Here is a 265,144-nt window from a genome sequence, read left to right as displayed (position 1 = left end):
TTTGGACTGGCTTGTCCACCCCTCTGAGCCTCAACGTCCCCCTCTGTAGAATGGACACAGGGGAGCCGGCTGTCTGGCCAAGCCAGCATTCCTTCTTTGTCTGGAGGACACTCCTGCCCACACTTTGCTCTCAGGCCAAACTTTTGCAACAAGGTCTCCCACCCTGTTTCCCCACAGGGCTGCCCACGCAGCTGCTGTCCAGAGGCCAGCGCTCCCAGGGCGTCCTGTGGCTGCGGTAACAGAGGCTCTCTCCTTGCTGCAGCCTTGGACGTCCTTCCTGATCTTCTGTCTCATTTCCTACGGCCAACTTCTGCCCCACCCCCACATAAAGCCCCCACCCTGCCAGCAAACCTCTCCTCCCCAGAGCTACCCATCTCCCCCGCCTCCCGTCCAGCCTTTGCTCCAGCTGTGTCTCCAGCCAGGGAGACCCTTTCTCCTCCCATCCTTTGCCTGCAACCCTCTCCCCCATAACATCCACCTTCCCCAGGAAGCTTGCCAGGGCTCCTGCCCTCCCTCACCTTCCATCCCGCCCTCCGTCCTCATGGGCAGAGAGGTCTCATTGCTGTGACCACCCGCCCCCCAGCAGGCTGGGGGCCCTTGGAAGTGAGCAGGCCCCCCACCATGCCAGTCCCTGGCCCCGGTCCACGGTTACCCACAACCTTACAACACCCCTTCCCTAGTTAGGTTGGTGCTAATTCTGTTTTATCAATGGGAGAACCGAGGCACAGAGAATAAAGGGGTCTGTCCCAGGTCATTTGCCTGTGAGAGGCAGAACTGGGATTTGAACTCAAATCTTTGGGGTCTTCCCTCTACCCAGCTCCATGCCAACTCCCACGAGGGGAAACTGAGGCCCCAGGGCCTAGTCCAAGGCCTCACAGAGATGAGTGGGAAGAGAACAACTACAGCGGGTCCAGGGAGGAGATGACAGCAGCTGTCTTCACTGAGCACAGAATGGCGAAGACTGGGCTAAAATGCAGCAGGCGGGATCTGGGTTAGACACCTGGGTGAACTTCTTAACTCCTAGAGCCAGGAGGTGGGGAGGGGTCGGGAGGGCAGAGTCATGGGCCTGGTGAAAGGAAGAGGGGCCTGGGGCAAGCAGGGCTGTGGTCTAGGGAGAACTAGAGCTCCTGGCACTCAGGCAGACGGGCAGGCTGTGAGGTCCCTTGAGCAGAGCACGTCCCCTGGGAGGCACAGCACTGGGCCCCGGGAGCTGGGAGGCTCAGCTGATGTCACCCTGGACCTCACCTGCGGCTACCCCCGACCTTCCCCCCTCCTGGTCTGAGCTTGTGCCCACTTCCCTTCTCTGATGCCCCTGCCTCCTCATCAGGTCCTTGGTCTTGTAGGACTTGGGGACTCGGCTGCCTGGCCCGAGCATCCAGGAGTCCTGGGAATCTTGTAGGTTTCAGAGGACGCAGGGGGCCACAGGGAGGCCTGGCACCCCCAGGAGTGCCCGGCAGAGGCCTGGGTTGTGGCAGGTGGTCTGCCAAATGCAATGGCAACGGGGGGTCAAGGCCAACCTGCAGCCTGCCCTGGGCGGGCACTGCTCCTAGGGTACCAGGGGTGAGCAGTGCCCAGGCAGAACCGCCTGGCCGGTCCCCCTGGCTGGCCTGTCCTCTCGAGGTCTGGGTGGCATGCTGCTCTGAGCTCAGCTGGGATCCTGCAGCCTCCTAGGACGATGAGGAGCAGCAAGTCCTCCAGCCTCGCTGAGAAGCGGCCCGGATGCGGGCCCTGGATCAGGAGTCCTCTTACTCCACCTGCAGGCAGAGGCCTGCGCCGGGCCGGCCAGCCAGGCCGGGACGCCCTCCAGGTGCTGGACACAGGTGGCCTCGCTCGCTCCCGTGGGTGGCCAGCCCACCCACCCTCAGGCCCCAGGGTGGTCTCTAGGACTCCAGTCTGCCCAGACTAGCTCAGCGTGGGGTCTCGCTGGAAAGGCCAGGCAGGACCCCCGAGGAGGCCTCTCTGGGGGTCTGCAGCTCTGGAAGCCCCCTGCCTGAGCTGCGGGGGCCGTTCGGCTGCTTCACCGTGTACCGGGTCCCCAGGCCCATAGTGGACTCGGGGGCTTTGACGAAGTCCCCCTCCCGGCTTCTGGCTCAGACCCTCACTGGTGGCTCCCGAGTCCCCCTTTTCCTCCGAGCAGGACAGGACAGCGTGCCCACTCTTCCCCTTGTTCCTTTGTCCCCTCATCCATCACTGCTCATCTCCTCGGGGCCCAGGGCTTGGCCGGGCCTGGCGGGGCCCAGAGCCGAGGCTGAAATCAGGTCCTTTAATAGCTTCAAGCCAGGACAGCGGGCAGAATGATGATAAACGGCAGGTCCCTTCATCCCTCCCTGCCCCCATCCCTGAGGCTGCAGTGGAAGCAGGAGGGGTGGGAGCAAGAGGGGTGGGGAGCCGACCCTGGGGGGCATGCGGCTGTCAGCAAAGCTCCCCGGAGGAGCCAAGGCCTCGAAGGAAAGGGAGGAGAGGGAGGGGTTGGGAGCGAGACAGGAGGGAAAGAGATGCTTTGCGGTCAGGAACAGAGGCGAGTGAGGGTCTCTGGCGGGACCTGGGGCTGGCTGCCTGGAGGGACGCAGAGCTTGGAGTGTGTGGGAGCTGGGCAATGGGGAGACTGGAGCTTGGACAGCTGCCCCACCGCTGACCAGGTTCCAGAAGGTTCTGAGAGGACAGGAGGGAGCCTGGCCCTTGACTCTCACGGTTTCCAGCATTGGTCAGAACCCCACTCCCCACTCCTTTCCTCAGGGCCTTCACAGAATCCAGATCCCGGATCCTCTGGGCAAAGCCACTGGCTTCCCTGACACCTGAGCTGCAATCTATAGCCCTCTCTTCCATGGAAAAATCTCTCAATGAGACCTCCCCGGTGGTCCAGCGGCTAAGATGCTGCGCTTGCAATGTAGGGGGAATGCGTTCGATTCTTGGTTGGGGAACTAAGGCCCCATATGCCCAACTTGCCGCAAGAAAGAAGGCTCTCAAACAAGAGGGTTGTGGGCAGGAGGGCTGGGCGCTGAGCCCCTCCTGAAGCAGCTTCCCCGGCCCCTCTCCCCTCCTCCGCTGAGCCCGGGGGGCCAGGCTGTCCATCACCCTGTTGGCCAGCGGCTCCCCAGGTCCTCCTCAGACCCGGGACAGGCCTGGCCACCCCAGTCCCCCACACCCCCGGCTCTGAGCTGCTGATGCTGATGCCAGGGCTTTGAGCTTCTCCTCGTCGACCCGTCTGGGGAGGCGGCCAGCTGCCTGCCGAGGAAGTGGGGCTGTCCTTGTGGACGGGGCCTAACCTGGATGCCCGCTCCCCCTCCTGTGTTCCCAGGGAAGGAGCATCGATTAAATCTCAACAGCAAACACGTGAGGGGAGGGAGTGGACACAGCTGAGTCACCGGGGCTGTCTCCCTGGGAGCGGGGGCGTGCCCACTGCTGGAAGGGTCAGTCTCCTATCCCTGCTCCGGTGGAAAGGGCCTGCCAGCACCGCTCACCCAGGACATGGAGGGGCAGCCCTAGGAGGTCCAGCGCAGGGTGGGCCTCAGGCCACATTAGAAGGCCTGGCTCACTGCCTGAGCTGCTGGAAGGAGGGAGCTCCCTGTCACTAGAGGAATTCAAGCACGGTTTGATCTCCACATGATGGCAAGGGAGGGGTGCAGCCCCCACGGTGTTCTGATTTCCTGATCCTCAGACACGGAGAGCCTGTGCTTTCTGTCTAGTGTTCCAGGAGTCTCGGTTCTGCGGCCCAGGGGGAGGTCACGGTTCTGGGCCAGGGCCCAGGAGGGGAGGGGATGGGTGGTGTTGGGCTCCGGGAGGCCTGCCGTGCCCAGGTCCCCTTCTCCTCTGCCTCACCTGGAGTCCCCTCTGGAGGCGAGAAGCGCTTGGTCTCACTCGTTTGCTCGATGAATATTACTGCGCCCCTGTTGTGTGTCAGCTACTGGGGAGGCAGTGAAAGCTCTGCCCTCGGGGAGCTGACCGTCTGGAGGGGCCACAAGGCAACAGGCCGTCTATTAGAAATGTCACGAACAGCATAAACCATGAAGGTCCAGCGTGCAAGAAGGGAGACAGGGCTGAGGAGAAGCCAAAGCAAGTTACATAAGCTGGTGGGCGGTCAGAGTGGACCTCATGAGACGGACAAGCTGCCGCTTGATGGAGACCAGGGCAGAAGATGGAGAGGGCGCCCCAGGCAGCGGGACCCATCCGGCCAGAGGCCAGGAGGAGAGGGGATGGCTGGTGGGCTGGGGAGCTGGGCGCCAGCAGCCCCTCCGGTGGAGGATGGGGGGGACTCCGCAGGGTGCTCGGGGTCAGGAGGAGCCAGGAGGCAGGCCTGCCCCCTGTGTGGAGGGCCTGGGCCTTGCATGGACGGAGCGTGGCTGGCTGGGCCCGGGAGCTGGTTGACAGCAGGGGCTCTGGACTGACCCTTTCCTGTCCTTGTGTCTTTGGTCCACTGTGCCTCAGTTTCCCCTCTGAAAGAGGGGCCTGCGAGGAGCGTCCAGCAAGATGGCCTGTGCAGAGCGCTCAGAACTTGTCAGCCCTCCACCCTCCTCCTACCCTTCCTCACCATCTGTCCAACCGAGGGGCAGAGGGAAGAAGTGTTCCCCAGGCTGGCAGCCGAGCAAGGACACAGGGAAGCCCCTCTGCCACCCACCCTGCTCGGACCCCCTTTCGCTGGACAGGCTCGTGGGCAGTGGGGGAGCTGTAGGAGTGGGCAGCCACTCCCTGCTCACCACCTCCCCCCCCTCGGCGCAGGGAAAAGCAGGACTGTCTCCCTGGGGAATTCCGCCTGTGAACAGACGTCCCGCAGCCCTGGCTAGCCCAGACCAGAGTGGGCACCGCACTTCACAGTTTACACGGAAAGGCCCCGAGAGCCCCTCCCTGGTGTGCCCACCTCACTTCACAGTTTACACCTTTCCCTGATGACCTTTGTCTGGCTCAGCCCCGGGGGCCCGGGAGCCCCAGGTCCTGACCTCTCCCTCTCCTTCTGGCCTCTCCAGCTGGTGCCCTTGCCCCTCCCTGGCTCCTTCTGGGGGGCTCCTCACCCTTTGCTGGCCCCCGTATGGGGCTGGGGCTCAGTGGCCCTGGCTTCCCCACCCCCCCGCCCCGGTCTCCCACGGGGGTTCTCACAGTCACACAGCTGTCCGTGGTTCTGAATTACTATCTCCCAGGCCAGGGTGGACATAGACCTCCTCGAGCCCCTGGCTCCTGCAGGTGGCCCCAGCACATCCCCCAAACTGCCCTCCCCCTCTGGGGACTCCCTGGGGCCACTGGCCCTGGACCCCACTCTATCGTCTGGCCAACCCGCCTCCCTGAGGCCCCCCAGGTTCACGCCCCAACTGTACCCTGGACGGCAGCGCGGCTGTGGCATGAATGGACCCCCAGGCGGAACCTCCCCGCACTGTTCAGACCCCCGAACTTGCCGATCACTTGTCCTTCCTCCCTCCTCCCCCTGCCCACCCCCCCACCCCTTTTCTGGGGTCCCTGCCCCTTCCGACTGATACCGCCCCTCCCTGGTGGCTCCCGGTCACCCCTCAGCTGGCACGTGGCTTCTGCCCGGACAGCCTATCTGTGCCGCCTCCACTCCCCCGAGCGGCTGTGTTAGTTAGTGTTCCTCTTTCCTTGTTAGTGTGGATGGGGCTGGTGGTATTGCTATTACCCTCGGGTGAAGGGGGCCTGGGACGGTGTCCAAGCCCCCCTGGGGACCCCCACCCCCGATGCGTCGCCGCCGTCCGGGCGCTGAAGTGCCCCCCTGCGCAGCCGTAATGGGCACCTTAATCCGGTAATTGTTTTCTGATACCTTCGCGCTCCTGTCACCGGCAGTTAAGTCAGAACTTGGCAGGAGCCCCGGAGCGCCAGGCCAGGCCCGGCCCAGCAGCGGGCGGGGCAGGAACCCCCGCCGGGGTGGGAGAGGCGCCTATTTTTAGCCTGGAGAAGAAAACTAAACCCCAACACACACAACGTGCAACACAAATATTTGTTCTTATTCTTAAAAGGGCTTGGGCGGCGGGTCTGGGGCCTGCAGTGCACGCCTGGCTGAGCCACGCTGGCTGGGGAAGGGGCACCTGTCCCCGCACGCCCCACCGGGGCGCCCTCCCGCGGCCTCCACCCCCGCTCCAGAGCCTCCCTGGTCCACACCCACCAGCACCGTCCCCCAGGAACTGGAACCAGGGAGCCTGCCCGGGCACCATGCCCCTCTCTCCGTTGCAGCCACAGAAACCCGGCCTCCCGGGGTGTCTCCCCCGATCTGCCCTTGGATGGGCCCTCCATCAGCCAGGGGGCTGCACCATGCTGTGCTGAGTTGCTCAGTCAGGTCCGACCCTTTGCGACCCATAGACCATGACCCAGCAGGCTCCTCTGTCCATGGGCTTCTCCGGGCCAGAATACTAGAGTGGGTTGCCATGTCCTCCTCCGGGATCTTCCCAACCCAGGGATAGAACCCAGGTCTTTGCATTGCAGGTGGATTATTTACTGTGCCAGACACGCCCTATTTGGGGGTGCCGGTCTGACTGCTCCTGTCGGCTCCTGCATTGCATCCTGGGGGTGAGGAAGACACCCCACAGTGCTCACATCCGGTGCAAGGGGTGTGGGAACATCTTCACTGCCCTGAGGATGCCGCCCAGGCTCCCCTGGGTGCTGGGGAAGAGGCGGGGAGCGAGCTCTCTCCTGCAGCCACCCTGACAACCCCCATGCCGGGCAGCTTTACCGCTGAGGTAGAAGTCCGAAGTCAAGGTATGGGCAGGGTTGTCCCCCCAGGAGGCTCTGTCCCAGCTCCTGGTGGCTGCCAGCATTCTTGGCTTGTGCCCGCGTCATGCTCGCCCTCTGGGCCAGCATCTTCCCACCTCTCTCTGCCCTGTCTCACGTGGCTGCTCCTCTGTGTGTGTCAGAGCCCCTCCGCCCCCTCCCAGGACACCTGTGACTGTGTTCAGGGCCCGCAGATAATCCAGGATAAGCTCCCATCTCAGGACTCTCGCCTCAACCACACGTACCATATAAGGGAAGATGTGCAAGCTCGGCCTTTGGATCTGGACGTCTCGGAGGCCACTGTTCAGCCCAGGACCAACAGCCTGGGGACTCCCCAGGAGGAACACCCCAAAGCCCCTAAGAGGCAGCGCCTTCCGAGGAGAGGGCAAAATTGGGGGTCCACAAGGCAGAGGGCAGCCCTTGTCTCCAGAACTGGGGTTTGGGGGAGAGACACGGAGCTCCTGGGTGCACCCCAGCCCGCCAGGGGTGATTGCTGGCTGGGTTGGGAGGGCCGCCCTGGGGTAGAGCGGGCCTGGGTCAGCCGGGCTCACGCTCGCGGGCCGTGTGCCAGTGAAGAAGCATTGCCCGAGGCTGGTCGGGGTCAGCCCGCCTCCGAGAGCCCACCCTCGCAAAGGCCAACAGAACCTTGCGGGTGAGGAGCGAACCACCAAACCACAGTGGCTCTTAATACTCTGCTGACTCCGCTCTGTCCCCGCCCAGGACTATCTGATTCACCTCCAACTTGGCCAGCGTCTGCCCAGGTCCCCCCAGATACCTCCTGTCCCCCCTCTCCCCGCCTGTGGAGTCCCCTGAAGACCTTCGTGTGGTCATTCCCCTGCTTTGAGTCGCAGGCTGGCAGTCACCAGCTCAGAAAGAGTCTCTCGGGCTCCAAACGGCAGAGGCCACGTCACCACCTGCCCCGTCCCTGGAGCTGGTTCTCATGGAGCTGGTCCCCAGACTTCCGGGTGGTGCCGCCAGTAGGCACAACCATCTCTGGCTTGTCACCACCAAGGCCTGGCGACAGGGCGCAGGGCTCAGCAGGAATGCAGCAGTGTTCTGTTGACCCAATCGATGGATGGATACTTTCCAGACCTTGGTTCAATGAGAAAATGCCATAAGTATCAGAAAACACCATTACGGAAGTACAAAGCCTGAGAGGTGAGTGATGCTAACAGGGCAGCCAGCAGACGGCTCTGGTGACCCCAGGAACATGGTAGGTCCCACCCCACCTCCAGCCTGCCCTGGGCCGAGGTTCTGGCTGGGTTCAGGTTTCTAGGAGATTAGAACTCCAGTGAATGCATTTATTGGGCACCCACATGGTGGCTCAGTTGGTGAAGAGTCCACCTGCAATGCAGGAGACGCAAAAGATGTGGGTTCAGCCCCTGGGCTGGGAAGATTCCCGGAGGAGGAAATGGTGACCCGCTCCAGTATTCTTGCCTGGAGAATCCCACGGACAGAGGAGCCTGGGGGGCTACAGTCTGTAGGGACAGGACATACCGACTCTACCAGCAGCACCACGGGGTACCAAGAGAGTGGCACGTGCCTTCTCCACACACCCTCCCAGGCTGGGGGACCCTGACGAGGCCCCAGGCCCATTCTCAGAGCCCAGGAGATCTTTCTGGAAAAGAACTCAAGGCTGGACATCTTTCCCTCGTCTCCCAGTGCCAAGCACATCGTCGGGCTCAGTGATGACTTTTGAAGCAAATCAAAGGGAAGACTGGGACGAGACCAGCTGTCCCGGCGCCCACAGCCGGGCAGAACTCTGGGGCGCTCTGGGTGGTTTAGCCCCCAAGTCCTCTTCCCTCACGGCCCGCGTGTGTGCAGGGGGCAGGGGCTCGGGGCCCGCAGCACTGGCGTGGCTGGCTTGCAGGGGGCGGCCACAGAACCAGCTGGCCTTTCCTGCTCAGACCTTGATTCAGATGGGAGCAGCACAGGGCAGACGGAGGGTGTGTCCCTGCAGCCTCGGGCTCCGGGACAGGGGCCCCGGGCCCTCTGGCCCTCTTCCGTGGGGCAGCTCCCCTGTGACCGCTTCTGCAGGCTGGAGTTCCACAGAACGCTGAGTTTGACCAAAGGGCTCTGCCGCTAAAAATGTTTGAAAACCACGAAGGGACGTGAGGCTCACAGAGGGATGCTATCTGCCTCGGGTTCGACAGGTTACACTGGTCCCCCCGTCTGCCAACGCAGGGGTACCCGCAAACAGAGGCTCCCTGAATCTAGGCTCTCAGCTTCTGCAGAACCTTGAGGGTGGCCTGCGACAGAGCAGCCCAGAGCTCGTCCGCCCCGACTCAGCCAGGGCCCCTGGGAGGAAGCCAAAGGAGAGGGTCTGTGCTCAAATGTCCCCAAGTGAAACTGTCACATGAAAGACGAGTTCCAGAACCGCTCAGAGGGCTTTCAGCCATGCTAATTGGCCACGGAGGTCGTGGGTCAGAGCAGGCCGCACAAGGACACCTTGTTTGCAGGAGCAGCCTGGCTTACCTGGGGTGACGGCGGGAGACCCACCTGCCCTTTCCCAGGAGGTCTGACTGCTGTTGTCACTGCTGGCGTCACCCCACGGGGAGGGGACGTCCAGACACAGCCGGGCAAGCTGGCCGAGTCCCTGTGCCCCATGGTCAGGCAGAGGGAAGCCTTCAGTGTTGATGGATCTCACGAGGCAGGGGCACAGCCCTCCAGCCCACACCGCCATGACCCCACGCCACCTGGCTGGAGGCGAGAAAGGCTTGGTTCTCCTGCAGGAGCAGCCCAGCAAGCGGACCAGACCCAGGGCCCAGAGAGCAGCGCCTGGTGGGAGGTAGGGCCGTGGGAGCCACCCGCAGCTTTCCAACGCCAAGTTCAACTTTCCAGATTGGGCTGGCAGAGACGGGGGAGGGAATTCCAGAGCCCAGACCAAGGGCAGGAAAGGCCAGGTGAGCATCTCTCTGCCCACAGCGAGCCGGTGGAGCTCTGGGTCCACAGTGCACCAGGCTGGAGTGCTGCGTCTGGACCACCCACTCTGTGGCGCCCTCACCCCCTCCCCCAGGAAGCACGCCAACCCCTGGCACGGCCCGCTGACGCCTGGGGTCAGAGCGGCCCCTGGCCTTGGGCTGTCGGTGCGTCTGCCGCTGCTGGGGGTCAACTGTGTCGGGAAGCTCTCTCCTCTGTGGGCCCACACCCAGCACCTGCCCAGGCCTCCCTAAGGTGGGGAGTGAAAGGATGGACAATCGGATGGCTGAACAGAAGGCTGCGTGAGTGAACTAAAGGAGAGAGTGAGGACCTGGTGAGGGACAGGATGGGAGAATCGGGAACGAACACGTGAGCGGACAGCCTCCCCAAGGAGCAGCCGCCTGAGAGGGGGCAGAGCAGCCCCACGCCCAAGCAGGGCCGCACTGGGGACCAGACTGTGGTCAGCCCAGGCCCCCGTCCCCAGGGCCGACGTGGCCGCTAAGTCTTTGAAGCCCCAGTGGTTCCCCGGGGTCCCGCAGGTTGTGAACACGGCCACTGTGGCCCATTCTCAAACCCTCAGTACCTCAGGGCCCCCTTCCTTGGTGCCACTGGCCCCTGGCCCACTGGTTCGGTTTGCCTCCTCCAAGGTGACTTTCCAAGCCTCTCTGCTGGCAAACTCCTGCGCATCCTTGAAAAGCGGTTCACAAGTCACCTCCTCCCAGAAGCCCCAGGTGCTACACAGACAATGGCAGGAGCAGGGACTCCGCGGCCCCCTGCCCACGGGAGGCCTGGAGCAGAGTCAGGGAGAGAGACTCCACGTGTTGGCCACAGAGGGGCGGGCGGGGTGAGAGGCCCAGCAGGAGGAGAGCATGGCCTCTGTTCATGTCGTGCCCCCTGGGGGCTGCTGTCCAGATGAGGTCTGGCCTCTGCGGCCTGGTTCCATTCTCCCTGAACAGTGAACTTTCTTTGACCTGTCAGGGTGCCCAGTAGGGCTGGGGAGGGGGTGTGGGGGCACCCCTTGGGATTGGAGGGGTCCAGGAAGTGGCCCTGTGGTCCCGGGCCTGGGAAAGCCCCCGGGTCCCCTCTGTGGCTCCGTCACAGGCACGACCCCACTCCTGTGAACTGACAGGACTCCTGCCGCTCACGGGGGTGCCTCAGAGCTTGGAGGGGCCCGGCAGGCCGTGGTCAACCAGGCCAGGAGAGCCCGCGCTGGTGGGCCCCTCGAGGGCCTCCGATCCCCGTCCGTGATAATCCCAGGCCCTGGGAAGACGCCCTAGACTCTGCTCGGGCCCAGAGGGTGACCCCTGGGGTTTCCACTGGTTGCCCCACCCTTGGGGTAATTGAGAAAGCGGCTTCCTTTTAATTAAAGCTCCGCAAAGGGCCCAGGCTCCCCAGGAAAGGAAAAGTGGAGACGCGGAATAATTAGCCAGACAAAAGGCAAATCCTCTTAGCGGCTCCCCGGGCGATCGCAGGTTAATTGGCTGATGCTCCCACCACCGCCCAGGCCAGACACCGGGCTTCCCCAGCCTCCTGCTGCTCACTGACCCCGAGGCCACACCTGCCCCACTCTCGGCGTGGGAACCCAGCGGGGACTCCGGTTGCCCTCTGATCCTCCCTGCCCCGCTGGGCCCTCTGCTCAGCTTCCGCCCCGCCCTCGTCATCCCTCGGAGCCTGGGTGAGTCCGGGGGAGCCCTGGTTGGTCTCCCTGGAGCTCCTGACGCCCTGGGAGCGTCCACACTCCGCCTCAAAGGCACGCTTTCCCTCGGCCCGGTCCAGCCACACACAGCACCTGAAGCTTTGCCCGGGGTTAACCCGTCTGCCTGGCCAGCCCCCTTCCCAGCGGACACCCCACCACCCCGATCCTGGGATAACGCCTCCTGAGGGGGCGAGGGTGGCCCAGCCTCTCCTGAGGCCATCCTTGGGCAGGGAGCCGCCATGCGGCCCTCACAGAGGGTAGCCTCATTAGCTACAAACCCCAGCCTCCCACTGGTCCCTGTCACGATCCGTCCCTGGGGAGGATTGGGGTCCTCCCCAAGGACTCAGGGCCCAGCACGCCGTAGGCCCTTAAGGACAACCAGGTGCCCTCAAAGCTCACTGCAGGTTGGAGTATGGAGGGTGCTGCCCCGGAGAAAGGTTATCAGAGGACAAGAAGGAAGGACGGAGACCAGGGTGGAGGAGAAAGGGAAGAAGGCAGGAAGGAGGGGGCGCTGGCCCTGGGGACCAGACTGTGGCGCCTCTAGGGTCATCAGACCCCCCGACTGGGCAAGACCTCCCCGGGAGGCCCATTCCATTTCCACCCTTGTGAAAGATCTTTTTGAAATGTCCGCTCTCCTGTTCTGCTCCTTGAGGCCTGCCGCTGGCTGTGGCCCCCAGTCGGATCCCGGAGCTGCGGGCACCGTGGTCACTGTCCACAATCGTGGACGGAACAAGAGCGCCGGGCCCGCCCCTGGGTCAGCTGGTGAAGCCACGGAGGCCTGGGGCGGTCAGCAGCCGAGGCTCGGAAGAGCTGGGGCGCAGCGGGAGGGGCAGAGCGTGGGGCCCAGATGGGGCGGCCTGGCCTGAGGTCTCCACGGGGCAGCCCCGGGCCTGCCCCCTCCTCGGTGGCTGGCCGGTGACTCAGCCCCTCGGCTTGGTCTGAGGCCGCAGGCCAGGCGGTGTTTCCAGTTGTGGAGAGGGGAGGACAGCTGTTTATTTTCCTTGCAGTTCAGGGAGGCGGCGGGGGCGGGGGTGGAGGGAGCTGACCCCGCTGGTTCTCACACTGGTGCGGGCTCCCCAGGAGCCCCCGAAAGGAAGGCGGCCCCGGGGACAGGCCGCCAGGGCTTGTGGGGCCGGGGCCTCCCCGCCGCACTCAGGGGGCAGCCGGCCAAAGCCAACTCCACAGGCCAGTTCCTGGAGCGGGGTGTTGGGGTTTCCGAGGTCGGGAAGGAACTGGCAAGGCCCGATCCATGATGTCACCGGCCCAGGCCCAGCCCCGGCCAGGCCCCCACCTCCCGAGGACCAGGGACACACTGGGGTCTGTGCAGGGCCGCCGTGGTGGGGCGCCTGGGGTTGGGACAGACTCAGGGACCTGTCCCAGGGTGGCCTTGCCCATCCTTGCCCCTGGACACCCAGGACATCAACTTGGGTGCCCCCCAGGAGGTGGGGACCGAGTCCCCTGTCCCTGGGCTGGACCTCAGGGGCATGGAGTGGGAGTTTCCCGAACCAGGAGATCATCCTTCCAGGATGCAATGATTCACCCATCCCGGCAGGCTCAGCACTGGAGCCCCAGGGCGACAAAGACCCCCGGCCGGCCCGAGGCCCGAGGTGTAGGGTTAGGGGGCCAGGCGATCTGCAGCCTAGACGTCCCCTTTGCAAGCCTCTCCCCCCACCCGAGTTGAGGACCCCTCCCGGTGGGCAGAGGATGGATGAGAGGAACCACCTTCTTTATCCTTTTCTGGGATTTCCAGTTTTCTGCCGCAAACACTATTTTTTCTGGAACTTTTTAATGAAGTATAACCCACAGGAAAGTGGACGCAGAAGTGTACAGCTCGACGAATTTTCACAAACCAAACCCTGCACGTAAGCGTCCACAGACCAGGAACAGAGCAAGGCTGGTTCCCAGAGGCCCCGGAGCCCCTCCTGACTGCGGTCCCCTTCCCGGGGCCGCGCTCCTCACTTCCCGCCGGCTTTATCCCCCCAGGGAGGGTCACACAGCCTGTCCCTTCGGCTGTTGAGATGCTGCGTTCAGCTCTGTGTTTGTCAGGGAGGATGACTATGTGAGGTGAGGGACTTGTGAGTTACCTGGATTGGGGTGACCACCGCCCCACATGTGCTATAACAGAACTTCACACCGTGCATCTCAAATAATGCACTCTTGGGTCGACGGTACCTCAGAAAAGCTGAAAACAAAAGCTTGCATCAACAAACAAAAAGGGTGTTTGCAAGATATTGTGTGTGGTTGTAACTCACGTAATGCCCCTTCATTTTTTTTGGCTGTTCCGCATGTGGGATCTTTCCCAACCAGGGATCAAACCCACGCCCATGAGTTGGGAGCACACAGTCTTAACCTCTGGGCCATCAGGGAAGTCCAATGCTCTGTTTTTCTTAAATAGACTTTTTAAAAGAACAGTTTTGGTTTACCAAAAAAATTGAGGAAAAATACAAAGTTCCCTTATACCTCACTCCCCACACCCTTACAGTTTCCCCTGTTATTAATATCTACAACTAGTGAGGTACATTGTTACAGCTGATGAGCTGATAATGATGCATTTTTATTCATAAAGTCCATAGTTGACATTAGGGCTCACTCAGCGTTATACATTCTATATGCTTGTGCTTGACTGTGCTAAGTCGCTAAGTTGTGTCTGACTCTTCGTGACCCCGTGGACTGCAGCCCACCAGGCTCCTCTGTTCATGGGATTCTCCAGGCAAGAATACTGGAGTGGGTTGCCGTCTCCTTCTCCAGGGAAACTTCTCGACCCAAGGATCGAATCGGTTTCTCTTGTGTCTGCTGTACTGGCAAGTGGATTCTCTACCTAGCATCACCTGGGAAGCCCAGATATATTCTACAGGTTTGGACAAATGTATGAGAACATGCATCCACCATTACAGGACCGAATAGGGTGCTTTCCTGCCCGAAACGTCCTCTGTGCTCGACCTGTTCTCATCTCAACCTATCCCCTAACCCTTGGCAACCACTGGTCTCCTTCCTGTCACCATAGTTTTACATTTTCCAGAATGTCATAGAGTTGGAATCATACAATATGTAGCCTTTTCAGTGACAGACTGTATTCTGGGGGCTCTAAACTATTTTGTGGACGATGACTGCAGCCATGAAATTAAAAGACGCTTGCTTCTTGGAAAAAAGGTATGACCAACCTAGACAGCATATTAAAAAGCAGAGACATCACTTTGCCGACAAAGATCCACATAGTCAAAACTATGGTTTTTCCAGTAGTCATGTATGGATGTGAAAGCTGGATCATAAACAAGGCTGAGCGCTGAAGAATTGGTGCTTTTGAACTGCGGTGCTGGAGAAGACTCTTGAGAGACCCTTGGACTGCAAGGAGATCCAACCAGTCAATCCTGAAGAAAATCAACCCTGAATATTCATTGGAAGGACTGATGCTGAAGCTGAAGCTCCAATACTTTGGCCACCTGATGTGAAGAGACTCATTGGAAGAGACCATGATGCTGGGAAAGATTGAGGGCAGGAGGAGAAGGGGATGACAGAGGATGAGATGGTTGGATGGCATCACCGACTCAATGGACATGAGTTTGAGCAAACTCTGGGAGTTGGTGATGGACAGGGAGGCCTGGCATGCTGCGGTCCATGGGGTCACAGAGAGTCAGACACGACTGAGCGACTGAACAGCAACAAGACTTTCAGAATGACTTTCACTCACTGACGTACACTCAGGGTTCCTTCCTGCATGTCTTTCTATGACTTGATAGTGCATCTCTTTTTAGCACTGAAAGCTATTCTGTGGTCTGGATGGACCACAGTTTGTGTATCCATTCGCCTGCCAAAGAACACCTTGTTTGCTTTCCAGTTTGGGCAATTATGAATAGAGTGGCTAGAAGCATCCAGGTGCAGGTGTTTATGTAGCATGTTTTCCACGTCTTTGGGTAGATGCCAAGGAGAGTGAATGCTGGAACATACGGTAAAAGTAAGTTTAGCTTTATAAGAAACTGCCAAACTCTTCCAAAGTGGCTGCACCGATCTGCATTCCTGCCTGCAAGGCACAAGTGTTCTGGTTGTTGCATGTCCTCGCCAGCATTTGGAGCTGTCGGAAATCTGGATTTTGGCCACTCTAACAGGTGTGTGTTGGTATCTCCTTGCTGTTTTGATTTGCATGACAATGAGCATCTTTTCATATGCTTTATTTTCCGCAAGGTGGGTTATGAAACAGCCATTTCATGTGTTTATGTATCATTTTTGGTGGGGGTGACTTTCCAGACTTTTTGTCCACTTTTTAAATTAGGTTGCGTGCTTTCTTTTTGTTGAGTTTTAAGTATTTTTTTGTATATTTATTTTTTGCATGTGTATTTAAGATACCTGTCTTCTATCAGATTTTTTAAGAGACTGTTCTCTTAATTAGTTACTTTTGGCTGTGCTGGGTCTTCGTTGCTGCATACGGGCTTTCTCTCTAGTTGCAGTGTGCAGGCTTCTCATCACGGTGTCTTCTCTTATTGCAGAACACGGGCTTTAGGGTGAGCGGGTTTCAGTCGCTGTGACACGTGGGCTTGGCAGTTTGGAGCCCGGGCTTAATTGTCCCTCAGCATGTGGGATCTTCCCAGCCCAGGAATCCAGCGCTTGTCCCTGGTGGATTGGGAAGCCCTATCAGACGTGTTTTGCAATATTTTCTCCCAGGCTGTGGCTTGTCTTCTTCTCTTGACATTGTCTCTCACAGAGCAGAAGTGTTTTATTTTAATGAAGTCTGGCTCATCAGTTATTTCCTTCATGGATCACACTATCAGTGCGATATCTAAAAAGCCATTGCCTTTATCAGGATCAGCTCGGTTTTCTCCTGTGCTGTTTTCTAGGGGTCTTATTGTTGTTGTTCAGTTGCTCAGTCGTGCCTGACTCTTTGCAACCCCATGGACTATGGCACGCCAGGCCTCCCTGTCCTCACTGTCTCCCGGAGTTTGCTCAAACGCATGTCCATCGAGTCAGTGATGTCATCCAACCTCTGCTGTCCCCTTGGCCTCCTGCCCTCAATCTTTCCCAGCATCAGGGTCTTTTCCAATGAGTCGGCTCTTCGCATCAGGTGGCCAAAGTATCGGAGCTTCAGTTTTAGCATCAGTCTTTCTAATGAATATTCAGAGTTAATTTCCTTCTCCTTGTAGTCCAAGGGACTCTCAAAAGTCTTCTCCAGCAGCAATCAAACCCAGGTCTCCTGCATTGCAGGCAGATTCTTTACCATCTGAGTCACCAGGGAAGCCCAGGAATCTTACAGTTTTACATTTTACATTGAGGCCTACGATTTTGAATTAACTTTTGTGGAGGAGTGAGATCTGTACCTAGACTCTCTTGTCGGATGTGACTGTCCAGCTATTCTAGCCTCATCTGTTGGAAAGACTTTCCTTTGTTCAGTTGCCTTTGCTCCTTCATCAAAGGTCAGCTGACTGCATTTATGGGGGTCTATTTCTGGGCTGTCTATTCTGTTCCACTGATCTGTTTGTCTATTCTTTCACCAGTACCGCATGTCTGGATTACTGTAGCTTTACAGCTTTGTGGACTGTGCCTCACTGTAGCTTTCTAGTGAGTCTCGTGTAACACTCCAAAAAACCACCCAGTACTATTTTTAAGAGGTGTCACAGCAGGAAGGACTCTCCCTGCAGCTGGCCTGCTCTTTGGGGAGTCTGCTCCGCTCGCCCCCTGGTTCCTGGCAGTGCTCTCCAGGCCATAGTGGACCCCTAGGTGTCGGGGCAGGGGGAGGGGGACCCCTCCTCATCTCCCCATTGTCAGTCAGTTGGGTTTTGTTTCTCAGGCTTGTGGTAAGTGTGTGTACATGGGGGGATTGGGGAGGGGGAATTCCTTGCTGCAGTTTAAACATTAACCATTTTATCAGCCAGACGAGGCCTGGGGGCACCCGACGTGGGGTCCCCGTTCCTCCGAGGTGGACCTCTCCCACTGATGGCTTCCCATGGCCGCTCTAGAGAGGACTCCCCATCAATGCTACTGCAGGCTCGGAGCGGGGAGGGGAAGGGGTGAGGAGGGGAACCGAGTCCCTGTGGAACCTTGGCAGGTCCTCTCTCTCTGAGCCTCTGTTTCCTCACCTGCCTCAGCCCTGCCCAGGGAGGGAGTGAGGTCTGGTCAGGCAATGGGCAGAAAGTGCCAGGCAGACCTGTGAATGCCAAGGTCAACTGGAGCGTGAGCATGGTGCAGGCAGCCCAGGGAGGCGGTGGAGAGGGGCCGCAGGGGAGCTTTGAGACACCTCTGTCCCTAAGTCACAGGAGTCTCCCTGTCCCCCGAGGGACAAGGGTGTGACGTGCCAGGCACACATGAGGTGCAAGAGTCATGGGGGCCCCAGACCCGGTTCCTCCTGCCTCCCCGCACTGGCTCACTCAGAGGCTGGGCTCTCCACCTGGTGAGGGTTGAAACAACCCTCTGGCCTGGGGCTTCGTTAAGGAGATTTTAAGAACTAAGACTGGAGCCGGAGGAAGGGGTGTCAGCCGGGCCTGGGCATGTAGACTGTTCTCTGGGCAGTGGGAGCCATGGAAGGCTCCAGGGCTGGGAGGGCGTGGTGGTGGAGGGAGACCGCCATGGTGGACCCTGTGGGTGGCCATAATTTACAAGCTGCTCTCAGGACGTCTGTCCTCTTGACTAAGGGAGCACATTCAAGGCTCTGGAGGCATCACTGAGTTGAGGAAGCAAGGAGGCCCCTGGTGGGTGTGGGCTCCCGGCGGGCTCCTCCCCAGGCCCAGGCTGTGCTCCCGGGTGGGGATTGTGGGGCCTCAGGGACCGTGGACAAGCCCTCATCTCACAGACCTGGAGATGAAGCCAGGCCAGCCCAGGGCGGAGCCCCCGGCTGCTAAAGGGCGCATAGCGCCCAGTAGGCCTGGCAGAATCATCTGTCAAGTCCAGCGAGCCCCTCAGGCTCCCGAGGAGGACGTTAGAAACTGGCCAAACCAGTCACAGGTGCGGGTTTACCTACCAGCAGCTGCCCCGGGCACAGACCAGGAAGGTCTGCCCAGACAGGGCCTCCCTCTGCCGGAGACCTGGCTGCCCCTCCTCCCCTCCTGCCAGTCTCCTCACCTTGGACCCCCAACCTCCGGCAGCCCTGTCTGACCTCAGACTCCGGCTGGGTCCTTGCTTCCCTTCTCTGCTGGGCCAACTCTTTCTCACCTTCTCAGAAAGCTCCAGCTCCACCCCTACCCCCACTCCCCACCCCCGCTCCTCCAGGAAGCCCTCCCTGCTTCCTCACTGGGCAGGGCCCTGATGAGGGACACCCAGGGGCCATGCCTGCCGGGAGGTCAGGAGGGCTTCCTGTAGGAAGTGATAATGGAGCAGAGGTTTAAATTAAGAAGCAATAAGAAGGAGTTATTGAAGGAGAGTCAGGTGGGCCTGACACTGGTCACTCACATCTCCATGGAAACAAGCAAGGTAGAAGAACAGTGGTCAAGAAAGTGCATTCTGGGGGCTTCCCTGGTAGTCCAGTGGCTAAGACTCTGGGTTCCCAGTGCAGAGGCCCGGATTCAATCTCTGGGCAGGGAACTACCTCCCACATGCCTCAAAGAAATCCCAAGTGCAGCAAATAAGACCCCATGCAACCAAATAAATAAATAAGAAAGAAAGTGAGTTCTGGGGACCCTGCTGTGACCATGACCTCAGACAGGCCACTCAACCCCTCTGTGCTTTGCAAGAGGAGAGTGAGCCACGGCTGGGCTGTGGACCCTGGGCAGTCCTCACATCACAGCCACTCCCCAGGGCAGGTCATGGGGCTCCACGGTGGCGCTGGCCGGGGGCTGCGAGACCCCAGGGGTCTGTTCTGGGGTGCCCCAGGGTCTGGGCACACCAGCCTTCTGGGGTGAGAGCAGGGACACGACCAGGGTTGCTGCCCCTGGGGAAGGAGGCCAGCAGTGCCCTGCTCGGAGGCGGTGGCACCTTGGGGATGTCCCAGAGCCTAAGCTGCTTGTTTGCAGCCTGACGTGGCGGCACTATGGCCGTCCACCCATGGCTCCATGCTCTGGGCGGTGTTTCCTGTGCCTCCGTGACCACCGAGCCCTTTTACGGTCCAGCTGTCATGCCTTGTGGGGTTCCGTGAAGCACAGTTTGGGAATCACCAGGCAACACCCACTTTCATCACCGCTGCAGTGAGAGCAGTTGGAAGAGGCAGCCCGGACCGCGGGGTGGCCTCTCACCATGGAGCCTCCTTGTTCAGGCTGCAGCTGTGCCCCTCCCTGCCTCAGTTTCCCCACTTGTACAGTGAGGTCCCTGAGTGTTCACACGGTCGGGAGCCCCTGTGTGGGGGCCTTGGGCATGCAGTGCAGGAAGGGACAGGGTCCCGGTGGGGGTCGCTCACACCAGTTCAGACCCTGCGGAGGAGCCTCAGTCCTGCCCACTGCGACCCCCGAGTCCCAGCCACCGGGGGCCAGGCCCAGACAGGGAGGCCCAGGAGGGGGCAGGAGAGCCAGGCCCCACTGCTTAGAGAGGCTGCCCGGCACAGGCAGCCTGCCAACAGGCAGAAGGCTCCCAAGGGTCACTGTGGGCAGAAGATCCCCAGAGGGCCAGTCAGGGCTCTCTCGGGAGGCACTTTGTGTGACATGGGGTCACTGGGTCCAAGTGTTGGGGCCTGGTCAGCCCTTCTCTCCTCTGGGCCTCAGGCTCTCATCCAGAAAGGAGAGCTGCAGAGGTTGGGATGGCCACATGGGTGCAGTGGCAGGACTTCAAAGTGCCCACGGTCCAGGCTGTGGCTGAGGAGGAAGAGGACTCTGTGCCCATTTCACAGATGGGGAAACTGTGGTCAGGAGAGCAAGGGAGGGGTCTGGGGCCAGAGCAGTCCTGGAGGCCCTTGGGTGTCCCCAGTTCCCCCATGGGAACAGGCACCTGCTTCCAATACCCATCAGCTATGTGGTGGGTGCTGAGGATGCAGCCATGACCAAGACAGACCAGGGGAGGTGCCACCCAGAACTGCCACTCCATCACGGCTACAGGAATGGACCAAGGAGGCAGGGACTCCGAGGAGCTGTGGTCAGGGGCCCGCAGGGCAGCTGAGGCAGGAGGGACGGATGGCCATTCCAGCGCAAGGGGCCCTGTGTGTGTAGGTAGTGAGCATCACCCACTGGCAGAGGCTGGAGGGTGCCAGGGAGGAAGCCTCTGGGGGAGGAAGGGCGGTGGCTGGGAGTAGGTGCCAGGGTGTGAGGGCCAAAGCGGTCGGTTCCAGATGCCATACCTGGGGGAGGTAGAAGCGACAAGATCTGCTGACGCATGGACTCAGGGCTAGAGAAAGAGGAGGCGAGGGGGTGGGGTCTGAGGTTTTGGTCTGAGCTCCTGTGAAGCAGGAGGAAGGGCTGTTGTCAGAGTAGGGGGATGGGAGCGCTCAGGTGTGAGGGTCCTACGGAGGAACACACGAAGGGTGGGCTGATGGGTGGTCTTGCTCTGATGCACCGTGGGTGAGGGCGGGCCGGAGGTGGCTTCTGGGGCCTGGCGCCGTTGGCCCTTTTCTCTCTGGCAGCCTGATTACTGCACGCATCCCAACACCTCGTCTCTGCTCCCTTGAACACACGGCGGCTCTCACACTGTCTGCCGGGCATGGGGAGCCCTTGGTTCCTCAGGCTCAGCCCTGATTTTGGTAGATCAGAAGCGAAGCTGGGGCACTTCCCTGGTGGTCCAGTGGCGAAGATGACTCTGCGCTCCCAATGCAGGGGGCCGGGTTCGATCCCGGGTCAGGACACGAGATCCCACGGCTGCACCAAAGATGGAAGATCGCGTGTGCAGCCACGGAGAGCTGGCACAGCCAGATAAAAGAAGGAAAATAGAAAAGAAAGAAATGAACCCAAGGCCAGAGGGAGGGGGCGGCTTGCCTGGAGCCCCGCCTCAGTTGGCCGAGAGAAAAGCTTCCTGCTACCCTGCAACCCTCATCTCAGGTGGGAGGTCCTCACCCCTTTTCCAGATGGGCAGTCGGAGCTGGGAGGGGTGGGAACACGCCCCAGGCCCCAGGGCAGCGCCGGGATTTGGCTGCGGGTGTCGGAGGCCAAAGCCGCTGTTTTTCCAGGGCTCATGCCTGCCTCTGGGGCCTGTGGGAATTTTCTCTCCCGAGAGTCCTGAAAGGCCGGAGGGGCGGGGGTGCTGCGCCCGGCTGATGGAGGCGAAAGGGCCACAGGCTTTTTGTGGTTGAATTATCCAAACACTGAATCGCTCTATCCACCCGGGCGGCTGTGAACGGGCCGGCTTTGTCCAGCCTGAGAACAGCGGGGCGCGGGCCAGACAAAGGCGGGCGCTGACGCGGCCTTTTCCATGGTCCGGCAGAGAAAGGATGGCCCGGGGGACAAAGCCTGGTGAAGTCACGGCGGGGTGGGGGTGGGGGGGCTCCGCTTTAGTCACGGTGGGGCTGGCAGGAGGGGCGAGGGCCCCCCCAAGCTTCCCGCCAGCCAGCCCTCCCTGGAGTGGTCAAGACCAGAGTGTTGCGGCCGGAGCCCACCTGCCCGCGGCCTCTCAATCCTGAGGGCATGAGGCCCACCCAGAGGAGGCCGGACTGACACCAAGAGACCCCCTCCAGGTCCCCACTGCCATCACCGCCCCCCTGCCCCGCCGTGGGCCCCAGGGCTGGCCCGCCCATCGCGGACAGAGGAGGGCTGGTCTCACCATGCCTGGGTGGGCAAGACCTCCGCAGCCCGCAGCCGGCAGTGCCTACCTTCCAGCTGCAGGCCTCGGGGGCCGAGTGGCAGCCAAGGGGAGCTGAACCAGGGCCCCCTTGTCCTCAGCAGCCTGGTCTCTGCGCGTCCAGGGAGTGACCACAGGCAAATGCCAGACCTGCGGGGCTCGGGGGGGCAGGGGGCGTGAGCCCCAGGGAAGGGCAGGGTGGTGGTGTCCTCAAGCGGAGGAGACCCCTGCGGGGAGCAGGGGCAGAGCCAGGGCCTGCTCAGACCCCCCAGCCTCGGTTCCCTGGGGTCTGTCTGAGGATTCAAGCCGCACCCTGGGCCCCAGTGAGCGGGCAGCCCCCACCCCCCACCACCTCGTCTGATCCCAAGGCCCCGGGGCGCAGGGAGCTTCCAGCTGATGGCAAGAAGCAGCGAGGGCAAGGATGGGGAGTCCCCTCGGGCCCAGGGCCTCGGGCCCAGGGCTTCCAGGGACGGAGGAGCTGCAGGGGCAGAGGGAAGGGGCAGTTCTGGGAGGTGGGTCCTCCTGGGCGCCCCCCACAGCCCCAAGGTCAAAGAAAGAAGCGAACAGGGGTGGGGGGACAGGTTTCACCTGCATTTGAACGCTTTCTCGAGGCTTCGCTGAAAGGGAGCTGGGATGGGGGCCCAGCCCAACCAGGGTGGGCAGTGGAAGCCACTGTGGACCACTCAGGACGGCATTTAGCCGAGGAGGGGGGACTGTGACGGTGGTGGTGGGCAGCCGGGATCCCTGGGTGAGCTGGAAGGAGGGTGGGGCCTGGGGCCCACAAGAGGACTGTCCTGCTCGGGGGGGGCATCCAGATGCCAGAGCAGCAAGCCCTGGACACAAGACTCTCCACACACCACGGCTACACCACTGAAGTGCCTACAGGATGTTACCACGTTTACTCTCATGGAAACTGAGGCTCAGGGGGACTTGGCAGACTGAGGACTCGGGGGGCTCCCCTCGCCATGTCCGGAGGCTGCCCTGACTAATTCCAACATGCAACTGACCTGAGACCCCCCTGTCTTCCCGCAGGCGTGCACTGTCCCCGCAGGTGAGGCGGGCTTGCCCTAGCGCTGAGCCCCCCTGGGCACCCAGAGGCACAGCAGACACAGGCGGTGGGCTGCCAGGAAGGCCGCTGGGTGTCGGCGTCCTTGTCTCTCAGGCAGAGCAGGGCACCCCTGTCCCCGAGCCGGGAGGCGGAGCCCCCAGCCTCGGCCCGGCCCGCACGGGCCTCTGAGGCCTGCCCTGCCGCCCATCTGGGTCCCATCAACTTTGCCCTCGGCCAAGAGCATGTGGCGTCCGTGGGAGTTGGAAAAACAGCCGCAGGGGCCCGGCCTGCTGCCGACCGGCCTGGGCCACCCACCCCCCAAAGCTAGGAGGGCACATTTCTGATGAGGAAGCAACTCAGCTGAGCCGTCTCTCATCAGGTGGGGCCCGGGGAAGCTGCCCGGCCCCCGCCCCGCCCCAGCCACCAGGCTCCGGCCACGGTCTTCCGCCAGGATGTGACTAAAGGCCTGGCTGAGATCCGTGGGCTGCGGGGAGGGCGGCCCGGCAGGCACTCAGGGGGTCAGGAGTGGCTCTGTGTGTGTGTGTGCGCATCCACGCCAGTGTGCTTGCGTGCGTGTGTCCACGTGTGTACGTGGCTCTGCACTCAGGTCCAGGCGCCAGGAGGAGGAGGGGTCCTGAGAGGCCTGTCTGGGTTCCGGGCCCCCCCAGATCCCGGAGGCCCCCATCAGACAGTTTGGGGTTCAGGTCTCCGCTTCATTTGTCAGCCGGCCCTCCCATCCGAGCCTGCCCTCCCCCAACCCGAGGTGACCCTGTGAGGTCTGCGGGAAACGAGGTCTGAAGCAGGTATGAAGAGGATAGGAATCACCCTCTCAACAGTCCAGAACCTTCCGAGACTCAGCCAAGAGCATCAGAGGGACCTTCTATGAGAAGCAAGGAGGAGATTTCCACATGATCTCTACCGCCTCGGACTCAGCAAACCTTTCCCAAAGTCCCACAACAGCCCAGGCCTTGGGCCCAGGGCCCAGAGTCCAGGACTGAGGTTCCCAGGGTGATTAGAAGCTGCTCCCTGCCCTTGACGTCTTACCAGACCCCAGCACCTGCCTCACTGGACTGAGGTGCAGTCAAGGAGGCCTTCACAGAGGAGGGAGCGTTCGAGTTAAATGTATAGAATAAGCACAGGCCGGCTGGGCTGATGGCGGGGGTGGAAGTGTGCGAGGGGCTTGGGGACAGGCCCGAGCAGGGGCACAGACCCCTCACGAGGCCCACATGGAAGGTGTGCTCTGCAGTCCTCTGTGCCCATTCCCCCCTCCAACCCCAGGTGCCTGGCGTGAAGTGTCTGGTGGCCACTCCCCTTGCCTGATACAGAGCCGCCCCCTCTGGGGGTGGCGTGGTCAGATGTGTGGTTCCACACACGCAGTTGAGGGCGGGTGGGCAGAGCCGCCCGGGACCAGGAGGCAGCTGGCCCTGGTTCCCCCTGCAGGTGGCCGCGTGGTGCTGGGACCCTCGGGGGGCACTCGGCTAAGCCTGGAGGGCCCAGAGCTGCCTGGGAATGGCATCTGAGTTGTGGATAATGAGGGCGGAGGGAGTGTGAATTCCAGAAAGCTAATGTGTTTGGAGAGAGCAAGTGAGCGGCCCGGAATGCTCGGTCACTGCTGGTCAGCGCCGGGCCCGGCCTTTGTTCCCCGGCCTCTGGGAGCTGAAGTCTAGGGGTCAGGGGTCCTCATCACAGGCAGTGGAGTTGAGCGGGTCCGGATCAGGATAGGGGTGGGTCACCCCCAGGTTCCCCCACCCCCACCCCGATCACAGGGAGGGTGCCCACCCGGGAGGGTGCCCACCCGGCCCCCCAGGTTCAGGTCCAGTGGGGTGGGCAGGCAGGGGGACCTCCGGGTGGGTGGCCATGGGAGTGGGGACAGTCAGGGATGAGATGATACCCTGAAGGGCGAGCTCGGGGATGGGGTGCCTGGGGAGCAGGCTGGGGCTGACGCTGTCCTCGGCTGTGTCCCGGAACCCAGAAGTGCTCCCTTTGGAGACCAGGACCCCGCTTAACCTCTCACAGGAGGGGGCTCCCCAGGGGGTTGTTCAGACACATGCACTCCAAGCTGACTGCCCACCCTGCTCTTGGGGGCTCAGAGGTGCCCCCGGCTGGGCCTGCTGCTGGCTTCCTGGTGGGTCCACACCCTCTGAGTAGACAGGCCAGGGCAGACTCCTGGTGGGCAGAGGTCACTGGCTGGGTCTAGGAATGGGGGGGGGTGCTGGGACCCAGCCTTGAACCAAACCTGGGACTGCAACGCCTGGGGAAACTGAGGCTGGGTGCTCCAGGGAAGGGGGAATGTCGTGGGGAGGGAAGCGTCCTCGTCACCACAGCTGGAGCCAGGTCATCACTGAGGTTCGGGGCCAGGCTCCTAGGCAGTGGCTCCTGGCACTAAATCACCTTTCCAGGAACTGCTAAGTGCCCACTACCTTGCTCACAGCCAGGCCGTCCACTGGCGTGTCAGTGTCGGGGCAGTGACAGCTGCCTCCCGCGGCCTCTTGGGGGGCCCTCTCCTCCTGGCTCCAGCTGCCCATCCCCCCTCCCCAGCACCACCTCACGAGGTCACCCCATTGCACCGAGGTCTGGAGGTTCCCCAGCTCTTCTGGGTGATGGAAGGCCTGGCTCAGGAGCCCGTGAGCTCTGCACCCTGACGTGAGGGTGGGAACAACCCTGCAACCTGCTAGGGGTTATGGGTTGCCATCGCTTTCCCTGGGACGTGTTCTGCTTCCTCCCAACCCCCCCCAGGGCTCCCCACCGCCCACAGGATGAGTGGACGTCGGCCTCCCTGCGCTGTCAGCCCCTGAACATGGCCACGATTTTCCCCGCTGTTCCTGCAGCGGGGGAGCCTCACGCATGTTCCCTGTTGGGGCCCCGAGCTCTCTCTAGGACTCAGCTTGGGGCCAAGGCAACCCCAGTCCTGTGCCCCCTCCGCCCCCTGCCCCCAGCTCCTGGTTTCCATTTGCACTCATTCGAGCCATTGATGGCATGAGCCACCGCACATCTCTCTTCTGGGCTCCCTGAGGATGGAGGGTGCCCTTCTCTTGCATCCGGCATCCGGCCCCAGAGACCTAGTCTTGGCCGGGGACCAGGCTCTGCTCCGGGAGCTGAGCTTTGGGGAACCCGCTGAACCCCACTGTGAAGCGGTGTGGGCCAGACCTAGGGCTGGACAGGCACTGGTCGGTCTCAGAAGTTCCCTCCAAATGGACGCAGATGCTGTCAAATCCAAGGACGTGAAGGGGCCAGCTAGTGGTCATGGTGCCACGCTCCCCGTCCGCTCAAGTAACGCCTCCAAGCTTGGAATTATTGTTCCCAAATGTGTACTTACTTGGGTTTGCTTTTGAAAAGGTTAGGATTTAAGTATCACCCGATAACACACACATGCCCGGCTACACCCGCAATTACAGAGCAGCCAGGCCCAGGGTCTGGCGGGCGCCCGTGGCTTGGTGAGGAAGTGCCCTGGGCGGCAGGCCACTCCGCCCAGGGAGGGCCCGGTCTGGGAGTGCCGCGTACCCGGCCATCGCGGGGCAGGGGCGCTCAGGGTGCTGCTCCCTGGGGCACAGGGGGCTTCTCAGGGCACCCTGAGGACAGAGGGGCACTCACACAACACGATGGGTAACCGAGAACAGACCCCGGTTCGTCATCCTGTCCGGGCACCGAGCACGGAGCAGCGGCTCCTGTGATCTGTTAGGAGTCTGGGTCGCTTGCCATCCTTGGGGCCCTGGGCAAGTTTCTTACCCTCAGTTTATCATCCATAAAATAGGATAATATACTTGCAACAAGTAGAGAGTGGCAAGTATTTTGCAAGACTTTGCAAGAGAGTTGCAGGACTATTGCAAGTAGAGAGAAGTGTGCAAAGACCAACCCCAGGGCCTACTCGAGGCAACACCCGGAGATCTGGGGGCGGGAACAGCCGGGAGGGGGGCAGGCAACACGGCAAGCCTGGGCGTGCACCTCCCAGCACAGGGCCTGGCGCGTCCGCTGCTCTCGATCACGGTGGTGGTGATGAGATTTATCAACCACATTATTGCTCTTGGCCACCTGAAGACCACCGGCAGGAGCGAGGGAGGCAGGCCAGCGGGTGATGGATGCCAGGGGGCTGCAGGCGGGAGGCGGCGGCATTGGGGAGGAGCCCTGGGGGGTGAGGCCCGGAGCCCGGGACACGTGGAGCTGCCACCCCTTCCTTCCTCTCTGTCTGTAGAACGAGGCCCACGTTCTGCAACTGCAAAGCCAGGCTGCCCGGGTCAAGGGCCAGGCCCCCAGCGCCAGCTCGCACACTCGCATGAACCCCCTCCCCAGCAGCCCCCCTTCCCAGGCCTCCGTCCCCCTCCCTCACCCCCTGGCTGTCCCCTCCCTCTCCAGCCAGCCACTGCAGGGAGCCTGGCAGGTTTGCGGGCACCTGCTGCTTCCTTTTGAGCTGTGGGACTTTGGGAAAGTTGGTTAACCTCTCTGACCTCGGGGTTCTTCTCTGTCATTTTTTTTTTGATGGAACTTTAAGTGTTTAGTTAAAAATTCTCTTGTAAAATGTTAGCTCCTTCAGGGACATCAAGAACTGCAGTACATGTAGGACATTTTGTTTCTTATTTGGATGTTTGCCGATGTCTTTATTCACAGCACATCTTTCTTCATTGTTGTTGCTGTTGTTCAGTTGCTCAGTCGTGTCTGACTCTCTGCAACCCCACGGACTGCAGCACGCCAGACCTCCCTGTCCATCACCAGCTCCCAGAGCTTTCTCAAACTCACTTCCATCAAGTCGGTGATGCCATCCAACCATCTCATCCTCTGTCACCCCCTTCTCCTCCCACCATTAATTTTTCCCAGCATCGGGGTCTTTTCTAATAAGTCAACTCTTCGCATCAGGTGGCCAAAGTATTGGAGTCTCAGCTTCAGCATTAGTCCTTCCAATGAATGTTCAGGACTGACTCCTTTAGGATGGACTGGTTTGATCTCCTTGCTGTCCAAGGGACTCTCAAGAGTCTTCTCCAACACCACAGCTTGAAGCCATGAATTCTTCGGCACTCAGCCTTCTTTATGGTCCAGCTCGCACATCTGTACATGATACTGGAAAAACCACAGCTCTGACTACGCTATGCTCAGTTGCTCAGTCGTGTGTGACTGTCTGCGCCCTGCGGGCTGCAGCAGGCCAGGCTCCCCTGTCCTCCACCGTCTCCCAGAGCCCAGACTCCTGTCCGCTGGGTCGATGACCCTCTGACCCTCTGCCCCTCCCATCAGGAAGATTTCACAAGTCTCTTATGCTCATCCATCTTTCTTCATAAATTGCAATAATAATTGCTCAGGAGAGTAAAAGATGTCACGTTATTCCTGCAGCAAACCCTCAATCTCCTGACGCACATGCCCACAGAGGAAGTGGAAAATAGTTGAAATTTCATTAGAAAAGAATGTGTTTTCTAAATAGGGTGATGGATAAATGGTGGTAAAGGAATGTGTGCACGTTATATGTACTGGAAGGTTAATATTTAAAGAAGCAGCAGATCACTTAGCCAGGGATTTCATTATGACTGCAGCATGTCCATCTAATAGCAAGAGGCATTTAACCTCTTCTCTGTTAATAACAGTAACGCTGGCTCCCCCAGGGTGGGGTGGATGGGGCGCAGCCTAGAGCCAGTAAACTCGAGTTAGATCGGCCCTGGGGACAGTGCCTGAGCCCCGAGACCCCACCATCCAGGCTCCCCGGGGCCTTCTTGGCCTCTTGGGTCATGTTGTTTAACACATGGTATGTACTGTCGACAGCCAGGCTGTTGGCTGCTGGACTGCGAGCTGGCCCAGCTCAGGGACGTGGATGAGGGGTTGCCCTGGACTGGTGTGTGGGTGCCTTCCTCCGCTGCACCCTCAGCACCGGGGCAGGGTGGGCCCCTCCTGGGGTCAGGAGTGTGGCTGTTTGCCAGCTCCCACTGTGTGATGTTGCCTCACGTCCGTGCAACCCCTGGGAGCAGCCCGACCCGCAGGCAGTGACGTACGGGCCTGGGGAGAACTCAGAGGCCAGCAGCGTGGAGCAGGCAGTTGTGTGACCCTGGGCTCGTCACAGCAGTGAGTCAGGGCGGGGGCGACTGTCCACTGAGTTCGTTCACCCGTCTGGAGCATTTTCGGTCACAGTCTGCAGTGGACATTTATCCCCATAAGGTGTGAGAGATGCCAGGGAGGTCTGGCCTGGAGGTACGTGGTTTCCATGGCCACAGGCCCTGAGAAGATGGGGCTGGCCTGAGCCTCAGCAGCTGGGCGGTCCAGGCCTCCCACCTGGAGGGGCATGCCAGCATGGGGCTGGGCACAGGGACATGCAAGAGACAGGCACAAAGCCTGGGTGGTGGGGAGGCCTTGTTCAGATCCGGCCTGGACGTCACGGGGCTCTACGGGCGAGCAGCTCCGCCTCCCCGAGCCTCAGTTTCCTCGTCTTTCACAGACGCGAGAGAGGATGAGATGGGTGGATGGCATCTCTGACTTGATGGACATGAATAAGCTCCAGGAGATGGTGATGGACAGGGAAGCCTGATGAGCTGCCATCCATGGGGTCGCAGAGAGTCGGACACAACTCAGTGACTGAACAGCAAGGACGCGAGTAGAGGCCCCCGGAGAGCTGCGGTCACCATCCCCGTGGTTCCTGCCTCTCACCCTTCGCCGCGTCCCCGGGGAGTGCGGCTGGCGGGAACACAGGCTGGGGACACCCCAGCGGCCTGGCTCGGTCTGAGCCCATCTTGGGATGACGGCAGCGGGCCCTGGAGGTCAAGTTTAAGCAGAGGCCTCCCTCGCTTCGCTGGCTTCGGCCTGAGAAACCCAAACCCAGACAAAACGCAGCCCCAGCCCCCACCAGGGCCTTTGTGTCTGGACAGCCTTCCACCCTCTGGGACATCTGTGGCGGACCCAGCAGGGGGACACGGTCTGAATAGGGTCTCAGGGCGTCTGCATTCAGCAGGGGTCCCCCCCTCCGCCGCCCCCTGCCCTGGGGGCTTCCTTTGGCGCCCCGCCTCCCGCCTCCCAGGACCCAGGCTGCCTCCCGCACTCTCTCCCTGGGGTGGTCCCCAGCGCCCGCCATCGCCCCTGAGGGATGCCCAGCGGCCTGTGGGTATTGTCCCCCCACCCCCAGCCACCTGTCCTGTCCTGCTCGGGCACCGCATCAGGACAGCTTTGGCTCATTCACAGGGGCTGAAAGGAGCCCCTTCCAGGCCACCGCCCGCCTCCTCGGCCACATCTGAACTGGGCAGGGGGAGGGGTGGGGCAGAGGCAAACAGTCTTTTTTCTGTTCTCTTCTGCACAAACGGAATTCAATTAGGAAAGAAGAAACCAAAGCCCAGCCAAATAGTGCTTTAAAAAAAAAAAAAATCCTTCAGGGAAGCATCATCATCCCAGATCCTTAGCAAATCAATGCGATCAAGGGTTCTGGTGTGGTTTTTCTCCCCAGATACATAGGGTGCAGCCAGGGAGTGCTCTCCCACCACCCAGGGGAAGCTGGGTGGTGGGAGATCGCCCCGTTCCCACCCCACCAACCGTGGTGTGAAAGCAGGGCTGTCCTGAGAAGGCAGGTGGCCAGCAAAGCAGGCCAGCTCCGCACATCCCGGTGCCAGCTCCTGGGGCGGGTCACGGGTGTCGCTGGACTCTGAGTGGGAAAGTGTCCCCCCACAGCCCAGCCGCCTCCCCAGCTCCTCCTCCGGGGCTTGGCTGCTCCCCAGAGCTGCCACAAGCAGGCAGGGGCAGCCTGGAGCCCGGACACAGGAAGTCTCGGCAGGTGGCTGGATCCATGGGGCCTGCATCCCACGACGGCCTCTGTCCCTAGGTCCCTCCCAGGGTTCTTCTAGGGCTTCAGGGAGCCACTGCTCCCAAACGAGAGTTGGGAGGTGGCTTCACTGTCCCCATGCTCCATGAGGAGCCACCTGCCCGCAGCCCAGGAAACTGCACCAGCCTTCCCGGAGTCGTCCTGGTGGACAAGCCGCACTCCTGGCCCGCCTGTGGCCCTTCTCTGGAAGTTGGCCGAGGGCCTGTCGAAGTGTCCCATCTCATCTCCAGATGCTCCATGTCTTGGGAGACTTCCTCTGCCTTAGCGAGCCAACTATTTTCAGAATATCAATATGACACCAGAAGAGAAATTGAATCAGCATTTTTTTTTTTTTCTCAAACATCGCCTCTGACCCTAGGAGGAGGGAAGGTCCATCCAGACCTGAAGTCCTGGGAAGACCACGGAGCTGAAGTCTGAGTATCAGGGCTCTGATCACACCCTCTGCCCCCCGCCAGGCTCACTGCAATTCTGCAGACCCTTGTTGCTATCACCCTCTCTGGGAAGTGGGCACGCTGGGCCCGGCACCCAGAGCACTTGGGGAAGACGGGGCGGTGGTCATGTGGCATCTGTGGGGAGGCTGCCCCCCTGCCCCGGCCTAGAGGCAGAGTGCTGGTCTGAATGCCCGCTGCCCATCTCCCCAGCCCCCAGCCCAGCTCTTTTGCTGTCTCTTCCTCCGGAAGGAGCCCCTTTTGCCCCAGACCCCGGGCATTCTGACCAACCCCAGGCTGTGAGCTCCCTCAGGGTGGCAGCCCCTCTCTTGTACCACTCGTGGGCTCCCAGCCCCAGGGCAGAACTGGCACATGGAAGGGACCGGGTGAACCTCAGGTCCGGCCTGAGGGCAGCTGAGTGCCCTCGGAAAGACCAGGGGGCCAGGACCCAGCCGCTGAGCGTGCCACCTTCCCTCCCCCGCCGCCCACAGCCCACCCTGCGGATGCCACAAGTCCAGGGGTGCCCAGCCGGAAGGGGCAGGAAATGCCCGAGCATTTCAGCAGAGCACTGACTGGTGTTCAGTCCCCTTTGATGTTCGGAACCAGAGGCCGGCTTGGCTACCAGCGCCTCCTCTAGCAGATGCCGGGCGCTAATTAGCGCTAATTAGATTCTGATCGACTGGCCAAGGCAATCTGTCCTGCCGGGGCAAGCGGGGTCCCAGGAGCACGTCTAATCTTGAAGGGAGCTTGGAGCCTTTTCTGCAAAGAGATCCTGTGGGTAGCTTTGGGGAGGAGGGCGGGGTGTCTTTGTGCCTTGGTGCTGGATTTGAGGACCTCGCTGTTGGAAGCAATTCTGTTCAAAAGTGTCCGATGTATTCCAAGGGGAGGCAGGACAATCGCATGCCTCGGAGAGATGGGTGAGGAGGAGCAGCAGCGAGGCCGGCCAAGAGTCACCTCCAGCGTTTTGTGCAGAGGTGACCACGGCGCTTCACAGGCCAGGGTTGCCATGGGAACAGACTGAATGGAAGGGGCAGGTGGCACCCTGAATCTTCCATCCTTCTCTGCCTCCCCTCAGGAGGACACTTGCCTGGGCTCTTGCAAGGAGTTGGCATAGAGGTCCCTGGAAGCCTGGTCCTGGAAGAAGGCAAGCGGCCAGGTGTGGGTGTGGCTTAGAAGTCCTGCAGGGCGCTGTGATATGTGACTGACAGGCATGAGCCCACCCAACCTTCACAGCGTGTGAAGGAAGGGGCATGGCTTCTGGAACATTCCTCTTGCTCTTTCCTTTAAAGCAGCTTTATTGAGGTATAGTCATGGGACATGTATAAAGCTACAGTTGGATAAGTTTGGACACATGTATCCATCCTTGAAACCACCACCACAAAATCAAGAAAAGGAAAGTGAAGTCGCTCAGTTGTGTCCGACTCTCTGCGACCCCATGGACTGTAGCCCACCAGGCTCCTCCATCCATGGAATTTTCCAAGCAAGAGTACTGGAGTGGGTTGCCAATTCCTTCTCCAGAGGATCTTCCCAACCCAGGGATCGAACCCAGGTCTCCAGGTAATGAACAAATCCATGTCTCTTTGTAATCAATCCTCCCTCCTGCTCCTCTCACCCCACCCTGGCCCCAGGCCACTCCTGATCCGCCTTCTGCTACTATAAGTTAGCCAGTATTCCTTGGGCTTTTAGACCAACAGAACCATAGAGTAAGTTCTCTTTTTGCCTGGGTTCATACACTCCTTATAACAATTTCAAGATTCCTCTATGTTGTAGGGCAAGTTGACAGCGAGTTTCTTTTTATTCCTCAGTGTCTATACCATTGTTTGCTTTTCCATTCACGGGTTGATAGGCATTTAGGTTGTGTCCATTTGGGGTGACAAAGAAGGCTGCTGTGAATATTCATATACGAGTCTCCGGATGGAGCTGTGTTTACATGTCCCTTGGGTAAACGCAAGCGTGGAATGACCAGATCCAAGGGTGGGTATATGTTTAACTTTTTAAGAAGCTACCAAACTGTTTTCCAAAGAGTTTCTACTGTTTTGCATTCGTGGCTACCACGAGCGGCCGAGAGTTCCTGCTCCCTCACACCCCTGACGGCACTTGCTGTTATCAGTCTCCCCAGTTGTAGCCGTTCAAACAGATGGACGGCGCCCCTCGCTGGGAGTTTACTTTGCATTTCCCTAATAAGCATGTTCCCTAATGAGCAATAACTCCAGAAAGAATGAAGGGATGGAGCCAAAGCAAAAACAACACCCAGTTGTGGATGTGACTGGTGATGGAAGTCAAGTCCGATGCTGTAAAGAACAATATCGCACAGGAACCTGGAATGCTAGGTCCGTGAATCAAGGTAAATTGGAAGTGGTCAAGCAGGAGATGGCAAGAGTGAACATCAACATTTTAGGAATCAGTGTACTAAGATGGACTGGAATGGGTGAATTTAACTCAGATGAACATTATATCTACTACTGTGGGCAGGAATCCCTTAGAAGAAATGGAGTAGCCATCATAGTCAAGAAGAGTCTGAAATGCAGTACTTGGATGCAATCTCAACAACAACAGAATGATCTCTGTTCATTTCCAAGGCAAAGCGTTCAGTATCACAGTAATCCAGGTCTATGCCCCAACCAGGAACGCTGAAGAAGCTGAAGTTGAATGGCTCTATGAAGACCTACAAGACCTTCTAGAACTAACACCCAAAAAAGATGTCCTTTTCTTTATAGGAGACTGCAATGCAAAAGTAGGAAGTCAAGAGATATCTGGAGTAACAGGCAAATTTGGCCTTGGAATACAGAATGAAGCAGGGCAAAGGCTAATAGTTTTGCCAAGAGAACGCACTGGTCATAGCAAACACCCTCTTACAACACAAGAGAAGACTCTGCACATGGACATCACCAGATGGTCAATACAGAAATCAGACTGATATAGTCTTTGCAGCCAAAGATGGAGAAGCTGTATACAGTCAGCAAAAACAAGACCAGGAGCAGACTGTGGCTCAGATCATCAACGGCTTATTGCCAAATTCAGACTTAACTTGAAGAAAGTAGGGAAAACCGCTAGACCATTCAGGTATGACCTTAATCAAATCTCTTATGATTATACAGTGTAAGTGACAAATAGATTCAATGGATTAGATCTGATAGACAGAGTGCCTGAAGAACTATGGACGGAGGTTCGTGACATTGTACAGGAGGCAATGATCAAGACCATCCCCAAGAAAAAGAAATGCAAAAAGGCAAAATGGTTGAGGAGGCCTTACAAATAACTGAGAAAAGAAGAGAAGTGAAAGGCAAAGGAGAAAAAGAAAGATATACCCAACTGAATGCAGAGTTCCAAAGAATAGCAAGGAGAGATAAAAAAGCCTTCCTCAGTGATCAATGCAAAGAAATAGAGGAAAACAATAGAATGGGAAAGACTAGAGATCTCTTCAAGAAAATTAGAGATATCAAGGGAACATTTCATGCAAAGATGGGCTCAATTAAGGACAGCAATGGTATGGACCTAACAGAAGCAGAAGATATTAAGAAGAGGTGGCAAGAATATACAGAAGAACTATACAAAAAAGATCTTCATGACCCAGATAACCACGATGGTGTGGTCACTCACTTAGAGCCAGACATCCTGGAATAAGAAGTCAAGTGGGCCTTAGGAAGCATCACTATGAACAAGCTAGTGGAGGTGATGGAATTCCAGTTGAGCTATTTCAAATCCTAAAAGATGATGCTGTGAAAATGATGCACTCAATATACCAACAAATTTGGAAAACTCAGCAGTGACCACAGGACTGGAAAAGGTCAGTTTTCATTCTAACCCCAAAGAAAGACAATGCCAAAGAATGCTCAAACTACCTCACAATTGCACTCATCTCACATTCTAGCAAAGTAATGCTCAAAATTCTCCAGGTCAGGCTTCAACAGTACGTGAACCGTGTCAAACTGGATTTAGAAAAGGCAGAGGAACCAAAGATCAAATTGCCAACATCCGTTGGATCATCGAAAAAGCCAGAGAGTTCCAGAAAAATGTCTACTTCTGCTTTATTGACTATGCCAAAGCCTTTGACTGTGGATCACAACAAACTGTGGAAAATTCTGAAAGAGATGGGAATACCAAACCATCTGACCTGTCTCTTGAGAAACCTGTATGCAGGTCAGGAAGCAACAGTTAGAACTGGACATGGAACAACAGACTGGTTCCAAATAGGAAAAGGAGTACGTCAAGGCTGTATATTGTCACCCTGCTTATTTAACTTAAATGCAGAGTATATCATGAGAAATGCTGGGCTGGATGAATCACAGGCTGGAATCAAGATTGCTGGGAGCAATATCAATAACCTCAGATATGCAGATGACACCACCTTTATGGCAGAAAGCGAAGAAGAACTGAAGAGCCTCTTGATGAAAGTGAAAGAGGAGAGTGAAAAAGTTGGCTTAAAACTCAACATTCAGAAAACTAAGAACATGGCATCTGGTCCCATTGCTTCATGGCAAATAGATGTGGAAACAGTGGAAAAAGTGACAGACTTTATTTTCTGGGGCTCCAAGATCACTGCAGATGGTGACTGCAGCCATGAAATTAAAAGACACGTGCTCCTTGGAAGAAAAGCTATGACCAACCTAGACAGCATATTAAAAAGCAGAGACATTACTTTGTCAACAAAGGTCCATCTAGTCAAGGCTATGGTTTTCCAGTAGTCATGTATGGATGTGAGAGTTGGGCTATAAAGAAAGCTGAGTGCTGAAGAATTGACGCTTTTGAACTGTGGTGTTGGAGAAGACTCTTGAGAGTCCCTTGGACAGCAAGGAGATCAAACCAGTCAATCCGAAAAGAAATCAGTCCTGAACATTCATTGGAAGGACTGATGCTGAGGCTGAGACTCCAATACTTTGGACACCTGATGCAAAGAACTGACTCATTGGAAAAGACCCTCATGCTGGGAAAGATTGAAGGCAGGAGGAGAAGGGGACAACAGAGGATGAGATGGTTGGATGGCATCACCAACGCGATGGACATGATTTTGAGCAAGTTCCGGGAGTTGGTGATGGACAGGGAGGCCTCGTGTGTTGCAGTCCACGGGGTCACAAAGAGTTGGACACGACTGAGCGACTGAACTGAACTGAATGAGCAATACTGGCCTTCCCAGGTGGCTCAGTGCAAGAATCTACGTGACAATGCAGGAGATGCCAGAGATGCAGGTTAATAATGGGGCTCCTCAGGCGGCTCAGTGATAAAGAATACACCTGCAAATGCAGGAAATGTGGGTTCGACCCTTGGGTCGGGAAGATCCCCAGGGGAAGGCAATGGCAACCCACTCCAGTATTCTTCCCTGGGAAATCCCATGGACAGAGGAGCCTGGTGGGCTACAGTCCATGGGGTCGTATAAGAGTCGGATGAGACTTCGTGGCTAAACAGCAACAGCAAACAACAAGAAATAGTTCCTTTACAGTGCTGTGTTAGTTTCTGCCGTACAGCAAAGTGAATCAGCTACGTGTATACCTATATCCCCTCTTTTCTGGATTTCCTTCCCATCTGGGTCCCAGCAGAGCTGAGTCGAGTTCCCTGTGCTGTACAGTCGGTTCTCGTTGCTTATCCGTTTTATATATAGTGGTGTGTATGTTAATCCCAATCTTCCAATTCATCCCACCCCAACGTCCCCCCTTGGTAATCATAAGCTTGTTTACTACAATGAAAAAACTTAATTTTTATAAAGTCAAATTTATCAATTTGTCTCTTAGTGAATAATGCTTTTTGTGTCATACCTAAAAAATCTGTGTCTAACCTAAGATCACAAAGATCTTCTAAAGTTTTATAGTTTAGGCTTTTCAATTATGTTCTAAAGAGATTCAAATTTTTAAAAAGAATGTTACATATTTACCTATGTAGATACCATTTCCGATGTTGTTAGTTTCTTTGTTAGGCCCCTGTTTCCTGATGGTATTAGTTTTCCTCTGCATGAAGGATGTTAACGTTTCGTGTGGTTCAAGTGTGTTGCTGATAAATTTTTTTCCTGCTTTTATGTGTTTGAAAATGTTATTATTCCACTTTTGCTTTTGAAGCTGTTTCACTGGGTATATATTTGCTGACATTATCTTTTGAAAGATGTATTTGTTTTAGAGACAAGTGTAGGTTGATAATTTTCTGGTATTTTAAAGGTGTTGCTTCACTGTCTTCTCACTTGCATTGTTTCTGACTAGAAGTCTGCTGTCATTCTAATTTTCTTCATCTCTATGTCATATTTCTTTTTCTCTGGCTGCTTTTTAAGATTTCTATCCTGAGCACTGTCTTTGAGCAACTTGGTTATGATATGTCTTGTTTTTCTTTATGCCTATTGTGCTTGGAGTTTGTTGAGCTCTTGGATCTATGGGTTTATAGCTTTCATCCTTTTGGCAAGTTTTTGGCTATTATTTCTTCAAAAATCTTTCCTGTTTCCTGCCTCCTGACTTTCAGGGACCCTAATTACACATGGATTAGGCTGCTAGAAGTTGACCCACAAGTCAGTGATGCTCTTTTCCTCAGGGGATTCTTTTTCCTCTGTGCTTTTCATTGTGGGTGGTTTCTATTGCTATGTCTTCAAGCTCATTCACTTCTTCTGTGACATCTAATTTTCTGTTAATCCCACCCACTGTCTTTTTTAATCCTGTGCGTTGCAGTTTTTCATGAAGTCTGACTTGGCTCTTTTTTCTCCTCTGTGTCTCTATTGTCTGACCTGGGGAAGGATACAGTCAGGATGTCCTTCTCCACTGGGTCCTAACATCTGTGTCTGTGTGTCAGTTGCTTAGTCGTGTCCGACTTTTTGTGGCCCCATGAACTGTAGTCCACCAGGCTCCTCTGTCCATGGAATTCTCCGGGCAAGAATCCTGGAGTGGGTTGCCATTTCCTTCTCCAGGAGATCTTACTGACCCAGGGATGGATCCCAGGTCTCTTGCACTGCAGGCAGATTCTTTACTATCTGAGCTGTGGGCAAGTCCCAACATCTGTGTCTATTCTGGGTCAATTTTGATTGATTATTTCCTCATCATGTATCACACTTCCTGCTTCTCTGACTGCTTCATAATCTTTGGTGGAATGCTTGACATTTATAACAATTTACCTTTAGGGGCATTAGCTAGTACTGTATCTCCATGAACATTCCTGAACTGTGACCTGGGATACAGATAGGTTACTTTGACTAAGTGTGATCCTTTGGGGTCTTGCTTTCATGATATTTTAGGTATGTGGAAGGATTCAGTCAAGGGATAATTATCTTCCACCACTTTTCCGAGTCCTCCGTGCTCTTCCCCCAAATGTCTCACTCACCAGAATCACGATTTTTCCCGTCTGGCTGGTGGGAACACGTGTTAGTCTCAGCCCTGCGGGAGCACCGGGCACTGTTTCCTTTGATCTGTTAGGATGATCCTCTCACAGGCCTTGAGTAGTGTCCTCTCACACAGGCAGGGACCGGTCCTCTGGGGGATACTTGAGGGGCGTCCTATGGACATCTCCAGAGCTGTCCCTGAGCAGCTCTCTCTTCTTTGATACAAAGCCTGTCCACTCGAGCACCTTGGTCCTCCTGGACGCTCAGCTCCATCTTTGGGACTCAGGGTGATTCCGAGGATCTTCCTGGGGCCCCTTCCCTGTGCTGTGGCCTGAGAACTCTCAAGGCAGCAAGCTGGGCATACTGTAGAGCTCACCTTGTTTGCTATCTCTCAGGGGTCACTTCATTTCCTTGCATTGCCTGATGTCCAGTGTCTTGAAAACTGCTCTTTAATATATTCTGTCCGGTTCTTTTGGTTGTGTCAGTTCAGCTCAGTCGCTCAGTCATGTCTGACTCTCTGTGACCCCATGGATTGCAGCACGCCAGGCCTCCCCAGGCCTCCCTGTCCATCACCATCTCCCAGAGCTTACTCAAACTCATGTCCATTGCGTTGGTGATGCCATACAACCATCTCATCCTCTGCCGTCCCCTTCTCCTCCTGCCCTCAATCTTTCCCAGCACCAGGGTCTTTTCCAACGAGTCAGCTCTCCGCATCACGTGGCCAAAGTATTGGAGTTTCAGCTTCAGCATCAGTCCTTCCAATGAACACTCAGGACTGATCTCCTTTAGGATGGACTGGTTGGATCTCCTTGCAGTCCAAAGGACTCTCAAGAGTCTTCTCCAATACCAGTTGAAAAGCATCAATTCCTTGGCGCTCAGCTTTATTTGTCGTTTCATGTGATGATAAAAATAGCCTGTTACTTCATCTGCACCAGAAAGAGAAGCACTCTCTCTTCTTAAAACAAGTATTGGCTGCCTTCCCCTTGCTGGGTGTGTGACCCCGGAACACTGGACAAAGCACCAGCCCTCTCCTGACTACGAGTCCTCCCCACACCTCCCACAAGATAGCAAGTTTGGGGGAGGGGAAGAGAAGTGGCAAAAGGTACAGACAGAGGTTTCAGCAGAAAGAGTGAAATGTGATGCGACACAAATTGTCAGGTGCCCGGGCTGGTTAGGGAGAGACACCCCACCTGGACGCAGACGGGCCGGCCTTCTGGTCAGTAAGGATGCTCAGGACCTCTGCCACTCCAGATAAAAGGAACCTGGCGTTCACTGAGAGGGGTGGAATCCCGAGCTCTGGTTCTGGTTGGTGATCAGGGAGCAGTTTTCTTCTGAGTTGGAGAAAAAGACTGATGCCCCAGCAAGGAGGGTTCGTGGTGTGACGGGTCAGGGAGGAGGGTGTGACCCAGTCTACCCATTGCGTTGGTGATGCCATACAACCATCTCATCCTCTGCCGTCCCCTTCTCCTCCTGCCCTCAATCTTTCCCAGCACCAGGGTCTTTTCCAACGAGTCAGCTCTCTGCATCAGGTGGCCAAAGTATTGGAGTTTCAGCTTCAGCATCAGTCCTTCCAATGAACACTCAGGACTGATCTCCTTTAGGATGGACTGGTTGGATCTCCTTGCAGTCCAAAGGACTCTCAAGAGTCTTCTCCAATACCAGTTGAAAAGCATCAATTCTTCATCAATGGAAGAGGGCAAAATAAAGTAACACCCACGGAGGCGGGTACTGTAGTTCAGGGCGCGTCAACAGAATTACAGTGACAGCAGCCACAGTCATCGCCACCCCTGTCTTTGAGAAGCCACTGTGCCTCTGGGCTTTGGGCCCTTCCCATTGGTCCTCTGGTTTGGTTCACACAGTGACCAGGGGGACCTTCTTATACATTTCCACTTGGGCAGTAGTTATTGGGGCTGGTGCTTGTCCTGTAAGGTGGCGCAGGAGAGCAACACGGCCCTTGGAATTGGGAGTAGAAGGTGATGCAAACCACATCCTGCCTCTGGGCAGGGTCCTTTGCTGTGCTGTGAGATGCTAGGCAAGGCCGTCTTGACAGGAAGGGGCCGCCAGTGCCGACTCTCTGGGGTCGAGTCCAAGACCAGGGCCATGGTGAGCTATTAGCAAAGGCAAGGGCCCCTGGCTCCCTAAACAACGCATGCGCGTGTGTGCACGTGTGTACATGTGTGTACGTGTGTGCATGCACACATGTGTGTGCATTCATGTGTGCAAGGGCATGTGTGGGGGGTGTGCGTGTGTGCATGTGTGTGGGTGTGTGCACGTGTGTGTGTGTGTGTGTGTGTGTGTGTGTGTGTGTGTGTGCGCGCGCGCGCAGTAGGGACTCCCAGAGGTCTGAGTCCAAGACTGAAACTGGAGCCGCTGCATCTCCCAGCCAGTAACTGTCACAAGAATGCGGCAGCCGGGGTTGAGCTCGAGCTAATCTGGCTTTGATGCTGACCCATGGAGCGTCCAGGGCACTGGGGTCAGGACCACCTGCTCTGGCCCTGGAGAGACGCTGCGTGGACTCGAGCCCACCCAACCTGACTTGAAGCCACTTGAAGGCTGGCAGGTGGGGGTCACAGAGAACCTGCCCTGGCACCTCCCTGTTGGGACGCCTTGGTCTGAGAACGGGGCCAAGGGCCTTCCTTGTGCCGTTCACTCGGCGGACATGTCCCGGGCACCTGCCGTGTGCCAGGGCTGTTCTGGGCGCGGGGTACGGAGCAAGTAGAGAAGAAGTCCTTGCCCTCACGAACCGGGAACGCGTGAGCCAGCCCTGGGCCGGCTGGGTGGCTGCACGCGGAGTGGGGAGGCACGGCTGCTATGGGGAAGGGCCTGAGCGGCAGGCTCACTGAGAAGGGGACGTTTTAGCAAAGACCAGGAGAAGGGGCTCCCGGGGGCGCAGGGGCGAGGAATCCACTTGCCAACGTAGGAGATGCGAGACACGCGGTCCATCCCTGGGTCGGGAAGATCCCCTGCGGGGGGAAACGGGAACCCACTCCAGGATTCTTGCCTGGAGAACCCCACGGACAGGGGATCCTGGCGGGGTCAGAGAAGACTAAGCGCCGGGGCACCCAGGGGAAGGGGAGGGGGCGAGCTGGGCAGACGGCCGCAGGCAGGAGAGGGCTGGGCCTGCTCAGGGGCCGAACAGGAGCTGGAGGGCGGCCAGTCAGAGCAGGCAGCCCCGTGAGCCCCCAAGATGCTTGGCTCTGCCCTGGACAAGAGGAGAGTCTGGGGGGGCTTTCAGCAGAAGAATGACCTAAGCAGGCAAATCCCCAGCACCCCGGGGAACAACGGGGGGTCTGTGGAGGCTTAGACCGTGGTGGTGGGACGTGTGATGGCGAGTCTGGGGCCGTCAGATTACGGCTGGTATTTAAAGCTTTGAAACTGGCCAGGTTTCCAGGAGTAAGTGGATGCCGAGGAGGGAACTCCGCCATCCACACCCTGAAGGACGGGCTTTGTGGGCTGGCGGAGGAGGACAAGCCAGCAAAGGGGCCGCTGGCAGTCGTGGGCAGGGACGGGGAGAAAGGGCCAGAGGGTCAGGGGGCCACGGCCGTGCCCGGGGAGCTCTAAGTGCCCGTCACCCGCTGACGAACGTGAAGGTCTCCGGGGGCCTGGGCAGGGGGTCCTCCGGTTGCTGCTGTGTGCAGAGTCTGTGAGGGAAGACTCCAAGCTGAGGGCCAAGGGGGGCCCAGGGGGCACAAGGGGCAGGGGTGCGACCCATGGGCAGAGGGGCTCAGGTGCTGGGGACAGGGTCACACGGGCACTGCCCAGCCATGTGGCCGACGCTTCCCCAAGGAACGGAGCAGGAGGGGGGATCTAGCTGCAGTTGGGGTTGGGCCAGAGAAGAGTTCTCCTTGGGAGAGGGGCCAGGGGCTGCGTGTGCGGGCGCTGATGGAAATGAAGGACGCCCTGAGCCGAGCGTGGGTGACGGAGATGGAGGGAGTTCGTGGAAGGGTCCGGTGTGGAGGGGGGCGCTGCGGGAGGAGTATGCAGGGAACAGGTGGGGGGCCGTGGCCTGGGGGCAGCTGGAACCAGAGGCGGCTGCTGGCAGGGACAAGTTCCAGGCAGTGCCCGCGGGAGGCGGAGGCTGAGCGGGTCCCTGACATTGCTCTCTGAGCCTCAGTTTCCTCATCTGTAAAATGGAACTGATGACGGCATCGCCCCAGAGACTGCTGAGGGGCTATGCCTGGTGTGTGCCTCTCGTCCGCAGGAGGGGGCGCCGGACGTGTGCCAGCTCTGGTCCTCACTATCACGGGGAGGAGGGGCACTGAGGACCTGAGCCAGAGCGGTCTCCGGAGGGGAGGTGTCGAGGCACCACTGTGGAAGTCACGGGAGCCCACAGTGAGCCGGGGGCCGTAGGACGGAGGGAGATGCAGGGGCAGCCCCGGGGTGGGGGGTCTGGGGGCCAGGCTCCTGTGCCCAGGGCTGCAGCCTCCTCCTCCCCGCAGGGCCGTCCCCCAGAGGGCAGTGCAGGCTTGCCTCTGAGCCACATGCAGCCTCCTCGGGGCTGGGGAGCCGGCTCTGCCTGGAGGCCCTCCACCTGCCCAGCTTGGGTTCTGCTCTGAAAGCTCCTGTCCTCTTTCTGTCCCGGCCTGCGGCCCTAGATAGGGAAAGCACGAGGGGCCTGGGGTGACCCTGAGCTGTCGTGCACGTGCCGTCTCACAGGGCCTTCAGAGCAGCCCCCGGAGGTCGGGACCACTGTCCCTCCGTGGGTTTCATAGAGAAGGTGGAGCAACTTGCCCAAGGCCACCCAGCCAGGAAGGAGGGGCGGGGGTTCACCTTGGGGAGCCGGGGCCCTGGCCCCTCCGCGGGGCTGTGGGCGTGCCTAGGCTCCCTGGCACCTTGGACAGGGTCCCCGTCCTCTCCCTCTACCCATTAGCTCATCCCCTCCTTGGCCCATCACCGGCGGTCGTCTTGTAACTGGCGTCGGGATCCACCGGGCTGGACGTCAGCTTCAGGAGGGCAGGGACCCGGCCTGCACAGGGCACTTGTGACTGCCGCCGACTGCACGTGGGCACAGGAGGAGGGCAGCCCACTCCGGGCCCCCTGGGGCTCCACTCCCTCCGTCAGTCTTGCTTTGACTGACAGGTGCCACAGGGCACCGCGGGCCAGAGGCCGGATTCGCAGGGACCCACGGGAGAGTGCCGCTCACACGCCTTCTTGAGCCCAGGCGCGTGTCCCTTGAAGCTCAGCCCCCGGCGAGGGGCCAGGCTCCCAGGTGGCTCGGGACGGCTGGGGTGCCCTGGACCCCACACCAAATCTGTGAGATCCCCCAGGACCTGCCCCTCCCCTAGGTCTCGCTTGCCCCCTCCACCCTCCAACTCTAGCCAGCTCTGTGCCCAGTGCGGGGGACAAGGAATGAGTGCGCCCAGCACCAAAGGTGAAGGGGGGGACCCCAGAAAGAAGCAGAAGAAAACAGAGCAATCAAGAGACGGGGAGGAGCGGGGAGGAAGTAGCTGCAAAGACCGAGAACGCAGGGAGGAGGAGAGAGGTGAGGAGGAGCTGAGGGCCTCAGTAGCTGGGCTCCAGAGCGGATTTATTATTTACAGGATCTTAATTGCTGGGAACAGACTGCAGCTGGAAACCCTCTAGGTGCCAGCTCAATGCCTCAAAGAAAACCCTCTCTGGGTAGGACCCAGGGAACAAAGGCCCCACCTAAACATCTCCCGAGGTGTGGAATCTCTGTGACTCAAGGACCTCACATTCAGACACAGAAGTTGTGAAACCCGAATCCCTGTGAGGCTACCGAACTGTCTCCTGTCTCCTGGGCCCGATGGCAGTGGAATGTTGCCTTTCAGAGCGTGAGTCATCGGCAGCCGTTCCTAGGAAAACGCGCAAGTCACCCCAATTACGGCATTATCAATCGTGCCATCGCTCTGCAACCCAACCCAGCGAAACTGGAGGAAACGCCAGCTGGGCATGGCTGGGAGGAATCCAGCCCTTGGCGAAGGCTGCCCCCCTGGCAGCAGCCTCCGTGGCCATGCCCAGCCACAAGCCCTGTGTGGTCGTGGTGTGCAAAGGTGCTGGACCCATTTCACAGCCGTGGAGACTAAGGCCTGCCGGGGCCCAGGCCGCTCCTGCTGCTCCAACCCATGGCAGGGAACCTTGAAAGAGGAACCTGGAGGGGGCAGTAGCCTCGGGTGTCTGAGGGCTGGGAGGGGTGGGTGCTCTGGGCCACCGTCTTGGCACCGGCCTGGTGGCCCATCACAGAGTGTCTGTCCTGTGCGGGCAGGTGCCAGTGGTCGCCCTTGCATGATCTCAACCTCTGCAAAGTAGGCGCCATTTCACAGATGGTGCGACTAGGGCCTAAGGGGCTTGTCACGGCCCAGGGTCACTAGCTCAGGAGTAGCGGGCCACGACCAGCCCTACCTGACCCCACGTCCACGCTGCTTCCGGGGCCACCTGCCGCTTCTCTGTCCCCCTGACGTGAAGGTGAGCTAGCTGAGTGAAGGGACGGGCCCTGCCTCAGTGGGTCTATTTCAGCGCCCTGCGTGCACCCGCGTGCACGGCCGACCATCACTGGAGACGGGTGCTGGGCACACCGACCACCCCCTGCCTCCGCTGCCGGGCCTGGCTGCGGAGCCTGGGGAGGACGACCTGGCCCACCCACGAGCCGGGAGCGCTGCGTGCCCTTAATCAGTAAGATATGTTTCTGGAATAAAAACCGCATCAGCATTTTTATTTTCAAGTTCAGACAAGGAATCTTTTTTTTTTCCCTTCCCAATTTTCCCTTCACACGGGTGAAGTTAATCCTCTTGCTTTGACTGACAGGTCTTTAGCCTTCCAATGCAGGGAGAGAAGCAGAGAGTCAATGATAAGAGTGTGGCGGTGGGGCTCAGTGGGGGGGTCTTCTCGTCTTCCTTGTCGGGTCTCGGGAAGACCACCGCCTGCGATCACCACGCGAAACGTTCACGAGGAGACAGCAGACCTGAAGCACGCCGGGCAAGGGCTGAGGGTGGCTCTGGGCCTTCCCGGGGTTAACCCGCAGGTTCTCAGCCCTCTGCCCCCAGGGGTGGGCACGGTGGATGGGAGCTTCCGGATGGGGAGCAGGAATGGGGAAAGCGCGACAGGAGCCCGGCTGTGGGGGAAAGATGGAGGATATTAAAGAGCAGAGATGAACCAGGCAGGGAGGGGGAGGGGAGGAGAGGAGGGGGCACATTCTGGGGCCCAGGTGTGGGCCAGGTAGACCACGCACAAAGAAAACGAAGATCAGGATGGAGCCCCTCTTTCCAGAGTGGGGAGGCTTAACCGTGGTTCCCGCGTAAATGTTGGAATCACCCTGCCCCTCCGCACCGAGTCATTTTCTGGGTATATTGAAACGAACAGTCTCCGCTCCTGAACTGAACCTTTTACTGTAATGAAAAGGGTGCAGGAGGAGGGAGGCAAAATCGACGCAGTCAGTGTGTAGGGAGGAGAAGGAAATGGCGACCCACTCCAGTATTCTTGCCTAGAGAATCCTGTGGACAGGAGAGCCTGGGGGGCTGCTGTCCATGGGGTGGCACAGAGTCGGATGCGACTGAAGCGACTTAGCAGCAGCAGCAGCAGTGTGTAGGGAAGCGGAGCCCCGAAACCTGTCCCGAGTGGGGAATAGCCAGGTGAAGACAAGGCCTGCAGGCAGAGCCAACAGCATGTCTTCCCCCAGAAGGGACACCCTGAGAAGATTCAGCCTGGCAGGGCTCAGGGTGAGCCTTCAGCGTGGGGTCTGATCCGGGCACTGCTGGATGTCTGACCACCCTGCCCGCTCACGGTCAAGAGACAACATCTGTGGTGCTTGCGACGACTCGTGCTCCCAGGCTTTCCCAAATGTCCCCTGGTGGGGGTACCAGGTACTGCCAGCCAAGAACTAGCGGGGTAGAAGTCAGGCATGTGCACACTTGTGTGTGTGTGTGTGTGTGTGTGTGTGTGTGTGTGTGTGTGTGTGTGTGTGTGTGTGTGTGTGTGTGTGTGTGTGTGTGTGTGTGTGTGTGTGTGTGTGTGTGTGTGTGTGTGTGTGTAGCGAGCGCACAGAATGGGGAAGGATGGTGGTCAGAGATGAGGCTGTGAGGAGGTGGGCTCAAACTGCCTTCAGAGTCATTCTGGGGAATAAGCCACACTTTGGCGTAAGGGATGACGTGACAGACTGATGCTCCAGAAAGACCACCTTGGCTGCCAGGTGTGGCGTGCGTTAGAGGCTTTGAGAGCAAAGACAGAGGCTTGGGATTCTCTTTGTGGACAGATCAATCACACGTTTCCTTAATATACACAGGACTATCTGGGATTTTCTATTTCTTTTTGTGTCCATTTCTATGATTCATGTCTGTAAACAGAAATAATTTGCTTTCTTCAATTATTTTTCGCATAAAGTTGTTTGGCATCCGGTCCCATCACTTCATGTCAAATAGATGGGGAAACAGTGGAAACAGTGGCTGACTTTATTTTTGTGGGCTCCAAAATCACTGCAGATGTGACTGCAGCCACGAAATTAAAAGACACTTCCTCCTTGGAAGAAAAGTTATGACCAACCTAGACAGCATATTAAAAAGCAGAGACATTACTTTGTCTAGCCAAGGCTATGGTTTTTCCAGTGGTCATGTATGGATGTGAGAGTTGGACTATAAAGAAAGTTGAGCGCAGAAGAATTGATGCTTTTGAACTGTGGTGTTGGAGAAGACTCTTGAGAGTCCCTTGGACTGCAAGGAGATCCAACCAGTTCATCCTAAAGGAAATCAGTCCTGGGTGTTCATTGGAAGGACTGATGTTGAAGCTGACACTCCAATACTTTGGCCACCTGATGTGAAGAGCTGACTCATTTGAAAAGACCCTGATGATGGGAAAGATTGAGGGCGGGAGGAGAAGGGGACAACAGAGGATGAGATGGTTGGATGGCATCACTGACTCAGTGGACATGGGTTTGGGTGAACTCCGGGAGTTGATGATGGACAGGGAGGCCTGGCGTGCTGCGGTTCATGGGATCGCAAAGAGTTGGACACGACTGAGCGACTGAACTGAACTGAAAGTTGTTTGTGTTTCCCTCATACTCCCTGGTTTTCCTTTTAACGTCTGCAGGATTTGTAGCGATGTCCCATCTTTCTTGCTGATACTGACAGCTTGTGCAGTTTTTTTTTATCTTGCGCATGCTCACTGGAGATTTGTGAACTTTATGGATCTTTTAAAAGAACCAGCTTTTGGTTTCACTGATTTTTCTCTACTGTGTGTCCATTTCCTATTTTATTGATTTCTGCTTTTATTGGTTTTGTTCCCTTCCTTCAACTTACTTTGTTTAATTAGCTCTTCTTTCTCCAGTTTGAACAACACAGACTTGAATGGGGTGGGTCCATTCAGACTCAGATTTTTTTCCCCCAACACTACAGCATGACACGGTCCTCAACTGGTTGTATCTGTAGATGCAGGACGTGGGGCTGACGGTGGGACTCGAGCGTCCGTGGACTTTGGTATCTGAGGTGGGTCCTGGAACCAACCCCCCACAGATACCAAGGGACGACTGCACTGTGTTTTTCTTATCATTTAAACGTTTAAAATTTGTTTCATAATCTCTTCTTTCACCCACAGGCTATTTAGTAGTGTGCTTTTAAATTTCCAAATATTCAGATATTTTCCAGGTATCTTTTTTTTTTTCATGGATTTTAGTTTAGTTCTGCTCTGGCCAAAATTTTATTGTGTGTGTGAAATCGTAATACTCTGTATGATTTCAAGCATACAAATAGTACATTAGGATAAAATTTTGTGAATAGAATAAAATATAAATGTAGATTCCAGATAGCAAAAATAATATTTCCAAATATTAAAAGCACATTCACTTTTAAAATGGATTATGTTCGGAACCACATTTTCCTATATTTCAATTCTACTAAAATCATTTAAAGGTGTGATGCTACCAGTTCGCTTTAAAGCATCTCTGCTATTTGTTGCAAATTATATCATTTAGAACTATAAAGATTTAAGATGAAAAAAGATATCAACTTGAAATGTTGGTGTAGATTTTTCCAAAGTTCTTTTAGTGAAACGTGAACAAAAAGTTTGAAGACAAATGGGCTAAATCATGAGGGTATCTGAATTTTTTTTTAAAAAAAGACTGGTGAAACCTGAGCCTGTTGGGAAGGAAGCAAGGAGGACGGAGAGGCTGAAGACCGGGAAGGACTGGAGGGCCCCGCGGCCTGTGAGGGGGGCCCTGCAGCCTGCGAGGAGGGCGAGGAGGGCCCCGCGGCCTGCGAGGGGGGCCCCGCGGCCTGAGGAGGGCCCCGCGGCCTGCGAGGGGAGCCCCGCGGCCTGTGAGGGGGGCCCCGCGGCCTGAGGGGGGGCCCCGCGGCCTGAGGAGGGCCCCGCGGCCTGTGAGGAGGGCCCCGCAGCCTGTGAGTGGGGCTCCGCGGCCTGAGGAGGGCCCCGCGGCCTGTGAGGGGGGCCCCGCGGCCTGAGGGGGGGCCCCGCGGCCTGTGAGGGGGGCCCCGCGGCCTGAGGGGGGGCCCTGCGGCCTGTGAGGGGGCCCCGCGGCCTGTGAGGGGGGCCCCGCGGCCTGAGGGGGGGCCCCGCGGCCTGAGGAGGGCCCCGCGGCCTGCGAGGAGGGCCCCGCGGCCTGAGGGGGGGGCCCCGCGGCCTGAGGAGGGCCCCGCGGCCTGTGAGGAGGGCCCCGCGGCCTGTGAGGGGGGCCCCGCGGCCTGAGGGGGGCCCCACGGCCTCCGAGGAGGGCCCCGCGGCCTGAGGGGAGGGCCCCGCGGCCTGAGGGGGGGGCCCCGCGGCCTGAGGAGGGCCCTGCGGCCTGTGAGGGGGGCCCTGCAGCCTGAGGGGGGCCCCGCGGCCTGTGAGGGGGGCCCCGTGGCCTGTGAGGGGGGCCCTGCGGCCTGAGGGGGGCCCCGCGGCCTGCGAGGGGGTCCCCGTGGCCTGTGAGGGGGGTCCCGCGGCCTGAGGAGGGCCCCGCGGCCTTCGAGGAGGGGCCCTGCGGCCTGAGGGGGGCCCCGCGGCCTTCGAGGAGGGGCCCTGCGGCCTGAGGGGGGCCCCGCGGCCTGCAAGGGGGGCCCCGCGGCCTGCGAGGGGGGCCCCGCGGCCTGTGAGGGGGCCCCCACGGCCTGTGAGGAGGGCCCAGCCCTGAGCGAGGGGGCTCCCCCACTGACGGGAGGGGTGGAGGGACGGGGGCCCAGGGGGAAAGGCGTGCCGGTCTGGGGGTGAGAAATGCCGGGAGTGCCTGTTCAAGGCCCAGCGAAGCAGAGAATGAGCACAGACAGTAGGAGCGGATGTGGAGACTGAAAAAGTTGGCTTAAAGCTCAACATTCAGAAAACTAAGATCATGGCATCCAGTCCCATCACTTCACGGCAAATAGTTGGGGAAACAATGGAAACAGTGACAGACTTTATTTTCTGGGGCTCCAAGATCACTGCAGATGGTGACTGCAGCCATGAAATTACGATGCTTGCTCCTTGGAAGAAAAGCAATGACCAACCTAGATAGCATATTAAAAAGCTGAGACATTACTTTACCAACAAAGGTCTGTCTAGTCAAAGCTATGGTTTTTCCAGTAGCCATGTATGCATGTGAAATTTGGACTACAGAGAACGCTGAGCGCTGAAGAATTGATGCTTTTGAACTGTGGTGTTGGAGAAGACTCTTGAGAGTCCCTTGGACTGCAAGGAGATCCAACCAGTCCATCCTAAAGGAGATCACTCCTGAGTGTTCGTTTGAAGGACTGATGCTGAAGCTGAGACTTCAATGCTTTGGCCACTTCATGTGAAGAGCTGACTCACTGGAAAAGACCCTGATGCTGGGAAAGACAGAAGGCGGGAGGAGGAGATGACAGGGGATGAGATGATTGGATGGCATCGCCGACTCAATGGACATGAGTTTGAGCAAGCTCCGGGAGTTGATGATGGACAGGGAGGCCTGGCGTGCTGCAGTTCATAGGGTCGAAAGAGTCGGACACAACTGAGCTACTGAACTGAACTGGGTTCACACGGACAGCCTCATTTTAACTAAGTCAGGTCTTTAAAGGGCCTGTCTCTGAATTCAGTCGCACCCTGAGGTGCTGGGTGTCAGGGCTTCTACACACAAATATGGGTGACATGACGGAGCCCTGCATAGCGCCAAATACACAGGGCACACGAGACACGGGCCCTGCTGCCTGGCCGGCCAGTCCAGTGGGGACGCAGGCAGCCCAACAAGCTGTCGACACGGGCCCGGGTGGACAGCAGTGCCAGCTAAGGGTCCCTTCCCCAGTGGCCGCATGCCCCCCGCCTCACAGACCCTCACAGGACCCTGAGAAGGGGCGATGGTCATTCTGAGCCAACCTGCCCAGGCCACAGCGTGGACAAGGGGTCAAACGTGACTGTGGACGTGTCAGGGAGGTTGATTCACACTGGGATCCCTGCGAGGGTGGCCTGAACACAACGAGGCGGCCGACCCTCTCTGGAGGAAGGGCTTCTCCTCCTGCCTGCCTGGAGCAGAGACACGGGCTCTCTCCCCGTCTCGGGACTGGAAGTAACTCTGGCTCTTCCTGGGGATCGAGCCTGCAGGCCTGCGGGCTGGGGCTTCCACCGCTGGTTCTCCCGGACTTGCCGCCTCCAGGGCCACAGGCAACAGCTCCTTGGACACGTCTGAGGCCGTGTGCAGACCTTCTGTGGGGTCTGTTTCCCTGGAGAAGCCCGACATCAACACACAGACGCTGCTCTGTCCTCGGCGTTTCACCGACGAGGAGGCTCAGGCTCGTGTGGACTTGAAAGAGGCCTTGTGCCAGGGCCTGGCACTCCACCCGCCTTTCCTGCGCCCCAGGGTGGCATGGGCTGCCGCCTCCTGCCCCCAGGAGGGAGCCGCTCACCCCATGAGTCAGTCCTCCAGGCCCTGGCCTGGCAGTGAGGAGCCTCCCGCTGAAGACAAGGCTCTGTGGGTCCACGCCCTCCCCGTCACCGTCTCCCGCTCCCTGCCTGCTGCCTGCTTCTCCTCCTTCCCTGAAACACCCTGGCTCGTGCCTGCCCCGCATGCCCAGCTCTGGGGTCCGGGGGTGGCTCCTCAGGCCTGGGCCGACGCCCTCTCCAGGCACAGGGCGGTGTGTGTCCTCACGGTGCATTTTCCCTGGGGACACTCCGGCCAGACACTTGTACCACTTGGCCCTCGGCCGCACGAGGAGGCCGGGGACACCAGAAGGAAGGGCCGGGGGGAAATCCCTCTGGCGCACGGCTGACCTCACAGGTGTGGGCACTGGGACAGACCCCACCACCCCCCTTCCTGCGGTCAGGGACCACCAGCACTCTGAGGGGCACCAGGCCACCCGACCAGACACGGCCCGGGCCAGCGACACTCAGGACGAGGTGAACTTTACAGAAAGTCATGCAGCGGGGCTTCCCTGGTGGCTCACACAGCAAAGAATCCGCCTGCAGTGGGGGACACCCAGGCTTGGGAAGATCCCCTGAGGAAGGGAATGGCTACCCACTCGGGTTCTCCTGCCTGGAGAAGCCCATGGACAGAGGAGCCTGGCGGGCTGCAGCCCACGGGGACCTCAGTAATCACCTGTGAGGTGTCTTACACTGGACGCTGGGCACCCACCCCGCTGAGTGTGGCTGCAGTCCCACACACTCCTGCCATTGCCTTCTCACTATCTTCCAGGTGATTCTGGAGTTGTTAGTAAAGCCCATTTTAATCACTTCTGTAACACAGTTAAGAAATCTTACCCTAAGGTGAGACTCAATTTCTACAACTCCTACTAGTTTGTTTTTCCTATTTTCAGACTGACAACCCAAGTAGGAAGGGACATTTTCACATGGTACAAGGTAGGGGTCTCTCCCGTTCCCTCTCTAGACATTCAACGGTCTCAGCAGGATTTGCTGAAGATCCTCCTCCCCAACCCCACACCGTGTTCTGCGACGCCACTTTAAATATATACCCAGTGTCCACTTGTGAGGGTGTTTCTGGCCTCTGCCGTTTCTCTGGTCTATTTATTTATCCTTGTGCTGATGCAATACTGTTCTAAGGAAACTTGGCTTTCAATCGTTTGATCCATTGTGTTCTTCTTTCAGTGTCTTGGCTGTTCTCGGCTTTTTGCATTTCCTTATACATTTTAGAATTAAAATTTTTTTACTTTTCTAAATGTTTGTTGCTAGTCTCTAGAAATTCAATGAGTCTTTGTATATTAATCTTATAGTCAGTAACCTTGCTATATTCATTGATTCATCTTAACACTTTATGTACAGACTCCTTCTGCATTAGCTGTATCAACAGTTCCGAGTTTTTCTTCTCCAATTACCATCCTTCCATCTCCTTTTTGGGTGTTTTTCATTGGCTATTTCACCTTTCCATTGTAAGTGGTGAACTGTGACTAAAACCTTGCCTTTGTAAAGTCAAGAGGACAATTTTCAACATTTTTTCATTGGTATCTGGTGAGGGCACGTTCGTAGGTAACTCCTTATCAGAATAAGGAACTTCCTTCCTGTTCCTTTTTATACTGTTCATGAGGTTCTCAAGGCAAGAATGCTGAAGTGGTTTGCCATTCTCTTCTCATGGACCATGTTTTGTCAGAACTCTCCACGATGACCCGTCCGTCCTCAGTGGCCAAACACGGCATGGCTCACAGTCTCACTGGGTTAGGCAAGGCTGTGATCCATGTGATCAGTTTGCTTCGTTTTCTGTCCTTGTGGTTTTCACTCTGTCTGCCCTCTTGACGGATGAGGATCAGAGGCTTGTGGAAGTTTCCTGATGGGAGGGACTGGCTGTAGGTAGAACTGGGTCTTGCTCTGGTGGGCAAGGCCATGCCCAGTAAATCTTTAATCCAATTTTCTGCTGATGGGTGGGGCTGTGTTCCCTCCCTGTAGTTTGGCCTATGGTAGAGGTAAAGGCAACCTCCTCCAAAAGGACTTATGGTAGCATGCCTCGCCTCCCAGGACTGCTTGCAGACCACCTTACCTGTCTTGAGATACCAGTATGCATGCAGGTCAAGAACCAAGCAGACATGGAACAACAGACTGGTTCCAAATCGGGAAAGGGGTTCATCAAGGCTGTGTATTGTCACCCTGCTTATTTAACTTACATGCAGAGTACATCATGCAAAATGCTAGGCTGGATGAAGCACAAGCTGGAATCAAGATTGCCAGGAGAAATATCAATAACCTCAGATATGCAGATGACACCACCCTTATGGCAGAAAGCAAAGAGGAACTCAAGAGCCTGTTGGTGAGGGTGAAAGAGGGGAGTGAAAAAGCTGGCTTAAATTCATGGCACCTGGTCTCATCATTCATGACAAATAGATGGGGAAACAATGGAAACAGTGACAGACTTTTTATTTTCCTGGGCTCCAAAATCACTGCAGATGGTAACTGCAGCCATGAAATTAAAAGACGCTTGCTCCCTGGAAGAAAAGCAATGACAAACCTAGACAATGTATTAAAAAGCAGAGACATTACTTTGCTGACAAAGGTCCATGTAGTCAGAGCTATAATTTTTCCAGTAGTTATGTATGGATGTGAGAGTTGGACCATAAAGAAGGCTGATCGCTGAAGAATTGATCTTTTCGAACTGTGGTGTTGGAGAAGATTCTTGAGAGTCCCTTGGACTGCAAGATCAAACCAGTCAATCCTAAAGGAAATCAACCCTGAATATTCATTAGGACTGATCCTGGAGCTCCAATACTTTGGTCACCTGATGCAAAGAGCTGACTCATTGAAAAAGACCCTGATGCTGGGAAAGATAAGAGGGCAGGAGGAGAAGGGAGCAACAGGGGATGAGATGTTTGGGTGGCATCACCGACTCAATGGACAGGAGTTTGAGCAAACTCTGGGAGATGGTAAAGGACAGAGAAGCCTGGTGTGCCACATTCCTTTGGTCCCAGAGTCAGACATGACCGAGCAACTGACCTCCTGTTCCTAACATGCTAAGGTGTTTTAAAATCTGTTGGATGTTGAATTTCATTGTGAATATTTTTCTGCATGAAATGTGATTAATTTGTTAATTCAGTTTACTACTTCGAAAAAATGTGATCCCAATCTTGTATCCCTAGAATATGGTTTGTTAGTAACATGTTCAGCATCTTTGGATGGATCTATGTTCAGGCATGAGACTAACATCAGGATCATGCTAGCTAGCCTTACAAAAATTTGTGAAATCGTCTTTTCTGGAATTTTGTGTATGGTTGGCAGTATTTCTAAAATGTTGGTAGAATTTGTTGCTGAAGCTGAGCCTGGAGTCTTCTCTGTGGAAATATTAAAGAGTCAACATTTAAACTATGATTTTTTTTTTTTTAAGGGGTTTGTCCTTGTCATCTAAAAATTCAAATTCACTAACATAAAATATTCACAATATCCTTTTAAGGACTCTTAATGTCCACAAGATCTATATGGATGATGATTTCCTAAGTGTCTTTTTACCAAAGATTTCTCAACTTCATGTATTTTTCAAGGAACCAATTTTTGGCTTTATCTTTTTGTATGTTTCTTATTTTCTGTTTTTTTTTAATTATTACTATTGTGCTTGCTTCCTGTTTTATTTTCTGCTCTCATCTCTATTCCTTTATTACCCTTCAACTGTGGTTTTTCCTATTTAAGATAATGCTTAGCTTATTGGTTTTCTGTCTTTTCTCAGAGAAGCACTTATGGTAATAAATCTCCATCTAAAAATAGCTTTAGCTACAGCCCACTTTTTTTTTGCGGGGGGGGGGGGGTGGGCAGCGCCATTCGACATCGTGGGATCTTCATTCCCTGAGCAGGGCTCAAATCCATGCCCCCTGCCTTGGAAGTGCAGCGTCTTAGCCACTGGACCGGCCAGGGAAGTTTCTGCAGCTTGCAAGCTTTGACATGTAGCATTTTCATTAACATCCAGTTAAAAATATCTCCTAATTTCTATTTCTTCATTTGACCCTTAGGTATTTGAAAAACACATTATTTAATTTACAAAATCATAGGGATTTTGTACTTACCTTTCTGGTATTGATATGTAGCTTAATTGTACTAGGGTCAGAACATACTGTGTGTATGATTTCAATCCTTAGAAATTTGTTCACATCTTAGGGCACAGCAAAAGGACCAATTTTTGGTAAGTGATTCCATGTATACTTTAAAAGAACATGTATTCTGCAGTTGTTGGGTGTATTGTTCTATAAATCAAAAACAGAAAACTCTACAACTACAGTCATCAAATGTTTCCTCTCCTTTACTATTTTTACCATTCACCGAGAGGACAGGCCACTGCACGCTGACCACAGGATGGCTCCAACCAGCGTGCAGATCAGGGCAAGAACATCCACAAGTAGTCTGCAGACAGTTGGCTGGGAGCAAGGGACAGCTAAAGCACAGCGGGGGAGAGCGGGAGGGAGGGAAGAGGGGGAGAAATCGACCCAACAGCCCTGGAAATGCTGCCCCTCCCCTGGCTGCTCACAACTGTCCCTGAGTTTATTCAAGGAGAGAAAAGGATCGTCTAAGATGCACAAGAGGTGAATTCTCTCTCGCTGCGCCCTCCTTGCTCACCTGGAAGTCAAAACTAAACTATATTCTCACTTTATTTTCTTCATGGCACGGACTATATTACGTGATGCTCTTGTTATCTGTCTTATCTGTTCCTTCTCATCAGAATGTCAGCTTCAGGGGACCGCAGACCGTGTCCTGTTTAGTGCTGTATCTGAGGACCTGCCTGGTTCACTGCTCAAGAAGGAAACGGGCTCCAAGTGGTCAAGCAAGCTGAGCTAAGCCACAGAGCTGGCAGGAAGTGGGCCTGAGATGTGAGTTTGGCTTTCTTCATCGTGCTCTCCCCGTAAAGCTCCCCTGGCTCTACATCGAGAGCCACAACGTAGGCATCTCTGCTGCATTTATTTTCTCTGCTTCTGGGGAAAGAAGCCATATTTAAATATTCCCCTCATTCATTCCCTGCTAATCAACCACAGCAATTAATCATTAAGCACCTACTGCTGTGTGACCCCAGGCATTAACCTCTGCAATTCAACTTCCTCATCCATGTAATGGGATTAATACTGGAACAGACTGCCTAACTGCTGTGAGGATTAGTGGTTAATATTTTTAAAGTGTTTAGAACATTGCCTGGTACATGGAAAGCACCATACAAGAATCCACTAAACAAACAAAATACACTTAGTGAGCACCTACTGTATGCCCAGCACTCTGGTGGGCTGAGGGGAGGAGCAGGAGACAGGACAGGTTCCCTGCACGCCCCTCAGATACGCTCACAGTGAAGGTGTCAGGGGCTTAGAGGTGAGAGCAGTAGCGTGAGTGGGTGTTTGCCGCCCGGCAGCCACTGTCCTAACCGCTTCCACACACATCCGCGCCCATCCTCACACACTCTGAGAGGCTGCAGGCGTTACAAGCCCCATTTCTGGGATGAGAGAATCGGCCCGTAGTCTCACAGGTGAAAGAGGGGGCCTGGACTCCAGCACCCATTCCGAGTTTATGCTCTCGACCACCACCCTGCACACGGTGGTGTAAGAACTGTTATCCAGGCTGTAAAACATCACGTAAGAGGCTGCTTCGCTGAAGGAAAAGCATAACGCAATTTTACATGCAGATGAACAATGTACACTATGCTGCTTAAACAAAAAGAAACATTTTACTTAATGTTCCTAATGTAAGGTTTCAATTTAAGCAATAAACACCTACCAAAGCCTTGTCTTTGGTTGTGATGAGGGAAGACAGGAACAAACTGTAAGCACTACATCTACAGAAAAAGCTTCCCTTTAAAATTCATATATACTATACATGGTAAACCATGTTTATATTGTAAGATGCCACCTAAATATGATTTGACCTGAAAAATCCAAAAAAATATATTAAAATGTGTAGGGAAGGAGAAAATAGATATTCCATCATATAAATACAAGGGGAGAAAAAAAATCTAAATTTCTTTCAAAAAAGGTTTTTAACTGATTTTCCACATTCAGGCCACTGTAGCTAAATTATCAGAACCTTGGACAGCACTGAAAGGACCTTTTCTCTTAAATGTTAAGGTAGTTCTCTTCCTTCCCTGCATTTAAAAATTCTGTCTTAACCTAACCTTACTGTTTCTCATACACAGACCGATTCCTTTCTGTGCAGAACTTACTGACAGCATTTTGTATAAATGTATATTTAGGTCTTCCTCTTACAAACAAAGCATTTTTGTCCCCAAACCTTTGTTTACCCATGCATATTATCATTATTCATATAATTAATAGAAATCAAAAGAGCACAAAAAATTTAACATTTAGATGCCAGCTGTCGCTGTGAGAGCTGCAGATCAATGCCTTCAGAAGCTAATGGACACAAGACATACACATGTAAAAATCTCAATTTCTGATTTGAGATTTACTAATAGCCCACATGACCTCGATCATTCCTCAAACGGGCTTCTTTCAGCAGTTTCCAAAGCGTTCTGGTTAGTTTCAGAAGTTACTGAACAAAAATGCATCTGGTATCAGCTTCCAAGAGTCAAACCTATGAGGCGTATTAATAGAATGGACATAAAGACAAATTTTAATAGTTTATGACTAAAATTGTGAAAACAAGTACTTCTGAAAAACTAACACCCGTTGTTAAGCTATTGAAAGACATCACTGTAAACGCTCGGATTCGACGTTGAGCGGAAAGGCCTTCCTCCGCTCTCTCTTAGAACAGACCAGGCTACAAAACTGAACTGCTTTGTCAGTTTGCTCCTGAAGGCAATAATACGGTCACAAAACTTGCTGTGACCGTTCTCTCTCTTTACAAACTCTGTAAGGCTGGGCTGCCTTTTTTTTTTTTTCTTTCCTTCTAAATGACTGATTGAGGTGGTGCTTTAATCCTCTGTAGCGTGTAAAACAAGGTTCTCAGAAGCTCCAAGTCCCTGGCAGAGGACAGGGAGGCTGTTGTGTTCAGGAATTAATGTGTCGGGAGGCATCAAACGCACCACAATGCAGCCATCAGCATGTTTTCACTATGCAAGCCCCGCATTTCCTATTTAGAAAACACACAGTCCTCATCCTATTCTGTATTCTCACAAGGCTCCCTTTGATGTATGTGTGTTTGTTATTATATGGCTTATACCGACATGTTTGTGTGATGCCACTGGTGTGCACACATCCATTGAGAAGGGAAAAAAAAAGAAGTGTCTATTGCAAACTTGTTAAAAGGAAACGGGACTCCCACTGCTTTCCCCTTTGGCCAGACTTCTAGTTAGAGACGAGGGGTTTAACTCCTTGTGTCCCGGAAGAGAAGGACTTCTTCGTGCATTCTGGATTTTGCAAAGGATTCTTTACCGACGGAATGTCACAAAGGACAGAAGTAAACGTTATTCATAGATGACTACAGTTGTAGAAGCTGGCATTTCTTCAGTTATATAGAAGACATTAGACCGCACATGGGAAAACTTTTATTTTGTTTTTAACATGCTTCAGCTGTTGTTTTTTTTTTTTTCCACAAAGCAATTTAAGTACAGCTACAAAAACTTAGGAGCACTTTACTTTGGGACAATCGGTATTTCTGGAAAACTTCTGGTTGGGCCTTTGCCATTTTCATTTTGGAAGGTTCAACAGGAACTATGCAAGATTTCACGCGACAGTTTACTTTAGTAACATGGCTGTTCTAGAAGACAATACATTTTAAGCATCCACAACACGACCTGCCACGAGAGTTTTTGTTGATTACATTAATGATCTGGGTGGTTACAAAGACTTTAGTGCTCATTTAATCCAGTTCTACCTCTGAGTGTGTGCATACTGACAAGACACGGGTCAAAATGCCCCTGCTCCCCCCCAAGCTACTTTTGCAATTCCATTGCCCTGGCCAAAACTGAGTGGTACCTTTCTGAGACCGGTGCTTTTTAAACTGAGGAAGACCCAGATGAACCTTTAATGCTGAGGTTCTGCACACACAGACGACTGTGAGATCTTCCTTCCCGCTTACAGCCAGGGCGGTGGTTGACACAGGCACTGGCTGGTAAGCATCAGGGGTCTGGGGACGTCTAGGTCTAGGGTGATCTGGAATGGGAAGAGTTAATGGCCCACATGTCCCCTCACCCGCTTGCTCCCGCCACATTCCAGAGGGACAGGGCTCAGTGACAACACGGCCCAGGACCGAAGTGAAGAGCGAGGGCCCTCTATTCTTCGACATCTCTCGAATTAATTAACTGGAAATGAGTCTTGTCAATGTTTTGGAAAGGCAGAAGGGGTGAAAAGCGATTGCTAGAATTAATCACAGTGAGAAACTACTTCAGCCACCTGCCAGAGCCCAGAAAACCCCACAAGAGGAGACAAAGAAGGGAAGGAGTGAGTGGACCTGAGCAAACTTCCAAGTCTTTGCCAAAGAAGGGACATGCAGTCAGCGAGAGGAATTTATTATCTGCAGCCACAGTAAGTACAATCTATCACTGAAACGCACGCTGTATTCCACGGGGACAGAAGCACACCAGACAGCTACATTTTAAAGCAAAGGATCAACAGAACACTCAAGCACTTTCACTTTTAAGCTTATATGCATTTAACTCTATTATCTAGAAGATTCACAGATTCTTGAACGTGTACGTAATAAAATCTTCAAACACTTGCGATTTCACATACTGCGAAAGAGCCAGGAAACAGATTCCAAAAATTCAGATTTTTTGGACGGAGAGTTCATTCACTAAAAGGGGGAAAAAAAAATTGCAGATGTAACAGAGCTATTTACAAGAACCATCAAAGGAAAAGAAATACAAGAGAATTTTGGTCAACGACAGAAATAACGGAAAGAAACCTGAAACAACCCATTCAATATCAAACAAGGAGTTTTCTGTTCTTTTCACTGTAGTCAACATTAGCTATCTTTTAAAGAAGGTCTAATTACTGCCAGAAATGTTTAGACCACGTGAAAACTTTGATATGCCTTTTCTTTTTCTCCCCTAGAACAAGTTTGAAATTTCAACTCTCTTAAGAAAAAGGCAGGGTAAAACCTGAACAAAAAGTTATTTGCAATTAAATGTAGGGCTTTCTTTGCCGTCTCAGGAGGCAAAATATGTCCACCTGTGTTCTTATGAAGCGGTCGTGTCACGTCGAAGGTGATGGGGGGGTGGGGACCACTTTCCACAGACTGAAGGGGGACTAGTCCTCCTCCTGGAATACTTACCAGCTGAGGGGTGTCACTAGTCGACTTCAGAATCAGCTTGTCACCCCTCTTTTCAACTTCAAACCCCATTTTCTTAAGTAGGGATGCGTCTGCCAGACCCTGCTCCTCCATCTTCGCAATCAGGTCTTGGTTTTGGCTGTTGTCTTCCGTGAGGTTTCGGATGGCGTACACCACCCACTGGGTTAGAACTGGGAGAAGAGTGAAGGAATCTGCCAACATGCTTTCACCTGAGCATCACTGGAAAAGGAGGAGAAGGGCAGACGACCCTAAAGACCCAGAATCAACGAACACTTTCTCCTGGAGGATGTGCTTTGGAATATGCACGCAGAGCGGGAAATAATTCAAAAGGCGGACAATGCACATACACACCTATGTCCAACACTGTGTGGTCCAGCAACCAGCACAGAGACATACTGGACTGAAAGAACAAAGGAGGAGGCAAAGGCTCAGAGCAGCCACACAGGAAGTATGTGAACACAAGCACGTATGCGGGAGTGTACGCACGCACACACGTGTGTGTCTGTGTGTTGGACAGTTTTGTTACTGAGTCACCAGGGATGGAATAAGAGCATTATAGAATGAGTCACAAAGACGGTAGGGTAGAATCAGGCAAGATCATCACCTTGTTTAAAGCCCAGTTATAGCTAAAAACTGTCTCCTGGGAGTCACCATGGAATTTCCCTCATTCTGTATTTTAAAGACGAGAAGGCCTTTGAAGGCTTCACTGTTTAGTCTGAACGCGGTGCCTCACTGTGCCCTGGCCCTGATTTAGGTGTTGGGTACGGTGGCCGTCCCGGCACACACAGACAACTCAGGAGGAACACAGAATCCACGCGCTCTTTTCTGAGGTCTACACTTAGAGAGCTGTGGGGACCTCAGGAGGGCACTAGGCGGCCACTGTAACGTCCTTCCATGAAACTGCTCTAGTCTTGGGACCAGGGACACAGAGAAATGCCAGTAACAGTGGGCCTGGCACCCTCTGTTGGTTCAGAAGGAACAAAGTGCCAAGAGTGGAATAAACACTTTTTCCAAGGAACAGAGGCCCCACTGCCCTGTGATCAGACGGACAGTAGCAGGAAAAATGAGCCCTTCCTCCTTGTTACCAGTGTTTCCCACGCAGGCCTGTCTGATGCCACCATCGAGGCACCTGCTCCCCTAAAGGCGATCAGGTGGGTCCCTGAAGTCAAGAGTCCGCGCTCCTGATCCCGTCCCAAAGCCCGGCTCCGCGGTGAGGCTTCTCTCCTCAGCACAGGAGTCATACAGAAAGGCCTCTGTGTGCACAGAGCGCAGGGACCAAACTGCCCCTCGTTTGCTGACCTCGAAGGAAACCAGCAGAACATGAGCCTGTCGACTTGGGTCAGGCAACCAGAACACAGGAAACCGGCGGCTCTGGGCTCAGGAAGGGCCTCCTGGTAGCTCCCTCTTGGTTCCTCTGACACGGCCCGCAGTCACGAGCACACACGGACCCCACACGGGATGGGCTCCATCAGGAATGGCTGTGGGTCTGCAGGAGGCCACGACCCACTGGTCTCTGGAGGCGGACCACCAAGACCACCGGTGGGTACAAATGACCAACCTTTTCCAAAGGGCAGAGAATGGTGGCTGATGCAATCCTAAGATAACTGTCTGTTTAGTGGGAAAAATGCTCTCATCTCGCCAGGACTGTCACCCTCTCATGACAAAGCCTTCCGGAGATGAATCCACAGACTCTCAAACACATACAAGTTGAACTACTCCTTCTTCTCCACAACCACCAAACCCCCACTTTGTGACGGGAGAGAGAATGAAAAGGATGATCCTGGGCAATGAAGACCTTCAACACATTAGTGACCTTCTCAGCAGGGATCACTCACTACAATTCACTTCTCACACAGGATGACATCATCATCACGCAAACCCATTTCCTCCCTTGTTGCAGAAAGAGATGAGGCAGGGATCAAGAGAACTGAGTGGAGGAGTGAACATCTAAGGCTGAATCTGGGCAAGACCGTGTGTAAGCCTGGAGCTGGATTCCAGTTCCTGTGTGTGACAACTCTCCAATGCTAAATGACAGGCGCAAAACACTTCCTTCTGAAGCTTCCTGGTTATTCACTTTAATTGAAAGAGAGAGAAGGGAAATTCCCATAAATGCATTGACAGTGCCTCACAATTGGAGGGCTGGCTAGCTCTGCAATCAGGGCATCAGATGCCAGCCTTGTCACCACCAGCTGCCAGTCCTGAGTGTCTCTGGAGGAAAGAGCCGTCTTCCAGAGCTTCGGACTGTCAAATGATCTCAGTTCCAGGGCAAATGACACCCCAGGCTCCGGCAACATCAGCTCGCCAGGCGCCCCCCGCCTTTCCACATGCAAGCCCTGACTTGGGACCCGCTCCCCCTGGCCAGCCCTTGCCAGCCAGGGCGTGCAGCTGAGACTCCACTCCTGGAAGCCCACCCGCTCTGTCCTGGCCAGCCCCAACACCAGCTTGAGCTGGGTGTGCCTGCTGAGTGTTTCCAAACATTCTCTCCCTTTTCCTTTTTCCTTTACCGGCTCTCATCACATTGTACCTGCTGACCTGCTTATGCGTCTGTGAGCTGCTGGAGGGCAGGAGCCACACTGAGTCCATTTTCTCATCCCCAGCAGGCAGCTAGACCTGACACACAGTGGATGATGATGTGTGTGCTGACATCCTGGGAGCTATACTGATTTGTTCGTATCTCTGTCCACCCCAACGCCCTGTGAGCTTTTTACAAGCCAGGAAGATGGCTTATTTACCTTCTGTCCTCTGCTCCAAGCATGGCGCTGGAAACATTTGCTCGATGTCCGAGTGAGCGGACACCACCTCCCACCCACCATGTCTGTGTGTGTGAGTGTGAATGTGTGTGTGTGTAGAAGGGGTGTGGTGGCAGTGCAGTGACCCACACAGGCTGTGCTCTTCCTTTTTGTTCCTGGTGTGGTTTCCTGACTCAGGGCTTCGCAGGGTAGATTAGATGAAAGTAAACCAATATAATGTAACTCGGGCAAGGAAGCTGGACCGTGTAAATAAAAGGTCCAGGATGACAAAACACAGGAGAATTCCGGTGTGGATGGATGGAAGGGTGGGTTTCAGTCACGTTCACCAGGGAATAACCCTGCACTCTGTGGATATCCTGTAACGGTGTTTCAGCATCTTACCCCACTGTTCACTAGCTCATTTCTGTAGAAACCTTACACAGTCACTACTTTGAATGGAGGAAAGAGTGAGATTAATGACGACCGTCCTGATGACCACCCTATGAGCGTCCAGGCGCCCTGTGCCCAGCTGGGGCTCTGGGGACAAACGAGACCGTCACCGTCTCACGGGGAGCAGGCTCCTGGCACAGCCTGACAGGAGCAGCACTGGAGCCCAAGGCAGAAGAGCAGCTCAGTCTTCTTCCGAAACCGAGTTTAAAGGGCGAAGAGACGGGTAAGGGGAGAGCGTGGGGGGGTGGGGATCTGGGCAGTAAGGCCACACAGCCCCGGCAGGGTCAACCTCCCAGAACGCTGAAAATCGAAAAACACTCAAGAACAACAGCAAGACCCTCAACACACCTCACTCAGACGTGTACTTCATGTTTATTATTTATTTATGTCATAAGTGAAACCAGCCTTACTTCCTCTCCCAGGCGGACTTCCCCAAGTCCTGCCGGACACTCTGCGTGGTTAGACGTGAAAGGTGTGTGCTCCATCTTGACCTAAGTGAGCACCGCATGTAGGGTTTGCGCTGTCCGCCTATAAACCAAATACCACACCGATATCCTCCAATGTGTGTCTATTTCCAGTGAGAACATCCTGGCACTACTGTCTAGGGTCTCTGCATTCCTAATTTTAAGTTGTTTCCTCACAACTTCTGTGTTGAAGAGAAGCGGGGAATCCCAGCCTCCTGGGCCCAGCTCATGAATATGTACGACTCCCCTCGTTAGGAGCCGGAAGGGCCTGCCGGCGCCCCTGCAGACCCAGACAGCCTGGAGGGTCACAGGGAGATGAAAGCGGCCCGGTTAATATTCACATTGCCCTCTTGTTCCCTCTCTACCGAGACAGAAAGCAAGCAAGAGGGGGGGAGAAAATTAAACATCTTCCCGAGTCTCTAATCCTACCAACACTCCAAGAGTTTCATTGTCTGCTCGGCTTTAGAAAGAGAGCTTCTAACGTTTCCATAGCTACTCCAAACAGAAGGCGTGAGCCTGTTTGTAACAAAACTGCCTTCAAAGAACCCTGCAATCAGCACTGGAGTGAGGACTCGACAGTCCTGCCGGCCCTTCTTCAGAGCACGTGGTGCCTTCAAAGAGCTAGTGGTGAGCGCTTGGACTGAGCACCTGGAAACCTTGGGGCCTGGAGATGTGAAGTGAGACGTGGTCCCCGGACGGAGCACCTGAGTGGCGACAGCCATGCGTGTGTCATCTGCGCGTCACTGGCTCCACGCTGAGCCCTGCAGCCTCGCACCAGGCAGGTGAGGAGACAGGGCAGGGCAGGGGATGCGGGCTGGGAGACAACTGGAGACAGAGAGAGATCCCACGACCACAGCATTACTAACCCGGGGTTAGGATTTACGTGCCAAACTCACTCTTAAAAATTCAGGTCAGGTGAGTTAGCACACTGATCCTGGGACTGCTGATGAGAACGCCTTTCATGTGACTTTCAGTCACTGGGACCAGTGCTGCCTGAAGCCCCTCAGGGGACGGGGACGGGGGCCCGCGGTGACAGGGGCTCTACCTGGCCACTGTGCTCGGTGTCTAGAGGCTGCTGAGAACAGGCTGCGGGAATTACAGCCTGTGTTTTTGCATGGATGCAAGCTAACAAGTTTCCATATTTTTAAATTAACTTACTTTGGCCACACCGTGCAGCTTGTGCAGTCTCAGGTCCCCGACCAGGGACTGGATCTGGGCCCTCGGCAGTGAGGTCCTAACCACTGGACCTCTCAGGAAGTCCCTAGTTTTCATGTTTTTAAATGGTTGGGGGAAAGAATAAAAAGAAGAATACCAATTTGCCACACACAAAAATTATTTGAAATTCAAATTTCAGTATCCACAATAAATAAAGTTCTATTGTCACACACTCATACCCATTCATGTACGATTCTTCTATGGCTGCTTTTGTGCTGCAGCAGCTGAGTTGGACTGCTATGATGGAGACAGAGTGCCCAGCAAAGCCGAAAACACTGATTAAATGCAGCCCTTTACAGGAGAGGTCTGCCAAACTGCCCTAGAACATGGAAGGAACCAATAACTACTCACTGAATGAATAAATGAATTTTTCAAAGTACTGGCACTAAAAACTTACAACTATCCGCTGTCGCTCGGTCGCTCAGTCGTGTCTGACTCTGCGACCCCATGGACTGCAGCGCGCCAGGCTTCCCTGTCCTTCAGTATCTCCCGGAGCTTGCTCAAACTCATGTCCATTGAGTCGATCATGAGATCTAACCATTTCATCCTCTGTCGCCCCCTTCTCCTCCTGCCTTCACTCTTCCCCAGAATCAGGGTCTTTTCCAATGAGTTGGCTCTTCACATCAGGTGGCCAGAGTACTGGAGCTTCAGTTATTTAGACTAAAACAATTTAAATGCTGAAAGATTTTACTGACTTCTCACAATATATGTGTGCACATACATAAACTATGTAGTATCTATTTATGGATTTTTTATATATTAACATGTCTATAGAGGTATAATGTGTATATATTTAATATCGTATGTATAATAGGCACATAACAGATACGTGTGCTATAGATAATATCTGTAGTTCATTTTGCTTCCAGAATATTTAAAACAATTATTTTTAGACAACAAACCCATGTACAGCCAGGGGTTTACATACTTGACAAACTTTCCAAAGCACAGTACTTAGCAGGGCACAGGACACACGTCAGAACCTCGTATAAAGCTGCCCCGAGGACAGGCTGCCCCAGGCCACCTCCTGAGGCTTCCAAACCACGTCGTCACCTGCCCTGAGACTTCCCTCGACATGAGGATGCTTCGGAGGTAACGTCCCCATCTAAGCTAGTATCTTCTCAGACTAATTAATATGGCGGAATTTTTCAGAGTGCAAAGCAGTAGTTCTGTTTCAAGACTGTTCTGAAACGCTTTACGTTGCTGAAAATCAAAATACCTCAAAATACAGCAGTTCCCGCCAGACAGAGGGGACGAGGGCGGGAACGGGACGCTGAGGACAACAGTCCTGCCTCCCCCTGGCCACGCGAGTCGGGGAGACCGTGAGTGCCTGGGGGGCCGTGATCCCAACCCGGTCTGCAGGAGTGCCCTAACCAGCCTCTGCTCTGCTCTTCAAGTATTTACTTTCTGAGGAAAAGAATAAAAAAGGCATTTCCCAAACTGCTGCCAGGGAAGGCCAGGCCCCACCAAGACTGCTGCTGCCGGAGCAGGAACCTGTGCAAACAATCCACAGCGGGCACTGGAGCAGAGCTGGCGGGGAGACGGGCCCCTTCGGACAGTGGGCAACCTGCCTGTGACACAGAGGACCCAGGAGAGAGGGTGCTCGCAGAGGAGACAAGTCTGAAAAACACCGCTACTGTCCGTTAACGAGGTGCAGCCCCCATCTGCAGGGTTGAGCTCTGCCTCCAAATGTCAGGACACTCCGCTGCGTGGTGACCCGCATCCAAGCTCTGCCTTTATCTCCAACCATCACATCGCCCAGTTAAACTACAGGCTCTCCTTACTCAGAGTCCTCACTGGGCAGACGGCATACCGGCCCCCTCGCAGGGCGCTGGAAAGCAGCGTGCATTCAGTCACCACCACAAACCACCCGTGCTGGCTCTCTCCTCCTCCTCTGAATTGCTGGTCTGTCTGGGGTCTAATTTCCCCCCGTTTCTGCATTTTAATCCGAGGGCACATCTCTGCGGCACAGGTGTGTCGACGCCGTGCCGACACGGACCGCTCAAGGCTCTGGAGTCCACCCTCGCAGCGAGTGCAAGGCGGCGTATGTGCGCTCTCGCATTCGCCAACTCACAGCTGACAGTCACGACTGAACACGGTGAACAAGCACCTGCGAGAACAGGGGGGAGTGAAAAGCGAACGCGCCCGTCACTCAGTCGTGTCCCACTCTTCGTGACCCCATGGGCTGCAGCCCACCAGGCTCTTCTGTGGGGCTTCCCAGGCAAGAATATGGAATGGCACGGGTTGCCATAGCCTTTGCCGGGGATCTTCCTGACCCCGGGATCGAACCCTGGTCTCCTGCATTGCAGGCCGATTCTTTACCAGGTAAGCCACCAGGGAAGCCCCAAGAGAAGAGCGTGGGGGAGCAAATTATTGCCAGATTCGAAAACTGAAGGTCGCAATCACAATAAAGTAATACACTCGTGTTTCGCAGGTGCTACAGGAAGGAGCAGAGTCTCAGTCTTTATTGAGGCAGAACGTTGTCTCAGAAACACCTCTGGTCTCAGAGCCACAGCTGCTTTTCAGCCTCCAACTGCCCAGGGAACTCGAACATCAAAGGAAGTGGCACAGAGGCCCAGGGGAACGCTGCTGATTTCTCACAGAAAACATCCCAGCACACAAGTGTCCACCAGAGAAACACAACCCGACTGCGTCTGAATGATTCTGAAACAAAGGCTGCATTCACTGGTCTCGGTATGCGCCTCGGTACACGGCTAACTTCCCATCCACGACAGGGGGGGGAAGGAGCGGTCACAGCTCGAAAGCTTCTCTCCGCTCGGGAGCCAGAGCCGTCCTGCCGTCTCGTCTCCCCAGGCTCCCTGCGTCACCACGTGGGCAAGGAACCGCGGAACCGCTGTCCTCAGCCTGGCCCCGGCCGGGATGAGCCCTCCGGCCCTCAGGGCCCAGATGGGTCAGGCGCCGGCCTCCGAGGCTCACCGCCGTTGCCCCGCCTCGCGGCCTGTCAGCATGGGGTGAAGTCACAGAAGACAACACCCAACTCGGCCTGCAGCCACCCTGCGCTCCCCACCCCAAAGCCCTGTGGCCGAGTGGGGGCTGGCGGGCAGGTACCTCACGTCCATGGGCTCTGTGGGAAAGGACCCTCCGGCCCTGAAACTAATTCTGTCCATGACACACTCCGGGATCATCTCACCACTTCAAAGCGCCGCGTGGTGCGGCCGTCGGTCTGGCATCGGCCACACAGCAGGTTTCGGATTGGGACAGAGCGAGGCCGCGTCTCACCCAAACCACACTAAAGGGCCGGGCCCCCAGGCGGCTCCGTGTGTGCTCGGGGGCTCTCGGTCACTCCTGAGATTGACGAGCTGCTGCACGCGGGGTGCTCAGTGCAACCTGGCACGGGCAGGGCAGGGACGGCCACCCCAGGGGCCTGCCCCTCGCTCCCTCCACTGCCACTGGTCACTGTGACCCTTCTGTGGAACATGTGCTCACCGTGTGTACGCTCACCCAGGAGGCGGCGGTAAATGCTGCAGGCGCCTGGCCTCCGTCTGCTAAGAAGGGAGGACCCCCGTTTTGCCAGAGCTGAGCGGTACCTGCGATGCTACCGCCCCCCGTCACACCACCTCAGCCTTCGGGCTCCGGGGAGACATCCAGGAGAGGCCTTCTGGACACAGTAAACTGCTCAAGGAAAGCCAGGACCCAGGCTCCGCTCACATCAGGGGCTCCGCTGGCGGGTGTGATGTAACCGGAGGTCACTGGGCTCCGATGGCGAGAAACTTGTGAGGAGCAGCCAGAGGAGGCAGGGACCCTCAAGGGCCCGCCGCCAGGGGAGAGGGTATTTCCACAGCACTCTGCTCTCTGGAAGAAAGGACTTGCTGGCTTGAACAAATTTCTAGCTTGCATCAATGTAAGCAAAGCTTTGCAGGGGAATTAAGTGTCTCTCACATAAGCCACTGCTATTTATCTGCATGAAGTCATAACAGTAATAATAAGTGTGACAGAACTAGCGGTGTGATCACCCGCCAGGGCCCCTCCAGGCACTGACAGAAAGTCTCCACCTTCACCAGCACAGCACTCGCAGGAGGTGATACTAAACCTTCTACTGACGAGAAAACAGACCCAGGAGGCGGAGGACTCGATGGGGTCGGGCCTGGTCTGGGCGCGGGCTCCAGCCCCTGCCCCTCTGCCCTAAGCCCTCCTCAAGGACCAGTCCACGAGGGGAGACCTGGAGGAGGCCTGGAGCAGTCCCCTCGGGCCAGCGTGACTGCAAGCTTCTGAGCTCTGCCTACACATCAGGGGAAGGAGCGGCAGGTTTTATAAGACATTTGAAACACAGTCCCTTTCTCTCAAAAGATAAAGTAAGCCCTCGGGTACTGGTCCGAGTGACTACCTCCGCACGACATCTTCGTAAGTAACAGCGAACAGTTTAAAGTGAAATCAAGGTTTGGAGTAAAAAGGCGTGCGTGCACTCAGTCACTTCATCGTGTCCGACTCTCCGTGACCCCGTGGGCTGCAGCCGCCAGGCTGCTCTGTCCATGGGGATTCTCCAGGCAAGAATACTGGGTTGCCAGGCCCTCCTCCAGGGGATCTTCCCGACCCAAGGATCGAATCTGCGACTCCTGGATCTCCTGTACTGTGGGTAGATTCTTTACCAATGAGCCACCTGGGAAGCCCAGAAAAAAGTAAGTAACCACATCTAAATTATGGAAGATTATTGTTTGTCTGGTACTAACAACATCTTTATATGAATAAAGCATAGCCAGGGGTCAAAAACAGTTCTCAAACGCAAAGGCTTACATGAAGAACACAAGCAGTGTGGGGCTTCTGGAGGGTTCTGGGCTGGAAGAGACCCAGCGGGCTCCCAAGAGTCAGCACACTGCACGTGCAGGCTGCCCAGCACCCGCACCAGCTGTCCTTAGTCCAAATGTCACTAACATCTGGACACGATGAACTCCACAGGTCACCCAGCCCGTGCGGGGGGCCTCTCCTCCCGCCAGACACAGCAGCAACCCGAGTCAGCAGGCAAGAGCGGCCGGCCCACAGGTCCGGACAGGCACAGACCCATGGACGCCTCATGCTGTCTGCGTGCATTGTGGTCACTACCAGGTGAGCTGAGGGCTGGGCGCACAGATGATTCTGTCGCCCTAACTAAGGGAGGAACACTGCGGTGTCCACTTCACAATTAAGACGACCTTCAGCAGGAACTGAGAGCGTGCAAATGACTCCAGTACTCATTGGAAATAAGCACCAGTGATACCTGATCCAAGCTGGCTGGAGTGGGGATACAAACGTCTCAAGCCCTTCCTTGACACAGGTCTTTTTAAAACTTCTAAAGTACTGGCTGTCCCACATTGGGGGGAACTTCACTCAATTTCAGAAATCTAATATTTCAACATGTTTTCCCTCTCCTCTGTGAACAACACGCTTCTTGACACTTACACTGGAATGAGAACAAGTGATTTAGATACAAACGCAAGCTTCCACTGTTAACACACATCCGGCCTCTCAGGATCTAACCATTATCTGGTGCTCGTCTGACAAACACGAGGTCCCGCGCTCGGTGCCGGGATCCGGGCACTAAGGGGACACGCAGGTCCCCGCCCTGTGGCATTGGTGTTCTAGACGGGGCGGGGGGGGGCGGGTACCAGCCTCAGAGAGACAGACCTTCAGGCTGATACGGTCAGGCATGACCACAGGAGGACAAGGCACGGATGAGGGAGGTGGGAGACGGCTTCTCTGAGGAGGAGACTGAGCTGAGAGCTCAGGATAAAGAGAAGCTGGTCACCAGGTATCCTGGGAAGACAGTAGTGGTGCCAGCCGTGTGGGACCTTGAGATAGGAGACACAAGCCGGGCAAGGCTGGGGCTGGAGGCAGGATGCTGGCAGAGAGCAGGGGTCGAGGCCAGAGGCTAGAGGAGTTTCAGGCTGTAGGAAGGAGTCTGCATTTTATACGATGAGAATCCACTGAAAGAAGTGAAGCAGAAAAATTAGGCAGCTCTCTTTGGCAGCCATGGAGGGTGGCTTGGAGGGAAGATGGCGTGGGAATGGGGACCAACTAGCATCCGTAACAGCAGGAGTGAGAGTGTGCACGAGGAAGGAGCTGGGCTTAGATTCCAGCGTGGCCAGCTTAAGCTCCATGACAGGGCAAGGTGGCTTCCCAGGTGGCGCAGCAGTGAGGAGCCCGCCTGTCAGAGAAAGCAGACGCAGGTTCCATCCCTGGGTCAGGAAGACCCCCTGGAGGAGGACATGCCAACCCACTGCAGTATTCTTGCCTGGAGAATCCCATGGACAGAGGAGCCTGGGGGGCTAGAAAAAGCCAGGTCACGCAGGTTGATGAAACCCCGTCTGCTCAGCTATCAACAGAGGTTAGTTCTGCAGCTGCCACCACTCACCTGAGAAGTGTTGCCCATTCACGGCCTCTCATGAGTCCCTGTTTCTCAACCAGCATCAGAAGCCACAAGACGCTTTCATTAAACACAAACCATTTCTCAGGTCTTCATTCTCCCTGTGCCACTCTCCAATGAAGGGACAGAGAGTCAAGGTGATCACCGTGGAGGGAGGCAAAGCAGAGAGGTGGGCAGGTGGATGTTCACCTGTAAACTCAGCTTCAGCTAAGTGCCCACGAGGTGAAGGCCTGACACCGCAGTCCTCCTGAACTTCCTAGAATGTTCACTGGAGAGAAATAAATACACTACTAACTGGTGTAACAGCTACAATGTGAAATGATGGGGTAAATGGAACAATAAAAAGGGGCCTCATTTGAACTGGGATTCTGGCAGACTTCTCTCAAATAAATAAGGTTTAACTCTAACTGGGAGAATGGCCAGTGTAGACGGAAGGAGACCCCAGGAAGACCGACAGCAAGGGAGCCACGGTGACGAAGGAGAGTCAGGAAGGGCTGCCTGACCCTGAGTGTGGCAGTGTGTGGACCGTTTAGTGAAAATAAAATTTAAACTTTAAATGGTGTTTGTTAAATCAACCACCCAAAGGAGCAGACCTTTAAGGACAAAAACGAATGGCAATAAATGTTGGCATAAAGCTTTGTTTCTGGTCTGGAATGAACTGTACATGGTGGCACTTAAAGCATTAACAGTGACCCCTGAGGAGTCAGACTAGGGAACAGCTCATCTCCGAGCCGGGAGGGTCAGGTGACTGACAGGGCCTCAGAAGCGCAGCTCCCACCTTCTCACCAACCCAGGCGGGGTGGAACAAGGGGCGCGCGGTCACCTGCAGCCACAGGGTTCACGCTAAGCACCTCACCTCGGAAAAGGACAGACTCCCGTTTTCTAAGTGACGCAACAGTAAACCTCAAGCAATCTTGATTTCTGTGCAAGTAAACAGGCCAGAGCAAGACTGATGCACTCTGACCTCTGAGAGGAGAGGAGACGGCTGAGTGAGGCAGGCTTAGCAAGACCCACGGGTGGCCAGGCCTGTGTGCAGGCCCGAGGTCAGAGGGTAGACCATGCACTCTGGCCTCTGTGCGTGTAGGAGACACATGCTGCTCACAGCCTCCACACGTGGACATTTCAGTGTGGTGATGACAGTTTTCATTTCAAGCTGCTGTGATCTTCACAATGTAAGAAAACAAGATGCGCACAACCAAAAGCCAACTAGACACAATCTGAAGGAGTATAACCTGAAGCATTTCAGTCTCATTTCAAAACAGCTGGACCAACTGCCAACACACCTGAACAAGAAAACAGAGTCTACTTTTGTGAGTGTCTCATTCACAACAGGACATCCCACTCCTCCAACTTCTGGCTTCGAGGGCTAGGGAACCAGTTACTAGGATACCGTAGAAGCACCATTAAACCGTTGCTAGGATACCATAGAAGCTCCATCAAACAGTTGCTAGGATACCATAGAAGCTCCATCAAACAGGTAGGGCTCCTGCCCCCTCTCACTCTGAACGGGCCTGGCCTGCATCTGTGGAGCCTGAGGGGCGCGGGTGCAGTGTGGCGGCAGAGCACCACCCATCCTTAGCCCCATGCCCACTCGCTGCACACAGGGACCCAGGGAGGCCTCCGTGCACCCGCCAAGTCACGCCCATGCTTGTTTGCTCTGGACGAGGACAGAGACTTGGTTTGCACACCTTCAACCACACTAGGTGAGGGGTAAGAGCATCAGCGAGAGGCTTCAAAAAACCCATGTCTTATAACTGGGAAGCCAAACCCAAAGTTTATCTCTTTAAAGCCAAACAGCAGTAAGAGGTTTTCTAGTTTTAATTGTCAGCTCAACAAATGAACGAAAGATCACTGAATGACCACTAGCTGCGTGATGCTGGGGGGACAGAAACCAACGCCAGGCATCGTTCCCCTCCAGAGGATGGAAGACCTATTTCAGCAGGAAGACTTCCTGGCCATGCGAGCGTCAGGATGGGCAGAGTAAGACACGAACAGCAGGCATGCAATGAACACAGCACAAGCACTTCCCTGGTGTGGGAACTCACTGATGCCTTTATAAACAACAGCAAGGTCAGCCAGCTGTGCCAGCCTGAAATGTTTGAGGTGTTTCCCTGAACGCCTCCCTCTGGCAGCGGCTCGGCAGGCCCAGACATAAGCTAGACTGCTCATGAAAAGAAGGACGGAATGGAGCGTGTTTCCAAGTTTCCAGTAAAATTCCTTCATTCCCCAAGATGTGGCACTGTGGCCCAGAATTTCCAAAACACACACACGAACTCCACAGATTCCAGGGAGTCCTGCAGCAGATGCCTGCTTCCCACAGGTCCGACACGTGTATGTATTACTTAGAAGACTTCTCTCATGTAATAGGTATTTAAGATGCTGCAGACAGAAATACACTCCGGGACACACTGGGGTGACACTCCTGGGGTGTGGGGGTCCGACGCAGGGTGTGCAGTATGACACAGACCCTGCCCGGGACAGACTTTTCTGGAGGGAAAGGTTACACATCCAGGGGTCTGCGTGTGCTACGCTCATGGAGGAGCAGAGGAACACAACTGATGCACAGAGAGACGAGGCGCTCGGGCTCAGCGCGGGGGTCGCGGGAGAACGCCAGGAGGAGGACATGCGTGGGCCGGCAGAGAAGTACCTGCTTTCCAGGGTGGCTACCACCTCAGGGCTTCGGTATCCACCTGGATGACTACTGAGGCCAGAGCAGAGCTGGGCGAGGGGACCACGCGCTAGACATGCTACAAGACTGGAGCCAACACAGCTGCACAGCCCGTTGTCGCCCCAGAAAGTTCACCTGAGAAACACTGTGAGGGGGGCAGGAGGCACCTGCACAAGTCTGGACGCTTGAACAAGGAGCGCGGCAGACAGTGTTGGGCTGGCCCGCGGCCCCCATCCAGGAGCTGGCAGAGCCAGCTGTGCTCGGGGAACCAACCCCGTGAGCGCCACTCTTCCCATCTGTGAAATGACAGTGCTTAACAAAGAGGCCTGTTAAAAAAAGGAGGAAAGAAACCGCCTGTGCAAGGTAATGTAGGTTAAAGGGTATATACATATAGCACAGGCTTTGGGACCTAGAAACTACTCGATGATTTCCAAAACGTCAGTGTGAGAAGCAACAGAGCGCACACCTCCTCGCGTACATCCTGACTGGTTTTCTCACGGGCGCACATCACACGAGCCCACTCAGATCGAGACAGAGAACATGCCCAGCTCCCGGAAGGCCCCTGGGTACCACTCCCCACCTATGTCCAGCCTCCCACCCATCAAGGTAACCACCATCCTGACTGCTGCTGTCACAGATTAATTCTGCCTGTTGTTAAACTTCCTGTACATAGAGTCATAGAGCGTATTCTCTCTTTGAATCTGGCTTCTTTAGCCCTAAGCTATGTTAGTGAGACTCACCCATGTTACACAGGGCAGCTCACTCTTTACTGCTGTATAGCGCTCTGCGGAATGAATGTCCATACTCTTCTACGACTGCTGACTATGTGGGATGGTTCCACTTTGGGGCTATTATAAACACTGTGACTAGGAACACTCCTGCACACATCTTCTGACAGACACATGTACGTACTTCTCCCGGGGCTGCATCTAGGGGTGCAACTGCTGGCCCACAGGGCGGGTGGATGCCTAGAGTTAGCAGACACTGCCAAAGTTTTCCAAAGGGATTTTCCCAGTTGACGCCTCCCAAATCAATTCATCACAGCTCAGGCTGTCCCACACCTTAGCCACCCCTTGGTCCAGTCATCCTCTCATCAGCCCTTCTGGTGGGTTCCTGGCTGTGGGTTAAACGTGCATTTCCCTGACGACAGAGGATGCTAAGCTCTTTTGGTACACTTCCTGGCCATCCGGGTTTCCTCTTCTGTGAGATGCCGTGGGTCTTTTGTTCATCCTCAGAACCTGAATTATCTTTTGTTGTTTCACAGCAGTCCTTAAATTAGTATGGGTATGAGTCCTTTGTCAGATATACATTTAAAATGCAAATACTTTTTCAAAGTTAGTGCTTTCCCAGTTAAAATTTTGATGTCTTAAGAAACCTTTGCCGGTTCCAAGACAAGAACCATACTTTCTTATGATTCCTTCTAGAAGCTCTTGTGTTTTGCCTTCCACATGAAGGTTTATGAGTTATCTTCAATTAATGTTGGTGAATGGGGTGCGGTACGGGTGGCAGGTTTTTCTTCCCCGTAACGAATATTAAATTGGTCTAGCATCATTTATGGAAAAAGACCACCCTTTACTCAACTACAGGGGGCCTTTGTTGTGTATGTGAGAGCACATTTCAAGACTCTCTTTTCTGTTTTGTGATATTATTACTATTATTTAAGTTTTACCAACTGACCCACAATGTGCTCATAGATGACACTTTACCTTTCTCCTAGGCAGTAACAGCTGTAATAGGGCATCTGTACGACCACATGTGTTTGTTGAGAAACTACAGGCTGGGCACTCTGCACACGGTGCGTTTCACTTTCACCATAACCCTGTGGGGGCCGGCCCCATTTTAGGTAAATAAGCTACAGCCCGTAACACAGGTGAAGCGACGTGTTTAGAGGTTGAGAAGTGGCAGAGCCCGTGTCTGCGCAGCCCCGGAGCTGACGCTCAGGCCGCTGGGCTATCCATCCCTCCTGGACATGGGATGACTGGGCAAACTCTGCTTGGTTATTCCTCCTATGAAGTTACGTTTCTGGGCAGAGTAACACTTACAAATGAGGCTTTTCAATAAAAAAAGAAAGAAGAGAAGAGAAAGGAAGGAAGGAAGGAAAAGAGAGAAAAGAACAGAAAAACCCCAACCCAGCTTAGACGCTCATCCTATCCTTGTCCCCTCTTCCTCCAATAAAAACAATACATACATACATATATATATAAAACCCACATCAAGGACAACTGATCAAAACACAGATCAAAAAAAGAATCAAAGAAAAACATTTCAAATAAAGTTCAGCTGTTTCTATTTGGAAACAACAACAACAAAAAAATCCCACTTGCCACAATAAACTGACAAATAAGAAATTGACTCTGTGGTGGCGGGGCTGGAATTTTCCAATGGCATCTGCTACTGTATCATTACTGCGGGTCCCCGCAGGGGAACGGCGGATGAACAGCTGGGCTGTGTCCTGACGCAACACAGCCGCCGAGGGCCTTCCTTCGGCGTGAGCAACCCTTTGGGGTGTTGTCTTTTCCCTGGAACTAGAAATCCCAGTCCGTCACTAGAAGACACCTCCAAGAAATGGGGCAGCCAGCCTTGCAGCCCCGTTCCTAGCCTGGGGGAGTTGACAGCCATTTGCTTGGATAGGTCACTTAGAAATTCCTAATCCTCACGGGTGGTGGAGAAAGAGGAAGTCTTCCAGAGGGTCAGAACCGCTGACTTCCCACAGGGAAAGAGGATGCCTACCCTAAGGTAACACGAGCCCTCACCCCCAACCCATGGATGATGTGTGAGCACGCAACACAGCTGCTGATCCAAAGCAATCAGAGAACGGAGCTGTTTTTATTCACTGACGCTTACTCTCAGCTCTGATTCCTAGTCTAGGCATATGCAACATATATCGCTTTCTCTAACACAAAATACTGAAATTAAAGTTCAATGAAAGCTTGACTGGTGTGAGTTATTAGAAGGGGCTGAATCACCAAACAAAGCTGAAATAATACTGCTGCCAAACCAAGCTTATTCAATTCACAAAAGAATCATCAAATCCATGGGAAAAATTTCTCCTCTGCTTAGAACCATCCTCCCTACCTGTCAAATAAACACACACACACACACACACACACACACTTCATCAAGCTGCTGCTTTTTCATTCATTTGTTCACCGCCTTACTCAGTCACGTACCCATATAAAAATATTTATTGGACATTTAGTATGTGCCTATCACTGGCATATTACATTGAGATAAAAAACAGGAAAAAAAAAAAAAGGTCCCTGCCCTTATGGACCTTGGTATAGAGGGTAATTAAGATGTCAACGCACAAATACTCAGTTACAGACTGAGACAGGCTGAAGGAATAGAGCAGGCCCCAGGAGGGCTGACGAGGCTCTGGGAAGGCTTCCCTGGGGGGGAAGAGGAGGCTGAGCCAGGGGCGAGAGTTCAGCCAAGGGAGGAAGCTAACGACTTCCCTGAGGTGAGAAATCAAAAATTCGAGGAACAAAAAAGGAGGCATGTCTGGGGAATGCTAAAAAAGGGAAACCGGTCTGGATCTAAATGAAGAGGCAGCTGGGCCAGAACACACAGGACCCGTCAGGACACGCTGGAACCTACGGACACATTCTAAGCACAGTGGACAGGCTTGGAGGCTCTGTAAATAGGGCCAAATTGATGAGAGATGGACAAGAAAAGACACTGATGCTGGGAAAGATTGAAGGCCGAAGGAGAAGGGGACAACAGAAGATGAGGTGGTTGGATGGCATCACCGACTTGATGGACATGAGTTTGAGCAAGTTCTAGGAGATGGTAAAGGACAGGGAAGCCTGGCGTGCTGCAGTCCATGGGGTCGCAAAGAGTCGGACACGACTGAGTGACTGAACTGAACTTACGAGAGATGGAGGGGGGCAGGTAGAGTCCCAAGCCATTACCACCTGAACCCCACCATCACTCGCGTGACGGCCAGAACCTTCTCTACCCTACCCTCCTCCCCAGTCTGTGGAAAAAACTGTCTTCCAAGAAACCAGTCCCTGGTGCAAAGAAGGTTGGGGACCACTGCATTAAAACACTGAGATCCTGTAGCTATCCCAAATGCTGGAATCAGGCACACATGTTCTCACAAGCCAAACAGTCCTTCACCCATGAACCCATTTTAAAGGAAATTCTAAAAACAAAGACTTCAGGCAGAAAGAAAATGACCCCAGGTAGACAGACAAAGCTGTAAGAAGGGGTGAAAGGCAGGAAAGGAGTAAATATGTGGATGCATCTAAATGAAAACTGATTTTATGGAACTATGATAATAACATTTTATAGGGTTGTAAAAATAGAATGAAAATATATAATAACAGCATATAAGCTGAGGGATGCTAAGTGGTCCTATATTATCTGGAAAAGGGGTAAAGATCTGAAAAACATTATATTTTCCTTAGTCAAGGATGCATGTTATAATTTCCCAGTGAATTATTAACAGAATAGAAAACATTTAAATTTTAAACTAGAAAAAATACATGCTTATATAAAACAATTCAAAAGAAGCAAGAGAAAAATAAAACAGAAAGCAAATCAGAGTGGCTTAAATATAAACAGATAAGCAATTACATTAAATATGAATGGGCTAAATGCAATAGCTATAAGGCAAAGAAACTAGACTAAGAAAAAGTCAGCTATGCTCTTTACAACAAACACCTCCGATATAAAAAGACTGAAAATTAAAGGACTGTAATGGTTTTACCATGTAAATATCAACCAAAAATGAGGTAAAGTAGCTATATTCACGTTAGGCAAAAGCATTTTTAGAGATACAGAGGGTCACTTTACAATGACAACGGGGACATTTTTCAAGACCTGATAAATACTTTAATAATACTGCCTCAAAATATATAAAGAAAAATGCTATATAACTAAGAGGAGAAATTTAGAGAAATCCACAGTCATAGGCTGATTTTTAAAACATCTATCTCTGTAACTGATAAACCAAAATAGACAAAAGCATCACTAAAAATGTAAAAAATTTACAAACTTGACCTAAAAATACTGTACTCCACTACTGGAAAACCGATTTGACTTTTCAAGCACAGATAGAACAATTGCAGAAACTGACCATATAGTGGGGTCATAAAGCAAGTCTCAATACATTTTTTAGGACAAAGAACATCAAGCATGTGCTCTTTGATCATAATATATTTGTGTTAGAAATGAATCCCCCCCCAAATAATTCCTATTTGTTCAGAATTTAAGAAATGCATTTCTAAATAATGCATGGGTCAAAAAACCCCATAATAATATTAAATAAATGGGCAGATATACCATGATCATGGGTTAGAAGACTCAGTATTGTTTAGATGTCAATTCTCATTAAACTGATTCTCGCCGATGCAATTTCAATGAGTAGAGATTTTAAATTGTTTTCTTTGTGATGGTTTTATGCGTGTACATGTGTGTAAACATGTGTGCACATAAACACACAAGCACAAATGTGTAGACTCTGACTAGTTGGTTTTAAAACTTTTACAGGCAAATACAAATGACCAAACATAGCCATAATACTCTTATAGAAAGACGAAACAAGTTGGAAGGACTCAATTAACTCAATCAAGGCCTTAATCGATTGATCTACAGTATCTTGAAACTGTAGAAAGTGACAATACTTAAGACTATAGTACTGGTACAGACAGACACAGAGATCAATGGAAAAGAAAGGAGAGTCCACATCCACATATATGATACACATGGCACTCCAGTAGCCAATGAGTGTCCTTTTCAGTGACTGGGCTGGGACAATTCTGTGCTCTGACGGAAAAATACAGAAACAGAGCCTTACTCGCACCATGCATGAGCATCAATTCCGAGTGAATTACAGATCTAAATATAAACGGTAAAAATACAAAGTATTCAGAAGATAATGTAGATTATCATTATGACCTTAATGTATGAAAATGTTTAACAGGATACACACCCAAATAAACTAATCATAAAGAAACAGTGGTAAACTTGACTAAAAGTTAAGAGATTTTGTTAATAAAAAAACTATAAAGAGAATGACCAGATAAGTAACAGAATAGGGGAAAGGAAATATTAGCAGCACGTCTAGCTGACAAAGGACTTCTACCAAGAATATATAAAAATCTATTGCAAACAAATTATAAAAAGACAACCCAATGAAAAAATGGGCAAAAGGTTTTGATCAAGCACATTTTACACAGACACACACACACATACAATCCAAATGGCAAACATTTTAGAAGATGTTCAACCTAATCACAAATGCAGACGATAGAGCAAATGGGATCTTAACTACAGTGGAAGCATGAGGGAGAGTGGAGAGGAGGTGGTAACAAAAGCTAAATCCTAGTGTCAGGACAAAGTAAACAGCTAACGTCAGGATCTAATGATCAAGGAACAGCAGCAAAGCACATTACTTAGCTAGACAAAAGCAACAGCTAAGAGAGTGAACAGCAAAGTACTGGAGGGTGGGCCAGAGATTTCACTCTCCCATTTATACCTCTGGCATTAAAGAAGCCAACAGTAGTCTTTTGATGAGTAAAAAAACATAGGAGAGAAAAAAACGTAAGAAAGGAGGGTGGGAAAGGGAAGGAGAGGTAAGGAGGCAAGGTGAGGGTAATGAAGCAACACTTGGGGAAACTTCCCGGACAGCAGGAGCAGAGAAGAGCATGGAGGAGCGCTGGGTAGATTCGCTCTGCGACCTACATACGGCCCTGTCTGCTCTGAATGCTAGGGAAGCCAGGCTCTAACTTACGGCTCACATCTATAAACTGTATCCCTAAAAACCTGGAATTCCTAGGCTATAATGCCTTTTCATGTCTGACCATCACTCTTCCTTAGGCCTCATATTTTGGTACGTATCTTGTATCTTACGTATATCTTACGTGTCTTTAAAATCTAGTAGGCCTTTATGAAACAAAAGTCCAAAGAGTTACTAAACATACATAATACTAAACGTCTAACATTTCACCTTTTCTTGACAATTTAGAGTAGATTCCTGAATCTTGCAATGCTTCATTATTAACCATTTAAAACACCAGTTATCCATATAGACTGTCCATGTACCATTTTCCAGTGTGTAATTCTGAGTCATTTCTCCACCACATTAGTATCTCACTATGCTCTCTCTCTGTGTTCTGACCTTCCCAGTGACTCATAGGAGGCAGTTTAGAAAAGTGGCTGAGAATCAGGCACACGCCAAGCTTAACCTCTGAGTCTGACCTTTAGGACAAGTCCCTAAGGTTATCCGTTTATTTTCTCATCTACAGATGGGGAAGATGATGATAATAGGACCTGCTTCACAGTGTTGTCAAGACTAAATAAGGTAACGCATGTAAACACATAGTAAGGACTCAATAAATGTTTCCTGAAAGGAATGAATGAATGAATATTTGGCAAGGAGACGCCAACATAAAAGACTTAGTAAGCATGAACCACATGTAGCATATCTGCAGAGCTGTCATGGGCTGTGTGCAACAGCCTTTTAATTTTTCATTCTTTGCTAAAGGCCAAAGATTAGTAACAAAAAACCTTTCTTCACTAGCAAGTCGATTCAGGGAAAATAAAAGTAACACTGGGTGAATTTTTTTGTTTGCAATAAATCATCTTTTTCATCCAGAAATGCAACACCTGCAGTTACACCTGAATGTTCTTTTATTGCTTTCCTGTGACAGCTTTCTTCTTTTCTCCTTTCCCTTTTTGGGGCTAAAAAATTTCAAACCTGTCTAAGGAGCACAGCCTGTAGTGCCTGATCATAATGCAAGGCAGTGAACCGACTGTTTTACCTTGAAGAAAAGTCTTCCGAGACTGTTTACTTGTCTTTCCCTGAATGAGCTAGCTCATGCTCTTTAAAATAGGAGATTTTCTTCCATTGCTAATCAGAAAATGACAGTATCTTTAGCACAAATAATAGCATTTCTCAATCTACTTACTCTGCAACACATGATTTTCATCAGCTCCTTCTCTCTTGACAGAAACCAACTGTGAGCATTTTAAACATAAAATTCCCCTCCTCCTTGGCCTCCCACGGGGTCACAATCTCAAAGTCCTGGTGATGGCCTTATTAACCCTCCCCCTCCCACCAGCAATAAGCACAAGGCCATGCAATGGGCAGGCAAGGGACTGGAAGGTCCTGAAGTGAAACAGATTCTCTCTCAAACCTACACAGGCTGCTTCCAGCCCCTGGCTCTTCATCACTGTACCAAATCCGTCTCCCACAGGGAAGACCTAGGCGGAGAGGTGGGGAGTGGGCAACTTCCTTGCACAACACCCTCCAGAAGGGTGGTCAGGGCAAGGAGGGGCAAGAGCCAGAGCCTCCGACATCAGTAACTGAGGGCCGCAGGACAGCACCCAACAAAAACCAGAATCCCGGGCCGCTGGGACGCTTCTCCCCACTTCTAAGCTCTCAGAGGTCTCCAAGCTACCACTGCTAGAATGGCTCTTCCAGGGGTCTGGATACTTCAAACCTCTACAGAAGAGACGTACGCTTCTCCACAATCACTCCGTGGAACACGTGGTTTGGAAAGGTGATGTCAGTGACATGCAGTGAACACAGGGCCCAGAGGTGAGCTTTCAGCTGGGGCTTAAGGCATTCTGGAGAACGCCCACCCTGAGAACCTGAGCTCACTACGCTGCATAGGCTGCAGGAGTGCGACTCGGCCCCAACTCTGACCAAGTGGCTCAGTTCTTAGCGACAAAGCCAACAGGAAAGCCAGCCAACTCCCTCATGAAGGGGCGCCAGGTGGAGGCCCCGGGCGTGAACTCACTGTGGGGCACGTCAAGGATACAGGGGTTGCTGTCGTCGAGGCCACAGCTGTCAAGGATCAGGGGGATGCCGTCCAGCTCGTTCACCTACAAAGAACAGAGAAGGCAAATTCACACACTTGGACGGCCTGGGGAGTGTGGGGGCTACAGGTGTCCGTGGCTCCCTTTCTATCTCCTGACGCATTCCTGTAATAATACAGTTAGTGCAATTACCTGAAACACCTCTATCAGTCCAGAAACGTTTAAAAAGAGACATGCAAACAAAAAATGACACTCTTTCTTTTCATTTTCCCTCCGAAAAGTTTGGCAACTAGGCAGACACAGCTAAAAAAATACAACTGAATACAACATTGCAAATCAACTACATTTTAGTGTACTTATAAAAAAATGTAAAGTGGATCTCTTTCCAATATTATTCACCAGCATAAACTTCAAATGAATCTTGGTTTACTAGTAAGTAAATTTTTTTTCTAAGTTGGAAGCAGTTTCTATGGTTCCAAATCCAGAAGCAACAGAGACAAGTTTTAAAATTTAACTACATTTTTTAAAAAAAGGCAAGTGAAAGCTGTAATAATTATTTGAAAGATACCACAGGAAAAGGGTTAATATTTTACTATGTACAGATTTTGTAAAAGTTGAGAAAAGACCAAGAATCCAACAGAAAACTGCATGAAATACATGAATATAAATGGCACAAGACGGAAGAAACGTGGGTGGCCTGCAGAGATACCCAAGTCTGCTCAGCTTTGCCTCCAATAAGATTCAGGCAAATGATGACACTGAGCTGCCGCAGCGGAAAAGGCGCCTCTGACGCCACGAGCGGCTGGGGAAGCGACGGGAACTGGCTCCCTCGGACACTGCCTGAGCAACGCTCAGTGGCACAACCCTGACGGAAGGGGAAATCAAATCACATGCTAAAAACTGACATTTCAAAGCAGCCTGTAAGGGTAAATTAAAGAGTTCTTGGAAATCATGGTTACACTAGGGCCATGCCTGAACTCGGGATATGCGTTCCTAGGTAAATATTTCTCATTCATACCACTCCGTTATGAAATGATACAAGAGAACCTTTTACAGAAATTCATTAAATGTTTGTAACATAAGCAACCCACTGTAGACAAAGGATGGCAGTGACATCGTGACACTCACATGACGACACACTGGAGAGTGAACACAGGTGACGGTCACTGAGAAAAGGCCCGGGGCCTGACGCCTCCAGGAGACGCTGCTGCGGGGTGTCATCCCCACGCTCATGTTTACAGGTTCCTGCTGCTGCTGAGTGAGGCGCTCGCGTCAGGGGTAGGGGAAACAATTAGGAAATGAACACGTTTTCTTCTGTTCGCACTTCATAAAACAGGGAAGTTGTTTCTTTAGCTAACGTGTTGGGAACTGATTCTAGACCCATGATGAGTCACAAGCTGTAGTAACAGTTCCTACCAGGGAGCCAAGCTCAGTCAACACTTCACGACGAAACACATCTCGACAAGACGGCAAGTCTGGCTTAAACAAGCGAACATTTAGCCTCTGGAAACCACGTGCAGACAGCAGGAGGGCTCACTGACTGGTACCTGTTCTCTCCCACTGTGGCCAACACTGATCTCAGAGAATGCACTGCAGAGAGGGCAGGCCCCACTCAAGTAGTAGCTAAGCTTCTTTGGGAAAAATGTATTAGGTTGACAAAAAAAACAAAAAACAAAAAACAGAGGCTCCATTATTGTCTGCTTTCACACTGAATGGCAAATAGCAAAGTCAAAACAACCTGAAGAAAGACAAGAGCATGATGCCAATGCAGGACTGAATCTCCTATTTAAACGCCCAGTGAATCAATATAACCGACAGTTGGTCAAAGTGTGTTCATGGCATGGGGCCGCAGGACAGACGCACACACGCACAGGTGAGCAGAGTCCTCCTGCCGAAGCCAGCACACAGCCAACGTGGGTGTGGCAACGCTCAGACGGGGCTTTCATCGACAGATGAAGCAGAGGTGACCGCCAACTCAGAAGGCTCGAACCCTGAGGCGGAAGGAGGCAGACGCTGGGTTCACCATCACTGGACCATCTATATGAGATGTGGGTGTACCTGCCCACGGGGCAAGACCAGTTGCTATCCTCAGGACTCAGAGGACAGGGTTTACTTCTGGAGGCAGACAGACCTACGGGAGAATTCCAGCTCAGCCCTCCAGCCACGTAACCTGTGGCGGGTTCTGAACTTCAGTCTAGAGTTTCTTGTGTGTAACAAGAGGGTTACAGTGAGGGTTACATGAATAAACAAACAGCACAGCACCCAGCAAGGACAAAGGAAACAGCAGCTGCCTGTAATATTATCTTCACTTGGTCCTGATTCTAGAGGATTCCTTTAGCACCCACACTCAAAGAGGGCTGGGCACAGTCATCCCTCAGCAAGCACAGGCGGTTGTTCAGCAAAGCCTGAAAATACAAAGATCTGTCTTCACAATCACAGGACATTTGGTAGGTCACTCTGAGTTAGTACCACACTTTCCTTGACTACCTACACTACAAACCAGGCACACCTCTGGTTACTGATTTCCATCCACGTCCTCTACTGGTGTTTGCCTCACACAATCAATGCTACGTCTCACAAAAATACAGTGCTGTAACTATCTCTGTGCTGCAATTATGTCCATGGTGTCCTGTGCAGCTTCCTGACTGGGCATTTCACGACTGAGCTGCCACCCTGTTCCCAGTGCCAGAGGAGCAATCAGAGGTGTTCTCAAGAAACAACAAGAAAGCACAGCACCTGCGTTTTGCAGACAATCTTTCTCCAGCACTTAGAGCAGAAGTCCAGGCGAGTGGTTCTCAGCCTTGACTCCACATTAGAATCACTTGGGGGAGGTTTTAGAAACAACCAGTGCCATGGCCCCAAGCCCAGGGCATGGCAAGCAGACTCTCTGGGAGCAGAGCCTGGACATCAGCGTCCTGAACGAACTCTTCCAGTGACTCTGACATGCAGTGAGTCATGGACTCCTGCTCCCCTCCAAGATCAAGAGCATCCACCAAGACAAAGTCCAAGATCTGCAGTAAGCCCTCAAAGAAACTCCTAAAATACAACACCCTGCCCTTCACACCTTCACCCCAGCGCTCAGTTTTCTTTACTTCAGAAACAGACTTGGTGGAGATGCAACTTACACATAGGAGCCTGTGACTGCACCTGTGTAACCACTGGCAAATCAGGGTGGAGGGTATCTCCTCCACCCCAGGAGTCCCTGGGCAACCACTGCTTTAGTAACCGCTCTCTGCTCCTGTCTCGACAGGCGGATCTGGTCTGTTCCAGGAATAAGACTATATGAAAAGACATCTTTTTCAATGTTTCTGAGATTTGTCCATGTTGTTACATGTATCAGTTTATTTTTATTTTTGATTAAGAATATACCATTTATTTATCCATTCACATGTTAATGTATTCAAGTTTTTATATTACTCCTGAGTTTCTTTCTCCTTGTTTTAGAATTTGCAAACCTTACAGATCTATTTCTCCTTTCACTTCTGTCAGTTTTTGCTTAATGTACTTGCCGAAGTTCTCTTAGCAATATATGTTCATGCTTTTATGTCTTCTTATTGGTGAGTTGATCCCTTAATCATTATGAAATATTCCTCTGTACATCTCAAGTCTATTTTCTCTGATGTTAATATAGTCACTCCACCTTTTAAAAAAGTGTTTGCATGGTATGCCATTTTCATTTTTTCATTTTAAACCTATCTTCATCTTTACATTCAAAATGTATTTCTTGTAGTTATCATATAATTGAGTCTCGCTTTTAAAAAAAATTCAATCTAACACTCTGTCTTTTAATTTTAATATAAGCCATTTACTTTTAATGTACTTATCATTGTGTTTGAGTACATCATTCTGACATTTGTTTTCTTTTTACCCTAAGTGTACTTTATCCTCCTTTTTCTCTTATCCTGACTTCCTTTAGGCTGAGTGTTTTTAAATATTCCATCTTTTCCCCTCCACTACTAGCTTATTAACTAACTCTCTTTCCTTTTTTTAAAGTGGTTGTTCTAGGTTTAGAATATGGATCTTAACTTGTAATAGTCTATTTACAAATAATATTACACTATTTCACATACAGTGTAAGAATCTTACAACTATATACTCCACTTGACATTTCGGCAACAGCTCTCATACGTTTTATTTCTAAACACATTATAAAACCCCAAATACATTACTATTAAGATTGCTTCAAAGACCCAATTGTATTTTTAAAAAATTAAAAAGTGAAGATGAAAGTATTCTATTTTTACCTACATGGTAATCATTTTCCTTCACCTGGTACAACATCCATCAACACTTTTCACAGCACAGTTCTACTGACAACAAATCCGCTCAACTTTTGTCTGTCTGGAAATGTCTTTATTTTGCTCCCATTCTTGAAGGATGTTTTGGCTGGATATATGATTCTAGTTTTCTTTCAGTATTTTAAAGATGTCGTTCTTCTGATTCCTGTTTTGCATTATTTCTAGAGCGAAGCCTGCTATCACTCTTTATCTTTGTTCCCCCTGGACTGACAGGCAAAAGTCCGTGAATAAGAGACTAAGAACACACAGAAAAGATGAACCAAAATCAAAAGCTGTTTCACTGTAAACATTAATAGGAGGGAAAAATCCCAGAAAGACTGATGAGGGAAAAAAGAGAGATATCTATTTAAAAAGAACAGAATGAAAAGATAGAAATAGATATAGAAAATATAAATAATTAAATATTATGAATTTAATGGAAAAAAACAGAAAACTGAGATGAAACGGATACCTTGAGAAAAACTGACATAAATGAAAAGCTTGAAAAGGTCAATACTTTAAACAGTTACATTTAAATAAAGATATGAAAATGACCAAGACTCACTGACAGAAACAAACACCCAAACGGCTACCCAAGTACGTACCATTAAGTTTTTAAGGAAGAGATAAATCTATTACGTATATCTGTTGTTGGTATTTGGTCGCTAAGTTTGTGTCCAATTCTTTTGCTAGCCCACCAGGCTCCTCTGTCCATGGGACTTCCCAGGCAAGAATACTGAAGTGGGTTGCCATTCCTTCTTCAGGGGATCTTCTCAACCCAGGGATCGAACTTAACGTCTACTGCTTTGGCAGGCAGGTTCTATATCACTGAGCCACCAGGGAAGCCCATTATGTACGTAAGTCATTCAAAAACAGTGGAAATGGAGGGAAAGTTCCTCAATTCATTTTATGAAGCTACCATGGCCTGGTTCTAAAAGCAGGTTTAAGACAGACCAATAAAGGAAAATAATGAACTTAACTTATGAACATATACCCCTTCCCAAGATAACTCTCGCAAATTCCTGGAAAAATATTAGGTTAATTAAACATACTCTAACAATTCATCAGCATCTTAATCAGTTCAGTTCAGTTCAGTCGCTCAGTCATGTCCGACTCTTTGCGACTCCATGAATCGCAGCACGCCAGGCCTCCCTGTCCATCACCAACTCTCGGAGTTTACCCAACCATGTCCATCGAGTTAGTGATGCCATCCAACCATCTCATCCTCTGTCGTCCCCTTCTCCTCCTGCCCCCAATTCTTCCTAGCATCAGGGTCTTTTCCAATGAGTCAACTCTTTGCATCAGGTGGCCAAAGTATTGGAGTTTCAGCTTCAACAGCAGTCCTTCCAATGAACACCCAGGACTGATCTCCTTTAGGATAGACTGGTTGGACCTCCTTGCAATCCAAGGGACTCTCAAGAGTCTTCTCCAACACCACAGCTCAAAAGCATCAATTCTTCAGCACTCAGCTTTCTTCATCGTCCAACTCTCACATCCATATATGACCACTGGAAAAACCACAGCCTTGACTAGACGGACTTTTGTTGGCAAAGTAATGTCTCTGCTTTTAAATAAGCTATCTAGGTTGGTCATAACCTTCCTTCCAAGGAGTAAGCGTCTTTTAATTTCATGGCTGCAGTCACCATCAGCAGTGATTTTGGAGCCCCCCAAAATAAAGTCTGACACTGTTTCCATTGTTTCCCCATCTATTTCCCATGAAGTGATGGGACTAGATGCCATGATCTTAGTTTTCTGAACCTTGAGCTTTAAGCCAACTTTTTCACTCTCCTCTTTCACTTTCATCAAGAGGGTCTTTAGTCCTTCTTCACTTTCTGCCATGAGAGTGGTGTCATCTGCATATCTGAGGTTACTGATATTTCTCCCAGCAATCTTGATTTCAGCTGGTGCTTCTTCCAGCCCAGCGTTTCTCATGATGTACTCTGCATATAAGTTAAATAAGCAGGGTGACAATATACAGCCTTGATGTACTCCTTTTCCGATTTGGAACCAGTCTGTTGTTCCATGTCCAGTTCTAACTGTTGCTTCCTGACCTGCATACAGGTTTCTCAAGAGACAGATCAGGTGGTCTGGTATACCCCTCTCTTTCAGAATTTTCCATAGTTTATTGTGATCCACACAGTCAAAGGCTTTGGCATAGTCAATAAAGCAGAAATAGATGTTTTTCTGGAACTCTCTTGCTTTTTCGATGATCCAACGGATGTTGGCAATTTGATCTCTGGTTCCTCTGCCTTTTCTAAAACCAGCTTGAACATCTGGAAGTTCACGGTTCACGTATTGCTGAAGCCTGGCTTAGAGAATTTTCAGCATTACTTTACTAGCGTGTGAGATGAGTGCAATTGTGCGGTAGTTTGAGCATTCTTTGGCATTGCCTTTCTTTGGGATTAGAATGAATACTGACCTTTCCCAGTCCTGTGGCCACTGCTGAGTTTTCCAGATTTGCTGGCATATTGAGTGCAGCACTTTCACAGCATCACCTTTGAGGATTTGAAATAGCTCAACTGGAATTCCATCACCTCCACTAGCTTTGTTCATAGTGATGCTTTCTAAGGCCCACTTGACTTCACATTCCAGGATGTCTGGCTCTAGGTGAGTGATCACACCATTGCAATTATCTGGGTCGTGAAGATCTTTTTTGTACAGTTCTTCTGTGTATTCTTGCCACCTCTTCTTAATATCTTCTGTTTTTGTTAGGTCCATACCATTTCTGTCCTTTATCGAGCCCATCTTTGCATGAAATGTTCCCTTGGTATCTCTAATTTTCTTGAAGAGATCTCTAGTCTTTCCCAATCTGCTGTTTTCCTTTATTTCTTTCCATTGATCGCTGAGGAAGGCTTTCTTTTCTCTCCTTGCTATTCTTTGGAACTATGCATTCAGATGAGAATATCTTTCCTTTTCTCCTTTGCTTTTCGCTTCTCTTCTTTTCCCAGCAATTTGTAAGGCCTCCTCAGACAGTCATTTTGCTTTTTTGCATTTCTTTTCCAAAGGGATGGTCTTGATCCCTGTCTCCTGTACAATGTCACAAACCTCTGTCCATAGGTCATCAGGCACTCTGTCTGTCAGATCTAGTCCCTTAAATCTATTTGTCACTTCCACTGTATCATCATAAGGGATTTGATTTGGTCATACCTGAATGGTCTAGTGGTTTTCCCAACTTTCTTCAAGTTAAGTCTGAATTTGGCAATAAGGAGTTCATGATCTGAGCCACAGTCTACCCCCAGTCTTGTTTTTGCTGACTGTATAGAGCTTCTCCATCTTTGGCTGCAAAGACTATAATCAATCTGATTTCAATGTTGACCATCTGGTGATGTCCATGTGTAAAGTCTTCTCTTGTGTTGTTGGAAGAGGGTGTTTGCTACGACCAGTGCGTTCTCTTGGCAAAACTCTATTAGCCTTTGCCCTGCTTCATTCTGTATTCCAAGGCCAAATTTGCCTGTTACGCCAGGTGTTTCCTGACTTCCTACTTTTGCATTCCAGGCCCCTATAATGAAAAGGACATCTTTTTTGGGTGTTAGTTCTAAAAGGTCTTGTAGGTCTTCATAGAATCATTCAACTTCAGCTTCTTCAGCGTTACTGGTCGGGGCATAGACTTGGATTACCGTGATACTGAATGGTGTGCCTTGGAAACGAACAGAGATCATTCTGTCGTTTTTGAGATTGCATCCAAGTACTGCATTTCGGACTCTTTTATTGACCATGATGGCTACTCCATTTCTTCTAAGGGGTTCCTGCCCACAGTAGTAGATATAATGGTCATCTGAGTTAAAGTCACCCATTCCAGTCCATCTTAGTTCACTGATTCCTAGAATGTCGACGTTCACTCTTGCCATCTTCTGTTTGACCACTTTCAATTTGCCTTGATTGATGGACCTAACATTCCAGGTTCCTCTGCAATATTGCTCTTTACAGCATCGGACTTTGCTTCTATCTCCAGTCACATCCACAGCTGGGTATAGTTTTTGCTTTGGCTCCATCCCACCATTCTTTCTGGAGTTATTTCTCCACTGATCTCCAGTAGCATATTGGGCACCTACCGACCTGGGGAGTTCATCTTTCAGTGTCCTATCTTTTCGCCTTTTCATACTGTTCATGGGGTTCTCAAGGCAAGAATACTGAAGTGGTTTGCCATGCCCTTCTCCAGTGGACCACATTCTGTCAGACCTGTCCACCATGACCCATCCGTCTTGGGTGGCCCCACACGGCATGGCTTAGTTTCATCGAGATAGACAAGGCTGTGGTCCGTGTGATCAGATTGGCTAGTTTTCTGTAGTTATAGTTTCAGTGTGTCTGCCCTCTGATGCCCTCTCGCAACACCTACCGTCTTACTTGGGAAGGTCACAAGTAGGTAAGGCCATACGTGACTTTTAGGGGGGGCTCTGTAGTGAGTTGTGGGCGATGGCTTTAGAGACCGAGTGGGGGTCTCCAACCTTGTACAGTCGCCAAGAACAGGACGAGTCAATTTCATTAACCAGCTTGGAGATTTCACAGATAAAATTGAAAGTTTCTATAAAGGGACATACGAGGATCCTGAAAAGCCCTAGGTAAGGCTTTCCTTTGCTGGAGCAGCCGTGAAGAGATACCCCACGTCCAAGGCAAGAGAAACCCAAGTAAGACGGTAGGTGTTGCGAGAGGGCATCAGAGGACAGACACCATCTTAATATAGATGAGAAAATCTACAAGGTAATTATCCTCATTAATGTACCAATAATTATCTCACTATCACAGAAAAAGCATCAGGTAATACTTAGCATCTATTTATTATCTCAGAAAACTAATTTAACTTGAAAATGGCTTGTGCCAGAACCCTACAGTAAATATCATACGTAAGAAAATTTAGATAGACTCCAAGACCAGAAAAAACACAAGGCTACTGTCTTCTTACTGTGCTGGAGAAACAGAAACTCAAAGAAATCCTGCAATTTTAAAAGATCTCTTCTTGGACCATTCTGCCGCTAGGAAACAAACAGGAGTTAAGAGTGGTGTGAAAAGTGGTTTAATCTCACCACCAGAACAGAAGCAGCGGATGAAGGAAAACAAAAGAAAGCAAAGAGGAGATCTGGAGTCAGGAAAGCTATTGGGGTTGGGGGTGGGGAGGGCAAGGGAGAGGGAAAGACGTCCACTCGCGAGAGACAGTCCCTCGGTGACCACAGACCTGCTGCCCCTCGACAACAGACACCGAGTGCTGGCTTCGGTGGACACGCTTTAGCTCGGGGTAGCTGTTAGGAGACTGGGAACCCGCCTGTCTCCTGCCTTTGGTGTCCGGGGGCCAGTGCACGATAAGCCTGTGTCCTGTTCACCTCTTTTTTGGAAGTAAGGCATATCAGAGATTATTGGGGTTCATGAAACCTCAAGACGCCCACCCAAGTTACTGTTGTTAAAAGACTCCTGACCCCCTGCAGGTGTGAAGAGCGCCTCCAGTTGGGATTAAAAAGGATAAAAAATTGGGAGGGTACATTCTGAACTTTAATTTCTTTGAATTTTAAGTCACATAGGCAGAGAATCTGACTTTAATGTTTTAGACTTCAATTTAAAATGAAATGTAATCTTTGGATTTTAACATCTCCCTGGGAATTTGATAATGAGATAGAATTAACATTCAAATAGAGAGTATCTCTTGTGGGCATTTTATGATTACAATGAATTTAGGCCTTACACTGGAGTACCTTAATATGGAATGAATTTTCTGCCTTGAGGTCAAAGTGATTTGGAGTTAATTTGATTCATGTATTGGTCTGACCCACTTAAGAAATTTTGGGTGGGGGTGGGCAAAAATCTCTCCTCCCTACCAGTAGCCCAGGAGAAAGGAAGGGGTGTAGCTGGGTAGGCAGGTGTGGCCTTAAAAAGGTGGTGGTCAAGGGTCCCCCCAAGTAAAGGACACACCTCTGGCCCAACACACCAGCAGAGCAACAAGACCAAACAACAACCTTCTCTGTGAGACTGCGGCGAGAGCTGAACTAACATGCACAGGCCTTGGCTTCTCTGGGCCTGTGACTGGCTCCTTCCCAGGGTTGTGACAATCGGATTAGTGAGTCTGACTGTATGAAGTTCATGGTATATAGCAGCTACTCATTTGATGGTCTGATTCTTTCATTAGACTCCGGGGTTTACAATTGAATGAAGCATGTTTTGTTCGTTCTTGCATTCCCTGCCTTGCCCTTCAATATCAACAGCTATCTGCTGAAAAAAATGCATGTGTGTGAAGGAGGAAAACAGTTCTTATGACTGATCCCATCACATATCTGTAGGTAACAAGTCATCAGGATCCCTGGGCTCATGACACTTGGCCTAGAGACAGAGAGAGTCAGACAGAGAGACAGAGACAGAAAGAGAGACAAACAGAGACAGTGCACGAGAGGGAGAGAATGCATGAGCAAGAAAGAAGTGAACACATGAAAAAACACATTTACAGATGATGGTAACTCCCATAAGGAAATAAGCAGGATGATCAACCAGAGAGGGACAGTGGAGGCAGGAAGGGTAGTCAGGTAAGACTTTTCTAGAAGACGATGATATCTGAACTGGGACCTGTGCCGTAAAAATGGGGCAGGAACCGGCAGCACGAAGACTCACAGGTGAAAAGACTTGAGCGTAACTGACCTATGGAAGGGAAGTCAGCGTGGCTGTGTGCAGGGAGATGATAAAAACGGTAGGAGATGAGGCTGGAGAGTGGGGCTTGTGGAGTGGTGGCTCCTCACGGGTCCCTGGAGCAGGAGTGTAAACGTCACCTGGGCACCTGCTCTTTAGGAATGCGAACCCTCAGGCCCCAGCCCAGACCTACTGAACAGGGAAGTCTGGGGCTCCAGGCCCAGCAGACAGCGTTCTTGTTTTACAACTGATGTACAACTGATCTACAGGCCTGTGGTAATTCCAGCTGCACAGTATCTCTCTACATCATAAAATGATCACCACGGTAAGTCCAGTTACTGTCTGCCACCCTACAGAGCTATTACAGCATGACTGACTGCGTTCCCCACACTGTTCATTTCATCCCCACACCTCATTTATTTTAAACTGCGAGTCTGCACCTCTCCCCTTTCCTCACCTAGTTCATTCATCCCCTACCTCCCTCCCCTCTGGCAACCACCTTTGGATTTTGCTACTGTGATTCTGTTTCTGCTTTATTATAGTCGTTCATTGGTTTTGTTTTTTATGTTTCACCTCTAGGTGAAATCTACAGTATCCGTCTTTCTCTGACATTTCACTTAGCAGAACACCCTCTAGGTCCATCCACCCTGTGACAATGGCAAGATGCCATTCTTCTGTATGGCTGAGTAATATTCCCGTGTATGTGTGTGTGCGTACACATGTGTGCCATGATCGCTGGTACAGACCAGTGGTATCCTCCTGTGGAGCCCGGGGACAGTCTGGGCTTAAGAGGTACTCTGGGGTCATCTGCACATAGAGGGTTTTGACGCCTGGAAACTGGAGGTCATGGGTGGGGAGGGAGGGGTTGGATGCAGAGAGTTAAAAGGAAACGTAAGCACTCACTCCCAGTGGATTAGTTTGTAAGCAATATGCACCTTTTTTTCCTGGAAAGAGATAACCAATAACTCAAAATGCACCGTGGTAAGACTTCCTTAAAACTGAAAGTTACCATCATCAGATTATTTATCCACTGGTGATTTTTCAGGGTAACTTTAGAAGCTCATTTCCAAACCAAATTATACTGTGAACTGTAAGATATGCAAATTTCTGACCTTGTTCTGTTAAAACTACATAGGAATAACACAGATATACACACATACATAGCTCATGGAAATATTTTCATTCCAACCAACTCATTATGTTCCAGTTGAAGCCACAAGAAAAGCAAAGACAAATTTGATGAGAAGTTCAACTTCAAGAAGACTGATGGACAAGGTTCCTGTGAAGTGAGTCTGTCGAACGCCCCAGGTAAGAAGCTGTCAGTCCTGGGAGTGGAGGCTGGGAGGAGGGAGGGAAAGAACCAGCGGAGGGCTGAGGGGGCCCACAGCAGGGACGCAGCGAGGCCGGGAAGGCGCCCAGACACGTTTAGAGGCTGCGGTCCATAAGCCAACCCCGCCCCACCCCCAGACACTGCAAAGCAGAACACTCTAGAAAAGAAGAGCACAAGAGAAAGTAAACCATATAACAGCTATTATATATAGACCAGGAGCGAGTTCAGAGAGAAAATGACACTGCCATTCCACAGTGAAGCTCAATCAGGTACAGAGCAGAGCTCTGAAAGCCTTTACGGTAAAACGAAGAAGCTTTTCACGAATAGTAATACTGAGACTATTAAAATGTCCAGAAGTACATAGAACAATGGGATCAATACAAATATTTTCTAAGTTCAACCACCAAATTCGAGGAAGATCAACAACTAACTTTTCTTCGGCAAACATCTGCATCTGAATTTGGTGCAATTTTCTCATGAATTCTTCACCCAGCAGATAAAATCTTTGTTTAAATAATGAATGAACTTAGCTGGTTTTAAAGAAGTTTACTATATTCTGCTTACAAGACTGAAAAAAGAGTCACTGTCTTTAAGTGAGAAGGAAGTGCCTCACACATGGTAGGAACCCTAGTGAATGAACGCTAAGTCACAGAGAGCATCTGCTTCCACGCTGACCACTTACAAAGCAACCAGAACCCTTAGGGTGGGATGTCAGAAAGGTATTTTCAGCTGATCTGGAATGGAACACATCACCGAGTGTCTGGTCCAGGAGAATGGGGGTCAGAGGTGCCAAGCAGATCCCTCCCACAGGACGGAGCCTTGGCCTCGCACGGCATGGCCCCAACCCCCAGCCCCCGTGACATGATGACAGAGAGCGAGAGCAGGACCCAAGCGCCGCCGTGTGAGCCTGAGCGAGTCACCTTGACCTCACGTGGAAAACAGGCCAAAAGCTCCTCACAGAGCAGAGGGTGTCATCAAGCAGGTGGTGAGAAAAGAGAGTGACTTCCACAACACCTGGCTTCTAGGAAGTGCTCAAGAAATGCTCAATACAAACATCACCTTACTTATCCTTCTACTTCCGGCATTTCTCTTGCATTCTTTGTGAAGAACTTCAGACCGGCTGAAATGTGAGGGAAAAGAGCAGAAGCACGGTGTTATTTTGCCATTACTGTCATTTCAAGAGTTTTAAGCAAAACGTCAAAAACTGACCAGTGAAATATGTGAAGAGCTAGATGAAAGACCTGTGGTTTTAGGCAGAAGCAGGGGAATATACAAATCTAGAAGCGAATTTGTCTCCAACGTGCTTGAGCACACACAACTGAAAGTTCCACTGAGCAGCCTCTGCACAGAACTCAGGACACGACTGGAGAAAGCAGTCACGCTGGAGAGGGGTCGGGACGCGTGTCAGTGGCGGAGAAGACAGAGGCGCGCTGCGCTAACACGCACAGCGACGCGCAGAACAAACATAACCCACAGAACGAGTGTTTCTTTAAAATATGCATTCCACCTTTGGTACTTCGGGTATAATTCCCACCCAAAACGCACGGTCTACAAGGTCACACTTCAGTGCTTGAACAAACAGAATTCTGTCCTGTTTTCATTCAGTCTTTAATTTTTAACCCACCGACAGACTCTCAACTGCTTGCTGTATTATGATGAGCTACTTGCCACTAATAAATACAGTCTTGGAAACCGTTTATCAATTGGCCCATGGTGTTAAAAAAAAAAAAAAAGATTTTTTATGATGAGCCTCCAGCCAGTGCTGGGAAGGGTGGCACACGGGCTGTGGAAGGAGGATTGTGAACGAGGGAGATGGCGGCGAGAATGCAGGAGCGCTGGGCCTCCAGGGGGCCCTGCTCTGAGCTGCCCACCCTGTGGGCACAGGCAGGAGGGGAGCCGACATCCTGCCCTTCTCTCCCCTGCCTGACTGGCGGACGCTGCCACAGCCCCCGAAGGAGTCACGTGGAGGCCCACTCTCACCCTTCAGGAGGAGACCACCGGGAGGGGATGTGTCTGTGAACAAAGATGCCACATTTCAGAAACACACCTACTGTGAGAAACCTCACTCGCTCTGCTAGAGAATGGGAATGGAAAAGAGAAAGGGAACCTACACCAGTATTTCCTTATTCACCAAGATTTTTACAGGCAAAAATGGGGTGCTCCTAAGAGTTTTGCAAAGTAGGAGGAATCAGACAAAAGAAATGCGACCTGTGAGGGTTAATGAATATGTCCGCAGTCATAGAGTTGAGGGAGTGGCAAAATCTAGGTTTGGTAAGTTTTAAAACTCATGCTTTTTTGCAACTGCACCATACAAACTGCAGGAGGATGTATTTCAGGCAGGTCTTCAGAAAAGAGATAATGATTGAAATAATATTAAATATGCTGGAAAATCTCAGAGTATACTGTTGAGAGTGCTTAGGACTGAGACAGGAAGAGGAAAGGGCCAGTGAGGCAGAACAGGGACCCGGCGGTGGGCAGGCCCTGCCCGGGAAGCAGTCAGGAACCACCCAGGAAGAGGACCCGGGAGCCAAACTCAACCAGCCTGGAGTGGCAGATTTCTTTGGTTGATTTTCCAGTCCCCCAGGAGTATCACCATGAGCCTGACATGAAAGTCACACTTCATCTTCAGGGCCCTTCTGATTTCCCTGTTTGCTAACACCCAAAACACTTGAAAATCTTTTCATCTACAAGTGTGTGAAAGTTACTCAGTTGTGCCTGACTCTTTGCGACCCCATGGACTATACGGTCCATGGAATTCTCCAGGCCAGAATACTGGAGTGGGTAGCCTTTCCCTTCTCCAGGGGATTTTCCCAAGCCAGGGATCAAACCCAGATCTCCCACATTGCAGGTGGATTTTTCACCAGCTGAGCCACAAGGGAAGCCAAGAATACTGGAGTGGGTATAGCCTATCTCTTCTCCAGGGAATCCTCCTGACCCAGGAATCGAACTGGGGTCTCCTGAATTGTAGGCGGACTCTACCAATTGAGCTATCAGGGAAGCGCCATCTACAACTACGCGTTAATTTGACAAAAATTTAAAAGATAGCTAGCTACTTATGACAGACCCTGTACTGGGGACTAAGGGGTGAATAAGACATATTTATTGCCTTACTCAAGTTGGCAGTGGGGATAAGGGAGAGAGAAAAGGCCCCAGAGACAAGCAAAACCCACCACCAATATCCAGAGCTGGAGGACACACAAAGTGTCCTGGGGGTACAGGAGAGGGACACACCTAACCCCTCTAAGCAGGCCTGCATGGGAGGCCAAGACACCAAGGTTGTGAGCGTCACCCTGAAGGCATCAGGAAGAGTTTACATGGAGATCAAGGTTTCAGAACACATACTCATTTTAAAACAGAATTTACTACAACAAAGCACACAATTCTTAAGTCTGATAGCTTAGAGAAGTTTCACATATGTGTGCACATATGCAACTACTACCCAAGGTCAAGACAGAGAATGTTCCAGTACCTACCAGTGCATGAGCCCTTACAGGAACTAGGACTCTCACCTCTATCATCTCTGATCACTTATGCCTTCTCTGGAATCTGAGGTGGTGGTATTGTTCAGCTGCTCAGTTGTGTCTGACTCTTTTGCTACCTCATAGACTGCAGCACACCGGCTTTCCTGTCTTTCGTGTCTCCCAGAGCTTGTTCAAACTCAAGTCCATTGAGTCAGTGATGCCAACCGACCGTCTCATCCTCTGTCACTCCCTTCTCCTCCTGACCTCAGTCTTTCCCAGCATCAGGGTCTTTTCCAGTGAGTCGGCTCTTTGCATCAGGTGGCCAAAGTATTGGAGCTTCAGCGTCAGTCCTTCCAATGAATATTCAGGGTTGATTTTCTTTAGGGTTGATTTGATCTCCTTGCTGTCCAAGGGACGCTCAAGAGTCTTCTCCAACGCCACAATTGGAAAGCATTAATTCTTCAGCGTTCAGCCTTCTTTATGGTCCAACTCTCACATCCATACATGACTACTGGAAAAACTGTAGCTTTGACTAGATGGACCTTTGTAGGCAAAGTGATGTCTCTGCTTTTTAATATGCTGTATAGGTTTGTCATAACTTTCCTTCCAAGGAGCAAGCGTCTTTTAATTTCATGGCTGCAGTCACTGTCCTCAGTGATTTGGGAGCCCAAGAAAATAGTCTGTCATTGTTTCTACTTTTCCCCCATCTCTTTGCCATGAAGTGATGAAACTGGATGCCATGATCCTGGTTTCCTGAATGCTGAGTTTTAAGCGAGCTTTTTCACTCTCCTCTTTCACTTTCATCAAGAAGCTCTCTAGTACCTCTTCGATTTCTGCATTTAGAGTGGTATCATCTGCATATCTGAGTTTCTCGTTATTTCTCCTGGCAATCTTGATTCCAGCTTGTGCTTCATCCAGCCCGGTATTTCACATGATGTACTCTGCATAGATGTTAAATAAGCCGAGTGACAATATTCAGCCTTGATGCACTCCTTTCCCAACTTTGAACCAGTCCATTGTTCCATGTTCGGTTCTAACTGTTGCTTCTTGACCTGCTATAGGTTTCTCAGGAGACAAGTAAGATGGTCTGGTATTCTCATCTCTAAGAATTTTCCACAATTTTCTGGGATCCATACAGTCAAACGCTTTTGCGTAGTCAATGAAGCAGATGTTTTTCTGGAATTCTCTTGCTTTTTCTATGATCCAACAGATGCTGGCAATTTGATCTCTGGCTCCTACGCCTTTTTAAAATGCAGCTTGTACATTTGGAAGTTCTTGGTTCACATACTACTGAAGCCTAGCTCGAAGGATTTTAGGCATTATTTTGCCAGCACGTGAAATGAACACAATTGTATGGTAGTTTGAACATTCTTTGGCATTGCCCTTCTTTGGGATTGGAACGAATACTGACCTTTTCCAGTCCTCTGGCCACTGCTGAGTTTTCCAAATTTGCTGACACTGAGTGCAGCACTTTCACAGCATCACTGGGGTAACTGGAATCTTAGAGCATGCATTTCTCCTGTGTCCGGTTTCCTTTACTGCACCTATTTCTACAGCTCACAGTGGCCTGCCGCCTTCACTGCTGTGGATTATTCCACTGTACGTACATACCATGGGGTACTACCAGTTCTATCAGAGAGACATCTGGGTTGTCTCCAGGTGTTGGCTATTACAAAGAAGGCTGCTATGAACATTCGCGTACAAGACTGTTGGTGGACAAAGCACTCATATCTACCACGTTTATTACCCAGGTTGTTGCTGGTTCAGGAAAACATAAGAAATTCAGCAAGCAGACTCTCTTGTTATGCTTCTACTGAAAATGCTGGCTGATTTAACCTCGATGAAGATAAGGCAAGAGGATCTCGGTCATTAAGAATAAAAGACAAGAGCAAGATCCTTTCTTAGGAGGACAGGTGGGTAACTGGGATCACAAGCATTTCCAGAAGTGGGGATAGTCACTGCCCACAGACCGAACTGAGAGCGCATGGCCTGGGCTGGACGCTCCGGAATTTGCAGCTTTGGGTTTTTTGGTCAAATATGGGAAACGGTTTCTCTGAACACTTTTTCAGCCCCACCCTCTTTCTTCTGTTCTCATGGGACTCTGATGACAGAATGTGACAGCATCTATTAGAGTCCTGCATGTCCTTGACCATTTTTTCCCCGTCTATCTTATTCCTGTTATTCAGACTGGATACTTTACATTCTCTCCTCACATTAACTGACTGTTTTCGTCTGTCCTTTCTGTTGTGCTATCGAACCAGTTCAATGAGCTTGTTCACTTTATTTTGAGTTGTTATATTTTTCAGTCCTCAAATTTCCATTTGGATTTTCTCTTTCTCTGGTGAGATCTTCTGTTCCTTCATTTGCGCCCATTGTTCACAACTGCTCGTTGAAGCACTTTCATGAATGCTGCCTGAACATCCCTGTCAGATAATTCCAGCATCTGTGTCGTCGAGGTGCCGGCATCTGTTGACTGCCTTTTCTCATTCAAGTTGTGATTTTCCTGGTTCTCGGTGTAACACAGGATCTTCAATTACTCTGAACATTAGGGTACGCTGTTGGGACTGTGGATCTTACGGCAGTCTCCCGTTTCAGCTGGCCTCCCCTAACACCACGGTGGGCGCGGGGAGCAGCACCCTGCTACTGCCGTGGGGGGGGGGGGCGCTCCCTCAGCCTCCTTCCTGCTGGGCAGAAGATCCTAGTTTTACACCTTTGGGACAGGTATGGAATAGGTGCGAGCTCCAGTTCCCCACGTGCCCTCCAGTGACGGCAGGGTCAGGCAGGGAAGGCAGGGTGCCTGTTATGAGGAGCAGGGATGAGCATCCTGGCTGCCCACCCAGTCTTCTCTGACCCCAGCCAGAGCGGGGGTGGAGGTTATCTCATTACATTCAGGTGAAGGTTTAAGTTTAGGCTCCCCATTTGGCCACTGCTGATGGGGGTGTGGGAGGGGCTCTATGGTTTTTCTGGGGTGCTTGTCTAAAGCAGGGAGTTACCGTCTAAAAGCCTGTCTTGCTCAACTTCCCCTTTCTTGTCCCTTAGCTAGAAAGAGCACGCTTCTCTTGGGGGCTTTTTGGTCTGCTCCCATGTTTCTGGATTGATAGCTTCTCTAACATCCGGTCTGAGAAATACAAGGCAAAAAGAAAACCAGAGGAACGCGCCAGGGGCCGTCCCCAGGAGTCCCAAGGCCCTAGGCAGCTGCCGTCTCCCCCACCTTCAGAGTCTCCCTGTGCTTGCTCTACATGATGCCCAGGGTTTCTGCCTACGCAGCAGCAGGAGTCTGGAGAAGCTCATCGACACACCCTTGACCCGCAACTGAAAAAGCCCAGTTCCCAACACGCCGCTCTGAAGGGGCCAAAGGACCTCTGACTGGGAGACAAGGACGGAAGTCGGGGATGACCCACGTTTGGATTTCAGAAGAAAGATCAGGATCTCTCCTGCGAACAATGGCAACTGCAGTTCCTATTCGCTAAGGCTCTGCCCAGCACTGTTCACGTCACATGGACTATGTCTAACTGTCCTCATCCTCCCAAAAGCGTGAGGGAGGACTTTCTACTGTCCCACCTTCCTGACGGGAGCAGGCTCCTACAGGGTCACTCTGGTCCACAGCATGGCCCGGGTTTGGCCCTGGATCACTCGAATCCAGAACCAGAGTTCCTGACCACCACACTCCCACCTAACGCCCCTCAAGCCACCCTCTGAAACGGGCAGGGAGGCAGCCTTCACTCACTGTGCTCCCTGCCTGTGAAAACACATGATGCTGAAACAGACTAAAGATCAGCAGCTTAAAATTATACTGCTGTCTTTTTATCTACATAAGCCTTCTCAGCTGGAATTTCATAAATCTGGAATATTGCAGATATTAAAAGTCACAGGTAGCATTAACTGCATACATATTGTATGTATATATATATATGTATATAAAATTTTTTGACCTTATAACCTTATATTTTTAAGGGCAATGTTTCCTAATAGGTTAAATTGCTGAAGTGCACTTTTCCATTCTACTTCAAGTGATTTTTTTCAAAAACATTATTACTAATTACCCTAAAAATGAAAGTTCCAAAAAAATGGCATATTTTCAAATAAAGTCCAGATGATTTTTCCTTTGTATTTTCAAAAAAGTGTGTATGAATTTTATTTGATCTCTGCCAGACCACATACCACAAACTACAGATTTCAAGTCTCAGTTTGTACACCTGTGATTATACCAGGCCATCTTGAATTGGTCACTTCCCATTATATATACTTTTAGGTATTAACACTTCCTACAGAGTTATATGAGAAACGGAGAGCTTAATAGGAAAGAGGATCTGCATAAACACCACAGAAAAACAGAGGTGCCTACTGAGAACTTGCATCACTAGTGGGGGTCACAGCCATCTCCCAACTCCGACAGCAAGCCTAGTCCTGGAAAGTTCCCAGCTGTGGAGGTTTCCCTTTCCTCCGCCTTAAAAGAAGAAAACAAAATAACACAGCCTTCTTCCTTCCAGTCCACCTCCCGTCTTCTGAATCTTACTCTGGAATCTCAGAATGTCAGAACTGGGAAACGCCTTAGGTCATTACGTGGTCTATTATACCCCCACCTACGGATGAGGATTAAGAAAGGAAACCATCTTGATTAAGAAGATGAAGAAACTGACAACTTCTTAGAAAGGGCAGGGCCCTGTTACTGTAAGATTACGTGTTCTGTACTTAGAAACACGAAGAACCAAGGGTGTCACGTCATCACACCAGGGGAGAAGGAGCAGTTTCTGGCAGGAGAGAAAAACAATAGAAAGCTTTCTACTTTGGGCAACCTGGTCAAAGAGAAAATTCACAAATCACATGAATAGGGCTGAAAAGGACATGGAAAAACTTGGTCCAATCTCCTTACTTTACAAATGGGAAAAGGAACAACACTAGGTATTTTCCCCAGGTCCCCTGACAGTACGTACTTAGTCCACTCGCCAATAAACTCTAGCCCACCCCATGCATCACTGAGGACCAAGATGTGAAACACAAGGTTAGGACCTTGTGTGCAAACACCAACTTAATTAGATTATCAAATTTAAGTGTATAAGGAAACTGGCTCAATTTCATATTTTCTAATGTTAATCTTCAGTCTTAAAATGTAATCACACTTGAAGGGATTATTAATCTAAGCTTATCCTTACATTCCTGAGTGTCTCTTCTCCCTACTCTGAAATTCAAAGGTCTTAAGAAAGGGACCTTATGTCTAATGAGAATTTAAAATATAGAATGAGCATATAGTTCCAGGCTTTCACTCCAAGTTCCAAAAATAAATTCTAAGAGACCAGAGGTATGAGATGTTTGCTTCTCCTGCTCTCACCTTCCCCACCTGAACAGTCCTCTGTACCCAGAACAACCCAGCGACTTCACACAGCTCTCAACTGGGACCTCCGCGGTGCTATTTTATGCACTTAGTGGAGATTATACACAGCTTATTACAAGCTATTCTCTCTCTATATAGGGTAACACTCCTTATTTACTTTGAGTTATTCACTCTTTCAATAAAAACATTAGTTAGGGACAGTGAGCATGGAATTAAAAGGGTTCCAGCCCTGAGCTGAGGTTCTACTTTGTTTTATACATTAACAACCTCAGACAGTAAAGAATCTGCCTGCAATGCAGAAGACCTTGGTTCTATCCCTGGGTTGGGAAAATTCCCTGGAGAAGAGTATGGTACCCACTCCAGTATTCTTGCCTGGAGAATCCCACAGATGGAAAAGCCTGGTAGACTATAGTCCACGGGGTCACAAAGAGTTAGACAGCGACTAACATGTTCATTTTCACCCCTACACTTGGCATAACAATAACATCAAATACCACTAAGCTTGTATTCTCCTTATGATGCCTCACACCAAGGCATGTTCTCAGTGCGGTTTTACAAGGATTACTTCATCTAATCCTCCCTGTGAAGTGTTATTACCCTCACTGAGTATGTGTCACTGGAACGTAAGTTTCATGAAAGCAGGTATCTTGGTCTATCCTGTTTACCGCTGCATTTCCTGAGCCTAGAACAATGCTTGACTCATAGCAAGCAAACAATACTCAGTGAATGGATGGACAAATAGTATTTATAGAGGAAAAACTTTAGTACTAAGTTTACAGATGATCAACTATGGTCATGGGTGTTGAGTAGCACAGCTGAGACTCGAATCATGATTTCTGCTTGCACTGTACCAGGGGTCAGCAAACTTTTCCTGTAAAGGGTGAGAAAAGAAACAGCTGAGGCTCTGCAAGCCACACAGTGGTCTCTGTCCCAACTACCCAACCGTGCGGGTGTCGAGTGTGAGCAGCTGAGACAACCCTAAAGGAAGGAACGCTGCTGTGTCTCTACAAAGTCACAGACATACACAGACCTGCCGGCTGTAGCTGCCAGGCCCGCACTGGATCCTTACAATAATCAAGCAGGGAAGATTATTGAGAACCAGAGGCTCAGCTACTGAGGGCTTCGTCCAAGGTCATACCATGAATTTCCAAGTTCATGCTCTTTCTACGAAACCGCATGGTCTCCACATAGATCTACCGTGTATTCAGAACTTGTTCCTGCACTTTTATGGCACCAAGCAGAACGTCTACTCGCTTGCACCTTGAAATTAAACCCAGAACCGTAGCAGGTTGCTGCAGCTTAAGCGCATGGGCAGGTGTGGAGGGGTGTGTGCAAGCACACAGACAGAGTTAATCCAAAATCTGTTTTCACAAGAAAATCTGACCTTCCGTTAAGCACCGTGATGTGGAAACAATGCAAAGACTCCATCTGGGAGACAGGCAGGGCACGGGATTGGCCATTTTTGTTCTCACAAGGAAAACAGCCTAACCCAAACTAAACACTAACCTGGTTACACGTGAGGCTGAACATAGCTGAATGCATTAATCATCAGACAGGATAATAAAGGGAAATATGCAAGCTCTCTCCCAACTGTTTACCACTTGTATTTTTCTTGGAACAGAAATGCATTTTATATATTATATGAACCTGTAAAAAATACATGCCTGGTAAAATATTTAAACACATACTATGTACCAAGAGTATTAAAACATGAAATATTCCATCATCATAAAAGAATTTTGAGTTCATGAAGGTTTAAACACCCACCTGACTCCAGCTATGGCAACAAGTACGGAACAGAAACTAAACTGCACTTTATGCTAACTGGATAATCTTGATAATTACAGGCTATTCAGTATGTAGCAAAGTGTGACAAACTCCTCCTTTGGCTGATCTCAGTAAGTAAGGTACTACTTAGGAGTGACATTGCAGAATCTCAAAAGAAATATTCAAATCAATTCTTTCTCAAATATAAAACTAGCGCTTTGGTTCATTTAAGATAAATATATATAAAATCTATTAAGTTCAACTGCCCACTACTCAACTGACACAAATACTACCTGACTTAAAAAGTTTAATTTGATACATTTACCAAGAAATAATGTACAAAATATATGTGAAAATAAAAAAATTGAGACAGGCATAGTCTCTCCTATCAATAAACCTTAAAAAAAAAAAAAAACCCTCACATTTGTCTAGGACTCTCTGGCACAAAAACTAACTTAATTAGACTGTAAGTGCTTGAAAACAGTGGCAGCAGCAGTTAGTATTTCTGGGTGACTGTCAAATACCAAGCACCACTTGATGGACTTTACAGATATGACGAAGTAAAGTGAAGTGTTAATCGCTCAGTTGTGTCTGATGCTGGGGTCCCATGAACTAGAGCCCACAGGCTTCTCTGTCCATGAAATTCTCCAGCAAGAATACTGGAGTGGGTTGCCATTTCCTTCTCCAGGGGATCTTCCTGACCCAGGGGTCGAACCCCAGTCTCCCGCGCTGGCAGGCAGATTCTTTACCGTCTGAGTCAATATGATAGTTAATGTTTAAAACAATCCTGCAAGACATGATGCATGCGTTATTTTTCTCCTTTTTCTCCACTGAGAAAACTGGGGCTCAATTATTCCCACCCCAAGCTCCTAAGCATCTGAGCACCTACGTGATTTAGAATCAGGTCTGCCAAGCATTCCTTGGTGGCTCAATGGTAAAGAACCCACCTGCCAATGCAGGAGATGCAGGTTCCATTCCTCGATCAGGAAGATCCGCTGGAGGAGGAAATGGCAGCCCACCAAAGTATTCTTGCCTGGAAAACCCCATGAACAGAGGAGCCTGGCAGGCTACGGGCCATCGGGTCGCAAAGAGTCAGACACGACTTAGCAACTAAACGACAACCGCACACAACTGCCTAGCCTCCAAGTCCTGATTTTTCTTCCATATCAGTTCAGCTTCTTTATTAAAGCAGGGTTCTGACTTTGAGGTCCAAAAATAGTTCCCAGGGAATTCATGGACCTCTGCAAACTCTATGAAAAACAGCATGGCTGTGGTACGTGAACTTTTCTGAAAGGAAAAGTTTTTTTACAGGAAAAAAAAAGGGACTGTCAGTTGAAATATACACATCATGCATCACACCTGCAAAGTATGACCATTGCCCTGTAGTGCTGTGGGTGCTCAGTCGTGTCTGACTCTCTGGGACCCCGTGGACTGTAGCCCGACAGGCTCCTCTGTCTATGGAATTTTCCAGGCAAGAACACTGGAGTGGGGTGCCATTTCCTCCCCTAGGGTATCTTCCCAACTCAGGGATTAAACCTGCATCTCTTGTGTTTCCTGCATTGGCAGGCGGGTTCTTTACCACTAGCACCTAAACCTACTGTTCCATCTACTTCCATAATTCTGAAAAGAACAGTGACGCATCCTCTCCAGCTTGGTTGTGAGACAGAAGGGCTGTGATCAACTCAGCCCTTCACCTTCAGAACGGCAGGAACTGCCCACTCTCACTTTCCCCATGAGAAACGCACAAAACACAGGCACCGGTTCCCAGTCCCAAGACAAGCACCACTGTGGAATGTTTCACTAATTGGAAACCATTTCTGCTTCCCTTGAAACAGGAAGCTTATTCTACAACTCTCTGCAGGAACTGACGGAGGCCCCGTCGCTGCACACAGAGGCTCTCTGCAGCCACTGCCTTCTCCTCACACACATTGCGACTCTCGAGAGAGTGTTTTTGAGCAAAGACAACTATTTTGCAAACCTCCTTCAATGAAGTGCATGTAAAGGAGCTTTGTAAAATGTAAAACGCTGCATAAAGATTCATTATTATTAACAAATGTATTTAAGATTCAGGCAAAACACGGTCCACATTTCTTAGGTTTTAGATGGAAAAAATGGAAACAATCACTTGCAGCCTTCATGCAGTGGGTTTTTTTTTTTTTCATCTCTGCAGAATATTCCCTCTGTTACAGAATATATTACCATCTTGGTTTTAAGGACATGAAAACTAAAGTTCAGAAACAGCACACGACCTGCTCAAGAGTGATAACAGGCGGCCCTGGCCTCTCTGATCAGGCCAGCCCCAGGCAGACAGGTGACATGTAGGCCAGGGATGGACGAAAAACAGTGCCCACAGCAGCTCCTCATGGCCTCCAAGCTCCACCTCACAGGCCTGTTGTCAGGGGCTGGGTGATCTCACCAAAGCATTTACTGCTGGTGTCTCTATGTTAAATCAGCTGGAGATCCAAGCTTACCACATAAGGCACAAAGTCTTTATGCATGAAAACTACTCAGACGCTGCTTCACAAAACATCCATTAACAATACTCCAGGTTGTATCTGCACCACGAACAGTCACACTAAGGAGAAAAGGTGCTATTACACAGATGAAAACTGCCCGAAGCCACCTTAGGCATTCACCGAATTCTAGCCATATTTTCCAGTATTGATTGCATTTTAACAAAATGGAAGCACTATAGAATAATTATTTCGGAATGATTCAACAAACAAATAAGTACACGTTTGAACAGATTAAAAAGAGCTAAAATGTGAGCTAAATATAAACTTTTGGCAAGTGCACGCCCTTTCTATAAACCCTCACAATGTTTTTATTTTCTAACTTTAGTCTTCATTTCTTGTAAAATCTCAAGGAAGCCACTTACAGAAGGAGCACACAGTTCCGACGCGGAGGTCCTGAAAGACAGCACGGGACCCAGACACAGAGCCCATCTCAGAAGCAGCCGGCTGCGGGCTCTGCTGTCAGTTAAAAATAAGACCCCGACACTCTCCAGTGGGTGCACAGGGACCTTTTCTCCCCCTCACCCCACTCCTACTTCTCCAAGGGTACTCAAGACCAAGTGGCAGTGTTTCTAAAAGGTGGCCCCAGGCTGCAACTGCAGCCTCTGGAAATGGCGGCCTGCAGACCTACCTGGTCACTGCCTCTGGTGACGGGACACTGACAGATATAAGTGTCCCGAGTGGGGAGCAGAGGAGGGAAGCAGAGGGCAGCACAGTCCCCGTTTCTGGGCGTGATGTCACCCCCTCCCCAGCCCCACGGGGCTTTTAAAACGCATTTAAAATCCTCTTTCCTCTTCAGGAAAGTGACTTGGAAGACTCCCTGGAGTGGGCTTCTTTGCTGTCCACTCCAGTCAGGGCTGGGAGACGCAGGTGAGGCGGCTCTGGTCTCCCCAGGAGGGGCTGGGGACCCCGGCAGGTTCCCCATGAGTGGCCCCTAGACCATCTCAGCTCTAAGACTATGCCATGCTGCAGAGACAAAGGGCCGTGAGAACCGGAACAGGGATATGGCCGCAAGCTGACAGGCGTCCAGAGGAGGTGGGGACTCACCATGATCTAAGGCATTACCCTGTGCGTAGTTCTTGATAAATACGTGATGATAAATGAAATGTTTTCTACTCCATCTTATCCTGCTCTTTTTTTAAAAAAATTCTGGCTATGATGAATTAAACGGGTTTCACATTCCATTAATGGGTTACAATCTACATTTTTTAAAATACTCTGCTTAGGATGGACTTCAGACAGATCTAGGTTTCAATCATACTTTGCTCTAACTGGTCTGGGCAAATTACTTCTATGACTCTGGAGTCCTTCATCTGTGAAACAGGGGGGATAATTCTTGTAGGTACAAGACCAGCATGAGGCACAGACCTGACACAGAAAGCTCTCAAGAAGCCCAGCATTATTATTAGCAGAACAGAAACCCTGAAACCCACTTCGGCGGCTCTGAGCCTCACCATCTGGGACACAGCCTGCTCTGTGGAGCTGCATCTGGGCATCCTCATTTAGAAATGTATTTATAGAGCGGCAAAACACTTATGGCCAAGTTTACTCTTTATTCAACCAACATGTTTATACCTTGTGTTTCCCCCAAAGTTTTCATGTTCTTTAAACTTCCTGACATTCTTATAGGCTTTCATTCAGGTCCATTTCCCTCACTGTATACAGAGTAAATTCATTCAACAAAAGTTTTCTGAGTACCAAGCAGGCACTATACCAGGCTACCCATGGAGACAGAACAAAGGCGGCCTGGCTCTGGGCCAGAGTGGCTCTGAGCCGGCTCCTAGGCCCTGTAGAATCTGGCCTCTGCCCACCCCTCCTGACGGAGTCTATTCCAGAGTCTCCCCGGCTCACTCTCCTTTCCTTCCTCTCTCCCTGGCTGGTACAATCCATCCCTTTTGAGTATCTCTTCACTGCCACACAGCTGACTGTTACCTGCAGGGCCAGGTCCAAGCGCCTCCTTCCCAGGCAGCGTCCATTGTGCTGGTTGGGCCGTCCGTCCTTCTCACGGGCCAGGACCCTACCCACCTCATCCTTCGCTCCCCATCCACCCAGCACACGGTGCTGCACCAATCCCATTATGTGGCAGCTGTCGTGCCTAGAACGTTAACAGTGTACATGTGTCAATTTGTGTGTGTGGCCCAGCATACACGCAGATATTGTTCCACTGATGAAGCTGTTGTTCACATTCCACCATGATTCCCCCGCCCACTAAGGGTTTCAGTCTAAAGTCAACAATAGGAATTAAAGTGTTTTTTTTTAAACCCTTTTTGGTGGAACTTTCCTAACATGCCACAAACTAGAGACAGAGGTACAATACATACCCACATACTCAATATCCAGCTTCAAGTTATCGTGTTGTCAACCTTGTTTCTCTACCTCTTTCCACACTTTCTGCCTCTAGTGTATTCAAAATAATACTTAAAAACAGGTACCTCTAGAGAATTCTTGGATAAGGAAATGGTAACCCACTCTGATATTCCTGCCTGGAAAATTCCATGGACAGAGAAGCCTGGCGAGCTACAAACCTTGGGGCTGCAAAGAGTCAGACATGACTGAGCAACTGAGACGCAGAGAATTCCAGTCTTTGGCCCCCCACCGTCTATTCCACACTGTCCCTTTCTCTTACAGTTAGCCAATTTTTAATAGTTAGTTCATAGTTTATCCTTCCATGGGCACTCTTTGAAAATATATGGAATTCATATTTCTGCTCCTAGGTTATACTAAAGACAGCATACTCAAAGTCCTCTGTGGCTGCTGTTTTCATACAGACTACGTGGAGGACCAGCTCTGTTACGTTCACTGTAACTCACTGTGTGGATGAACCACAACTCCCCACTGAGGACCTGGGCTGTTTCTAGCGCTGAGGAGTTGTAAATGATGCTGCAAGTGTGTCGGTTAGTGTGCATTTCTTTCTATGACCAAGACTGAGCAGTGTTTCATTAGTTTGATGGCTCCTTGTTTTATTTGTCTGTAAATTATTCATCTTTTATAAATTTTAAAATAGGGTTATAGGTCTTAATTTTAGAAATTACCTATTATGGCTATTAGCTTTTTGTGTGTGATTTAAGTTGTAAATATTTTCTTCTACTTTGTCATCTATCGTTTTACTTTGCTTATTTGTTTTCTGCTGTGCAAAGTCTTTTTAAAAATATATTTAAATCTACCAAGCTTCTGTTATTGCTGTTAGAATAAGATATATAGGAAGGTTTCTCTCTACTCTCCGTGTATAATGTAAAAAACTCATTCATGTTTTCTCATTTAATGTCTGTAGGTTTCAGGTGTTTTTACATTTATGTATTTGGGCTGTTATTGCTCATTTATTCATCTAAATAAGCACATCCGTGCTCAGTCATGTCTGACTCTTGGGACTCCATGGACTGTAGCCCGCCAGGCTCCTCTGTCCATGGGATTCTCCAGGCAAGAACAATGGAGTGGGTTGCTATTTCCTCCTCCAGGGGATGTTGCTGACCCAGGGATCTAACATGCATCTGTTGCATTGCAGGCAGATTCTTTACTGCTGAGCCACTGAACCTAGCTCTCAGAAACAAACCTGAGAACAATGCTGAGATCATATTAAATTGATAAACAAATGGCAGGGCAAATATCACCTGTGTGAAACCAAGTCTTCCTGCCCCAGCACATCGTACGCACAGAGACCACTTTCAAATAGAATGCTTCCCTCTCAACAGTGCCTTTATGAGAACAACCAGTATTTCTGAACAGCAAGACCCAGATTTACAATTTGCTAGGAAATAATTTATGTCCAGGAGTGACTGGCAACATAAGGGGTTGCTGAAACATTTGCACAAAAGATTTAAGTAACCAGGAGGGGAGCACTCGGGCATGCCGAGGTGCAGGGGGAAACGGGGTTACCCCGCAGCATCAGCCTCTGTCCCAGCACAGCTTCCAGAGCAACTTCCTGCTGTGAAGCTACGGTGAGAGGAGTTAAATGCTCCCCAAATCCCCAAAGACAAACTTGTGCACGGGTGAACTCTCTTCTCTCCTAGCCACTGACCGAGTCTGGCTTTACAGAAAAGCCTGCCAGGCTTCCCCAGCTCTCAGTCCCCCTCCCGTGGGCATTCAGACCCGCCCTGCTGCTCTCTGCATCCCCATCTACGACTCTGACGGCCAGCTGCAACCTACTGCTTTTTACCACCCCTGCACTAAGCCCAGTTACTTCCTTCCCCACTGCTTCGGGAAGGGGCATGCTTCAGGACCAACCCAGAAATCTCCTCTGATACCCAGAACGTTTCTACAGGCAGGCATACTTGCCCTCATATTGCTTTCCTATCAGCATGGCTTTGAAAACCTCTGAAAGGGAATTTCATCATTTACAAAATAGAAAAATGACAGTAAGTTCATTTGTGTTGTAAAGAACAGGATTACTGAACACAATGGTTGTTGGGAATGAACTGTTTAATAAAAATGAACAGCATATACTAAGGATGGGAGGCCGTTGACAATCAAAATCCAAGGAAGTTGAAAATGGACAAGAATTTCCATGGTCGCTAGTGTGCTAGCATATGGGGTTGACATTCTCGTTGTTTGAGGCGGAGAACTCAGCAGCATGTGTGAGGAGCTGAAGCGTCTGTGAATTTCAATAAGTACACAGCTTACTAAATATACGTGCGGTTTCGAAATTGTGTTATTTGTTCCATCCAGAGAGTCTCATTTTAACACAGTTTTGAATAAATTTCTTGGTTGCTTAAAAGCTTGTTTGTTTCTTCTTCAGCAAAGCATGCAAGGGTTTGATGCTGAAAAAAGAGAAGACCCTATCTTCACTTAAATCTGCCCACAAAGGATGGAGGGGCAACATCAACAGAAGTGCCGGAGACAAAGGACAATAAACGCAGCCGGACTGTGCAGCCTGCAGACAAAGGCCACACCAACCCTGGTGAGCCCGACATTTCTAAGCTCAGATGCGAAGTCTGAGGACACATGAGGGGGAGGAGGAGCTGCACATATTTCATATGAAAGAAGTCTTGCCGGCAGAAACCCTCCCCCCAAATCCTAATGATGCCCCGCCCTGTGAGGACGGGCTGGCGGGGAGAACCCACGTGAGAGGAAGGGGCAAGCAGGCTGGGCGAGGGGGCAGTGGCGGGCCTGGCCGTGCAGAGAAGGAACTCTCCCACTGCAGGGAAGGCGAAGATGACTCAAGGCCGAGAGCTCAGACTCAGAAAGCAAGCAGGCGTCTGAGGTTGCGCTCCGGGAGCCACGGTACCAGAGCGATCCTCTGTAGACAGCAAGAGTGATCTGCATGCTCTGCGGACCTTTTGCACAGCGTGTCAATGTCACAGATGTCAACACAGCTGACAGCTCACGCTATTCAAGGCCCCTGACCCATGTAACAGCCTACTGTAGGTCAGTGCGATCTAGGCAGCGGGACAGCGGTGTGTGAGAGACACATGGTCCGGGTCCACCCTCACTGGGCTTCCATTCGAGGAATATAAGCGGGGCCTCGGCGCAGATGAAACCCCAAACATCGTATAAACCCGTCGGACGACAGATGGCAGCAAGTGTGACAGAGAAGTGGCGCCAATGCCGAAGAGGGGAGGGGGGAAGGGGCACAACTTTAAAGGGAGGAGAGGGAGGCAAGCCCGCTGATGAGAGGAGCAAAACCCTCCCGGAAGTGAGGGATCGAGCCACGCAGCTCTGGGAACAGGCAGAGAGGAGTAAAGGCAGAAGCCGAGAACGGGAAGGGCAGCAGGCCCACCCGGGGGTCAGAGTGGTGAGAGAGAAGGGAGAGTCCACTTGATACTCGAAGGCCTTCCACAACCCTGACAAAACCTCTCCTCACAGCCCTGTCTCTTAGGAGCAAACAGAATCTCTTTTTCCAGCCAGTTACCCTCTGCTCTCCTCCAAACACAGCAGGCCTGCCCTCACCACACCTCTGCACGAGCATCTCCTGTCAGCTCGACCCCCAGGACACTCCACCATGTGAGATAGTTACCAGGGTGGGAAAAGAGAGGGAGGGGTGGCCACGGGCCCGGCCATCTCCAGGCTAAATGCTGCGCTCGCGACCTCCTCCTCCAGGAACCAGAGCCACGCTGTTCTCTGTGCGGGAGCGTGCACGCCCGTGGCCCACATGCGTGTGCGTGTTGTGTGCTCAGTCGTGTCCGACTCTTTGTGACCCCATGGACTGCAGCCCACCAGCCTCCTCTGTCCATGGGATTTCCCAGGCAAGAATCCTGGAGCGGGCTGCGGTTTCCTCCTCCAGGGGATCTTCCCGACGCAGGGATGGAACCCGCATCTCCTGTGTCTCCTGCACTGGCAGCTGGAGTCTTTACCACTGAGCCACTAGTGCCTCTTAAACTTGACTGTATATTCAAACCAGCTGTGCATCTTGCTAACGTGCAGGTTCTGATTCAGCAGGTGTGAGGCAGAGCCTGAGATTCTGCACGTCAAAGCCCTAGGGTGACCTCTGTGCTTGGTCCAGGGTCCACACTGAGTTGTGAGGGACCTCCAACAAGGATGGAAACTGACCCAGGAGAAGCCACACAATTCTCCTTAAGGCTCGGAACCAAGACATATAGAGACGACACCTGCCGGAAGCAGGTTCTGAGCAGTGAGGTGAGGAAGCACCAAGGGTCAGGTTGGTAGCCACTTGGTGCCACAAGCAAAAGAGATGGCAGTCTGCAGAGTGAGGAGGCTGGGCCAGACGCACAGGCTGAGGGCAGCGTGTGAGGCTGGGTGTGACATCTCTGAGGGCATCTCTGGTGCCTCCGGGTCCTGCTCAAGGAGTCCAGGCACTCAGTGAATCCTTAAGCCACACGCTCTGGCCCAGCTCTCCATGAGCCAGCTTGAGCAAGACTAGAAGGAAGAGCCTTGCCCAGACCAAGTCGAGGGGTTGAGGAGGAGGGCCCAGCGAGTCCAACACCACCTTACGCCTGAGCCAATCAGGACGAGAGCGCTATTTCATCTAAAGGACAAGTTTAGAGCCGAGACACATTCAAAGCAAAGATGCTATATCCAAAGTGTGTGTGTGTGTGTGTGTGTGTGTGTGTGCGCACTCACACACGCAATTAACAATATTAAACAAAGAAAATACAGTAGTCAAAAGAACTCCACTGCATTTACTTCTGGCTGAAATAACTGATTTTACCTCGTATCAATCATTACTTCAAAGATAAGTAAGAAACAGTCATCCATCCTGTCTAGAAAGCAGACGTGTCTATGAATACCTGAGTACCTACTGGGGCCAGGCCCTTGGTCAGTAATGTATACACAGAGAACAGGAAGCAAGTCCCTGGCTCTACAGAAAGAAATACAGACCAGACAAGGGAGACACACAAAATGAAAACAAGCACAGTCTCAGAAATGCCATGGCAAAAGCTAGCACAGAGAAAATTAATTTACTTTTTTACCCGTAACTTTGAGCATTTCACTTTCTCAGTAATTGTTATGAGCATATTTTCTTTTATGATTAACTTTTGTTGTTCAGCTCACTTAAGCCATAAAGTGAAAAGTTATAAACATATGTTTAAATGGGAATTTTTTTTTAAATCAGAAAAACCTGGGAGTCAGAAGACTCTTAAAGGCTTATGTGGTCCATTCACCTGCTTAAAATTAGGACCACACCTACCACATCCCAGACAGATGTGGTTTTGTTTTGTTTTGTTTTTAAAAGCCAGAGTATATTTTAATCCATTTAAGTACAAACAGTTTCAACCTGATTGCACTTAGATCAGCCTCTTCTGTTTTAGGCAGTATTTTAAAAATATCTGCATCACAACAACCTAATTTTTTTCAGATTTAATTAAAGACCATTTAGACAAGCAACCAGCTTTTGTTATTCCCTGGGGTGTAGCTTAAAACAGATTTTTATATAATTACTAATAATGACTAGGCAAAAGCAGGGAAGAGGTGTATGATAAAAAAAGTAAAAAGTGAAGATTTGTATGTAATGTGCTAGTCACTGTATTCAGAAGTTTCAAAACAGGAAAACAGATATTGTCTAGCAGAAACTGCATTCTACTGTGACATTACCTTTACCTTCACCTCTTTAAAGGAGTTTAGCAGAGACATTACTCTGCCTACAAAAGTCCGTCTAGTCAAAGCTATGGCTTTTCCAATACCCAAGTACGGATGTGAGAGTTGGACCATAAAGATGGCTGAGCACTGAAGAACTGATGCTTTCGAACTGTGGTGCTGGAGAAGACTCTTGAGAGTCCCGTGCACAGCAAGGAGATCAAGCCAGTCAATCCTAAAGAAAATCAACCCTGAAAATTCATTGGAAGGACTGAAGCTGAAGCTCCAATACTTGGGACACCTGATGCCAACAGCCAAGACACTGGAAAAGACCCTGATGCTGGGAAAGATTGAGGGCAAAAGGAGAAGGGGGCGGCAGAGGATGAGATGGTATGATAGCATCAGTGACTCAATGGACATGAATTCGAGCAAACTCCAGTAGATAGTGAAGGCCAGGGAAGCCTGACCTGCTGCCGTCCATGGGGTCGCAAAGAGTCGGACACAATTTAGCGACTGAACGACACCAACATGCAATTTTATTACAATTCTATCAATTCATTACTGAACCTAATCTCCCTAGAAAGGTTGGAGGAAAATGAAAAAGCAGCAAATGTAGCATTAAATAAGAGCTGAGAGAAGCCTAACTGTAAAGAAACTATTATATTTAAGAATATTCATCTGTCCATCCCTAAAAACTTTGAGCACTTGCTCTGGGCAAAGCACTGTGCTGGTTGGCTGAGGAGAGGGAAGGGAACGGCAGGGGGCTGACAGGCTCCTAGGATTTTAGACAGTATTTAACTCTGCTGAATATCAGCGCTATAAATACCAGAAATAGTCCCTGAACTGAACAGATAAGGCAACAATGAAAAGCTAACTTCTTTTCCACAGTAGAGCAACAGTCGGGTACTGACACCCTCGTCCCAGCAAAGGGAAAACATCCCCTGCATTCCTGTCTTCCTCAGATTCCTTCCTCTCCCAGCTGTCCTCCTCTTCCCAGCGTTATCATCACAGCCCTGATCAGGCCCCCCCGTCCTCCCACTCCAGACGCCTGGCCAACTTCCCACTGGTCCCTTCCCGGGAGTGGCTCTTCTCCAAGCCCTTCCACGTGGATGCTTTTAGCAAGTCAGGACAGGCCAGTTTATGCTGCAGTAACAAACCCAAACAAATCCGAGTGGCTAAAAATGACAAGCTTATTTCTTGCTCATGTCATTTAACAGCTGTGTGGTCGTGGGCACATAACTTCTCTGGCCCTCAGTTTCTTCATCTGCAAAATGGGGAAAGTAATGTCAAGAGGGTTAAATGAGTTAAGGGCGAAGTACGGAGAAGCAGGCCCAGCATTCAGGAAGCCTAACTTACTCTCGATGCTGCCGTCGCTACTCCCAGGAGGCTGCTACCGATACCTCACGTCCTGATCAGAAGCCCTGCGTGTCCTTCCTTCCGAGCTCTGACCACTCCGTGCCGTAGCACTCTGCTCCTCATCTGGGGCCCACACTACCTCAGAAGCTACCTGAGAGTAAGGACTGCATCTGAATCAGTTTGAACCCGAGAGCTTAAGAGAGTCTGGCACACGGGAGACCCTCAGTAAATGCTTGCTGAGCTAAAGGGGGTGATGTGGACCGATAACCCCTGAGCGTGACTCAACCCCCGGTGCTGTGCATACACGCAGAGGACCATGGTGACGGAGACACGCTCACGGAGGTAACTGAGCCCTCATGAAGCCTAAGGGCATATGAGGAGGGTCAGAATGGTCATCTGAAGATGGAAAGACTGAGCGCTGTCAAGCCACACCCAAGCTGGGACCTCCAGGACACGGGCTGCTGCTCCCAGGGAGTCTAAGCCGAGGCCTGTGGATGCAGGGGCACAGGCCCACAGGGAACGGGCACCTGGGGCCTCAGGCCTGGCTCGGGCGGTGACTTTCCTGCACGAGGCTGAACTTGCACACAAAAGCTCGCCTCGACACGGTGGAGAGTTCTGAGCTAATGTGAGTGTCAGATGTATCCTGGCTGGAGTGACAGTGGCACAGATGTATAGGTTTGCCCAAACTCATCAAATCATTCATTTAAAATTTGTGCGTGTGGACTTCCCTGGTGGTCCAGTGGTTAAGAATCTGCCTGCCAATGCAGGGGACTTGGGTTTAAACCCTGGTCTGGGAGGACTCCACGTGACCTGGGGCAACCAGGCCCATGTACCGTAGCTACTGAAGTCGGTGCGCTTAGAACCCAGGCTCCCCAACAAGAGAAGCCACTGCAGAGAGAGAAGCCCACGAGTCACAACTAGAAAATAGCTCCTGATTGCCACAAGCAGAGAAAGCCCGAGTGCAGCAATGAAGACCCAGCACAATCAAAATTAACTTCAAAAAAGTTTTAAAAACCTTTGCATTTTGTCTGTGTGTAAATTAGATATATACACCTAGATAAATAAATATATACACCTAGATAAATAAATCTAGACAGTGTATTTTAAAAAAGAGACATCATTTTGTCAACAAAGGTCCATATCGTCAAAGCTATGGTTTTTCCAGTATGCATGTATGGATGAAAGTTGGACTATAATGAAGGTTGAGGGCCAAAGAATTGATGCTTCTGAATTGTGGTGCTGAAGAAGACTCTTGAGAGTCCCTTGAACTGCAAGAAGATCAAATCAGTCAATATTAAAGGAAATGAACCTTGAACATTCATTGGTAGGACTGATGTTGAAGCTCCAATACTTTGGTCACCTGATGCTAAGAGTCAACTCATCAGAAAAGACCCTGATGCTGGGAAAGACTGAGGGCAAAAGGAAAAGGGGGCGGCAGAGAACAAGATGCTCAAATAGCATTACTGACTCAATGGACGTGAGTCTGAGCAAACTCCAGGAGACAGTGAAGAACAGGGGAGCCTGGCGTGCTGCAGTCCATGGGGTCGCAAAGAGTAGGACATGATTCAGCAACTGAACAACAACAACAAACCAGAAAGACAGAGAGGAACAGGCTCTGGACACCAGCAGCTGGTGGTTCCTCAGCTCTGACCCCCTCCCCAACTAGAGCTGAGAAGGAAGGGAAACTGTCCATCATGCAGGTGAACCTGGCCTCTGCTGAGGACATCATTAAATACTACTATCCTGAAGGACTAAGCCCCTCCTCCTGCTCAGAGCCCCATGTAGAGGGGGACACTCTGCCCTCCCCTGCCCCGCCACAAGGCACTGACTTCTCTCCTCCACCCCAAAGACGACTTCCCAGATGCCACCATCTTTTACCTTTCAGCATCTTCCTCTGGGCTCTGAGTTACTTAAGGACTGGGGCCATTTCTTCCACTGCCTTCTCTGCTGCACTTAGCAGAGGGCTGGCACACAGGATGCTCTTAATAAATATTTGTTTCTCTGCAATACATTCTTAAGGTTACCTTCAAAGATATGAAATATACTGCCTTTAGATAAGAAGGTTACTTCTAAGTAAGAATAATGGCTAAAACATTAAATCTTGAAACTCAGTAAAGATTTAAATCTCTTCTTTTTTGGATATGTACGAATCCTACTGTCATGATTTATAAGTCCATAAAAGCCATATATTTACTGGGCAGAACAGACAGTAAGCCTGGAATGCATAAAAGCATGAGCATTCTTGCTGTGAAGATTACTGATGCCTCGGGCTTTTAAAAAAACGAGATGTCACATGAAGCTGTACATCAGGAGCTTGCCCTAAATATAAAACATTACCCACTGCTCTATCAATTCCACTTTAAATCACAGCTCCTGGCACTGCAGCAGGAGTGTGGAGGCATGCGTGCACGCGCAAGCACACAGGCTGCGGTGTGTTTAAATTAACACCTGGCAACCTAAAGACAACATCTTAGAGATAATTGTCAGAGCGTGAAACACTGCACTGACCGAGAACGGCTAAGGCTGTGAACAGGCACAGGAACATATCCAAAGCAACCTGGAAACCTGGTGTATATTCTGTAAGAAACGCCAGTTTTTCAGGATCGATACTTTGAAATAGTTTGAAAAGGCAAAAGGAGAAGGGGTCAGCAGAGGATGAGATGCTTAGATAGCGTCACCAACTCAATGGACGTGAATCTGAGGAAACTCTGGGAGATAATGGACGACAGAGGAGCCTGGCAAGTTGCAGTCCATAGGTTCGCAAAGAGTTGGGTACCATTTAGCGACTAACAACAGCTTTGAATCAGATGTTTTGAACCTAAATCATAATGTACAGCACTGAAGGGGGAATATCTCCAGCCATAAGAAGGCAATTTTATAAAAGTGGAACTGGTTTTTCTGAGCTTTTACGTGAATTTGAAATAGCTAGAAAGTTGCAATACTACACGTAGACACCGATGGTTCATGTACACCTGTGCTCTACATCCAACAACCCTACTAAGCAGACTGCAGGCCTACTCTGCACATGACAGAGGGGAGTAGGTTGGACAACTCTGAGCCAAAGGTGTCGGGCGGAAAGCTGGAAGCTCCAGATGACGTGGGTAGGGTGGGGGGTGAGGGGCTGATTTGGGCTAACCTAGCCTCTGTGGGGGACCTTTCTGATAGCCGTGTTCTAGTGACGAATATTTAAGTCCCTCTCTGCAGTTCAAACTGAAGCATCAACTACAGTTTGAATTTTTGCATCTTAGCACAGAAGCTGAGCGTGTGTTTTCTCCCCCTTTAGAAGCACAAACAAAACTAATGAACAGTGTGCACAGAAGTCTAATAAACGCCAGTTTAATAAACATACCCTGAATGAGCCCAGTGGATTGGAAAAAGTGTATCAGCCTTAATCTTCTAATAAGGGTAAGCTCAACTGTTTCCTTTCCATGCATTGGAGAAGGAAATGGCAACCCACTCCAGTGTTCTTGCCTGGAGAATCCCAGGGACGGCGGAGCCTGGTGGGCTGCCGTCTATGGGGTCGCACAGAGTCGGACACGACTGAAGAGACTTAGCAGCAGCAGCTGTTTATAAAAACTATACAAGAGAATAATACTTAAAAGAGAATAGAATGTCCATTAATTTGCATGGGAATTCTAGTCACAATTCTGACATTAACTAAAATTTCAAAACAATCTGACATAAAGTCAGTATACTAAAAATTCCTTGACTCCTATGTGCCTGTGAAAAGGGTTTTTAAAAATCCTATCCAAATTTACCAATGCTATAAAAATCTTCTAAAACTGCTAGAAATGATTTTCCAAGATTAAAAACAAGTCCATCTTAAAGGCATTGCAGAAAGGACTGCTTTCTTTCCTTCTTCAAAATGCTCAATGAAACATCCCCCCTCCTTCTGGAACACGTCCTCCAGGGGCCCTGGAGGGGAAACAGCAGAATTCTTAATCTGACTAAGATAAGGGTGCGGCCCCGTCCTGGGCCTCCACTGACTGGCCTTGCTGCGGGAGCTGCGGGAAAACAGAGGCCACTCCTCACCTGGGGACCGGGGTGGGGGGCGGTGGTGGAGGGCTGCCCATCAGCTGGTACTGCCCCTCTCTGCACTGAAGCTCTGAGACATTTTTGTTTGCTTTGGGTTGGGCTGGGGGAGAGAGGAGGATTTAGCTGAGAGCTGCCAGGGCTGAAATTCCAGCAGGCCAGGGACACGCCTTCCCCCTCCCTGCTCCCAGTCGGATTTTTCTGTCAACGCCCCCACCCCGCACCTCCCAGCTCAGACTTCCCAGCCCGGCCTCCTCCACACCCCCGGCCCCAGGCTGTCTTCCAGAGCTGCAGGTGCGGACCCAAGTCTCCCCTTGCCACAGAAAGGGGCTGGGTGTGATCTGTTTCAGAAAACATTTGAAACTGTATTCTCGTCTCATCTCACCTATGATCCTCACGTCTTCTCTTCTTCACTGACTGCGTGGGCCTCAAAAGATGAAATTTCAACTCCAGGCCCGCTCCTGTCCCAACTGTGTGGAAGGGACTTATTTTTAAGGTTTCCTGTTGGAGTTTTCCAGTGGCTAAATTCAACATTGAACTAACTCATACCACATAAATAGTGATGAGTCATTCCCAGAAATTAGTCTCACATTAAACCAATTATTCAAATATCTGAGAGTAACACCAGCTAACTGTCGTTTGGGGAAGGATTTGTAACATAAGATGTACAATAATACAAACAGCCCAACCCAAAAAGGACAATCACACCCCAGTCACCCACCCAACAAGCAAGCTCACAAGGGGGAACAAGGTTTCCGGTTCTCAGCAGAGGGGCTAAAATGAAGTCAAAGGGCCTTCGCAGGAAACTTCAGTCAAACACAAACTAGAAATATCCGTTAAGAAGTTCATCACAGCTATTTAGATATTTTCTTTTAATGCCAATAGTTCATTGTCTCTAAATGATTACAGAACACATATCCTCTCTGCTTAGGTATGTATGATGAGAGATGTGTGTGCTCAGTAGTGTCTGACTCTTTATGACCCCATGGACTGTAGCCCGTCAGGCTCCTCTGTCCATGGAATTTTCCAGGAAATATATGTGTGTGTGTGTGTATAGTATATATGAGTAGATAAAACTTTCTTTAACAAAAGCATCTTTTTGGAATTGTTAGTTTTCTGAGAATATTAACCACTTAAAAATACTATGGATAAGCAGAGAGAATCATTTTTACTCTTACACCTAAAAGACGGATACTGGATATTCTGCATGCAGTCGTTCACAAACAGAAATAGAATCTGTGATCATCAGGAGAAAACGGGAAGCACCATGTCTGTGGCTAACGATGTCCCCAGCAGAAGACCACCACAGAGACTTGGCCAGCAGTGTGTCTGGGCCAAGCGCAGTGCCAAGTAGCAAGTCGTCGGGAGGCTGTGGAGCCAGGCCGCTTGGGTTCTCACGTGGCTCCACTACGGACTGTGTGTGTGACCTTCGGCAAGTTGTTTAACCCTGATGGGCCTCAGTTTACAGGTTTGTATGATGAGGATAATATCATCCACTCTTGGAAACTGTCGTTGTTCGGTCGCTCAGTTGTGTCTGATTCTTTTCGACCCCATGGACTGCAGCCCGACAGGAAATACTTGAGAGTAAATGCACTGGCATATGCAAACAGACTGGAAGGTGTCTGTCAGTCAGCACCATGCAATGCTTGCTTCTATTATTGTGATTCCTTTGTTGTTCCTCATTCGTTGTAACCCGCCTGACAATGCAAGAGCCACAGGTTCGATCCCTGGGTCGGGAAGATCCCCTTGTGGAGGAAATGGCAATCCCCTCCAGTATTCTTGCCTGGGAAACCCCATGGATGAGGAGCCTGGTGGGCTGTGGGCATGATCAGGGCTGCCAGGAGTAGGACACGATCCAACGACTAAACAACCAAGGAAGTGACTACAGTGACAGACCACAGGCTTCAGGCTCCGTCAGGAGGAGAGTCGTGGCTGCTCCCAACCACATCACCAAGTTTGCTCTTGGGACAAGATGGAAACACATCACACAAACATGTGAAAACCTGACGAGGGCTTCAAGTGTTTCCTCTCCAAGGTGTGTGTGCATCGGTCACAAACCTGAGCTGAAGGAAATACAAGGCTGATGACAGACTGACAGCATGACACCGACCACGGGGAAGACCGAAGGCCAAGGAGAGCTGGGGCTCCCCGCTACCTCAGGGCAGCACCCCAGAGGCGCCTAAGCACCACGCAGCGTGAGCCTCCCCGGGAGAGCTGACGCAGCTCTCCTGCCCTGGGCCCCGGCTCCAGGATGCTGCCTCTGAGAGAAAGCCAGCCAGGCCTCGTGCCGAGGGACGGCGGCGACCATCTGGCAGCTCCCAGGCAGAGGATGGCCCAGCCTTCCCCCTCTTCCGCGCCTGTTCGTGGGGCCGCCCCCCAGAAGGCTGTGCTGAGAGGCACGAGGAGGACTCTGTCAGCGCTAGGGACGACGGCCGCTCCGGGAGCCAGGCCCCTCCGACACACTGTTCAGAGAGGCAGGCGACGTGCTGGAACAGAGGGGACAGAGAGAACACCCTTCTGGACAGCCCACTGAGGAAGCACTCAAAAAGAGCAGTTATCATCACGAAAAATAATTTAATCTCAGAACAAATGTATGAAGTCAGTAATGGTATCTCATTTTACAGATCAAGAAGCTGAGACTCTGAGAAGTAAAGTGTACCAAGCTTGCTTTCTTAGTAAGTAAACAAAAATGGAATTTAAACTTTTTCCCCAAATCAAAAAATGTCCATACACTGTACTGAGGTAACTGTGAGAACGCCAGAAGCAGGGACTCCAGGGGAGGCTCATGCAGTGAATGTCCGCCTTGGCTCCCTGCCAGCTCCACTGCGGGGCAGAGTAGTCCCGGGAAGGCCCCGGGGCCCTGGGACACATCCTGTCACCAGGCAGACTCTGCACCAGCCGTGGTGCCAAGAATGAAAAGCCACAGCAGAAAAGTAGAGTGGAGGGATCCAGGATCCAACCAGGACCAAGTTCCTGGAGGCTGGGGCACACAATGAGGGGATAAGAGGATCTGAAGAAAGAACAGATCGTTTTCAGAAACCAAAGATATTTTAATGATTCCACCAAGACAGAAACCGTCTCCCGTGGAGTTCAGAGTCCCTCAGAGCATGGCAAACAAAGGCCTGCTCAGCCTAGCTGGCCAGCCGTCCATTCCAGCCGCCTCTCTCGTCCCCTGCCACCCCACCACCTCACCTCCCATCCCTAGGTCCTGGTGAAGTCCAGCATACAGCACGTGGCCCCACACATGTGCTCACAGGAGCTATTCTGCCTGCCAGGCCAACCCTGTGGTCTGACAGCCTCTTGCTCAGTTCATCCCTGAAGGCCTAGATCCCAGAGCTCCTGCTGAAGCTCTGAGGTGAACCCTTTGTATGAAGCACTTAGAAAGTTTCTACTATTCATTCTGAGGATTTTGCACACACCACTTCCTACCCTATGTTCACACCTGTCTCCTCCTTCGAGTGTGAATTCCCTGAGAGTAAGTACCGGGCCAAACCCATCTCTGCAGCCCCAGCGCCTGCAGTCCTCGCTACCACACAGCAGACGGCAGACACAGATTTGTTGAACTGAACTAAAAGCTCTTGTGATGCCAAATAGCACATTCGTTCATATTTGGAATCAAAATTATTCCTGATTTTACTCTTAACGGCAACACAGCAACAGATTCGAATTCAACTAAATTCCAGTTTGAGACTAAATATCATTCTCAGTCCACTAGAATGTGATAGGTCTGAAATTAAATTCTATTAGGACAAGATAAGCAATAGGCTTTTAAAAGCAGGAGAGGCGAGCAGATCAATAGGGACTTCAAGTATTGATTTTTTTTTTTTAAAGGCTTTTTATATGAACATGACTTTGATCCTCTTAATTTTCAGCTGCAGCCAGGAGGGGGGAAAAAACATGAAATATGCTAAAGATCAAAACTGTTTTAGATGTGTGACAGACAGCTCCATTATATTTTTTTTTAGAAAAGGAGAGAACTCTCTAACATTTGAAATAAGAGCACTTTTCTCATTTAGCCAGAGAAATAAAGCCTGGAGAGATCTAAAGAAATTTCACAATGTCACAAGCACTCTGATTTTATCAAGTGGAGATATGTAACAGAAATCTTGGAAACTGATGCACTCAGCAAAAGCTAACGTACCCAAATCAGAGGTCCTGACAATAAAGGCAGAATCTGAATTCCTACTCCTCTGAGCGTTTCACGCCTTGGAAGAATAAGCTTTATTATTTTCTCTCCTCTCTCTGTTTCTTGCACACACCCCATGTACTACCCCCAACCCAGCTATTATTTTTTGGCAAAATCATCCAGATCCTAGGCTTATGTTTTACTTTTTCAAATCCTTCCATTAAAAATAAATTTAAACTGCAATTATTAAAGCCTCCAGACCTTGGTTGGAGGGGTCAGGATGGTGTCCTACTCTGAAGTACAACAAAGAAAAAATTACCTTGGTAGCTACTGAACTCAGTACACACTCTTGTCACAAAGGAAAACCAGAAGTCTATGTTCAGGCCTGTTTCCTTTCTTATAGTATTTTCTTCTTATTATTAAAATGATTCATGCACACTGTATATGACTATGGGCTTCCCAGGTGCACTAGTGGTAAAGAACCCGCCTGCCGATGCAGGAGACCTAAGAGAGGTGGGTTCCATCCCTGGGTTGGGGAGATCCCCTGGAGGAGGAAATGGCAACCCACTCTAGTATCCTTGCCTGGAGAATCCCACGGATAGACAAACCTGGCGGGCTACAGTTCATAGAATCGCAAAGAGTCGGACACAACTGAGCAACTTAGCATGCATGAATGCCAAGTGCTCTTGAGAAATGACTATGAAAAGTATATGGGAAAAAGAAACCAATCCTTAATTTTACCAGCCAGAGATAACTGCTGTTAATGTTGTAGTGTATTTCTTTGAGGTCATTTGGCCATGCATATATGTATTTGCATAAATATACATATAACAGACAGAAAATAAAAAGTAGGTGCTCATGAGATACAATGTTGTATCTTACTTTGAATTCCCACTGACCAGCATATCAAGAGCACTATACCAATATGGTACCTGCTTTTTGAACACAAATGGTTGTATTAGCTGTATATCATATTACCATAATTTAGCAAAACAGCCCCAATGGATGAAAAAGTAGATTGTTTCTAGTATTATTTACAATACTGAAGTCGGCATACACATAAAATGCAGCTGACCGTGATGCAGCGCTTATCCGATGTTTCACTCGGACGATCTAATCTACCCCTCACAGCTGCTCTGCCATAGAGCTCATACGACCCCATTTCTGGATGAGTACAGAGTTGCAAAGGGGCTGAATACTCTGCTCAGGGTCACACAGCTATGATTTAGCAGAACTCAGGTCTAAGCCTATTTACGCTGGTTTGAGCCAGAGTGTCTCATTTACTTACAGTGAAATCTAGAATAATCTTCACTATTTCTAATACATAAAATGTCCTTGCTTATTCTAAAAAATCATCTAAATACTATCTATATGTCTACAGTTCTATCTTTAACACTTTAATCCATTTCAGATTTATTCTGGTGTTTGTTATGGGTGAAGTTGGATTTTTTTCCAACTAGTTAACCAGTCCTCTCTGGTTCACATTCACATTAAACTACTCTTTTCTCTCTGGGTTTCTGGGCTTTCCTTGTCACATGTTCACTTCTTGTAACTTCTCAGGTGTCTGCTTCTAAAGGATGCTCACTTCCACTAAATAATACATTTCTATATACTGTTATTTTAACTTTAAAGTATATTTTAATATCGTTAATTCCTCCGTTATTTTCGTGTTTTCTCAAAATTCTGAGTACCCCCCCACCAGGGGATTGTAATTGGCCAGTTAACAAACAATGAGTCTAAAAACAAGTATCTTTACAATATTCCATATTTTTATCTAGGAACGCAGCTGCTTTTCCCCTCACCTAAGTCTCAGATACCTCTTATTTCAGAAACTGCAAAATAATGGTTTTTACTATTGAACACAAATCCATTTAAAACCCTTCTTGTTTAGAAACTGACCACTTGGCCTAGCAAAGAAAACTGAATTCCAGGCTTTTACAAAGTGCTGTGTCACCCCAGGCAAATGACTTTCACACTCTTTCTGTTGGTATCTAAGAAACGTGTAAATGCTGCTTCTGAGAAATGTGCATATCCCTGAAACGCAGTTTTCTACACTAATCTGAAGAAGTTACAGACTACTGAAAACAGCTCAACAGGAATTAAGAAATATGATCATTGCCAAGAACAAAGTCAGCCCCGCATGCGCTGTTTTACAAAGATGCCCCTCCTTAAGGACTCCTACATGTTGGTCCAAGATTTCAAATGTCTCTTTCTCCAGCAAGTGTGGATGCAGTGGAGCACAGCAGAGTTTGGGTCTGGAGGTCAGAGGTCAGCCTGTTACTACTGCTCCAAGTAAGTAACTCAACTACCCAAGCTTTGACTAACCAGTAAAACAGGGCTCTCACCCTCTGCTCACTGCTCCTCACACTGCAGTTCGGTTGTATGGCAGGTGTTAAACCAGACTCGGTGTGTCCTGCCTGCAAAGCTTAGTCTCTGAGGAAGAGAGCGGCAGGAACCACAGGAGAAAGCACAGCACGGAAGAGCCTGGCATGGGCTGGAGCCTGGTTAGTATGAAACAGACAACAGTGAGTTGCATTGTATTTCTGTATTTAGCATGACGCTTCCTTTGAAATAATGTTGTACCTTTTCTGCAGAAGAAGAGCTCATCACTCTACAAGATACAGACAGCTGCAACACACTCCACCATGGTATGTGTCCTCTAGCTAGGAATTTTAATTTCATTTACTGCAGCAGGAACTATAAGTTCAGGAAACTAATGGTGACGGTTTGATTTATGAATTTTGACATATTTCTTGAACTCGGATTACATTACAAAGATGTGGAATTCTAAGCAAGTCAGCTCTTGTCTATACATTCAATCTTCAAATCAATAAGCTGGGATTCTGTGCAACTAGTTTCCGACAGAGGAAAACACACGGTCTGAGATGGGCCATAAACCTGTAATTCAGAAGTCCCTTAAAACACTCTCAGGACTGAGCTAGAATCGATTTTGGAATCCACACAGAAAACCCTTCAGCTCTCTACTTGACAATAACAAAAGGGAAATCCAACTGAGAAAGTGTTGGTAGTCAAACTGAAGAGGGAAAGAAAAAAAAGATTTGCATGCTTCGCTTTCACTCTGCTTCCTCCCCAAACGCCCATTTATTAGAAAAGTAACAAACACAGAATGGGACTTCCCTGGTGGCTCCGTGGTAACGAAGCTGCCTCCTACGGCAGGAGACGTGAGCTTGATTCCTGGGTGGGGAAGAGCTCCTGGAGAAGGAAATGGCAACCCGCTCCAGTATCCTTCCCTGAGAAATGCCACGGATAGAAGAGCCTGGCAGGCTACAGTCCAAGGGGTCACAAAGAGTTGGACATGACGTAGGAAGTAAACAACAACAGCAAAGCACATAATATGGAATCGTCTGTAAATACCTGTGAGATGCTGTGTACAGACGTCTATTTAAATACACATAATGGGGAGACGCTGAAATGAACTACATCTACCCACTCACAGTGAGGCTGGAGGTGGTGGGGTGTGGGGGGAAAGGAGGCAGTGGTAAGTGACACCAGACACAGGGTCAAACACTTTATATGTAAGTGATCACATTTAACCCTTCCAACCCCACAAGGCAGGGATAACAGTTTCCATTTTACATGTGAAGAAGCTGAGATTCAGAGAGGTTAAGTCACTTGTCCAAATTTATATTTTACAGCTAAAAGGTGGTGGAATTATGAGGTCACGTGGGCTTCTCTAAGCCTTGTCTGGACTCTCCGCACTGCCCCAAACCTTCTGTCTGTTGTAAGGCTTCCCTGCATACATCACTCATCCTTATGGAGCCAAATGTTACAAGCCAAGGGAAGACAGAGGAGCCAGTGCCAGGAGGATTCAATGCCAGGACACTTTCAATAGCCTACCTGGAATTCCCCAATTAGTCAGGCGTAGAGTTATGGTATTAAAGCTTCCTGTAAAAACGGAAAAACATGTAACTGGGAAAGAGGGTGGATTAATCATTATCATCCAGAAGATCTAGGGCAAGGGTTTCAAGAGGGAGTAGTCTTCAAGGGAGAAGCAAAGAAAGGTGGTGATGGCTGTGGGTGACTAGGAAAAAATCGCTTTTACTCGCTGAGGTGAAACTTGAGTGATAGATCAAATTCTGTGTCACGATTTTGCCACTGGTCAGTGTATGTACATCACACTGAAGTCTTCAGTAGAAACAACACGCAAGCGCTGCATGTGAACCAGAAACAGACACTGAGACCACATCTCCGCACAAACACCAGGGCAGGGGCGGGCAGCAGGGAGCGGGGAGCTGGCGAGGCACCAGAATGTTCAAACCACTGCGTAGCTGCGCCCCTCTCACGCGCTAGCAGGGTCAGGCTCAAATCCCTTCAAGCTAGGCTTCAGTGGTACATGAACCGAGAACTTCCAGAGGTACAAGCTGCATTTAGAAACACCAGAGGAACCAGAGATCAAACTACCAAGATCCGCTGGATCACAGGAAAAACAAGGGAATTCCAGAAAAACATCTACTTCTGCTTCACTTATTATGCTAAAGCCTTTGGCTGTGTGGATCACAACAAACTGTGGAAAACTCTTCAAGAGATGGGAATACCAGACCACCTGACCTGCCTCTTGAGAAACCTGTATGCAGGTCAAGAAGCAAGAGTTAGAACCAGACATGGAACAACAGACTGGTTCCAAGTTGGGAAAGCAGTATGCCAAGGCTGTATACTGTCATCCTATTTATTTAACTCATATGCAGAGTACATCATGAGAAATGCCGGACTGGATGAAGCACAAGCCGGAATCAAGATTGCTGGGAGAAATAACAACCTCAGATATGCAGATGACACCGCTCTAACAGCAGAAAACGAAGAGCAGCTAAACAGCCTCTTGATGAGAGTGAAAGGAGAGTGAAAGAGCTGCCTTAAAACTCAACATTCAAAAACTAAGATCATGGTCCCATCACTACATGGCAAATAGATGGGGGAAAAGTGGAAACAGTGACAGATTTTCTTTCCTTGGGCTCCCACATCACCATGGACAGTGACTGTAGCCATGACATTAAAAGACGCCTGCTCCTTAGAGGAAAAGCTATGACAAACCTAGACAGCGTATTAAAAAGCCAGAGGCATCACTGCTGGGAAAGATGAAGGCAGGAGGAGAAGGGGACGACAGAGGATGAGATGGTTGGATGCCATCACCAACTCGATGGACATGAGTCTGAGCAAGCTCTGGGAGATGGTGAAGGACAGGGAGGCCTGGTGTGCTGCAGGCCACGGGGTCACAGAGACTCGGACACGACTGAGCGACTGAACAACAGCAACAAGGAGCAGACAGCAAGGCAGAGAGGGGAGCGCGGAGTAGAAAGCTTCCCTGCACCAACCTCAGATGGTTTTGCAGAGAAAGCACCCTGTGACCCCCAGTTCTGAGGGCTAAATTAAGGTCCCTGGGATGAGTGCAGGCTGGGACACCCACACAGGGCGAACACAGGCCAAGAAGGCAGATGCCTGCCTGCATGAGGCCTGAGCATCAAGGGCACTGCCACCCAAGCCCACCTGACCTGCACGCGGGCACGCTCAGTCATGTCCAACTCTGCGACCCCATGGACTGCTGCCCGCTAGGCTCCTCTGTCCACAGGATTCTCCAGGCAAGAGTACTGGAGTGGGCTGCCATTTCCTCCTTCAGAGGATCCTCCCAACCCAGGGATCGAACCCATGTCTCCTGCACTGGCAGGCGGATTCTTTACCACTGAACCACCTGGGAATCCCCGAACTCACTGAGAGCAGCATAAAGGAAAACACCAGCACAGGCTTGCAGGGGTGGTTTCTCTGCAATTGTGATAAATAGATGACTCAGTCAATTGTCTGGGTGACTAGTAAGTCAGCCAGTAATGACGTACAAAACAAGGACTGATCCCCGCTAAGAGCAACAACCTAAAGAAAATAATCATGAAAGAGCAACAGATATATTTTTTTTTAAGTTTCATGATTTAACAGGCAAATATGCTGCTTAAGAACATTTCAAATAGAAAGAAATCATTTTGAAAAAGGATATAATGGCTTGCCTGTTTGTGGTTCCTCCCATATGGATGTGAAAGGTACCACTCCCCCTCAAAAAAGGGAGGTAAAAATAATCCTCTTATGAATGCTTAACAATCATTATTTAGTCTAAAACTTTAATGAAAAAGTGTAATCAGAGCTACCAAGCTTAAACTTTGAATTAAAATTTTCAATAACTGGCAAATATTTTATGCCATATATTAACACAGGTCCTTACAGTCTAAAATGTGGCTACGGATAAATCAAATAAAAATAAGGCAAACTACAAATAATTACAAAAGCCAGCATTTAGAAGAACATTCATTTTTGTTTGAAGAAGTTATTTTAACTGCCTGTCTTTGTTTGCAAACATGGTCAGGAAATTTTATAGTAAAATGTAGGTTCCTTGAAGAGGAAGAGTGTGTCTTACTTACTTTATATTTTCAGCATCAACAACTGTGTTAAGTATGTAGTGGACACTTGACAGATGTTTTAAATTAAATTCTCATTCAAGAAAAGTTTACTGAATGCTTATATGTGGCAGGTACAATTTAGATGTTGGGGGTCACACAGTGGGTAAAACATTTTACTGGAAAATGCATCACAATGATACAGAAATGAAACCTGCCTTCACAACAGACAATTCCAAACTGGAGTGGCCAAGTAGTTTATTGTCTTTACATGGTGAACTTTTCCATATAGAATGGACTTATTTTTAAAATGAAGTCATGCCTGTAATGAAAGCTTTATGGGTGCATATGTTTGAACACATGGGATCAAACGTATGTGTGAAAGCTAGCAATCTTTCAATCAGGAGCAGAAGGGGAAGAGAAGACACTCAACAGCATTTCCACAAAACCTTCAGCAGAATGAATTCAGCCACAACAGCGGATGGCCCACCTTAGTCACTACGATTTCTCGTGGGGGGAGGGCGGTGTCGGGGAGAAGGTAGAGAAACTGGATCACCTGCTCATCCATTTTGAAGAATGCATTCAGCTTTATGAAAAAACAAACACCGTGTTTGGTTTTTCTTCTATTCCAGAATAAAGCATCCACTTAAAGAGTTCATGACAATAGCGAAGAGAAGAAGAATGAGGAAGAAACAAAGTAAAGCGAACATTCCTCACTCTCACAAAGGAGCTGGAGGTGCTTTCGTCATGTTTGCAGCACTAATTCCCATGTGCTTCTCACAACAGAATCCAAAATAAAATCTCCATTTCAGGTCCACAAAGGTTTACAAGTAAACGAACCACCACAGAGGTGGCAGGAAAACACCATGTGAGCTGAGCACAAAACACAGGTAAGAACAGAAGTCACCAGGTATTGTATCTAAGAATATGTCCCTACGATGACTTGGTGATGGGAAGTCTAGAAATTCCTTTACAATTCAGGAAATACTACACTAGACCATGTGTACAGACCTAACACTCACGGAAAACTGGGGAAGATAAATTTCTGGGCACATTTTCAATTGGAGACCAGGTGACCCTCCTAAAAACTGCCCATGGACACAAGCGGAAAAGATTATCGCCCTTCCTGTTACTACGTTGCAGGCCAGCTCCCAGCCGAGTTTACAGAGGGCTGCTTCTTTCCCACTGCGCCCTCCCCCTCAAATCAGGGACTGGCTGGGGCTGCGGGCACCCCTGCACACCCCCTACTAAGGTGAGCCCACAGCACACAGCAGGGTCCATACCATGCATGCCGGCTGAATTAAACCACATCTAGTCCCTCTGAGCCTCAGTTTCTTCATTTAGAAAATGATGACAGTATCTTTTCAGCCTTGCCACAGAGGTGTCAAAATGTTCCAAAGAACTAAAGCGGAGGAAAAGACCTTTGTAACAGAGAAAGGGTCACATAACTAATCACAGGGGGAGCCATCCGCAGGTGGGCACCACACTCAATGCAATGAACGAAGTTACACAGATAAGCAGAGACCTAGCTGGGCTTAAGTGACTTCTGACCAACCTCAGGGCAATCAGTAGTTCACGAAGATTGCAGGAAATGTGTGCCAGTAACTCTGGGATTCTGGTTCAACAAGCAAGGATGGTCCCTCAGTGCTCCAAGAGGGGAAGCTGCACAGGAGACTCCAGACTGCCTTATCCATCTAAGGGTCCCCAAGGCTAGGGCCACCCACAATTGACGAATGGATGACTCAGACACAGAGATGTGAGCTGCAAAAGGGTGGCCGACTTGAACCAAGAGCGGGCCCAAGGAGCCTGGTTAGCCTCCAGCATCTTTGGTCTCAGGTCACTCAGGAAGTCTATTTAAGACATCTTCCCCAAACCCCTGGAAAGCTTCCAAATGAGAAGCCCTGTGGTAGAGGGGAGCGAGCACCGGACCAGGCGCTCAGACAAACCTAAACTCTGCTCTGGACTCTGCAGATCACTAACTGATGGGCTCTCCCCCTACAGTGTGGTTGGCAGAACCTGACTCTAGGACTAATGCAAAGATGACAGAGGATAATACATCTTCATAAGCACAAGGCTGGACAAAGTATACAGTAAACAAACTACCAGCCCCGTCTCCCCTCTGGGTGAAGGATTAACTTAATTAAGCTTGATGATATAAAATCCCCTATGACCAACCTAGACAGCATATTAAAAAACAGAGACATTACTTTGTCCACAAAGGTCCGTCTAGTCAAGGCTATGGTTTTTCCAGTAGTCATGTATGGATGTGAGAGTTGGACTATAAAGAAAGCTGAGCACCAAAGAATTGATGCTTTTGAACTGTGGTGTTGGAGAAGACTCTTGAGAGTCCCTTGGACTGCAAGGAGATCCAATCAGTCCATCCTAAAGGAAATCAGTCCTGGGTGTTCATTGGAAGGACTGATGCTGGAGCTGAAACTCCAATACTTTGGCCACCTGTTGCAAAGAGATGACTCATCTGAAAAGACCCTGGTGCTGGGAAAGATTGAGGGCAGGAGGAGAAGGGGACGACAGAGAATGAGATGGTTGGATGGCATCACCAACTCGATGGACATGGGTTTGGGTAGACTCCGGGAGTTGGTGATGGACAGGGAGGCCTGGCGTGCTGCAATTCATGGGGTCGCAAAGAGTCGGACACAACTGAGCGACTGAACACACATCTTTAGTCATGGAGAAAGAGCGAAATGTCCTTCTAGGCCCCAATCTGCAGAGAAGTGACACCATCCAGATGCTATAATGAAAATCAACAGCATGGTGATAAGGACTTGCTCTAGAGCCATCCATTTCTCCAAAACGAACTCCACCCTCTGTGGCATCAATGAGCAAGGCTGACACCCAATGAGTCATGGTTGTGATGCTGTGATAGCTTCTTTGGAAGGAGAACAAAATCCCACAAGCAATGCTTTCAGGCTAAGCTTTTTGTTGGCGTAGGTAAAAAATGCAGGAGAGACAGAGGCATTGTTACACTCAAAGAACGAACACCTTCATACCTTCGAGGGTGTTTGCTCAGAAGTCAGCAGTGCTATCAGCAACTGCACATGTGAAGGACACACCATTGACTTCCTGTGAGTCCAACGACCTCTCCAGAGCAGCCCTGGGGCACAGTCTGTATTTACTTACGCTGCAATCTGATCCCGACCTCAGTGAGTTATTTCATAAGGCTTTTAAGGGTTACTACATTTTGTTCCTTTAAGAAGGCAATCCAAATTAGCAACAAAAGAATAGTTAAACACAAGAAAACCACCTCCTTTGTGCTCCTAAAGAAAGGCAGTCTTGGTCATTAAAAAGGTAAAGTGTTTTATTCTCTATCAACTTTCTCTTACAAAAATCGGTCCAGTAATTTTCCAAGGGTGGATTAGTAGTTTTCCACTCGTACCTGTTTATAGATGAGGAGTCACTGAAATAGCACACACGTATAATAAAAGAGCAAACTGTCCAGCATGTCTATGCCATATCCTGTAGGAATGATTCCTGTTGTCAAATGCTGCATGACATACTACCCTAAGATTTAGTATCTTAGGAGGACCACTTCATTCTCAGTCTTGCCTCTCCTCTGTCCTTCAGACTGGATGACTTCTACCGCTCTATCTCCAAGCTCACTGACTCTTTTCTCTGCCCTCTCTATTCAACTGTTAACTTCATCCGGTCAATGTTTTATCTGGATGCTGTATTTTTCAGTTCTAAGACTTCCATTTGGTTCTTTTATGTAGTTTCTATTTCACTGCTGAGAAAAGTGAGCTTTTCATTCAAAGTATGTTTTCCTTTGCATCCCTGAGCAGAGTGACAACTGCTTTAAAACCCACATCTGTGTCATCACACAGTCTATCTCAACTATCTTTTTTTGTCTTGATAATGGGTCATATCTTCCTGTGCTTCATGTAAGTTTGGGTTGTAAATTATCTTGGACATTGTGAATGCTATGGTACGGAACAATCTAGGTTCTATCATATTTCTCTACAGAATATTGGTATCTTATTTGTTTCAGCAGGTAATTATCTTGGTTGGACTTAAACCAAGGCTCTTAAGTTGGCAGCTCAAGTCTCAGTGTCATTATCTTATCCTTAGCTTAGCTGCTTGGAGCCTGACGCTGTGTCTTGGATTCAGGCACCAGCAGGGATTCAGGCAGTTGGTACGTAGTATGTGGGGCTTATTTCTTCTTTCCAGGATTTCCACTTTCACTTTCCAAAAACTGTGGCTGCTCCAAACTGTCCTTTGACTCTTAAAGCTAAAAGAACTACAGATTTTCTATCAGAGTTTTAACTGCCCCACATGGCACACTCTGTTGTGCCCCTCATCCAAGTGACATCTCGACTCCAAAATCTAACTACGTCAAATTTGAGTGTCCTCACATTGCTGTCTTTTGTCCAGAGTTTACTTGCAGGAGGATCAGTCCAATAGTAGCTAACAGGGCCATTAACAGAAGCAGAACCTATACAACTTATTTTTTCCCCAAAACCTTTACTTTTACTCACAATGCTGTGGGTCACAAATTCAGAAGGGCTTTGCCAGGCAGGCTGTCCCTGACTCATGCATCAGCTGGGCAACTGAGGAGCTGTGTTTGGGAACAAAGAAACTGGGCAATGACCTAAAAAGTTTTAAGATGGTCTCTCACATCGATGCCTGGCGCCCTGGGGTTTGTTCACCAGCCCCTTTCTCTCTCCTCACTGCATCTCATGCTCCTCCTCGTGGGCTTCTCCATGTGGATGCGGTAATCTCAGGGAATCTGCACTTCCTACATGATGACTAGCCTCTAAGAGGCTAGATATGGGATCTACTCGACCAGTCAAGGGCCAAACTAGAAGTAGTACTAGATCCTTCCCACCATATCTTATAATTCAAAGTAGTCACAGGCCTTAGTCATGGAGATTCAAGAGGATGGAGAAATAAATCTAACCTCTGATGGGGAAGTGGCAAAGTCACACTGCAGGAATACATACAGAATGATAGATATTTTTGCAGCCATCTTGAAAGAATATAATCTGCCCCACATATGTTCAGTATCTGACAAAGCAAAACAAACGCCACCAAACAAAAGCAAAACTCTGGAAAGACACAGGCAGGCTGTTCAAAGGGAAGCATTCGGTCCAACCCTCCTGCTATCTCTTTTTTATCACCCTCTCATATTAGCAATACAATTACCCCTCAGCTGTACAGCACAAAAGAGGTCTCCAGCGGCAGTCTGTTGAGTTTTCAGAGATTTACACTTAAACATTATGTCCACGTCAGAGTACCAGGAAGAAATGCTTATGATGCATAAATGCAGGGCACAGATGTTAAGATTTGTTTGTTTCTTAAGATAATGGTGCAAAAGAAATTCTGTTTATTAAATGTCTACTATGAGCTTGAAAATTTCTAGGTTCTATTTTTCACTCACCGTGCTCCATATAAATAAGTGGTGTGTTCACACACACAGGCTGAGGATAAGCACTGACTGTTTACTACAAAGGAGACTGGTTCAAACACACAAAGAGCAAATATAATGCAAAAATTACAGAAAATACAAACCCCAATACAAACAAACATGACACATTATGTCAAGCTGTGGACACATACATGTATACATACACCTCAAGCTACTTTCTAAGCACTTCAAAGCTTCATTTCCAGAAAATGAATAGATTCTAAATCCTAAATGCTATACTCTTAATAAAGCCGTACATGTATAAAGCATACTCAGAGCCTTACCTTGTCTTGGTTATCTTTGTTCTTGTAGCACAGATTCCCAATCAGGCGAATGAGGTGAGACTTGAAGCCCTCAGCCACGCTGGAGACGTCACCTTCTGCTTTGACGGAAGCACAGGTGCTGAAGATGTTTGTGGAGTCATTGCCGGCCACGTGAATCAGGCGTAGAAGATCTACAACAGAAAGCATACACTGTTCTCCACAGAAAAATTTTTGTTTTGTACTCAGTTCAGTTCAGTTGCTCAGTCATGTCCAACTCTTTTGTGACCCCATGGACTTCAGCATGCCAGGCTTCCCTGTCAATCACCAACACCCAGAGCTTGCTCAAACTCATGTCCACCAAGTCGGTGATGCCATCCAGCCATCTCATCCTCTGTCGTCCCCTTATCCTACCGCCTTCAATCTTTCCCAGCATCAGGTTCTTTTCCAATGAGTCAGTTATTCACATCAGGTGGCCACAGTATTGGAGTTTCAGCTTCAGCATCAGTCCTTCCAAAGAATATTCAGGACTGATTTCCTTTAGGATTGACTGGTTGGATCTCCTTGCAGTCCAAGAGACTCTTAAGAGTCCCTTGTTTTGTACTAGATTCTCATAAGTAAATGTAATTTATTTTAATGGATTAAAATAAAATACAGGTATAATATTCTTGCCTGGAGAATCCCATGGACAAGGATCCTGGCAGGCTACAGACCCTAGGGTCGCAAAGAGGCAGACACAACTGAAGGGAATTAGCACGCGTGCACACAGAATACTGAAAGCTTTCATCAAAGTAACAGTTAGACGGCTCTTCAGCGTTTGCCTTAGAATTTACCGTAACTCTGATTTGGGGGGTGATAAGCCAAAATGGTTACTCCAACCTGGACTTTCTATTTATCCACAAAGAAAAGTCAGTTAAAAATTCTCTTCCATCTTTCCTAGTACAAGGTTTCCAAGTCCAACTTCTTTACGAAGGCACTCGTGTGATAACCACAGCCAGCCAAGTCTAAACTGCAGTGCGTGCTAAGTCACTTCAGTCGTGTCCAACTCAGCGACCCCATGAACTGCAGCCCGCCAGGCTCCTCTGTCCATGGGATTTCCCAGGCAAGAATACTGGGGTGGGTTGCCATTTCTCCCTCCAGGGGATCTTCCCGACCCAGGGATTGAACCTACGTCTCCTGCATTGCAGGCAGATTCTTTACCATTTAAGCCACCATGGACGCCCCTAAACTTCAGTACCTATCTGCAATGAGCCATATGATAGAAATCAAGAAGCATGCTGATATTTTTTTTTCATTGTTGAGATAATCAGAAGGCAGCACAAGTTCTCTATTAATCTATTTTGGGTACACTCAGAAGAAATACCTTAATACTATTATACTCTATGAGATGCTGTAGGCAGTCTGTGAAAGTAGACAACCTTCCAGAGGCTTTATAAACTGTTTCCACATTATCTCATTTACTGCTCTCAACAAATGCATTAAAGGCAGGTCACTTTCCTGACTTTAAAATGAAGAAACTGGGCTAGGAGAAGTTAGTAGCCTGGCAGCTGGCCTGACAGCCCATGTTTGCTCCGGCTCCACACGCATGCTCTTCCTGCAATAATTCAGTGTCTCAGTTTTGTGATGTCTTAGTTTAACTACCACTGAAAGCACTACATTCAAAATAAAACACTGATATGAGATTCTAAATGTCTTCTAAAGTTCACTGCTAACTCCTCTACCCATCTAGACACCAATTCATCTTTCTTGGAAGACGGGTCTCCAGAATAAGTGTACTCTCTTTATAAAGGGAAAAAAAAAGCAAATAGTGAACAGCAACCACAAGCATGGCTAACCACAAGCAACAGGTTTTAAGTGAACTATTTTGCAAACAGCTTTTCAGCAAAGATGATAATATTTCAAACAACAGCTTCCCGGTTAAAACAATTTTCTTATAAGAATGGAATACGTAATTACTATGGGTAAGGCAATATTCTTCAATTGAAGAAGAAGTGAAACTGGGAAAATGTAACTAACAAGTCTGGTAGAACGACCGTAGCATAAAATCACCATCATCACTGCAACCCCCCTCACTCTCGTAACCCTCCCCACCCCACCAGCATCGTGACACGCACTACTGACGGGACACCACTGTGGGCGCCCTGCGTACAAGGGTGAGGGTGCTGGTCTACTGAGCAGGCGTCATAAACAGCGGGCAAGGGGCAAGAGCCGGAGCTGCTACCAGAACACGACGATTCCTTTCAAGAAGAAATAGTCCAAAAAATCTTAAAAGAAGACCGATACACTGAAAATTAAGGATCTGTGTTTAACCTTTATACTATAGTGTGACAAGTCAAAGATGTTTTTATTAAAAACACTATGTGTGATATTTCACTCACCAATCACTCTCTCCAACAAGCCAGGAAAAACCTGCAGATAGCCAAGCAGGTCAGTGTTAGCAGTCATTTCACAAAGGACGTCAAGAAGTCTAATTGTAGCCAGTGCCTCCTAAAAAGGAAAAAAACACCATGACTTTCAAGACAAGCTAAATGATGTGACTGTTACAAATAACTGTAGGAGAACAAAATGTTACAAAAAATAGTCAAGAGACAATGCTTGACAAACACATCTAAAGAGACAACCAGAACCATCAAGAACAAAACAGAAGTATTAAATACATATAGGAATAATTGTTTTCACTAACAACAGACATCTGCCATCAAGAATGCAAGATTATGTGGCTTCTTAGAGCATAGAGTCAGAAAAGTTCTTATTCAAGCAAAAATACCTTCCAACAGTGGAATAAATGTTCAAAATGACTAGCTATGTACATAACACTTATGCAAATACTTTCTTTTTAAAGAATTCCCAGCAAGCAAGTTCTACTAAGTAACCCATGAAATACATTAATTTCTTGTCCACAGGAATCCTGTAAATTGCTGTGGTTGAAAGAACTATGACTGCAATAACTTGGATTATTTCTGGGTAAATACAAACCTATATGTTATCTTAATAGTTGGAAAAGATAGTATTATTTGAAAATGTTCACATAACTATTAAATAATTTATATCAAATAAACTACACGATCAAGAAACTACCAACTGCATGGCATTAGGTAGTCTAATTTTCAAATGCAACTATTTCAGATTTTTTTTTTTACTTCATCTTTACATTATTTGAAACAATGTTTCAAACAATTACTTACATAATGTAAATTTAACCTTTTATTATCTCAGATAACATTCTTCAAAAGAAAAACAAGTTACTTCCTTTTAAAACTTCTAAATGTGTATTTATTATTCTCCAATTAGTAGACTATATTTTAATACAGTATTCTGAAATCTGATATAGCAAGAAACACACATTTTTGGTATCTTCAGAAGCTTTCATGTGCTAGTTTAAAAGTTAGGAGAAAGTATCCAGACGCTGAGTCTGTTTAAAAGACTTGAGCAAACCCATCAACTTATTAGCACAGCACTGGCACCCTCTTTTATTAACTGAGTCGCTGCCCAGACTGGCATCTTTAGACACCACTTCTCCTTCAAGAGACCGCTGCCTGGCTGTCGGTCAGGACGGAGCACATATGAGACTGCCCTAGACGCCCTGTCAAACCAGAGAGCAAGGCAGCTATCAAGCAACTCCTTGTGTCGTGTCGGCGGAAATCAGAAGCAACTGCAAGAGGCTCCCCTGGTTAGCACAGGAGACCATCAGGAAGAATCACTGCTAAAACTGAAAACAAATCCAATGGTCTGTAAGCCATGACTTCAAAATGATTAAAAGCAAAACTAAACAACTCATCATCTTTGTACAATTTCACAAAACCAGCTCTAGAAGGCTATTTAAAGGAGATTTAAGACACAGCAACAAATTGTAATGTATGGCTCTTACTTATATCCTGATTCAAAGAAAGAAACTTGAAAAAAAAATATTAGACAATGGGGAACAGTTGAATACTGTTCATCTGATATTTAAATTTTGTTAAGTTTTCAGATGTGTTACCTGTATTCACTCATGTATTAATATAAAGTCTCCTTATCTTTCAGAGACATGTATAAAATGTTAACTGATGAACTATGTGGGACCCTATGTGAATCTGGGGCATCCAGTATAAGATTGGGTAGGACTCTGGATGAAATAAGAACCATGAGGAACTGATAAGTTCTGGAGCTGGGTGACAGGGTTTAACAACATTTTTTCTCTTAGTCTATGTTTGAAATTTTTCATGATAAAAAGATATAAAATTGGGGGGGGTGATCTGAAAGTTTCCTTTCAACTCCTCATTTCTATGTTATTATCTGAAATAAACCCAAAAGAAAATTAATCTATCCTCACCTAACAAATTTCCAATTTTAATCATCAGAATGCTTTCATTAATGAAATGCTTCTAACAAGTATTTGGAAACTAATAATGAAATAACAGCCAAGAAAAAAAAATTCTCTTAAAAAAACAAGAGAAATAAGTGAGATGTCATTCCAATATTTATAAATATTGTGAAACTATGTATATTAAATTAGGCACTAGTAGGGGAAAAAAAGATGTACACAAAGCAAAGGAATACGATTTTGAAATGAGTACAAGAGAAAAACAGATTGTTTTTCTAGATCATCTGTCTGGGTTCACTTTACCATTCAGTGTCTCTGAGCTATTTTACAACGGTGTCAGTCGCAGAAAACTGATAATAATGCAAAGTATTCTTGTCTACAGAAATGCAGATTACTTCTGTCTGGCTGGAATGCAATTAATCACTGCCTTGTTCATTGACCAGTTTCTGAATTTCTTTGTAAGTTCATTTCAGCATACCTTTATCACACATAAACACGTGGCTCTTTGAAGTCTTTAACAGTGGTTAGTATCTTACTGGTTTCCACGGTAAAAGGTCAGAAATACAGAAATGGATGCAAAATTATATTAAAAATTTAACATATGATTTGGGTGGCATTAAAATTAGTAGAAAGGATGAGATTATTCAATAAATGGTACTGATACTATAATTAACAGATACCATTTAGGGAATACTAGCTGGGTACCAGTCAAGTATACTAAGTGCTTGTATTAAAATACGACTCATTTTACAGGTAAAGAGACTGGGGAACAGAGAGGGTAGGTAAACTCCACGATCGCACCCCAGAAACAGAAGAGACCCAGGTTCAAACCCGGCGGTCTCCTACCAAAGATCATATAGTCTTGGAGAGTTAAAAGACACAAGCAATTCACTTGGATCTACGCTACACTTCTTACACAAAAATAAATCCTAGGTTAAATAAAAATGTGAACAATGTACTGAAAGAGATAGAACATACAGGTGTATATTTCCACAATCTAAGTGAAGATGATTTTACTAAATCTGTAAAGAAATTCAGAAGTCGTAAGGATAACACTGATAAACCTAACTGAATTAAAAACAAAACAAACTCCCAAAAGGCTAAGACTACCATAAATAAATTCAAACAAAAAATTAACTATGGGCAAAAAAAGTTTCTTCTAATTGTGACAAAACATTTAACTTTCTGAAAATGCTCATTAAAAAAAGTATCTTAAAAGGTAACCTGATGTGAAAAACAAACTAACACATAGATGTCTGAAAAGTAAGAGAGAAATGATAATTAGATCAGTGAGGGGTGCAGACCCGCATACTCCTGTGCACTAACTAACAAACTAACACATAGACGGCTGAAAGTAAGAGAGAAATGATAATTAGATCAGTGAGGGGTGCAGACCCGCATACTCCTGTGCACTAACTAACAAACTAACGCGTAGATGTCTGAAAGTAAGAGAGAAATGATAATTAGATCAGTGAGGGGTGCAGACCCGCATACTCCTGTGCACTAACAAACACGTAGATGTCTGAAAGTAAGAGAGATGATAATTAGATCAGTGAGGGGTGCAGACCCGCATACTCCTGTGCACTAACAAACACGTAGATGTCTGAAAGTAAGAGAGAAATGATAATTAGATCAGTGAGGGGTGCAGACCCGCATACTCCTGTGCACTAACTAACACGCAGATGTCTGAAAGTAAGAGAGATGATAATTAGATCAGTGAGGGGTGCAGACCCGCATACTCCTGTGCACTAACAAACTAACACGTAGACGTCTGAAAAGTAAGAGAGATGATAATTAGATCAGTGAGGGGTGCAGACCCGCATACTCCTGTGCACTTAGGTGTGTTATTTAGAAACGACTTACAAATTTTAAATAAACACCTTCTCTGTGACTCAGCAATTCACTTACCAGGAATTTATAATCCCATATCGACTTGCCCAAAACTGCAAAGGTATTTTTATAAGGATTATAAGGATTTTTCACTGTTGTAATAGTTGTAAAGGTTTAAAAAATAAATGTGGAAGCAACTCATATGTACATCTATGGGAATAAATGAAAAAAATTCTGATGACTCTATACAGTGTAATACTATTCAACTATTAAAAAAGAATGGATGAATACATGTGTCCAAGTTTAAGATATATCAGAGTAAGGAAAAAAGAAAGCTACAGAACAGAATATATAGTATTGTGTTTTAAAAAGCAACAAAAATATATAGGTGTGTATACACACACACACACAAAAAAACCTTTGGAAGGGAAAAAGCGTATGCTGATAAGTTTATAGAAAATAGATGGGGCCTGGGTGAAAAAGAGGAGTTCTTAACTTTGTTTCACTGCTTTGGATTGAATTCCTTTTTCTTACAACAAAGGAAATATTATGTTGTAAGAAAGGCAAGTTTCACTACAACAAGTGACAAGACTGAAACTTAAGATAAAGCAAATCTTAAAAAAATAAGCGTACCAGAACTGACAAAAATACACCACACGCTGGAAACAAGTAGTACACCAAAATATACCAAAGCACAGAAATTGTACGTTAATATGAGAACCTAGGATTATTTGTATAAAAGAATATATGAACGAAACCTCAGAATTTTAAAGCCATGTAATTATATAAATTAAAAAACGTGTGCTGTGTGCTTAGTTGCTCAGTCGTGTCCGACTCTTTGCGATCCCATGGCCTGTAGGGCTACAGGCTCCTTCGCCCACAGGGCTTCCCCAGGCAAGAATACTGGAGGGTTGCCATGCCCTCCTCCCGGGGACCTTCCCCACCCAGGGATCAAATGCAGGTCTCCCGCAGGCAGGCAGATTCTTGACCGTCTGAGCCACCAGGGAAGCCTAGATGCTACAAAAACATATACTTTCATTCTGATTTTTAGGTCACAGCATCATGAGAACTTTATTGGACATCTTGTCCTCAAAACATCACAGGTGGGTAAATGCAGTGGCTTGCTGGCAAACTGGCAGTGGAAAGTCAACTGGTAAATATTCGCTGCTCTCCAAGGGATAAATACTTCCACCATGGCTGATTTGAAACTATTGAGAGTTTAATAACCAGCTCACAAATTACTGAATATTTAATAATAACTGACTCTCAGAAGTTGGTACAGGCCAGCTCCAATACACCACCGGGTTTATGATATATTAAATACTGAGGTATAGGTCTCCTTAAAAACTACTGATGCTTTTTTTAAAAACGTCTAACTGAAAGGATAACATATATATATATTAACGTGCACAAGTCACGAGCATATCAGTTCAGTTCAGTCGCTCAGTCGTGTCTGACTCTTTGCGACCCCATGAATTGCAGCACACCAGGCTCCCCTGTCCATCACCAACTCCCGGAGTTTACTCAAACTCATGTCCATCGAGTCGGTGATGCCATTACCATCTCATCCTCTGTCATCCCCTTCTCCTACCGCTTTCAATCTTTCCCGGCATCAGAGTCTTTTCCAATGAGTCAGCTCTTTGCATCAGGTGGCCCAAGTATTGGAGCTTCAGTTTCAGCATCAGTCCTTCCAATGAACATTCAGGACTGATCTCCTTTAGGATGGACCGGTTGGATCTCCTTGCTGTCCAACGGACTCTCAAGAGGCTTCTCCAAAAGGCTTGTCTTTTAATTTCATGGCTGCAGTCACCATCTGCAGTGATTCTGGAGCCCAAGAAACTAAAGTCTCTCACTGTTTCCATTGTTTCCCCATCTATTTGCCATGAACTGATGGGACCGGACCTTCATTTTTTGAATGCTGAGTTTTAAGCCAACTTTTTCACTCTCCTCTTTCACTTTCATCAACAGGCGCTTTAGTTCCTCTTTGCTTTCTGCCATAAGGGTGGTGTCATCTGCATATCTGAGGTTACTGATACTTCTCCCCGCAATCTTGATTCCAGCTTGTGCTTCATCCAGCCTGGCATTTTGCATGATGTACTCTACGTATAAGTTAAATAAGCAGGGTGACAATACACAGCCTTGACGTACTCCTTTCCCAATTTGGAACCAGTTCGTTATTCCATGTCTGGTTCTAACTGTTGCTTCTTGATCTGCATATAGATTTCTCAAGAGGCAGGCAAGGTGGTCTGGTATTCCCATCTCTTGAAGAATTTTCCACAGTTTCTTTTGATCCACACAGTCAAAGGCTTTGGCATAGTCAATAAAGCAGAAGTAGATGTTTTTCTGAAATTCTCTTGCTTTTTCTATGCTCCAATGGATGTTGGCAATTTGAGTGTATAGATCAATGGATTTTCAAAAAGTGGACTATTTGGGCTTTCCCAAAAAAACTACAATTTTCTAGCTATTAATACATAATAATTCCTCTCACTGTTAAAGAAAAAAGTGTGAAAGATACAGCTTTTACTAAACATAAAAAGCTATGTCCGGTAATGTCTTATTACAATATTGAAATCATCTATACTATAAATGTACGTGCCTTGAAAAAGTTTAAAGCTGTAATGTAACAAGTACTAAGTTTTACTTCATTTTCTGTCTCCTGGAAGATTCATTTTTAAAACTTCCTTGAAGCATAGCTCACTGCTCCTCCTGCTGGAAACAGGGGCGAATCTTTCTCCAAAAAGGAAAGCAGCTCAGGAGTAAGACTTTCCTCTCTTCTATCACAGACATAAGGATAAGAAGTTGACCTTATCAGCAAGACCTAACATGGCCTGTGTGACAGCATAGAAAGTCTATAGCAAAATAATTTTGAAAATGGTATTTTCACAAAGAAGGAAATGCACTTGCACGGTAGAAGGGGCACAATCACAGCTGACATTTACCGTGGGTGTGAACAGGTTCACAGCCCCCCACAGCCCTCAAGGCAATGCTGTGGGTTGGGGTCTCCCACCTTCCCATCCAGAGACAGAGAATGGATGACAGCACTAATTATAATACACAGAAATAAGGACAACTCAAATGTCCAACTATGACAAATTATTTACACAGAATGCTATCCCAGCATTTTAAGACATTCACTATGTATTCTTTATTTCTGCATTCAGCAGATATACGCTAAGTGCCTACTCTGTGCATAGTTCTAGGAACATTACCATCAAAACTTCTGCCCTCATGCAGCTTTTTCACACTCAGGAGAAGGAAAAACAGGAACTTACAAACAGGCAGCATAAAATGCACGCCTGTGTACGTGTGTGCATGCACATATTTGACGTTAACTGCCTAGAAGATACATTCATTACAGTTTCTTAAGTCATTAACTCCGGATGATAAAAATAAGGCCACTGCTTTCCCTAATCTGTATTTTCGTAACTGTTCTAAAATAAGAATACTGTTTTAGCTTGGGCTGCTGTAACAAAATACCAGACAGGGTAGCTCATAAACAACATTTATTTCTCTTAGTTCCGGAAGCTGGAAGTTCAAGATCATGGTGTCAGCCTGGCTGGGCTCTGGGGAGGGCCCTCTTCAGGGCTGCAGAGGGCCAACTTCTCGCTGTGGCCTCACGCAGTGGGAGGGGTATGGACCCTTTCCAGGGGATCTTCTACAACCTCATCCGTGAGGCCCTCATGACCCAACTGCCTCCCAAAGGCCCTACTCCTGACACCATCACCCTGGGCACCCAGTTCTGACCAGGAACTTCAGAGGAGGTCCAGCCACAAACCTTCAGTCCCCAGCAGGTATGTTCCTTACATGATACTTAAAGTTTTTGTCACCAAGGACCTGGCTGAGTCAGAAAACCTTTCTGTTCTCTCACCTCATCGTCGGCATGCTGTTCAGAGGTCAGTTTCAGCACAATCTTGCACTGATCCACAAAAGTGCTCGCGATCAACTCAGCATGGCTCAAAAACACAGGGGCGTCATCCTTGGTCAGTGGCTCGTCACCCACTATTTTGGCGATCATAAGGTCTAACAGTGTAACCCTGTCAAACAGAGAAAATTCTTACATGAATATGTAATAATGAAACTGTAGAATACTAAAAATATTTATAGAGACCATTTTAAGAGAGTACTTTCATTTTTAAATTCCTAACTTATTCACAAGGTCTACTTAAGGAAAACATTATTTTTTGTGAATACAATCCATCAATTACCTGTTTTTCAAAACCTTGATTTCTTTGCTGTGACTCAGCTACAGAAATAAGCACCTTGTTATATCCATTACTTTGAGCCATGAAATAAAATTCCACATTTCAATAATGCTGTCAAGGTAAGTTATACAATACACCACCTACTGTAACAACAGCAAAGTTAAGTGGGCTACCTTTTATTCACCACTTACTATTGAGCTCATACCGTTTCACATACATTTTCTCCTTTCATCTAAACAGAAACGTCAGAGGCAGGTACTGCCACTGGCCCCCACAATAAAGGGGTAAACGAGGCTCAGTAAGATGAATTGATTTACGCGCCCAGTGTCGCCGGCACTGACCGCCACGTCAGGATCCAAGCGCAGGAGTCAGCCTCTGTCTCCTGGGCTAAACCTTTACCCACTCATTTAACTATCTTCCTTGTGAAGGCTGGCTTTTTTGTTTGCTTCATTATTTTACTATATAAAAACACAAATTTACTTTATGAAAACACAAATGAAGACCAAAGCAATGCCATTTTTGCTTCAATATTTAAACTATCACATAAATATTTCTATTCAACAATCTCTTCCCTTCGCCTAGGAAAAGCAAGTCATACACAGAGCACTCTATCCAGCATAAATCAAGCAGAATGTTTCTCAAAGGTGTATTCAAGTTCGGATTATTTCTGGTAATGCATAATTCTCACTTATTCCTGTATCAGAAATGACACAAATATCTAAAATGCTTAGCAAATGGGGGAAAATACACTTGCACTAGGTAGGGAACATGTCCCACGAAGAGAAAAATAAGAATTATTTACTGCTTCAAATAGAAAATAAAACATGCTGAACTCTCCTGTATTTTGTCCAAACGCAGGAAAGATCATTCCGTTCAGCTCACTTGCTCAGTCGTGTCCGACTCTTTGTGACCCGTGGACTGCAGCATGCCAGGCCTCCCTGTCCATTACCAACTCCCGGAGTTTACCCAAGCTCATGTCCATTGAGTCAGTGATGCCATCCAACCATCTCATCCTCTGTCGTCCCCTTCTCCTCCTGCCCTCAATCTTTCCCAGAATCAGGGTCTGTTCAAATGAGTCAACTCTTCGCATGAGGTGGCCAAAGTATTGGAGTTTCAGCTTCAGCATCAGTCCTTCCAATGAACACCCAGGACTGATCTCCTTTAGGATGGACCGGCTGGATCTCCTTGCAGACCAAAGGACTCTCAAGAGTCTTCTCCAACACCACAGTTCAAAAGCATCAATTCTTCGGTGCTCAGCTTTCTTTATAGTCCAACTCTCATATCCATACATGACCACTGGAAAAACCACAGCCTTGACTAGACGGAGCTTTGTGGACAAAGTAATGTCTCTGCTTTTTAAAATGCTGTCTAGGTTGGTCATAACTTTCCTTCCAAGGAGTAAGCGTCTTTTAATTTCATGGCTGCAGTCACCATCTGCAGTGATTTTGGAGCCCAAAAAAATAAAGTTTGACACTGTTTCCATTGTTTCCCCATCTATTTGCCAGGAAGTGATGGGACCAGATGCCATGATCTTAGTTTTCTTTTTTTTTAATTTATTATTTTAATTGGAGGCTAATTACTTTACAATATTGTAGTGGTTTGTGCCACACATTGACATGAATCGGCCATGGGTGTACATGTGTTCTCCATCCTGAACCCCCCTCCCACCTCCCTCCCCATCCCATCCCTCAGGGTCATCCCAGTGCACTGGCCCTGAGCATCCTGTCTCATGCATCAAACCTGGACTGGCGATCTGTTTCACGTATGGTAATATACATGTTTCAACGTTATTCTCTCAAATCATCCCTCCCTCACCTTCTCCCAGAGTCCAAAAGACTGTTCTTTACATCTATGTCTCTTTTGCTGTCTCGCATATAGCGTCATTGTTACCATCCTTCTAAATTCCATATATATGCGTTAATATACTGTATCGGTGTTTTTCTTTCTGACTTACTTCACTCTATATAATAGGCTCCAGTTTCATCCACCTCATTGGAACTGATTCAAATGTATTCTTTTTAATGGCTGAGTAATATTCCATTGTGTATATGTACCACAGCTTTCTTATCCATTCGTCTGCTGATGGACATCTAGGTTGCTTCCATGTCCTGGCTATTATAAACAGTGCTGCGATGAACATTGGGGTACACGTGTCTCTTTCAATTCTGGTTTCCTCGGTGTGTATGCCCAGCAGTGGGATTGCTGGGTCATATGGCAGTTCTATTTCCAGTTTTTCAAGGAATCTCCACACTGTTCTCCACAGTGGCTGTACTAGTTTGCATTCCCACCAACAGTGTAAGAGGGTTCCCTTTTCTCCACACCCTGTCCAGCATTTATTGTCTGTAGACTTTTGGATAGCAGCCATTCTGATCAGCATGAGATGGTACCTCATTGTGGTTTAGCTGTCTGAATGTTGAGCTTTAAGCCAACTTTTTCACTCTCCTCTTTCACTTTCATCAAGAGGCTCTTTAGTTCTTCTTCACTCTCTGCCATGAGGATGGTGTAATCTGCATATCTGAAGTTATTGATGTTTCTCCTAGCAATCTTGATTCCAGCTTGTGCTTCTTCCAGCCCAGCATTTCTCATGATGTACTCTACACATAAGTTAAATAAGCAGGGTGACAATATACAGCCTTGACGTACTCCTTTTCCTATTTGGAACCAGTCTGTTGTTCCATGTCCAGTTCTAACTGTTGCTTCCTGACCTGCATACAGGTTTCTCAAGAGGCAGGTCAGGTAGTCTGGTATTCCCATCTCTTTCAGGATTTTCCACAGTTTATTGTGATCCACACAGTCAAAGGCTTTGGCATAGTCAATAAAGCAGAAGTAGATGTTTTTCTGGTACGCTCTTGCTTTCGATGATCCAGCGGATGTTGGCAATTTGATCTCTGGTTCCTCTGCCTTTTCTAAAACCAGCTTGAACATCTGGAAGTTCACGGTTCACGTATTGCTGAAGCCTGGCTTGGAGAATTTTGAGCATTACTTTACTAGTGTGTGAGATGAGTACAATTGTGCAGTAGTTTGAGCATTCTTTGGCATTGCCCTTCTTTGGGATTGGAATGAAAACTGACCTTTTCCAGTCCTGTGGCCACTGCTGAGTTTTCCAAATTTGTTGGCATATTGAGTGCAGCACTTTCACAGCATCATCTTTCAAGATTTGAAATAGCTCAACTGGAATTCCATCACCTCCACTAGCTTTGTTCACAGTGATGCTTCCTAAGGTCCACTTGACTTCATATTCCACTGGCTCTAGGTGAGCAATCATACCATTGTGATTATCTGGGTCATGAAGACCTTTTTTGCACAGTTCTTTTGTGTATTCTTGCCACCTCTTCTTAATATTTTCTGCTTCTGTTAGGTCCATACCATTTCTTTCCTTTATTGAGCCCATCTTTGCATGGAATGTTCCCTTGGTATCTCTAATTTTCTTGAAGAGATCTCTAGTCTTTCCCATTCTATTGTTTTCCTTTATTTCTTTGCATTGATCGCTGAGGAAGGCTTTCTTATCTCTCCTTGCTATTCTTTGGAACTCTGCATTCAAATGAGTGTATCTTTCCTCTTCTCCTTTACTTTTCGCTTCTCTTCTTTTCACAGCTATTTGTAAGGCCTCCTCAGAAAGATCATTAATCTGTGAAAATCACCCACAGAGCTTAGCGATTTTCAAAACTCCTAAAACTTCACATTTCTTAGAGCAGTTATTAATCCAAAATAAAACAAATAATCCCCTCAACTGAGCACAGAAGAACAACGAATAGTTCAGTATTCATTCAGATACATCTGTTTTCTCTAATTCACATATAATCCTTGAAGACGACAGGGTGCTCTGGCCACAAAGCCAGGCCTCCCACCTTCCCTGAGCAGGACGACCTCCGTCCGAGAGGCCAGGGAAGAGGCCACCTAGCACGTGTGACTGAAGAGGAACGTGAAGGTCTGCCCAGAGACAGTCCCTGTAAGTTGGGATAACGTGGCAGGTATTGCCGGGTCTAAGAAGGCATGATCCCTCGCTTTAGGGAACTGAGCACCGAGGGGACGATCACCCAGAACAGGGTGAAGAGGAATGAGGAACAGACAGACAGACAGGTCGTAACTCAGGGCAAGGACCAACACCACGCAGATGCTGAATGCGGGAGAAGCAGATCTTGAAGAGCTGGGTGGGGTCAGGACAGAGGCAGGCCACGGGGTGGTGGTAATCGAGGCAACCCGGTAGCCGCAGGAAGGCCCTAGGGTCCCAGGAGCCCCGCTGAGGGGGCGGCCCTAAGAGGCAGGTAAACACAGACTGGGAGGCTGCCTGACACAGAAGGCCAGAGGCAGTGCTGCCCTCGGGCATCTCCTCTGCTCAGGAGAGGCACCTCCACTCCATTAGGTGATCATGAGACGGGAGAGCTAAGGAGACAGGAAGGGAGTGATTTTGAATGAAAAAAAATCAGGAATTAATCTTTAAAATATAAAATGATACACACCAAGCTTGAAAAGTACCTGGGAATCAATTATACTTCACTGAATGATTCTACTTATATTAAGTCATCTAGAAATAAAAACTTTTAAGGGCTCCCACTGTCGGGGAGTGGGTCTAAAAACTTTAGTCTGGAAGATGGGGTCCTCGCACCCGGAGTCCCCCCGGAACTCTCTGACCCCCTCTGCTTCCAGCCACCGTCCAAACCATCCTTCTCAGGGATCTTCTAGCAGTCCAGAGGCTAGGACTCCCCGCTGTCACTGCCAAGAGCCTGGGTACAAACCCTGACTGGGGAACTAAGATCCCACAAGCCACACGGTGTAGCCAAGAAAAACAAAAAAACAAACAAACAAAAAAACCAAAAAAAAAAGAAATCCCATCCTTCTCATAAAATAAAGGAAGCACACACAGGACATACAACTTGAGTAGGAAATTTTTTTTCAGAGGCATTTATTTTGATTGTGCACTGCATTTGCCAGCCCCATCTCTATGCCAGAAAACATGTGTGTGTTGAGAAGGACTGCAGAGTCAGGGGAAATGGGACACAATGGGGAATGTCTTACTTCTGGCAGTTGCGGGGGAACCACACTAAACACTTCCTTGAAAACACAACGGAGCACGAGTGGTCTAAGAGATCCATTCACCCAGGAGTGAAGGTTGCAAAACCACAAAGGCCCGGTCAGAGGTCAGAGGTCAGAGACCGGCTGTCCAAAACTATCACACCACCTCAGTCTCATTTCCCTCAACCCGGAAATCATCACGGGAGCTGCCTCGGGCCCCCTCAGATACACCCCTCAACTCATCCCTTAATCACTGGCTATCATTAGCAGTCTACTTCTAATTCATTTCTGATAGTTACATACTGTGTCCTCAAAATGACGATTCCTGTTTCATAAAAAGACTGATAGCAATGTACATGGGAACAATTTTACGGGAAAAATCTACAGCAAGATTCATACTTTAAAGTTATGTTTCAATTGATGCAGTCTGCAATCTCAAGAGCAATGCCAGCACTGTCCTAAAATGGGTAAGTTATGAGAGGACTGGAGTGAGAGGGCAAAGGATGAGGAAAAAATGAGAGAGGGAGTTTTACGAGCATTCTAGGGTAGGAAACAGTATCTTACAATTCTGGAAATAAAATATCTGTAATTCAAGACTGACATCTCCAACAAATTCTCAATTTATATTTGAACTACTCCACCTATATGATTTGTTGAATGGCATGCCACAAAGGCCAAAATTTTCATTAACCTGGACAACAGGCTAACCAAGATATAGGCTGTTGCTGAATTAATCTCATCAATCCCGCCATAAATTATAGATATGAGAAGCTAGTGCATTACTCTGGCATCAGACATACCGAGTTCAAATACCACCTCAGCTACCTTCATAACCCAGGGCAAACACCTTAACCTTAAAAGTCTCAGATACCTGATGTGAAAACATGGCAAGAATAAAACTATTTCAGAAGGTCTCTCTGAGGATTAAAGGACAATGGCTGCATGCTGCCTCCACACGTAACAGTGATGCTACCTGGAGGAAATAGTCAAGCTCACTCGAGTAGTAGTAATAATAGAAATATGCAAGCAGAAATACCAACTCACTTTTACTGAGCAATGATTACATGCCAGCACTGACAGCTTCAAACATATTTCAATTAGTAACCATGACAATTTCATGGGGTTCAGTTCAGTTCAGTTCACTTCAGTCGCTCAGTTGTGTCCGACTCTCTGCGACCCCATAAATTGCAGCACGCCAGGCCTCCCTGTCCATCACCAACTCCCGGAGTCTACCCAAACCCATGTTCATCGAGTCGGTGATGCCATCCAACCCTCATCCTCTGTCGTCCCCTTCTCCTCCCACCCCCAATCCTACCCAGCATTAGGGTCTTTTCCAATGAGTCAACCCTTAGCATGAGGTGGCCAAAGTACTGGAGTTTCAGCTTCAACATCAGACCTTCCAATGAACACCCAGGATTGATCTCTTTTAGGATGGATTGATTGGATCTCCTTGCAGTCCAAGGGACTCTCAAGAGTCTTCTCCAACACCACAGTTCAAAAGCATCAATTCTGCGGCGCTCAGCTTTCTTCACCGTCCAACTCTCACATCCATACATGACCACTGGAAAAACCATAGCTTTGACTAGACGGACTTTTGTTGGCAAAGTAATATCTCTGCTTTTAAATATGCTATCTAGGTTGGCCATAACCTTCCTTCCAAGGAGTAAGCGTCTTTTAATTTCATGGCTGCAGTCACCATCAGCAGTGATTCTGGAGCCCAACAAAGTAAAGTCTGACACTGTTTCCCCATCTATTTCCCATGGAGTGATGGGACCAGATGCCATGATCTTAGTTTTCTGAACGTTGAGCTTTAAGCCAACTTTTTCACTCTCCTCCTTCACCTTCATCAAGAGGCTCTTTAGATCTTCTTCACTCTCTGCCATAAGGGTGGTGTCATCCGCATATCTGAGGTTATTAACATTTCTCCCGGCAATCTTGACTCCAGCTTGTGTTTCTTCCAGCCCAGCGTTTCTCATGATGTACTCTGCATATAAGTTAAATAAGCAGGGTGACAATATACAGCCTTGACATACTCCTTTTCCTATTTGGAACCAGTCTGTTGTTCCATGTCCAGTTCTAACTGCTGCTTCCTGACCTGCATACAGGTTTCTCAAGAGACAGGTCAGATGGTCTGGTATTCCCATCTCTTTCAGAATTTTCCATAGTTTATTGTGATCCACACAGTCAAAGGCTTTGGCATAGTCAATAAAGCAGAAATAGATGTTTTTCTGGAACTCTCTTGCTTTTTCGATGATCCAGCGGATATTGGCAATTTGATCTCTGGTTCCTCTGCCTTTTCTAAAACCAGCTTGAACATCTGGAAGTTCACAGTTCACGTATTGCTGAAGCCTGGCTTGGAGAATTTTGAGCATTACTTTACTAGCATGTGAGATGAGTGCAATTGTGTGGTAGTTTGAGCATTCTTTGGCATTGCCTTTCTTTGGGATTGGAACGAAAACTGACCTTTTCCAGTCCTGTGGCCACTGCTGAGTTTTCCAGATTTGCTGGCATATCGAGTGCAGCACTTTCACAGCATCACCTTTGAGGATTTGAAATAGCTCAACTGGAATTTCATCACCTCCACTAGCTTTGTTCGTAGTGATGCTTTCTAATGCCTACTATTATTATCCTCATTTTACATATGAAACAGAGTTCCAATAGGTAACTTATCCAAAGTAGAGAGTGACATAACTAGCACAACTAGCCTCTGCTCTTATGTCCTATGCTATACAGATTATAACTTTGCAGACAACTTTGCTGAAGCTCCAATACTTTGGCCACGCGATATGAAGAGCTGACTCATTGGAAAAGACCCTCATGCTGGGGAAGACTGAAGGCAAAAGGAGAAGGGGGTGGCAGAGAATGAGACGGTTGGATAGAATCACTAACTCAGTGGACATGAGTTTGAGCAAACTCTGGGAGATGATGAAGGACAGGGAAGCCTGGCGTGCTGCAGTCCATGGGGTCGCAAAGAGTCGGATACGACTAAGCAACTGAACAACAACACAACACAGATTATAAACCTGGTAACTACACAAGCCGATTTCTAGGAGCAGCTAGTTTAACTCAGTATCCTTCCAATTCACTGGGAAGCGGAAACAGAAACTTGTATAAATGCAGGCACTCGTTTCTGCATAATCATACTATGTGAATTGATTTTAACACTGTATCCAAAATATCTTCACCCAGTAATCAGCCCAAATAAACTACCAAGGTGAAGGAGTCAACTCACCATGACAACCAGAAGAACCAGCACAAGAAAGCTTCGCTTCCCCGCTTACACACCCACGCCGGGGGCAGGGGGGGGCACCGTTCACCCTCAGGGCCCAGGGACCAGGAGCAGGGACTTAATGAACACAGTGCCTGTTTTACTGACTGAGCCCTCAAGGCTTTTTAATCTAATGGCCCCCAATCCGACTGGATTCTCTAGTTCAGCAGCTTGGGGCCACAGCCTGGGCATTCCTCAGTAGACTCTGCTGTGTGTCCTCAGCTGAGACACCACAAACGCCCTAGGAATCTCCAGTGCAGTCCTTCATCTGAACCCCAGAACACGGAACGTGTGCTATCTTCTCAGTTCTCACAGGATGGCGTGGAGCACCACTCCAGAAACAAGGGGTGAAGCTAATTTCATCAAACATTCCCGTTGAGAAAAACATGTCTTCTGTCAGCACGGCACTCTGAAGAATCATCCATCATTGCCCCAAAACGAGTCACCAGGGAACCCAGCAGCCTCCACCTCTCCACAGACCTCTAAGCGCTCTTGCAAAGCCCCTGTCCCCTCCTCCTGCCACTGAGCAAAGACAAGCTGCCAGGCCCAGCAGTTCCCGCAGCAAGCTTCACCCGAACCAGCCGAGCCACACCAGCCCCCTGGCAGCAAACCATGTCCTCCTGGCGGATGGGGTCATCTGTGGTCCATGGTATCAACAGAGTCGGCATCCTGAAGAGATGCTTCAGTAAGTATTTGCTATCAGTAGAGTTTCCCATTCCAGTAATGTTCCAGTACTGATTCTGGCAGGTGTTAAGAATAGAGAACTCACAAGATTCAATCTTTGTCCTTGAAGAATACATATTCCAGCAGAAAAGCAAATAATCATGATAGATGCGCAGGTGAGGATGCAAATAACTTTGCCCGGGCAACTAAGGAGAGCCAAGGGAACACAGGCAGTATCTGCAAAGGCCCACATGGACAGGGTATTTTTCAGTAAACAGGCACCACTGCACAACACCATCTGCAGGCAGTTGAATCTGAGGATGCGGAGGACCCTCGGATGCAGAGGCTGGCTGTAAGTTACACCCGGGTTTCCCACTGCACTGCTGGTCGGTACCGCTAAACCCTCGAGTTGTTGAAGTGTCAACTGTACTTAGAGGAATCAGATTCACAGCAACACAAAGTAGAATGGTGGTTGCCAGGGGCTGGGGGAGGGGGAAGTGGGCAGTTGTTTAATGGGTAGGCTTTTCTTTTTTTAATTTTTGGCTACATCAGGTCTTAGCTGTGTTCTCAGGTTCTTCCTTGCAGCGTGCAGGCTCTCAGGTTGCCCTGCGGCACAAGGGATCTTAGTTCCCCAACCAGGGATCAAACCTGCATCCCCAGCACTGCAAGGCGGATTCTTGAACACTGGGCTCCCAAGGAAGTTCCCAATGGGTACAGTTTCAATGGTACAAGATGAAACAGTTCTGGAGACTGGCTGCACAACAACGGGACTACACTTAAACTACTGAACTGCATGTTTTTAAAAGGTTACCATGGTAAATTCTGTATTAAGTGTATTTTATCACAGTTTTTAAATACACTAAAGCCCACGTCTAGTCAAAGGCGGTATGTAAACCAGAGCTGGGACAGGAGTGACTTCGCCACATACTAAGACGGTCTAGGTGGTGAGGCTTACTGGCCAAGGGAAACCGAGGAGTGCAGGAGGCAGCGGTGGGGAGAGCATGAGGTTTCCAACCCAGTAGGTGATGTTAACAGTAATAAATATACTAGTGAGAAAATCCACTCAGTTACACCAGCTTTCATCCAAAACGTTTTTTAGCACCTATCACATGCCAAGCACTGGTTAGGAAACACGGACACCACAGAATAAAAAAGACCGAATCCCGGCCCTCACACTGACAGTCCAATGCTAGTGTCGCACACTGGCCAGTAGGTGTGTGAGAAATCAAAGTGTTTCTCCTTTGGAAGGAAAATAATGGGGCAGGGGAGGTGACTTCTGACCAAGAAATCTGTATGACGCTGGGCAGCAGTGGCTGCAGTTTCTGTAAGAAAAATGGGAAATGTTTAGTCTGTCATCTTCACTGGGTTAGGAAATGGATCAGTTAACAAAAGATCATGTGATAGGAACATGTAAAAAACGAGCTTGGATATTGAAATACAATGAAACTGTGTGTTCTTGTTTTTGGATGTTCCTCACTGCAGAGCAATGTACTAATTTACAGCACTGTTCTTCATATTACTTATTTTAATTCTTTTTCTGCAGGAGAAGTATGCATATGTGGTGGTGGTAGGGGTACTGGATTTATAAATATGGCATTTAAATCAACTTTAAAAGCATGAACTTTTCCTTTTTGTTAAAGATATTAAAGAACAAAAAAACACTACTTAACAAGACTACAAAGAAGTGGATAAAGATTAACTGTTGGAACCTAAATGCACTGAAAGAATTTCAAAACCACGGCAATTATAAAAATTGTGACTATAATCAAAAGATTAACATTTTTTTAAGGTTTTTGATCATTAGATCGGTGATTTCTGAATAAGTTTCATTTTCCTAAGGCAACATTTCCAATCAGGTTAGAAAAAACATACGCTTTGGGGATGGACAGAGTCCCAGGATCATTTTACTCATTCCTCTGATTTTACAAGCCAGGAAACTGAAAACAAGGTGAAAGACCTGGCCGAGGTCACCCGGACAACAAGGCACGGGGCCAGGCGTCACAGTCTCTGGGCTCCGATGGCACAGCCCCTCCCACTACACGCCAGTGAAGGCCGAAGACACGTATTGATTTTCTTTCATTCTAAAGTACACACTGGAAAACTGCCAATCTACAGAGTGGATCCTGAATCCTGACAACAGGGATGTGAACAAATGAGCACATTCCATCTATAGAGCTCTAATACGCAGATGTAGGAATTACTTTTATAAACGCGAAGGACAAGCCTAACATTTTGTTCTCAACGTTTTTCGATATGGCTTTACTGAATAATGGCGCCAACCTGGATCCTGCAACGCTCGGTAAATCGCAGCTGTTGTGGCTGAGCTGTAATGTTAACCAACCAATTTAAAACCATTACCAACACAGAAACATGTATTCAGAGATTTTGTGCCAACTAAGAAACCACACAGTTTTTCAGTCATGTGTACAGGATACTCTATATGGAATGCTAAATACTCAAAACCACACTGGTTTTTGGGGTTACCTTTCTTGATTGCTCATTTTGGCATACATGGCTTTAACCAATTCCGGGCTCTTCAGAAAATGGTCTGTAATAATCAAGAACCTAAGAAAAAAGGAGGAAAGGGTTAGGTTACTAGAAATATAGTAAAACAGACAAGGCCTTATCTACTTTATAGGCACAGTTTATACATAAAGTACTCCTGTTGCTTCAATTAATCTTCAAATGTTTTAAGAGGGTCACATACTATTTTTGCATTAGCAGCAAAAAGAAAATAAAAACCCTCAAAATATTTTTTTCCAATTTTACTTCTAAAAAATTTATTTCAGTGATTCAAATTTATTCAATTCAAGGAAAGGGCCTACCACAGTTTTTACTAATATCTAAGTTACAAAAGGAAAAAGTTCACTACAGTTTAAATGATAAAATGAAATTTAGCTACAAGCTCGGGTATAACAAAACACATTAAATTGTTTTAGTCAAAAGTGTAGTGTTAAGATTAACCAGAGAATTAGACATGTCTTACTTTTTACTGAAACATATGCCAACAACAGTCATGGATACTGGCTTGATTACCTACTCCTTAAGCACTCTCAAGTTACCATGAAAACATCCTCCCTGTCAAGCAACCACTCATCGAAACTCAAGAGATCAACTCAGGGAAGCCCTGAGGCAAAGATTATAAGCATACCTCTTCAAAGTACTACTGTGACAACTAAAAAGATTGAGTAGTACTATTAATTAACTCTGAATCATATTTACCAGAGGGTATCTGAAGACTTAAGAACTAAGGAACATACTGCTCATAACCAAGGTTAGTACTAAGCATGACAGTAAAGCATTAACTCTATTGACAAACACAGTTTAATCACTTCTTAGTAAATAACATAATAAAAGTAAACCTTTTAAGTATGATAGTCAAATGAAACATATTAACTACCATAACATAGCGTCACTTCATAGAAAAACAAAACCGAAACACATATTCTATTTTCCCATAACTTTTCAAATAACTGATGTAAAATATTTCTAACAATAAAGAATAATATTCAAGATTCTCAATTTTCACATCAACTTAGGTAGGTCATCTAAGTGCGACAACAGAAATTCAGCCTACCAAGCCAGGTATACAAAACTGTGATCCTGAAGTTTATTCGTAAACCACCTACTTGGAGCTCAAAACATCTTCCCTCAAGAACTTTCATTCAAAAATGCAATGTTCCAAATACTGCGTGTAAGGGGCTAGGTCCTAGCCCCAATTCCAAACTCTAACAGTGAAGAAAGACACATGCAGATAGGTAATCAGAGACAAATGTCTTCAATGTAACATACAGACACACATCATGGATTACAGAAACAGCAGGGTTTATCTAACGAGAGGGCTGGGGGGGCAGTGGGGAGAGAGGTGATGGATGGGGCAGGGAAATCAAGAGTCAGTGAATCCCTAGTTGCAGAGGGAAGGAAGAGCATTTAGAGGTGACAAAAAAGGACTTGAAAAGGCAACATGAAGGAAAGAAGAGAAGTGTGCTCTTGCTGCTGTTACGTCACTAAGTCGTGTCCGACTCGGTAACCCCCTGGGCTGTAGCCCGCCAGGTCCTCTGTTCATGGAATTCCCCAGGCAAGAATACTGGAGTGGGTTGCCATTTCCTCCTCCAGGGAATCTTTCCAACCCAGGCATCAAACCCACGTCTCCTGCATCACAGGCAGATTCGTTTACCGCTGAGCCATCGGGGAAGCCCCATCTTCACTGTGGAACTATTTAAAAGACAACAACTGTCACCCATAATTTATCAATACAAATACAGGCAGGAAAAAAGTATTCTGTCTGGACATTCATACAGGCAACTGGAATTCTTCGCTACAATACCTTACAGCATAACACTGAATGTTACAATCCCGGCTGCAAATAATATTATACACACAAAGCGACGACGATGGAATGCCAGTGGGAGGTAGGTTTTTCCCTTACAACTCAAAAGCGGTCATTTAAATAGTTGTCAATTACCTGTTAAGTTTTTATTGTGTTAGCTGCTGGGCCTGTTTTTCTAAATATAATATTACTCTCTGTTTTAGGGTGCTGCACAAAGTTACAAGTAAATTCTCAACTTTCACTGAGATTTCATCGCATTTCTGAGATTTCTGCCATTTCTTACCCAATATCTGCTCCGGGGAAGAACCAAAGATAAAGACCTTCATAACCAGAAGAGATCCAATCGTGGTTAACCTTTTCTAAGTGACAAAACTCAAATTTGTGATTAAATTCTTTTATAGAATTACTATTTCTGTAAATGCAAAAAATTTATGGTAATATTTTATGAGGAGGTGGGGTCCCACTAATCTGAAACATAAAATGCCACAAAGACATTTTACAGCCTGTAAGTAATACTCCAACTTTATGGAAAAATAGAACAAATTACCTTGGGAGAGGATCAAAAATACACTCCATCCAAAGCAGAAGTCCAAGTAGAAAGGGCATCAGAGAAAGACATATTTACTTTACAAACAAAAAGGGCTAAAAATGGGATCCATTCCTAAGGTTTTTCTTGTTTTTTCAACATACGTTAAACTTTAACTTATTGTTCAATTGTTGTAATTCAAGCTTTTACTCAGAACCTTTACCAGGAAAGTGACGTCAGCATGTTCTTAAGCAGTCGCATGTCTAATAAAACACTTACGGCCATTCCGACTCAGGCTGCTTCTGGTGAGCTTCTATGACATCAATTGCAATATTGAGGTTTTCTTCCAGCTCCTTCATTCTTTCAGAATTCAGGGATGTGAACAAAATCATTGACGAGTAGGCAACAATTTTTCTGTCTGGATGATTTAGGCAAGATCTTCCAAATAAAGAAATCAGTGTTAGCCCAATGATAAAATATGACAACTCATAAATGACAATAATCCAACTAACAAATTCAGTATACACTGACATTTCTAAGGATTTAACGAAGAATCACAACTTTGAAACATTATTTCTGGCAAAAATAGCAAATATAAAATTAGTCACAAAACGAACTATCTGATATGAAAGCTGCAGTTGACTCAGAAGCAAAAAGCAAATAACATCCGCTTAAAGAAAAAAGTAAAGTGATTATATATATAAAGCATTAAAATGCTTATTCTTATTAGAAAGAAAAATTAAAAGGCAAAAAAAGATACTTCCAAGACTATAGGCATTTCTTTAACAGTTTGAGGGATAGAATGTGCCAGGGAAAGATGATACATGAAGAACTTGGGAGTCAAAAGCCTCAGGATAACTCCTGGTTCCTCCATTTATCAGCTGTGTGACCTTAAAAGGTCACTACATTATCGACTGTCAATTACGGTCATGCACTATGGCAGGACTTCTTTTCATTTAAACCTCATAATACTCTTCTGGAGGAGGTATTACCCTTTTTCACAGATGAAGAATGTGTTGACTTTACTTGCCCAAGGGCACAAAGCCAATACCTGCCAAAGCTAAGTTCAAACCTGGTTGTATCTGTCTCACAAACGCATAGAGAGTGAAGTCACCTAACTTCAGTGTGTTTTTTTACACAAAAATGGAACATGATAGCAAGACCTCCTTGGCCTCTGTGAGGACCAGGTCTGAAACGAATGTAAAACCACCAAGTAAACTCCTCCGGCTGCCCTGTTCAGGACCTCTCCTGTGTTCCTATGACACCTGGCCTCCCCTGAGTCACATCCCTTCTTACACAATGACACGCCTCCAGCATGGGCTTCAGGGAGTAGTGGACATACCTAAGTTACCCTTCCTCCAATCAGCTAGTTCAGAACTTGGCAGATATGAGGTGCTCAGACAGTTTTAAAGGCACAAATTCTCAAAAGAGAACGGTGTTTATTTCTATAGCTTGAATTAGACAACTCTTCCTGCCACCCTAAGCTCAATTATTACTAACCATCAAGATTTTCTGCCTTCAGCTCTAGTATCTGCAGGAGTTTGAGAACCAGTTACCAGTGCAGTGAGCTAGAGATAACATGAGCGTTTACCTCATCCTAACTCCGTACAGATGAGCCCAGAAAACCTACACAATCACGGCAGAGTTTGGGCAGCTGGTATTTAAAAAGTGTAGGCTTGGATCCGGAGGGCAGCACCGCTGCAGCTGCGCCATTTATCAGTGATAAGCATCAGCCCCGTCACTTGTCCAAACGAGGACAGTACCGCGTGCCCTGCAGGTACGCTGCTGTTGTCTAGTCACTAAGTCATGGAGCCTGCCCTCCGTCCATGGGATTCTCCAGGCAAGAATACTGGAGTGGGTTGCCATTTCCTTCTCCAGGGGATCTTCCCCACCCAGGGATCAAATCCATGTCTCCTGCATTGCAGGCAGATTCTTTACCACTGAGCCACCAGGGAAGCACAGGGGTATCATACAGGATGGGAATACACAGTAAACACCAGCTCAGGGCATCTGAACAACAGCTGCTCTGGTGCTTACACTGTGGCCACCACCAAAGACACCCCCTGGTTGGCAGTGGACCCTGGATCAGAGGCAGGCCTCCTGCTCCTGGACAGGCCTTTCTTATGACCAGCATCTGCCCATCTTTCATCTCAAGGCTCCATTTCTTATGCACGACCACAGCTGATCAACGCAAAGTAGTAAATCACCAGAAACAATGCCATGAACCAACTGAGACAAACACACTGATTTTCCAACGTCTCACACTTCTCCGTGTCCACCAAAACGTATAGCACTGTGCTGAGCATGTAAGAAATGCTCAATTAATAAATACGTGATTAATTCATCGCCCATAATTCAATGCTTTATAATTTTTTTATTTTAAATTTTTTCCTTATTAAAAAATGTCATTAATGATATTTACTCTAACCAAACTTTTATTCACATAAAGTAAAAACTGACACACAATGAAGGGCACAAATCTTAAGTGCACAGCCCAATAAATTACTAGATATGCATACACCTATGTGACCACCACCCAGATCAAGATACTGAACATTCAACCCAGGAGATGCCCTCACGCCTTCTCCCAGCGTTAGCGAACCCGCCACCACCCACCACCCGCCAAGAGCAAGTACCACCCTGAGTTCCATTACCAAGGTTAGTTCTTCCTGTCCTGGAACTTCACATAAGTGGAGTGATATAACTACAACCTTCTCAGAAGTCAGAAAAACTCTTATCAATATACTTACAAGAAGAGCTCTGGGAATGCATGCATCCAAACAATAGACTGGGAGTCTTCATTCCGTGAGGCGATGTTGCCTAGAAACTGCAGGCCACAGCGAAACGCTGAGGGTTGACAAGAGCAAAACAGATTTGTGACGAAAAGAGTCTTAACTCACTAAAATATACCCTAGAAAGAAATGTTCCTCATATTATTCATCAAGAAGTTTCTGTTAGCTTCTCTTAACTATGAAAGTCTCTCACCACAGTGAAACTTTGGGCATGACATTAATTTAAAATACCTCACCAAAACAACGTATGCTGCTGTTATTTAGTCTCTAAGTCATGCCTGACTCTTTGCGACCCCACAGACTGCAGCCCGCCAGGCTCCCCTGTCCATGGGATTTCCCAGGCAAGAATACTGGAGTGGGTTGCCATTTCCTTCTCCAGGGGATCTTCCTGACCCGGGGATCAAATCCGGGTCTCCTGCATTGGCAGGTGGATTCTTTACCGCTGAGCCACCAAGAAAGCCCTCACCAAAACAATATTCTTATACAAAAATAATTAAGACTGTAACCGTAGGCACACATTTACCTGGAATCATATTAAATATCACTGGAATATGTGTCCCAATTGAAACAGTTACCCTTAGAATGGATTTAAAACATACATGTAAAATACAAAGATATAGAAGTACTGATGGTTAAAGAATGGTGAAAATATAAACAAGGCAAACATTAGCCTACAAAGGTAGTCATACACCACTTAAAATCAGACATAATGAACTTTTAAGGCAAAAAGCATTATTGGAAGGTTTTTTAAAAAGTCATTTCAGAATTAATTTATCAGAAAGGGATAATTTTAAATTGGAATCACCTAATAATACAGTCTCAAATATATATAAAAGAAAACCGGACAAAGGTATAGAGCAAAGAGAAAAATTCAGTTAAATTCAGCAACAACCATATACTTTTCCCTGTAAATTATAAAACAAGCAGACAAAACGATCAGCATATTTAGAAGATTTGAGTAAGATTTAATAACAACCTAGTTGACATATTTAGACTATTTCAACAAATAAAACGGCAGAATTCTGGACAAAACCCAGCAGGCTGTCAAGTGCAGGTGAGGATGCGGAGCGGCAGGAACTCCGGGTCACTGCAGGTGGGCGCGAGGCTCGTGCAGCCACTTCACGAGACAGTCTGGTGGGTCCTTACAGACCCAAACATACTCTTAGCATACAACTCGACAATCGCCCTCTGTGGTATTTATCCAAAGTAATGAACATTTATGCCCATACAAAACCCTGCACATGAATGTTTACAGCAACTTTACTCCTAACTGCCAACACCTGGAAGCAGCCAAGATGTCCTTCAGTAGGCGAATGGATACATAAATTGAGGTCCATCCAGACAATGGGGTATTATTCAGCACTAGAAAGAAATGAGCTACTAAGCTATGAAAAGGAACATTAAACACATATTACCAAATGAAAAGCCAATCTGAAAAGGCTACATACTGCATGAGTCCAACTCTACGAACATTCTGGAAAAGGCAAAACTATGGAGACAGGACAAGTGTCACCAGGGGTTAGGGGACGGGAGGGGGTGTGAACAGGTGGAGCACAGGATTTTTAGGGCAGTGAAACTTCTTGTATGATGTTACAGTGATGGACACATGTGCTACACATCTGTCCAAATCCACAGAACATATACATGTGTATACATGTTATTGCTGTTCAGGCGGCAAGTCGTGTCCAACTCTTTACAACCCCATGGACTGTAGTCTGCCAGGGTCCTCTGTCCATGGGATTGCCCAGGCAAGAATACTGGAGTGGGCTGCCATTTCCTTCTCCAGGGGATCATCAAATCTGCATCTCCTGCTTGGCAGGCAGATTCTTTACCGCTGAGCTACCCGCAAGTCCATGTGTCTACATACACATATGTATATAAGAAAAAGCATTCAAGCCCATGGGAAAATCACAAGATTGTACTACACACACACCAGACTGGCAAAAATTTCAGTCAGAAAATAACAAAGCGTTCATGAGAACACAATGCACTAGGAACTAAAGGTTCTCTGAAGTCCTTTACATCAGTGAACAAAGCGCATTTGAATTATTTTTGCCTGAGAACCAGCTACCAACTGCGGCCTCTTAGCTTCTCGGCCTGCTCTGCAAACATAAAGGCGGGCCTTCAGACGCCTCCTCCATCAGCTGGCCTGGCCTGCCCTGTAGGCGGAGGCGCTGGAGGGGCCCTGGAGGGAGGGGAGAGTTCCCCTCCAGTTCTGGGGTCGTCCTCTGGCCAGGCTTCTCCTGCTTCTCTGGGCTCACCTCCTGCAGGAACAGCTTCTCCAGCTACGTGCTCCTGCTCCCGCACAGCGGGACAACCACCAGTGTCCAGAGGCCAGGAGCTTCCTCAGGACGCTTCGAAGCCACTTCCACGTCCTGGAAGTGTTCCCCTGCACTCCAGAGGGTGGATGCCCAGCAGGTTCCACCAACATCAGCCCTCAGCGACCTCAGCACCACCACCGCGCCCTCCCCAAGCAGGCCCGGATCTCAGACCTCGGGGGGAGCGGGGAGCCTCTTCCTGAGACACTCATCTCAGCCCTGGGGCCCTGGCCGCTCCTCCTGTGTGCAATTCCTGTGTTCTTTGGCATTCTCCTTACTTCTTAGTAGTCAATCCCCTGTTATTTCAAGCCTTTGTTATAGTTAGTAATTCTTTCTTTTAAATTTTCCCTATTCAAATTGCAGTGTGGTTTCCGTCTCCTGGTTGTACCCCAGCTGGTGCAGAGATGGCGAGAAGGGCCCAGGGCAGTAGAGAGGAAGGGAAACGGGAGCAGGAAAAGACGTTGTCAAGCACAGCCTTGGAAAACACACAGAGCTCAACCCACCAGGACCAGGTTGTCAGACAAAGGAGCCAAACTATCCTTTAATGAAGAAAGTCCAATATATGGTATTAGTTAAACTAAAAAGGCAAGACTGAAGTAACACAGAGGTTAAGGCTACCAAAATAACCACTGACCACTCTTAAACCTGGAGGCCCAAGGGGAAGGGGTGAGGCTCTGAGCACCTAGAAGCCTGGGGACTCCACAGAGCGGGGTCCAGACCTCCGGGGAAGGGCCGCCCAGGCTGGTGCCTCTGGGGCCCTGAGCGCCGGCCTCAGCAAGGGCCAGGCTGGCTGACAGCGTGTCTCGGGGGAAACCAAAAGGCTCCCGGTGGAAGGGAGCTGGAAAGGGAGGCATTCAAGGGAGACACGAGTGGGGAGCAGTCGCTCTCCCTCCTGCTGCCTCCACTCACCGACGAGATCCTCTGCTGGCTGAACCTCACAGAACACCGAGGAGACGTCTTTGTGGACACAGCTTACCCCAGCAACACTGAACGACACAGACAGCTAAGCTCAAAGCTGAGTAACGACAGCCTCAGAACCAGAGCAACACCTAACACTGGACAATCACTAACGCAACTCGCACCGTTCTGTTTTATTTTACATAAGATTCTTGTTTATTCTAACTTCCACCGTATGCCAGTTATCGTCATCTCCATTTTACGGGTGAAGACATGGAGGCACAGTGGTCAAGAACATCGCCCAAGTCAGCAACAAGCCAGGGCCCCGGTCCACACTGGCTGCCGCCCCGGACCGCACACCGAGAGAGGTGGGCAGCCAGCCAGCCACCTCCCGGGGCACCCGATCCTGGTGTATAGTCTGTGGTCAGCAGACACTGCCGTGGACGCCTGCACACCCACCCCTGCCCCAGCCCCTCCTCAGCTCACACCTGAGCCCACAGGCCAGTGCCTGACAGGCCCCAGCTACGCCTGGAACCCATGCTGAAAGGTCAGCGTCCACACCCTCGTGTTTGCTGTTCTTGAAGTGGGGCCCTTGGGGCCAGGGCAGCCCATACAGACAGAGTGGAGTGTGACGAGACCCTGCGTGGAGACAGAGCGGGACACTTCTGAGGAACGAACACCAGCATGAACACAGCCTCGAGAACCTAGGCGGGGGGTCAGAGACAACAGTGCTAACAGGCGTGTGCTGTTTCCTAGGAGCCGACACCCACGTTCTGTCTGCATCATCTCACTGAACCCCACAACGCCCTCACGGACTCGGGGGTAATATCACCCCCCTGTGCAGAGTCACCAGAGCTCGGAAGGTCGGGTCACCGGCCCGGGCCACCAGGCCTGCAAGTGGCAGAAGCAGGACGGGTGAGAACAAGCTGCAGCTCTTCCCAGGCACCGGGACCAGCTGTTCAGGAAGGAGCCACAGGAGAACTTGGGATGAAACCAAGACTCTGCTCCATTAAAGGAAATCCCGCCAGGCAGCGACCAGGGGACATTTTCAAGGGCAGAGGACTTGTGGACCTCCACCCTCCTAGATCCCTGCTCTGTTGGGCACGCAGGGCTCTGTCCGCAGGCTCCCGGCACCCAGGGCTCCCTTCAAAGCCCGTCGCTGCTGCTCCAGCACCTCAGAGGCAGAGGAGCTGTGAAGATGGAGAAGGCTGAGGCATGAGAGCAGTCCATGCTAGTCACTTACTCAGAGTAACTCGACAACTGGCCGCTCAAAGAAGAGTTGCGAAACTGTGGCCAAAAAGCAAACTGAGATAAAAAAACTATGCAAACAAAATGCTGAAGCAAGACCCTCAAAACTGAATTAAGTTAACATTTAATCTAAAATAAAGCAGGATGCAAGACTGCACACACATGTTCACACCCCTCCACACAAACACTGAAGATGACTGAAAAAAAGCATCTAACGTAGCCTGCACAGACGACGACGGTTATTTCTCTCCTCACGTTTTTGAGCTTTTGAACATCACCCTGTAAGTCCGCCAAGAGGTGACCTGCCATGGGATGGAAAAAGGGTGCTGGCATACATTATTTGTCAAATTTGGACTAAACGGTAAATTCTTATAGAAATTAAATAAGGAGAAATTACTGGACAGAGGAATGAGCTAAGGAGTAAATCCTGTTTCTCTGATTTTTCTTTTGCCTAATCCTCTTTGGAATTAGAAGAAAAATTGTTTTGATGGTAACTCCAGAGATGCATATTAAGGCCTTTTTTAAAATTTATTTTAAAAATTACTCTATAATAAAATTTTATAAAATGTTCATAATAAAAAAAATCTTCATTTTAATCTTGTCATAGTTTAAAATGACATTAATATTTCTTCTGAATATTTCAGAATATTAACACTGAAATCCTTGTAAAATTTTAACACACACAAAAAAAGCCAACAACATGAGTTAGTCTGAAAGCCAACGAACCCAACAACTCATCAGGCAACTAAAAATTAGCTCTCTGAATCAGAACACAATTCTGGGAAGGAAAAGGTTTAAAGATGTCCTAGAAACAAGAAAAGAAAACTCAAGGCAAGTACAAATGACAGTTTACTTTTACCAAACAGCTTATCAACTGATCTCTATGTAAATATTGCAAATGTTACAAAGCCCCTCAAAGAGCCCAACATTATTTTTATAGATTAGGGAAGAACAAAGGCCAAAAACAACACCAATAACTCAATTAAAATAACTCATGCCTATGTTTACATAAAATTTGATGAGCATAAGATATTCGTCACACCACTGCAATTATTCTCTGAAAATAATACTCTAAATATTATTTTGACAACGTAATTATAGTTCTTACCTCAAGAGCGGTAACAAAACTCTGGCACCAATACCCAGCTAAAAATCTATGAAGAATAAGGTTCTCACAGAAAAAGAATCAAAAGATAGTACAGGCGCTGTATTAGGAGCTAGAACACTTTTTTAAAAAAGATTTGTATTAGGTTTGAACTAATACACTATAAAATGGGTTTAAGTTTCATCATGGCACCAAAGTTTCATTCTTGAATTCCAAATAAGATTCATTAACGTCACTGGCTGCCTCTTTCAAGAAGGCATGAGAAACATCACTTCCATTCTCCTCCCTGCCTCAGTAATATCCTTCCAACTCCATTAATAAACACAAGTTATCTACTTGAAATTGACACAACTGAAAAACTAAAGGAGACCTAAATAAATGGGAGAGATGTCCCATATTCGTGGATCAGAACACTCAGTATCATTAAGATGGCAATTCTCCCCAAGTGGGTCTACAGATTCAACATAACTCCTAGTATCCACAATAAATAAATAGCTCTCACAACCTGACAATGAAATTTAACAGCCCAATTAAAAACTGGGCAAAGAATCTGAATAGACAGTTCTCCAAAGAAGATTTTTTTTTTTTTTAGAAGATTTATAAATAACCAAAAAGCACATGAGAAGATGTTGAACACTGTTAGTCATTAGGGAAATGCAAATCAAAACCACAATGAGATACTACTTCACACCCACAAGGATGACTATAATCCAAAGAAAGGAAAACAAATGTCAGCAAGGATGTGGAGAAACTGGAACCTTTTGGTGAAAATATAAAAGCATCAGCTGCAATGGAAAAGTTTGGCAGTTTCTTAAAAATTTAAAATTGATGTACCAATTCCACTCCTAGGTATATACTCAAAAGAAGTGAAAAAAACAGGTACTCAGATAAATCCACGTACACGCATGTTCACAGCAGCGCTATTCTAAACTGCCAAAGAGTGGCCCAAGAGTCAAACCACGGAAACAATGAATGAACAGATGAACAAAAATGTGGTCTGTGCATACAACGGAACATCACTCAGTCATAAAAATAAACGAAGCGCTGACACACGCTGCGATGTGGATGGACCTCAAAAAACATTGTGCTAAGTGAGAAAAGCCAGACAAAAAAGGTCATGTAATTCTATGATTCCATTTATATGAAAAATCCAGACTTGGCAAACCCATAGCGACAAAACGCAGAATGGTGTGGCCAGGAGTGGGAAGTGGGAAGCAACCTCTCAGGGGGCACGGGCTTTGTCTCTGGGGTGATGAGAACGTTTCTGTCAGAGAGAGGTGGTGGTTGTACAACACTGTCAATGCACTAAATGCTACCCAACTGTTCACTTTCAAGCGGTAAATTATGTTATGTGAATGTCCTAGCAGTAAGAAATACATTAATTAACTGATACAAGTGCAACTACCTAGACTGTGAACAACTCTCAACGCATCTTACATAAAACAGGTCTATAAAGATCTACTCTGACTGGTAAGCATCAATGAACAGCCAAGCCACCAACCAAATGACTAACTTATTCATCAATGCAAACTAGTTCATTAACAGTTTTGGAAACCAGCTCCTCAGATTTTTCTGTTAGATCATCTATTTGCTTCAGGGAACAGAAAATTGATCCTAAGAAGAGAGAGAATAATCTTTTACCCTGTATTGTAAACACCAAGTAATCGATCTTCCGCAGCCACTGAGGGACAGTGCTCCAGGGGGATACAGAGTCAAGGGAACAGATGGAGAATAAGAGAGCACATCCTATTACACGCTGACAAACGGTGGACCAGAGAGCAGAAAGTGCCGAGAGGAGAGCTGATCTCTGAGTGGGCGAGTGGGGACTGGATCCTAGCACAGTGGAGGAGGCCAGCTCCTCACTAATAGTTATTTAATCACAGCGTTTGTGCAGCTTTCTCTGGGAGTCTTATTTAGGAATCCATCATTATGAGAGAAGCCTACTCCTGCCCACCCGTTCCTCAGCTCTGTCAGGGACATACTACCCACCACATCGTACTTCACGGCAATTACAAAATGTACTACATTCTGAACTCCCTGTCTGAATTACCATACCACAGTCAGACTTCAAAAATAACTGCCTTTCCAGGCAAGGGAGTGAAATCTGTATTTTATTGCTGATCTTTAATCCTCTAATTTGAGCTCTGAGGCTTTTGTTTTATCATAAAATGGAGGTACAAAAATACTTTTAAATACATAACATTTTAAAACACTTTACAATCTAATCCTACACCCTACCAAATTGAGAATACTCAAGAAATTACTGCTGTTTCAAAAAACTTAGAGCAAACACTGCAAACACTTTGTGTGCAAATTCTTGCATGATTTAATTAGTTCAAAAAATAATTACAGGGCCTTTCCTGGTGGTCCAGGGGTTAAGGCAAGACTCCGAGCTTCCAACGCAGGGGGTGCCAGTCTGATCCCTGGTCAGGGAACTAAGATCCCACATGCCGTGTGGTGTGGGCCACTCCCAAAAAGTTATTTAAAAAACATAAATAAAATAAAAAACAAATAAGTAAATAATTACTACATCCCAGAGGAAGAATTCTAAATCAAATAGAATGCTGCAGGAATCTTAACAAATGCATCTTAAATGAAAATACTAAGAAATCACGATAGGATGAGAATTAAACCAAGCCAGGCAGCACCTCCAACAGCTCACTTAGCCTGTTTCCCGTGAGCCTCCGTTTCCAGGCCTGTGAAGAAAAATGATCAGCTCAAATTCTCTCTACCTTCTCACAGTAGCATCCCACTAACACTCGCAGAAGTACGCTGCACTTTATGTAAGCACAGGCATTAAGAACTATGTATAAATTAACTTATAAATCAAATCATATTTTAAATACAGCTGGAGATTTCTCATTTAAAAGTAATCATTCATTGAATTGTTACTAAAAAAGAATTTTCTTCACCTCCAATCTAGTACATTTTATAAACTGGATATTTAATACACTTGAAATGTTCTTACTAAATGACAGGTTTACCAACAAGTATTTCAATTCTTTAGGTAAAGAGATCATCTTTTAAAATTCTGTTTTTTTTAAATATACTGTTATGATAATAACCCCTGTCCAAAGGAGTAGTGTTGGTGCAAGTAGCCCAAGAACCAAAAAAATCCCAAAAGCCTGAAAGGGGCTCCTATCTTCGAATTAAGGAGTGTGGTTTCCTCTTAATCCCACATCAGCAGCTATTAATAATCAGAGCTAACTTCCTCTCTGTTGTGCTATATATTTGACTTATTTAACATATGTGATGCAAGGCTGCCCTCACTGGAATGTCAGCACCCTACAGACAGACATGTCTGTGTGCTACAGTCACTGTTCAGATCACACCCAACACCTAGGAGTGGGCTTGACACACCACACGTGTTAGAAGACACTCCCTCTGCTAGGGCTGCCTTCCCAAAGCACCACAGACTGAGAGGCTTGAAGGAGCATTTGTCTTCTTCCTGTCGGCAGGCCTGGCCTCTCCTCTCCCTGTGCTCTCTCGTGCTCAGCCCCCTGCACCTGTCTGTGTCTTCACCTCCCCTTCTTGTAAGGACCCCAGTCTCGCCAGATCAGGGCCCACCCTGTGACCGCACTGCACCTTCACTGTCTCTGTAAAGGCCCTGTCCCCACAGATAATCACATGCAGAAGCGCAACAAGGGCGAGGACTTATGAATGCAGGATGGGGGGACACAGCCTACAACGAAGGAAAGGAAGTTACTACAACTTTCTTTTATGATCACTCTTTAATATCACTAATGAAGTTTCTGTTTCACAATATACAGAACATTTGCTCTAATGAACGATGTAATACTCAAAGCAGTGGTATTTAAATCCTTGTCAAAGATACAAATAATCCACGATTCATACTGTCAGTTACCTGTCAACAGGGAGTCCTGTTCCACTCGCAGTTCACGAAAAAGAAGAATCAAGTCAACAGCAACGCCAATTGTACCCAAGTTCCTGTATAAGGTGTTCAAAAAAGACAAAGTCAGACACATTCCTGTTCTTAAACCTGCACTTTGAGTGATGATCCCAAGAATGCAGAGACCACTGGCTAACAGCTCCTATACTGGGCAGATTTACGACCCTCCAAGGTACCCACATCTTAATCTCCTAAACCCGTCAATGTGTCACTTTACGTGGCAAAGGGGACTTCTGCAGTCATGAGTAAATTAAGGACCTTGAGATGAAAAGACTATCCCAGATTAACCAGGTGGCCCCAGTGTATCACACGGGTCTTATAAGAATCAGAGAATGTGGCCATGAGCCAAGAAATGCAGGAGCCTCTAGAAGCTCGAAAAGGCCAAGAAAAGACTCTCTCCTAGAGCCTCCAGAAGGGACTCAGCCGTGCTGACCCTCTGTAGACTTCTGAATCCCACAACTGTGAGATAATAGATCTGTGTTGTGTTAAACCACTGAGCTTTAGTAATTTGTCATAGTAGCAACAAGACACTGACTTGGGCAGCAGAAATAGGGCGCTGCTGTAACAGAGAAATACACAGGAGTGGTTTGGGACTTCGGCAACAAGCAAAGGCTGGAAGACTTCTGAGAAGCACGACAGGAAAAGCCAAGACGCCTTGAACAAATCACTGGTAGAAACGTGGACACTGAAGGCACCGCTGGTGAGATCCCAGAAGTAAGTGAGGAGCATGGGAGTGGAAGCTGGAAGAAAGGCAGTCCTTTTTCTACCGTGGCAGGAGCTTAGCAAAAGATGAAACTGGGTATTTAGCTGAGCTGATTTCCAAGCAACATACTGATGGTGTGGCCTGATTTCCTCTTGCTGCACACGGTAAAAATGCAAGGAGGGAAAGATAAAGCAGACTAAAAGGGAGCCAGGTATAATTTGGGAAACTCTTGGTCCATCCAGATGGCAAAAGACCTGAAACTAGAATATTCACTGCTAGGAAAGTGTGCTCTGGAGAGAAAGCTGAGGGCGTGGCTGGACAACCTTTTGCTAATGACTTGCAAGAACTCAAAGGTGAGTGTTCAGTCACCCAGAGAGCTCTTTAAGGAGATCAGGCATGTTCCTCATTCCCCTCGGTCATCTCGGCAGAAATCAGGACCAGAGATGGGTTATCTGAGCAAGCTCAACAGCACATCCTGTACTGCCCATTGGTGCATAAATCCCCATGACATACACGTGAGACCCACAAGGTTCTTAAGAATGTTATACCAGTAGAAACTCTGCCAACGTGGATGAAATGCACAGAGAAAGAATGAAAGAAGGCTGTTAAACTCCCAAAAGCCTATGAGCAGGAAACAGGCTGGTAAAACTATTCAGGTGAAAACATGTGTTACCCTTACCCTTCAGGAAAAAGGAAGGGTGACTCTGAGCAAGGGCAGAGCCTCAAGCCACAGAGGATTATTCCCAAGCCTAAAAACCTGAGTTTGCCCAAGTGGATTTTGAAATTGCTAGGGACCAATGACTCCTCTTTTCCTTCAATTTTCTCCTTTTTTAGAGGATAATGTCTAAAACTGTTACCCTATGCCTGTCCCTCCATTGTATTTTGGGAGCAGACAACCTGCTGTCCAGTTCCATGAGCCCAAAGATAAAAAGGAATTCTGCCTCGGAGTGAATCATACCCAGAATCTCAACCATATGTAATTTAGACAGTAAGATTTGGGACGTTTTAGCTAATGAGACTTAGATAAGATTTTGGACTTGAGCTGGTGCTGTAATGGGTCAAGAATTTGAGGGATCTCAGGATGAGATGAATGTATTTTGCACATAGTATGGACACGAATCTTTAGGGGCCAAAGGGTAGACTGTGCTAGGTGAAATAATAGTCACTGAAAAATGTCCACATACTAAACTTGAAACTGTGAGTGTTACCTCACATGGCAAAAGAGATGTGATATAATAAATATATATTTAATCTTTGTCCCCAGGTTCCTGGCACAGAGCTCCTGATATCCTTGAAGCCCCTGTGTGAAAGGAAGGGCTCTCATTAATCCTAACAAGCCCCTTCAACCCCCCTCAGTTTATGCTAATAAACTGGTGATTATCATTGTTATTCCTAACAAGTTCCCTTCAACCATCCTCAGTTTATGCTAATAAATTAGGTGACTATCACTGGGCCTGCAGACAGCTTCAGGGGGGGGCTGCTGCCACAGGAACCAACCGTAAGATCAGATCAGATAGCTGAAACTTTCAACCCCAACCTCCCATTTCAGAGGAAGGGAAGACAGCTAGAGACTGAGTTCAATCACCACTGGCCAATGATCCAATCAGTCGTGCCTATGTGACAGAACTTTCATGAAGAATCCTAACAATGAGTTTGGAAAGCTTTCAAATGGGCTGATGAACACACTGAAGTGTCCAGGAGGGGGCAGGCCTAGAAAAGGCCTAGAAGTTCTGGGCCCTGTCCCATCCTGAGTATCCCTTCCATGTGACTGTCCCCTTACAGGACACTTGTAACAGAATGTAAAGTGCTTCCCTGAGTTCCCTGAGTCATTCTACTGAATTATAAAACCTGAGGGGTACCCTGGGAAACCCTGAGTTTGTAGTCGGCTGGGCAGAAATGTAGCCTGGGGACCCCATTTGCACCTGGCATCAAGTGGGACAGTCCTGTGAGATTGAGTCACGAAGTTATGGGATCTGACACCACAAATGTGAGGTAGTTAGGGTCAGAATGGATTTGAATTGTTGGACTCCCGGCTGGTTTTGGAGAATAAGAACTGGTCAGAAAATACAAGAGACCTTTCTAGGTGTGATTAAATTAACAATTTGAAGATGGGAAGATTATCTTGAATTACCTAGGTGGGCCTCATGTAACTATAATGGTCCTTATCAGATGGACACCAGATGGTCAGTCGGGAAGACTGGAAGATGTTACAGTCTTGCTTTGAAGATGGGAAGAGGGAGCCATGAAGTAAGGAAAGCAGGCGGACACTAGAAGTTATTAACAGATAAGCACAAGAATGGATTATCTGCTAGAGACTCAGAAGGAACCAGCTCTGCTGACACTTTAACTTTAGGTAAGAAAAATGGATTTTGGCCTTCTGAACTCTAGAACTGTCAGATAATAAATTTCTGTTGGTTTAAGTTACTATATTTGCAGTAATTTGTTACAACAGCAAAAGAAACTCATATAGCTCCCTACATTCTTCACTTCTTCTCAACAAGAATCAGAATTAAGCCAAGACATTCACTGCTAAAGACGAGGGTCAGGGTGAGTGTGCAACGGCTAGGACCGTCTCGCCCCTGCCCAAGCCCAGGTGGGCAGACAGCACTGCCCCTTTCCTCTTTATTCAAATACAGGACTGGAGGGAAACGTGGCTCACAGGCTGCCTCGGAAGAGAAGAAGCTGTTCCCCCTCTTTCTGCCCTTTCCTTTACACATATAAATAGTTGTTAGGCGACTGGGCGCACTGCCTACTTCTACTGGCCAGATTTCAGGGGAGGAGATAAATGCAACTTCATGACATGCGAATTCTATGAAACTCAAATTTCCATGCTCACACGTGAGGTTTTACTGGAACACAGCATGTGCATTTGTTCACGTACTACGTATGGCTGCTCTCAGACTACAATGGGAGAACCGAGCCAATCTGACAGAGGCCACAGAACCTGAACTGTCCATCTGGCTCTCTGCAGTAAAAGCACAGCAACGCCAGCAACAGGGTCACATTTACAGGCAGGGCAAACTGCTTTTAACAGTCTTCTCTGAGCACTTCCTGAAAGTTCATATGACTCAGACTGTTTGCTCTGCTGTATTAAATCCCATGTTCCATACAGCCTTGGCAAAAAATAATTCCAGTCCATACAATGTGCAATTTTCAGACAAAGGATATAAAAAGACCTAGGCCCTAACAGCATCCTACTTTTTAATTAATTCTTTAATAACTTAAAATATCAGAAAAATATATTCTGCTTCAGGTCTGAACCTTGAGAGGCTTGGCAACGTCAGCTTTAGTTGAGGTTCACCGGAATCTCTCTTGTATTCCTGACTAGAGGAATGGTTCTTCCAGGAGCTGATGCCCCAAATGGTTAGAATTTCCTTTCAGGGCTCTCCTTCCCTCTCCTGTCACACTAGAGGCCTCCCTGCCTGGAAAGTGACAAAATAAACTCAGCTCTGGCCTGCTGCATCTAGCATGTCACTAGTTACACTTTCTCAATGTTAACTATTATCACCAAGATTATTACTGTGTCTATCCATTTATCTGCATAGGATGCCAGGCTCAATTTTGTGCCGAAGTTAAACCCTCGCTTTTCCCCTGCCCTCTCCTTTGATCTAAAGAATCTCGTCAATCATACCCAAGCCTCAGGTGTAAGACGGTCCAGACAGTGCAGGGAATCCCTCCACTGTCTTCTGCACCAGCTCGACTTCACTCATCCTGGCAGCTGACAGCGAGGCCCCTGGGCTCTGTTTACACTCAAGTCCAGGAAATAAAGGTGAGCATGCTCTATGGCTTCTGACTTCACCTCAAGCAAAAACTTTCAATAAAAAGTAGATTCCATAAAACCAAAGAGGAAAGGTGCTCAGTTCTAGGAGGAGAGTGTAACGTGTAAAAGAACAACAGTGCAGGGCAATTCTCTCGCTCATCTCTGTAATTAAATTTTAGTTGTACATTGTAAGTTAGGTGGAAGTAAAGCTGTCAAGTTTACAGGATCTTAAGGAAAGCTGGGAAATTCACAATGTGCTCCCCGTTCAAAGTAAAAACAAGAGCAACTAATTAAAACACCGAAACTAATTAAAATATTTACAACCAATAAGTGAAGTCTAGAACTGCAGACGCCTTTAGGCAGGCAGAACCAGAGGATCAAAGATAAGTTCAAATAACTTTTACGTAGAAAACCAAATACCTCTAAACTTATAAATACAAGTAAGAAATGGAAGCAACCTTAATGTTAAACATGCCGTCCCTTTACATACTCATCTAAGAGTCTCCCACAGCAAGTCCTGCAGAGCACTTGTCCCCGAGACGTGGAGAGAGAGTCTGAATGAAAACAGGCAGCTGTGATGCCAAAATCATTTCTACTGGCTAAGCCAAAACGGCAGAACCAGCACAGACACACAGAAATACAATCAAAGCATGCATGCGTGCTAGGTAGCTTCAGTAGTGTCTGACTCTTTGTAATCCCATGGACTGTAGCCCACCAGGCTCCTCTGTCCGTGGGATTCTCCAGGCAAGAATATTGGGGGTGGGGGGGAGGTTGCCAGTCCCTCCTCCAGGGGACCTTTCTGACCCAGGGATTGAACCCACGTCTCTTGCATCTCTTGCATCTCCTGCATTGGCAGGCGGGCTCTTTACCACTGGTGCCAGCTGGGAAGCCCATATAATCAAAGGCATGTATGTAACTAGAAAGAACAGTACCTGATTGAATTCTGGTTCACAGAACACTCAATACAGGCATTCCGGAGACACCGGAAGCACTCTGTTATCAGCTGCAGACTGGAAGCCAGATGCTCCACTGGGGATGGGTCTCTGCAGGCCAGCTCAACGGCGTGAGAAGATTTCTTTAAGATATCCAGGACCCTCTGGAAGATAGTCCTGGGCGCTGTTTCTCTGAAAAATGATAAAATTGTTGCACGTCAGTTAAAAAAAAAAAAAGACTAATTTCCAAACATCCTTTTCAGAACACTGCCTGTATTGATAACTTAATTTTGTGGGGAGGTAGGTTAGGCCTATCTGTTTCAGCTCCTTGATTTATGACACAAAAGAGCTACACAGACTGAGCGATTCACCAACTGTTCCCTGTATCATCTCATTGAAGCTTTGCATTAACCTCATGAAGCCAGCACTGTCCTCACCATTTTAAAGATAAGATAACTGTGGCAGAGAGAGGAGTCTGCGTAACTTTCCCTCATCACTAAGCTCACCACCCTCGGAGCCTCAATCCCAACTGAAACTGTTTGACTTCCACTCCCCACGACAACCCAAACCCCATTTACAGTGACTGTTTATGGTCAGTTCTGTAGGTTTTTGAGATCGCACCCAAGTACTGCATTTCGGACTCTTTTGTTGACCATGAGGGTTACAGATTCATTCTCAAAACAGAAGCTCTGCATCTCCTGTTCTGGACAGAGTATAACGACGTCCTCTGTCACCTAGTATCTATACCTAAAGTTATGAGAAAGAAAACTCATGAAGGATTGCCTGGGGGGCAAGACACTATCCATTCTCAGATACAGCAAGCCAGTAGCAGGTCTCTGAGCTAATACACGTGCAACCACAGAGACAGGGGCTTGGGGAGTGGGAAGGAGGGAAGGAGACAGAAGCAGAGGGAGACCCAGAGAGAGACAGAGTTGAGAGAGAGCCAGGGCGAGGGCCCTTCCCGGGAGAGTGTGCCTGGGGGAGGCGAGGACCCTGTGCAGTTCTCACCCCCGCAGCCTGCACCTCGGGTCCGACACATTTCTCACACCAGGAGCGCTGCCCGCACTGGCTATCATCTCCGAGTTATGAAGAGAAGAATTTCTGTGTGCAACACGGCACCTAAATGCCAGCCAATTTCCTCATTCCGCGAATCCCCTAGAGAAACAAGAATCCGCTTTAACGGTAGAAGACAGACGGCTGTCAGGTCAGTTCTGACCACATGGGGTTTCTCTCTGTGCTCTCACTGTGGACTGAAGGGAACACTTCACCCCTGGATGAAGCCAGACCACGGAGGGGGGTGGGGGGGCGAAGTGCATTTCCACAGAACCACCGCCACTGAAGTGCCCCAAGCCACTGAGACACCCTCTCTGGGAGCTTCAGGACCATCAATACTTGTACTCCAAGTGTCGTCTTTTCACCTTAAGGATGCACAGAATAAATCACATTATTCATCATGTCTTTTTCCCTGTCTTTGCCTTTAAGAAGCACAGAGTCAAAGCCACCATCCACTTTTAACACTATGAACCCCTCAGCGTGACTTCTGAGTGCTAACCATATTTTTCCTATCTGGCTTTTCCATCCCCTCCAGCTTCCTCCCTTATCTTTTATTTTATCTAGCTGTATTTATTTATTTTTGCTTGGTAACTTGATTTTATTACAGATATCAATAGAATTACATTTTCCCCCAATTTATATACTGTTAGACTGAAGTTACACAAAATTTATATACAAAAATTATAGTTCAAGTTTAGCAAATCTCTTTCGAGTTACTCAATGTCTGAAGTCGTGGAGTAAGTACCCTGAGTGGCAAGCTGGGTCAAGCGTGGGCTGTGGAAAGCAAGAAGCCTAAGGCCTATCATTTCTGCTCCAGACTATGGCTGGTACAGGCTTGGGGAAAGGGGACACACCCACCTGTTTTAAAAGACGAGCTAGATTTTCATGTTAAATCTGATTTCTAAATCTTGGCACCTATTTCAATAATGTAAAAAACACTTTGTGGGAAAAAAAAAAAAAGAAAGCACGGTTCCCACTTCTTCATCTGTGCCCCAAACCAAGGAGAACTTTCATGGGGTGTGAGTTGGCTATTTCCCATGACCTACAAAGGATTTTTTTTTAAAGCACTTCAAATTTTGTTTCAGAAAGAGATAAGAGTATAAATTAATCAATTAAACTTGGGAAATCACCCATGAAATAACTTGCCCCCCCCCCATCAGCCCTCTCTAAACAAGGGTCCTGAAGCTTTGACTCAGGGTCTCAGTGACTGAGTAAACAACTAGAAAGGTCAAAGTTCAGAGCTGTAGCGTTAGCCCAGCCTCAGAAACCATATAAAACAATGAAGTGTAGAGGCCACTTGCAGAGACAATAGACCATAAACATTCACCAACTCCATCCAGACGGCTCTAAGGAGCACTGCTGGCGGGGCGGCGGGGGAGGAAATTTCCCATTCTCCCCATCCTGACTTCTGGAGGCTGGACTAACGATAAATCGACAGAGTAACAAGAGAAACAGAAGTTTTAATTTGTGTGCATGGAGGTCTCCTAGAAATGGGACCAAGAAAGTGGGCCAGAGTAGGCAGCTTTTATACTTTATTTAGACAAGCAAACGATACATTTGTGAGGAATTGACAGAACAAAGAAACAGGCTTGGGTGCTTAGTTAGCAAAGAACCTAACCAGAGTCTGCACTTGGGTAGTAAATTCAAGAACATACCAGGTTCGTTCATACAGGCTTCTGGGCCCTGAATCCGTCTCTGGGGATAATGGCCTTCTGCCTCCAGAGTCAGGGAGGGTTCCTCTCACATGGAGATTTACTGCCTGCTTTCAGACACAGACAGGAGGGTGAGAGGGTCCCTCCTGCATCAGCTCTTTCTTAAGTAACTTTAATTCAAAAAACTCAACATGCCACTGAGGCTTATTTGGAGAGGCATGTTCTGGGCTCCAACAGTACTAAATATAGAGCAATCCCTATTAATACACAAAGAAAATACCCAAGGGTTTAAAGCATTCTGAAGAATGCCAAGAGTGATCAAGATTTCTACAACAAAGAATAAGCCTAATTACTTCTATCTGCTCCATCTGCATAAAGTTTTGAAGACATTTATTACTTAATCTTCCAGTCAAATAAAAGTAGAGCTCTACAACTTGAATAATCTGCTACAATAAAGCCTCTTTTTTCCTACTGTGATGACTAAGAAGCGTGTGTCTACACCTGAGATAAAGAAGGCAGTGTGGTTTCTTTCAGCCAGTCCTTCACAAGCCGCCTCTCACATAGGTACCACCTCCCTACTGTGAATGGTCTTCTCTGGTGTCACTCCTTCTCACATCTATTTTACTCAGAACTGTTATCGAGCACAACAAAAGCTTTGAAATCGAACTATAATGCAAGGAGATCAAACCAGTCCACCCTAAAGGAAATCAAGCTGAACATTCATTGGAAGGACTGATGCTGAAGCTCCAGTACTTTGGCCACCTGATGTGAAGAGCCAACTCACTGGAAAAAAAGACCCTGATGCTGGCAAAGATTGAGGGCAGGAGAAGGGGGAGACAGAGGATGAGATGGTTGGATGGCATCATTGACTCAATGGATATGAGTTTGAGCAAACTCTGAGAGATAGTGAAAAACAGGGAAGCCTGGCACGCTGCAGTCCATGGGGCCACAGAGTCGGACACGACTCAGCAACTGAGCAACAACAAATAACAGACTACACTAAATAAAAGCACTGTTCTTAGGAAACCTGGGTAACTGACAGTCCAAGCATAGCACAATCAGCAAGTTCAGGAACTATCCCGAATAAACAATTTCCAATGCTACACATCTTTTGTATGTCATACACATGCCTCTAATACACCATGCCTCTATTACACTTTCAGCCAAAGAAAAATGTTTAACTGAACTAAAGTCTATCAAAAGACTCCTGACACACAAATAACTATTGACAGCTCCTCAAGAGTAATCCTGGCAGCATCTATTCCACATACAGTAGTTTACGTTTTTGATACAAAGAGAAAATCAATGGGGATTGTGATCACATGGATTCCTGAGAGCAGAAGACACTGCCCCTCCTCTGGGTTTATTCACACGTGCACCCTCCACCAGAATCCCTCCTCATGCCACCCCCACCCCAGCCTCTGCCTGGAAGAAAGAACCCGGGGGCTCCTGGTAGAACTCCTCAGAGTACTGTACACTTCCCTGGAATTCAGCCCACAGCATGGAGTAACACTTCTGCACATCGGATTACATTCACTGATCCAGTCCACCACCCGAGCTGGACTACAGATCCCAGAAAAAGAGAAGACCTTATTTTTTCTGTACCTCTAGGGCCCAGACCTGCACTCACTAATTTGCATTTGTTCAAATTTAAAAGAGAGACAAGACTATTCACCTCTCCAGAGCGGCATCTCACTGCTTCACAGACTCGCGGTGGAGCCCAAACACAGTATTACTGAGCATGTGCTCTGGGCCTGCAGTCAGGCCCCAGGCCTGAGGGAGCAGTGCTATGGGTGGACTTTGCAGCAGCAACCAGAACCAGGTAAACACCCAGGAAGCAGCTCGACTCATCCATTAAGAAATCCACACCCCTGGGCCCAAAAATTTGAAAAAAAAGGGTCATATTTTAAGGTGTAGACATCTTATAATTGGTATTTAAGAAACATCTAATTTCTTCTTCCCTACTAAATAATACAGTGGGTAAGCTTAAAGGGGGAGGGAAAGGAGAGGCGTTGTAACCCTATTAACTACATTTTACATTTCCTGAAAGCAGAGACTATTTCTTAGATGTCTGCATCCCTCTATAAAGGGTGAAAGAGGGGGAAAAAACCCTTTTCCTCCAGAGACATATAATAAATAGCTACAGATCTTACTCACCACATTTTAATGCACTAATACACAACTTTCATCAAATGAGGACAAAGAAAGCTCTCCATTAACAGTAATTAGGAGGAAAGCATTTGACTCTCTCTACCTTCTCCATGGCCTTGAATGGAGGCTATCTGGCAGCACAGATACAAAGCGGTCCTAATGTACTAGTCTGCAAATTCCACATTCACTGTCAAGACAGCACAGCTCAGTATGTGTAATGATTAACGACTGTGAAATAACTTGTGAAGATCAGCCAATCGTTCGTATGTTACAAATGTTATTTATAATAAAAATTGCTGTCATTTCTGCTTCAACCAAACTAACACAAAATATTCGCAAAGATTTTAAAAAGCTTAGCTACTTCATTCACAGAAAGCCTAAAGTGCTTAGAAGGACAATTAAAATCCAACCGTTAGACATTCCTTTTAGATAGGAATGCATACCCTGAAGACAACTTAGAAATGAAATGTTACATTACAGAACAAAAACAGCCTCTGAATTATACAAACGGTAGAATTTCATTTCCTTCAAGTTTGAACAGATCTGTAGGTTTAATCTTGGCAAGTCCCGTTTGAGTAAAATTAAAGAAAACTACCGGTGATTATGTGTAGCAGGTTAGAGGGGCCTAACATACTATCTGTACACATATCTTACAGTTAATTCATCAGGTGGGACCTCCTACTGAAAAGGAAACTAACTGCTTGTCACTGTAACACTACAACTAAGAATTTCATCCTTGTTAAAAGATTTATTCTAATACCTGAGATTTAATTAAAAATTGGCACACGTGCTTTAGAGTAGTTTAACCACTGTCACTGACGAAAACTATTAGAACACACACAAGTTCAGAGATTAAAATAACAACCACTGGTTGTTATTTAAAACCATAAACCTCTTAACTGATCTGACTGCGTTAGGAAGAACCAAAAGAGAAAATAAAAACATCTCTAGCTCCTATCAGAAAGTCTGCACGAAAGTCTGAAACTCATTTTTGCAGACCTCAAAACTCTCCTTTGTACACTGTCTTCCCCTCTTCTGTCACAACGAGGACTCTCAAGCTGTTGCTGAGACCGAGTTGCAGGGCTGGCAAACTTTTTCTGAAAAGGGCCAAAGAGTAAATATTTTAGGCTGTGAGGACCTGATAACTCTGTCCCAACTGCTCCGCTGCTGCAGGGTTAGGGCAGTCAGAGACAGAGCCAAACGAACAAACACAGCTGTGTTCTAATGATGCTGGGATTTAAAGCTCACATCATCTTCATGTATCATGGAATTCTATTCATTTATTTTCCCTACCATTAAAAATGTAAAAATCAGTCTTAACTCAAAAACTATTAACAGAAAAAAAAACCAGGTGGTGGGTCAGTTTTGGCCCACAGATCGAAATTTGGCGACCCCAGCTCTGAAGGGTTTCAAATAAATGTCCTCTCCTCATCCCCCCAAAAACTCCTGTCTCCTTCTACTCCAATGTCCTTACCATACTCAAAATGCATCTCTCATCAGAACACAGAATCTCAAGTGCATTATACCAAGGAAAGCAAGCAAAGAGAAGGTCGGATGCACAGAAGTAGACAGCGTGTCCAGGAAAGAACTGTGCACACAGAGAAACCTGGCGGATGGCAGAGCTGGCAGTAGAGGTCCCAGGGAGAAGGCCAGACTGTTCTAGAAGAGGTGCTGGAACAACTATTAGTTATATGGGGAAAAAAACAGAATTGGAGCCTTAAGTAAAAAGTAACTCCATTTGGATTTAGGAATATATGTTAGACACAGGCTCTGCAGGCCACTGAAAGGACCACCCGCCTGATGAGAAGCCAGGGAGGGTTCTGATCAGAGGAGTGATGTCACCTGCTTTCACTTTTAAAGGATCCCTCTGCTATTCTGTAAAGAACTGATCACAGCAAAAGAAAAGAAAAGATACATGGAGATCAGTTAGGACACTCTTCCAGGGGGTGGTTCAGAGAGGAGGGGACAGCGGCAGACATAATAAGCAGAGACCAGACTCTCAATATATTCTGAAGATGGAGTCAATGAGATTAGATGAGAAATTATTATGAGGGGTATCTGAGAAAGCAAAGTCGAGGATGGTGCCAAACTCTGACCCAACTCTGGCCTGAGCAATAAATGGACCGATGTATCTGCTGTTTACTGAACTGGAGAAGACTGCTGTAAAGATACTGGGGGAGGGGGAATATCAGGAGTTCAGTTTGAGGTTTGCTACATCTGAGATGCCTATTAGAAATACAAGCAGAAATGTGGAGTAGGCAGATGAACATACAAGTCTGAACATCAGGAGAAAAGTCCAGCTAAAGAAAGTGTTAGAGCTATCACCAACTCTAACAAAACCCCAAGACTGAAGGCAATCGTCATGACAGCACAGGTAGGTGGGGAGAATCCTGAGGGACTGAGCGCTGGACCTCAGAGAGAACAGCCAATAAGAGAGAAGAGTCAGAAGGGGTGGGGTTCTAGGAGCCAAATGAAGACGGTGTCCCAGGGAGAAAGAAGGGATGAGCGATGTCAACCAGCAGAGAAGATGAGGATTTTAGATGAAGACCAAGGGCTTGGCAATATGGAATGGGTTCAACAGAAAGGGGAAACTGTAGTAGATGAATATAAAAAACCTTCAGAGAAGTTTATATAAATGGGAGAAAAAAATGAGGGAAATGGGGGAGAGATTCTTCTTAGGATGGGAAAAATTATAGCAGATTTATCAACTGATGAGAATAATCCAATAGAAAGGGTAAAACGGATGATTTAAGAAAGGGGGGGGAGGGAAGAGAACTGCTGGAGCAACGTATGCAAAAGGGAGAGGAATATAGTGCAGACCTGAGGGAGGGCTGGCATTTGGAGAAGGGCAGTTCACCCACAATACCCGAGGGAAGGCGAATTATGGGCACAGACAGAGGCAGCAGGGTGGAGATTGAAGCGGGAATTCCTGGAAACGTAGGAAGCTGAGGATGAGGGAGAACCAGTGGAGACTGAGGGAGAGCAAAAGGCATAAGACAGCCGACCAGGAAAGCAGAAGAATCAAACGGACCGGGGCAATGGTAGGACTGTCAGGTAGCATTAAATCCCTACACAAGGTCAGTGATCGTCGATTTACAGAAAGACCAATCTGTATGTTGTTAAGTTTTTCTTCAACCTTGTTCAGTTATTTGGGTGCAAGTGGAGAAAAGCAGCAGCAAGTTGGATGTAACTAGAGCTAGAGTTTTACCAGCAAAGTGTAACAAAGGAGAAGAGGCAAGGGAACTGAGAATGTATACAGGGAAATGCTTTATTACTGATCCATAGGTCTAAGCTGGATTTAAGAAGGGATACATGAATATAAGGAACAAAAGGGACAGAGAATAGGAAGGAGCAGGATTAACAGACTGCGTGTCCAGCAGGAAGCTGAAGACTTGATGGAATAGGGGACCCAGAGAGAGACAAGACAGAACAGGCAGTCAGAGTGGGACTCTTGGAATCAAGACTTCGGAGGGCATGCAGCCATGGTTAATCACAAGGCCTAGGTAGCACACGGCAATGTGTGGTTAGATGAGGGGAAGCGAGGGAGGGGAAAGGTGTTCAAAGTCAAGAAATAAAAGGTCAGGGTAATGAAAGGATCATCTAGGTCAACACTAAAATAACCAAGACTTGAGACGGGAGAAGTAACGCAGAGTTAACAGTGAACCAAAGTTAGATTCTTCAAGGAATGACAGAGTGACCACCTGAACTTTTAACAGTAAAAGAGATTATCTAGGAGCTATATATACTCTGATGGCATGATATGGAAAGTTGCAGGGATCATGGAAGAAAAAGTTCTGAAAGCAGCAATGACAGTTTCCTTCACACCTACACACTCTCAAGCTAAGCAATACACAGGATATAGGAGAAAACAGCCCACTTGGAGGACTTTCTGGGAAAGGTTTGTCCTTAAAAGTGAGCCATACTTCACCTAGATCAAGAAGATGGCAGGAATGTCCAGAGAGGTTGAAGACACAGTGAATTCTGCACGTGGTGGTGGTTTAGTCACTACGTTGTGTCCAACTCTTGCGACCCCATGGACTGTAGCCCACCAGGCTCCTCTGTCCATGGGATTCTCCAGGCAAGAACACTGGAGTGGGTTGCCATTTCCTACTCCAGGGGATCTTCCTGACCCAGGGATCGAACCCAGGTTTCCTGCACTGCAGACAATCTCCTACATTGCAGGCAGATTCTTTACTGACTGAGCCACCAGGAAAGCCCCTTGCACATGGGAAGGGTTTTAAAAGCTGAGGAGTCAAAAAGGATCCATACAAAGCCTTAAGGGAACCAGTGAGTAACAGAAAACCTAGTTCCCAATATTAATTAGAAAAACAGTTTGCAAATGTCTAGCAAAAACCCTGCTGAGATTTTACTTTGAATGGCACCGAAACCACAGGTCAGCCTGGGGAGAAGTGCCGTCTGCGTGTCACTGTGCTTTCCTATGGTATCACGGTACAGCCATCTCATCTCTTCTGACAGGTTTATCGTACTCCCAGTGAGGACGACAGCCACTCGCACGTCACTGTGCTTACGCCGTGCCCAGCACCTTGCTGAGCACTACAGACACACGCTCCTCCATGGCCATCTTAAGTGGACCCCTCACTTACCAACTGTCCTTGTTACCAAATGCAAGTCTGTGTTCCTAATGCACAGAGAGGCCAGGCAATACCAAAACTGTAAGAGTTTGGAGCAGAGAGAGGTTTATTGAGGGCAATGCAAGAAGATGGGTGGCTCACGCCTTAACAACCCCAAGTTTTCAGCAAAGCCCCTTTCTAGGTAAGGTGAGGGAGGAGCACAGTCAGTTGTTGCAAGCTTCTTGGTGTCAGGTCACAGTCAGTAACGATGCTCCTGTAAATCTACCAAACGAATGCTATTCTCTGTTCTGACAAGAAAAGGCAAGGTCCCAAGACACAACTTTCATCCTCCGAAGTCCTGGTCCTGGCTAACAGAAGGTACCGCAGTGGGCCCCAGTGGAACCAGGACCACTCACTGACAGTTGGCAGCTTGTGGGAGGGGCTCACTGCAGCACCGACCAGTGGCTGAGAGGGAACCAGGACCACTAACCGTGCTTAGGGGGTGCAGGTTAGTTAACAGCCCCTGCTAAGGTCTGCGCTCAGCCACGCTCCATCACACTCTTAGCTCTAATGTGACTTCTCTGGACTTGTGGCCGTCAGAGGTTGACTCAGCCTGGAGTGGGCCCCAGGGTTCCTCTGCCTTTGAATGAGTGTCCTTGCCTACAGTCCAGTGGCCACACCCTCTGGTCCAGGGACCACTACAAAAGACTGGGAGGATGAAAAGAGCTGAGAAACTCTCCTCTGAGGGCACAGTGGGTCACCATTCTAACCTTATTTATTTTGATTTGCTGGCTCAAACTTCTTCCTGTCTGCTTTGTCCATTTAAGATAATTGGATGTGTGGGGTGGCTCACACTGACCACATCTGTGTTTTGAAGCTGAGTCAGAACACCTTACCGAGTGGTTCCGTGTGGCAGTCCAGCTCATGGCACAGGTAAAAATAAAGGGAACTGTCACCACACTCTACACAGTTCTGTTTATAGTGCTGCATAATTGACGTTCTCTCTCAGCACAGCTGATCTGAGTCATGGTTGAGTCAAGATAGCATGCGGCCCCTTCACTAAGCTGACAACTCATGGGGGTCTGAAGGGGGCTTGTTTTGTATTGTGAGGTTTCTTTTTTTTTTTTTTTGGCTGTTGTCTTTGGTGCAGCCAAAGACTTGCTGGCCGGAGGCTCAGTAGTGTTTGGGGAAAACCTATGTGAGCCTGTGTACACACAGATGACCGGTTTATTCCGAGTTCTGCATTATGCCGGCCTCTCAAGTGCTCAACAGCCCCTTTCCCTATGAATGTTAGTCTCCGTCTTGATGCGAGCAACAAGGGACACCAAAACATTTCTGACCTCTTGAAATCATGATCCTGTCATATCAGATGTTTTATACCTCTCTTACCAGAGTCCTTCCTCTATGCTGACTCCAGGAAATTAACTATTTAAGGAAGTAATAAAAACACAATCAAGGGTTCATTCCAGAGAAGGCAATGGCAGCCCACTCCAGTACTCTTGCCTGGAGAATCCCATGGACGGAGGAGCCTGGTAGGCTGCAGTCCATGGGGTCGCTAGGAGTCGGACACGACTGAGCGACTTCCCTTTCACTTTTCTCTTGCATGCACTGGAGAAGGAAATGGCAACCCACTCCAGTGTTCTTGCCTGGAGAATCCTAGGGACGGGGGAGCCTGGTGGGCTGCCGTCTATGGGGTTGCACAGAGTCAGACACGACTGAAGCAACTTAGCAGCAGCAGCAAGGGTTCATTCCATGCTAGGTATTAAAGGAGGCCCTGAGGACACAGAGGTAAGTAAGAAGCCTGCCCTCAGGTTTGGGCTCATTCTAGTGGACAAGTAGGTGATTAAACGATCACAATACTCTACTGCAGTTCTTTGAAAGAGGTAAGGGGAATATAAGGCAGAAGCACCCAGGTCATAAGGCAGAAGGTCTAAGGTCATCTGCAACTCAACTGTGGCATGATAGAAACCAAAAGCCCCCCTCCACCTTGTGATCAGAGCCGCTGTGGGACAGTCGGTGTCAGGACAGGGTGACCTGCATCTGAAGAGAGCAGGACAGAGCTGGACTCAGTGCAGCCTTGGGCTTCCCAGGTGGCTCAGTGATAAAGAATCTGCCTGCCAATGCAGGAGGTGAAGGAGACGCGGGTTCAATCCCTGGGTCAGGAAGATCTGGATGAAGGAAATGGCAACCCTCTACTGTACTCTTGCCTGGAGAATCCCATGGACAGAGGAGCCTGGTGAGTTGCAGTCCATGGGGTCACAAACGGTTGGACAAGACTGACCACGCACACAAGGAGTGCAGCCCTATGTGTGGGTCACATGCAAAGCTATGCACCTCCAACGTTAGGAGGGAGCCACAGGAACTTCAGAGATGGAACCCGGTCCACGATGCTGGCCAACACGGTGACCAGTTATATGAGCTCCCAGTGTCACTAGGATACAAATAACCAATAGAAGGAAGGCCTGACCTGAGGCTGGGGTCACTGGGGAAGAAGGCAGAGGAGAGGGCAACATGATTATACGGGAGCAGTGAGCCCAGAACGGCAGAGAACGCAAGACACCTCTCAAGATGACCCAGCAACCTAAAAGCTCACAGAGCAAGGCTAACCCTAGGAAAAACGGCCTCTCCTCTGCGCTCTCTGTGATGACCTTCAGAGTGTGTGCTTCCCAACCTTGCAACTCTAGACTGTGCTGGACGACGCCCGAGTCCACGACACAGAACTCCATCAGGGAGCACAGAAAGAGATCAGGGTACCTCAGACTAGACCCACAGAACAAGCACTTTGGGATTCTCAAGCTGGCGAACCAGCAGGCAGAGACTTAACGACACTGGAGGAGTACCCCCTGATTAGCAAGAAGAGCCAGGGTCAGGACGACACACGTGGGCAGGGAACAGTGGGTCTGGAACACAGGGTTGGACGGGCTGTCTGTTGGTACTTCTGTGTCTAGGGATAACAATAAACGGGCAGCGGCAGCAACCACATGCTAACAACAGCCAGGCCACCAAGGGCTCAGCCCCCTCAACATCAGAGCCCAGCGACAGTGCTGGAGAGTCGGGGAAGATCAGACTGGAAGCTGGAGCTGGGAAATGACTGTCCACTACCGGCCTCAGGACAGGCTGTGCCAGGGGGACTGGACTTACTGCTCCAACACGCCTGTGAGGCCTCTTCTTTAAGATTCCAAACAGCGATGGCCTCCAAGAGTCTGTCACTGAGTGGACAGTGTCAGGCAAGAGGTCTCAAGAGAAGAGCAGACTGTAGCAAACGCTCATGGTGTCCCTCATTGCACACCCTTGGCCCATCTAGTTCATGACCCCAGGGGCAATTCTCACGACCCCTGTGTTCAGACAATTCAGAGGTGCACCCCCCCAGGGATCCCTAGTGGGGCTGAGCCCCAGCTGCCTGCAATACGGCATCCTTACGTCGGCTATCCCTCCTTCCACACCTAGCTTCCCCTCTCCCACACTTCTGATTGCTGGGGCTTGCCTACCGTTAAATTACTTCATCCAAGTTCCTACCTCAAATTCTGCTTTGAAGAAAAAACCCAATAGCTCAGGTATACAAGGAGGCGTGTACAAAGACGGTCTCTACAGTGCTTTTGGAGTTACCAAAAATTAAAGACAAATCCAAATGCCAAGCAGTAAGAAAAGGTAGAAAAATGATGATGTAATTTACGACAGTACACTCTACAACAGTTGAAGTTAATGATCTAGCTCGCTATGTATGAAAACTGGTGCACACAAAAACAGAGCAAAAATTAAAGATGCAAACTGAGGAGTATACAGCGTATAACATACCATGTCACACGTAGAAGGGAGGGAGGAATGAGACTGGAAAGCGACAAAGAGCCCCTACCCACCAATTCCCCGCCGGGCAGTCACACCCTCCTGTGTCAGCAGGGCAAAGGCTAAGAAAACGCACTGCTCAGAGCAAACACCCTCTTCCAACAACACAAGAGAAGACTCTACACATGGACATCACCAGATGGTCAACGCTGAAATCAGACTGATTATATTCTTTGCAGCCAAAGATGGAGAAGCTCTATACAGTCAGCAAAAACAAGACCGGGAGCTGACTGTGGCTCAGATCATGAATTCCTTATTGCAAAATTCAGACTTAAATTGAAGAAAGTAGGGAAAATCACTAGACCATTCAGGTATGACCTCAATCAAATCCCTTATGATTATACAGTGGAAGTGACAAATAAATTCAAGGCATTAGACCTGACAGATAGAGTGCCTGAAGAACTATGGATGGAGGTTCACGACATTGTACAGGAGGCAATGATCAAGACCATCCCCAAGAAAAAGAAATGCAAAAAGGCAAACTGTTTGTCTGAGGAGGCCTTACAAATAGCTGAGAAAAGAAGAGAAGCGAAAAGCAAAGGAGAAAAGGAAAGATATACCCATTTGAATGCAGAGTTCCAAAGAATAGCAAGGAGAGATAAGAAAGCCTTCCTCAATGACCAGTGCAAACAAATAGAGGAAAACAATAGAATGGGAAAGACTAGAGATCTATCTCTTCAAGAAAATTAGATACACCAAGGGACCATTTCATGCAAAGATAAGCACAATAAAGGACAGAAATAGTTTGGACCGAACAGAAGCAGAATATATTAAGAAGAGGTGGCAAGAATACACAGAAGAACTATACAAAAAAGATCTTCATGACCCAGATAATCATGATGGTGTGATCACTCACCTAGAACCAGACATCCTGGAATGCAAAGTCAAGTGGGCCTTAGGAAGCATCACTATGAACAAAGCTGGTCGAGGTGATGGAATTCCAGTTGAGCTATTTCAGATCCTAAAAGATGATGCTGTGAAAGTGCTGCACTCAATATGCCAGCAAATTTGGAAAACTCAGCAGTGGCCACAGGACTGGAAAAGGTCAGTTTTCATTCCAATCTCAAAGAAAGGCAATGGCAAAGAATGCTCAAACTACCGCACAATTGCACTCATCTCAGTTCAGTTCAGTCGCTCAGTCATGTCCAACTCCTTGCAACCCCATGAACCGCAGCATGCCAGGCCTCCCTGTCCATCACCAGCTCCCGGAGTTCACCCAAACTCATGTCCATTGAGTAAGTGATGCCAACCAACCATCTCATCCTCTGTCATCCCCGTCTCCTGCCCTCAATCTTTCCCAGCATCAGGGTCTTTTCAAATAAGTCAGCTCTTCGCATCAGGTGGCCAAAGTATTGGAGTTTCAGCTTCAACATCAGTCATTTCACACGCTAGTAAAGTAATGCTCAAACTTCTCTAAGCCAGGCTCCAACAGTACATGAACCGTGAACTTCCAGATGTTCAAGCTGGATTTAGAAAGGCAGAGGAACAAGAGATCAAATAGTCAACATCCTTGGATCATCGAAAAAGCAAGAGAGTTCCAGAAAAACATCCACTTCTGCTTTATTGACTATTCCAAAGCCTTTTTGACTGTGCGGATCACAACAAACTGTAAAATTCTTAAAGAGATGGGAATACGAGACCACCCGACCTGCCTCCTGAGAAATCTGTATGCAGGTCAGGAAGCCACAGTTAGAACTGGACATGGAAAAACAGACTGGTTCCAAATAGGGAATGGAGTATGTCAAGGCTGTATATTGTCACTCTGCTTATTTAACGTATACGTAGAGTACATCATGCAAAAGCTGGGCTGGATGAAGCACAAGCTGGAATCAAGACTGCCGGGAGAAATATCAATAACCTCAGATATGCAGATGACACCACCCTTATGGCAGAAAGTGAAGAGAAACTAAAGAGCCTCTTGATGAAAGTGAAAGAGGAGAGTGAAAAAGTTGACTTAAAACTCAACATTCAGAAAACTAAGATCATGGAATGTGGTCCCATCAGTTCATGACAAATAGATGGGGCAACAGTGACAGACTTTTACTTTTCGGGGCTCCAAAATCACTGCAGATGGTGACTGCAGCCATGAAATTAAAAGACACTTGCTCCTTGGAAGAAAAGCTACAACAAACCTAGACAGCATATTAAAAAGCAGGGACATTACTTTGCCAACAAAGGTCCTTCTAGTCAAAGCTATGGTTTTTCCAGCAGTCGTGTATGAATGTGAGAATGTACCATAAAGAAAGCTGAGCAGTGGTGTTGGAGAAGACTGTTGAGAGTCCCTTGGGCAGCAAGGAGACCCAACCAGTCCATCCTAAAGGAAATCAGTCCTGAATATTCATTGGAAGGACTGACGCTGAAACTGAAACTCCAGTACTTTGGCCACCTGATGGGAAGAAGTAACTATTAGAAAAGACTCTGATGCTAGGAAAGATTGAAGGAGGAAGGAGAAGGGGGTGACAGAGGATGAGATGGTTGGAATTTTCCAGTTTGTTGTGACCCACACAGTCAAAAAGGCTTTGGAATAGTCAATAAAGCAGAAATAGATGTTTTTCTGGAACTCTCCTGCTTTTTCAATGATCCAACGGATGTTGGCAATTTGATCTCTGGTTTCTCTGCCTTTTCTAAATCCAGCTTGAACATCTGGAAGTTCACAGTTCATGTACTGTTGGAGCCTGACTTGGAGAATTTGGAGCATTACTTTACTAGCCTGTGAGATGAGTGCAACTGTGCGGTAGTTTGAGCATTCTCTGGCACTGCCTTTCTTTGGGACTGGAATGAAAACTGACCTTTTTCAGTCCTGTGGCCACTGCTGAGTTTTCCAAATTTGCTGGCATATTGAGTGCAGCACTTTCACAGCAACATCTTTTAGGATTTGAAATAGCTCAACTGGAATTTCATCACCTCAACCAGGTTTGTTAATAGTGATATTTCTTCCTAAGGCCCACTTGACTTCACATTCCAGGATGTCTGGCTCTAGGTGAGTGTTCATACCATCATGATTATCTGGGTCATGAAGATCTTTTTTGTATAATTCTTCTGTGTATTCTTGCCGCCTCTTCTTAGTATCTTCTGCTTCTGTTAGGTCCATACCATTTCTGTCCTTTATTGTGCCCATCTCATGAAATGGTCCCCTGGTATCTCTAATTTTCTTGAAGAGATCTCTAGGCTTTCCCATTCTATTGTTTTCCTCAATTTCTTTACATTGATCACTGAGGAAGGCTTTCTTATCTCTCCGTGCTATTCTCTGAAACTCTGCATTCAAATGGGTGTATCTTTCTTTTCTCTTTTGCCCTTCGCTTCTCTCTGCCTCCCGAAAGCCTTATCCCCCTGAAACCCACTGAGTCCCAGAAGGTATCAGTATTTCATACCAATACACTTCAAGGGGGTGGGGAAGACGCTCCCCAAACTCAAAACTGTTTACAAAACCATTTCAGTCACTTTGCACCACCATCCATCTTACCCAGAGGTCCTGAAGAGCCACGATAAACCACCTCTGCCACCCCACCCTGAGGAAGGAGATCTCGGTCCCACACCAGCAGCATGACATCACTGTGAATCAAGACTCCAAAAGCACCCTTCCACTGCACTCTTCAGTGGACAAGGAGCTGAACTCTCCAGAGCCACGTTACCTGCCCGCACCCACCCAGGATTACTTTCCTTTTGTTCTAGATTTGGTTCCAAGCACTTCACGCGTTATCAGTCACCTCAGCTCATCTCAGGCTCTGGAAACAGAGAGAGCACTGTCCGGCATGGAGGAACACGTGGATCAAAACCCGACTCACTCTGAGTATACTAAGAACATCAGATGCTCAGTTCCCTCTTCTTCTCTTGGAGGAAGTTTGACAATTCAGAAACATTGTTTTACCAGTGATAATTCTCAACTAGGAAGCAGAAAAGACCAGTGGTATTTCCACAAAGTCCTTCCATCACGCTGGCTGAGATTCAGCTCAAGTAAGTTCTTCTGGGCATGACAGGGAGAAGAATAATTTTACACACAGAAAACTTGAAATATAATGGACAGTGAATTACACAGATGGCTAGTGTTTCATGAGTATGTCAAATCCAGGCAACCAATACCCCCATCTGGGTAGAGTACGTTTTCCTCACTTCAGAATATTCCCTCATGCTCCTTCCCAGTCAACCCTCAGCCTCCTGTGACACTGTTCTTGCCTTCATTAGCAATCAGCGATACAGAGAAGGTTAGCTTTGCAGAACTTCAGCCAGCCACAGAGTATGTCCTCTTTGTCTGGCTTCTTTCATTCAGTGCATTCTCAGAGCCATCCACATTGTTGTGTATACTGGTGGTTCACTCAATTACCAGGCAGTTTAGTCATCTTCCCACTGACAGACACTTCAGTAGGTTCTAGTACTTGGCTATTATCAATAAAGCTGCTATCAGCGCTCTTTCATAAGTCGTGTGGACATATATTCTAAGATAAATACCTGCAGTTATAGGCAGGAGTATGTTTAACTTCATAAAAAACTGCCAAAGCGGTTCCCAATGCGGTTGCACCATCCACGCTCCCACCAGCAATGGACGAGACCCCCAGCTGTTCCACAGCCTCACCAAAAGCTGTCAGTCGTTTCAACCCCAGCAAATCTAATGAGTCTGCAGAGGTATCTCATTATGGTTTTACTAGTTTATAACAGTTTTACTGAGACATAATTAAACAAAGCATACAATTCATTCACTTAAATGACATAATTTTACCAATTTTGGTATATTACATTAACTTCTTAATCATGGTAAAATATGTATGTATTAAGGGCTTCCCAGGTGGCACTAATGGTAAAGAACCTGCCTGCCAAAGCAGGAGACCTAAGAGATGCAGGTTTGATCCCTGGATAGGGAAGATCCCCTGGAGGAGGTAATGGCAATCCACTCCAGTATTCTTGCCTGGAGAATTCTATGGACAGAGGAGCCTGGTGGGCTACAGTCCAGAGTCACAAAGAGTTGTACACGACTGAAGCAACTTGGCGACAGTAGCATGTATATATTAGGCTGGAACAAAAGTAACAGCAGTGTCAGACTGTGAATTGTAAATCATTGTAAGTAGGCTCAAACATCTTTATTAATCAAAATAGGAACATTACAATCAACACATTTTTACCAATGAGAAATAAGTTTGTTTATTCCTGTAAAAAATCTGTACTTCAGGATTTGACGAACTCTTGGAAAACATTTTCTGCCTCCTGCTGGTTGTGGAAATGTTTTCCTTGCAGAAAGTTGTCAAGATGCTTGAAGAAGTGGTAGTCAATCGGCAAAAGATCAGGTGAAGAAGAGGTAGTCAACTGGCAAAAGGTCAGGTGAATATGGCGGATGAGGCAAAACTTCATAGCCCAATTCACTCAACTTTTGAAGCACTGGTTGTGTGATGTGTGGTCAGGCACTGTCGTGGGGAAGAACTGGGCCCCCTCTGTTGACCAGTGCCAAAGCAGGCGTTGAGTTTTCAGTGCATCTCATCGGTTTACTGAGCATACGTCTCAGATGTAATGGTTTCACCGGGACTCAGAAAGCTGTAGTGGGTCAGATGGGCAGCAGACCACCAGTGACCACGACCTTTTTTGGTGCAAGTTTGGCTTTGGGAAGTGCTCTGGAGCTTCTTCTTGGTTCAACTACTGAGCTGGTCGTCACCAGCTGTCATATAAAATCCACTTGGCATCGCACATCACAATCTGATTGAGAAATGGTTTGTTGCCGCTGCATAGAGTAAAAGAAGATGACACTTCAACAATTTTTTGATTTTCGGTCAGCTCCTGAGGCACCCACTTAGTGAGCTTTTTCACTTTTCCAATTTGCTTCAAATGCCCAGTGACCACAGAACGGTCCACACTGAGTTCTCTGGCAACCTCTTGAGTAACCGTAAGAGGATCGGCTTCAGTGGCTGCTCTCGGTTGGTGGCTGTCACCTGCTGATGGCCGGCCACTACGTTCCTCATCTTCAAGGCTCTCATCTCCCTGCCAAACTTCTTGACCCACCACTGCACTGTACAGTTGGGAGCAGGTCCTGGGCCAAATGTGTTGTTGACTGCTTTACGACACATTTTGAACTCAAATAAAAAAAAAAAAATCACTTGAATTTGTTTTTTGTCTAACATCATTTCCACAGTCTAAAACAAATACAAAATAAACAGCAAGTAATGTCATTAGCAAAAAAATAGTGAGAAATGTGCATTAAAATGGTGTATAACACAACCAATTTAAGAATGTATTCCAATATCAAACGGCAAAGTTCAACAATGCCAAACCAGATTATTTTTGCACCAACCAATAACATACAATTTTCCATTGTGACCATTTTTCAGTATAGAATTCAGTGGCTTTAATTATATTCATAATGTTGTATAAACCTCACCACTAATTCCAAAAATTTAATATCCTAAACAAATTTGGTAACTATTAAACAATAACTCTTCCCTCCCCCTCATCCCTGGTAACCTCTAATCTCCTTTCTATGAATTTGCCTATTCTTAGTATTTCACAGAAGTGGAATCATACGATATCAATCATTTTATGTCTGGCTTCTTCCACCTAGCACGTTTTCAAGGTTCACCCCCATTACAGCATGTACCAGTACTGCATTCCTTCTTACGGCTAAGTAGTATTCCACTGTATGTACATATGACATTTTAGCCACTCACCTGTTGACGGACACTTGAATTATTTCCATCTTTTGGCTATTGTGAATAATGCCTCAATGAAAACTGGCATTCAAGTATCTGTTTAAGTTTTTGCTTTTAATCCTCCAAGGTACGTACATACCTAGGAGTGGAACTGTTTGATCGTGTTCTACATTTAGCATTTTGAGGTACCACAAAATTTTTTTACATAATAGCTGAACCATTTCACATTCTCATCAGCCATGTGCAAGGGTTCCAAATTTCCCACATCCTTACCAACACATTTTTTCCTTTTTTTTTTTTTTTGGTAACAGCCATCCTAAAAGAGCTTAGAGTGGAGCTTTTGTTTTAACTTGCATTGTCTCAATGATTAATGATGTTGAGTACTTTACCATGTGTTTGTTGGCTATTTATGAATCTTCCTTTCTAAACCAGATTTTTTTCTGCCCTATTTTTTACCAGATTGTCCTTTGTTATTGAGTTTCAGGAGCACTTGATATATTTTAAGGCAAGTTCTTTGTCAGATATATGTGTTGTGAATATTTTCAGTCTGTGACTTGCCTTTTTCATTTTCTTACTGGTATCTTTTGATAGGCAGAAGTTTTTTTAATTTTGATAAAGTCTAATTTGATTATCAATTTTTCTTGAAAGGTTAATGTTATCTTGTGTCCTAGATAAGAAATATTTGCCTACACACAAGGTTACCAAGACATTCTTCCATCTTCTAAACATTTTATAGTTTTAACTTTTATGTTTAGGTCTACAATCCATGTGGAATATTTTTATAAATGGTACAAGGTATGGTTCAAAGTTCATTTTATTTCATTTAGAAATCAAGTTGTTCTACCACCATTTTTTTAGACTGATTTTGGTCTGGAGCTTGCACATAGTTTGGAAATGGTATTAACATTCCTTATACGACATTCAGCATTCAATAAAGAGAAGACCAGATGACTACACTCAAGAAGACAGAAACTGACTACAGATACTTATCAGGAACGTTTTCTAAAATAAGTATAATATGCTTAAGAAAGTAAATGACAATATGAATTTCAACAGAGTAATCCATTTAAAAAATCAAACAGAAATTCTACAAAACTCAAAACTACCTGAAACTAAGAATATAATAGACAGCACATCGGACACAGCAAAAACCAGAAGAGAGAACGAGAAGAGAGGAGAAAAGTTTCAAACCAAAGCTCAGAGAAAATCAGAAATACAGAAAAGAGGCTTTGAGATATACAAAATACAGTGAAAAGTTTAACAGATGTGTAATTAAATTCCTTGAAGGAAAGGAAAGAATGAGAGAGAAGCAACAGCTGAAGAAATACTGGCTGACAATTTACTAAACTGTTCAAAGACATCAAATTCAAGAAGCATTATCCAAACAGAGTAATTACAAAAAAGCCAACCATCTCTGTCCTCATGGGCCTTCATTCTGGAAGAAGACAGAGAATAAATAAGAAACCTCTATTAATAATTACATAGTATGTTAGAATCTAATAGGTGCTTTCTCTTAAAAAAAAAAAAGGAAAATAGGGTTTATAAGGTAAAGGGGCTCCAAAGCATGGAGGGGAGGGAAGCATCTGCCCTATTACACAGTAATACACAAAGCCTGGAAAGAAGAAATTGGGAAAATACTTTTGACTAAACACATATTAACAAGAAGAAAGAACCCACACTGACAGAAGCTTAAAAAAATTTACCAAGACAAGTATGGAACAAAAAGCCTACACACGCACCATGAGTAACTGTGCTGGGTGCGCTCAGTCGTGTCCGACTCTTTGCGACCCCGTGGACTGTAGCCCACCAGGATCCTTCGCCCAGGGGATTTTCCAAGCAAGAATACTGGAGTGGATTGCCATTTCCTTCTCCAGGGGATCTTTGCCAGCCAGGGATGGAACCCAAGTCTCTGGCGTCTCCTGCACTGGCAGGCAGATTCTTTACCACTGAGCCACCTGAGAAGCCCCATCAGTAATGACTTATACAAACAAGCAGTAATTCCACAAGACTTTGTTAAGAACCTACAATTATCAGACTGTATGCTAGATGCTAGGGACCCAGGGAACATGATACACTCATTTTACTCAACAGGCTTATCAGATGGAAGAGCAATAAGGTATCAATTTAAGCATGAGAAGAATTTATGGAAAACAGTACCCAAATGTTACACTAGTTCGTGAATACTCAAGAATCCTATAGAAAAAAACAGAGTAGCATTATTCGACAGAACTTTCTGTGATGATGGGAATAATCTGTATCTGCATGGTCCGAGAAGGTACCATTAGCCACATGTGACTACTAGTACTGAAAATGTGGCTGGGACAAGTAAGGAATGGAATGATTAATTTTACTTACTGCTGATTAATTTAAATGGCCACATGCGAGCTGCATGGGCAGTGGAGGCAAAGAGTATCACTTGGCTCTACACTTGACTACAGGGGGGCTTCCTGGTGGCTCAGACGACAAAGAATCCGCCTGCAACCAGGAGACCTGGGTTCAATCCCTGGGTTGGGAAGATCCCCTGGAGAAGAGAATGGCAACCCACTCCAGTACTCTTGCCTGGAGAACCCGCATGGACAGAGGAGCCTGGTAGGGCTACAGTCCATGGGGTCACAAACAGCCGGACACAACTGAACGACTAACTACACTGCTACATAACAAATGAGTCCCAAACTGAGCAGTTTAAAGCCATCACATTCATGGTCTCACACGGGTCAGAGTCCCTCATCAACTTGTACAAACAGCTGTGGGCTTGACTGGGACTATGGATCCACTTCCAGGATGCTCCTCACATGGCTGCTGGCAGGAGGCCTCAGTTTCTCACTGCACAGACCTGTCTAGGTGGACCCCTGAGTGTCCTCATAACACGGCAGATGGCTTTCTCTGAGCAAGCGATCCAAGAGAGAAAGCAAGGAGGAAGCTTCAGGGCCTTCTATGCTCAGAAGTCACACCCTGTCACTTCCCCCATGTCTATTATTTAAAAGCAAGTCGCTACCTGCAGCCCACACTCCAGGGGAGAGGCCAAACTCTTTCCTTCCTCAGTATGATTCTGCTGTGTCTTGTGTTTTTCAGTTTGCTTCTGTGATGCCTCATTCTGCTTCACTGTATGTCCCATCCGGCCTCTGCCCCTCCGCCCATCCTCCCTCTGGGTCCATCGGCATTGCATGGATCTTCACAGAGCAGCTGGCCTCTGGAAACCCTGAGATCCTTCTGAAGGGCAACTAGTGATTTGCTCAGACACGCTGAGAAGCAGAGGCAGAACCAGAAGCCTGTCCTCACAAACCCTCATCAAAGGCTCTCTGCACCACCATATACTATCTGCCTCCCGATTCCAAGACCTACACATCAGGTCACCTTTCCTGGCCTTCAACTCTTCCTGAACTAGGACAGAGTTCCTGCCTGCCTCAGGAAAAGCTCACATCAAACATGGGATGCACCTTCACCTCTTCTCATTCTTCCCCAGCAATCCAACTGGTCCCTAAGTCCTGTCCATTCAATCTAGTAAAGATGTTTCAATATATATCCTACCCATCCGCATAGACAATACCCTAAATTCAGGCACTTTTCTCTTTCACTTGGGCTTCTCCATCAAGTCATCTGCCTCTAGCTTCACCCTAATGTATCTCTCACAATGGCAGCCAGAGACTTGTCTAATATACAGATTTGCCAGGCCATGTCCTTAAAAGAACCTTCCATTGTTGTTTTTGTTCAGTTGCTAAGTCGTGTCTCTTTAGGACCACAGGGACTGCAGCATGCCAGGATCCCCTGTCCTCCACTCTCTCTGCAGTGTGCTCACATTCATATCCAGAGAGTTGATGATGCTATCTATCTCATCGTCTGCTGCCCCTCTCTCCTCCTGCCTTCAATCTTTCCAAGCACCAGGGTCTTTTTCAATGAGTCAGCTCTTCACATCAGGTGGCCAAAGTACTGCAGCTTCAGCATCAGTCCTTCCAAGGAATATTCAGGATTGATTTCCTTTAGGATTGACTGGTTTGATCTCCTAGCATCAGTTCAGTTCAGTCGCTCAGTCGTGTCCAACTCTTTGCGACCCCATGAATTGCAGCACGCCAGGCCTCCCTGTCCATCACCAACTCCCGGAGTTTACCCAAACTCATGTCCATCAAGTTGGTGATGCCATCCACCCATCTCATCCTCTGTCGTCTCCTTCTCCTCCTGCCCCCAATCCTTCCCAGCATTAGGGTCTTTTCCAATGAGTCAACCCTTCGCCATGGGGTGGCCAAAGTATTAGAGCTTCAGCTTCAACATCAGTCCTTCCAATGAACACCCAGGACTGATCTCCTTTAGGATGGACTGGATGGATCTCCTTGCAGTCCAAGGGACTCTCAAGAAGCTTCTCCAACACCACAGTTCAAAAGCATCCATTCTGCAGCGCTCAGCTTTCTTCACCGTTCAACTCTCATATCCATACATGACCACTGGAAAAACCATAGCCTTGACTAGACGGACTTTTGTTGGCAAAGTAATGTCTCTGCTTTTAAATATGCCATCTAGGTTGGTCATAACCTTTCTTCCAAGGAGTAAGCGTCTTTTAATTTCATGGCTGCAATCACTACCAGCAGTGATTTGGGGAGCCCAAAAATATAAAGTCTGACACTGTTTCCACTGTTTCCCCATCTATTTGCCATGAAGTGATGGGACCAGATGCCATGATCTTAGTTTTCTGAACGTTGAGCTTTAAGCCAACTTTTTCACTCTCTTCTTTCACTTTCATCAAGAGGCTCTTTAGTTCTTCTTCACTTTCTGCCATAAGGGTGGCGTCATCTGCACATCTGAGGTTATCGATATTTCTCCCAGCTATCTTGATTCCAGCTTGTGCTTCTTCCAGCCCAGCGTTTCTCATGATGTACTCTGCATATAAGTTAAATAAGCAGGGTGACAATATACAGCCTTGACGTACTCCTTTTCCTATTTGGAACCAGTCTGTTGTTCCATGTCCAGTTCTAACTGTTGCTTCCTGACCTGCATACAGGTTTCTCAAGAGAAAGGTCAGATGGTCTGGTATTCCCATTTCTTTCAGAATTTTCCAGTTTATTGTGATCCACAGTCAAAGGCTTTGGCATAGTCAATAAAGCAGAAATAGATGTTTTTCTGGAACTCTCTTGCTTTTTTGATGATCCAACGGATGTTGGCAATTTGATCTCTGGTTCCTCTGCCTTTTCTAAAACCAGCTTGAACATCTGGAAGTTCACGGTTCATGTAATGCTGAAGTCTGGCTTGGAGAATTTTGAGCATTACTTTACTAGCCTGTGAGATGAGCGTAACTGTGCGGTAGTTTGAGCATTCTTTGGCATTGCCTTTCTTTGGGATTGGGATGAAAACTGACCTTTTCCAGTCCTGTGGCCACTGCTGAGTTTTCCAGATTTGCTGGCATATCGAGTGCAGCAGTTTCACAGCATCATCTTTGAGGATTTGAAAATAGCTCAACTGGAATTCCATCACCTCCACTAGCTTTGTTCACAGTGATGCTTTCTAAGGCCCATTTGACTTCACATTCCAGGATGTCTGGCTCTAGGTGAGTGATTACACCATCGTGATTATCGGGGTCATGAAGACCATTTTTGCAGAGTTCTTTTGTGTATTCTTGCCACTTCTTCTTAATATCGTCTGCTTCTGTTAGGTCCATACCATTTCTGTCCTTTATCGAGCCTATCTTTGCATGAAATGTTCCCTTGGTATCTCTAATTTTCTTGAAGAGATCTCTAGTCTTTCCCAATCTGTTGTTTTCCTCTATTTCTTTGCACTGATCGCTGAGGAAGGCTTTCTTATCTCTCCTTGCTATTCTTTGGAACTCTGCATTCAGATGGGAATATCTTTCCTTTTCTCCTTTGCTTTTCGCTTCTCTTCTTTTCATAGCTATTTGTAAGGACTCCTCAGACAGCCATTTTGCTTTTTCGCATTTCTTTTCCATGGGGATGGTCTTGATTCCTGTCTCCTGTACAATGTCACGAACCTCTGTCCATAGTTCATCAGGCATTCTGTCTATCAGATCTAGTCCCTTAAATCTATTTGTCACTTCCACTGTATAATCATAAGGGATTTGATTTAGGTCATACCTGAATGGTCTAGTGGTTTTCCCTACTTTCTTCAATTTAAGTCTGAATTTGGCAATAAGAAGTTCATGCCATGATCTTAGTTTTCTGAATGTTCAACTTTAAGCCAACTTTTTCACTCTCCTCTTTCACTTGCATCAAGAGTCTTTTTAGTTCCTCTTCACTTTCTTTGTTTCCCCATAAACTCCCCTCACAAGCAGCAGAGTCAAGAAAGGCCTTGTAAACTGGCTCAGGGCCTTGGATTTTATCCTTCAGCTTATAAAAAGGAACTTGATATTTGACTATGTCCTGTGTACCAGATGCCTTATCTATGTTATTTCATTTAAACTCAGAGACCATGCAAAATCAGCACATTGTTCCTCTGAACACACTGTTCTTTCTAATTAGCCCTCTCAACTGTAAGCCTAGAAGCTATAATAACCTAAGGCCTTTCCCAGCCCACAAATCTCTCCACCAGATCCACAGTTCCTCCAGCTCCACCATCTCTTCTTGGGTAGACCCTCTTACAATTTGTTTATATGGCAATTACCCTAACCTGCTTGAAAAAAGGGGTATCACGTTCATCTTTGCACCTTCGGCCCTAGCAAAGAACCTGCTTCAGAGCAGGTCCTAAATGAAGGTTGATGACTGGTTGACTAAAAGGAGGGTCCACCATGGTATAGATATCCTAAGCATTAACGCAATCAACACATCTCTCTGAGGTATACATCAATTAACTTATCTCCCAAAAAGCCAAAGGAGCAGTGCCCAGGGCTCTTAACACTCTCTGAACTGCTCAACACTTACTGTGATTTGAGGCAGAAGTGCTCAGACCAAGTGAATCTCTAAGACCATCTGGACTTCTCTTACACTTCCTCTACTCTTTGCACGTACTTCTGCGATTCCAGAACAGGGCTTCCCAAGAGAAGACTTACGGAGAACCATCCATAAATGTGTTAAGGGATAGTATCAGCTACCTTGATTTAGTACTATGTGTCAGGTATGCGCCAAGGACTTAATATGCATGAGTTCACTTAACCTTGACAAACAACCTTACCAGGAAAGTACTGTCCAACCTTATTCCTATTAAATAGACACACAAACTGAGGCCCAGAGAAGACTAGAACAAAATTAAACAGGCACTGACTGGAGATATCATAAATTTTGTATTTTCACGTGCTTTATTTCATTTATTCCTCTGTACAATTTAGCAATGAAGTCGTGTATTACATTTCCATTTTTAAGCAGGAAATCTTAAGCCTTGAAGAAATAGCACCATAACGCACTGCTTGCAGGGCTAGGAGCCAAATCCAGGTCTTCAGACTCCTACTCCTGGGCACCTTTTACAACGGCGATCTGGCCCTTCTGTGGCAGAGTCGGGACTGAAGTGGCCACTGTGCAAAGCGGGGCCACCACCGGGGACGCAGAGCCTGGGCTCACAGGACGAACGGAGTGACGCGGCCTCCCACCTCGCACATCTGCAACGTCTGTCTCCCCCACCTGCACGTTTTGCTGCCTCTGGGGGCCAGCCAGTCTGCTCCAGCCAGGCCGAGGGGACCACCTCGCAAGCTATCCGGGCGCCATCACCGCGGCTCAACTAACCCAACAGGCAGGAGGCGGCGAAGGGCTCGCTTGGATCGGTCCCCCCGTCCTGCGCCCGGCCTCACACCCGTACTGAAGAGTGGGGAGCAGGTGTCACCCCGCCCTCCAGCTCCGGGCCCTCTGGTGAGGCGCGGAGCCGCCACCCGGCCGCCGCCCCGGAGGAGGGGGCGCCCCCGCCCCGCCCCCGACGCCCGCGCCATTACCGATTCCGCTGCTCTTTGAAGAGCGCCGTCAGCGCGCGGAGAGCCTCCAGGTCCTGGATGGGCGCGGGCATCATGACGCCCGACAGCCTGCCGGGGGGCGGCCTGGGCGCCGCCATCTTGCCGCTCGCAGCTCGGGCCGAGCGGCCGACGACGAGGAGCCGGAGGAGGAGGGGCAGGAGGGCCGGCGGGAGGGGGTGGAGCGCAGGCTAGTGCCTCTGCACGCCGCCGCCGCCGCCGCCGCTTCGGCGCCGCTGCAGCCCGTGGGCCCGGCCCCGAAAGCGAGAGAGCACGCACCCAAGGCTCGCCTCAGGCTGGAGGACGCGACGGCGCGGCGAGGGGAGGGGGCGCGGGCGGAAGTCCCGCCCGCGCGGAGGGGGCGCCGGCCGGAAGTTCGCCCTGTGGGGAACGGGGCGGGGGGGACGTTGTGTTTGAGGGGGTGGGGACGTCAGAAGGGCGGAGGGTTCCCGAGGAGAAGTCGGAGGGGTGCGGGGCGGGGGTGGGCCCGGGACGGGGACACCCTGAGTGGGGGAGTGGGGGCAGAGGGCGTCTCCATGGGAGCGGGTGTGGGGGACGAGGGCACCCTGAGGGGGGGATGCGGGCACACGGGGCTCTCCGCAGGAGGGGATATAAAGAAGGCTGGGGAGTCCTGCAGAAGCTCCCCCGGAGGAGAAGGCGGAAGACCTAGATGCTGCGGTCTGGTGGGTTGGTCAAGCCTCACACCCATCCCCTGGGAGCTGGAGCAGTTCGGTGTCCATCTTTCAAGTCTCAGTCCCTGGAAGCTCAGTTCCCAGTTCTTCAATCAGTCAGTTCAGTTGCTCAGTCGTGTCCAACTCTTTGCAACCCCATGGGCTGCAGCACTCCAGGCCTCCCTGTCCATCACCAACTCCCGGAGCTTTCTCAAACTCATGTCCATTATTGAGTCGGTGGTGCCATCCAACCATCTCATCCTCTGTTGTCCCCTTCTCCTGCCCTCAATCTTTCCCCACATCAGAGTCTTTTCCAGTGAGTGGGCTTTTTGTACCAGGTGGCCAAAGTAGTGGAGCTTCAGCTTCAGCATCTAGGTCTTCCCCGCTCAGCTTTCTTTATTAGTGATCTTAGTGATCACTTACTGACACTGGCTCAGATGGTAAAGATTCTGCCTGCAATGCAGGAGACCGGGTTCGATCCCTATGTTGGGAAGATCCCGGGGAGAAGGGAATGGCTACCCACTCCAGTATTCTTGCCTGGAGAATTCCATGGACAGAGGAGTCCGGCGGGTTACAGCCCATGGGAGCACAAAGAGTCCAACAGGACTCAGCAACTAACACACACTGACAATAACAATTCATTTACCAGGCCTGCTTGGGGTGAGAATACTGCTGTTTCAGCTCACTAAACCTGGTGGGGGTTTAGTCACTAAGTTTAGTCTTTGCGACCCCATTGACTGTAGCCCACCAGCCTCTCTGTCCATGGGATTTCCCAGGCAAGAATGCTGGAGTAGGTTGCCATTCTCTTCTCCAAGGGAATCTTCCTGACCCAAGCATAGAACCCGCATCTCCTGCGCTGCAGGCGGATTCTTTACCACTGGGCCCCAGAGACTCTGTTCCAGTTCATTAAGGGCTTTATATACAATTTGAAGTCAGGGAGCTAAATTCTACAGAATTAGGCTAAGAATTGTGTTTTTCTAAAGGAAGTGAGATGAAATGGTTGGATGACGTCATCAACTCAATGGATGTGAGTTTGCGCCAACTCTGGGAGATAGTGAAGGACAGGGAAGCCTGGTGTGCTCCAGTCCATGGAGCTGCAAAAAGTTGGACATGACCAAGTGACTGAAAAACAGCAAAGGGAAATGAGTATATTTTACAGGAACCAGACAAGGCTTCTCTGGGGGTGCTGGTAACTGACTCTTTTCTCTTCACTGCATTTTATCGTATCATGTATACGTTCTTTGAACAGATGTTGTTGCCAGACCCCATGCTGGGTACAGGATGAGCTGTGATCTCAGTATCTGCATGGGATTGGTTCCAGGACACCCCCTCACCCCTGCAGACACCAAAACCCGCGAATGCTCAAGTCTCATAGTCAGCCCTCCGTATCCACAGATGCTGCAACTTGTGGCGGTTATCCCAACCCTGAAGGAACTCACAGACTATTCAGAGAGAGAGACAAACAGAATTGAATACAATTGATTACTGCTATAATAGAGGACTAGACAAATTGCTGTGGGGCCAATTAGAATATACAAATAATACTCTACATTATGACTTGAGGTGTAGGGGTGTGTTTATAACGTGTTTTTGACGTTCTTTGCTAAATAAAATTTAAAGACCTGATAAACACCACCAGAGTATGCAGGAGAAATGAAACAGCTGATCCTGTAATTCAGCCCTATCCATTTAACTGACGACACACTCATGAATTCCACAAATATTTCTATGTACCTACTTTGTGCCAGGCATTAGATCGCCTAGAAGTGCTCAGGACTATCCAAAATTTTTAACAATCCTTAAACTAGCAGGGCAGAATCTCCTAATTTTTCCCTGAGGAACAGGGAATAGTAAAACATATTGTCACCAATCAAGATCTAAACCCTTAGTTTTCCATCCTCAATTGTAAAACAAAAGTAACTACTCTGATTCTTCCAGAAAACATGTCCCATAATATTCAAATTCATTGCCTGGAATATTGCAGTATGAACCTGACTGCTCTCTTTGCTTCTTCTCTTGTCTTCCTACATTATAAGTCCTTTAAAAATAGGAGTCAACATTTCGTTTTGCTCAAAACCATCCAAAGGATTTCCATCTCACTCCGAGCAAGAACCAAAGTTCTTCCAATGGGAGTGTCCCTAAACAGGCTGCCTCCCTTCTGCCCCCACCCCGATTCTGATCACATCTACTAGTCTCTTCATCCTCCACTGAGCTTCAGCTACCCTGCCCTCCTTGTCCTCCACATGGGGAGGTATGCTCCTGCCTCAGGATTTTGCCCATGCTGTTCCTTTTGCATGAAACACCTTCAATGCTTATCCAGCACATACTTGCATGGTTTATTTCCTTCATCTGCTCCAAAGATCTCTTAATGAGTTTCCCTTGTCAGTCTTTAAGATTGTAACACGCCAGCCAAATTCCTGATCCTCAGGAATTTTTCTTCATAGCCCTTAACACTTCCTATATCACATCCTTATTTATTTATTGTTACCATTTTGTTTACTGTCAAAATATTTAAGCTACACAAGGACAGAGATTTTGGTCTATCTTTGTTCACTTTTATCTCTCCAGCCTCTAGAAAAGGAAGTGTTAGTCACTCAGTCGTGCCTGAGTCTTTGCAACCCATGGACTGCAGCCCACCAGGCTTCTCTCTCCATGGGATTTTCCAGGCAAGGATACTGGAGTGATTTACCATTTCCTTCTCCAGGGGATCTTCCCAACCCAGGGATCGAACCGGGGTCTCCTGCACTACAGGCAGATTCTTTACTGACTGAGCTACCAGGGAAGTCCCATTTATGTGGTAATTGCTCAATAAACATCAGTTAAATTAATGAACAAAAACATCTTAAAAAGAAAATAACATGCCTCCAGAAGAGGGCCAACAATCCAAACATTACAGGAAAGAGGAAAGATGAAAGATAGGAAGAAAAAAATCATTACAGGACATGAAAAATAGAGACATTAACAGGACAGGCTAGAAGTCTAGGTGAGTATGAGAAACAAAAGGATATGAAATTGGTCAAACCGTGGAGTGTTATTGACTGCCTGGAACTGGCTAGAGAATTTCAACCTTGGATGAGCTGACAGAACTAAGTTATTATTTCACTTGGGCTAAATAGCATTTTTTTAGCATTTTAAAAATGTTTTAAAAATGCCTATGATGAACATACCACCATGTAGATGTACATGAATTAAAGATGAAAATTTGTGGTATGTTTGTGTCTTGAGCCTGCTGCAGAAGAACTGGATCTGTCATGATTCAATAATCAAGAAATGAAAATATATAAAAAGAAAGGAAAGAAAAATGAAGGAAAGAGACTTCCCTGGTGGTGCAGTGGTTGAGAATCTGTCCCCCTGCAGGGGATTTTGATCCCTGGTCAGGAAACTCCATCCCACAGGCCGCAGCCAAGTGTTCGCATCCTGCAACTAAAGATCCTGCGTACCACAACTGAAGATCTCACATGCTGCAACTAAGATTCGGCGAAATAAAGAAATGTTTTTTTGAAAAAGAAAGAAAACGTATGCCATATATCAGCTCCTTCTCCAAAACATAATATTCAGTGGATGCTCAAGTCAGCCCATATCTCTCTTTGGTGCTAACTTTGGAGAATCCCCCTTGTACTACACATGTGTTTATGTTCTGTCCTTTGAATCTGAGATTCCTCAAGGCAGGGAGTTTATCTTCCTTATCTTGTTCAGAACCAAGTTCAAAGCCTTGTGCTTAGAAGCAATACTATAAATATTTGTGAAACTGAAAACTCTGAAGACCAAAGGAAAAAAATAACAGAATAGTGTAATTGTTAAGAGCAGGGATCAGCAAATGGCAGCCTGCAAGCCAAATCTTTCCCACTATCTATTTTCATAAATTTTATTGGAAATTGTCACACTCGTTCGTTATACATATTGCCTGTGGCTTCTTTGGTGCTATAGTGACAGGGTTGAGTAGTTGTGGCAGAGACTGTAGAGCCTACAAAGTCTAAAATATTAATACAATTTGGGGACTTGCCTGGTGGTCCAATGACTAAGACTCTGAGCTCCCAGTGCAGGGGGTACAGGGTGCGATCCCTGGTCAGGATCCCCTAAGAGCCCACATGTTATGCCATGTGGCCAAAAAAAAAAAAATTAACTGTTTGGCTGGTTGGTTTTCCGTAGGAAAGGTTTGCTAACCTCCAGTAAAAAGCATAAGCTCTAGATTATTAGACAATCTTGGATGATGGGAATTGTGACTTCATCTCTTAGCACCTAACTTTGGACAAGTAACCACCTCTTAAAGCCTATTTTTCATTTGTAAATGGAATATTAATAATACCTACTTAATTGAGTGGTTTGGAGGATTCAACGAGATAGTCTGTGTCAATCCAGCGTCTGTCATATATTTAGCTCTAGAGCTAAAGAACTTTAGGCTAAGTGAAGTAAGCCATTCGCAAGAAAGACAAATACTGCACAATTCCTTTTATATGAGGTGCTTAGAGCAGTCAGAAGTCATAGAGCAGAAAGTAGAATGTGGCAGCCAGGGGCTGGAGGAGGAAAGAATGAGGATTTTTTTTTTTTTTAATGCATGTAAATTTTCAACTTCAAGGTGAAAAGAATTATGGTGATGGATGCTGGTGGTTATTACACACTAGCATTTAATATCATTGAAATGTACACTTAAAATGGTTCAGATAGCAAATTTTAGGTTATGCGTATTTTATGACACGTTTTTAAGGTAAAATATAAGAGAATTCCTCTCCAACAGAACTGCACCACGGGAAATGCTAAGGAAGCTTCTTTGGGCTGAGGGAAATGCTATCAAACAGAAATGCAAATCCTGACAAGATGGAAGAGTTGGAAATGGTAAATACCTGGGTAAATGCAAACAGCCATTTTCTTCTATTTGCCATTTTCCTCTTAATTGTTTTATAAACTGGTTTAAAATGAAAATTAGAACCTGTTCTTGTGAGGTTATAAATGTTTGAAGTGTAGCAGTGATAATAGAAGAGAGAAGATAATGACCCATGAGGTCATTGTGTGATAGATTCCTGGCAGCAGCTACTTTAAAAATTCGAAGAATTATAGATAAGATGCCCACAGAAAAATTGAAATGGAATTCCTGAAATTATTCTAGGCACTTGCCTGGCGTCTCAGTGGTTAAATTATTCTAGGCACTTGCCTGGCGTCTCAGTGGTCAGGTTGCCTCCAGTGCGCGGGGTGCGGGCTCGGTCCTTGGTGGGACCTAAGATCCCCATGCTGCTGTTGTTGTTTAGTCGCTGTGTTATATCGGACTTTTCCACAGCCCCATAGGCTGTAGCCCACCAGGCTCCTTTGTCCATGGGATGTCCCAGGCAACAATACTGGAGTAGGTTGCCAGTTCCTTCTTAAGGGGATCTTCTTGACTCAGGGATTGAACCCAAGTCTCCTGCATTGCAGGCGGAGCCTTTACCATCTAAGCCACTAGGGAAACCCAGGATAAGGTTAACGCAACTTTTAAAAGGAAATGTAGTTTTAAATGCATAGACTGGAAAAGTAGAAAGAGCACAAATACATTATCTAAGCTTTAACCTTGCATGTATGTGTACTAAGTCACTTCAGTTGTGTCTGACTCTTTGTGACCCCATGGACTGTAGCCCACCAGGCTCCTTTGTCCATGGGATTCTCCAGGCAAGAATATTGGAGTGGGTTGCCATGCCCTCCTCCAGGAGATCTTCCTGATGCAGGTGAGTTCTTTACCACTAATACCACCTGGGAAGCCCAAGCTTTCACCTTAAGATACTAGAAAAAGGAGAGCAAATTTAACCCAAAGCAAGTCAAAGGAAGAAAATAAAGATAAGGGGAAAATCATTGAAATAATGGAGAAAATAATTGGAATTTTAGTGAAAGCAAAAGCTAGTTCTTTGAAAAAGGAATTAAAATCGAGAGGCTTCTAGTTGGACTAATTTCTTAAGAGGAAGATACAAATTTCCAGTATCAGGAGTAAAAGAGAAGGCATTGCCACAGAATCTATAGACATTAAAAGAATAATAAGGGTATGTTATGGACAGCTTTATGGTGATAAATATGACAATCTACATGAAGCAGACAGATTCCTTGAAAAACAGAAATTGCCAAAATTCACCCAAGGAAAAATAAAAAACTAAAATATAAACAGCCTGCTATCAATTAAATAAATTGAATTTATAAATAAAAACCTTCCCATAAAGAAACTTCATAGTGACATGGCTTCAGTGGTAAATAGTATCATGCATTTAAGAAAGAAATAATATCCATTCTACACAAACTCTTTCAGAAAAAAAAAGAGGTAACATTTCTCAACTTATTTTATAAATCTAGCTAGTATTATCCTAATTCCAAAACCAAGCAAAGACCTCTTTAGAAAAAAAAAAACAACCTATAATATCTCTCATAACCATAGACCCAAAAATCCTTAACAAAATATTAACAAATCAAGCTATATATTAAAAATGACAATATATCAGGACCAAGTGGGGCCATATTCTGGGAATGTAAAATTAGGTTAACATCCCGAACTCAATCAATATGTTTCACCGTATTAATAGATTAAAGAGAAAAGGCATATTATCATTTCAATAGATGCAGGTAAAAGCACGTTATAAAATTCAAGAGGCTTTCTTGGCAAAAACTCCCAGAAAGGTAAAAACAGAAGGGAATCTTCAAAACCCGTTTCAGAGCATCTACAGAAAACTTCCACCCAACGTCAGATTCCGTAGTGAAACGCCTGTGCTCTCCACATGAGATCAAGACCGCGGCAAGGACTCGCGCTCTCACCGTGTCTAACATTTACTGGGAGTCCTAGTCAAGACTAGAAAGAGAAATGGAAGATACACAAATTAGGAAAGAAGCAAAAATGTCCTTTTGGCAGACCACTTAATCCTGTATGTAAAAATCCCTAATGAATCTATAAAAACTCTACTGGAACTAGTAAGTGAGTGTAGCAGGGTCATATATGAAAATCAACTGTATTTCTATATACTAGAGATGAACAATTACAAGTTCAATTTAATGAACAACTTCACTTATGATAACATCAAAAATACCTAGGAATAGGGACTTCCCTGGCAGTTCAGCGGTTTAGATGCTATGCTTCCAGCGTAGGGGGTATGGGTTCACTTCCTGGTTGGGGAACTAAGATCCCACATGTCATATGGCCAAAAAAAGAAAAAACTTAGGAATAAATTTAAATGAAAGATATTTAAGACCTGTACCAGGAAAACTACAAAACATTACAAAAGAAATTTGAAAAAGACTTAAAGAAATGAAAATATATACCATGCTCATAGATTGAAAGACTTAATATTATTAAGATGTCAGTCCTCCTCAAATTGATCTACAGAGTCATTTAGTTTCAATGAAAATTTTAACAGTCTTTGCAAAAAGACATTGACATTTAAAAATTTGTATGAAAAGACAAAGAACCTAAGGTAACCAAAACAATTTTGAAAAATTAAGAACAAATTGAAGGATGCAAGCTATGTGATTTCAAGACTTACTCTAAAGCTACAGTCATCAAGACAGTATGGAACTGGCCCTAGATTGATGGAATAGAATAGAGAACCAAAAAATAAACCCACACTTCAATAGTCAGTTCGTTTTTGGCAAAAGCACCAAGGTAATTCAAAGGAGAAATCAATGAAATACTACTATGCATCCACTAGAAAGGCTAAAAGTTAGGAAGACAGTAACAGTGTTATTGGTGATGCAGAGAAACTGGTGGAACTGAACGTTGTATGGCTGCTTTGCAAAACAGTATGACAATATCTGTAAAATGTACGTTTACAACACGTCCCAGCATTTCCTTATACATAAAGTATATGTACATACCTTTCTACACAAAGACGTATACAAAAATGCTCTTAGTAACATTATTCATAATAGCCTCAAACAGAAAGTAATCTAAATGTCCATCAGCTGGTGAATGGGTAGACAAATGGTGATTCGGTTCAGTTCAGTTCAGTTGCTCAGTCGTGTCTGACTCTTTGTGACCGCATGGACCGCACCACGCCAGGCCTCCCTGTTCATCACCAACTCCCAGAGCTTGCTCAAACTCATGTCCATCGAGTCAGTGATGCCATCCAACCATCTCATCCTCTGTTGTCCTCTTCTCCTCCTGCCTTCAATCTTTCCCGGCATCAGGGTCTTTTCAAATGAGTCAGTTCTTCGAATCAGGTGACCAAAGTATTGGAGCTTCAGCTTTAGCATCAGTCCTTCCAATGAATATTCAGGACCAATTTCCTTTAGGATGGACTGGTTGGATGTCCTTGCAATCCAAGGGACTCTCAAGAGTCTTCTCCAACACCACAGTTCAAAAGCTTCAATTCTTCAGCGCTCAGCTTTCTTTAAGTCCAACTCTCACATCCATACATGACCACCGGAAAAACCATAGCTTTGACTAGACGGATCTTTGTTAGCAAAGTAATGTCTCTGCTTTTTAATATGCTGTCTAGGTTGGTCATAACTTTTCTTTCAGGGAGCAAGTGTCTTTTAATTTCATGGCTGTAGTTACCATCTGCAGTGAGTTTGGAGCCCAAAAAAATAAAGTCTGTCACTCTTTCCATTGTTTCTCCATCTATTTGCCATGGAGTGATGGGACCGGATGCCACGATCTTAGTTTTCTGAATGTTGAGTTCAGATGGTGGTATTTCCACACAATGAAATGCTGCTCAGCAATAAAAAGGAACAAAATATTAATGCATGCAATGACATGGATCATCTCACATCATGCTAAGTGAAAATATCAACCACAAGACTACTGTATAATTTCAAATTTATGGAAAAGGCAGACTTACAGTGGCAGAAAGATGTTGCATGTAGAGGTAGGGCCGTGAGGAAGCATTTTAGGGTAAGGGAATTGACCTGTATCATGATGGTGCAGGTGGCTACCGATGGTATACAATTACCAAAACTGTTCAAGCTATGTACTTTAAAAAAAGTTAATTTGTATATAATAATAGCTAGTGAAAAAATTCAACAACAAGAAAATCATGACAGGCCATCATAGATAACTAGCAGCAGACTTGCCCTCATGCTTATAAAGAGCTAGAAAACTGGACAAAACATATGGAAACACCCTTTTTAGACCTTGAACAACAGGCACAGAGCACTGGGATCCCCAAGGGAGCCCAAGTACACGAGGGGGTCTTTGTGATCACCCAGCGTTTCTGCAAGGACTCACTTTCCACATGGCAGTGCAGAAAGCGGGGGACTCTGGACAACAAGTTCGTCTCACTGAATTAAGAAGACAGAGATTACAGGTTGCAGACCAGAGTGGATGGAATTTGTGGAGGTGGGAACCCTGCAGAGAACGAAGCAGATAGGAATCTGCTCGGGTTTCGGACTATTAAACTGTGCGTGCACAGGGCAAGAGTTTGTGAAGCAAGACAAAGAACAGCTATGAGGAGCTGTGATGTCCCAGGCCCCAGCACTCACACAGAGAGGAAGGTGTTCAGGTTGGCCGGTCAGGTCGGAGAGAGAAATAGCCACACGGATGAACCTCAAACACATCTCGTGTGCGTGCGTGCTCAGTTGTGTCCGACTCTCTGCAACCCCATGGACGGTATCCTGCAAGGCTCCTCTGTCCATGGGATTTCCCAGGCAAGAATACTGGAGTAGACTGCCACTTCCTACTCCTGTGGATCTTCCCGATCCAGGGATTGAACCCACGTCTCCTGCCATCTCCTGCATTGTTGGAGGATTCTTTACCACTGAGCCCCCAGGGAAGCCCAGCCAAAGACATTATGATAAGTGAAAGAAATCAGGCAAAAGAGACACCATATGGTGTGATCACATTTGTATGAAATATCTAGAAAAGGCAACCACTATACAGACAGAAAGTAGAGATGGGGGTAGGAACCCAGATGGACCTCAAATGGACAGGAGGGAAACCTGGGGGATGATGGAAGTGTTCTAAGACTGAAGTATTGGGATGACACAATTGAAAAATTTGCCAAAACTCACCAAATTGATCAATTTTAAAATCTCCTGGCCCTGTTTGGAAAAAGCATCTTAGAAGCTTGTTTGGAAATCAGCAATTTTTAGATGGCTGCTCTCCTCTATTAGTCCTGGAGTCCAGCTGCACCCTTCCAGCCCCCAGCCAACCCTGCTCGCTTCAGACTGGTCCCCACAATCCGAGTTGGTGCTGGCCAATCTCTCCTGTTACTGTTTGTTCTGAATTCAGTGAGTTTCATATACTGACAGACTCTCTCGATTTGTCTCAAGTTTGAGGTCAAGGGAAGATTCTGTCAGCAGCTAAGGAGCTTTGTTCAGTCCTGAACGGCGAGTTTTTCCTCCAGTTCCAGGGCTTGTCCTTATACTTGTGCTCCTAAGGGTGTAGTTACACCACCCCGAGATTGTGTAGTTGGTGGATTTATTGTGCAGTGGTAAATACATTGCACCCTTAAAGCTGTTAATCCATTTTATCTTTATTTCAAAAATCTGAATGTATGGTGAGCATATACTTGAACTCTTGGTGAAATTTAAATGTTAATAGAATATTACACCCATTAAAAAAAAAAAAGCTTCTGGCTTGCTACTAGGCCTTGGTAGACATGGGACAGCTAACTGTGATGTCAAGTGACCATGTGGCCAGTACTGCCCATTAAGAGCTGAATTCCATCAGGCCTTCCAAGGGTGCAACAGCCATTGGTTGTTGGATGGAAGTGGCATACCTGGGGTTGAGAACCAGCCATGTCAGCAGGCGGAAGTAAGTAGCCCAAACTCCTGTCCTTCCACCATGGCCCCGGTCGATGTCCCTAAGCTCTCTTCCCCTCTGGCCACACCATGGGAGTCTTTTATGATCAGATGGAGAAGGGAGGGAAAGAGCCAGCTTGGTTCACTGATGAGATTGCTCCATGTAATATTAGTTTCTGTAGCAAATGATTGCAAATTTAGAGGCTCAAAACAACACAAACTTAGTATCTTACTGTCCTGAGGTTCAGAAGACTGAACTAGATCTCACTGGGCTGAGATCGAGGTGTTGAGAGGGACACACCTGAGTTCTTTCTGGAGACCCTGCAGGAGTATGCTTCCTGAACTTTTCCAGTTTCAGAGTCCACCCACGTTCTGTGGCTTGTGACTCCTTCCTCCACTATCAGAGCCAGCAACACAGCTGCAGGTCTGAGCCCTTCACATACCGCTGCCGTCTCTCTGGTTCTTGCTTCCATCATCACATCTCCTCTTCCGACTCTTGAAATAACACCCCTGTCTCCCTCTTTCATGTATAAGAACCCTTGTGATGATACTGGGCCCACTCAGATAATTCAGGATAATCTCCCATCTCAAGATCAACTGATTAGCAACCTTCCACCTGTATCCTCCATTCCCTCTTCCACATAATTTAGCATATTCTTGTTGGAAAAGACCCTGATGCTGGGAAAGATTGAAGATGGGAGGAGGAGGGGAGAACGGAGGATGAGATGGTTGGATGACATCACCGACCCAATGGACATGAGTTTGAGCAAGCTCCGAGAGATGGTGAAGGACAGCGAAGGCTGGTGTGCTGCAGTCCATGGGGTCGCAAAGAGTCAGACACAACTGAGCGACTGAACAACAGGTTCCAGGGATTGGATGGGGCCATCTTTGGGGACCATTATTCTGTTTACCACCTTTGGCATGTGGCTATGAGCCAAAAGTGGACTGTGGTCTCCCGTAGCCCCATTCAGGGATGGCTTTGAAAGACACCAGTGAGTTGAAATCTTTAGGGACAGAGTTTGGAGCATGGGCCTAGTCAACCATTTCATATGGGAAGAGATTTGGCCCAAGGTTAGAATATATAGAGACCAAAGAGCAGTGGCAAATAGCTTGCTGAAAGAAGAAATGTTAGAAAATTGGGAACAAGAAGATCTGGGAAGGAGATGTGTATGAACCTCAGAGAACAGGCCCCAGGAACAAAGGGTTTTGCCTGTTAATGCTCACCAGAGAGCATCCAATACAAAAAAAAGTCATTAGACATCTAAGTGGACAGAATGACTTTAGCACCAGCCTTTGTCACCAGCCGCCCTGGGACTGACACATGAATTCTCATGAGTTGATTGGCTGCAGTGGCAGAGATTGGGGCCACCCACGCATGGGCCCAGCAGCATGGGCAGCCCCCCACTAAAGCCGGTGTACCCACTGCCTCTGTCAAACGTCCCATCTTCTCCCTGCCTCCCTTCCCTGCAATTCTGCTGCCTTCACGCAGGTGTTGGTCCCAAGAGTTCTTCCCAATAGCTTCCTGCACCCAGATTTCTATCCCTCACTCCCTGGGGACCCCAACCTGGGACAGGTTGCTCCACACCTATTTGTTGGATGGACTTGAACTGCTTGCCTCCATCATGGTCAGTGCCATCCTTCTCCTGACCGTGGAGAAAGGCGGCTGAGGCCCCCATCCAAGGCTGGTGATCCAAACATGTAAGGACCCAGTTCTTTCCTAGATGACTGACTGACCCTGGAAATGCCCCCACTATCTTGCCACCTACTGTTGTTGTTCATTGTTCAGTCGCAATGTCGTTTCTGACTCTGCGACCCCATGGACTGCAGCACACCAGGCCTCCCTGTCCATCACCAGCTCCCGGAGCTTACTCAAACTCATGTCCATCGAGTTGGTGATGCCATCCAATCATCTCATCCTCTGTCGTCCCCTTCTTCCCCTGCCTTCAATCTTTCCCAGCATCAGGGGCTTTTCCGATGAGTCAGCTCTTCGCATCAGGTGGCCAAAGTATTGGAGCTTCAGCTTCAGCATCAGTCCTTCCAGTGAATATTCAGGGTTGATTTCCTTTAGGATTGCCTGGTTTGATCTGGCTCCCACCTGTGCGCCTGAGTAATTCAGCCACTGAACTCATCACATCCCCAGAGACAGCTGCTCCCAGGGCAGGTGACCCTGTTTTGCTAAGAACAGGATCCAAGGTGCACACCCCCGAACAGGTGGAGGTGTGTCTTCCAGGCAAGCGCGTGGTGAGTGAGGATAGGAGGCCAACAGCACACCTTGCCTCTTGGGCCCCCACTCTCCATCTTATCTCAGCCGGTCTGTTCTGCGTTCTCATCACTGAACTCTGCGACTTCCTTTGCTGGCCGTGACACAATCTGCAGTTATTTAACACAGACCTTCTTCTACCTATGTACCGTCCCATCTGCTCTTCTGAAACATGAGCTGCATGAGGGTAGGAAGCTTGCCGGTCTTGTTTACTGTAATACCTTTAGGATCTGGCATAGTGCTTGGCTCTGTGGATCAGGAGCACACGTTTGAGGGAATCCCTGGCCACCCAGCGGTTAGGACTTGGGGCTTTCACTGTGGGGGACCCAGGTTCCATCTGTAATCAGAGAACTAAGATCCCGCAAGCGGCACAGTACAGCCAGAAGGAATAAAAAAACCCACCTGTGAAGACAACAGCATTCTGTTACCACTGAACGGGCTCTGGAGCCTGAGGCCACTCACGGAGCTGCTGGTGCCCTGGCTGTGAAAGAGAGTGAAGGAAGGTCGCTGTGAGGATAAACGAGATAATGTGGGGACAAAGCATTTAGCACCGTGCGCCCAGGTAGGCAGCGTGGAGCGTATGGTCCACGCCGAGCTTCTCTCTGTCCTTTGTGAACCAGGAGGCAGAGCCATCTGCTGGCGGCAGGTCTCGGAGGACTGGAATAGATGCCCAGGAGCGGGGGAGGTGGAGTCCTACCGGTGGGCAGCTGACTCCGGGTACCATGGCCTCGTGGGCACCGAACATCCTTGTGTGGGATTTCCTCCGTCGGGGCAGAGGAGACAGGTGCTGGAGCAGATCCCTCGCTCAAGTCTGGCCGGATGAGCAGGACGGAAGGACACCGGAGCAAAGCAGTTGAGGATCCCGGCCCCAGCACGGCCCTGACGATGCCCTGTGCGGTCTGGAGGCCCGGAGCCGGGAGCCGGGAGGCGCTGGTCCACGTGGGAAAAGTCCGGGGACTGGGGATCAGGGTGAGGTCAGCGGGGGGTGTGGTGGGACGGAGGCGGGAGAGGCCGGGCCGCGTCGGAAGCTGCGGTCAGGGAGTGGGCTCCTGCAGTGATGACGGGCCTCGGGTGTGGGCGGCCGGAGGGGAGCGGAGGTGAAGGTCACCGGCCGGAGGGGGCATGGTGGGCGGGGCAGCGCGGAGGGACGGCCCCTCCCGCTGGCCTCCTTGGCTCCCCGACTTCCCCTCCTCCCTGGGGGCCGGTTCCTGGGCCCTGCTCTCCTCCTCTCTGCCTCCCCGCTCACCCTCGGTCCTGTCTTCTTTTCTGTCCTGCCCTCCAGCTTCTCTGTGAACAAGGTTTCACCACCCCTGACGGCCGAACGTTTCTCAAACAGAACTTGTTTTCTTTACACCAAAGCCTTCCCTTTCTTACCACCCTATCATTGTCTTCCCAATCCCCCAATTTTTCTGTCACTCATTTCCTCTCCTTCTCTGCTACTTTTGCTCCCACCGCCATCTAGGCTATTGCAGATCCTCGGGCATGATTTTGGCCATAACAGGGATTTTATGCTAAGCCCCTTCTTCCAATTTTCTGAGCTAAAACCCTATCCATGAGTTGGCAACACAGATCCACAAAGTGAGGGGTGAGAGACGGGCTGAATCTCCGGTGGGCGGGAGTACACAGGAGGAAACGGGCAGGAAGGGGCCCTCAGACCCGGTAGAAATAATATGACTTTGTAGTCAGACTGATGTGCCAGCCGCGGGGGAGCCTCAGGAAAGCCCCTTCTCTCAGCCTTAGTAAGTCGAGGAAGACGATGCCTAATGGGGGATTGTTGCTGTTGTTGTTCAGTTGCTAAGTCGGGTCTGACTCTTTGAGACCCCATGGGATGCAGCACCCCAAGCTTCCCTGTCCTTCACCATCTCCCAGAGTTTGCTTAAACTCATGTCCATTGAGTCGGTGATGCCATCCAACCATCTCATCTTCTGTCATCCCCTTTTCCTCTTGCCCTCAATCTTTCCCAGCATCAGAGTCTTTTCCAATGAGTCAGCTTTTCACATCAGGTGGCCAAAGTGTTAGAGCTTCCGCATCAGTCCATCCAATGAATATTTCAGGGTTGATTTCCTTTAGGATTGACTAGGTTGATCTTGCAGTCCAAGGGACTCTCAAGAGTCTTCAGCACCACAGTTTGAAAGCATCAGTTCTTCGGTGCCCAGCCTTCTTTATGGTCCATCTCTCACATCCATACACGACTACTGGAAAAACGTAGCTTTGACTAGAGGAACCTTTGTCAGCAAAGTGATGTCTCTGCTTTTTAATACACTGTCTAGGTTTGTCATAGCTTCCCTTCCAAAGAGCAAGCGTCTTTTAATTTCGTGGCTGCAGTCACCATCCACAGTGGTTTTGGAGCCCAGGAAAATAAAATCTGTCACTGTTTCCACTTTTGGTAACTCTTAACATGCCAGGCACATAGTGGGCACCTGCTGTATGCTAGCTCCCTTCCAGTAGAGCAACTATAGCTGCAGCCTTATCCAGAATGCACTGGATGGCAGAATAGACTCTGGGCCTGAGTTAAGCCCTGCCACACCCCTGACAAGCCACCCAACTGGCCTGGGAGTCTCAGTTTCCTCTTCTGTAAGGTGGGATCACTAACATTTGCTCTGTGCTCTGCACAGGCCCCTTGGGAGAACCACATATGACTATGTGGGTGAAGATACTTTGCAAGTGATGGTGTTCCATATTTTATTTTTTGGCACAGATAAAGCAGTTAGTCTTTAATTGTTATAATGGTATATCCTTTTAAACATTATTTTGTTTGGATACTTCCAGTTTTTTTTAAATTAATGTTTATTGGAATATTGTTGATTTACAGCGTTGTGTTATACACATGTAGAATCTTTTCCCATATACAGTGACAATATTTTAGTCTCAAATATGTAAACAAACTATCGTCCCGGGCTTCTTTCCTGATCCAGGGGTCGAACCCACATCTTTTATGTCTCCTGCATTGGTAGGCGGATTCTTTATCCCTTGCACCACCTGGGAAGCCGTAACGTGTACCTACCATCAACATGGGTCCCTTCAGTCTGGATCTGAGGAGAGGACTCTCCGAAAAAAGCTATCTTATTAATAACACTCAGAATCTTCACAGTGGGACTTGTGGCAGTCCAGCGGTTAAGACTCTGCTTTCTAATGCAGGGGGCATGGGTTTGATTCCTGGTGGGGGAACTAACATCCCACATACCATGGGGTGCAGCCAAAAATTAAAAAAAAAAAGATTTGTGGCAGAGGCTGTGGATGTAGACTGGTTGAGAGGGGAGCTGCGGCCAAGCAGCCTGTGCCCAGACCCCTGCCTGCAGCGCCCCTAGCTGTGTGCCCTGCCATGTAACAAAACCTCCACGTGACTCGGTTCCCACAGCTGAAAGGCAGATGGGCCAGTAGTGACAGGCTGGCCTTACTGGGCAACTGTGAGCATTTAATGCCAGGGTGTGGGAAGCCCTAGAACATTGTCTCACATAGTAGGCGCTCAGTACACACGAGCTCTTACTATCAAACCTTCTGCGAGCTCACCCCACTGTCTAAAAATGTCCACATGTCCCCCCAATTGCATGGAGCCCCCGGTCATCTGCCCCCTTAGGATGGTCACGCGAGCTCATGGTCTGGGCTGAACACTCCCCCCAAGCCTGACACTCAACCACAGAAGGGCCTCCCACCTTCCTCAGGGGCTCCCAACTTTGTTTTCTGTTGTTTTTACACCACATACAAGCCCCCCACCACCACCTGCAGGACCATCTGGAAGAGAATGTTAAGTCGTCGATGGTTTGGCCATTTTTTAACCTGGACTTCTGGAGGAGGAGATGTTCGTTCATCATCTGGAAGGGGCAGTGAGACCCGGGGTGGGGTGGGGAGGGTTGGGAGCAGCTCTCAGGATTTACAGGAAATCCTGGTGACCCCTGAGTGGCCAGAAGAGTGTTTCCTCCCTACGGGCCTCCCTGGTTTCTGCCTCCACGTGCAGCACACGCCCTTCCCCACCCCCGGGGGGTGCTCCCTGACCCCTTGGTCCCCCACCCTCCCCCACCAGAACTTTCCAAGCCAGCTCCTGGCCACCCCAGATGTATCCTCTGCATGGACACACATCTTCACCTTTGTGATTAGAGCTGTTTTGGTTTCGAAGCTGTCTCCTTGTGTCAGTTTTCGTTGTTTAAGATGCTTCTTTTCCTTCGATGACATCAACCCCAAATACCCCACATCCTACCATACTTTGTTCTGTGATGTGGGGACCAGAAAGGTGGAAGATATCCAGGGCTCACAGTCAAGAAGTTGAAACAGACCAAAGAGGCAGGCATTCATGGGGCAGACGATGGGAAGTTACAGAGGGACAAGCAACATGCCTGGAGCGGTTCCTGGAGAGGTAGTAGCTGGGGGGCTGCTCAGAAGCCCCTGGAGGCCACACTGGCCTCTCCTGCTCTCTGAGGCACTCACAGAGTCGTTTCCATGGGGACCGTCTATGCCGTTTTGACCCCAGGAGCCACACCACTGTGAGGTGGGCACCCAAGGGTCTGCGAAAGGAGGAGGAAGTTGGTCGAGGAGGCAGAGGCAGGGAGAAGAGAGGGGAGGCCATATACCAGAAGAGCAAAAATACCTGCCACGCAGAATCTTGGAATGTTTCTGCTGGAGGCAGAGAGGAGAAAAATGTCCAAGTCTGAAAAAAGCGGCTCTCTGCTCGGGGCACCAGTGAACCGGCATTTGAGACCATAGGGTGACACCTAGTGGCCACCCAGGGAAGTGCTCCCTGACGAGGCTGCCGGCTGCTGGTGGGTCCAGGGGTGGGCCCAAGGGGGTCCCTAGAACTCAAGACTCTAAGGCAGGGGCGGGAGAACCTGGGCCAGGTGCTCGCCTCGGAGAGCTCACCTGGCTCTGCTCTTGGAGGACGCCTGGAAAGGGCATGCGTGAGGACTCTGGCGTCCAGTCCCTGCTCAGACCCCAGCTGGGAGCCCTCTGCCTGGTGGCCGGCTCTTTCCTGCTGCCCCAGTGTTCTGGGATCCCCGTCGTCTGGCAGCCCACAGCCCCGCCACACACACAGCCCCTGCCCCCACTGTCCTTCAGGGAGGGCAGACTCCTCAGGGCACGGGCCCACCTTTAGAGCTTCTCTGGTTGCCCCCAACAAAAGACTAACTCGACAGTGGGTGGGAAGCAACCACCTAAAGGAGATCAGTGCTGAATACTCATTGGAAGGACTGATGCTGAAGCTGAAACTCCAATACTTTGGCCACCTGATGCGAAGAACTGACTCACTGGAAAAGACCCTGATGCTGGGAAAGATTGAAGGCAGGAGGAGAAGGGGACGACAGAGGATGAGATGGTTGGATGGCATCACCAACTCAATGGACATGAGTCTGAGTAAACTCCAGGAGTTGGTGATGGACAGAGAGGCCTGGTGTGCTGCAGTCCATGGGGTCGCAGAGAGTGGGACACGACTGAGTGACTGAATTGAACTGACTGAACTGTTGCCCCAACAAAAGACTAACTCGCCGGTGGGTGGAAAGCAACCACACAGCGCTCTGCCCGCCCTGAGAGCCCCAAGAAAGATCTGTGGAGGGAAGAGCTCTGGCTCTTGAGTGGGGATTCTAGCCCCAAATAAACATAAGCACTACAGGGGTGGGAGCTGTGCACTTCTTCTAGAAGGTTCGCCTTGTTCCTTAGTCAGCAGTGGCCTCTCTATAGTTTTGCCCCATTTGTCCTTATTCAGCCTTCTGAAGCAATTCAAAATCTTTTTTTTTTTTAATGCAATGCCCGCAAACAGCTTTCATATTCCTTGTCAACATTGTCATCTGGGGCTGAAGTATGCCCGACTTCCTTCATTCTTCAGAGCAGTGCTTCTCAACCGCAGACGACTTTGCCCCTCAGGCAGCGTCCTTCAGGGTCTGGAGACCTCTAGGTTGAAACACGGGGAGGCGGGTGGCTGCTACTGACCTCTAGTGGTCAGAGGCCAAGATGCTGTAACTGCTGCAGAGGAGGGGACCGCTCTCCCTTCTCCAACGCACAATTATCCAGAGATGCTTTTTTTTAAAATTTGTATTTAACCTGAAATTCAAATTTAATTGGGCATCCAATTTAAAAAAAATTCTTTTTGGCTATGTGGCATGTGGGATCTTAGTTCCCTGACCAGGGATCAAACCTGTGCCCCCTGCATCAGCAACAACGGAGTCTTAGCCACCAGGACCACCAGGGAAGTCCTCAGCAATGCCTTAGTGCTGAGGTTGTGGAATCCTGCTTCTGAGTTCCGAGATGTCTCAGCAACCTGGCCCCTTCAAGGAATACTCTCCATTCGCCATCAATGTTTCTACCGCGCTGTGGTACAGAACTCCAGACGGGCTCCCACCAACCTGGGCACACTGGGGTCTGGTCTACACGCCGGACATCTCTCAGTGGAGCCTAAAGATCCCATCAGCCTTCTTAGCCATCCTTGGCTCACGCGGTCAGTGTGTCCTTGGTCAATGTTTCTAACAAAGAACTTACACACTCAAACATGCCTACGATGAAATAAATACTACTAGAAAAAGCAGTATTCCCTCCACACACAAAAATATGGGGTAAAATATGAACATTCCTATCAAGTGCATTCAACTTTCAACGATTACTATTATCTAAATATGCCTTTTAAAACCACTCCTCTTAACAAAGAAATGGCAAAGCCCTGCAAAGCCCTCCAGAGCAGGCAGAACAAAGGCAAAAGATGCTTGTCAAGTGAAATATGAAAGGCGCTCCAAACCCCGCTAATTACATCTTGGAAGGGAAACTTTGTCCTATTGACATTCGGGATCATTTTTCACAAGCTCAGGTTACCCCCTTGAAGTTTTTTAGGAAGTTCCATGATATGGAGACATTGTTGAAAAATTGGCTGGATGGCTTCTGCTAAGCAATCAGATATAGAGATCAAATCCATTTCTGCCACTTAGCTTTAGAGCAGTTCTGGTTATCTCGGGCAAAATGACTTTGCAGCTTTAACTCTGACCTTTAAGAGGTCAGATGGTTTCCCTGCTGCCTTTTCGAGTGTGGCTTTTACAAAGAATTTCTGAGGTAGCTTGGGGACTGATCTCTGATGTCTGACATACCTGTATTCATAAATATCAGCATATTTAAGGAACAACAAATACTGTTTTTATCTTTATAAACTGGAAGCAGAGGAAATCGCATTGCTTTCTTCAGATGCTTAGACCTTTCCTTCAACATGTAAAATTCAAAAGCAAATTGTGTGTTACTTTTGTTGCTAGATCCTGAATTTTAAGTGTTTGACCCCTTAAACTATCATAAAAACTTAATGAAATTAAGCTTGCTTGACTCTGTGGAATCCTAATTTATGCACATCTGTTTACACGCTCACAGAGACACTGGTGGAGTGTATTTTTATGTGGGGTCAAGATATTAAGTAGACCTCCTGTTTTTTTGCGCTAGGCCTTCATTCCTGGGAACAGGAGTGTCTAGCAAATAGGAATATATTATAAATCACATTTTTAGTGAGAATGACAAAGCTTAGTAACCCTTGCCTTAGGGAACTGTCCAATTTGTCAGTTAAAATTCAGCCTTCTGATATAAAACGAGCCCGTTCATGTCGTGTGAGGGCTGAGTCCCCGCGGAAAGAATCTGTTGGGAGCGGTGTCCCTACTGGGTGGAATGTGGGGACCACTGTGGAAAGCTTCCGAGGTCCAGCCCCCTGCCCCCCAGACGCTCACCCATCTGGGCCTTTCTCAGGCCCCAAAGGGGCACCGTGGCTGAGCCTCTGAAAACTCGGGGCTCCCATCCAAGGGAGTTTTTGCTCTGGAAAATGAGAACACAGGTCGGAGTCGGTAACTGATATGAACAGGACAGTGGAAATACCAAATCTGAAAACAACAGCTCCCTGGACGGGAGGGGAGTTTGGGGGAGAACGGATACATGCATCTGTATAGCTGAGTCCTTTCGCTGTTCACCTGAAACTATCACATTGCTAATCGGCAATACCCCAATACAAAATAAATTTGTTTAAAACAATGAAAAAAAATAGCTGAAGTAAAGGTGCTTCGTTGACAGGAGAGGGTGAAAACAGACCCATTTCCACCCACGGTTGGGTCTAGACTAGACAGACCTTGCTGGGGAAGGAGGAAGGAGTGGGTTTTAACTTTGAACCCTATTATTTGATGATCCTGAAGTGTCTGTTGCTCCGGGGATGCACCATGGACAGATTCAACAAGGGGCCTAGTGGCAGCCATGAATGGGGGCTTTATTCTTGATGGTGACCTGACTACAAACGCTTTGTTCCCTCATGAGGTCTCCACACCCAAACCCAGAGCAAGTCCAGTCCCATCAGGCCTGTGCACCCAAGGCCTGGCAGCTCTCAGCCAACCCGGCCTCCGCTGGGTCCAGTACCAGTCCCGGACCAAGGCCTGGAGTGCCACTTGCAGACCACCTGCTTTAGGATCCATCGCCTGCCAGGCTGGCCAAAACCTCACCACCTAGGACCCCATCCCGGCCCTTCTGCGTCTGGCTCTCCGTCACCTCTGAGATTTGGCTGCTCGCTAAATCAGGACCGACAGGGCAAGCGTTGGTGGACAGTCCAGTCTGCTTTTCTGTGCTTTGTCCAAGGGTGGACATCCACCCCAGCCGTGCTTCACACTATGGGGTACCACCCAAACTTAGGAAACAGATTAGAGTCTGTAACCGAACCAGACGATGGAAATACTGAATCTAAAACGCCACCTGTGCCAAGGTCCCGCCCCATCCCTGCCACGGTCCCAAGGAGCTTCGCACATGGTCCCTGTGTGCCCGTCTCCTCCACCTCCTGCCGCTGAGGGCTCCCCAGGGTCAGCCTGGGTAAGCCCCACCGGCGGGCAGCACCACGTCACGGCAGGGCCCGGACGCTCCAGCCCGAGCCAAGGCTTGTGCTCGTTGGATCTGGGATTCCGGGGCCCGGTCCTCACCCGGTGCCCGGCACAGAGGTGCTTCTCCATGCATCTTTACGGAACATGTGAATGCCTCTAATTCAGACTGTTCGGCCTCTTGGGGAGGAAGACGGCTGGACTGTCCATGAGCTTTGCTGGGAGCGCCAAGGAGACGAGCACTGGGCGTTTCGGGAGTTTGGTCCTGGACCCGTCAGGCTGCTTCCTGGCTGTGTAGCTTCTGGAATGATGGTTGACCTCTCTGAAGCTCAGCTGCTTTATCTACGGACCTGGGAGAGGGAACGCCTCTGCCTCTTCTTGGGGCTGAAAGGGCTCTGACCATGCAGTGCCCACGCTGGGGGCGGTGGGGGTGACCCCCTTGTCCTCCCACACTCCCTCTTGAGCAGGGGAGGGTGGCCACTGCTCTAGTGTTCGCCCCCCAGCTCTTGGTTGCCCTCAAAGCTGAGTGTGGCTGCCACAAATGCACAGTGCCCAGCGGGCCCCACAGGCCACCTGCCGTCCCCACTCTGGGACACCCCCATCTGCAGGTCCCCCCATTCCTATGTGCCTCAGAGCTGGAGCCGGCAAGCTCAGGAGGACATTTGGGCACTACTTTCAACCAGCACCCCAAGCCCCCCTCCTCTGGGACACAGGGACTCTTCCCCAAGCCCCCTACCCTGCCGCCATGGCCCCCAGGACCTGCCCCCACCAAGGCTGACCGTTAGCGTGGGACAGGCCCTCCGCAGCCCAAGTATGACCTCCTGACCGGGGGCTGCCAGGTCTGTGAGTCTGTATCACCGACTGACCTGAATGGCCGGGCGCTATTGCCCAGAACCCCTGGAGCTTAAGGGAGGTTAGAGTGGCTTTGCTTTCAGAGACTTTAGGGTCTGACAGGAAGCTTCCTCGCCCCTTGTCAAGGCCCCCAGTGACACCACACCTCCCTGGGATTGCTCCCTGGCTTCCTGAGCCTCTGCAAACTTTTCTTCATTCTTCAAGACCCATCTCAAAAACCACCTCCTCCAGGAAGCCTCCCTGGGTTCCACCGCCACACCTCATTCCCATGAGCATGATCTGCCCTCTCCCCTCTGCTCTGTCCTGGGGATCCAGGCACCTCTGGCTCACACATGTCCAGGGTTGTGACTTTTCCTGTCTCCCTTCACAACAGCTCCTCCCGGCAAGGAGTATCAATTCGACCGATAAACACTCGCTCTGCTCCTGGCTGATGATTCACTGTCCTCACCTTGGCTGTCCAGACCAGGCTCCCAGAGCCCAGGAACTGCACTGGGAGCTTCCCTTCAAACTGCTGGAAGGCAAACGATTTCTTCTCCTTGGTCTAAAGGGAAGGGGTGGATGGGGGGGCCTGAAGCACCTCCTCGTTTAACGTTCCAAGGAGGCTCTGCAGGTGTCCAGTACCTAGAGCAGAGCCAGGAGGTGGACTGGTGCCAACCCAGCCCAGATTCTCTGGGCTCCGGCTCCCCTCGCTGTGGTAAGGCTGGCCACATGCACAAAACCTCCAGGTGACACAAGCAGCCACCGTCAGAGGTAAGTGCTGTGACTGACCCGGTTTTATGGAGGAGGAAACCGTGGCACAGAGAGGTTAAGCAGCTTGCACAGGGCACACAGCTCTGAAGGTGCCCATACATGGGACACGGGCGTGCTCTTGCGATCACACCAGGCGTGGCCCTGCAGTAAAGGGCCCGGCTCCAGTCTCACGCTCCCTGGTGGCAATGATTGCAGCATCTGCCATCCTTCGAGAACGAGGGCACAGGAGTGAAGGGAGGGTTTTCTCTGAAGGTGGTCTGGGGAGGAGGGCCAGAGGCAAAGCCCAGCTGGGTGGGTTCACCTCTCGCTCACATCCACCTCCACCGGGACCCCCAGGCCTGGTGGGCACCTGAAGAGAAAATGCTGACTCACTCGGCGGGCAGAAATAATAGGAAATAATGAGAAGCCAGGACACTCCCTCGTGTTGCAACCTCAGCCTCCTGGGGGGTTCCGGCCTTGCCTGGCCACCAGGCCCGCATTCCACCCAGGTTTGCCTCAAGGCACAGAGGCCATTCCATCCCTACAGCCAGGGCCCCTTGCCGCCTCCTGCCAGCACCCCTGCCTGTACCATGGAGTTTGGCCACTGCAAATGTCCCCGTGAAAACAGACATAATCGTGGGACAAACAGTGTGCCTTTGCCTCGACTCAATCTGTTTGTCAAGCCAGACAGTGCTTTGTGATTAAGTCAAACTATCCTTAATGCATTTTCCATTCTCTGCAAAACCCACAGCTGCCGATTAAAAGAAAAAAACCTACGAAGCACACCTCTCTTGCCTGGTTTCTCATTCTCTTTGATCCATTAAAATCCGAGAGCGAGTCCTCCTCCGACTCAAGAGTGAGGCCAAGAGGGAATAATTATCCATAAAGTGGCCATCCGAGTGTTTGCCTTGCGATGAAAGAAAACTTTTGAGAACTTGGGATAAAGACGGAATAAGTCTCTCCAGCCTCCATCAATAATAATATTAATGAATTAATGATTTACTCGAGTGCTATATGTCTATTTGCTTTGCTGTTCATAAGCCTGCATCGTTTCCTTAGAAACCTTGACATCAGCCCAAACTTCATCTCTCTGAGAACTAAAGGCTCCTCTCAAGGAGAGGCACACAGCTTCTTTTGCTTTTTTCAATGTTTGCGAAGGGGGAAATGATGAATTGATTTATTCTAAAGGAGCCATTTTTCTTCTTTCCTTTCCTTCCCATTACCATTGAAATTTGACATTTGAAACACCTACTGTATCAACATCTAATTCCACCACCTTCCTTCCCAACAAAGCCTTCAGTCTTAACCAAATAACATGGCTTTCACCAACGTATGCCATTTATTTAGATACGTGTATATGCGCACACACGCACCCACACATATACATATATGCCATCCACCTCTTGCTGACAAATGAAAATGTTGGTTTATTTTCTTTGTTGACTTTCAAAACTTTACTAATCTCATTGCTTGTATTCAGGACCATCAGGACTTAATAAGTGCTCTCAAGTCTTGGTGGATGAACATGGAAGGTTCTGGATTTGCCGAGTAAAAAGCCCATGTATCCACACTAGCTCAAAAGGCAGCAAGTCAGATTGCCTTGGTGCAAATATATGTAAAGGAATCTGGTCAGACAGAGGGATACAGATGGCTAAGAACTGAATGAATATAGATTCAGTTTCACACCCAACTCAATAACATTTTTTTCCACTGCTGCTGAGAATATACTTAAGAGTTTGTAATTTTCCTTTTGAAGAACAAGTTATACAAGAAATGGTAGAGATGGGAGGGGAAGTCTGCTTGCTGGGGAAAAACTAAAGGGAAAATTTGACGTTTTCCAACAAGCATAAACCTGGGATGTCAAGACAGTCTCCCCTCATATCAATGAAGGTCTTTGTATTTTTGTAGGTTTCTCCTGTTCTGCGGTAGCTGCCTTATCTTGGGTTTGAGGAGCACAGGTTATGGCTGAGGTGAGGCTCAGCAGTGGGAGTGGCTCAAGCAGGTGGCGCTTGCCTAACCTTCAACCAAATGAGGGTGTCCTAGGGGATGACCTTGGGTGGCCTCTGCTCTAGCTGGCTGGACTGGGTGCTGTAATAGCCAAGGGGCAGGGTTCATTTGGCTTGAAAGGGTTGGAAAGGCATTACCTGGACACAGGTTGAGTGAGGTCTAGAGGGGCGCACCGGTGGAGGGAGAAGACATTATTTTATGGCAAATTTCAGACTCCAAAACTATCACTTCTCTTCCCACATTAGCAAAATCCGCCAGGAGCAAACACCCAGCCAGTGTTAACCCTTCTGACCCACCAGCCCGTCTGCTCCTCCCTGATGGTTGCAGGTGCCAATGAGATTTCACTTCTTAACTATGCACTGGTCAGTCAATCTGAGTATTTAGAATGTAAACTTAGGCTGAGTGGCTCCAACCCTCATGATACCCAGATTTAATATTGTTAGAGTCCCACGGGGGAGAAATGAAAGCTAACTTTGCAATGATCCATTTTATTGACAACCAAGTGTCCTGTTTTTTCTGAAATGAACCTGGCATTTGAAGTTTTAGTCTGGGAATGCTAGAACCTTCCGAATAGAATCCAGTTGTCCTAGGGCCCAAGCCATGAGAAATCACTAGAACTTTCCGCTGTTTTCATCAAACATGGCCCCTACTCATTTGCCACTTGACCCTGGTTTAGAGGGACTGAGGCCAGCTTGCTTGAATGTTAGAAAGGGAACCTGGGGCTAACTTGTTCGGGCTCTGGCCAGCTCAGGTTTTCCAGTAAAAATGTGACCAATGCTTTTCATAAACCGTTCTCGTACCAGGGCGGCCTTCCTGAAGTGAGGTGCCCAGCAAGAAAGTGGTGGGTGATTACTGGCTATGGTCACACAGAGGTGGGGAGGGCTGGAATGCCACCACCCACTCTTACCAAACACGACCCAGCCCTCCCCATCAGACCTGCACCCATTGGACCTGTAGCCAAGATGTACAGAAGCGAGGCCTTGGAAGGTTCTGGAAGCTCCTGCAGGTGACTCCTGTCTCAGCTTCTAACTAGAGCTTGTGATCGTGCAGAATTTTCCTCTCTGTGTCATCTCTGAACTGGCTGGGTCACTCGGCCACACTCCAAAGGGCATCAAAACCAGCTGCTTACCAATAGTCAGTGGAATGCTCCTTGCCCCGCTGCATCCGATTGAGTTAAATTCATGCAGAGAGGGGATCATCGACATTTTTATCCAGATATGGCCACACAAGGGCATCCCTGGAGGCTCAGCGGTAAAGAATCCGCCTGCAATGCAGGAGCAGCAGGAGACGCCGGTTCGATCCCTGGGTCGGGAAGATCCCCTGAAAGAGGGTATGGCAACCCACTCCAGTATTCTTGCCTGGAGAATCCCATGGACAGAGGAACCTGGAGGGCTACTGTCCATGGGGTCACGCAGAGCTGGACACAACCTAAGTGGCTAAGCACAGCATACACGCATAGGAACACCTGGTAAGGGGGTCCCTGAGTCTCTTGGCAGCTTGTAACTGTCACTTGTGCTGTCCTCGGCGCTACAGGGGACCCAGCTCTGGACAGAAAGCACAGCCTCCCCGCAACTAGAGAAAGCCGGAGTGCAGCAACAGAGACCCAGCGAAACCAAAAATCAACAAACAAATAAACAGAAATGAAAAACCAAACAAAAACCCCAGCACAGTGGAAGGCTGACTTGGAGACCTCTGTCCAGTCCTCTGCCACCTGTGTGAGTTCCACTGTCCTTTCCTGGTGCTTTTCCTTGGGAAATCTTGTCTTTTTTTCTTAAAGACCCAGTTATGCAAACTTCAGATGCTGGGAGAAAAAAAAAAGACCCAATGTAAACAAAGCAGGTGGTTTTAGAATATAGTGTCTTGATTAAACTCCATCTGTTAACGGATATTTTTAAAAGTACTGAGAAGCCCTGGAGCAGAGGGTGGGATTCCCTGGTAGCTCAGCTGGTAAAGAATTTGCCAGCAATGCAGGAAACCTGGGTTCAATCCCTGGGTTGGGAAGATCCCCTGGAGGAGGGCGTGGCAACCCTGCTCCAGTGTTCTTGCCTGGAGAATCCCATGGACAGAGAAGCCTGGCGGGCTACAGTTCGTGGGGTCATGAAGAGTCGGACGCGACTGAGCACACGCACAGGGCAGAGGGGATCGGGGCGAGCCTGACCCTCATCCACACCCCGGCACATGCTGCTCCTGCTGCTGTGTGATCTCGGCTCGACTGTGCAACCTCTCTGTGCCTCGGTTTCCCCACCAGCTCTGTGTGGTGCAGGATTTTCGCTCTCTGCCCGGCTCTCCCCGGCTTCACACCGGTGACCTGGTCTGTGTTGGGCCAGGTTTGGTCCTGCGGTCAGCACTTCTGAGTGTAGCCTGACTCAGTCAGTGGGAGGAAGGACCCTCACTCCTGGGCAGCGGTGATTTGCTCACTGCTTCTCCAGCCTGAGGCTTTTATCAGCCCGATCCCTCCTGGAGTCTTAGTTTCCATGACTAATATTTCCCAGGGTCGACCCTGAACCGCACACACTAAGGTGGCTTCTTGAGACACAACAATAGACGCGCCTTCTTGCTTGGGTGGTTTGAGGTTAGGTCACAATCCCAGGCTATCAGGTAGGAAAATAAACACTGGTGCCCCCCGCCCACCCCACCCCTGCTCCCCACAAGGGAAGGCGGGCTGAGAACCTTTCTTTTTCCATCGCCTGTTCTGGGGGATCAAGAATCACTTTCAAGGTGAGGTTAGCCGGAGGAAAACTAGGCAACTTGCCCCTTGACCCGTGGGCAAAGGACAGACTGGCCACTTTTGGGGGGTGGGGAGTGATGCTGCAGGACTGGGTCACGTCTGGTCTGAGGCCCCTTGGGCCGGGGGCGGCCGTGTACCCAGTGGCAGCGCCCAGAGACCCTGGCTTGTGCTGCCTTCCCAGGCTGGGAGCAACCTTCTCCCCCACGCCTTCTTCCTCCTCATCCATCTTCTTCTTCTGCCTCCGCTTTTTAAACCAATACACTTACTCCTTTATTTCTTGCTTTGTTAACGACTGGAGACTGAGTCTCCCTCCTGGGCTGGAACATCCCTTCCTCGGTGTTTTACGAATGCGGCATCTTCTCCAGTCTCTCCGAGGATCCTAATTAGAGGTTTTCGTGGTTCTTCTTGTTGTCTTTGCTCTGGCTCAGTCCCGTAATTCTCTGTTGACTTTGGTCTCCAGTGTCAGAGGCTTTCCTCGAAGTCCACCTTCCTTGTTTGAGGCAGAGAACAGACGGACCCAGAGCCCCGGACAGCTGGGCAGGCCGCACTGGTGGGTTTCAGTTTGGACTGACCGGTGGGTATCAGCTCTCTAAATATTGGAATATGGGAGCTTGGTCTTTAGAGAAGGATTTTGATGGGGGAGGGTATGGCCTAAGCCCTGGGGTTTTCAGGAATAGCTGGCTAACTGTTCTGGAAACCCACTTTTGAATTTATCTCAGAGAGACCTTGGGTTCAAATCCACTGCCCCCTCGAACAGCTTGGGTAAGTCGCTCGTCTTTCTAAGCCTCTGTTTTCTCATCTGTGAGATGAAGAGGATTCTAGCTGCTGAGTGGTTGAGCCCACCCCTCTGGTCTTTGAAGCATCACAGGACCCCACGCTGTGATGTGCCCTGTTCATCCGACCACCTAAGTTAAGGGGAGGTGCAGCAGGATTGCAGGGCAGCCCAGGCCAGCGCGGCTGTCACACAACGCCAAGGTCTTCCTCTCTCTGCTTTGTTCTTTGTCTGGGGCGCAGCTCCCTCCCAGACGTCCTCGCCATCCCCACCCCCCACCCCCCAGGACTTTTGCAAGGACAGACCATGCACCACAGCTCCTCCTAATTGCAATCTACCTCATTTGCATGTGGCTTTTTCATTAGCATTTCCTGAACCTAAGCACCCCCGTTGCCACGGCAACTGAGAACCAGCTGGCTCCGCTCTCTCGCTCACGAGGTGTCGCGGAGACCCTGGCATTTCTTGGGCCAGCTCCAGCTGGGCGCTCGGCCCCACTGACAAGGCACTGTCTGCAGTGCCTCCTGCTTGTTTTATCTGTTCCTCCACGAGCTCTTGGCAACCTTGACCGGTGCCCCCGGCTCCCTCCATCTCTGCTGGTGACCTCAGGGATGTGCACCCCTCCCCCACTCCCCGGCACAGTGAACCCCGTCCTTACTAATCCTGGCCCCCGCAGCTGTGCTGGCCTCTGGGTTCTTGTGATGCTAAATGAGATGCTGTGTAGGAAGCGCTGAGCAGGCGTAATCCCCAGGACCAGGTATATCCGTCACCTGTCATTATGCTCCGGGGGCCCCTGTTCCATGCTCTCAGCACGACTCTCAATATGCGTCTGCTGAATCAGGAGCTCCGTGGTCTCTGCCTCCTGCGTGGGCCTCCGGCCAGCGCTCCTCAGATCAGCTCTCGTCCACGCTCCCACCAGCCTCCTGTGATTCTTGTGCCCACCCCCTGCTTCCTCTCTTTAAAACAGCTTTTAAGTGGGAACTTCCGGTGAGTCTCACTGGACTGTGCCCTTGTTGTTCAGTCACTAAGTCGTGTCTGACCCCCTGGACTGTAGCCCACCGGACTCCTCTGTCCCCTGGGTTTCCCAGGCAAGAACGCTGGAGAGGGTAGCCATTCCCTCCTCCAGGGGATCGTCACGACCCAGGGATCGAACCCATATCTCCTGCAGTGACAGGTGGATTCTTTACCACCCGAGCCACTTGGGAATCCTCAGACAGGGAGAGTACGTAATAAAGGATAACAGCAGCCGTGATTGCTCATCAAGGCAGGCAGCTCACGGTGAGGAAGCCCTGACTCGGTGCCAGGCTGGGCACTGTCCACAGTGCCAGGCAGGCTTCCACCCTGTCATTATTCCCACTTTATCCACCAGGAAAGGGACTTAGGGAGTTGAATTGACTTGTCCAGACTCACAGAGCTGCCAAGTCAGTGGTTGCATGACTTTGGTAGCTTATGTGCTTGGAGCCATTTTTATTTATTTTTTAAACTGTCTTCGCTGAGCCTCTTGAGATGAATTTTTATTTACTGGTTTAGGCTGCACACAGAGCTTGTGTGATCTTAGTCCCCTGACCAGGAATCGAACCCACACCCTGAGCAGTGAAAGCTCAGAGTCTTAACCACTGGACAGCCAGGGATTCCCCTTGGAGCCATTTTTAAATGACAGAGGCTCTACCTCCCTAAAGAAATTAGCGGATGCTTTTTCTCAGTTGCCTCTAACAGCCGTACTTGTGTGCTCAGTTGCTCAGTCATGTCGGACTCGTTACGACCCCCTGGACGCAAGCCCTCCAGGTTCCCCTGTCCATGGGATTTCCCAGGCAAGAACACGGGAGTGGGTTGACATTTCCTTCTCCAGGGGATCTTCCTGACTCAGGGATCAAATCCATATCTCCTGCATCTCCTGCACTGGCAGGTGGGTTCTTTACCACTGAGCCACGTGGGAAACCCAGTAGCTAAACTTAGCATCACCAAAAAGAAAACAGAAAAGAAATGAAAAAAGGACAGGAATCTTTTAAGGATGCACAAAAGTCCCCATAAGGGTGTGCTAAGTGGAGACAGAACCCTGTTGTTGCAGCGTTAACGCCACTACAAATTCTGTTTTTCTTGTTGCTGTTTTTTTTTTGCTTAGGCAGTTACTCCCTCGTAAAGGATGATTGCCGACTTGAAGCAGCCACAACTTCATTGGCACAAATCTGTTTCACTGACTCAAGTTCGTCCACCTTTGCATCTTCTGTGTGTGTTTCCGAGTCGTTTCCGAGCTGGCTCTAGCAAGGAGACAAATCGATAGTGTCCCCTCACGAGGCACACCGAGCATTCAGATCAGGAACTGTCTGGGTTTCTGGAAATATTTTACAGAAGCAAACATGCCCGACGGCAGGATCTTCATTGATTTGTTATATCCCATTTCACTTGAGATTTGGGGCATTGTTTTGTTTTACCTGGTCCCTGGAAAGGAATTCAAGGGTGAGACTCACCCAGATAACCCAAGCCTGGACACCCCCTCCCTCCTCAAGAAATCAGGACTGGCGATGAACCCGCAGATAAGTGAGGGGCCCTGACTGCCGGGCCGGGTGGCCCACACTGCAGAAGACACGCGCAAACTTGGCCAGCACCTCACCCTACCAGCCAACCTGGGGCTTTGCAAGGAAGGGTACGGGATTTTAAAAGCTCACATCTCCACATATTCAGGAATCGTTTTCAACACGATTAAAGGTTTTTGCTGTTTTAAAAAATTATGTTTTTCCCCTGTTTATGTGTGTAGGTACACTCAGTCGTGTCCGATTCTTTGCGACCCCATGGCCTGTAGCCCACCAGGCTCCTCTGTCCATGGAATTCTCCAGGCAGGAATACTGGAGTGTGTGGCCATTTCCTTCTCCAGGGGATCCTCCCAACCCAGGGATGGAACTTGCGTCTCTTGCATCTCCTGCATTGGCAACACCTGGGAAGCCTTCCCCTATTTATACCTCCACTCAAGCCAAAAGGTCGGTCAGCAACCGGAATCCTCTTCTTACTAAATGCAGGAGGGACTGGGCCTCGGTGTTCTCATTTGTTAGAGAGAAACTAAGAAAGAAGGACTCCGTTGTGAGAGATCACGTACGTGACACTGGCAATGCCTGGCTCAAAGTGGCTGCCATTGCTCCTGTGATCGGCCTCACGGGCAGCACTCAGGATATCATAAAGGCTTGTCTTCTGGGTTCGTGCTGGCCTGGCACCGGGCTGGGGGTTTTGAGGGAGGCAAAAGAAAAAGATAAGAGTCTATGCTCTGAGGAGCTGAATCCAGTCATGACGACGTGGCTTCATACAAGTAAAATGGAGCCACTGTGGCTAAGGTATTCTGACCTGGATGGTGTTTCACCCCCGCTACTTGAAAATGAAACCCATTCGTTACGAGGCGCACAAATTCCTCAACCCTAGTAACCTCGAGATTTCTTTTCCTGGTGACCACGCCCACCCTTGTCTGAAGAGGGGTGGGTCCCCCGCCGCAGAGGCGTTTCTCACACACATGTTCCATCCTGGAGCCAGCAAGCTTTGCCAGCAATGACTCAGGTAAACATGCCCACAATCCGCCAGCCTGAAGCCAGTACCGTCACGCCAGCGGTCACCTCTGCTCACTTGTGCAGCGCCCAGAAAACCCCCTGGCTTGTCTCCACTAGAATCGGGACCCAAGAGAAGGAGGGAAATGAGTGGGAGGTGAAAGAGGAAAGTCGTGGAGAGGACGGAGGTGGTGGAAGAGGGGAGCAAACCCCAACAGTGCTGCGTGATCAGCTTGGGGCTGGGAGGACGGCCAGCACCCGGAACGAGGGGCTCCTCTGCCGGGCTCCTCTGTCCGTGGGATTTTCCAGGCAAGAATGCTGGAGAGGGTAGCCATTCCCTTCTCCAGGGGATCTTCCCCACCCAGGAATCCCAACCCTTGCTTCCCAGGAGCTTCAGATCTAAAGGAGGCAACATTCACAAGTGACAAGATTACATAAACAACAAGAAGACTCATTCCATGATTAGGAAGTATGGCAAGTTCTAGGGGAAAAAACCCCCAAAGGGGATGATAAAAGGTTACAAAAGGGACCTGATGTAAATCAGGAGAGGGGTCAAAATGGACAACTTTATTACTTTGTTTTTTTCTTTTTCTTTTTTTTGGCCGTGCTGCTGGGCCTGTTGGCTCCTAGTTCCCTGATCAGAGCTCAAACCCAGCCCTGACAGCAAATGCACTGGGCAGTCAGGGAATTCCCAAAATACACAACTTTAAAAGGAATGTTTAGGGACTTCCCTGGCTGTCCAGTGATTACGATTCTGAGCGAAAGCAGGGGGTGTGGATCTGATCCCTGGTCAGGGAACTACCACATGCTACTCAGCATGGCAGAAAAAAATTATTAAAAAAATAATAATAAAATAAAGGAGCATTTAAATGAAGACCTGCAGAAGTGGACTTAGCCAGGTAAAGAGGGCCAGGATAAGCATGTTAACCAAGGGAACAGCATGCAGGACTCCAAGAGGGGAAAGAGTTTGGAGTGTTTGAGGAACTGAGACAGGCCAATGTGGTCAGAGTGTTATGAGCAAGGGAGAGGGTGGTTTGATGCCATTGTTTCATGAACACATGCATTCTGCTCTGCTTAATAAACTTGGGCTTCCCTGGTGGCCTAGACGCTAAAGAACCCTCCTGCAATGCAGGAGACCCGGGTTCAATTCCTGGCTCGAAAAGATCCCCTGGGGAAGGAAATGGCAACCCACGCCAGTATCCTTGTCTGGGAGAATCCCATGGACAGAGGAACCTAGCGGGCTGCAGTCTATGGGGTCACAATAGAGTCGAACATGACTGAGCGACTAACGCTTGGAACACACCCCCAAAACACCCCCAAAGCGGGTGGGGGACTCTATATCTGCTTCTCACTGAGAGGAGGGAGACAGCAGAGAAGCTGAAAGAGAAGGCTTTTTATTTTCAAAAGACAAGCATAAATGTTTGAAAAGCTATGTCATGTGCTTGTTCTGGCACAGACTACACTGATTTTGGACAGAGTCGGGGAAGATGGCGCAGCCCCCAAGGGTGCCATGCAGATTGGTGAAACATCTCATGTTTTTGGAATCCAGGAGACAATGAAATAACATCTTTAAGCTGCTGAAAGAAAAAGAACCCCAAAGACTGCCAACCTTTTTGAAGAAGATATTCTGCAGAGATGCAGGCCAAGCAAAAATGCCTTCTAACAAAAACCAAGAGAAGTAGTTACCAGCACATCGAAGGACTCCCACCAAAGTCCTTCAGGTGAAGGAAAGGGACCCCAGGTGGGCATAGTAAACTTCAGGGAGGAATGAAGAGCACTAGGAAGGGTCAAGATAAAAAAAATCAACTATTTACAGCAATAACAAATTATTAAATGTTAAAAGACATAATATGAATGGCACCAGGGCGGGGAAGGGATAAATACAGCCGTGGAACATCTACCAAAATAGACCAAATGCAGGGCCCTAGAGCAAGTCTCAACAGATTTCAAAGAGCTGGAATCACACAGAGTGTGTTCTCTGACCACAGTGCAATTAAACAAGAAATTAATAACAGAAAGATAATTGGAGAATCCCCAAGTGTTTGGAAATTAAGCAACGCACTTCTGAATAACTCATGGGTCAGAGAAGAAATCACAATGGAAATTAGAAAATACTTTTAACTGAATGATAATGAGAACAAACATATTGAAACTTGTGAGACAAAGCTAAAAAGAAGTACCTGAGTGGAAATTTTTTTAGTTTTAAATGCATCAATTAGAAAATAAGAAGGTTGAAAATCAATGATTTAAGCTTCTGTCTCATGAAACTAGGAAGACTGTAAACAAGATAAGAGTAGGAATCAATGAACTGGAGAACAAAGGTGCAAAAGCAAAAAAAAAGAACAAAGCCAGGTTAGGTGTTTGAAAAGGTAAATACCACTTGACAATCCCCTCAAAACTGATCAAGGAAAAAAACAGAAAAAAAAAATAACTCCCACATTTAAAAAAAATTCCAATCACAGAAATTAGAAGGGGCTTTCACTACAGATCCCAGTGTTACGTTAAATGTAATAACAGGATATTATGAACAACTATGGCTCAGTCGTAAAGAATCTGCCTGCCAATATAGGAGACGCGGGAGACATGGGTTCGACCCCTGGGTGGGGAAGATCCCCTGGAGGAGGAAAGGAAAACCCACTCCAGTATTCTTGCCTGGAGAATCCCAGAGGAGCCTGGTGGGCTACAGTCCATGGGGTGCAAAGGTCAGACATGTCTGAGTGACTAATACTTTCATTTTGACTCAGGCTTCACTAGTGCTTGAACCAAGAACTTCCAGATGTTCAACCTGGATTTTGAAAAGGCAGAGGAACCAGAGCTCAAATTGCCAACATCCATCGGATCATAGAAAAAGCAAGAGAGATCCAGAAAAGCATCTACTTCTGCTTTATTGACTATGTTAAAGCCTTTGACTGTGTAGATCACAACAAACTGTGGAAAATTCTTCAAGAGATGAGAATACCAGACCACCTTACCTGCCTCCTGAGAAACCTGTATGCAGATCAAGAAGCAACAGTTAGAACTGGATATGGAACAATAGACTGGTTCAAAATTGGGAAAGGAGTACATCAAGGCTGTGTATTGTCACCCTGTTTATTTAAGTTCTATGCAGAATACATCATGTGAAATGACAGGCTGGATGAACCACAGCTGGAATCAAGATTGCCAGGAGCAATATCAACAACCTCAGATATGCAGATGATACCACTCTAATGGCAGAAAGTGACGAGGAACTAAAGAGCCTCTTGATGGAAGTGAAAGAGGAGAGTGAAAAGGCTGGCTTAAAAGTCACCATTCCAAAAACAAAGATCATGGCATCTGGTCCCATCACGTCATGGCAAATAGAAGGGGAAAAAGTAGAAACAGTATTTCCAGATTTTCTTTTCTCAGGCTCTAAAGTCACTGCAGATGATGACTGCAGCCATGAAATTAAAAGACACTCCTTGGAAAGAAAGCTATGGCAAACCTAGACGGTGTATTAAAAAGCAGAGACATCACTTTGTTGACAAAGTCCATATAGTCAAAGATATGGTTTTTCCAGTAGTCATGTACAGATGTGAGAGTTGGACCATAAAGAAGGCTGAATGCCAAGGAACTGATGGTTTTGAACTGTGGTACTAGATAAGACTCTTGAGAGTCCCTTGGACAGCAAGGAGATCAAACCAGTCAATCCTAAATCAACCCTGAATATTCACTGGAAGGACTGATGCTGAAGTTGAAGCTCTAATACTTAGGCCACCTGATGCAAAGAGCCAATCCATTGAAAAAGATCCTCATGCTAGGAAAGATGGAAGGCAGGAGAAGGGGGTGACAGAAGATGAGATGGTTGGATGGCATCACCGACTCAATGGACATGAATTTGAGCAAACTCCGGGAGATAGTGAAAGACAGGGAAGCCTAGTGTGTTACAGTCCATGGGGTCGCAGAGTTGGGCACGACTGAGCAACCGAAAAACAATCTTTTGAAAAATGTGCAAGACCTACCTGAAAACTATAAAACATTTTTAAGAGAGATTAAAGAAAACCTAAATAAATAGAAAGAGATGCTACCTCATGAACTATAAAGTTCAATATTATTTTAGTGGCAAGTCTCAAATTGATCCACAGATTCAATGTAATCTCAATCAAAATTTCAGCAGTAGTTTTGTAATGGATATTAACAATCTGATTTAAATTAAATTTCAAAGAATGTAGAATAACCAGGAAAATTTTGAAGAAGAAGAACAAAGTTGGGAGACTTACTCTAGTAAACATTGAGACCTGTTATAAAGTAAAATAATTAAGCAGTGATAATTAAACAATGTGATATTGTGCTAGAAATGGCATAACAATGGAACAGAAATAGACCCACACATATATGGCCACTTAAAATAAAGCACTTAAGCAAGACAATAGGGGACAATGTTCTCATCAATAAATGATGCCAAATTGGATATTCGTGTGGAAAAAAGTGAATCTTGATAGCTTTCAAGATTAACTGTATTCCTAATGAGAATAGTAAAACAATGAAGCTCCCAAAAGCTTTGGGAATATCTACATGATTTTCAGATAAGCAAAGATTTCTTAAATAGGACCCAAAGCCATTAACTGTAAATGAACAGGTTGATAAATTGGGCTTTACCAAAATCAAGAACTTTTATTTACCAACAGAAATGAATAAATGAGTAAAAATATAAATCCAGACTGGGAGAAAGTGTTTATATTACTTGTATCCAATAAAGGGCTCATATCCAGAATATATAAAGAAACTTTACTAATCAATTTAAAAAGACAAGTAACTGCATCACCGACACAATGGGCATGAGTTTGAGCAAACTCCGGGAGACAGTGAAGGACTAGGGAGCCTGGTGTGTGGAGTCCATGGGATCGCAGAGTCAGACACGACGGCGACTGGACAACAAACCGCATTAAAAGTGAGCAGACGAGTTAAAGAGGCAGCTCACTAAAGAGAATATCCAAATACCCAGGAAGTATAATGAAAAGAGCTCAGCATCGCTGGACATCCCCCCCAAAATTCAAATTAAGACTACAATGATTGATATACAACTCAAAGAGTGAAGGAAGTACTCAAAATCTTACAGTCGACTAGGATGGCTAACACGAAAATGACCGCAATGCCAGTGTTGGTAAGGATGTAGAGTAAATGACGTGCTCGTGCATTGCTGTGAGTTGGTACAACTATTTTGGCCTTCACTATGGACCAACAATTCCACCCCTAAATTTATACCCAACAGAAACGAGTGCATATGTCCGCTCAAAGATATACACAGGGAAGCAGGCAGCTGTTTAGAACTTGTAGTTTATTCATACAATGGAACACAGCACTGTGATTAAAAAAAAATGAACTCCTGATATACAGTATTATGGATGAATCAAAGGATTTATGTTCAAGGAAATCAAACTCGTCAATCCTAAAGGAAATCAACCCTGAATAGGCATTGGAAGGACTGGTGCTAAAGCTGAAGCTCCAATACTTTGGCCACCTGATGCAAAGAACTGATTCATTGGAAAAGACCCTGATGCTGAGAAAGATTGAAGACAGGAGGAGAAGGGGGCAGCAGAGGATGAGATGGTTGGATGGCATCACTGACTCAATGGACATGAGTAAGCTCCAGGAGTTGGCGATGGACAGGGAGGCCTGGCATGCTGCAGTCCATGGGGTCACGGAGAGTCGGACACGACTGAGCAAACTGAACAATCACAACAGTGGAGGAATCGCGCAGACTTATTACTGTATAAAAGAAGCCAGACACAGAAGAGCACATGCAACATAAGTCCATTTACATGAAGCTCAAGAATAAGCAAGATTATGACAGGGTTCAAGATCGCGGCGACTTCTGGCAGACTAGTCGCTTACAGGGACAGGCTGTGGTGGGGGGGGATGGGTTTGGGATGCTGGAAATAGTCTATATCTGGGTGGTGATTACGTGGGTGTGTAAAAATACAAAGGTTCTTTCAGCTGTGTGCTTAATAACTACACACCTCACTTTATGAATGTTACACTTCACTTAAAAAAAAAACAAACTAATGCCCAAGTAGAGAAATGACCATTTAAAGAAATTATTGTGGTTGAAAAAAACATTCTTTAAGCTGTACACTTCAAATCTATGCACTTCACTGTATTTATGTTAAACCTCACATTAAAAAAAAAAAAAGACCCATGTATAGAAATGACCTTTTTAGGAAATTATTGTGGCTGAAAAAGAGGTCTTCTATGAGTCTCACTGGGCTTCCCTGGTGACTCAGTGGTAAAGGATCTGCCTGTAGTGCAGTAGATGTGGGTTCGATCCCTGGGTCGGGAAGATCCCCTGGAGGAGGAAATGGTAACCCACTCCAGTATTCTTGCCTAGAGAATCCCAAGGACAGAGGAGCCTGGTGGGTTACAGTCCATGGGTCCCAGAGAGCTGGCCACTACGTAGCAACTAAACAACAACACCAATGAGCCTATTTAAGTCTTTTATTAGCAATATTGCTTATATTCTTGCAGGGGAACAGCTACTTTCTGTCCCCTGTGTGTCCCCAACAGAGGTCCCAAAGGCAAGGCTTGACACGCAGTTGGTCTAGTCTTGGTCTTGCGGTCCTCCTGGACCACAGGAGCCTGGGAGGCCAGTGAGGCGCTGTTCCAGGATCATTTCTCATTGTCTTCCATGACCGCTGGCTAAGCAGGCTGTCGGGAGACCGTTGGTAAAGGACCTGGATCTCTAATTTCCCACCACCTCCTGGGGTTTGAGACTTTCTATCTCGCCCCCTCAGGATATAGCTGCAGACGATCCAAGTCAAGCCCTTCGATTAGCCCTTCTGACTCTGCAGGACACCGGCCAGAGCGGCTCTCAGAAGGGGACGGTGGTCAGTGTTCCTCAGAGGCTGCCCTCTCCGTGGATGGAGGGAAGTGACCAGTGAGCAGGCAGTGAGGGGCGGGGTGGTCTCTGGGGTCTCTTTTCAAAAGATATCTTTTTTTCATTGGAGGAGAGTTGGTTTCCAATATTGTGTTGATCTCTGCCGCACGTCAACACGCGTCAGCCGTAGGCATGCACATGTCCCCTCTCTCCCGTTTCCGCACCCCCCCCCACACCGCCTTCTAGGTTGTCACAGAAACCAGTGCTCTGGGCTGGAGACTTGTTAGCAAGACCAACAGGATGGTATTTCTCCCCGTGGGCTGACGGGGAGATGGGAAGGAGGATGGGGGAAGGGGCCCAGGTAGCGGGGACCATGCGAGGAGCTTTCATAAAGAGCATCGTGGTCCCTGCACCAGCCTCAGAGAGGTTTAGCAACTTGCCCAGATCGCACAGCTCCGCAGTGGCAGAGCCAGGACTCAGGGCTGGGCCACCCGGCTTTATAGTCCAAGCTCCTCCTCACTGCCCTTTGGCCATTGTTAGCGTCGGTTACCAGGGAACCTGCGTCCATCCCCTGCCTCCTGCAGGCCCCGGTCACCTCCGACTCAGGACCCAACGCGTCAGACCCAAGCACCACTCGGCCTCCAACGGCGCCAGCTGACAGGGTGGCCCGGCCTTTGTCCACCGCTAGTCAAACCGGCCTTGGGGGCTCCCAAGGATGACAGCGAGAGCCCAGGAAGCCCTTCCTGGGCCCCTGTCTGTCAACAGCCACCATGGGAGCAGCAGGCACACGGTCACCCCCGCCTGCCTCCCCCCCTCTCCAGGGAGACGCGGCTTCTTTTTCTTTGCTCGGTGCCCCCATGTCGTAACCGTACCCCCCTCCCCCAGCCGGCTGACAAGCAAAATTGTGGATGATGATATAATAGGACTAATAACGGGGAAGCAGCGTGAATCCCCGGAGGCCAGAGATAAAATAAAACGGTGATGACAGTCACGGCGGCGGCTGAAAGGCCGCATTTACCATGCTCCTTCCCCACAAGGCCTGTGGGCTGGGAGGTGGGGGGCAGCCTTGGTCCTGCTGCTTCACACATGCCCACCTGCTCTGGGGACGGGGGTGGCATCAAGTTACAGGGGGCCTGGGTTAGCTGTGCTGGTGGCCAGTCAGCGTTTACACCACGGATGCCTCCTTGGAGAGGCCCAGAACCTATCAGCTTTGGGAGGGGGATGGATAAATCCACGTGGAAGCTACTGTGTTGGCCTTCTTCTAAGAAAAAAACTAGCAGAAACTGGCCTAGGGCATTTTCTATAGGGCAAACATTTTACAGTGTTCACTTTCGGGTGATTTTTTTTTGACTGGTCTCTTTTTTTTTGGTAGTAAAATACATACAAAAAAAATTTTTCCATTTTAGTCGTTTTTAAGTGTACAAATCACTGGCAGTAAGTCCATGAACACTGATATACGACCATCACCACCATCTACCTCCAGAACTTGTTTGTCTTACACAACTAAAGTGCTGTGCCCATCGAACGCCAACTCTGCCAACCCCCAGGTCCTGGCCCCACCATCCTACCCTCTGTGTCTACGGATTTGACGCCTCCGGCTACTTCAGAAAAGGGAAATCACATAGAATATGTCTTTCTGTGGCTGATTATTTCACTCAGCAAAATGTCCTCAAGGCTCATTTGTATAGTAGCCTGTGTCAGAAGGGCTTCCCAGGGACACTAGTGGTAAAGAATCCACCTGCCAGTGGAGGAGACACAAGAGATCCTGGTGGGATCCCTGGCCCAGGATCCCCTGGAGGAGGAAATGGCAACCCACTCCAGTATTCTTGCCTGGAGAATGCCATGGACAGAGGAGCCCTGAGGGCTACAGTCCACAGGGTCACAGTCGGACACGACTGAGCACACACCCACACTATCGCAGAATTCCCTTCTTTTTTTAAGGCTGGATAATATTCTAGTGTACACACAGACCACATTCTGTTTATCCATCCATCCACTGTTAGACACTTGGGTTGTTTCCACCTTTTGGTTGTTGCATCAGGTAATTTCTATTGTAATACTCATTTTTAAATAAAATTATTTCTAATTTATGCCTTATTTTAAAAAATATGAGGTGACTTGCTGTAAAAAACATGCTCTAGCACAGAACAGAGTAAAAAAAAAAAAGGAGATCAGAAACAAACGGGAAGGTTAAACTAAATTTTAAATATCAGATAGGGTATTATTCAATTGGACATTAAATTTAGATTTGAGTTTCCCAGTTGCCAAAGTAACTGTTGGCTCTTAGAATTCTAAAAGCATATGGTGCTTTTAAAGATACACATTTATCGCTTTTATTTTTTTCAATGTAATTTTTGGCCGGGCTGAGCATTCGTTGCTGAACGCAGGCTTTCTCCAGTTGCGGCGAGCAGGGCTCCTCGCGTGGAGCTCAGACTCAGTAGTTGTGGTGCATGAGCTCTGTTGCCCTGCAGCACATGGGATCTTCTGGGACCAGGAATCGAACCTGTGTCCCCTGCCTTGGCAGGCAGATTCTTAACCACTGGACCACCAGGGAAGCCCCTCACATGGGACTTTTCTTAGCAAAATTAATTATTAATTTATGACCAACTCATTGGCTCTTTCTTTGAGAATTTCTCTAAATATTTGTGAGAGTGAAATGAATTTGGTCTTAAACATCTTGTTGCACAGAGTGAACACCAACAAAATAAAAGTGATGAAAATAAAACTTAGTCCAGCAAGTTTGCAAGAGACAATTAAAAGAAACCAGCTTCTTCCAGAGCTGACAGATTCCCTCCACCCATCCCTGTATTCCCCACTGGCCTTTCTCCATACCTGTGATGTGGACGATGTGCAATAAAAATTTGTTTAAAATTAAAAGAAGAAAACTTATATGTAAAATGGATAGCCAGTGGGAATTTGCTGTATGACGCAGGGAGCTCAAACCAGGTGCTCTGTGACAACCTAGAGGGGTGGGACGGGGGTGCAAAGAGTTGGACACGACTTAGCGGCTAAACAATGACAAGTGATGAGTCACCATCGGCCCAGGACAGAGGGTTCTCCTGTGACCCCAGCACCAACTGGATGTGGTCCAGGGATGCTGAACACTTTCTCTGCTAAGATTTGGGTTTGGAGGCAGATGCTCTCACGTTTCCAGGGCAACCAGCTGGAAGGGTTCTGTTGGTTCTTACCCATAAAAGCTCACAGAAGCGATTTTAACCAGTCTATGCATTAGTCCCTCAGTCACGTCCGACACTTTGTGATCCCACGGACTATAGCCTGCCAGGTCCCCTGTCCACGGGATTTCCCAGGCAAGAATACTGGAGTGGGTTGCCACTCTCCTCTCCAGGGGATCTTCCAGACCCAGGAATCAAACCTGGATCTCCTGCATTGCAGGTGGATTCTTTACCGTCTGAACCACCAGGGAAGCCCGATTTTAACCAGGAGACTCTGCTAATCTAAGCAGACAATGGGGAAATGGTTTCTTTGTGCAAACCCACACTCTTCATGCTGAGACAGGTAGACTCTGCTGTTTAGAGCAAAAGTAAGTACCTGTTGTATGCACAGGAGCCTACCACTCAGAGAGGAAAGGATGTCCGGGAGGGTGTTTTCTTGGCAATCTAAGAAACCTCCTGGGAACCACCTGCTTGTGACCATGAGAAATGCAGAAATTTGCCTAGTCTAGGTACCTCACACGGAGTCGTACAGTATTTGGTCTTTTTTTTCTTTGCCTTATTTCTCTTAGCCTAATGTTTAAGTTTCATCCATGTGGTAGTATGGATTAGCAGGAATAATGTTCCATAGTATGGATTCTGCAGTCCTTAAGTCGTGTCCAACTCTTTGCGACCCCATGGACTGCAGCATGCCAGGCCTCCCTGTCCTTCACTATCTCCCAGAGTTTGCTCAGATTCACGTCCATTGAATTGGTGATGCTGTAGTATGTATATTTTGGAATTCTGCGTTCAAATGGGTATATCTTTCCTTTTTTCCTTTGCTTTTTGCTTCTCTTCTTTTCACAGCTATTTGTAAGGCCCTCAGACAGCCATTTTGGTTTTTTGCATTTCTTTTCCATGGGGATGGTCTTGATCCCTGTCTCCTGTACAATGTCACGAACCTCCATCCATAGTTCATCAGGTACTCTGTCTATCAGATCTAGTCCCTTAACTATTTCTCATTTCCACTGTATAATCATAAGGGATTTGAGTTAGGTCATACCTGAATGGTCTAGTGGTTTTCCCCACTTTCTTCAATTTAAGTCTGAATTTGGCAATAAGGAGTTCATGATCTGAGCCACAGTCAGCTCCCGGTCTTGTTTTTGCGGGCTGTATAGGGCTTCTCCATTTTGGCTGCAAAGAATATAATCAATCTGATTTTGGTGTCGACCATCTGGTGATGTCCATGTGTAGAGTCTTCTCTTGTGTTGTTGGAAGAGGGTGTTTGCTCTGAGCAGTGCGTTCTCTTGGCAAAACTCTATTAGCCTTTGCCCTGCTTCATTCTGTATTCCAAGGCCAAATTTGCCTGTTACTCCAGGTGTTTCCTGACTTCCTACTTTTGCATTCCAGTCCCCTAAAATGAAAAGGACATCTTTTTTAGGTGTTAGTTTTAGAAGGTCTTGTAGGTCTTCATAGAACCGTTCAACTTCAGCTTCTTCAGCGTTACTGGTCAGGGCACAGACTTGTATTACCGTGATACTGAATAGTTTGCCTTGGAAACAAACAGAGATCATTCTGTCGTTTTTGAGATTGCATCCAAGTACTGCATTTCAGAAGTACTTACTCCTTGGAAGGAAAGTTATGACCAACCTAGACAGCATATTAAAAAGCAGAGACATTACTTTGTCCACAAAGGTCCATCTAGTCAAGGCTATGGTTTTTCCAGTAGTCATGTATGGATGTGAGAGTTGGACTATAAAGAAGGCTGAGCGCCAAAGAATTGATGCTTTTGAACTGTGGTGTTGGAGAAGACTCTTGAGAGTCCCTTGGACTGCAAGGAGATCCAACCAGTCCATCCTAAAGGAAATCAGTCCTGGGTGTTCATTGGAAGGACTGATGTTGAAGTTGAAACTTCAATATTTTGGCCACCTGATGCGAAGAGCTGACTCATTTGAAAAGACCCTGATGCTGGGAAAGATTGAGGGCAGAAGGAGAAGGGGACGACAGAGGATGAGATGGCTGGATGGCATCACTGACTCAATAGACATGAGTTTGGGTAGAGTCCGGGAGTTGGTGATGGACAGGGAGGCCTGGTGTGCTGCAGTCATGGGGTCGCAAAGAATCAGACACGGCTGAGTGACTGAACTGAACTGTAGTATGAATACACAACATTTTGTCTATTTGTTCATTAATGGACATTTAAGTTGTTTCCACCTTTTGGCTATTGTGAATATTGCTATGAACAGTTGGTGTACAAATATTTGAGTCCCTGATTATAATTTTTTAGTCCTATTTTGTTCATAAATGTTTGCCTAGCACAATGCTCAGTTCAGTAATTACTAAATAAATGAAGGAATGATTTACTGAGGGAAAAAAGAAATGCAGAATAAGCATTTGCCTCTTAGGAACGATCCCAGTCACTGGCCACTCCACAGACCAACTGGAATAATTTACCCTTCAAGGTGCAGGAACCAGAGCTAGGTGCTGAGTGAGGGTCTCGTGCAGGAACACAACGTCAGGGTCAAGTTGTTGCTTGGTGTCACCATCACGGTTGGCTCCGGTAACTACTTAGATTTTCCACGGAGGATGTTGGAACTTGACCACTTCCCTAAGAGGACTGCAAGCAGGGGCCTTAGATGGCCGCCCCTGCTCTGTGACATTTCAAAGGCTTCTCCCTCTGACCCTCCAGGTGACCCTCCCTTTCTCAGCTCCACAAGGGGCGCCCACCTCTCCCCCTGCCTCCCACCCCGTCTGTGCCTCTTCTCAATGGTCTTGCCCAAAGTCAGGGCTCCAGATCCACACAGAGGTCTGCAGAGGGAAGAAGGGGTGCTGGAAGGGGACTCCAGTCCCCCACACCTTGGGCTTCTGCAGTTATCCCAGGCTCGTGGCTTAAGTGGTCACAAGTCGACCCTACATGGAAACCACGTGCTTCGTCCCCAGGTTTTCTGCAGAGGGAGACAGAAAGTTACAGGGAGTGTGCAGGCCAGGGTGTGATGTGGTTATTCCACCAGCCCCTTGACAACTCTGGGCTGACCCCCTCCAGCCCGTCCCCTCCCCCTGTCCCTCCAGGACATGAACCAGTAGAGTGGGGAGAGGCCCTTGGAAATCTGTGCCTGGCAGATGAGGCCCCAGAGGCCCAGAATGCTGGGGGCGAGGGGCTCATTTAAAGAATACAGTCTGTCTAGGGACCATTTCTCTGCTCCTAGCACCCAAAGCATTTGGTCCAGCGGCGCCAGGCCACACTAACCAGATGGCTGAGTGATGGCTGTTCTCGGAGGCTGAGACCCTTCAGGTGGGGCTGCAGTGGTTTCCCAGCATCACGACTCGGCTGGGGCTCAGGGATCCAGCCAGGGAACGGGTCAGGGCATCGGGCCCTGGGCAAATGCACGGCCTTGTGGACCATGATGGGGGAGGGGAGGGAGAAGGAAGTGGAGGCTGGCTTTCAAGAAGCCTCCCAAAGAACCCCAAGGGGGAATGGCCAAAGCCCACAGGGAAACCCCTGACTTTCCAACCTCAAGATGGGGAGACAGCAGCACCTCATCCACCCTGGCAGAGTCTGGGTTCCAGAACCACCTCCGACTTGACACAACAGAGCCAGCAGGCAGCAGCAAGGCCCTCTAGTTCTCAGGCCGAACTGCCTCTGTGATCAGATGTGAACCCAGAAGCCATGCACACAGGCTGGCAGCTCCCCCACCCTGGGACCTGACCCAGAGGCAGGCCTGGCCACTTTCCAGGGGAGTAGGCGTTGGGCTCCCCGCTCCTAATAACCACCTTCTCTGGGCGAGTTACCCACATGCAATTAATTATGCAATTATCTACGCTGGGCTGAGAAGTGCAACCATCAAGTTGTCAAGCTAGGCTGGAGGTGAGAATTCTTCCCTCTGCAGAGTAGAAAACATTCCTTTCTGATTTCTGAGTCCCAGGAGGCCGATTGCAGTGAAAGCAACACCCAGCACTTTGGGCATAGTCCAGCTTTCACAGGTATGTATCATTCTTAAAACCTAAACTGTAGGTTGAAATACCAGGCTGGATGAAGCACAAGCTGGAATTAAGATTGCCGGGAGAAATATCAATAACCTCAGATATGCAGATGACACCACCCTTATGGCAGAAAGTGAAGAGGAACTGAAGAGCCTCTTGATGAAAGTGAAAGAGGAGAGTGAAAAAGCTGGCTTAAGGCTCAACGTTCAGAAAACTAAGATCATGGCATCTGGTCCCATCACTTCATGGCAAATAGATGGGGAAACAATGGAAACAGTGAGAGACTTTATTTTCTTGGGCTCCAAAATCACTGCAGATGGTGACTGCAGCCATGAAATTAAAAGACACTTGCTCCTTGGAAGAAAAGCTATGACAATCCTAGACAGCTTATTAAACAGCAGAGACATTACTTTGCAGACAAAGTTCTGTCTAGTGAAAGCTATGGTTTTTCCAGTAGTCATCTATGGATGTGAGAGTTGGACTATAAAGAAAGCTGAGCACCGAAGAACTGATGCTTTCGAACTGTGGTGCTGGAGAAGACTCTTGAGAGTCCCTCGGACTGCAAGGAGATCCAACCAGTCCATCCTAAAGGAAATCAATCCTGAATATTCATTGGAAGGACTGATGCTGAAGCTGAAGTTTCAGTACTTTGGCCACCTGACGTGAAGAACAGACTCATTTGAAAAGACCCTGGTGCTGGGAAAGATGGAAGGCAGGAGGAGGGGACTGCAGAGGATGAGATGATTGGATGTCTTCTCCGACTTGATGGACATGAGTTTGAGTAAACTCCAGGAGTTGGTGATGGACAGGGAGGCCTGGTGTGCTGCAGTCCGGGGAAGCACAAAGAGTCGGACACGACTGAGTGACTGAACTGAACTGAACTGAAACTGTAGCTACGGAAGTATCTATCATGCAGCACTTTTTTTAAAAAAAATCATAACTACTGCTTCTGCCCCCAAAATTTGCAGGGGACTTGCCTGGCAGTTTAGTGTTTAAAGCTTCACCTCCCAATGCAGGGGGTGTGAGTTCAATCCCTGGTCAAGAAGTTAGGATCCCACATGCCTCACAGCTAAAAAAAAAACACCCCAAAACCAAAACATAAGACAGAAGCAATATTGTAACAAATTCAATAAAGACTTTAAAAATGGTCCACATTAAAAAAAAAAAAAATCTTTAACAGACTTTACCTGGAGAGGAGAAGGGTTTAGGACACAAGGACCCTGGAGTGGAGAGGAGGATGAGGATGGTGCATTTAGGTTACAACTCAGAAAGTACTCCTCCTGCCAGGAGGCCCTATAATACCTGAGTCCTTGAGAGATCACAACGCCCCTGGAAGCTTCGTCGCCGCTTCAGCTCCCTTCTGTGCCAGCTGCTCACCCCGGCGCGCACCGATGCCGCATGCGTGTGCTCAGTCGGGTCCAGCTCTTTGTGACCCCCTGGACAGTACCCACCAGGTTCCTCTGTCCATGGGATTTTCCAGGCAAGAATACTGGAGCGGGTTGCCATTTTCTTCTCCAGGGGAACTTCCTGACCCAGAGATCGAACCTGAGTGTCCTGCGTTGGCAGGTGGATTCTTTAGCATGGAGGCACCTGTGGGAAGTCCCCTACACTGACATTACCTGGTCATCAAATGGCTTGATGGTCTTCGTCCGTGAGCACTACATCCATTCCTGTCGGTTTGCCATGTTAGTCAGCTTTGGCCACCATCACAAAATGCCAAAGACTGTGGGGCTTAAACAACAGACGTCTGCTTCTCATAGCTCTGGAGTCTGGACAGTCTAAGGTCAAGATGCTGGAAAATTCAGGTCCCTGGGAGGGCCCTCTTCCTGCCCTAGAAACATCTACCTTCTGGCTAGCGTCCTCACCTGATGGACAGAGACAGAGCTCTGGGTCCTCCTGTTCTTCTTCCAAGGACACTGACCCTATCAGACCAGGGCCCCGCCCTTAGGACCTCCTTCAGTCTTCATCACTTCCTCAGAGGACCCATCTTCAAAAACAGTCATGTTGGAGGTTAGGGCTTCAACGTATGGATCTGGGAGGACACAGTTCAGTTCAGAACACAATGTTTTTATATTTTCCATCCCATAAACACTTCCTGAGAGCCTGTTCTGTGCCCAACTCGGTCCTGGGAGAGGCCCATAGCTGCCCGGCAGGTGCCCCACCTGACACACGAGTGAACTTTTATTAAGGTTGTTCTTAAGATTCTATTTTTTTTGATGTGAACCATTTTTAAAGTCTTCATTGAATTTGTTACAGTATTACTTCTGCTTTATATATATATACATATACATATGTATACATACACATATACATATATATATATATTTGACTGTAGGTCATGTGGGATCTAGTTCCCTGACCCTGGATCAAACCCGAACCCCCTGCATTGGAAGGTGAAGTCTTAACCACTGGACAACCAGGGAAGTCCCTAGGGACCTCTTATTAATAGAATCATATAATATTTGTCCTGCGTCTGGCTCATTTCATTAAGCATACTGTTTTTAAGGTCTTTCCATGTTGCAGCATGTACCAAAATTTCACTCTCCGCTATGAATAATGTCCCATTGTATGGGCAGACCGCATTTGGTTTGTCCATTCATCTGCTGATGACACTTGGGTTGTCTCCACCTTTTGGCAGATTATGAGCAGTGCTGCTCTGAACACGTATCTACAGATACCTGTCTGGTCCCTGCCTTTGACCCTTCTGGATGTGTACCTAGAGCAGTTGGCATCCCATGCTGGGCTGTGTAGGGTCAGGAGAAGTTCACCTTGCAGAGAAGGGCGGGGGGCGGTGATTCCAGGTGAACGGATCCCCATGTGCAGAGGCTCAGAGGCCTGCGTGTCCGAAGTTACAGAGTTCTGCGTGTCTGGACCCTGTGTGGAGTGGATGGTGGGAGTGGTGGGCAGTAAGAGTGTGGCCCAAAGGTAAAGGGTCCCGTAGCTGTACCACGAGATTGGTGTCAGAGGCCCTGAAGGACTGGAGACCAGGAGGAGCTCCCATCCAAGCCGGTTTTTTCAAAAGATGATCTGACAGCTATGTGGAGGCTTAGACAGAGAGGGGAGGAGACTCAGGTAAAATGATTCACTAATGGGAGGGGAGTGAAAAGAGGTACCTGGATGAATCAATCGATAAATTAAAGAGAGTAGATGGAAGGAATGGGACCAGGTGTTTCAGGGTCTCTCCAAGGAGGTGGAGGAGTTGCGGTCAAGTGTATTTTACTCTGAAGGAATAAATTACCAGGAAGAAGCAGGACTGGAGGTCAGGGCAGTTGGAGAAATAGGAGTTAGGATGGTCTATTGACCAACTCGAACTAGGAAGAGACCTGTGTTCATTTCACGTGGCACCACCCGGAAGGTGGCTCACAGAATCATAGCACTGGACTCTTGAGTTTCTGCAGAAAATCAGCAGGGAACAAGCCAGAGGGACATTTATCAGCAGGGAGACCAAGTCCAGGAGGCTTTAATCATCAAAGCAATCACTTCAGTCCGACTTGTCCCATTGACCTTCCTATGCATAATTTCATGGGTGATTACAATGCCATTGCCTAGTTAAATGACACTGATTCATGCAGGAGCTGCCACACACATTAATAAGGCGGCTGTGTTAAAGACAAACCACTTACCACCGTGCGTCAGAGCCTCCAAACGCCCCGTCATGTTTAATAATTGAACAGTGACACCTTGAACTTGCAGTGGACACCGTGAATCATGGTGGAATTGTCCAAAGGGAACGCAGAGGCACTTCGGTCTTTAGTGCCACCTGCTGTCGCTCAGGATGCTGGACTTTGGTGGACCGTCATGTCGAAGTGATGATTCCTGTGCTCCGCGCTGCCCTTCTGGCGCCAATTCCCAGGGAAACAGGCCGTCCTGATGGGGCTGGTCTGCTCAAGACCAAGGGAGCACGCATCTCCACTCCAGCGGGCCGTAATTTGCAAATCAACTGTAACAGTATTCATTCACTATCTGCGCTCTCCAAGAAAGCAATAAACCATATATACTGCATGCTAAGTCGCTCAGTTGTGTCCGACTCTTTGTAACCCCATGAACTGTAGCCTGCTCCTCTGTCCATGGGGATTCTCCAGGCAAGAATACTGGAGTGGGTGCCATTCTCTTCTCTAGGGGATCTTCCCGACCCAGGGATGGAACGCGGGTATCTTACATTTTCTGCATTGGCAGGCAGGTTCTTTACCATTAGGGCCACCTGGGAAGACATAAGTTACTGAGCAGGAATTAAAAAATATATATTGGGGTTTCCTGGTGGCTCAGATGGTAAAGAATCTGCCTGCAATATGGGAGACATGGGTTTGATCCCTGGGTCGGGAAGATACCCTGGAGAAGGGAATGGCAACTCACTCCAGTGTTCTTGCCTAGAGAATTTCATGGACAGGACAGAGGAGCCTGGTGGGCTACAGTCCATGGGGTCACAAAGAGTCGGACACGACTGAGTGAATAACACTTTTACTTTCATACATACAGATGGGCTTCCAAGGTGGCACTAGTGGTAAAGAATCCTCCTGTGCCAAGCTAGGAGACATAAAGACATGGGTTCCATCCCTGGGTAGGAAAGATCCCCTGGAGGAGGGTGTAGTACCCCACTCCAGTACTCTTGCCTGGAGAATCCCACGGACAGAGGAGCCTGGCGGGCTGCAGTCCAGGGGGTTGTAAAGAGTTGCACATGACTGAAGTGACTTAGCACACATGTGCACACATACATATATGTACGTGTACACACACACACACACACACCAGTTTTCTAGGCCTGCTGCAAGAAATTAACACAAACTTAGAGACTCAACATGACAAAGATCTATCATCTCACAGTTGGAGGCTGGTGGTCACAAATCAGGGTGTGGGTGGGGCTGGCTCCCTTTGGAGTCTCCAGGGGCCTCCTCTTCCCGGCTTTGGTCACCGTCAGCAATCTCTGGCCTGGAGACTCCTCCTTCCAACCTCCTCCCCCATTTTCACCAGGCCTTCTCCTGTGTGTCAGCTTTCCCTTTCTTATCTTTATAAGTCACTGGATTTTTATTTTAATCCTTTGACCACGCCTCAAGGCATGCAGGACCTTTGTTCCAGACCAGGAATCACACCCACACCCCCTGCAGTGAAGTGTGGAGTCTTAACCACTGGACCAGCAAGGAAGTCCCCAGTCATTGGATTCAGAGCCCACCCCAAATCCAAGATGCACTCATCCTGAGAGTCTCAACTTGATCACACCTGCCAAGATTCTGTTTCCAAAGAAGGGCACATTTCCAGGGACTTGGTGTTAAGACTTGAACACATCTTTTGGGGGACACTGTTCAATTGCCTGCACATACGTAAATGGGACCTTCTAACTTTAAACTTGATTTCATTCACCAAACAGAGGCGGGGTGGGGGTGGGGAGTTGTCCTTCCCTCCGGCTGGCCTTTGCCCAGCCTCCTCCCTGCCCTCCAGCCTCCCTACTCCATCCAGCCTTGGGGCCGGGGCACAGGGGCTCCCAATCATGCTATTCCCCTTACTCCTCTTACCTGGGCTATCGTTCCTGGCTCTGACCACCTGGCCTAGGAGTGGCCCAAAGCCCTGCTCGGAACCAGGTGACCACATCTGGAGCCCCAGGTCAGGTAGCCCTGGGACCATTTGGGGTGTGCGTTTGAAATATGTATTGTAGGAACTTCCCTGGTGGTCCAGTGGCTAAGACTCTGAGCTTCCAGTGCAGGGGGCTGGGGTTCAATCCCTGGTCAGGGACTAGGTCCCTCAAGTCACAATGAAGAATTCACATGCTGCAATTAAAGATCCCGTGTGCTGCACCTAAGACCTGGTGTAGCCAAATAAATAAATAAATAATTTGTTCGTTTGTAAAAAATTAATTAAATTTTAAAAGAAAGAATCCCGTGTTGTAGGAGGGAGTCTGGGCCCTGGGTGGTTGGCGTCCAAGAGAAGCCTCAACTCTGGGAGGCACGTTTGGGCTGAGACTTGAAGGATCAAAAGGGACAAGTGTACTGTTTGGTAAACCAGGAGCCCAAAGGGGAGGCTGGTTTTGTAAAGCAGTCCCAAAGTGAATCCTTTGGTGAATGACAAGTTCCTCCTGTTAAGGAAATGTGAAGTAAAAGTCGCTCAGTCATGTCCGACTCTTTGTGACCCCATGGACTATACAATCCATGGAATCTCCAGGCCAGAATACTGGAGTGGGTAGCCTTTCCCTTCTCCAGGGGATCTTCCCAACCCAGGGATGGAACCCAGGTGTCCTGCATTGCAGGCGGGATTGTTTCCCAGCTGAGCCACAAGCGTTAAGGAAATAACTTCTTTCTATTTTGCCCCCATCCCAGGGAGCAGGGGTTGCATCTTCCTTATCTTTGTATCCCTCCTGGGGTCCTTATACCTATCTTACTAAATGCTTGTTGAGCTGAATTAGAAATATAAGCCACTTATTAGAAAATATTAAGGACTCATTGTTAGGTATAATGGGTGTGGTGGTAAAAAGTCCTTATCTTTAGAAATGTATATTTTGAAAGTATCGAAGATTTTGAAACATGTAGCGACATGATGTCTGGGATTTGCTTGAAAGTCTTCCTGCCCGCAGGATGCTGGAGAGCAAGTCCTTCAGGCTGAGCTGGCGCAGTGAGCTCGTCCCAGAGTTCAGAGCTGGTGAGGGGAGGGGGGGGTGACTTTACGGTGGGGAAGCCAGACAGGCACGTGTCTGCCAGGTAACCACGGTCAGTGTCACAGGGATCGGTCATGTCACACGTGCCAACATGTGATGGGATGCGATGGGCACTTCACCTCTGTTGTCATCCCCCCAACACCCATGAACCCAGTCTAATCGCAGGAAAAGCATCAGATGAACCCTAACAGAGGGGCCTCCTACAAACCCCCTGCTCAGTCCTCCTCAATAGCGCCAAGGCCATCGAAAACCAGGCAAGGCTGAGAAACCGCCACAGCCCAGAGGAGCTAAGGAGACAGGATGACTACATACGGGATCCTGGGTGGGGTTCCGGGACAGTAAATGGGCCTCAGGTATGAACTAAGGAAGCCAGAAAAAAGGATGTATTTTAGTTAATAATAGTGTGTCTAATATGGGTTCATTATCTTTCCCTGATGCTGGCAAAGACCGAGGGCAGAAGGAGAAGAGGGCGTCAGAAGATGAGATGGCTGGACAGCATCACTGATGCAATGGACGTGAACTTGGGCAAACTCCGGGAGATGGTGTGGGACAGGGAGGCCTGGAGTGTTGCAGTTCATGGGGTCACAAAGAGTCAGGCACGACTGAGCAACTGAACAACATGGGTCCATTAACTGTAACAAATGTACCACATGAAAGTAAACTATTAAAATGGAGAAACTGGGGGAGGGTATGCAGTAACTGTGCTATCTTCACAATTTTTCTGCCAATATAAAATTGCTCTAAAAATAAAGTTTATTTTAAAAAATACTCCTGCAAAATAAGAGGAGTTGGCAGGTGAGGGGGAGATGAAAGAAGATGGCAGAGAATCAGTAACTGTTGAAGCTGGGTGATGGGACGAGAGGCTTTGTACTCTGGGCTTCCCTGGTGGCTCATCTGGCAAAGAATCTGCCTGCCATGCGGGAGAGCTGGATTCGATTCCTGGGTTGGGAAGATGCCCTGGAGAAGGGAAAGGCTGCCCACTCCAGTATTCTGGCCTGGAGAATTCCATGGACTGTATAATCCATGGGGTTGCAAAGAGTTGGACACGACTGAGTGACTTTCACTTCACTTCACTTCTCTGTACTCTAGTGCCTTTTAAAAAATTATATAGTAAGTTTTCTTTAAAAGTGAGAGTCACAGATCTAGGATGTCAGGGGAAGAGAGCCTTTCATGCAGAGTTGTGGGTATATGCTAGAACAGAAAGAGCACCAGACAGGAGATCACACTGTAGGTGGTGGGAGCAGAGGACCAGCCCGGGGGTTGAGGCCGGCCAGAGGCCTCTTGGCAGAAGATGCACCTGAGCTGGCCTGGCAGAGGGGTTGAGGGTGAAGCTTGTGTGTGTGTGGGTGGGTGGGTGTGTGTGTGTCGGGGGACCATTACAGAGGCATTACTGGCCCATAACAGATCGCCAACAGAGTAATGTAATTACAAGAAGTCACAGTGACTGTCACCAGACTTCCCTTGCTAAGTCGCTTCAGTCGTGTCCGACTCTGTGCAACCCCATAGACAGCAGCCCACCAGGCTGTGCCGTCCCTGGGATTCTCCAGGCAAGAATACTGGCGTGGATTGCCATTTCCTTCTCCAGTGCATGAAAGGGAAAAGGGAAAGTGAAGTCGCTCAGTCGTGTCTGACTCTTAGCGATACCATGGACTGTAGCCTACCAGGCTCCTCCGTCCATGGGATTTTCCAGGCAAGAGTACTGGAGTGGGGTGCCATTGCCTTCTCCGAAGACTTCCCTTAGGCCATGTTATAAAAGCTCTGCAATGGTTCCATTTCTCTCTTACGACTTCAAACATCATTCAAGAGTCTGTTTCTGTCTCATTCCACTTCCGGGATGAAGAAGTTCAGCCTTAACACTGGTCCCTCCAGGACGCCAGGGGACCCAGGTGCTCCTGCCACGTGCCATGGCGCTGCTCTGAATGTTGGAGTAATTTCCCTTCATTCAAAGCAGACACAGCCTTCTGGGAGAATATTGTGATATGAGACCTTCTGGAACCTAACGCAGCTGACACTGGGTGCTGTCAGAATTGCTTTGCAAGAATAATGGGAGACTTTTCTGTCCATCAGGTGCCCACCCTGGAGCATGATATAAAATGTGAAAAATTAGGCTCGTGTGTAATATAAAGAACTGTCTCTACCGAATGTCCCACAAAGGAGAAGAAAAGGAAATGCAGAACTGAAAAGATGCCTGGCTACAGGAGGGCATTCGTGTGGCTTGATAGTGGCAACAGTTATCATTATCACCATCGTTACCTTTAAGGATGTTTGATGAGAAGGTCTCCTACAGGTACGCAGAACTTCACAGTTGCAAAGCCCTTCTGCCCCCAACACCTCCAGGCTCCTCACTGCCACTGGGGAGCCAAGCAGCTGAGCAGGGATTCCTGGCTCCACTTTGCAGATGCAGAAACTGAGGCTTGGCATGTGGTAGTGACTCAGGCAGCTAGCTCCTGGCCAGGTGAAGTTCAGACCCGGCCCCTCTGGCTCTCTGAATCAGACAGGACCTGGACTCCCTTCCTTTTTCCCCCTCTGCTTTTCTGCCCCACGGCTGAGGACCTCACCACCTCTCCTCTGCCCTTTCCTATGCGCCGCTGCCCTCCGTCAGGAAGATCTGATTGGCCAGCTTGGGTCATGTGCTCATCTGAGAGCCAATCGACAGTAGGAGGCTTGGCTCTGTTCACCAATGGCACCTCTCACCCTAACTCTATCAGGAGCGTGGGGAAGGCCCTTTCCCAGAATGACCCAGCGCTACATCTTCCCACCCCACTCCACCCAGTCCTCAGGAAGGAAGAGTCTCCTGGAAACCTGTGTCTCCCAGGGCCTGGGCTCAGAACTTCCTGGCTCCTGCAGCCTTGCCCTGAGAGCGGCAGATGGGAACCAGAACCTGTGTAGCCCTTCCATTCCCCCCACCTCCTTAACGCACTGAGGCGTCTGTTCCTGTGATCAGACTCCAGGCACCCTCCCCTTCCCTGCCCAGGGACCGAGAGCTGCTCAGATGTCCCCCCACCCTCCTCATCCCTGGACCTGACTCCAGGACAGTCCTACACAGGCTCTTCCTCTTTCCGCCAAGATGTGACAGGCTGGTCCAGACCTGGTTGGCTTTAGTGGACGAGTGCCCCAAACGAGTGGCCTCACAGATGCTGGGAGTTCCCGAAGGTTCGAGAGTTGGACATGCTCGAGTTACCAGACACCGGCCATGCTACAATCCCACTGCAGGGCTGAGAGTGTGGCCGGTGCCAGGGTTCTGGCTGCTGAGATGACCTAGGGCATGAATGGGATGCCTAAGAAGATGGGAGGAAGCCTGGGCGGGACTTGGAGGAGACACGTACGTGGATGCTGATTCCTGCAGGTGCAAGAGGGCCTAGGGGCATAGGCTGCCCTCGGTCCACCGTCCACGCCGAAGGTGGTGTCAGGATCCCCATAAATCCAGTTTGTCCACATCTCTTCTGACACAGGCTTTTAGAGAGGAATGGAGTTTGGAGTCCGATAAACTGAATCTGAATCCCTTCTTTGTCTCTAAAAAGCTGTGTGACTTTGGGTAGTTGAGTTCCTCTCTCTGAGCCAAATTTTGTTGTTTAGTTGTTGTTCTTGTTCAGTTGTTAAGTCATGCCCCACTCTTTTGTGACCCTGTGAGTTGTAGCCCACCAGGCTCCTCTGTCCATGGAATTCTCCAGGCAAGGATACTGGAGTGGGTGGCCATTCCCTTCTCCAGGGGATCTTCCTGACCCTGGGATTGAGCCCGGGTTTCCTGCATTGGCAGGCGGGTTCTTTACTGCTGAGCCACCAGGGAAGCCCTGAGTCCAGTTTGCTTGTCTCTCAATCGGGCACGATCGCACCCACGTGGGTGGGTTTCCAAGAGGAATAAATGAAGCCCAGGCTGCTGAGTGCAGGGGGATTCAGTGCATCTGGTGGTCTCTCCTTTCCATGGAAGAGAAGCCTCATCTGCCCTCCACAGCTTCTAGAGGGGATCAGAA

General features: G+C 48.3%; 1 protein-coding gene and 6 long non-coding RNA genes across 12 annotated transcripts; 3 read left to right on the top strand and 4 right to left on the bottom strand.

Moving 5' to 3' along the window:
* Positions 1-58,733: 58,733 nt before the first annotated feature.
* ATXN10 (ataxin 10) lies at positions 58,734-207,871 on the bottom strand. Of its 5 annotated transcripts, none has more exons than XR_014083351.1 (12): positions 207,539-207,871; positions 179,788-179,979; positions 174,348-174,430; positions 164,873-164,969; positions 162,402-162,560; positions 159,751-159,831; positions 147,989-148,154; positions 140,366-140,474; positions 138,012-138,181; positions 83,130-83,214; positions 60,481-60,717; positions 58,734-60,000 (listed from the first exon to the last, which is right to left on the bottom strand). XR_014083351.1 is itself a non-coding variant. In XM_081594942.1 (12 exons), exons 1-12 carry the CDS (start codon positions 207,652-207,654, stop codon positions 59,998-60,000), a joined length of 1,470 nt encoding a protein of 489 aa, XP_081451068.1. In that variant the 5' UTR covers positions 207,655-207,871; the 3' UTR covers positions 58,734-59,997. The 5 variants fall into 5 exon arrangements, 4 of the variants coding, with proteins under 4 accessions (XP_081451068.1, XP_081451069.1, XP_081451071.1 ...); XM_081594942.1 differs by having other exon boundaries at positions 60,481-60,689; XM_081594943.1 differs by having other exon boundaries at positions 60,481-60,668; positions 83,151-83,214.
* LOC145546853 (uncharacterized) lies at positions 73,186-105,741 on the top strand. Its single transcript, XR_014083352.1, has 3 exons — positions 73,186-74,745; positions 95,236-95,336; positions 105,006-105,741. It is a non-coding gene; the product is annotated as an uncharacterized LOC145546853 (long non-coding RNA).
* On the bottom strand, positions 90,128-92,834 carry LOC145546857 (uncharacterized). Its single transcript, XR_014083357.1, has 2 exons — positions 92,094-92,834; positions 90,128-91,745 (listed from the first exon to the last, which is right to left on the bottom strand). It is a non-coding gene; the product is annotated as an uncharacterized LOC145546857 (long non-coding RNA).
* LOC145546855 (uncharacterized) lies at positions 199,964-202,445 on the top strand. The gene is made up of 2 exons (XR_014083354.1): positions 199,964-201,533; positions 202,350-202,445. It is a non-coding gene; the product is annotated as an uncharacterized LOC145546855 (long non-coding RNA).
* On the bottom strand, positions 200,022-204,034 carry LOC145546856 (uncharacterized). 2 transcript variants are annotated; one of them, XR_014083356.1, is made up of 2 exons: positions 202,330-204,034; positions 200,022-201,528 (listed from the first exon to the last, which is right to left on the bottom strand). It is a non-coding gene; the product is annotated as an uncharacterized LOC145546856 (long non-coding RNA). The 2 variants fall into 2 exon arrangements; XR_014083355.1 differs by having other exon boundaries at positions 202,312-203,009.
* Positions 207,872-207,979: 108 nt separating the features above from the next.
* On the top strand, positions 207,980-209,854 carry LOC145546854 (uncharacterized). The gene is made up of 2 exons (XR_014083353.1): positions 207,980-208,236; positions 209,474-209,854. It is a non-coding gene; the product is annotated as an uncharacterized LOC145546854 (long non-coding RNA).
* LOC145546858 (uncharacterized) lies at positions 208,026-238,168 on the bottom strand. The gene is made up of 2 exons (XR_014083358.1): positions 238,094-238,168; positions 208,026-208,387 (listed from the first exon to the last, which is right to left on the bottom strand). It is a non-coding gene; the product is annotated as an uncharacterized LOC145546858 (long non-coding RNA).
* Between the last annotated feature and the right edge of the window lie 26,976 nt (positions 238,169-265,144).

The sequence above is a fragment of the Giraffa tippelskirchi genome, chromosome 4 (genome assembly GCF_054371585.1).
Source record: "Giraffa tippelskirchi isolate mGirTip1 chromosome 4, T2T-mGirTip1v1.2.pri, whole genome shotgun sequence".
NCBI classification, from domain to species: domain Eukaryota; kingdom Metazoa; phylum Chordata; class Mammalia; order Artiodactyla; family Giraffidae; genus Giraffa; species Giraffa tippelskirchi.
The sequence above is the reverse complement of the archived record's forward strand: the minus strand, read 5'-3'. Positions and strand labels throughout refer to the sequence as shown.

Coding starts and splice junctions, on each gene's coding strand:
- ATXN10 (XM_081594942.1), bottom strand. CDS start 207,654: ATGGCGGCGCCCAGGCCGCCCCCCGGCAGGCTGTCGGGCGTCATGATG. Junction 162,561..164,872: donor GCATTCCCAGAGCTCTTCTT/GTAAGTATATTG, acceptor TTTATTTGGAAG/ATCTTGCCTAAATCATCCAG. Junction 60,690..83,129: donor TATCCTTGACGTGCCCCACA/GTGAGTTCACGC, acceptor GCATGTTGGCAG/ATTCCTTCACTCTTCTCCCA.